The sequence below is a fragment of the Aythya fuligula genome, chromosome 1 (genome assembly GCF_009819795.1).
Source record: "Aythya fuligula isolate bAytFul2 chromosome 1, bAytFul2.pri, whole genome shotgun sequence".
Taxonomy (NCBI): Eukaryota; Metazoa; Chordata; class Aves; order Anseriformes; family Anatidae; genus Aythya; species Aythya fuligula.
Window position 1 is genome coordinate 71,617,309 of NC_045559.1, and position 257,537 is coordinate 71,874,845.

The 257,537-nt window shown below is 38.1% G+C and overlaps 1 long non-coding RNA gene across 3 annotated transcripts; it reads right to left on the reverse strand.

Annotated features, from left to right (window-relative positions):
* Positions 1 to 10,163: 10,163 nt before the first annotated feature.
* On the reverse strand, positions 10,164 to 126,030 carry LOC116497809. Of its 3 annotated transcripts, none has more exons than XR_004254128.1 (8): positions 125,980 to 126,030; positions 103,023 to 103,072; positions 55,776 to 56,018; positions 55,294 to 55,410; positions 38,033 to 38,091; positions 18,182 to 18,327; positions 12,973 to 16,836; positions 10,164 to 10,789 (listed from the first exon to the last, which is right to left on the reverse strand). It is a non-coding gene; the product is annotated as an uncharacterized LOC116497809 (long non-coding RNA). The 3 variants fall into 3 exon arrangements; XR_004254129.1 differs by lacking the exon at positions 125,980 to 126,030 and adding an exon at positions 103,184 to 103,310; XR_004254130.1 differs by lacking the exon at positions 12,973 to 16,836.
* Between the last annotated feature and the right edge of the window lie 131,507 nt (positions 126,031 to 257,537).

A 257,537-nucleotide genomic window follows, 5' to 3' on the forward strand; every position in this document is an offset into this window, starting at 1 on the left:
TGGCTCCGGTTCAGAAGCTACTAGGCCTAAGTTAAAGCACAAACTTTTTCCCCCTGCCGAAGAAGAGAGACAAAAAAAAAATCCTGCAAATTTATTTTCCCCTTTTCTGGCTAATGGACCCATAAGAGAACTCATGGCAGCTCTTTAAGAATGTCTACACAAGTAGACGTCGCTACCTCAGCTGGTATAATTTCGAGCTGAAAAGGTGGGGTCATTCTAAATGTACAGTATCTGTGTCTGTGTATGTCTATTCATTTTATTCTGTTCATTTTAAGTTGCAAGTCTTAATACATCTCAGGTGGATAATGAGTTAAGCTGCTTCATCTGTTGTACTAATTTGTGTATCTATCATAGCACAGATCATTGGTTTAGCATATACAGTCTCCTACTTTCCAATTGCTTTCGTTCTCTAAGGTGGCCTGCTCTCTCTCTCCTCCCTCCCCCTCCTCTAAATGCTTAGTCCCATGAAAATACCCACCTAGGCTTCTAAACCCTTCCTGCTAGAAACTGAGATGTTGCAGTCTCTATGCTATGAGCCAAAAAGGAGAAAATAAGGCCTCCACAACTTGCTCTCTCATGAATCTCTCTCCTCTCTCTCCCCCCTCTGTTTCTCCTATAGCAACAGCATTTCTTGGCTACGCCTGCTTGGCATACATCAGCATTTCTACCCGTCCAAGTGTCCTTTTGCGTCACATCTCGCCATTTTACTCAACCAATGAGATCTCCGTGTTGCAGTAAAAATATATATACTTTTCTGTCTATTGGTATATTCAAAAATTTGTTTATGTGCTTTCCTAACAAAAAATGTTCTTCAGCATTTGATTTGCCCTGTGTGAAAAAAAAAAAAAAAAAGAGAGAGACTGTACAGGATTCAGCCTTGAAGAGTCCTCTTTGTGGAAAATTACTTACCGTCTAAGAAAAAGGGATTGCATGGTTACTTAAGGAAAGTCATAGTTGTCCCCCAGATTTAATGTTTATTTTGCTTATGCTATCATTAGTGTTCTTTTAAAACAGGTAGGCAGTTTCAACTAACTGGAAAAGTCAATACCATGTGTTTCTAAGACTTTGTAAAATACTCCGAGGGAAAAAAATAAAAAGATATTGATGTTTTATTCCTCTAAATATTGATCAAGAAATTATAAAAAAAATGCAATGGAAAATGGAGTTTCTATTTCTCGCAACTCAGATCCCATCCAGAGAGGCTGCTCTCCAACCTTCTGCTTAGAAATGCACGATCCTGCAAAATGGAGCAGAGGTCTTCGCAGGTTTTTTCTACGATGTATTTCCCTCTTACATAAACTCACAGTCTTCTAAAAATAAAGTATTTAAATGATCAGCTGTGGTAATGACAGTGGCAAAGCCTTAATGCTATTTACAATAGCTTGTAAAGCAGCCATCTCAAGAGCTGCATGCGCTCTGCCTAACTGATAAGACTGGCAAAAGCAAGAATTACTAAGAACAGTGTATCCTGCGTTTGATGGGACACACTTTCCACCTATACATCACAAAGCGTATTAAAACCCTTTTCGTTGTTTTCAGACATGACACAGTAACTGTGAATACATTCTATTAAAACACACAATATTAGCTAAGTGTAGAAAGCATTGTGTGGCACATGGGGGTTTCTTAGAACTGGCTGGCTGTGCCACATCTTGAATGACTATTGCAGTGACATATTTAGAGACCCTCTGTTGCACATTTTTATCCAGCCTCAAATCTCAAGAAAATGCACAACCACTGGCATTCTGAGGAGAATAAACAGTTCTTTTGTAAGCCAAGTATATGTTTTACGGTTTACCCTTACCATCTTTTCTCTCTCCCCCCCCCCCCCCCCCCCCTTTTTTCAATAGTGTGAAACCACAAAATGTTTTTAATATTTATTTTTTGAGAATTACAGTAAAAACAGACTCAAGATTATCAGGATGTAACTGACAAGATAATTAAACAGCAACTTTCCCACAAAGTTTTATGTCACACCTAGTAATTCTGAACTCTTCTAATAACTGAGGTATCTGTTGTGCACAGGCGGTGGAGGATACATATTCATACATTCTGGGTGGTTAAAAAGTAAAAGCAAGCCGAACTTCTGGATAACTGACTTAGCAACAGATAGCCATAGTGTCCAGCTAAAACTCTTATCATTTTTGTTTAAAAATAATGACATGACATTCGTGATAGTATTTATTTTAACAGACATGCACAGATGAGAATGTTAACCCTGCACAGAAGAGAAGAGATTACATGGGATAGTACATTCAACAACTTTTGATGCCGATGTAATATAGAAGACAACTATTTTTAAAGGAAGAATTAAATTCAAGTATATAAATAACTTAGCTGGCAGTGTTTTATTTGCATTTAATAGGATTTCTAAATGACTCTTCACCCTTTCTCTTGGACACTATTTTCAGCACATTATTTATTATTCTATATATATAAATATAAATACAGATCTCCCTATTCTTTTACTTTCCGTACCTCTTTTTTTCTCACTTTTTGTAAAAATGTGAAGGCACCTGAGTTTCACCTCTGCTTCTGTCTGTCTCATAACTGATATAATTCTACTACATTTGGAGGGTTAAAGGTAACTCCTTTACACAGTTGTGGCTCAGACTCATTCACTGTAAGTTATCCTTCTTTACACAAGACACACAAATGCATTATATGTGTCACCATAGCTGTAAAGTAAGATTGCAAGTCATCTAATTTTAGGTTACTACAGTACTAAAAAAATAAGGATTCAGAAAAGCAATTAAGTGAAGTCTAACTTGCAGGCTTCACTTAAGAGAAATGGAATTCCAAAAAAACAAAGTGGAAGAATTATTTCAACATTAATTATCCATGAATAAATTGAAATAACATAAATGGTAATACGGTGACAGTTTTGCACTGACGTTTGTTTATACTATTACATAATTTTATAACCCTTTTCTTTCCTCTTATCACAAGTTCTGTCTATTGGAAACTCATTAATAGATACTTCTGCTAATACACTAATTCATCGTCTTGTATTTTAAGAAGAAAAATAGTCTGTGTTTCATGCAATACAGGCAACAAACTATCTCTGAAGAGATCTGTGATTTTTTCTTTCTAAATAATATAGATCATTTTCAAGATGGGATGTTTTCCAATCTAACAACCTCCAGAAATGTTTAATAAAAAATTAGCAGTTTTTTTTTGTTTGTTTGTTTGTTTTAAGAAAAATAATCCTATCAAACATGTTAGACTTTTAGGATAAAGCCATCCATAAGAGTGCAAACTGACATTTTTGAATTTTTACTTACCATATCATTAAAATAATTCCAGTATATCTTATAAGAATTATCACTAAGAATTGCTATACTTAACATTTGGAGAGCATTTATTTTTAAAGACACTTTCCACAGATGAAAAAAATAAATAAAATAAAATAAAAAAAAATAAAAGCAGTCTTGCCTGTTGTTCTCTACAGGGATCGAAGGTACTCTGTGGGATTATACCTGTACTTCACAGAAAGGACACTTTATAGAAAGCAAGTAATTACATATTGTATAGGTTGGGAAAGTTCTATTCTACTGTTGAATTAACTCACATTAATTCCAGTGGATCAGTGGTGTATTAATTTACGGGGGAAAAACATTCAAATACCAAATAAAGACAATTTTGAAGTAAGCAATTCCAAACTGTAAAGGCATTGCTGAAGAAGGATGTATTTCCAACATCCTTCCCTACAAAAACATAATGAACCATTTTGCAAAAACATTTCTTTCAGTACACTGTATTTTAACATTAATGTTTTACAGCAAACTTGGCATTAAACTGGTATCAACACAAATGAAAATCTGGCAGTAGGACAATTTTTTTTTTTTTAATCTTTATTTTTTTCAAGGAAAGAAGGCATTAAACAGTGCATGGCATTAGCAGTTTTTTAAAGAGTGTTACCAACACAATTTTGTTTATCTTGCAACTATTTATTTATTTTTTACTATACAAAGCTGTATGCCCAAAACTGATGGTATTAATATTTTGCTTATATACCATGCTTACTGATGAAAATTTACATCACAAGCAACAAATCAGAGCCCAAGATAAGATTTTATTTGCTAGCTTCTACTTATTTATCATAAATATGCTACAAAGTTCCCGGAGGCTAATGTAACTGCAGCACGTATTTGTGAAGGAGGTGCAGGCTGGAAATTAAGCAGCGGTACACTCACATCTAGTTTAGATATGAAGAAAGCTCCTCAGCTGTAAAGCATCACCATTTTCTTTTATTGACGATGTAACTAAGCTTTAAAATACACCCAGCTTCCCCTGGTCATACCAATTCATGCTCTGACAGACTGCAGCCTATTCTTCACATCGAGCACTGACGGTGCAGTTCCATGCTGCAGATTGCTGTCTCCTGCTCTTTTTTGGGAGCCCACAGCACTCCTGGACCCTGGCCCTGCTCACCTGGGCCGGCCTGCAGCCCCTGCAGGTGTGAATGCCCCGAAGCCCCCAGCTCCCTGTGCCACTCAAAGGGTGCCCAGGGGCTCTCGGTCCTGGCTACCACGCGCAGCAGGCATTGGCCAGCCCAGGAGTCAGCAATGGCCACCAAGGGTTTGTGACTCCGACAGAAAAAGCGGAGACTTCCCTCATCTGCAGGACCTCCAGCTATGCTCAGAGGGAAAAGAGACAGCACTCTTCCTAGGAAATGCCACATTTCACATGCAAAGCTCGCAACCTAGAAATGTCAAAAGACTCTTACCATCCACTGTTACTGCACCTTCGGCAGTGACTGACATCTCCAGTTCCCCAACTACAAATATTCTGTTCTGTCAATACTTTTCTCCTGAATTCACTAGGAACGTGGAGTTAAAACAAGCTATTGGATTTTAAAACACACCACCCCTCTGTTTATTTAAATAGGCAGGTCTGCTTGAAGTTGGATGCCCTGCAGAAACAGCTACGGGGGGGGGGGGGGAGGGGGGAAGAGAATTAGAAAAAGGAAGGAAAGAAGGAAAGAAAGAAAAAGAAAAAGAAGGAAAGAAGGAAAGAAGGAAAGAAAGAAGGAAAGAAAGAAAGAAAGAAAGAAAAGGTAAATATCTTATTGAAAAATAATAATATGCTATTTTTTAGAGAAGGATAAGCTGCAAAAAGTAAGCAAATGCACACAGTGACATCTGTACTGAAAATTTTAAATTTCTCAGTTCTGCAAATAAAAGGGATTAAAATACGTTCAATATTGCAAATTACTCATAGGCTTCTCAACTAGGCAAGAACTGTCAACTCAACCAACTTTTGTGATATGTTAAGAGTATCTGATTTTTAATTGCAATAGGGTACTACACTGCTGAACAAAGTAAATTGCAGTGGGAACAGAAAAGGAAACATACTATGGAAATTGCCATGTGCTTTTTTGTACTGAAATATTAGTAAAGGTGAAAAATATGCATATGTTGGAAAAAAATAAAAAGGGTTGTCCGTTTTTATAACATATTCATAGCATAGTTGCAATTTAGTACATACAAAAATACTTAATCCAGAATGGTTGTAGACAGAGAATTCCCAGGTACATTATCACTTTATGAGCTGAATATTAGTATCATATCTGTTTTATATAGGCAATTTTATTCTTACAGTTAAATTAAATATTTCTTTTTAATCCTTTAAAACTAAAATATATGGTACATTAGGTGCATCTTAGATTCATCTGTCTCACTTGGATATCTAAAATATTACTGGAGTCTTGGAGTGTAGCAGAGTATATTGGCACTGGTAAATTTAAATCCCTCTTAGAAAAAATCTCATAACATGAACAATATTGACACATTACCATTATTACCATTACTGTTATTACCATAAAATATAATGTCGATGGTATAATAGCCCCATTGAAAGTATTAATGTATTTATCTGTGCAGATAATACAGGCTTTACATTCTTTATTGCAAGCAAAAAAAAACCCACCATCTTCGATTCAATACTTTATAAAACTTGTGCTTCATGAACTATCTTCCTGGGAATCATTTTTTCCCCTCTGTCATGTTATACACGTTATAAAGTTGTCACACTTGTATTCATTATCAAACTTCTTACACTTTGAAAAGATGTCTAAATTTACATATTCAGCTTTAACAGTATTCTGCAATTTTTCAGTTTTAGTAAACAAAATGTCACACACATATGCAATTCTGTATTTCCTTTGTCTAGAAATATGTATTCCCATACAGAGATACATTTAAGCATTCTGTGATACATATACACATGCATTTCACATTTGACAAAAATGACAGAATACATATAAAGACTCTTAGAAGATTTGAATGGGCTACTACCCCACTCCCAAATACATGCTGTGAACAATGCACAGCATTATGAAACTTGCAGCAGTGGAAGTTCAAGCAAACTCCACTAACACCAGCTGCAGTGGTGCACTTTTGGCTGTGGAGCTCAAAAGCAGATGTAGTAGCAAGGCCTCAGTCTGGAATATCACTGTCTCAATTGAACCATTTATGTTTTTATGGAAAGAAGAGACCTTTGCATTCTGTTACCTTGGCATTAGATATCGTGTAAACTATTTTTAAAAAGAGTGTCATTTTGGTATTGCCTGCAAACCAGTAGTTTATGGCAAAAAATATTTCTTTGTAATTTCTCATTTTACTTTGTAAAAGATTAATCAACATCCATGTATGCCATAATTTAATATGCATTATTTTAATAAAGCTTATTGCAACCTGACAAAGCTTTTACAAACACTCTTATAAGCAAAATATTTACTTGGGTTTTTACTGTGCTATCTATGCTAATAAAATGCAATACAACGATAATACTGGCATCACCAAAAAAAAAATTAAAAGGAGAAAATTGTGAAAAACTGTTTTCCAGACTTTCCTAGTGAGCTATTTTTTGAGTTGTTTAAAAAACACTTCCTTTCCAAAATACTGAAAATTCTCAGGGGATATCAGTGACTAATCCATGGAAATTTTAAGTTTCCAACTTAACCATTTTTTGCCAGGGCATAAACACGTTAGTGGAGATTTTAGGTGGATGATAAAAGCACTGAGATCTTAAAAGGTCAGCTTTTAATTTTATATTCCCAGAACACATTATTAACAGAAACATCATGCAATCAATTTTCTCTTGGTCCACTAAGAAAAAATTCTTTTTTTTTTTTCTAGTGCAAACAAGCAACTTAATAAGAAAATCATGGAAAGGAAAAAAAAAAAAAAAAAAAAAAAACCAACAACAAAAAGACAGACACCTTTTGTCTCCTGGCAACAAGACAGTGAGACTCTCCCTGACTCAATTAGAAATACATCTGCTTTTCAAAAACTTTTAAAGCCAAATACCAAAATCAAAGTGTCATCCAACGCCTAATAGCTTCCATCATTTAGCTGTAAGAAAAGGAAACAATTCCCCTTCTACCCACAACTGTTTTAAAAAATGTCATACTTCATTCTCTTCTGTGTGTATGTGCACAAATATATGTGTGCTGTGTGTAATATGGTAGACCTACTCATGAGATACGTATGTATTTGTATATGTGCTTGTATAGACTTGTGTTACAACAGGCCAGTAAGTGTAAAGACTATTAGAGTAAGACTGTTCTCTTTATATTATCTTGCTCAGTATAAATCACAGTAATTTAATAATGCAGCCTAAAAATTACTAATAAAGGGTTAAATTTGAATTTTAAAAGGAAAATCGTGGCGACATGGTTTAGAACTAATTGTTTTTTCTAGTTACACAAATAAACGTGGCATTTAGAGAATGTCAAAATATCTAAAATGTAGCATAAGAACTATACAAAAAAAGTTGGTACTATATCCGCACTAATTTTATCCCTTCAACATTACCATAACGGCTCACCACTACATTCAGGAAACATGTACAACCAACTAAATGTTCTGTAACTACCTGGATTTAAGACCTTTAAGACCCTTAATAGACCTGAAACAATTAGGGAAACTGTCATAAAGATCAGATATTTCATCTACTAACTCACTGCACACACAAACCAGAATTTTGTTCCAGCACTCAGCTGGCAGTGCTGTGAGCTTCAGCACAGAGGGGAGAGCAAAAACAGACACTTGAGATTCATTGTGGGGATTTGTAAAACACAATTTTGCTTTAATACGATACTTACACACATGCTCAGATAGCAAATGGCTATCCCATTCGTACAGAGGAAAATTTTTATAGGAATTACAGATTTACCGTATTAGTGTTCACCTTTTACTGGCCAGCAACTGGCCAAAACCTTAATCAGGGTAAGAAAATTTAATCCATTGGAAAAGACCATTTTGTGCTGGAACTACTGTGTTATTCTACCCTTTGTCTTTGCGTTTCCTAGCAGGGAACGCCATTTTGAGGCTGTCATACATTTTCTGTCCAAAGTGGATAATGCCTGTGGAAAGCATAAGGATGGTATTCTCGTACCGCAGAAAAATGTAACACAGCAGTATCACAGGGAAGAAGCATTTTTATTTTTACAGGTGCAACTGAAGTCTCTCTTTTATTTTCTGTTCACCCCAATATTAATTTCAAACTTCACATGCATAACTGTATGATACACAGCTATCTATACACGCAGCATTTTGAAACTTTAACATAATATACTTTAACATGTATATTTTTAATTCAAGTACTTAAGGGTAAGAGGTAGAAGAAGAGACTTTACCTAAAGACAAAATGAGCAAATAAGCATTTACTTCAAATGAATTTTACTAAGTTACAATGGCCTAACATATGTATCTGGTAGTCCAGTAGTTAGAAAAAGATTAAAAAAAAAAAAAAAAAAGTAAAGAATAGACTCAGGGATTTCTACAATACATCTGAAGCCTGACCAAACTCATGCTCTACCAGACAATTTTTTAATTTTTAATTTTTCTTTTCTTAGAAATATAGCAAATCATTGTCTGAAGAATCAAAAAATAATAATAATAAAAAAAAAATCAATGGGTAACAGAAATGGCTTAATATTAAAGGCAGAACAGGCAGGTGTACAACAGTCGCTTACAGAGGATACTGTTTAATATGAATAGTTTTTACTTAGTTTTCACTGCAGGGGTCACATTTGATATCAAACGATTTTGATAAAGTAAGTTTAGAAAAAACAATGTAGGAGTTCACATATCTAATTTCAGTAACATTTTTGTCTAGGAAATAAGAAAAGTCTTGAAAAGACCCTGTTAAGCTTTATAAGGTATATAATAAATACTGACAGAAATAGTAATAGTAATGCCAAGGACTCAAGTTCACACAGTAAAATAGACAACGTCCTGCTCTTTTCATGCAAACTTTGCCAGGCATAAAGCTCTTTTTAAACAGTAGTGGGGGGTAAAAAAAGGGAAGGAGGGAAAAGATAACTTTACCACAAATATCTTGAGAGGTTTTACTCAGGTGTATCCACAGCAGAAAAACTCCAAAAAGCTCCACTCATTAAGAAGCTTTTGGAAGAAGCACTTTTACTACCACATCTTAGTGTATTACCATACCTATGTTGAAATATTTAATACACTCAGAAAAAAAAAAAAAATGCTTTCTTTTAAAGCAGGCACATATAATACTTATTCTAGGGTTCCAATATATTTTTGAGGAAAAAAAAAAAAAGTATTTTAAAATTTGAATACTGGTGAAATGTTTTCTTTATTTTCATTTTAGTCTAAGCAGCTGTACACATTAAAATTCTCTTACAAATCTTCAACTCCAGACAAAACACAATCCCACCAGTGTTTTAAGGCAAAACAAACAAATGAACAAAAACAAAAACAAAAAAACAACCCCACAACAAAAATAAATGCAACTGACGTTGCCTTGACACTTTCTTTAGTCTTTAAAATCCTGCAAATAACAGAAAAGCAACACCACTACTGAAAAACACATGGTGAAAGTGCATAGACCTTGTATTTTCATTAGTAAACACATTAATTTTAACTAGTGAACATAACTGAAGAATATATGCATGCTAACCTGACAATATTATTTTTACTGAACAATGGGTACAGTAAGCATAGCTTTCCCCTCTAGCTTCAATTAAAATCTAAAGCTGGGAGTCTTGGGGAATTTCAAGTAACGAATAAAGGGAACAGAAGGGGTGGTTTCAGTATTGCTGTATTCAGTGTCGCTTGCTGCTTACATACTAACTCTGTGCTTTTCACATTTAGCTCAGCTTTGAATGTAAGTTGTTTTTTTTGTTGTTTTTTTTTTTTTTTGTAAGAAAGATATTTGAGTTGCTTGGCCACATTTTTGTTTAAATAGCTTATTTTGCTGTATTTCAGAATAAATATAAGAGCAGACAATTTGAAGTGTTTGCTAAAATAACAAAACTTCAAGAAAAGTAAGGGAAATATGTTACCATTTTACTTGAAATGACTGGAATGCCAAGAAAATGATTTAAATGAGGAGAGAGAAAGAGAGAAAGAAAGAAAGAGGAAAAAAATGTTGTCTCACACAAGAGAGAGTCACAGGACTCTGTATTGGGCAAATCCATATTGCAGCACATAATCTGAAGGAGGAGCAAAAAGGAAAAAAAAGAAGGCTTGGAAGTCTGCAACAGTTAAAGAAAGCAGTGTGCTCTCTTCTCCAGAGAGGAGCATGGTAGAGAAGGTAGATCTGCGCAGCAAATGAAGCAGCACTACTCTGTCCAGCCCTGCCCTGTGAAGAACCCGAGGAGCAGGATGCTCTGGGCAAGGCAGAGGTGCTGTGGACATCCAAAGCGGCTAAAGCCTCCAGCTTCATCAATGTGGTATGTGTCCAAAACCATAGAGAAGAAGCAGATGAAGAAAAGCCTATTGCATGGCTTTCTGCTCGTTGCTCAAGCAGCCTAAAAGGAGTAAGGAGAAACAGAACTGTAGACACCGCAGCAGCTAGTATCAGCAGCAACATCCCCAAAGCCAGCAATATCAGGTAAACCCACCCTGCACTGCATTATGCCAATACAGCAGCCTGTCAGTGATGTACAGCAACATAAAAAGAGAAAAAAAAAAGCCAGTAAGCCCTGAAATGCCTGAGCCTAAGAGCTAACACGTACTATAATGCACAACTTTACTGTGATGGTATGTTTAGATAGAGCTGTGTCCACAGCTGTACAAGCATCAGAGCTTACTACTGTAGTATTACTTATTTTTGTGACGGCAACATTTTAATTTCAGCCCATGCACACACATCCCTTCTGTGCTCAGTGCTAACCCTGCTGGGCTTTAGACAACTTGCCTGTCATCAGCAATTAAGGCCTTTTTTTTTTTTTTTGATAAAAGAAAGGAATGTGGAAAAGAAGTATTTCAACGGACGGTGTATCTCAAGATATATGTGCAGTTTATTTTTATGATATATCCTTTTATTTCACAGATATTACTGCTGAAGAAGAAAAGCACAAAGAGCTGAAAAATAATAAATATCTTTCAGTGAAAGGTGATGGTTGTCTGTGTGAATTTTCCAGATAATTTATCTCAGCTACTATGTTTACGTATGTCCACTGGTCACAGCAATTAAAATTGAGATGAATCACATTCTGCCACCAATTGCTTTTGAAGCCAACAACTTAAAACAAAAACCAATTTATTTTGCATAAAACTAATGATAAATGTGAGAAATCCCTAGTTCACCTTGGCTTAGTATCCTACACTTCACTAAGTTTGGTTTCAGAAACCTCCGTGCATGTATTTATGTCACACAACACAAAGAAAGTGTTACGCAAAAGGTGATGAGTACAATCTGATAGGACACAGCATCATGTTTCTTTGCAATCTGAATGAAAACGGTAATACTTTGAGATGCAGCTCTGACCTGGGAGGCCTAAGTTCAATGCTGCAACTGCCATGCCATTTTTCTCTTAAAAGAAAGAGAAATTTTGCACTTTTCCCCTCACCTAACACACCTTCCCTTGGAAAAGGCCGGCGGGGGGGAAGAAGTGAAAGGGTAAAAAAAAGAAAAGGGAAGGAAAAAGAGCGAAGGCCCCAGGCAGTGCGACGGAGTCTCTGGCGGCAGGGTGGCAGGCCTCAGCGAGGGCGAGCCGCGGCGTCCCCGCGGCACGGCCCGGGACGCTGCCATTCCCCGCCAGCACGCGCCGAAATTAGTTCTCGATTTTGTGGTGGCCCTCGGAGAGCAATTCCCATTGAGCGGGGAACAAAGGCCGCGACCCCGGGGTCAGAGTGTAATGCAGGAAGCATGACCTCCCCTTTGTTCACAACAGCACTGTTTACTCTGCCTAAGTAAAGATCACCAATACATTAACTAAAGAGGATTTAAAAGGTCATATCCCCAGGGATGGAGCTCACGCAAGTGGCAACTCTCTTCAGTCACTAAATCATTCCACTTTTTTTTTTTTTCTTCTCTCCACTCCTTCAAAATAGAGACACCTTCAGCCGCCAAGGCTCAATGGCGTATTATTTACTGGCCAAAAATACATACAAAATTCATGCGATCTTCCTTCCAAATCCAGGCTTTTTTCTGCACAGTTAAGCGAGCTGTTTTGAAAAGTTTTTAAAGTTAGCAAAATATTTTAAGTGAAAATGACCACCTCAGTACACTTGGTTTTCACATCTCCTTTTGAAAATTTGAGTTGAGTTATGAAACTGTTTGGGTCTTAAAACAGTCATTAAAAAGTGTAATCTTTTGTAGCTACTATAAAATGTGAATTTTAAAATAAGCTGCAGTATACAAATAAAAAAAAAAAGTGTTTGATGCTGGAGAATGTAACAGCCAACTTCAGGATCATTCACTTGTTAGGAAAGGGGAGAGGAGAGGAAACAGGAAAATAAAGGGAAAATACATTGCTTATGAGAAATCATGTATGCTGCTAGCTAGGCTTCATCAGGCTATATAAGCACTTACTTTTTGCTGTTGAGCTGTTACTAACTTGTTTATAATATCTTAGAACGATATTGTTAAATTTAGGATACATCAACAGAAGCATCTCCTGGAACAGCTGCATTAATGCTGTGTTGGTAACACACAGGAGCCAACATGGACAGTTAGCACACTGGACTTTCACCTTCTCATTCTCACCTCTAATGCTGTGGCCTGTTGGACTATCCCAAATTTCTGCTTTGTGCCTTGGCTTCCTCATCTGTGGTGACACTGCTCACCAGGATGCAGTTGTTGCCATCAGTTACTCAGCCAGGATGGGAGAAAGAACACATGGAAGGGAGTGGTTTAGATTAAGATATTTTCCCCTCGACCATCACAGAGAAACACTTCTGATGAAGCTAAACATTGCTAAAGTCTTCAGAAGAAACTTACTCCAGGAGTAAGGCCAGGCATGGGGATATGCTGGTCAAAGTCTTTGGAGCAGGGAGCTCAACACCACAGACAGACCTCCACAGGGGCCAAATGCAGGTGGAATGAGCACTACATTACCCACCGTGCCAGCAGATTGTGCAAGGAGGCCCAGGAGTGTCAGGCTCCAAAACAAGGTCCTGCAGCAGCACAATACAGGACTTCACTACATGAACTATATGAGACAGGAGTGAGAGTGACTTTCAGTTCTCAGATACTTTGTGCAAAAGAGCTATTTTTGAATCTACCACAACACATGCAGCTTTCTAGTCTCTGGCAACATGAATTAATGCATGAAGTGTCTCATTCCAGATGTAGCAAGCTGGGGTCTCATTGTATCCAGCCTGCATGTACACTCTGCCCCTTCCACTCTCTTACTAGCCCTGCATCCTCAAGAACCAGGCAGGATGAAGAAAGAAGATTCTTTGCACTTCTCCTCGGGATATTTAAGAAGTAATTTCTCCTGTTTGCAGGCTTCTTCATAGCAGGAACCCATGCATTTCAAATTGTTTTATAAGGAGTTGAAGAGAGAAATGAAATCAAGAATCCAATAAAAATAACATTACATTTGCTTTATTGTATTTTCTGTTCAAGAAAACTTGCCACCACTGTTCCTCGCTCCTGCTGTTTCTGGTCTTTCCTTTCCCCAGTAGAAAGAGGGTGAAAATTACTGTCATCAAGAAAACTGAAAGGAAAAAGTCTTTGTAGCATGCATGTCACACTGGAATGCACAAGGCTCACCAATGAGACAGATGGCTCACAACTAATTCCAAAGTGGCCAAACATAAAAGGAGAAACTTCCAGACCATGTGTTTGCATCAAGACTGGTTACATTCCCACCGCAGGTGGGTGGAAGACTGGCACTCCTATACGTTTTCTCACTTCTCCACTTCTGTGTCCAGAACCTCTGTATCTATTCATGCAGTAAATAGATACAGTGACTGCTGTTCCCCAAAATCTAGTATAAAATTACTAGATTTATATTGGGCTTTTTATTACACCAGGGGTCAAAGAAAAAACACTGGAGTCAGAAAGCTTTGACGGACAAGTTTAGAAAAGTTAGTGTCCATAGCAAAATGAGCACCTCAAGAAAAACAGAAGTATACAACAGGTATTTAAAATAAACTACTTGGAAATCCATTACCATATTGTCATGTTGTATGTTTATCAGATCTTCCCATTGACTTACATGGAAACACCTCTTGCTGTTATGCATGAAAGATTATGCAGGCATAGCGATCAGTCAGAAATAAAGGCTAACAAAATCTTTAAACACAGAAGTAGTAGGTGGACAAGGGCAAACTGCGTACCGAGAAAAGCTCTGTAATAGGCTGAGACAAAGAGGTACCTTTTCCCAAAACCAAACAGCACAGAACTGAAACTAGTAGGACAAAGAAATATACTTAGAAAGTAATATTTAAAATCGAGACTAGGAGAATAGGACTGAACCAAAGAATCAAGACATAAGGACAATTTATTGACATACATTAGAAGCAGGAAGACTGCACAATTTTCTGGTAGGTTGAAATAGTACTGGAAAACGAAGGGAGTGATAAGAGGAGGGAAAACACTGCAGAAAAGGTAATAGCTGATTATGACCTTGAGATGTTTTGTCATGCAAAAGTGTAAACTCACCCTTTCTCACTCTGCATGAACCATGTTAGCATTTCTTGATCAGCTGGGTTCTTGATCAAGAGTATTAAAAGCTCTATACCCACTAATTGTCCCAAGGAAACTCAAGACTGTACCTCCTTCAATCTGTATGTCCTTCATTTCCAGTTCTTTCTCCTTCACACCAGCTAACAGACTATCTATAATCCAAAAAGGGAAGTAAAACTACACTCTAAGAAGTTATGGAATAAGATGTTCCTTCTCTAGAACAGGAAAAGAGTTGGAGGAAAATATGACTCGGTGACATGGAGTCTTGTACAGTCCACTTTTTTCTGGGTGGGAGCAATTGACCCTACCTCTCTTAGTGCCCAGAAATTCAGGGCAGACCCAGAGGCAGCCTTTAGTTTGGAAAAGAAGTTGTCAGGCCTAATAGAGGAGGAAACAGTTAAAAAAAAAGTGGTATTAAAGTTATCAAATCATATTTCGGAACCCTCTAGACCACAAATCCCATTCATCTGTTCTTCTGCAAGTAAAGGCTGAGAGAGCAGCTGATAAAATAGAAAGTGTTGAATAACGGGATAAACTAAAAGACGAGACATTTCAGGAGTAACATACACATGAAGGAACTCTGAGGCATATCAAGCTTGAGTTAGCATTTCCAAAAAATGCACTCTCCCATCTGGAATGAAAGGGTAGCACTCCTTAAAATAGTCACAAATAATGGTCCAGATTACATGCCAATGAATTCTAGTATTAGTAAAATGGTTGGATGGCTCCTTTAAAATATTATAACCTGAATGTCTAAACAGAGATTACCTAATGGACAGAAAAACAACACTGCTAACATAATGAAAATTGTCTTTTTTAAATTTGAGTGGATCCGCAGAAGAAATTATTATTTATTTGGCCTTTCAAAAGGGCTTTGATAACATGACTTGTATAGACCATAAGGAAAACAGTAATCATAAGCAAAAGTTAGACTCATGATTTAAAATGAGCCAAGCAGTCAAAAGCGACATGTGGGAATAAAAAAACATTTTAGAAGGAAAAAGTTAACAGTTGTTACACGTAGAAGCCACACACTTGCATCAGCTTTTAACATCTATTTAGAGGCCTGGAAAAATCAGCTGTAAAACATAGTGGCAAAATTGACACTTGGAGCATATTTGGGTTATTAAAGAGGTTTAACAAAGTTGAGCAAATGTAAAACACTATGATAAATATGTATTGTATAATTACTAAGCAAGTCATATTGCAACATTCTTGACAAAGGGGAAAAGACCTGGGTGCTATCACAAGTTAGCAAAAGCTTTCATGTATATGCAGCCCTATCAAAATAAATGAATATTTTCAATGCATGCAAAAAAGCTCAGAAACTAAACTGAAAATACCACCTTTCCAGTAATATGTGCCAGGAAAATACCTTCAAGGAGAATGCTGTCTTACAGTTCTTTTTAGCTTACCTCATTAAAGCTACAGAACTAACAGGAATGTAAGTGCAGGTGACAAAAATGATTTGTCTCTCAAGAAGACGGCCATAAAACAAGAGAAAGTGACTAAACTGTTATCAAGCATGCAAGCAACTGGGAACACAGAGATGTGCATTTTTGAAGCCAGAACTGTACACTGACTTTTTTTAAACCTATTTCCAGTCTTGGACAGGAGACTATTCAAGGAAATTAAACAAGCAGCAAGTTTAAACTACAGGTCTATATGATCTTACAAAGTTCAGGCTAAGCGTGTGTAAATCAGTGCCATGGTACACTGTGAAGGGACACTGGTGTGACTTTGAAAGAAGTTCTATGTACAGCCTTTAAAAATATAGCGTTCAACGGGACTGTTTGCTGGAAAGCCACTTGCGCAAAGCAATAACAAAGCCATTGACCAAGGTATCTAGCTGGCCCGCTTTCTGACAAGGACAGGGTCTTCCAGAAGGATCAGATGTTGGTCCTTTTTGTCCTCTATTCTCTTACCAACAACTCCCTATAAGAACCATCAGAGTAGACTTAGCATTAATTAGACTGTGAATCTGATCCAATGCAGTACCTTCTACATTTTAATGTTTCATATGCCAAAACAGTAACAACAGCAACAAAAATCTCAAGAAGTGTAATAAAAATGAATAATTAATCCTTTAAGATAGCTACTGTGCCTAATGCAATTCTACAAATGTATCGCCCAAACTTCACAAAAATACTTAAAAAGTACATATGTTGAGTTAGCCACCTGGTTACAGGTGGCTAACATACAAATGTTATTCCTTGTTTGTTTTATTATCTTTTTTCTCCATACACACATCATTACATGCAAAGAAACATTTAGTAATTATTCCAAGATGTGTGTCAGGTGCTGGCATATTGCCACTTGTACAGTGGTTTGCTACACTTAGCCTTCAGTTCTTGTGGCTTAACAATTCACCATAAATGTGATACTTCACCACAACCCACATGCTGCTGTTCTTCAAAGGAAAACAAGGATATATAATTAAGAGATGATGATTCTCAAATATAAGACAGGAGATGATGGAACAGATTCTGTAACCACACCTGAGTGGTTATACTACCATAGAAGTTTCTGCAGCACCACCTTCACTCATAGTATCAGTAAGTCACACATTTTCAAAATACTTGAATAGCATTTGATGTAGCAGAGGAAAAAGTAGAGTGGTAATACCACACCACTGCAGAAAAATAACTCTAACATCTATTACATAAAATTAAGAATGTAAGTAAGCATTATTAACAAATAGCCCTTGTACACAGCGTGACCCAAGTCTTAAAACATATACTATTATTAGAAATACTGTTGACAAATCTCATCCCTCAAGAATTTTTTGCTTTAAAGTATTCTCTAAATCTCGTTCCAACCTTTCATGATCATTAATACGATAGTTTAACATAAAAATAATATAAAATAATATAAAAAATACAGAGGAAACTATCTGTGGGTATACGTGCAAGTTTAGGGGCTAATGCTGCAGCACTGTGCATGGAAATAAAAATTAAGAACTAATTACAGATCCACTTTAGAGTCTACAAGGTCAGTCCCTTGATGGATATTTGCAACAAACAAAACATCAAACCATTTTCCTTATTGGTCTGAAAATGTTGGAACTATTTTTTGGGGGCTTTGTTATGATTAGTGAAAGAGTTGAGAAATCTGGGGTAAAGCAAAACGCAAATAAAGCTGCTGAACTCAAGTAATAGCTGACCATCCTTTATAAATATGCATTAATATAGGATTAATGAATAAGGCTTAAAAAAATAACAGGATTACATCCTTACTTGATTTCTCATTAAAAAAATAAAATAAAATAAATCTGTTTTACCTAAAATTCTTCTTTTTGTAACGATGAAGGACTGCAACTTCAAAGCCAATCTCTGTTTGCATGGCCAGAGCCTCTAAAAGCAGCAGCCGCACCCTCGTCTTCCTCACTTTTTTCTACTGACCATGAAATACGTTCTAAGCCAGGCACTGAAAAACAAAACAAAACAAACAAACAGAAAAAAACACACAAAAAAAAACTTAAATACATTTTTAATGGACACCAGATACCACATGGCTGATTTAATTAAGCAGATTAAAAACAAATAAGTATATTTGCACACATATATTTGTATTTTCTGTTTCATTTCAAACAAATTTTGTATGCCTGATTTGGCTCTCTAGTCAAATCACAAGAAACATCATTAAGACGTGTTCCATACTGATGGCAGATTCAAGCCATCTTGCTCTTCCAGAATTTAATATAGCACTTATTTCACTGGTTCTGGAAAAAAACAAATCACAGATCTGAGGCTTTTCAGAGTATCTTGGGACAAGCCTACTGACTTTGCAATAGAAACCAACACAAGACAAGCTTTGAAAAATGTTCCAGAGGTGCTCTCTTCAGTCAGTGGGGTTGCATGGATTTTAATCTGGGAAGATCTGTTTAATTTGGACTTCATTACAGAAAAAAAAAAAAAAAAGTAATATTTGAATAAAACTTTCTCAGCTTATATATCACTCAACCTCACCCAGACTATTAAACTATTTGTATCACTGTACCTTTAACAGTCAGTATAATACTGCAGAGAGAGTATCACCCAACACATACTGTTGTTGTATTTCATACAATTTATTTCATCAATAATTCTACAGTACATAGCACATTATAGAAATTGATTGTTGCTATAAACTGTTTTGCATATTGTATTATCTGCTGGCTTTAATTTATCATTTAAATGACAGTAATTATACTACATTTTATATTCTATTTAACCACATAAAACAGAAATGCATAGTAATAAACAACTTTTTCCAGTATTTTAAAAACAAAACAAACAAAAACCCACTTATATTCAAATAACCAGCTCCATCGTTCAACAAAAAAGCAAAAATACATATTTAGGGGCAAATATGCACAAAGATACTATTGTTCAATTACTATTAGGACTGTGAAAATAATATAAATTTAAATAAACAAGCAGTTTATTTTAATAACTAAATATGTGACCATAATCTGCATGTTAATGCTATATTTCCCAAAAGAGCAAAGGTAGTGTATGATGCCAAATGCAAAAGAATTTCGTAATCCCACTACCTACTACTTATTTATTCATGTATGATTCCCCAGAAAAACACTCTTATGAACAAATTATGTACTGTCAGTATCAGTAAGGCTGTTCACAGAGGCATTTACATAGTCCTACATCCTAATAGGTTACAAATATAAAATTTTGAAATCTTGAAGCCTGCATAATACAAGGTTAGATACAGTACACTTGCTGTATACACACTTGCACATATAGTAAAATACAATTAACTTTAATAACATCAATATTATAGTGTTTATAGACATGCTTATTCATGCAGATTTTTTTTTATACTCTTAACTGCAGAGTATTAGGCGGTACATGTACCTTTCACCATACTGGAATGCTCTGGTACACAACACTGACTTTTAAATCCAAATACAGCAAGAAAAATGTTAGCATGCCAGTATTTTACTAGTCTGTAACAGTGACCTGCAGCTAAGCCCTCCCATCCACGTATTCTGTGTCAGAAAAGCTCACTTACTCCAGACTGCTTGCATTCATATATTCGAAGGTGGTCTGCATAAAAGGAAGCAACAATCCAAGAGTTAACCAAAAAAAAAAAAAAAAAAAAAAAAGCCACAAAACCCCTAGACCAACATAATACCAAAATCCCCAGCCATACTGAAGACCTTGAAAAAATAAAACATTCAGCAGATAACAGCCCAACAAAAAGTGAACAGAGAATTTAGTGTCCCAGCATTGCTTGGATACCAGTTTGGGATTTAGGCAGCCTTGGATTACAAGGACTATTCCCTTGAAAATCTAGCCCACAGTTCCTGTACTGTTTTCTACCAATACCGCATCCAAACTGTAACTAAACACCTCATTATGCTTCTCTGGCACTATCTGAAGCAAATGTATTGTACAATTTTATGTGGCACCTAAAAACAGGGTTAAAAAGAGGCTATTTTCCTTCCAGAACTGCACTGAAATGACAGACAGCAAATTGTGCACAAGCTTGCGTGATCACTGAATGCCCCCCTTCTTCTTTCCGCAACAGGCAACAGGCGACAAAACACATCCCCCAACCTTCAACTTTTTAAAAACAAAAAAAAACCCTAATCTACAAGATACCTACAATAAAGCTTTTTTTTTTTTTTTTTTAATTATTATTATTAAAATTGGGAGAAGAGGTTTAACTGGGCCCTACATTGACTTCATCAATTAAATGCCTTTCGTAACATTCTTTTGCAGATGGTAGATGTTTCATTTAAAGAAATTCCAGTCCTCCCAGTTACAAATAACAACCAGTGACTTCAGATAACAATCCAGTACTGACAGATCTTACAAGAGAAAAAAGCAAACCGTTAAAGCATTTTCAAAGCAGCTGTATGCCTCAAATAATCGACTACAATCTCTTTATCCATTAACTTGCTAATTGATCTTAAATACAGAGATGAATTATGAAGCAATAACCTACAATTTTCTTAACTCTTATTCCAAATAAACATTATATCCTGATTTATGAATATTTGAAATATTTCATTTGCTGCTTATGGCACTTAAACAGTTAATCTAATTTATGAGACAAATACCACATTAAAGATTCCTGCTATTTTCTTATTGAAGCTTCACCACTTCAAAAGCATTTCTTCCATCTGTTATTATTCAGAAGTGGTCTTTTGTGAACTGGACATATCACTACAGCTCACGAGGCCATGTTCACAGCCCATCTCCATGTTACTCATAAAATAATTTAATTACACTACATACATAAGCAGCTGCTCAAGTGCAAGAGATGACTTTGCATTCCGTCGCCCCACACACTTCAACCTGAAAGCCTTTAAGAAATAAAAATCACGAGGCTGGACAAACGATCAGTTTCTACCACTGGCCATTTCTTGAGGCTTACATCGCTCCCGGTGACAGCCTTTCTCAAGCAGCAGCACACTGTGCTCCAGCAGTACACCTGTGCCCCTTTTAGGCAAACCCCCACCACTGATGTTTTAAACTGTTAAGGGCAGGCTGCTGATTAAAACCGCTTCGATTCTGCTAAAACCTATTTGGCAACTAAAAACGAGCTGCTTTTAAGGGCGCTAGTTCATGAAATATTTAAACGCTTACATAAAGCTTTGTAATTTGAATGCAGGTCTTTTCTTTACAAAAATACAGATTTGCAGCACCAGGGAAGAGTACCCAGTACAGCAGATGGTTAAAACCCTGCATCATTTTTAATAGCCTTAAGAGCAAGCACTGCCTTTTTTCGGTCGGGGGGGCTGGGGGTGGAGGAGAGGAGAGAAAAAAAGCTGAGAACAGCAATTTGCAGACCCTTTTTTTTTTTTTTTTTTTTCCTTGACAGCAGCTAGCCACGCCTTAGTCTGGTCCTTCCTCCAACCTCTGCTAACCTAAAAACCAGCGCCAACCTGGCAGCAGGCCATATATTCAAAAGTAAACATTATTCTCCTGCCATTTTTCAATGTTGTTTATCATAGCCTGATCTTGCTGCTTTCTTTTTTTTTTTTTTCTTTCCCCTTCTCCTTTCCCTCCCTCCTGACATCAAAGTCATGCTCTTATCGAACATGGCAAACTCGCAGAAAACGCGTTGTAGGGATTTTACCTGCGCCCAGCGAAGCAGCAGCCTATTTTGGAGTGAAAAAAAAAAAAAAAAAAAAAAAAAAGCAAAGGCAAGCCCGGCACATCTTCAAATACTGCTGTCTCAGAACTAGGTGGTACGTCCTTCTCCATCACTACAGTAACGAGCTCTTTCTGCCAAAACGCATGCACTCCGTGCAGAGCCCGTAACTACCAGTAGAAATCTGCCTTGCTCTCGCACAGCCTTTCTATTTTCTTGTTTAATCGCACCGGGAATGCTTCGAAACCAGAGAGCCCGAGCACGCCGGCGCCGCATCCGCAGCACTGCACCTGACTCTTTGTTAGCCCTCGCCGCTCTCTCCCTGTCCCTTCCGCTCCTCGCTGCCTCCTCCCACCTTTGGCGGAAAAATAAATAAATAAAGACTACTAAAAACTAGTTACCTATTGCTGGTTTTTATTTTAACCTTGTCATCCGCTGCATCGAATGGACAGAAGACAGAAAAAAAAAAGGGGGGGGGGGAAAGGGTTAAACATAAAAATGATAATGAAAAGAAGGGAAAGAAGAAGAGGAGCAATTAAAAAAAAATAATGGGGGAGGAGGGAGGAGGGTAAGAAGAGGAGCGATGGAGGGAGGGGATGCTGCGTCGTGGCACCCGGACCGTCGCCTTGTGCGCCACGGGGCCCCGCTGCCCGCCATCGGCCATGTTGTGCAGGCTGGTGGCGGGCAAGGGCAAACTTTATTGCTCGGTTTGGCTGCCCTCACCCACTCCACACAGACATCAACCCCCTGCGGGCCCCTTTCATCGATTTTATTTGGCACCCCAACCCCAACCACCCCTCGGGCTTGCGCCCGCCCCGCAGCGGAGATGCAGGTAGAGACAAGCGGGGGGAGGGGGGGAGGCAAGTAGCGCTGCTCTGGGGACGTGCCAACCCCTCCTTCCTCCTCCTCCTCCTCCTCCTCCTCCTGTCCTGTCCTGTCCTCCTCTCCATCCTCCTCTTCCTCCATCCCCGCCGCAGCGAGGTGAGCGCTGCTCAGCGCACAAAAGCCCGTATTTATTTATTTAGTGTGCGCAGAGTTAAGGAGGAGCCTTTGTGCACATCAATTTCACACCCAGCAGCCAGGAGATGCCATGCCATGCTGCTGCTGCTCCCCCCTCTCGCCGGTTGACACAGCTCGGCTGCAAGCGCCACAGGACAGCCTGGAGGCTCATTAATAATTGCGAGCGGCTCGCCATTTCCATATTTAAATTGGGAAGAAGCGTATGATTAATTAAGAAGAAAAAGGCCAGGAAAAAAAAAAAAAAAAAAAGGCCTGCGCTTTCTACCCAATCTGACACTTGCCAGGAGCCTGCACGCTTTAACCCCTTCCTCCCCGCAGCCCTGGGTGCCCAAGAGGGGTTGGCCGGAGTCCTCCCTCCGGCTGGTTCCTGGGCACTCTCCATGAATATTTATTATGCCAGTTTTGTGTCGGTCAGCGACCACGTGAGGTCTTTTGCAAGACCCTGAATAGCCACAAACTAATGAAGGGAATTTACTGTAATCCACTGATCATGAGCTTTTCGTTTTCAGGAGGAAAAAAAAAAAAAAAAAGTCTTATAGGCGGTAGCGTGATGGTAATACAACGCGTTTTCACGCAGTTAATATTCGCGAAGTTATTTATATCGAGAAATTTTGCAACGAAGATGCAAAGGCGCAGTTGCAGCTCACCGGGCAGGAGTGGGGGGCAGCGGGCCCTCAAAGTGCAGGAGCCACTGCAGGGCTCGGTGACAAGGGGACAGATCCCGGTGCTCCCCACCCCGGGACCTGCCAGCTCTGCCGGTGGCGTTTGGTGTCGGGTTGGGCCGGGAGGGCACTGCAGTTTTCACAGGTGGTGTGGTCCCTGTCCCCACGGCTGCCTGCAGTTTGCTTGCATCCATGTGGAACTGTCCATAATAATAAAAATAAAACAAAATACCACCTTAACAGATCGGAGTGGATGTTCTGATGAATACGAAAAGCAATTTGTTACACTCAAATGTTCGGGGTCTGTGGCTGGCAGCTATAAGCAAACAGAAAGCATACTGAGCACCTCCATGCCTACAGAGGAAGGCAGAACCTTGGTAAGAAGGCAGGCCCAAACTCCTTGGATACGTATTTGATTTTAGAGGGCACGTGATTATTTGGAGGACTCTATAGCTATAAAAAATACTGAAAAATCCTTGGTTAAAAGTGAGTTAAAAGCCTGCTGTTCTCTCTTAGGACTTTTGCTAGGTGTGGTCACCATTACAAACCCCAAATACTTTGTTAAGAGGAGCTGTACACCTATGAATGCTGCTCACCATCAGTGATCCTATATATTTATTGCTTTTGTCTTGTTTAAAGCAACATGAGGCTGTGAGAGCTAGTACAACCCAACCACCCAGCCAGCCAAATACACCTGGATGAAAATATCACTTAGACTTTAGTTTCTGGTTTCTAAACTAATTTTTAGAACACATGAGAATACATTTTTAAAATAATTCAAGGTATAGCATGGATATTGAAACTGACAAAGTCAATAACGATTTTAGTATACTTTCTCTCATTTCTTTCACACGTGTTCATCACAGACTTCCCAGTATTATGAAGTCTATGTTAATTGGCTAGCAATTACAAACTCAACATGCTCACTTAAAATGATGTCTCTATGCTCTGTAGCTCAAAGGAGCATGAGGAAGCTGCACAGCTGTATCTTGCTGAATTTTAATGGAAAAAAAATACTCCTTTAAAAACCTTAACTGCATTATTAAATGATCCAAAAATATTATAGGTGGGGCTGGCACAACTGCCAACTGTTCCTGCTGCCAGATCCCTCCTGTTATAAGACTACATTTTCAGTTGCTAATAGACTTTGCCAAACTTAAACTGTTTGGCTGAAAATTTCTCTCACCAGGTGTGTGCCTCAGGGATAACTTATCTAAAAATCTGCAGCCAAATGGCTTAGACCTTTCCAAGAACAAGTCTATCAGAGCAAATGGAGCAGGCAGAAAGGAGACAGTGCCAAGAAGCCAGAACATCATCAAGAGAAAAGCAGGAATTGCTGATAACTGTACATGTTTTCTCTATGGAAGTGCTTTAAATAGAGAATTATCTTCTGACTGCCATCAGTTGGCTCAAGCCACAGCGCACTGTGGGATGGCTCAGGATATTCCACTCCTGGTGACTCATTTGGATGTCAGTAGACTGCTACAAGATATAATCTCTGTTTATGCAATTTGCTCTTAACCCCCCTTCACTTGCAAAAAAATTACATGCACAAACGTGCGTTCACACAAATGCGTGCATGCATACATGTGTTAACTGTATTAAAACAAGGGTCAAACTTGTTCAAACAGGATTAGAAGGGGCAGAATCAAACAGAAAAAGTAGGAATAAAATCTGCCATGTAGCAACACTTCTTGTATACAGCCCTTGTACAAAACAGTCCTCAATCACAAGCCTTATTACATCTTTTCTGCTGGGTCCTGGCTTCATTTAATGCATGAAATGGGAAAATACCAGTATTAGCAGCTTCTCAGTCTTTCATTTTCTCATCACTAAGTGATGTGAAGCCCCACATCTTGTTTACTGGATGCTTTTCAAACTCTCCTCTGCAGTCTGTATTACAAGCTTTTTCTGTGGCACTTTTGACCATTGTGGTCCTTGAATGCTTCCCAAAGACCTATTGCTTTATCCTCCCCCAGATCCCTTGAGCTGAAGGAGAGGTACTACCCGTATTTCAAAGAGTAAGGATTTGACCCAAGTATCCATCCACTGTGGGTGCCCAAACGGAGAGATGAAGAACCTGGTTTTTTGAGTTACTTGGCTGCATACACTACTGTATATATATTGGCATTGGATGTTGAAAACACCTTTCCCCCAGATCTCACTGTGAATTATTGCCATAATTCACAACCAAATGAGAAAATGAGGAACCAAACCTAACAGATTTATAATTTGTGTGTTAAAAACAAAAGTAAAATACCTGACCTAGTGTATTTCTGCCAAATACACACACCTGTTTCTTTACAAGACAAAACTTTAACCCCGTAACACATGGTATGATTTGCTTTATGTTGTGTTTTCCATTCCCCCAGTTTAATAAAACTGTTCTTAGCATTACACTATCAGAACACAACATAAGCCCAGTTTTAAAAAAATATATTTTCTGTCCTCTAAGATCTTCATTTTAAGCAAATATTAAGATCTGGGGGAGGATTTCAATTGTAGACTTGGCAATACCAGTGATGCCTTAGGGGGAGGTGTAACGGGCTGCTGAGCCTTCCACTTTTTAGTTTCCAAGCTGAATACAATTCACACTGGTTATGACTCACAGTTGCTGTAACTGATGAGTGGTCCACATAAACCAAGTGCTCAGACTACACAGTGACCATCAAACATACTTGCCAGGCCAAAGCACCATCAACTTCACTAGTAAGTTCCTCCAAAAGATGACTGAAAGACTGCAGAGAATACACATTTCTTTTACACTGCCAGAGATGAGAGGATATGTTGTCAGGGCAGCAGGGGAAACCCATAGGACTCTTACTGGAAAGTCAGCTGCTACCAGTTTGTTGTTAGTTCAGACAAATATTATTTTAATAGTACTTTGTTGAATTTGTTCTGCACCTTCTGAATCTTTATCCCCTTTATTGAATATTTAGAGCATTTTGAAATGTCCCTAGAACTGAAAATCACTATGTAGAGAAATCTATTAACCTGAATGCCAATGAAAGTAATGTAACTTTCACAGATATCTTTGAGATATTCCAATTGCAGTAGTGCTTTAACTTGGTGCTGGAAAGAAAACTATGAAGTGGGATGAACCCCCAAATCATGGATAACATGTTGTGAAGTTATATGTGAGGGCATGGGAAAAGAAAACTGTTTTGCAAGGTCAGTGACCCCATAAGTATTCACTGCAAGGAGTATGGTTAGATTGTTAGTACCTTTTTCATAGTGACAGGAAATCTTGAACACCAAAAGGCAGGTTGGGTCTTTGGAAGAATGAGCTTCTACATCATGGTATAATGATTCCAACACCAAAGATCGTGCACTGAAGTGTCATCAGGTGACAGTTTCCAGTAAGAGTCATAGTGTGCTATAGTGAAGCAGTGAACAGTTGTCTGAAGGTATGCTAGACATTAATTATTCTCAAACTGTGATGATAATAGGCAAAATTTTGATAACATCATTTCCAATACAATGACCAGCATCTTCTCAATGGAATAGTGCTTGGGGGTTAATTTGACAAGGCTAAAAAAAATAAATAAATTTACAGGAGAGAAACAGTTCAAGTAGTCCAAACAGACTCAAGACTTGTAGAGGACTCAAGTGTATTTTTGAAGGTACTCTTCTGATCTACAGAAATCAAAATGTAAGCTCTTCCCTACAAATTTTTTTTTCCATTATTTTTTCATCACAGGTTAAAACAACAGGTTAAAACCTAGGTTAAGATTACATTCTTGAATCCTAGCTGTTATATATCAGAATAGCTAACTCACGTGGAAGAAATGCTCCAAACCAATCCAAACTGCTGGCTAGCGAACATTTCAATGAAAAAAATAAACCTGATTATGAAAACACTTTATTGCAGAATGTTAGGATGCTTCTGATACTATTTTTCATTTTTAGAAGTCTATTAATTTGAAAAAGGTACAAAGCAACTCTATGCAGTCTCATTGTTAGGGAAAAGTTAATCTGGTAAGTGATCTAATGAAGAAGTAGGAACACTAAGAGTTAAAGATGTTATGTTTACAAAGCACACTGTTAATTTTGAAAGGTTAAAAGGCAAGTGAAAAAAATGTGTGTAGGAGATGAGAAAGTGCTGGAGCTTCCTTCTTAATGTGGTTCCCAACCACACAACTGTGGTTTAAACTCTGAATAAAAGCCGTATTATGCTTATCTTAACCATCTAAGAGCAGCCTTCACATATTCTGGAACAAGCCATACACTACTGAGAAGTAAGGCTGGTACCTATGTAGAAAAAAAAGAACATGCAGTCCTCTGTTTACTGAATCAAAGAAGTCAAAACCAGCCAACCAGAAATTTAAACTAATCTAGTTAAGTATTAACTTATTTTCTAGCTTTTGTTCCTTTTTCTCACAACATTGATTGTTATTGAAACGTGGCTTTTTGTTTATGAATTTACTTCTAGCACAGGACTGCTTGACAAGCAATGTTTACGCATTTTGTCATATGTTATTAGTTTCTTCCACATAGCTATGTGGAAGAAACTATATGCTGACACTATAAAGGTACCTCTTACATTTTTTTTTAGTCTAAATAGATTAATTTTTGAATTATTTTAAAGTAAAATAAGTAATGAAAAGTGTAGCGGAGTAATGAAATCAATGCTAATTCAATTCCATTTTTATGGTTATTCTGGCATTTGAAAAAGTGGCCAAACACATTCTGCCTGCTTGTTTGTATACAGATACATCTGTCAGAAACTCATGCACAAGCTTGTATGGGATTCCTAGTATTGTGTGTGCTGTAAAATAAATCTGTATTGGTCTGCTCCCAACCTAAATATACTCTGATTAAAGCTCTCACATGCAGATACAAATCTAGCAAATCAAAAACTGTTTCCAGGAGCTGTAACTTACCGAATTTATATACAAAAACTAACAGGTGATGAAAAAAATACATCAAAGATTACTTTAGCTCCACCATAATACACTTCTTTTATTTTACTGAATGATTCACGCCTTATTGTTTTTTCTGGATTTTCTTTCACATTTCTGCTTCACAATTTCAAGAGATACTATTTCTCATCCCCAAGCTACCATCCTTCTTAAATCAACATAGAATTTTCTATAATGAAATCTTGTTGAATGGAAATTTGTGAGAATTACCAATCTTTCGTGGGGCAGTCTGAGGAAACATACCAACACAGTATAACCTCAGAATGTTTTACCCACCTTTCAATTTTATAATATCAACATTTAAAATTACAAAATAGGAGGTTTTTTGTTTGTTTGTTTGTTTGTTTTTATAGAGCAAAATTAATACAAGAAAATGCTTTGTGTTCAGCTTTGTGTACCAGAGAATGTACTTCATAGCATTATTTGTGCTATGGGCAGAACCTCTGAAATGGTGAGTTGCTTCTGTAGAAAGATGCTAATAGGGATTCAAATCTCAGAGTGGAAGGGAGCTTACAACAGGACAAAACTCATCTGGAACTTGACTGCTTTGTAGGAAATTCGCTTATTTAGAGCCACCACAGATGTTTTGCCTGAATCTGTCTGCACATGCAATTAGCAGAAAATGAACAGAAAATTGCAATCATTTAGGAAAGGCCAGGACAATTATTTTAAAAAATAAGTCAAAGCTTTTATATCCAGTCCTTTCTGTTCAGTCAAGATACACCACCACTCCCCATTTAAAAATTAAAAGAAGGTTGTTGTTTTTTCCTCCCTCTGTCATTTAAAGGACAACGGATTATACTGTGCAGTTTGAAGTTTTCAGAATCACTGACCATTTACATTGCAGCAATGTACAGGGACTATAACTTTGTGCCTGACCGCATGCGGAACAAAGATGAGGACAGATTCTCAAGCCTTCAGGGCAATTGTGCATTTTACAGAATAAATAGAAACAGCAATCTTACAAATTTACAACAAACACTTCTCAACTTTTACTTGAAGAAATAAGACAATACAGGTATTTTTGTCAATTCAAAGTACTTAGCAGATGTAAACAATTAGGTATGAATTTGAAAAGCACTAACTTCCGCACCTTATTGATTGACTAAATTAAACTTTTTTTTTTTTTTTTTAATATTGGTTGCTCTGCATTTTTCCTCCCAAATTCTGTCTAGTGCATTGTTATGTTTTTAATAGAAAATCTCAATAAGACTTTTCTGCAAAAAAAGTTAAAAGATGGAAGTCTTTTAAAGTATCTTTTCCTACATCTGTAACTACAGCAAATTACAACAAGGTACTTGGGTTTGGTATTTTTATTTTATATTCTCACACTCACCATATTAAGTTAAGCATTTTTTACATAGAGAATCTTAAAGAAAAAAAAATCAGCATGTTTGTGTTTCGTTTACAAAGAGGAATCCAGTTATTACTTGCAGTTATTCTTTATATGTGTAGCTGGGGAACAAGTTCAAGTTCCTTTGAAACAATGGATTTATTTTTTTTTCTGGAGATGTATTTTAGAGGCAGAAAATACTGCAGCATTAGGAGCTCTTGATATATTGAACAGTAGAGAAAATAGTCTTAGAAACGATATAAACTGCTTCCAGTCTGAACTTAGCAGGCCACTTTTGCCAATATTTCAAAACAAGTTTAGCTGAATAAGCATATTTTAGACATTACAACAGGGTGTAATCACTTTTTCATCTGATCTGCTCTTCGTGTATGCCTTATTGCAAAAATGTGAAAAGTTATACATGATGAAAAAGCAGGCATAAAGAAAGAAATTTAAAATAATAAATTACTCTAAAACATTTTCCATTTCCCCCTGGCACTCTCCCCACTAAAGTACATGAAAAAAGCTCATGTAAATAATGAAGTGCATGACTCACGGTGGAGTTTCATGTAACTTCCACATCTACCATAAGCTTTCATGGGATTCTTTCTCTCACCGGCAGTTACCACCACATGGTAGAGGATCCTATTTGAGATGTTTTCTTTCACCCGAAGTGAGCTAAATGGCTTGAGCAGCACTTGAGAATTCGCCTCTTTCCCTTCCCCCCTCAAGTTTGGGGAGTGAGGGTGTGAAAGCTTGGGCTTCCTTGAAGAGGAGAGGCACAGAGAGGTGCTGGCACACAGCTCTCCATGGGGATGCTTCATGCCAAGACAGCCCAAACACTCTGCCCAACGGAGCCAACCTGAGAGGACATGGTGAGGACCATGTATTTCCCGAGGCTCAGAAGAACACTGAAGGTTGTTAACAGGACACAAAACAAACACATGCCAGTATCTAAATGGCACAGGTGTACAGGTCTGATTCCTCTTTCCAAGCAATAGGCTTACTCCTTAAGACTTGAGAGGACTGAAGATTTCACACAGTGCAACAATTGTTTGGCTGTAAAGGGGAAGGCTTCTAAAATGGCAAAGCAGAACCCATGTCTATATGAAGCAAGTTGCAGAAAACAGCTTCCCCACTGTTCTCTTTCCAGGCTTCAGAGGAGATGCCTTGGCTGGCATAAACACCTGTAATTCAATCACAGTAAGATCGTTTAACATCAGCCTGGGACCTTGGCTGTACATGGAAAGGTAGGAGGCAGATACCACTGTGAGGGCAGCTTTGATGTTGTCGAGTTACCTTGCTGGAGAAAGACAGTTTCTGGGCTGGAAATGTCACCGAGTTTAGTCATCTGGTATGGAACAGCAGAGCATGTGGTTAAAAACGCAAGCTCATGCTTGTTTCTTGGTGATCTCTGGCTAATACCTCAATTCAAGCTCAGTGATGAGTATTTGAACACTTACACATGCCTTGTGCAAAAGGAAGAGATGGCTTAATGGAAATATATCTGTGTGTATAGATTATGGGTTAAATTTTTTCAGAATGAAAAGGTATGAAATACAGGATTGCAGAGTGTAGCACATTACAGAGCTTTTCAACTTCTGGTCACTTTTTGGAAAAAAAAAAAAAAAAGTTTAGTTGGCAGTAACTGACTATTACCTGCTCTCCAGAATTTCCTATTGATACTACTTAGCACTATGGGAGTAGTTCAGATCCCATCTTCATTTTAGAGGACTGATGTGGGAGGGTCTGCTCTGGAAAACTTACAGCACTAATACAGATACTAATGAGGAGAAATATTCTGGCTCCCAGCCTTGCTCTGCATCATAATCATTTGTGGATGTTAATAGCTGATCCTAAGCAGCAGTAATCATGGCACATGGAAGCATGAGGAATATGGGATGGGGGTGAAAAGAGGAGAGAAAATCTGCATTGTGATTGTGCACTGAGTCAAAGAAAATACTCCATTTATTCTCAAAGTAGGACTCAGATAAAAGCTGTTCATGTAGGTATTAAAAAGAACAATCATAACTTGCTGCGGTTTCACCATCTCTTTGGTAGGAGCTGGGGGCGGGGGGAGCACATATGTCCGAGGTCAAGGATTTAAATGCCTGGGTATAAAGCAAACTGGAAAACTTGCCCATATATTGTCAAAATTGTCTCTGAAATCAAGAGCATGGTCATCACCCAGTAGCACCTCCTTGAATACCTGTTGAGCAATACAATCAACTTTGCAGACAGACAGTCATCTTTGCTCATTTTCTCAGATCATATTTAGTGCCAATTCATGTAACAGAGCAGAAGAGTACAATTGCCTTTGCTCCATTATAGCAATACCTGCCCATTTGGGTTTACACTTATACATAGATTCAATTTATTGCATTTAGTTGTCTGTGTTACTGTCGCTGTTTTGCATTCCTATTGTTTCATGCTCGGTATAGTAAATACCAAAGATTAATGATGACAAGACTGAATTAGGGATGTGAGGAAGGGCTGTGTGATCTTACAGATTCAATGATTTTGCATCAGCAAAATGGGAAAGGGGAGACTAAGAACTAAACACATGAAAATGCTATCTTTAAAACAAGCTCTGTAGTACAGCAATGCAAATATGGAAATGAAGTTGAATTACTGATCTCAGGGCTCCTTTTAACTCTAGAGCTGTAAGTTACATTTTATTGCTATCTGTTGTTATTTCAACTTTAAGATCTCCAAATATTTGTAAATACAAATTAAAATGGGAGAGGAGGGACAGAAGAGCTAAAAAAAAAAAAATACAGCTAATCAAAGTATGCTCTCCCAAAATGTGGAGGCTGTTCTTTACAAAACTTAAGTCAAAACTAACCATGAGACCATGACATACGGTGCACTCAGCACAGTTAGGCAAATAATACTAATAATGCTCTTTTCTGCTCATTGTATGAGGTCATGTTGAGATTTGGAACCATCATTACAGCAACTGAGTTTGGTTAGCATGACCAGGAGCAATTAGAAATGTTCCACTTGAAAGAAAACTCATGCAACTCTTATTAGTTACATAATGGGAGGGGCTGTCAGCTATAAATCTTCATCTATTATTTCAAAAGGAAAATTCAGTACAGTGTTTTCCTTCATATATCAGAGTATTTCCTTAGCTGTGAAGGCTGAATATTACCATTTATAAAAGGACAAAAATAGCTTTTGAAGGATATTATGGTATTTTCCAAGTTACAAACTGTCTCTGTAAAAAACGCATTATGCCCCCAAACTCTCCTCTCTAAAATACAAGACAGTAAATAAATAACACTACATGTATTTCACATGGGGAAGTTACGATGTTGAATCTGTAAACATCTCCATCTGATACTCATAAATACACTGTGTGGAAGACTTAGTCTGAATCACCAGTTTTGTGCACCTCCTCAGAACCATCTTGATCCAGAAGAACTAGAGTATCAGGCTAAAATGCTTTACCCTGATAATAATGTTATATGACTTCAGCTCTGGAAAAAGTTGGATTTTCTCCTACGCTACCTGGCTACAAAGTAAGCTTCCCTCCCATACAACTTTTTAATCAACTGAAACTCAGTCTCTTTGCCCTCTGATTCATCAAAAACTATGGAGCTAAAGGCAATTTCTACACTGGTCATTCTGTTAAAATACTGTCACTCATTACATCAACATGTTATTTCTTGTCTAGATTTCAACTACAGTGCCTATCTGCATAAGTGTACAATAGAAGAGCCAGTCCTCAGATGGTCCCAAACTTTGCAAAACAAAAACCAAATATATATAGTTATTGCTTTTCTTAGAAGAGTTCTGCAAGCCTCAGGTTTCTTTAACTTCTTGAAGGCTCAATCAGGGGTGAGCCCTCTATATTTGAGTCATTTCTTCCTCGTTTTCCACCTGTCCTGTGCTAAGCCAAACTCAAACATGCTGAAAGATGTTTGAGAGATTCATGCAGAGGATTCATGCACAGCTTTTGCAGAGAAGCCTGCTTGAGAAGGAACCATCAAGCATTCCCTCTGAAGAGGCTCAGAGGTCTCCCTGCCAACTAGTAGTTGGAAGGCAGAAATCAGCTGAGATATAGAAGTTTTAAAGGCACATCAGAAGGCTAAGAGCATACCTTGTATTTATAACATTTCATTCAGGAGGTTGATTTACCAATTTTCAAGAAGATACTTAAATCATCTTCTGCCTTTAGAAGGCTCCAAAGGCAGTGCGCACCATAAACATAGTCTAGTCCACTTCTATCAAGATTACCTTTATAAATCCATAAATATTTATAGTACAAACACTTTCAATACAGCCCTTGGTAATTTGGCCTGAACTCCATCAATTATATTATTATATGCAAAGACTGTAGCCAACAGCTTTTCAAAAGCATTTGAAGTAAGTGAATTCATTTTTCTGTTTTAAAATCCTTTCAAGAAACGAATAAACTACAATGACAATAGAATCTTTAACAATATTACTCAGACAAATGTTTGGACATCTGACACGCTAGAGTGAAGCATGATAGCATCTATCATCAGCCGATGCTGTACAATTATACAGCATTTCCCTGCAATCAGGAACTGCATCAGAATAAGATGCTGTGCTGGAGAGGCAGACAGAGAACTTCCTTGCAGAAACACAATCCTTACAGCTTTCCCATACAAACATCAGGAATGGACATTAAATGAGAATTTCAGGTGTGTAACGGGGGGCACTGAGCAACTGTCCCTCACTGACTGTCCATGGGAGTTAGACCTGTGAAATAGCCTTTTAGACATTTAAACAGACAGTATATTTATACACAAGACAGTTGTGGCATAGACAAATTTATGGGTATGAGTTTCCTTAAGTGAGTTATGCAATGCTGATAGAAATGCTGATACAAACTAGCATAAAACTGTATCTTCCTAATACGAAGCAGAAAACAAAACAAAACACAAAACAACAACAACAACAAAATACTTTAAGACAATATTAGGGCATTCAGCATTTTTACTGGGCACTACTTCAGCCCGTGTTTTAAAACCAGTTAGTTGAGTTACCCAAAGTATTGCTGTGCAAAGATGAGAGATCTGGAAAGCGTTAAACTCCCTAAAAATATTCTAAATGTTTCTTACACAATGGAATGCCACGATTTTCAAAAGCTTTATATCTGGAGACGTTTAAAGGCTTGAAGCCATAATTTGTACTCAAGCGACTGCCACTTGAGGAATAAAACTCCCCATTTCTATTCCACCAAATTATCAGATCTTAAAACTTTGCCACTGATCTGAGACTGAATACCACAACTACTGTACTTCTTTATTTAGGTAATAAAACACATTTGTGGTAGATGTTGATTTCTGTTAGATTTCTGTCTTTCTGAAGTAAAAGAGAATTCTGGATGTTAGAGAAAGCTATTAAATAGATGTATGAATGAAAAAAATGCATGAAAAACAGTTTATTACATGGGTATTGCTAGACAGGATAGTACACAATAAATCCATGGCATGTATATAATACAGACGTATACCTGGAAGCTTACATTATCTGTATATAAAAGTTCATGTTCTTCAGAAAAGATCAAACTACATTTTTTTTTCATTCATTTTCACTTGGTTTGTAAGTATACATTTTGAGGTGAAGCATTTTATAAAATGCCTCTGAGAGTAAAGCATTTTGTTCACCTCCCTCCCTTTTGCAACTTAGAATTTTCTATCAATGTATGCAGGCACAGAAAGAAACAAAATGCCTGCAGAATGAGACTCACCATCGTTAAAGTAATTAAAAAACAGTACTAATCTTTAATAGCAATTATTATTTTAATAGCCCCTCCAAATTATAAGAAGCAGATACCTAGAGCTTTCCCTCCAGCAACAGCACTCAAATCCCACCAAGGGAAGAAAAGTACTCCTTGCGAGGCCTGCCAGAAGGAGCCCCAAGCAAGCATTGCATCTTCCCTTTCACAGACACCCAAAATTTACACAAAGCGGTCAGAACTGGCCCCACTCCAGACCAACATTCCCTGCAAAGTGAAAATCCTTTGGTTATGTCAAACAAAATCCCAGAGGTACTATATACAATACCTAACTCAGCTTCATGTCTGGCAAACACAAGCCTGCGAAATGTAACAAGTGCAAATCCTTCTTTTTGTAAGAAATGAAATTTTTATGGCTGGCAGTGCCCTCACTGACTTTTCAGCCTACTTCTATACCATGAATTTATCTACTCGTTTTCAGTCTGTGCTTGCACCTTCTCACAGCTTGGGTGGAAGGTGCAGTAACTGGTATTAACACGGTGACAACAGGAAGGATAAGGACATATCAGGCTGCTACAGATCTCAAGACAAGGCAAGTTGCATTTTTTCCTCTGCCTCGCCAGTTTTCTACCCTGGGATCTCCTCCAGGCCTTGACCAGTGACCAACCCTCCGGTACCCCCTCCCACACATTCCATAGCAGCTTCCAGCTCTTCCATGCAAATGCCGCATTCAGATCTGTGGCACGTTCCACAGAACAGTGCACTGGGACAGGAGGACCATCTTCACAATTAGCACCCATTATATTTAATTTTTTATTTGAACTACACAACACATTTCCTTATTACAGCAGGAAATTTGGTGTGAAATACCACAGAAAATAGTATTAGCAAGGAAGGTATTTCTTACATGGGATATATAAGGGTTCCCTTCAGTTACCTTTAATGTGGTAACGTAATTCAAGATGTTATTTTTCAGATTTAACTATCACTGCATCTGCTTTAGTCTTGAACTTCATAGAAATGGACAAAGAAACACAGGTCTCATTCTGGCATTCATAAGGCAACTGTTCTCTGCAGCAATTCCTCAAAAGAACCTTTGCTTTAATTACTTGTGTCTACACAAGAAATACCCTTAAAATTCTATTGCATGTAGCAGAAATAGAAGAGGATTATTAAACAGTGCCATGATTATTGCTTTAATAAAAATAAGTATATTTAAAGCAGTGTTGAGTTGTGTAGAGTACCCACCTACTTAAAAGTCACACTTCATTATGCAAGTAGGCCACATACACATGCACCATACAGTAAAATACTATGAAAAATTCTGCCAAAGTTTAGGTTTTAAATTGTTAAAAGTTGAGGCTGATGCTTTTTAAACGTCATTCAATTTTAAACTTAATTATATTCTTAGAAAATTAAACTGCAAAAAATAAAATCAGTATTAGCTTTCTAGAGCACCTGGATTCAGTGAAAGCAAGTGTTCAAGATTTCCTATTTTAATAGGTCAATGAAATACTATTGAGATAAAATAATAGTGTGATGGTGAGATGAGTTCTACATTTAAATGCACAGCATATTTTTGTGCTGAGGCCCATGTGCACAGAAACTGTGACTAAAACTCTTCATAATGAAAAGTAGTCCCTATATAACTGGAATCTTCATTAACTGCAGGCCTGTTCCTTGTGTATTCAACATCATTTTCTTAGTATGTGCGGAGTACTCTCAGCATACCCAGAAGCAGATGATATAAGAGGGTACACTAAATTTAATCGGAGCAAGAGTTTTTTCAAAGATTTGACAGGGGAGAATGTGTCTCCTTTGCAGGGATCCAAGTTCTGTTTGTCAACTGAATTTGTCCTTTAAGTTTTCCACTGTGCCTTAGCCATAACAAGAGGTGAATGAAGGAGATGAGACTTCCTGACAATTCTTCTGTCACAACTAATATCTGTCATTAGGTCCTCTACTATCTACCACAGAAAAATTCTAGCAGTGATACCTTTGCAGACTCTAGCTCATAAACTGTACTGCATGCTTCTGCATTTGCACTGGGTAGGAAACACAAAGAAAAGAGCTTAAAGAAAAAGGCCTTGGGATCAGCCAGCATCCATGTGAGCAAATTGCAACTGTAATATCCAGAGGGACAGACAATGACAGGCTGTCACAGCTGAGGAAGAAGCACTGCAGTGGTGGGGATGAGGGCCTCTCCCAAGAAAGGGGTAGCGTGCCTGGAGAAAATGAAGCTCAGTAGGCTGCTGCCAGTATCAGGGCATGTAAATACTTGCCACATTCAGTGGCTATTCTTAATGTCTATGAAATGTGTAATGACACAATGAGGAAAATAGCCATTTGTTCTAATAGTAAAATATCAAAAGGATCCTACCTCCTCAAAGCAATACATATTGCTGGACTCTGGACATAGCCATCAATCTGCTTGCAGAGCTAGCAGGAAAAAAAAAAAAAAAAAAACATAACACAATATGAGAATCTCAGAGACAAAATCAGTGTTTTCTAAAAAAAAAAAAAAAAAAAAAAAAAAAGCAAGTAGAATAAAACTGAAGAACCAGACAAGAAAATCCCATCTCCCCTTCTTTTCCTACCTTAAAACAAACTGTTGAAGGTTGATTTGTTAAGGTTTTTAAATTTTTCTTTCTGGAGAACTGAAAGCTCACAACCTCAACTATGGGATCTCTGCAAATGTCCTCACACTGCATGTACCTAATTAAAAGATTTGTCTTCATCCAAAATTACTGCAGTACATCAGTATTCTACTTGCTCCTTTTTGTGGCACAGAAACCTCAATAAGAAATTTCTGTCTTTTCCCTCCCCTATTCACAACCAATTCCCTAAAAACAAACAAAACAAAATCCCTCTATTGGACAGGGTTGCAACTCTCAAATAATACACAAAATTGCAGGATACCCAACGGCAACACAGACATCCAAACTGTGCCTGCAACTTTTGCATTCACTTGCCAGAAATCCAAGAGGTTTAGTAACTCACAGAACCCACCTGAATAAAAGCATGTACTAACACAACAATGTAGTTTGTACTACATTAAAGTCATTACAAATACAGTGTCTTTCACGCTAGGTAAGAAAGCAGTGTGCATTTTTATAAAAATAAATCTCTATTCTACAATGAGTGAACCCGTACAGAAGGGAAAACTAACCAGCCTGTGTTTAAGGAGGAGCTTCTCATCTCCTTAAAATTCTAGACACAAACGAAGAGCACATACACAAACACACACGTGTGACTTAAACAAAAAGAATGATGCCAAGAAATAGTTCCGTAAATCTGATGTGCTATGCAGGAATTACTGAGTTTTTAAGAGTAAAGTAACTGACAAAAAGAGAACTACTAAAAGAAAGTGTATGTTGGACTGATACAGTCAACTGGATTTGAGAGAAAAATATGATTTATTTCTTAGTGTAAAATCAGGACATATTTACATGTTTGTAATGTAGTCTATAGTTTTGCTATCTGTCAGTTTTCAGAACTAGCTATCAGGAGCTTCCCATATGCGGAACAGCATCTGTGATTACGAAAATACTTAAAACCACAGAAAGGACTCATGACCATGCAGACGTGCTTTCTGACTTATCAAATTACTCTTTTAGCTTCACAGATAGGTCACTACTTGCATGCATCCAGAAGTTAATGCTAAATGAAATGACTAGTGAATGAAAGATCTGTTTTGACACATGCAGAGTACTTTATGCCTTGAAATGGTTAAGAAAAAAAAATAGGAAAGTGTAATAACAACAAAAATCACTTATAATTCTGATATGATTTAATGCAACTATTAACAAAGATTATCTATGTATCAAACAGTGTCATAACTGAGATGCTTGTCAGTATGAAGCTTTGGAGGGGAATATTCAGCAAGTTAGAAAAATATATTTGATCAGCATAAGGGCTACAGATAAAAAACTTCATAATTGCATTTGCAAGTTTCTTTCTCTATACCCAAACCTAAGCAGTGAATGGAGTTGATGGGATTCTGCCTGCTTCCACGGCGTGAATGGTAGTCACCCACATCACTGTATTAAATATTTGCCCATTTTGAAGCTCAGATTCAAATTTGATTTCAGAGCATGCCTACAGTTGCAGTTAGTTTATTACTGCTCCTTTACTAAATATTAAAGCCATAAAGCAATAATGTATCTAAGTACTGAAAACATTCTTAATAACTCGATCATGGTTCTGTTCTAAAAATGCTTTTTTATGTGGGGCAAAATATTTTGCCTATGAAAATAGTCAGAAATGAAGTACGTATTTTCTAAAGCAATCTTTTGATAGAACTGATATTTTAAGAGTTAAAAAAATCATGTATATATACATACATATGTATATATAAAAGTTATTCCCAGATGAGTTTCCAACTCCTGGCAATTTTATGCTGTATGCACTGGGTTAGTAGTTGAACATTTGCTAAAAAGCCAGGCTCCTAAACAATTACTTTTTTTGCTTGTTAGTATATTCTTTCTAACTGTGAAACCTTTTTAAATGATTCATCTATTAAACAACGTGTCTTCCCAGTAATATATTCTGTGATCTTGAAAATGTTTATTTTAAGAGTATTTTTTCATATTAAGCTTTAATATTTGTAAACATTTCCATTTAAAGCTTGCTTTTGCAATTTGCATGTGTCTTACCCAACACAGCATTTTAAAATAGCATTCTCAGCTGTATTTCTAAAGGGTCAGAGGCAACTTCACATGGATAAGACAATGAACTGATTATACCTAAGCATTTGTTTTGGGGTAATTGTTTGCAGCTAGTGCAGCTGAAGAGTTAAAGCCATGTGCTGAATTTAAATCTATAAACATGAAAGATGGTGCCAACTTGGCAGCGAATCTTGCATTCAAAAGTAAACGGGTCTCCCTGGCTGTTTCAAATGGAGGCATCAATGCGAGGTTTAGCTGCAGCCTCTCTAGTTTACAGATGCAACCTTCCTTGTCTCTGTTGCCTGTTACTCAAAACACGCCATATTTTGCAGAAAGTCTCTTTAAAACAGACCAAGAAAGGTCACAGTTTGCATTTCAATGAGAATATTAAAAGGAGATTTGGCATACTTTATGACTTCCATAAGAAAAATATCAAAACTCAAGCTACAACTATAAAAACAATATTTTTTTAAAATGATTTTTAAATAAATCAAACTCAAGTAGGGCTTACTGGTTTCAGAGTGATGTGATACCGTAAGCTAGCTTGGAAGTGAGATGTCAGCTCCTAACAGACCTGCAATAGTATCTCTCACAATGTATTCAGACACACCATTTAAAATTCAAAATGTAGTTTGGAAGGAATCTAACTACAATGGATGAATCTATATTTCATTTTAATAACTGCAAAAGGCCAAATCTCTTCTAAAATTAGAAGCTGAAATACAAAGCTAAGGAAATATGTGTTCTTTGTGGAACACATTCTTTTTTACAGAGATTTTAAGCTTGGTATATAAGTTGTTAAAAGACCAGGTTATCAGTGATATCCCTGGATTGTGTCCATAACGTATGTTTATATGTGACTGTAACAGCTATATCAACAGCTTCTAAAGTCTTGAATCCTGAAACATACCTATTCTTTGTCAGTTCGTGTATAAATGATGATATCCACCTAGTCTTTGCTTGTAGCTAAGCAGGAAATATTTCAGGATGTAACCTAGAAGTATCCAAATAAAAACTGGGAACACAAAAACAAAACAAAACAAAACAAAAAAAAACAACAACCCAAAACAGAAGGGAGATTAAGCTAATGCAATGTTTTCTATGAAAGGACAAATGTCATCTTTTATTCAGCTGGACTCTTTTTCATAGAAGAGAAAAAAATAGCAGCAATACAGTGCACTGGTGAGCACTGCCCTCTCACTGTCTCCAGATGTACTGACATTTGATTTGCTGCTGATTAGTATGAGCAAAAGAAGAGAGGGGAAAAAAAAGCTGGCATCAAGTCACGTCCTCCATCTTAGTCCCAGCTGGTACCAAGCTCCAAAGAAACAAAGCGACTTCAGACTGTGCTATCATATATTCATGACCAAGAAGAAATATAAAAACCAGCACGTTTGAATTCCTGACAACCATAGAAGAATAGTGCATTGGCATGTTGAATTTTTCCAGCCAGCCTTTGCTGACCTATAAACCTTTGTGACTGGAACAAATGCAAATAGAGCTAACTTGCCTCACAAACTACTGAAGGGTATTCAAACTGAGTTGTGTCTAACAGGCTAACAATAACCCACTGTCCCACCCATGCAAAACACACAGTCTGGGAAAAACAGCTTTAGAAAAGCACTTGACGGAGACGTAAAACACAGACCATGCCAGAAAAAAAGCCATCTTTCTTCATATTTCTTTACCTAAAATGCCATAATAATAACTAAAAACCACAAACAAACAAACAAACAAAACAATTTGGAGTAAAATTATCTAACTATATAACTAAAGTGACCAATTTTAAAAACAGGCTGGGATGTAGGAACAACAAGTATCAAGGACAGCTTCATTTAATGTCATTATTGGCTACAACCACCAAATTTTACATCGTTTAAAAAGAAAACCTACAGTAAATAGCAAAGTCTAAATACTGGTTGTATGCTAATGAATCACATATTAGTACTGAGCTAAATTACACTTTGGAAAAGCATGTATCCAGAGGAAAAGGTTTGCTCCACTACAAAGTCCCTTGATTACATTTCTTCTTGAATGACCATTCTTCTTGCATTTTTACTCAGGGAAGTGAGCTATCTGAAGGTTACCGGCTTTGATATGACCCCAGTAATAGCTACAGACAAGGAAGATCAAACTAATATAGAAATTCAGCAAAATCTTCTTCCATCAGAGAAAGAAAAGAAGGCACCACTGTAGGGCATTTATTCAGATAAACAAATAATTTCTTTTTGTGAGGGAGCTAAAACAGGAAAGAAGTGGATAGCTCTTTTCTTAAGCATCTGCATGCCCTTGCTGTCCTTTTATTTTACTCTGCACAGTCCTGTGACTGAATGGGCCCAAGCAGTCATCCCTTGGTCTGCTTCCAGCAAAGGCCAATTAAAGCAGCCTCCCTCTCTGTGTAGAAAGGAAGGGATGAATGAGAGCAAAGTAACATAAGGGAAAATGTGGTGCTACCTCAGTGGTCCTGCTGTTTGTTCAGTAGTCATTAGTGCTCTAGTCTGACCCTTGGCTTTATCCTGCACTTGCACTGCTCAAACATTCATTAGGTAAGTTGTATCATTTTCACATTAAAGCTACCAGATAAGTTCAGGTATCTGATTTCTCCCACTTAGGAATCTGGATGTCTAATTTTCTGAGGCTGTGTATGTAAGCACTGCAGAAAAATGGGCACCTGCTGATGAGAACTCAAATCACTGACTGCTGGTGCTGGAAGCCTGGTCTGAGCAAACTCTTAATCTGCTACTTTAATTTAGTCCCTAAATCTGACCTCCCTAAAGCAGGCAGAATCAGGCCACAGCACCAGTCCCAGAAGCAGCCAACATTAGGCTTTTGCATACAGCAAACTCAATGTGTGTATAAAATCACTTGTGTGTAAATTTATAGATCCTGATCATGACAGACACATTTCTAAACCTTTTCAATATTTGGCCTTTAAGAATGGAGTGTTAAGGGTAGTTGCGAAAATTTGTCTCAGTTTCCATTAAAGTGGGTATGATGTACAAGTGTTTCATAAACATTCCCCCATGTTCAGGCAACTAGCACTCCACATAGCTTAGAAGAGAGCACAAAAATAAAACTTTGTATTTCTGTTACCTAATAGCAAAACGTAAGCCACAACCCTTGTAAGGATGTGAACAAGAAGGTTGGAATCCCTTCTGGATCAAACTGCTACGTATGCATACATTAAAAGTGTTAAAATGGAGCTTAGTAGCATGCAGAAGCACTTCAGAGTAACTGATTTATATGCAATGACAAATGCAAAAAATGCCTAAAATGTTAAAAAAAAAAAAAAAAAAAGTATCTGTGAGGAATTCCCAACGATGGACTAAAACCCTGCCTGAACGGTGACACGTATCCTCAACTCTGTTGGACATCTGGGAGATTTGGCCCTGTAGTAGTCTACAGGTTTATTTATCCTGAAATTCATCCTACAAGTTGCCTATGTTAGGTACCATGTATAACTTGTCTTTTTGGCTGCAAGTACAGTTAGTGGAACAAAGCAAGATAATGAGAGTTGTCTTCCGAGATGACAGAAGGCCTCTCTGCCTATACAGCTATTACAGGAGGATCCCTGATGACCTCAAGAGACAAGATAGTCAGCATCTAGAGGCTGAGGTTTTCTCTCCTTGGTCATCTGTTATAAAGCAACCATACCTACCCAAAATAAATTAAATTCCACTAGGATGAAATTACTTAAACAAAATCAGGTATTTCATTAAAACTCTTTGATACTCATCTCTTCATGGCATTTCTACATAACTTTTGAATCTTCAAAATTTTATTTTGTTCTTAAATAATTTTTCAGTGGCATTAGCATTGATTACAATATTGATTCTATTTTGTCTGGATATGCAGATTTTATAATCATTGCTGGGCTAAAGCATGCAGAAAGGCAAATAAGAGAATAGGAAAGACAGTGACTAGCCTCCTTTTGCTTCTCTATATCAATAGAATGTAACTGTTTGTTAGAAAAGTGTTAGTGGTGCACTGGGTTGGTAATATTTTGCCACGTGATGAAATGGAGGATGAAGAATGAAGCCAAATTACTTTTATTCTAGCACAGAAACAACGAGCAGGTAGTTTTGCAGAATTATAAAGGTATGTAAAAGGTCTTTTTTAGATTTAATGTAAATGCAGCAAAATCATTTTATGGATTAAAAAAAAAAGTTCACAATTTAAGTATACAGTAAAATGCACAGAGATAAATTTGATGGACTTGTTCCAATGCAAAAAACAAACAAACAAACAGGATTGTCTTTTTTCTTTTTTTTTTTTTTTTTCCTGTAAAAATTCAAGAACTTATAGGGACAAATAGGTTTTAAAAGCACACAAAATAACTTCTCTAGAACTCCCATTTTATCCTGTGAAACTCTGAAAAAATTAAATCAGAAAAGTATGTAAATAATTGAAAGCTGAGTTCATAATTCTGGTCTCTAGCTATGATGTTGTCCTGGTATGACATCTCACACATTTTTTAAAAGGCTATCATAAATACGCAGACCGTGTTTATCCAAAACAATAAAATCAGATACAGAATAACCTCCCTTAGTTTTCCTAAGTCCATGGTATTGCTCAGTTAAGGTAACTGTTGCACTGGTTTTAAGGTCACACAACCTCCATCTATTTAATATTATATCTTACTATAAAGTGTAGAGTACAATATATTTTCCAAAAGGTCTGCTATATTTAACAGCTCCATCAGCCAGCTAATTACAAATAGAACTGCTAATTTGGTAGTCATAAACAACACAATTCTCTGCACTCCATTTCTTCTGCCCTTGCTCTTTATAAAAAGCACAGAACATTTTTACTGCTGGCAAAGAAAGATATGACACACTCATTTAGGCTTTCATTAATGATGACAGGATAGGCTTGTGTACTCACTGCATACTAAAAACACCCAGCCAAAGGAGTGTAACTTATGTGGTACTTCATACACCATGTCAGACAGAAAAATCATGAAAGGATTTAAAAAAAAAAAAAAAAAAAAAAAAAAAAGAGTTTCATAGCATTTTTGGAAGCAGTAGATTTATTTTTATTTTTATTTTTATTTTTATTTTATTTATTTTGGCAGGTGTTTCAGTACATTTAACTTTGAAGACAGACCAAATGGCCTTTTCAGTCCAAAGGTTCTTTGAATAAATTGTTTTAGTTCAGATAGGGATATCATCAACATCTGAGATTAGATATAGTAGAAAAAGGTAATAATCAGAATGGTTTGAATAGTATTAAAACCTCAGGAAGCTAGGAGGGCCATAGGTGAGAAGCAAGACTAGAGCCTTTTCAAAAGGACACCCATGCAGAAGGTGAGCTTACATACCTGTAGGCTTAAGAATGCCCTCAGAAAGCCTATCTGTTAAGTTTGCTGTTCTGAAATTCTTGGCCAGTGGTTCTCTATTTCGGTCAGGCCCCTGCCTTTTTTAGCTACAAAAGCAGCACAGAATTTTACTCACAGAGCCATAGGAACCCCAGGTTTTCTTCAATCAGCTTCCTAGTGAAGCACTCTCCAAAGCTAAAACAGGGCATAGAGTCATTAGACAGGCATTTATCGCTGCTTTCCTGAAAAGCACTTCATATTAGAAATACCAATGGATAGAAGCTTGAAAAACATCATTTCTGGAGAATGAAAAAGACTGTTGTTGGCAAGGCAAGGCAAGATTGATTGGAAGTAATGTACTAAATAGTTAACAGGAAAAAAAAACAAAACAAAACAAAATAAGAAAAACAAAAACAAAAAAAAAACAAAAACAAAACAAAACAAACAAACAACGTTTTTTTTTGGCATGTAAGCTCTTTTTCTGGCGTTAGAGCTACAACCATACTGCTATTTCTCAGTTAAAGAGAGCAGAATGGGCCCTAGGACCTTAATTCAGAGTCAGGTTGACTCAAATTAAGTTCACGAGCCTTTGAAAACCAAGACAAGTGCTTCTCAGAGCTAAACTTGGGACAACGCTGCTGCCATTTTCCAAGGCTGCTCATTGAGCATGGTCTCTCAGCACGCGTGGGCCCTGCCCACGGGTGGCCCAGCCACCGTGCAGTCAGAGCTGGCATAATGAAGCCAGGTGCTCGTGTTACACACCCATGTGTCCCGGGCTTCAGGAACAGAGCTGGAGGGGCTGACGTACACACCGTACACACCACACCATACTGCCAAATGGGAGGGAGAGCCTCCTCAGGGCTTTTGAAGCAAGACATGCATGCCCACAGCTAAACACCTTCAGGAGCCACCCACCCAGATCTGCCTGTACATCCCTAAGACTGCAGAGTTTTTAACCTCTTCAGGCAATCCAGGACTGTATCAGTAAGGCTGGACAATGCTGCGTTCTCTCTACTGCCAAGGCAGATTACACATAGACAATACAACAGCCAGAAGCTTCTCTTTATTTTCCATAATATACCAAGGCACAATTTTGGAGCACTATTTTTTCGTTGCTTAGCATAATCAGAATCATTACAGATTGTGCTTGAATGCCCTTTTAAACCACTTACTCTCCTCATCTCCTTCTTGGCATGTTACCACCTTGCCTTTCTCACTCAATTAAAGTAACACCTGGTAATAGTAATACCATGGTAGGTATGCTTAGAATACCATAGTAATACAGTAGTAATACCATGGTAGGTATGCATAGAAATAGTTCGTTTTAGGGGTACTTCTGGGCTGTGATTATGGAAGAGAAGGATCCTTTCTTTACAAATAAAGTTATCATTGCTAAAAAATTTAAATATGTCTGAATAGATAATGTGAGAAAATGGCTGTGTTCTTGTGTTACTGTGAGCTGGCAAATTTTGTCACACACTGTTCAGTTCTAGCTTAACTTACCACTGTTTGAACATAGGAACATTACCCCACATGGGCACAGAATGAGTAAATCTTGCTCTCAACACACAATTTTGTCCCAGGATAAATAAATAAATAAATAAACCAAATAATACATCTCTGAAATCAGGAAGTAGTAGTCTGATATTGCTGCTTACAACAAATAAGTTTGGAATTCAGCATCTAAATTTATGCAGACAGGCTTGCTGAGACAAGGAGTAAAGAAAAAGCTAAACAAATAAACAAGGACTGTAGAGAGGATTTTGTTCAAATTCGGCAATAGAAATAGCCTAAACTTCCCAAAGGAAGCTTCTGGTTGTGTTGCTAGCAACAACATAGGATTTAATTCCCTTCCTAAAAAACACAGTCTATTTGTATGAATTTATCATGGAGAATGGTCACCTCCCCACATAAAATCATATGAATTTTGTAAATCTTAAAAAAAATAAGATGCAAATCTTTTGCATAAAAATGACAATCATCTTTCTTGACATCATCTTTATGAGGATATTATAGACAGCCAATTAATAGAAGTGACTTAAATCATTTTAATTTTAAAAGGGTAGTAAAGAAGGTATTCTTTCAGGATGACTACTATAGAAGGCTTTTGCTATGGGATTTGGGTTGTGCACGTGTTTTGGAGCAAGCAGTGCCAGTTAAGTTATGTCAGATCAAGCCACACAGTTATACATAAAAAATAAAATGGGTATTCATATATACATAAAAGAACCTTATGAAGTGCTGCTGGCTTAAATGCAATAAGGACCCACGAAATTAAACAATAAAACTTAAGGAAAATATTAATGTCGAGAATTCTAATAATCAAATTTTAAACCTTCAGCAGTTCAAATAGATTCTAGTAAAAAGTCTGCTTTGGACTTGTTTTGAGTTTGCATTTAATTGAACTCCTATGGATTTTGCTGTGTCATAGTTAATACTTTAAGAAAAATAAAACTGGTCAATTTTTATTTTAGTTTAGTGTATTAATCTCCAGGAAACACTATTCCCAGTTACATTTGCTAATACTTTTCTAAGAATATTCTTCATGGTATTATACACTGTTTCCCTTGGGCTGTTTGTCCTCTTTTGTGAGCCAAAGGGGACAATAGAATTTTTTTTATTATTATTATTATTTTTTTTTTTTAAAAAAAAAAAGCCGTGTCTCTCTGGAACAATTTTACAGCTCATTTTCTTATTTTCAACACAGCAGCATGGGCAGGAGCACAGAGATCCTGTGGCACTTCAAAAAGCTCACGAAAAAAAATCTAAAGGATCTTCCTTTTTAACTGTACATTCTGAATATAAACTAAGCACCCTTAATTAGTCAACCCAAAAGTCAAATTTGGGGATGGTGCTGCAGCATAGACTTGTGAGTGGTGGACCTAGGATCCACACAGGGCCCAGACCAAATGATAATTGACCAAAATGTATTCAACTATTATTATTACATTGATGCCACCACTGCTACAGTTCACTTCTAGAATCACACTATATTGGATGAAAAAAAAAAAAAAAAACACACACAAGAAAAATGGTTTATGCTGAAAATACTGACAGATCCTGAGGAATACTATGTTGTCCTGTAACAGTGAAATCAGTTAAACTTTTGCTGTTACTTTTGATGAAAGTAGGACCCATCCTCTTAATTTCTGGTCTTTGCTGTAAATCAGGTTGTTGTCATGAATTATAGATCAGAGCTTTAGGAACTTATGGGTAAATGTTAAGAGACTTGCACAATTAGCATGAGACACATGTGTGACTAGGGAGACAAGTCTTTCTGATTATTCATTCTGTTAATTTAAGATGCTTTCTTGTGCTCAGATACTTTCTCTAATATCCCCATAAGTAAGTTTAAGATTGAAGTAAAAGACTGTTCCACATTATTTTTAGAAACAGAGTCCAAAACGGCGTAACAAGAATACTATCTGTAATACCACAAAATGGGAAGCAACACAGGGTTATATACCTTATTGTACAAAAGGGTTGCACGGCCAAAACATTTGGAATGAATCATTAGGAAGTCTCCAAATGCTGAGTTTAACAGCCAAGCAATAAAATTACATCAATTGTTCTGCACTGAGGCAGTTTGTAGCATGCCTATGAAGTGGGAGGCATTTCCCATGCCTGCTTTGGGCTGCGGTAAATCACCTAGGTTGTTCCACAACACTGTAAGCTTACAGGTTGTCACAGTGTGGTAGATGCCATGATGGAGAGGGGGGAGGGAGTGTGTGTCGTATATGCCTCATTTCCTTGACAGAGATGGCTATTAAAATACTGTAAATTAATTGCATGTTTAAGGTAAGCATTTTCATTTTTAGGCTATTCTCTAACAGATGATAATGTAGAACAAATTCAAGTTACTTTAATTTGAGATTGTGGCAGACCACACTAGAAACAATGGCATCAGTAGAAAAAAACAAAATACTTCATATACTGTCACAATCTGAATCCCAGAGTAAATACAAGGAGTTACACCCTTATTTATTGCAAGAAAGAAATTATTTAGTTATTGCTATCACTGAAGAAACTACCACAATAATATGCTTATGCTGCAGACAATCTTCTTGATTGTTTTACATGCAGACTTGCAGACGTGCATAGCCGTATTTATTCCAAAAATGAATCTACCTATTTATTTCATTTATTTGGGAATCTGACAAAAGAATGGTATGCTCTTGCTGTAGAAGATCTTCTGGGTGGTTATAACTGCAGACGTCTACCTGCGTTTTAAATTAATACTTCTGTATGCTGCACTAAGATCATTTTAGTTTGTTCTACATTTTTTGTGGGCTGATTTCATGTTACTACATTTATGTTTTGTCACATTTTTATTTCTAGCACAACTACATAAAAACTTGTGGATATATAAAGCAATTCAAAGTTGTGCTTCAGGAACATCAAAATGGGCTTTGGACCAGACTCTTTGTTTATACATCTGAAATCACTGCATATGGATTTCAGGTCTATGCATGCTGGTAAGAGTTTTCCAGATGTAGTCTCTCTCACATATCTAGATTGAATATCTGATAGCTGGATAACAGTCATTTAATAGTAAAAGCCTACAAAAAGAAATATAAATTCTGTTCACTGTACAAGTAATAGTATTTAAAATAAACTGCCACAATACTCTAATGTCATTAATGCACTGCAGTATCCTTTGTCTTGGAATGCTCTTTTTATTGATCTGAGAGAAAGTAGCATGGCCAACTTTATCTCAGACAATACTACTACAAAAAGTGTGTCACACAGTAAATAATATTTTGTTATATTCTCTTTGTGAACTACAGGCTCAATCTGAAGGCATTATAATAGCCTTATATCCCATATGCACATATCATGCTACTTGTGAACTTCATTCTTTGGTCTAAAACAGATGAGGAAAAGGAAGGCAAATAAGGTAAATGTCTAATGTGCTTCTACACCATAATTTCTTCCAGCAAAAAGCAGCATCAATTTAGGCCAGAAATATTTTTATCTGCCCTTTTTTCAGATCATGGAACGCACTTTATTTTTATTATCTGAATGCTCTTTTTGTCAGGCCATGCTCCCTTGGGTAGAAGGGGCTGTATCCCAACACAAGAACAGACAACTCAAGAATTTGGAGGTCTACTCTGTGAGTGGAACAGATACTGCCAAGCCCTTTAGGGTCACATTTTTTGAAGGTGATCATCTCTCTCAGTCAAGGCCAGCTGTGCAGAAGCACCCAGCTCTCACACATACATGAAACAGAGGGGCCATGTTTTCTAAAGGGCTGAGCTTCTGGGTCTTGATTTATTTGGAAAATCCTGCTCCACCTCCAGGTTTTGAATACTATGGATACTTAACTCTAGGTTTTTTGGCTTTAGCACACATATGCCATCAAATCTCAGAAACCTGGAACATAGGTAAGGACTGATCCCATGGGACTAAACACACCAGTGGAAGAAAATGAGGAACTGAGTTCTTGCTGTCAAGGGTATAGCTGTTACTGTTAAATGAGCATACATCTCAGATTTAAAGAATACAGATACTTTGAAAGACATAAATTAACATGCATGCATCAGCACGACTACACAAACTGGTTGTATACCGGCACAAATTATTCACAAGTTTTGTGAAATCCTCCAAGGACAAAGGGGAGGGATGCACACGGAATACTTTATTAAATATAACAATGGCCTTTCTTTGCATTTATTACTTTCATACAAAAAATATATCTTCTTCATTAGTCATAAAGCAGACTTCAAAGATCTGCATTATTTTTCTTGAAGCTGGAAATCACCATAAAGGTGAATATCTGCTTAAGTGACACCTACATGTACAAGAAGGACTGAACTCTGGCTTAAAAGCAAAAGACAAAGGGAAGCGCAAGACTGAGGGAAGCAGCACAGGATAAATGTAAGACTGGCTAGGTCAGTTGTGTTCATCAGCAAATGCTACTGATCTGCAACTTCTGTTCCATTTTTCACAAGTTTCCACAACAAATACCTTCATTATATTTAAGTAACATGCATTAAGGTATTTAGAAGTCTGTTGCTGGAACTAAGTGAAATTTGTTTTGACTTGGAGAAAAAATCTCGCAACTGAAACACAACATTTAAAATGGTTTGTAAGAGACATCATCAAATGTGAAAAACATGCAATTAATGCATGGTGGATAATTCAGTACTTACATGGAATTTCTGTTCAGGCCAATAGTAAGAAAGTACACACAAGCAAATTTACGTAATGTAAGTATTCGGGTCTTGGAAGAAGGAAGAAGATGCACTCGTATGAGAAAAGAGAAACCGTTCATATTTATTCATCTGAAATTGCCTCTTATAAAGTAATTCATATACAAAAGATATCAAGGTTCATCTGGCACAGTATATGTGCACTACAGTTTATACCATGATATTTATATTTTGATACTTGACTTGAGCAGCCACTTCTTAAATTTCACTACATGAGTGTCCCTTCACCCCACTTACACTTCCTGTTTTTTCCTCCTCATTTTAAAATGCAGACATCTGAGGATGGAGGAGAACATTCTGTTTCATGTATCTTTAATAAAAAGACAGTTTCATGGCCTTGCTAGTTTAATACAGGATTTAACACAGGATTTTTTCACTGCAGGCAGATTTCACTAAATATAATAAAATGCATTACTTCTGTAAGGCAGTTCCCTTCATATATATCACCTTCATGCAGCTCTTGTGCCATCTTATTGCAACTTTGGAGTATTTTACTGTCCATTACAAGTTTGAGACACTTTGTAGTGCATTACTAAAAGGAATTCCACAGGCCAAAGTCTTCCGCTGTGTGTAAAGGAAGAAAAGCTGCTGCAAGACACAGACACTTACAAGTCTTCATTCCTGCCTTGTTAGTATAAAGCTCCACATACAACTGATTTCTTAGTTAAGGCATTTAGGAAAACAATCATCATCTCCGTTGGATTGTCATCTATATTTCAATTATTAATTTTTAACCCGTTACTTCTAATTAAGCAGGTAAAAAAGCTGCCTTCATGAAAAATGTTGTGCATATTTATAATCAGTTTATAAATAAGTCTTTTTCATTGCTCTTTGTGCATAAGGTTGGAAGAGGTGTGATGTATACAAAGAGTTCTACCTGCACACTGTAAATATACTGCAGAAGTTACAAAGAATGCAAATGCTGTGGAATAGCAGCTTTATCTCTATTATCCTGCTAATCGCAAGATCCCTAAACTGTAAAGCCAAGAGCAATACAGATCATCAGGAATGAGTGCCAATAAAACATTAAGGCCACACATCATATCATCATATATTCTGCATATGCAATGAAAATATCAAGACAGTCGTTTTTTCTCTCTCTGCTTTCCTACAATGTAGTATGTCTGCCACTAAAACCTTCAGAGGCAAAAGAAAAAATAGAAATAGTATATCTAAAAACCACTAACTATAACCTAGTATATATTTTTACATGCAGAACTCATAATCTTAAAGTTCTGTTTCTCTTGAGAGAACTAGTAACAAGTGCCACATGTCCCCAAAACAGTGACACATGTCCCCAGAACTGTGACTTTCTCCTTTCCAAAGTCCTTTCCAAGACTTGTTTCATGCAGATCTTGAATGTGCCACTGAGTCATTGACTGTTGTGGACTCCTGGGCATTAGGCCAAAGTAATATGGGGGAGAAATTCCACATATACAAGGGGGAAAAATGAACTAGTTCCCTGGCAGAGATATATGTATGGGTATGCATACATGTCTTGTTAAGAATAGCTTTAAGTTACTAAAGGACATTACGGAAGCTCTTTCGTAAGAGTTTCCAGAGACCACATCTTGATAAGCCAGCCACTCAGTCAAAGGTCTATGACCAGTAACACTTTACAGACACTGTCCAAATGTATATATGTCTGTATGTGAGGACATTACATACACACACACAAGAGTAAACCATCATTCTAAACCTACTGAGGAAAGTAGATGTTGCCTTTACTATGGCTCAGGAAATAATGGATATTGCCCTTACTTCTCTTGACAATGAAATTCTTAACTTGGGAACAATGAAGGCCTGATGACATTCAGCAAAACAGTCATCTGCCTAGAGCCTTAGCTGCCAAAAAACAGAAGTGCTGAGACTGAAAAATATAAGCAAATTTTCTAAACTGAGTTGGTCAGTCTCACACACTCTGTCCTCACCGAGGCATAGCAGCATCCAAGGCAGAAGAATGCTGCTGATGTGCTCTGCAGCTCCCTCACAGCTTATATGCCCAGGGTTTTCATCAAGGAAAGCAGGGTCACAACACGCAGTCAGCTTCCAGCAAGGACATACAACTGGGAGCCAGGGTACAAAGCAAAGGACATCTGTCCCTTAAAAAACAACCTGGAAAAATCTCTTGGCAGCAGCAGACAACAGACTCAGTTGCAGTGGTGCTAGACAACTCCAAGTTCTATATAAACCTACTATTTCTAAATTAACTCATACCACCTCCATGCCCATACAATTTATTTTCACACAAACTTAAGAAACCTAGTCAGACAAACCTGATTGGTTTCTTTTCTTATGCTCATAAGAGGAAGATTCAGTGAAAATCATGAATGCCATGTAAATTTGCCGTAAACATCATATGAATCACAAAACATAGACAAGTACTAGAGGAAAAAAATGATGTAAGGTTTTTAAAGCAGATCATCTTTTTTCCTTTTTGCACAGTACCTAGCATCATAAAATAATGACTTCAGTTATCAGTATGAAAAATACAGAAATAGGTCTAAAAACTTTATTAGACTAAGAGGGGAAGTTCTGCTTCTGAACATTAGGCTGTGTTGTCATGCAAGAAACACAAACAGCTACACATAACATTATGAATGCTTTTGTTTCCCATGTTTCTTTAGAAATGTTTAAATTAGAAAAATGCAAGGGAAGTGCAGAAGGAATAATTTTGAGAATTAAATATTTCTTTTATCTTTCAAAACAACTACAGATAATATTGTTCTAACATTTATTTTCAAAGGCAGTCTCACAATAGGTGATGTAAATGATTAATTTATCATCGACAATGTGAGGGATAGTGGATCTCTATTAGATGAGCAGAATATAATACAGTGCTAATACCCACTCCAAATGCGTATCAGAAAAGACATCACCAGCTCTACCAACTCTGCCAGGCTAACTAAACTCTTCTATTGTTATGAGAAGTTCGCACAGCTCTGATTTTGCAGAAGTTATAACCATGGACATCCATTCTCATATTGGAAAAGTTTACATACTAAGAATAGAGAACGAGATAAATCTGACAATGTACTGATTCTTGCCTTTGAGTAGTGTGGTTGATCAAAAGATCCTGCTCTCTAGCACTTACACGCTCAGGACAGTACAAAGCAGCTTTAAGAGGGGCTGAAAAGGTCTGAATGGACATACCTGATTTTGTCTGAGTCAGAAAATGCAGTCCTTTGATACTCAAAAGTACGAAAATATCTATGTTCTAGTAGGTGAGAGAGAAAAAGCTGACAAAATACTACTCATGACGAACTTACTTGCTATGTTTCCTCAGCTCCACATACCCTTAGGACCACATGTTTACACTGAATAATCTTTGCTGTTATGGAAAAAAGGAAAATGCTAGAAAAAAATCAATGAAATCCTTTACAGAAAGAATTATGTACTCACAAAAGGGAAATCAAATGTTAAAACAAAAAAATGCATGAGTTACCTAATTCAAATTCTTCGACAACTCCTTCACCTTCCAGTTGATGAGAAAGAATTATGATCACATTTTTGCCTTCCTGTGCTGTGTTTGTAACATGCTTGTGCACAGCTTTCTTTACTTCTGGAAGACATCAGACCATGTAAAAAGTCAATGCTGTGATTGCCTGATACTGTGGTAAGTTTTTCTCCTGCCCTAATCTAATTCAAAATATTTTCTAATACTGAAAAAAACAAAGCTGAGAAAATGTGTTGACCCTTTTAGATTATCATCACAATGTAAATCATGTTCCGAAAAGTTTAAGCGTGCACCAAATACAAAATACATGTATTAGCTGTAAGTTGAAAAAAAAATGTGCAGGAACTCTTGTAATCTTTTCTTTGGTTTAAATAGGTTGCTAAAATTATGTTAATCAATCTCCTATAGAATATATTTAATTTTATAAACAGCAATAAAAATTAGGTTTGCCTTCAGCTGAAAGCTCTTACCTGCCTTTTTATTCTCATTAACTTCAGTTCGCATCTTCACATGAGAAAGGCTTTGCCAGACTGGGTCTAAGTTTGGCAACAGGATATGTACTGAAGAATGTAAAAGATGGAAAGTACAGAAACAGAGGGAAAGTACAGTACAAAGGGAAATCAGCTAAAGATTTTCCATTCAAAGGCAGAATCCTCCTTTGAGAGCGTGGCCTTGCATGACCTTCTCCACCTTGTCCATCTTGAGGCAGTTTACTGCAGAAGGAGCAAAAGAAAGGGAGGATAATTATCAGTAGACAAGAGTGCTAGAGGGAAGGAAAGGTTGGGACTGTCTATTCTGGCAACTACTAAGCAAGGGCTGAAGTTGGGTTGGTATGTTTGGAGAACTCATAGGTTTTGTGCACACATGGAAGGGCAGTTGTGCCACATCCAGAATGATGTTCATGGCAGTGCTATGACTTCTGACTGAACGCTCTGTATGCTACACTGACACAGTATCTTTGTGTTTCAAAAACAGTTGAATCTCATACAGATTAAATAGAGAAACCAGATTTCCTTCAAGTTCTTCAAGGCTTTTTGAGCAAACATCTGAACTTTTTGCTTAGAAAGGCATTTTATCAAGGACCTCAGAAAGGTTTATTTAAAATATTTATTACATGAACATACTGTCAAATAAAGGCAGCGATGTTTGTGCAGTACTCCAAACTTGCAGGACAGGCATGTGTCTTTTGGGAGGCCTGTTCATTCACGTCAGGTAGGTGCAGGTGCACACGCTGAATGTGAGAGCTACCTCGTTGTCTCACTCTCAGGCACAGAACAAACCCTTTCCTTATTGTCATTGTGCTGCAGGTTGCTACATTCCCAGAGTAACACGTCTCTCTGGAAAACTTCATACAGCACTGCCTGACAGCTAACCCTTTACAACATGAACTATGTTCCACAGTATCACGTTCACACAGAACCCTGGGAGGTTCAAACAGGAACCTCCAACTTGCCTTCCAAGTTGGCCTCAAGCTGTTTTTTTGCCTGAATTTTCATCTTCATGAAACACAGAAAATATTCTTCTGTCAAAAAGACTTGTACAACCTGCCAATTACTACTTTGAAATCCTCATATGTTAAGGTCATGTATCATTGCAAAGACTCTGATGGTGCTCATACATGTTTAATGGTTCCTATCAGCTCAACAGGATGGCTCATATGAGTAAAGTGACTCAGAAGTAAGAGCAAAGGCCTATGATTCTATCTTGTTTGTAGTTTACAGTAAGGGCAGAGAGGGATGGGCTCCTAACAACCAATCCGAGCATTTCTTGATGAGACGGATTAATCATATTCTATCCTGCAAATGCCACCAAGAAAATGGAGAGTTGTGGCTGCTGCAAACTCCACTTATTTTCTCAGACTGTGCTCCTCAAGCTGTCCATGCTTACTTCTGTTGGCTTACATTTGCCTGGACCTTTTTCATGTACCAGCTGGTATTTACCCCAGTGTGACACATTGTAGATAAACTGACACAGAGTGTGCCCTCTCCCCATTTTACAGTGATTACACACGCTTCTTTTTATAAACAAACAAACAAAACCATGCTATGCAACTGATGTTCATTGTTTTTAGGACTGTCTTTGAAGGAAAAAGGAGTTCTTTAAATAAAAACAGGCAATTTAATAGTGTTTCAGTAGTTGCTAAATTTATTCAATAATATTACAGCTTTTTTGCATGCTGACTTGTGATGTAATTCTGGTTTCTGTGTCAATAATATTTTGTTTCCAGAATTCAGGTTAAATTTCTCCTTAGGTGAAAATGAACCTTAGCTAGAAAGGGAGAATCAACCAAAGCCCCTCAACCTCCAGAATGAACTGAATGCTGGTACCCAGCCACCTCCTGCTTTGCCTCAGCACCTCTCTCTTACTGCCTTCTTCAATCTTCTCCTCCCTTTAGCAAGAATGTTTTTAAACTTGAGCTCTTCATTTCCAGTTCCAGTGTTGAGGGACTATATTTGAAAGACCTTTGGCTTTCATTAGCAAATCATCAGTACCGACAAAATCACAAGCAACAAAAAAAGCACATCAGCATGCCTTTCAGTGCTGTCGCTAACTGACATCTTCTCCTTCCCTGAGCTTGTTGTGTTTTGGGGGATTTTTTGTTGTTGTTGTTTTAATCAGTGAAACTAGACTATTGAGCTTTGAGAAGGAAAAGAGAAATGGTCCTTTCATTTTATAATTAGTGGAAATTCAGTAGTAGCATTAACAGCTGTCTCTTTCAAAGAAGTGCTTAGCATCATCAATGCACGAGCTACAGCACAGACTGGGAAGAAAAACTCGCAGCAACGTGTTTCGCATCCACACCAGTGACACACCAGCAAATGGTTTTGAGTAAGGGACGGCCCAAACTAGTTGTTCAGCAGGCTAACAGCATTGTTTTTCTCTTTTCTCAAATTCAACTTTTCATTTTTTATTTTTGGATTAACAATGTGGAGGAAAGAAGGCGCAAGAGAAGCAGACAGAAAGACAGAGTGTCCCACATGATGAGATCAATTAGGCAATCATTTTGGACGTGTTCAGACAAAGAAGGTGGTCTCCTTGGAAACTGCAATCACATGCACACACACTCAGAATAACTTCTCCCACATTCTATTCTCTGTTCTGTACAACAAACTTGGATGTAAGCTCTGAGGGACAATCGCACATCCAGTGTCTACAGGCTTCTCAGCATTTCAAATTCCACAAAACAGGTCTCCTAGGCTCCACTCCCACAAATTTGGCAAAGATTGGCTTATTAAAAGGTGTATCAGGAGTGTGGCAAGGAGGGGGCAGGCATAGCTTCCAGTACTTAAAGACCAAAATTGCAACTTTCTGGAAAACAAAATGGTATGAAAGTACCACTTAAATTATTAAAAGGCTTCAGAAAACTCTCAGACAGAAAATAAAATAGTTGGAGAACGTTACATGTCTAAAATGAAATAGTAACTTTACTACTGGAAAAATCCCACTTACTTAGTAGCTGCTTTTTTTTTTTTTTTTTTTTTTTTTCAATTTGAAAAATAAAGGGAACAACAATTTATATCCACCTTTGCACACAATACTTCTTCAGAGCACGGTGTTCTTTTTCACCAAAAGTATTTTACCATTTAAGCAAAAAAAAAAATCCCAGCCCTTTCTTCAAAACAGTGATATAACCTTCAGTGTTATGAGTGATAGTGAGACGTTACAAAAATTGGTATGAACTGTATTAACTATTATACTGACAAAAGGTGGCAATTTAAAACAGATGATTAACATCTTTTTCAAGTAAGTACAATCACATAAAGCTAGATTTTCTAAAAATAAAATGTTTCTGAGCCTTCAGTAACATTAGACATGTAGTAGACTTTACCATTTTAATAGCCTTCATTATATTAAGTTCTTTGTATTAAACATATGTCTTAAAAGATTGTAGTATAGCTTAATTAATATAACAGAGACTTTGTACACAGCACAAAGATAAGACACAAATTGGAATGTAGTTTTATGTAAAATTAGGTGAAATCTCTTCCTTAGCAATCTATTTATAGGCTTCAATTAACCTTAAAATGAACTTCACTTTTTCAGGCAAAAAGACAAAATCTTTTAACTATAAGGTTTTACAACCACACACTGCCAATATAAGCACTGAAAGGGCCAACTAACCATAGAAGAAAAAAGGTAATTTACCAGAGCTCCCATTTTACCTTGTACAAAAGTTCCACACTGCAACTCCCTGGCAGGACTTTGGCATCAGCTTAAAAGTTAACGTAAAATAACATGTCATGGCACACATATCAGGACTGTAACCATTGGTGGAGACCAAACATACAATCTCATACTACTTGAGTAACAGTGAACTCTTCAGCTGTTATTAGTTTTGGAATTATAATGGAAAATGAAGGAATCCTCCGCCCCTCCCACTGCACCACTGGTTAGACTGATAAGAACATTGCTTTTTCAGATGCAAGATGTAAGTTTTTCCTTTGCCACCTGAAAGCAATTGCAAATTGGAGCACAGAATAAATCATTACAAATGCTTAAAAAAGGACAAAATAGAGACTAATGGGATCCAAATTTAAATTTTGAGCTGAAAACATTTCACAGTAAATAGCTCCAATGGAAAGGTTTACACAGGTTTCTCTTACAATTTTGTTTCCCAAAGGAAAATCAAAAAAGAAGGAGCACACTTGTAAACTCCTTCTGCCAAAAAAACTTTTTTTGCAAAGGGTACATTTTGCAATGTGTTTTTTAAACATAGCCTAAGACCCAGAATAAGCACTTTTTCTTGCAAGAAACAGAATCAGACTACAAAAGCTCTACTTCTCTAAAATTTCAACTTCATGACTTCATCTATTTAGTTTTGCAACTACAACACATCCTGCCTCTAAACTATAATTGGACAGGTTTAAAAGCATAAATTCCTAAGTTCATAAAACTACAAAGAAAGCATTATCATTAAAGTAAAAAAAAAAAAAAAAAAAAAGTCCAGAGTTACAGAGCTGCTGCAGACTTCAATGTGAGTCTTAAGGGCTTCAGAGATACCTAATTTCTGCAACAGTCCCCGAGCCATCCTTTGCACATACTTGATATGTGTTATTAGTAATCTCAGATTAAGTACAGAGCATTGCTCTGTGAGAATACATAGAAGAGGATTCTTGGGCCAATTTTCAAAGTTACACAGCTAGCCCTGCTAGCAGAAGGTAATATTGATTTGTGTATCTTGCAAATCAAATCTCTGTGTGCTTTTAATAATAAAGACTTCTGAAGGTCAACTAGCAAATACTTCTCTTCAACATTCACAATTTTGGGCATTTTATTAATCAGTTCTGATTCCACTGAAACATTTTTCACATGGAATGGTGGAAATACGCTCTAAATATATAATAGCATAGCAGTCCCCCTTAAATCTCCTCAGTGCAATTAGTCATAAGTACTTAAGTTTTGTACAAGCGTGCCCCACCCATTTTAGAGATTTTTTGGTTCAACCTACCTACTGCATAGAAACGTTCACAAGCCTAGTCGCACAGGCAAGTCAAAAATATCTAGGTTTTTAAGTGTTCTTCTTGGCAATCTGTTACCCTATATTAATACAGCATGTTCACATTTTGATTCTATATCCTTGCATCAGGGTGATCCTACAGGGCATTTTAAAGCAACAACATCTCTTTTTCAGGGACTGTTGCTGATGTCTCTCAGAGCCAGAACAGGTGTTTCTTCCACCCCCTGTTATACGGGAGTCTCTGCTGCCAGGCTTTCTTAGGGATCTGCTGGCCAGGTGAAATGGTAGAGCAGTAATAAACTGGTTGAGTGAGTGCACAAGTCAGACATTCATCCACAAACATCTGCTTTCTCCCTTTGCAGACTCACATGGTTGGATTGCTGGTAGAGTAAGGGAAGGAAGATGATGGGTGAGAATAATTAACTCATTTCCAGTTCCTGTTTCCTTGCTTGCTCTATCACCAGCTTTCCTAGACATCCTGAGAACTCTCTGCTGAGATTTCACTTTTCCCTGTTGAAATCTCACTATCCTAATCCATTTCAAGGGGGTATATTGCTTGTTGTTGCCAGTGTCCTAAGTACTAAAGAGTCTTTCATTTGGATGCAATTTTTAAAAATGTTTAATCATAGAATCACAGAATCATAGAATTTCTAGGTTGGAAGGGACCTCAAGATCATTGAGTCCAACCTCTGACCTAACGCTAGCAGTCCTCCACGAAACCATATCCCTAAGCTCTACATCTAAACATCTTTTAAAGACTTCCAGGGATGGTGACTCCACCACTTCCCTGGGCAGCCCGTTCCAATGTCTAACAACCCTTTCAGTAAAGTTCTTCCTAACATCCGACCTAAAACTCCCCTGGTGCAACTTTAGCCCATTCCCCCTCGTCCTGTCACCAGGCACATGGGAGAACAGACCAACCCCCAACTCGCTACAGCCTCCTTTAAGGTATCTGTAAAGAGCAATAAGGTCACCCCTGAGCCTCCTTTTCTCCAGGCTGAACAAGCCCAGCTCCCTCAGCCGCTCCTCGTAGGACTTGTTCTCCAGGCCCCTCACCAGCTCCGTCGCCCTTCTCTGGACTCGCTCAAGCACCTCGATGTCCTTCTTGTAGCGAGGGGCCCAAAACTGAACACAGTACTCAAGGTGCGGCCTCACCAGAGCTGAGTACAGGGGGATGATCACTTCCCTAGCCCTGCTAATTAGCCCTGCTAATGTGCTACATAATCACGCTACCTTCATTTCTATTTCAGATTACTAGAAGGGACACATCATACACTTGTTGCAAACCCAAATACCATCTGCCCACTTTTCCAAGATGAATATACATGTAGTTCTCTTTTTAAGAACTAGGTGTTGACCTGAAATAAAAGCACTCTGTAAATATCTTGTGACACAACTGATTTTACTTTACCATGCACAGCTGGGAGAGACCATGACTTTCTAATACAAGATGCAAAATCCCACAATAAAAACAATGAACTTCTACCTGAAGTAGTACTTGACAGGTTTGTTTGTTTTTTCCCAAGACTTGGAAACCTCATGTTTAAATTTTTTCTTCTGTAGCACAGAAAACCACCATTGTGGAAATACTGATAAAGAACAGACTGGCACTTGCAGAAGCATGGATAGTATTTCTGTCCATTCTTATGTCTGCTTTGCAGGCTACCATCAAAGTCCTCACTGGGCTCATCAGCGTTCCTTTGGAGGAATTATTTACAGAAGAATGAAATATACCCTTAATGTAATATACCTTTATATGAAAAGTAGATGTATGCCACTGTGAATATGAGACAGTATGCATGGGACTGCATAAACCACACTGGGGAGGTTAGCAGAGAGCACACTGAGCTGCAGAACCCTTGATAGATCTATGGTAGCTCACAGGGCTTTCCACAGGCACATCTCAGAGCAGACCAGTTTTGCACCAGAATACTTATATGCTTTACAACAGGTTTCATGAAACCAAAATTGATACCGATATAAATTACAGATAAATAATTTCATTATGCACATGGAGGTCTGTGAAAAAGCTGAGAATGGAATTCTTTCCTCTTACTCTTTTACACTCAGGTCCTCCCAGTCATCAGTCTCCCAAAGACCAAAGTTAAGCCTTCTCCAAATGTGTGCAAATCCTTCAAAATGGATCCTCACATATCAGGTGTGATTTGGTGCATTTCTTCTGTCATAGCTCATAAACATGGCATTAAAAAAAAAAATCACTCTACTGTTAAAGGCAAATTTTTAATATATTTGATTAAGATATTAGAAATTCACACTCAGTACTCCTGTCTCAAAGAATAGAATAGTAGGCAACAACATGCAATATAATGTTTTTTACTAGGTAAATAGTGTCACCTAGAAGTTTGCACAGAGCCAGGAATCCCATGATAGAAAATTCCTGCTGCTGTTCAACATAGAAAAAGTAGTTCAATAATCAGGTGAAAATCGCTCCTCCTTTACAATGTTGTGTATGTGCTACTGCACTGACTTATTCAGAAAACCTCTTAAGTAAAGGAAGTCAAACTGAAACCAAGCTACAAGCAATTGGCCTAATATAAGCTTTACTGTAAATTCAGTAAAAGCAATGAAAAAATCCATCAGTCAAATCATAATATTAACGGCTACATGTCTGTTGCCTAGGAAGTTACAACATATCACCTATTCTCTCATGACCCCATACCCATATGTTTAGGTACTCTAGTTTTGTACATATGGAAAAAATAAAGAACTCCTTTTTATTGCCCCAAATTTCTGCACACTTTCCATTCTCTCCTACACTGTTGACTCACACAGATGAAAGGATGACTTTGATACTGTGGTGGGATCACTGCTTTTTCTAATTACACTGCAGACAAACGGAGGAATGTTAAATGGGGATTAACAGTCTCTTGGTGTTGCCAAAGTGCCAATCAGGTGCTTTCTTGGTAGATGAACTCTAAAGTCTGGGATGACTCTGTGATGAGTCATCTGGACATGGTTCCACTCCTAACCTCTAATGTGAGCCTGCTAAGAATTTGGCAGTACTGGCCCAAGTAACCTGACCAGGTTGCTTTCTGCTGTTTTCATTTTCTTGGATAGAAAGATGAAGACTGTCCTGTCCTCATTTATGTCTGAAAAATATTTTGTGTTTTCCAAAACAAAGCAACAAAAAAAATGTAACGTGCTTCAGTCTGAATTACTGATAAAGTGAGCCTGTGTTCACTGAAGTCAATGAAAAAAATAATTCTAGAGGTACAGTGAGTCTTCAGTGAGTTCAGTAATCAGGCCCTTGAAGCCTTTCTAAATGACAGATCAAACCAGAAACATACGAGGTGCCATATTTCTTGTAAAACAGTTAGGCTACAAGTTAAAAAATATACTGACAACTTTCAATTACAGAAAATCACTTAGCAATGAACTTGAACAAGTGAAAAGATGGAAATTGAATCCCAGAAGAGCTGCGTACTTTTCATTCTAAACTTATATAGAAAAAGTATACCTAATACTAAGGAAACTGCATCTGAACTAAAAATGACTTCCATACACATTACTAAATTTTAGAATCACAATAGTAATTTTGTATGCTAAATGTGGTTATTTTTATTCTATACTGGCACAAGGACATTTTTTTGCTAGATGTTCCTAGCTATGAAAATATACATATGCATTTTTAAGTTTTACATATGGGAATACATAAGGTATTTAACATTATTAAGTATGGCATATTTTGAAAAAGAAGGATAAATCAAAACATACAAATCAGAAGAGCAATTCAGGTATCGAAACAGAGACAGGAAATGGATTAAAAGCTGACATGCTCTTTGACCCAGCTCCACATGGCAGCATATACTCAGAGATGAAAGTGCAACCTTAGCTGAGGCTATTCACAGTGTTGACTGCCCTTCATGCATGTGAATTTGGAACTCTTGTTCAAAAAGCCTATCTGTCTGGCCCAATGTCAGGCATTTTACAGTGTCCTGGGGACAGATGGAATAGCAGACGACAGACTGGGTCAAACACCCCGCAGCTTTACTGGGAGGAAGGCTACTCTTTGGCCTCATTGCAAGTTGGGCTCAATTTTTCCCCCCGGGGAGAAAGCTGCTGAAGCTTGTGCCCGAGGCATGGACTTGTACACAACTTGCTGTGTGGCAGAAAACTAGGCTCCAGATTTTAACTCTCTGCTATATGTAACCTGTTTGTTCAGGTTTTCTCAATAAGCTCATGTATTAAGCAGTATCTCAGAAGGCTTTCAGAAGCAATGTCTCCCCATCATACAGAAACAATGATAAAGAAGAATTCCTCTCCAACTGTGTTCAGCTGTGCATTTTTCAAACAGTTATTACAGGTTCAAAGAATATCTGTGTTTGGAAGGGACATCAAAAGGTCTCCAGTCTCACCTCCTGCTCAACATAGGGGCAGATATTAAGTTAGACTAGGTTATCCAGGGCTTCATCCAGCTGGGTTTGAAATCCTCCAACTGGGGACTCCACAACCTCCCTGGGAAAACTGTTCAACTGCTTGGCTGATCTCACAGTGAAAAAGTTTTCCTTACATCCACTCTGAACATCCCATCTCAATTTACATTTATTGTCTCTATATGCTACACTTCCCACTGCTGTGACTCCACCATCTCAATAACTCCTTTTGCGTATTGAAATACCACTATCAGATCTCCATGTCCTTCAAAGCTCTTTCCTCTGGGCTTAACAGACACAGTTCCCTTAGCCTCCCCTTCTAGGACAAAAGCTGTAGCCCTGACAATCGTGATGGCTCTTTGCTAAACTCTAGTTTACCAAGGCCTTTCTTACACTGAAAGGCCCTAGTCTGGATGAAGTTTTCTAAATGAGGTCTAAAGAGTGGTATGTAAGTGGAGAGGGGGAAGGATAGTATCTTCCTTCAATCTACTGACTATGGTCTTGGAACAGCCAAGGATGCCATTAGCCTTCATCACTGCCAGGTTGCAGGGCTGACTCATGCTCAGCTTGCTGTCTGCAAAGACGCCCAGGGACGGTTCTGCAGAGCTGCTCCCCTAGCCTTTATCATTGTGGGGTGGGGGTGTGGGGATGGGGTGGGGCCTCCCTCCCAAGTACAGCACTTTGCATTTATTGCTGTTGAATTTGGTAGGGTTTCTGTTGGCCCGCTCCTCCTGCCTGTCTAGATCCCACTCCTCCAACCTGTCTAGGTCCTTCTGGATGGTAGCTCTGCCCTCAAGAATGGTCTCCGCAACTGCAGGAATAACTGCAAACTTCATCAGCATTCACTCCACCATCTCCTCCAGGTAACTGCCGAAGGTGTTAGACACGTCTCAGGAGAGCCCCCTATGGTGTTCCCCTTGTCACTGACCTCTGGCTAGAGTACAGCCCATTAACCACTGACTCTGAGGCCAATCATCCAACCGTTTGCATTTTTTTAATGTATCTATACATCCACCCATCCAGTTCATAACATCCTATGATGGACACAAGAATATCTGGGAGACTTTGTCAAAACAAACAAACAAACAAACAAACAAAAAACACTTGCTAAAGTTAAGATAAATGCCATCTGCTCTCCTTTATCCACAGCCTCATTCAGCTGTTTTATCATACAAAGCCACCAGAGTAACCTTGGTAAATCCATGCTGATTGTTTTCCAGTCACCTTCTTCTCTTTCCAAATAATGCATTTGTATTTAGTATTTACTCAGTGCCTCCACATACAAAGGGTAAGCTGTATGCGTGTAGAAGATACCAACACGTCGGCTTTATTACTGAGACTAGCAGCACAGATGCTCCTTCAAGTAGTATTATCACACCTGTACACACCTTGAACAAAGCCTTTTCCTTTGCACCCTATGAGGCTTTGCTGCTCAGCACTTGCCACAGCATTCAACTTCAGTCATGAAGAGGTGTGTATGCATATGTACATATATGTGTATATATATATATAAATAAAAACATAAACCAGTCATTTTTCATCCTCCATTTTCTTCTTTAAGAGTTGTTAAAATACAGTATTCACGCAGGTGCTTTTTAGGTTGCTGGTCAATTTTGATTAGCTGAAGTATTTTAAACATACTGCTGTACTGCTATGAACTCTAACTGCAAAGAGTAAGACAAATAAAGTATTTCCTACTGCTTTCAAAATAATAAATATTAACAACTAATTCTAACATATATAAATTACATACTGTAATACATACTATAGCTCTCATGAAAATATTCTATTGCATTTATTATGCAGCTAACAACCAACAGTTACATGTGGTGGTCTGCTACAGAATTACAGATGATCAATTAAACCTCTCTAAAACAAAAGCATGGTAATGAAATGTATATGCTTTTAAAATAATTTCTATAGAAAAACACACATTTATTTAATCTCATGATTTTTACAGCCTTTTCCCACAGAGGGATATTGCCTGAGATGAAAAATAACACATGCAACCTTTTTTAAGCAGGTCTCATACCTGCATGCTCTTGAGACTACATTCTTGTTTCTGCTGGTAGGTGTTATATAAATTTGTAATACAGACCATTTGATAAGTGTTTTCCAAGACTGCTTCTTCCACATGAACAGAAATAAATTCTCAGTACATGGATGTCACAGTATAGAGACGGTAATTGAAAACCAAATTTAGAAGTAAAGTATCTAGAAGCAGCATAAACATAATGGAAACATTAGGCAGAAACATAAAACTCTATAGGACCCTGTCCCACATCTGACTAGCATAATAATCACTGCCAAAAAGGAATAAGCTGACCATACTATGAGAAATGTGATATAATGCAAGAGAAAACTGACCTTTCCAAATGTCTGAAACTATCAGAAGGGTTTGGGTTGCCTTTTATTTTCTGCTCACATTTATAAGTCACTGCTGTGACGACATACACAATTAATCTAATTAATTCTAATAACTGTATCACAGTTGTGAAAACACCAAATTGTGCACACTTAAATACTGGGAAAATTAGAACTAATACTTTCTGAGATATTCACCATGTTTTCTACTTCTGCAACTGGAAGGCAAACATACTTGATAGCGAATTGTCTTGAAGTCCTGTTTTAAGTTACAGTCATACTAATTTCAAGATTACATCTTTTTACACAAGATTTTAGTGCATCTTTGGATTAGACATGGTTATTCATAAATAGATAAGTATTAGTTATTTTTTATGATGCAAATCTATAAAAGACTGAGATGAAATTTATTCTAATTTTCTATTTTATTCTGCCTTTTCTACTACTTGTTACTTTATTGTAAATACATTGTTCAAATCCTGATTAATGGCTATAGTTTTATTTTCAAATGTTAGATTGCTTTTGCACTCAAAAACAAAGTAGTCCCCTGCTGATATATAACATCAAGGAGTTTTTACGAAGTGACTGAAAGAATCAAAACAGAATCTCCATGAGATATAGCAATACAAACACTGTTCTTTGCTCAGTTTTTCCAGATTTTTTTTTTTAAAGTTATTAAATTCCATTTACACCACTCAGAATTCAACTTCAGATGTAGTTATACCTAGAAAAACATGTAGTATTCAAACATTGTATTATCGGAAGTCCTCTGTCCATCTACTGTGCAGTTTGGGTATCTTTACATTAACTTCACAGAAGTTTGCAATAGGAAAATCCAGAAAAAAATAAACTAAATAGTATTTTCTACCTACAAGTGAAATTTTGCAATTTGATAACACTGCATTTCAGAAGTTTGAGATGATTAACAGATCCTAGGAAAAAGGTCTTTTTTAAAAATAACATCAAGTATTTCAGATTATTAGCTTTTACAACACTTATTTAACATTTGAGAAACTTCAAAATGGGGAAGGAGAACAGCAAATAAAAGAAACTGATAAACAAGAATGGGATTTAATTATTGTTTAAAAGTTCAAATGACACCTGCAGTAACATCTCCCAACCTCTGCCGAGAAAAAGGGAGAAGGTTTAAAAAAGACTGTAAAAGACCATCTTGCAGTGCAGTCTACGATGCTAAAGTTAGACAGCTCTATCCATTTTAAGAGCCAAGGGCTTGTTACATAAAATATTTATTTCATGGAATCAGACATGTCTTAAGTAATAAACCCCTGTGTTAAGGAACACCTCCTTCTTGCAGCATTATTTTTCACTCCTTTCTAAAGGCAAAAGTAGTCTGGCTGGAAGAGATGAGGAGATGAGACAAGTCTGCAAAACAGGCAAGTGAAATGCACAATAAAATCTTCATTCTAGTAGCATAAAGAGCTGGAAGCAAAGATTAGCAATGGTGAACAACACCATAGAAGAGCAGTGTGTAAGAACAGAAACAAGACTGGAAAGAATACTGCAAGTAGCTGCAATAGATCAAACCATCATCCATTAAGTAACTACAAGTGCGAGTTTCAGCAGTACGTTATTAGTCTCTCAGGAGCATAATTTTTCCTTTTGAAATAATGGCATTTCCTACGTACCAGCACACAGTAGAATTCTTCGGTTAAATAGAACTACTCTATTTACAACCGAAGTTATGCCCCTTCCCTGTGAGACATCATCAACTCCATTTCAGTTACTCTCTATGCTTACTGACTGGATACATAACAGGACCATTGAGAAGGAATCACACTTAAAATAAATGAGTTTTCAAAGCTTTTAGCCATGACTACATGGAATCTCTTTAGCATACTGAGAAAGCCAAGATAGCGGGACATTTCAGGATTCCGTGCTTGTGCTGACAAAACCACATTTTTTTTTTTTTTTTTTTTTTTTTTTTTTTTTTTTTTCTTTCAGAGGACAGTGTGAGGCTATTGAAAATGGATTCTGGTTTTCAGATGGGCTGGGATTTTGTTCTTAGAATTGGTTTTAGCCTCACCCCAGAGGTTCATAGGGTTGACAAATCACAGTTTATGTACGGCCTTAAGACACCAAATGTAACTATGTTATGTTATGTGTATAACCTAAAGTAATCTTGATAGTCACTCTCAATTAGGAGGCCTATTCTTCTTGATCATCTACACAATGAAGGGGACCATCCAGACCATGCTTTCCTCAACTGAATGAGGGCAATTTTCTTTCAATTCCAAATGCTACACCTTCCATGCTTTTCACAAGCAGTAATCTGCTTTATGCTTTTATTGATTACCAGTGCTGCTTAGTCTAAGAATCTTAGGCTAACATCTCATAGCCTGTCTTCTTCTCCTCCAACTATACCCTATCCGGAAGTGAATTTGTATGGTTAATTTTGTAACATAACAATGACTGACACAGTTTCTTCTCAAGCACTTTATCATAATACACATGGACACAGGTTGCAGATTAAAATTAGATATGGGATTAAATAGTTTACAAGTAGGAGATAAATTCATTTGAAAATCCTGATTAATTGCCTACATTCACCTAAAAACACTTTCTAGAGTAACTATTCAAGAGAGTGCAGGCCTGGTAAAAGTCCTGTTTGTTCATAGGGAATTCAAACGTGACATGGACAGTCAGACACAGCACCGTCATGCAATACTGCAACTGAGAACTTCTAGCCTCAACATTCAAATGGATACAAACTTGTTATTAAAAGCTCCTCTCCCCTTTTGAGATTGCTCAAACTTTGGTTTCACTGAATACCTCTCACCTAGAAATGGCCACCACAAAGAACTGATCTGGTATTTCTGAAAGTTGGAACCATAAAATTATGCATTTGGGAGAGAAAGTGTGTAAGTATACAGTGGAGAGACTGAATGCAAGTCTACCAACTTTTCTTGTATCAGAATTCTGCTCTGAGTGCAGATGTGTGAGTGCAAATCAGCTAGTGAGACACAGCATAAATCTGGATATAAAATTGCAAAACATTATAGTACACATAGGAAACCATGAGATAGCCAGTTCATGCAGCAGTGTTCCCTGAACAACTTTAGTTTATCATGAAACACAGCAGCCTCACTTACTATCACTAATAAACATGATCTGTGGTGCTACTTATCTTTAGATAATAGGTTAGGAGCTAACAATGTGCACAGGAAGTGGGAAAGAAGGTTCTGTTCTCCCTTCAGCTTGAATTAGGCACCCATTGGTACAGCCACAACATTAAACTAGCAAGGTTGTTTAGTTATGCTATTATTCAAAAAGAGATGTGAGATTATCACAGAGGCAAGTGTAAATAAAAGACCACAAGGAAAACATGAGTTTGCAGACCAGTGAATAAGAAACTCTTCAAGAAATCCCGCTGGTAGTTCTCATCGTCAATTCCTCCCTTAGGTCCACTGCCATTTTCTTTTTCTCGAGGAAGCAACCTGTATGAAAGTCTGAGTGGACAGAATGCATAAACGGCATGGGGAGCAGGGTCCAGCACTGAGAACTCTGCTAACACACTCCAGCACTGCTCTCATCACTGGGCTGCAGTCCGTGCTGTGGAAACACAGGTGGAGAACACTGGAAGCCCTCTCCCAAGTGCATTAGACAAGCATGGAGGTTCCTGTACCTGTCAGAGACCTGGCTGTATGGGCTGCTGCTGCTCGCACAGAGGAGCTAGGAACATGCCAAATCCATGGGTCTTCTCCCCAACTCTTGTAGGAGTTACCTCTGCTGTTTTCCTTGAGAAATCTAATGGTGAGGTATCTGATGGCACCTTCATACAGCATAATCACAGCCTCAAAACTCAAAGGTCGACTAACTAATTTTCCAGAATTTATGATCACACCACCTGAACAAATTAACCCCACTTTTCCATCCCCTAAAATCTCCGTGGATGTAGGCTTTTAATTCTATCATTCAAGGACTTACAGGAGAAAATGAAACTGAAATAGGAAATACTTTGGGGATTGCAGAATGTACAGAATATGAATGAGTCTTAAAACCCTTTGATGAACATGAACTGTAAGATTATCTTTTAATTTCCTGCACTAAACATATTATATGATGGCAAAAAAATCATGGCATAATGAAAGAAATTTTTTGGTTAAGAACATAGCCCACTTGATGAGATATTGCAACATGAGGACTGATTTTTGTCTTTTCCTTAAATATAGTACCTGACTGAAAAATTATTCAAGCCCCATACGTAACAGAGGAATGAGGAGTTGGATAGACTTTTGTGTTTGTTAACTCATAGATTTTTCTAAGAAACACTGCTTTACTAGAGCAACAGAAGTACAAATGCCACTTCTGAAAAAAAAAATAAAGGCAAACTCTTGCTTCCTTTTATGTTTCATGATATCTTTCAAAATTTCAGCAGCTAAATACTAACATGAAACAACCCAGAATGCTAATGAGACAGCAACTAGCAAATAATATTTATCATGGGAACAAGTTGTACTTTTTCTTGAAGTTATTCAATGAATTGTGCATTTAATGCAGGAAAAGTATTGCCTATAGCTCTTTAAATAAATATGAAGAACTGGTAAATTGAAGGAATGCATTAAATTGGGAGAAACTATTACTGTGTATGCCTCAGAAATGAATTAAAAAACTAAACTACTTTGAGCAAACACAATCTCTGCAGTTCAGCTCAAAAGTAAGGGTAATTTCATGAACTAGTATCAACAGAAAACATACTACACTGTTCTAAGCAACTGCTATTGAAGTTTGGTTTTAGGTAAGGTAAAGTAAAATAAATAAATAAATAAATAAATAATAAAAATCTGTCCCTACCATTTAAAAACTGCTTGTTTTATTTCTCAGAGATTTTTCACTTGAATTTCTAAAACTTGTTCTCCATGTATTCCTGCATCAAACTCTGTTTTTATAACGGTGCCAATGAACAACATCCCTAGCTTCATTCCTGCTTCTTTATACCTCAGCAATCATATCTCCTGCCCTAATTTCTGCTAGTGTTTGTATTACTTTTTCACAAATTCTAGCTTTCCGTGCCTTCCCCTGCAGTCTTCATTTCATTCTGTATTACTTGATGCCATTCCACTGTATCACTCTGGGTAACCATGTAACCTCTACGTAGTAAAAAAAAAAATAAAAATAATAAAAAAAAAATGATGAGGGCACTTGCACTGATGTTCTTCTCTTCCACTGACACTAATGAAGGTGCCAAACTGCCATCTCAATCCCACATTTGATTCATTCTTTATTTTCTCCCCGAATATAACAGATCTCAGTAATGTGACTTTTTTTTTTTTTTTTTTTTTTTTTCTTTCCTGGATTTTCCATGTATTTCCAGTTTTACATTTCTGTCTTACAAGATAAAGTGCACACTTGCATTTTATCAATGTGGTCTTTAGAAAATAACGTACAGTCCGACCTCTTGAAGCAAAGTCCCGTTGTGCAAAGCATCGAAAAGGTTTTCTGCTTCCTCTCCTTCAACTCTGATTTCAGTCCCTTCTATGAAATCTTCTGACTTTGAGTTCAAGGCACTGAGAAAATTCACCACAGGATATAATGAGGGGCTACTATTGAATCAAAAGGTTGAGTTTTAAAACTGTCTTGAAATTTTTGCTTGTGTTTTTATTGATATCCCAAAACCACTTAACTTTTTCCTACAAAAATTACTGTTGTATTCATGCATAAGACATAAATATGAAATATGCTTTTAAAAATAAATAAAAGCAAAAATTACATAATTTCTGCCAAAGCTGATAAGTAGTCATCCATTCTAATCTATTAGCATTTTACCATCACACAAAACCTAACCAGTAATACTGTATATAAAATAAGAGAGAGACTACTTAAGAAGTAATGCTCAAACGAGAGCTGTAAATTAAGTCTTCATCTTTCAAGCTATCTAAAGTCCTGGGCTATAATTTATGCAGTTAGTACTGAAAACAAAACAGCAAAAGTGCTGCAGAAAGACTAAAACTGAACAATTGTGTAGCTCTCTGTGCAAAGTGAGGATTCTCAAGGACAAAAGTACATGTGAAAATGACAGGAAGGAAATTTTAAGAGCACTTATCTAAGTTAACACCTCATGCTCAGGTGTTTTACCATCAATCACCCCTGAAGTGCTCTACAGAAGTTCCAAAATCTTCACTTCTCTACAACAACACTTTCAATGCCTCAAGAAGAGTAAATCCCGAACAGCCTCTAGGTCACACAGCTGTATTTTATGTTACAGTTTTGGAAGTGGAGAGAAGAAATGCTGCACAGGCAAGTATCTCACAATGCAAAAGGAAGGTGTACAATGTGCATCAAACCTCTTAGAAGTATTCTTTAGATTTTTGTGCAGTTTATTTTATTATTTTTTTCATACTTCTGTAGTTCATATTTCTGAATTACTGGAAGGCATACTGACACCCCCACCCCCTTGATCATCTTACTCTTGAAACTGAGCACTGAAAAAATCTGTCAAACAAGAATGAACCTGTCCCTGGACAAATAATTCTTGCAGCTTTAGAGGTTGTATCCAGAAACTTTTCCCTTTAGCTACTGAAAGCTGAGTGAGTGATTCCGCCCCTGGGAAGGTGTGGTCATCAGCAGTCACATAATATTAGCATTCAACGTACCCATGAGTGATCTCATCTTTCTACAACCCCAGGGTATCCTTGTTTTTCCACTTTTCCATCACTCTTCTTTCTCTGAATTGGCACTGCAGTCATTATTGGTGTTAGCCAAGAATTTAAACCTTCAGAAATCTTGTACACACATAAAGGAAGAATTGCCCATACAGCCTCAGTGAGAAAACAGTCACAGAGGTCTCCTGTCTATGAACATCTTCATGTATATATAGCAAAGCTCAAACAAACAATATAATTGTGTCTCTTTTGATAGGTTTGCAAAACACGAACAAGCAATTTTAGCTTTTCTGAAGAAGCACTTACTCCTCAACAGAACTCTGTTTCACAGAGTCTGCACAGACTACTGAAAACCACTAACAAATGTCTACTGAACATGCAATGAAAACTTTTGAAAAGTCCTGGAGTTAAAAATACTGAAAAATATTGAAGTACTGAAAGCACATGCACACGAGGCATGCTCATACAGCCACACCAGCAGCATGAGCATCTATATTCTTTCTTAATATCATTGGTATTACATGTAGGTGCTAGTTTGGTATCTCCCAACCCACAGTTTATGCTCTTAACCTCCTAAATGGAACATAAATTTTGCTTTGGCATTGGATGGTTTATGTCACAGAAACAATTCAACTGTGATTGCAATGAAAAGCAGAAGGAAATGAGGTGATGATTACTGCAGGAGTAATACTCTTGCTTCTGTGGCTCTTTTTATCTACTCTGTGGAACTATGGAGATACCAAGGAGTTGCTAATATGACAATGTGCCCGATTACCATGCTCATGTGATACTGCACTACTGGTTTGGTTAAAAATGATGGTAAAATGCTCAACAACAAAACAAAAACTATTCTCCATTCAATTGCTGGCCTGAGTAGATATCCCAAGATGTTCATATTGAATGGGTTCACAATGGGAAGGCACCATATACGCTAACACCGAAAAATCAACATCTGTTTTACTTCTCTTTCAAAATATCAACGTGACGTTTTTTCTTAAATGGGTCGTAGATTGATAGATTGTTTCACTTTCTCAACTAAGAATTGGGCCATGACCATCTGATTTTTAATTTCATTTGTGTTTCTAGTTGAGCTGTTACAACCACTCCACACATTGGCTGGACAACTTTTTTTTTTTTTTTTTTTTTTTTTGATAGCATCTATTTCAGTTTGGGCAGGGGCTGGAGACCAGTTCCCAGAGATGAAAAACTAACATTGCAAGCACTGCAGATAACTGTATTTCACACATAAGTCACACAGATAGGTAAGAGCTTTATTTGCCTGATTTGCATTTATACTGCTGAACTTTATTGGCCCTGTGGTGTCCATTATCAGATTTAACCTGATATCAACATGTTTAACATTGAGAGGATTCTTCAGATCCAACCTGTGGACAATTCTTTCCAGGTTTGTTTTTACTATTCCCAGTGCAGCATCAAAAAAAAAGGAAGGGGAGGCTAAAGACCAGAACATCTGGAAAGCACCTGTTATAATTTGTTGTGCAGCCATTTGCATTAATAACCTTAAAATCCAGTTGTAGCACTACAGAACACAAACTGAAGCTTTATTGCTGCTAAGTTGTGAAGGCAGTTTTACAGAAACTGTAGCCTGCCTAGCCAAAACACTCCATTTCTTCCAAAGTTTCTACAAATACAGAAAGCAATTTACTTTCCTAATGTGACCTAGATTACGTTTGTAAACTGAAGGAAAACATGTAAGAAAACCTAAAAGCCAAACACCAAATTCTTTGCTTTAAAGGAGAAAAAAAAAATCAGGATAGCCCAGTAATGTAGATATAATTAACACTCCTGCAAACTTTTCTTTTCCCCAAAGATGTGAGACAAAATGCATGCTTAGGGAAGTAGCTTGACCCAACAGAAGCCTGTATGAATGTAGTATAAAAGTAATGTAAAGTCCAGTGACTAATCCTAGTCCTTAGCTAGACAGTTTACAGTTCTTTTCCAGCATAATGACCTCCTTATAAAAGCATTACCCAAATCACCTAACCGTAAGTCATCCTGTTCTGATATGGGCTGAAGTATTAGAACTGCCAGAAATGTAAACAAATGCTAATTTGATAAATTCACCCTGAGTTTTTGGAGTTAATCCACCTGCAAGAAAGGAAACAAGACATCTTACTGCTCCTGTTCTTATTTCATGGGCTGAGCCATAACCAATTTGAGCAAACCTAAATAATTTGCTCATAGGAACAATAAAACAACAACAACAACAACAAAAAACGACCACCAACTAACTTTAGCAAAGCAATAGTTGAGTAGGATGAAAATAGGCAACATCTAATATATTCTCTATAAACATAACAATATTTTAAAATTACAAATCACTTTTTGAAAAGTGTTTCAGAATTATTCATACATCATTTTCTGCTGCTACCTATCTTTATTTTATTTTTATTATGTTAAATAACAATAAATCTTGCAAAATTGTCTGGCAGCTTTTCCTTTGTAATACAGTTGCTTCAAGAAAAATTAAAAATGGCCTGAGGACCTACACTCATTGAAAAACAACACCTCAAACTCAATATGAGCTGCTCTGCTTTTATTTCTTCTCTGTGATGAAATTTCTTCTCTATGATGAAGATAGCGCAGACTTCAAAACCATCAGAATTTGTCCAAAGGAAGGTAGGACTTGGGCTCTTTTTTTCTGTTCTGTTACTGACATATTGAAGATAGTTTCTTTTCAGCCACCGTGTAAAAAAATCTTTATAATTTAGGTTGGTCCCCAGAGGAAAAGCAGAGAATAGTGGAGCCCCTCAACTTTGAGGGGCTGAGATAACACATCTGCTACACACTCCTCATTAGAGATAGGTGTCATTGCTGCTCGGTGGCTGTGAACTGTCTCTACTGGAAGACTTGCCAAGCACATATCAAAGATGCAGGATTTTCTAAACTTGGAAATAATACTACAGTATACAGTTGGTTCTTGAGAACAAATGCAGCATGTACTAGGCATTTTTGGTAAAAGACAAAATTCCTTCCATGGTCTCAAATGAAAGTCAATAACACCAACAATAAAAACCCAACCAAGTTAAAAATGTTAATTCATACTGTGCAAGCAAAGCTGAAAAACAAAAAAGGCAAATAAGCATCAGTTCTCTCTTTTGTTTAAAAAGATAAGCTGTATGCAAAATACTTACACAGTCTTTTTCCTTTCCTTTCCTTTCCTTTCCTTTCCTTTCCTTTCCTTTCCTTTCCTTTCCTTTCCTTTCCTTTCCTTTCCTTTCCTTTCCTTTCCTTTCCTTTCCTTTCCTTTCCTTTCCTTTCCTTTCCTTTCCTTTCCTTTCCTTTCCTTTCCTTTCCTTTCCAGTGCAAGTTTTATGATTAGTTAGTAACTTAGACAGTAATTAAACTGGCATGATGAACCGGTGCTGGGAGGAACACCCCTTCCCCACACTACCTTCCACTGGCTTTATAACTGAGAAAAAAGTAAACTCAGAAACATGACAACAGGGGCAGCTGGGTGAGGAAAATGAGGTTGCCCTTCACATTGGGATTTTGTAAGATAGTCTGCAGAAGAGCTCGACTGAGCTCCCACATACAGGTCAGATGGTTTTAAAGCCCACGGATTGAACTTCGGAAGAATAAAAATTCTCAGGTCTTGTCTAGGAGAGAAGTTGCATGGACTATAATTGTGCCAGGGAGCACACTTACAGTTTAACAGTGTGGGATGAATATCCAGTTTCAAAGTCACCCATATCTTGGTCCTATTTACATTGGTAGGATAGATGTAACTTGCTTTCCAGGTGCATTTGGATGTTGGTGCATAGCTCCTTAGCACAGAAGATGAAACGGGTGCTGAAGAATCAGCAGTGTGCAAGCTCAGCGTCAGCAGCCCAGCAGAATGCTAACAGGCACCTCAATGTAAATTGTATTTATGTAGTCATATATACTAAGCTTTACTGGAAGTCAGAGCATCCATGAAATCTCAAGGGGAAGTGGAAAAAGAAAAAAAAAAATAGGGAATCTCAAAGCAATTCAAGGGAAGATGTGTCTGTAGACCCATTTTCAAGAACAAATGGGTACGACTGCTACACTGTTCTTGTCTGAGCTGTATATTCTGAGATGCATGAAACATCCATGTCTTTTCTTAGGTGAAAATAGAGCTTGTTTTTCAAGTTCAGATAGGGAAGAACTTACAGGGGATGCACAAGTGCTTTGCACAGGGCAAATACCTTTTCTTTTCAGAGACATAAAGTAAGGAAGAGAAGCAAGGCATGTCATTGAAGCAAAACCAAAACTTTGGAGAAGTCATAGAATCATAGAATGGCCTGGGTTGAAAAGGATCTTAAAGATCATCTAGTTTCAACCCCTCTGCCCTGGGCAGGGTTGCCAACCACTACAGCAGGCTGCCCAGAGCTGCATCCAGCCTGGCCTTGAACGCCTTCAGGGATGGGGCATCCACAACCTCTCTGGGCAACCTGTTCCAGTGCCTCACCACACTCTGAGTGAAAAACTTTCTCCTTGTTTCTAACCTAAATCTCCCCTGCCTTAGTTTAAAACAATTGCCCCTTGTCCTATCACTATCAACACAAGTAAAGAGACGGTTCCCCTCCTGTTTATATGTTCCCTTCAAGTACTGAAAAGCCACAATGAGGTCTCCCCAGAGCCTTCTCTTCTTCAAGCTAAACAAACCCAGTTCCTCAACCTTTCTGCACAGGAGAGGTGCTACAGCCCTCTGATCATCTTAGTGGCCTTCCTCTGGACCCATTCCAAGATGCTCCACATGCCTCTTCAGCTAGGGGCCCCAGGCCTGCATGCCAGGTGGGCTCTCACAAGAGCAGAGTAGAGGGGGACAATCCCCTCCTTCTCCCTGCTGACCACCCCTTTTTTGATGCAGCCCAGGACATAGCTGGCCTTCTGGGCTGCAAGCGTGCACTGCTGGCTCATGTCCAGCTTCTCATCCAGCAGGCCCCCCAAGTCCTTTTCTGCAGGACTGCTCTCGAATTCTTCTTCTCCCAGTCTATATAAATTCCTGGGATTGCCCCAGCCCAAGTGCAACACCTTGCATTTGGCCTTGTTGAACCTCATTAGGTTCTCATGGGCCTACTTCTCCAGCCTGTCCATCTGTACAACCCCCTAAAAACTGAGACCATGCTACCTAATATAGAAAAGCTATGCCCTCCTACATATATCAAAAAGCTTATTTGATTGGATGCTTCATGAGAAGTTAGGATTTACTCAGTCATTTCTAGGAAAAGCTGTAGAGATACTACTCATTAGGTAAGCAGTAAAGAAGAGCCTCCCATCTGCTTACATGTGAAGTTCCTACCTATGTCTGTTCAGATGTGGTGACTGAGCATAAAAAAATGGATATTTTAGTATTCAGCACTTCAGATCCTGAAGCATTCCTTTATCACAGCTCCTTATTTTATAAATAAAAAAACATGCTAAAGTTTCAATAGTTACCACAGTATCAAGAGTAAAAAGGTGAAAGCAATTGAACTATTTATTCTGTTGTGTGCATTAGCCACAACCAGTCAGCTAAATTCCAAGTGGAGAATATTATGGACAGTGAATGCAACACTGAAAGCATAGAGAGTGGTTTTCAAATTGAACTCTTCCCTGACACGTAAGAAAGTGAACCTGTAAATCACTGAGAGAAAGAAACAAAGATAGGGAATGGAATGAATTAAACACAAAATTCCCAGGATGCCATACTTAGTCATTCTTCCAACTATTAGCACACTTTGGAAAGAATTAGCACTCTCATGTGTGGTAGAGAAATAGCCCTGCAGTTACTGCCTTTCTGCAGACCAACCCACCGGAGCCTCACAGAAAAAGGAATATGTCTCTTGAGCTGAAGCTTTACTGAGACGAACAGGGACTACAGGACTGCAGGGACTGAACTGTAACAAGAACTTAATTTCAGCATTGCTGAATCTTACTTCATACTTCGAAGTCTATCAAAATGTACAAAGGTTAACCCTAAGATCAAGTTTAAAGTAAAATGTTGCACGTCTGTATTGATTTTCGAATGGAAAAGTCTAAAGCCAAAGAATAATCTGACTGGAAATTTCACCCAGGAAACAAAAATAATCAATGATAGGCTGTGGAGAAAAGTTGTGGTTTACAATTTATCTAGCAGAAGTACTTAGCTGCCATAGTCAGGGATCAGAGCCATGCTGTTGGGTATAACAGGCAGTATTTCTTAGAATGGATTACTACAGACACAGGATGCCCTAAAATCAGTGCTCTGCCATGAAAAAAATAAAAAAAAAAAAGAAGCTCTGCCAAAAATGCTCTACTGTTCGCCCTCACTAAGAGAAATTTTGCCTACAGAAAATAAAAATATCCATACCAATTAAGAAAACATTTTCTTCCTTTGGTCCTTTTCAAAGGAATATACCAGTAGAATTCTTTTTCTGTTTTTAAAACAGAATTTAGTACTGAATTTAATAAGCAGAGCTGAATTCTAAGTTGCAGTCTCAAACCATATATAGTGTAATACTAGATCTGCCATTCATGTAATACTAGACCTACCACTACTGATGTGTAAAATGAAAACTTGTAGCTGTAATACCTGCTCCTACAAACTGTGCCAGCCCTTCCTCTTTGTCCAGGAGCTGCTGTCTCTAAAATATATGTCCATTTGTTACCATTTCCACTCCTACATAAACAAATAAAAATATTTCTTTTACTGGTACTGAATTATTTCACCATTGCATGAGATACAAAAAGAAGCATAAGTCAAAAGAATGTACATATGTATTACATTCAGGACAACATAATGATAAAAATTAAACTGTCTTTTCTAGTTTGCCCATTCATTTAGCTAAACCCTTTAAAGAATGCTGACGGCTCTCCTTACCACTTCCCTCTTTGTCTTTTTGGTGGCTTACCACAGATGACTATCATTTGACCTACAATAAAACTATTTGATGACTGCTTGCCATTTAATTACTCAAATACATTTTAGGATGTAAGCACATTCGTAATTTTCATAATCTCTAAGTTCAACAGGTTTCTGTTTCTTATTAAGGAAAGTGAGAGAAGATGCAAGTGGTTCTCTTAAGAATGGCCTCATTTCTTCAATATGAAATTAATTCTTCACTGCAGTTCATGGCTGTAAACATAGCTAATAGAAGCACAGGAAAGCAGATAAAATGTAAGATAGACATGAGATCTAATTCTTAAATCTCAGTGATAATGTGTCCCAGCATACATATACCTTCTTCATATATTCTTGAATGTATACTCTTCACTGTTACCTTATGATCCATATCTAATAAATTAAAATAAAAACACTATTACCATACAGAAAGATCAGAGGGCTTGAAGCTGTTAACTATGATGGTTTTTTTAATCCACATAATTCAATGTTACATTTAAATGACAGAACTGTAATCAAAAGGAGATGCCAATTTACTCTAAGTAAATAAAATGTAAATCCCAGTCCAGATCCCATTGAAGTTGGTGGATGATTTGCCATTCGGTTCAGGGGTGCTACAAGTAAAGTGAGCAAGCTCGTCCATGCTCGCAGTTCCACGAAATACTTCAGGAGTGTTTTAAACAGTGTTAGTAAAATTCCTGCAAATTACTTTCTGGATATTATTATTTTAGTTAAAACTATGCTTGTTTTGTTTAGATTATGTCAAGTAAGTGAACTAAGGTGTACTAAAATGATTCTCATTGATATAGGAGTGAACACTAGGCATTAAGTTACTGGTTATATGATGATATAACCAGTAACTTAATGCCTAGTGTTCACTCCTATATCAATGAGAATCATTTTAGTATCATCATCATATATATATCATCATATAACCAGTAACTTAATCATATTGGTATAACAATTCCAGAAAATATCCCTGTGCAGACAAGACATTAGAATCATATTTAGACTGAACTGGAAAAGCTTAGTCTGAAACTGAAGAGCGATGTCCCTTACAACATAGTATGAAGTTTAACCAGATCAACTAAATTTTGTCTGTACAAAGTGTGACTGAAAAACAAAATAAAACAAACAAAAAAGCAACATACTGCAGAGCTATAATTACTCAATAAGAAACTGCACTGTTGTTTGAAAATGAAGACCACAACGATTATTAGCAAACGCTAGCACAGCAAGCACTTCATTATTTCTAGCACAGACTATTGGATTCTTGCACAAGTTTCTGCTGAAGGAAAAGAATAAAAAGGAAGAAACTAAATAGAAACTTTTTCCATTTTCTAGGAAGGTAGAATTTTTGTCACAAAACATAGTGTAACAGAGCAATCATATTTCAAAAGAAATGCTGCTGGTCTGTAAGTAAACTTACATATTTGCCCCTATAACTGGTATCTTTAAGCATCTGTCTCACTGCAATAGTGCCTCTGAAAGAAAATCCACAATGCAAAAGGAACAGAGGCTGGGAATTTATTTACAAAGCTTATTTGACTTACAGAGTTAAATATTCAAAAAGGACAAAAATCTTCATCTTTGTGAAGAAATACATTTTTTGTGTGTGTTTTTTACTGTCATGGTAGATACACATACATATTTTATCAAGACTCTGCATATCACTCTGCACTCTTGAAAGCTAGGATCAATATTCTGAAAAGCTGTCACCTGGAGTAAACTGAAATCAAGATTTAAGAGCCTAAATGCTTTGAAAAATCTTTCTTCAGACTGCTGGTATCTATTCAAGTATCGTTAGGCTTCCTGCTGTCCCATCCTGCGTCCCTAATAGCACAAGGAGAAGTCCATTGCAACTAAATTTTGAACCCAAATAAAAAGTATAACATAATAGTACTGGATCAAGGCACGCACAGCTCTATTGCTACTTCTCTTCAAATGTTGGTATACTTATTATTTACATACTCTCCAATTCCAAATAGATTTATAAGCAGATTGTTCTGGAATTAGTTATAAGTAAAGAAACTCCCCACACTAAAACTGATTATTTTCAGGAACATGAACAAAAAATTCTTGGGCAGATGCTCAGCTCTTTCCTCTTGCGTCAGACAAACAAATCTGTTTGTCCTCTCCTGACTTCTAGATTCTCCAAAGCAAATGTAAAAACTCACAAACATATTGAATTACTGTAATTGTTCAGGAGTTAGACGGTTAAGCTGTTTAGTGGTCTGGTGATCTATTTTGCCGTCAGAATCACTGAATGCCTTCGTTTTCTCCCATCCTTTGCTTGGCATATAAATAGACCTTTTGTCTACCAAGTAGCACTAGATATACCATGTGATGCTGATGTCTAGTTTACTGCACTCATAACCTCTCTTTCACAATGACCTTACAGTAATAACAGCTTTTGTTTTCACATGAGATAAGCAGCCATAAAATTACTCTAGCAAAGTATTTATTTGTTGTATTTTCCTAAATAATGAAAATAATTATGTGTGTAGTGTTTTTAAGTAGTTCAATTATCGAAGACTTGGAATTACCAGTTACTTTGGGGGGAGCACATACATAAAATTAATGCTGACAAAACTTTTGATGAATGTTTAATCAACTAATACACATTCAGACTTACAATGAATGTGACAAGCTACATGGTGATGGCCATTGTGCACCCTACTGTTATGCACTTCTCCACTCTTAATTCCCCCTAATTCTTCGTGCTTACTCTCTTTACACTTGACCATTCCCAGCTGCCAGAGCCAGTGTGAGTTAGAAAACATAACTTCTGTTCTTCATCCACATGCAGTTCTAAGAGAAAAAACAGTCACTGCAAGCTGCTGAATTTTCTTGTTTTCAAGGTTCTGCTTTCCATTTCCATTTTCATTTTATTTTCCTTTTTACTCTTTGGGCAGGAGGGAGGAAGAAGAGGGTTTCAACTGACTGGTTGATTGGTAGGTATTTAGGCTTTGACTCATCCTCAAAGATTAGATAGTTACTATCATTCTCTCTGCACGGTCACCAGCAGGTTAAGGATCTGTCTCAAGGAATTGAAAGGGATACTAGCAGCTGCTGAGATGAAAATAAAGAAAACACTTGTTTCAGAAGAGAAATGCATCTGGCACCTAATGCTCAGGCAAAACACTGGAAACATGCAAAAGAGAAGGAAAAGATGCATGCACCTACAGGTTATGTGAATTTGCAACAAACAGGTGTGGCACAGTGTATCAGCAGCAGCCTAAGACTCCTTTTTAGCATTATGGTTTGTAACTGAGTAGGAAGACTACAAAAAATAAAAATAAATGAAAAATAAAAGTTAGTTGGAAATCCAATAATATCATCCATTAAAAGCAGAAGTTGGCCTTTAACACTTGAAATGAAGTGAATTGGTTTTACCAAGTGAATCCATGACCTGACACAACCACTGATGAGTGGCTGCAAATGTCTTCCTTCTTATTTCCACTCTCCAGTTACAGGTACTCCATCAATCATGCCATATTTCATGTAACAGGCTTTGGCATTATCGGTGATTTTAATGTTGCCTGACTGACAATATTCCACATCCATCTTCAAAATCATCTTTTATATTTAAACACTGAGAGTGGCAGTATGTGTTCACAGAAGGAAAAACATTAGATACAAAGACAACAGTATCTGATTAAGAAGTTAGGTGACGTAATACATATTACATGCAATGTCTAAGTCTGGCTCCACAAAAACAGTACAAAACGTCATCAGAGTTTACACAAATCTTGCACATTCAAACTACCTAAGAACCTGTCCTTTCACACCCATAGGGCTTCCTGCAGACCTATTGCCACAAATAGATAAAAACTTAGTTTCTTGTTTTCACAGCACCCAAAAGGCTGGGCAGTTTTAGTACTCTGGCAAATGAATAACAGTGACTTTGCAATTCTCTTCCTTATATTCTTTGGACAATTTTTGTCTTACTCTGCTAGGACAATCAAAGTCATTATCTACATCCAGATTCCTTCCCTCCACTGTATATGCTGGAAACACTCACACTCTTTCAAGAATAAATCTAGAACATGAAGTAGAAAATAATCTGATTCAATCAGACACTTGCTAGATCACTTCTACTTGATCTTTTATAGCATAATTCAGATCATTTCTGGTAACAGATCACAAAAATGAATGTATATAGGAGGCTGAACCTGTGATTGTGACCAGGTAGTATAATAATATTGTACAATACATCAGCCCCTTACTTGGCCTGATAAACCTGAGTCCCTGACACTTTAGACTCCCTATAAGAAAATGAGGGAAGAGCATGAGACAAGTTGACGCTAGTTTCATCTGCAAGCTAACCTAATGACTCATTGGTAATTTCAAACCTCTTTCTAAAGCATTCCATAGATTTAAAGTTGGTGGTCCAACCTTTATTATATCAAGTTTTTAAACTCTTATCTCCATGCCTTCAAAAGACTGATGTCATTTTATGTGAATTACACACACAACAGTTATTACTAATTGCCCTCTCCTCAGGTTGAGAGATTACTTCAGAAGAAAATCTTTTGAGTTAACAGAATACCCATTGACACAATGTAGCACTACATCAATACACAGGAAAGGAGGGGATGAAAAATAACTCTTTTTTTGCATTGTGAATGAAGTTCACCTTTAATTTTAACCAATCTTTCAAGGTTCACATACACTGAGTTGGGAAGACACATAATTGACAACATAACCCTGATTTCAATTATACAATTAGAATTGATTAAGAGATAAGTGACTTTTATTGAATACGTTGTTGTTTGTGCCTTTTCTTTACCAAAGATGTCATCAATGATTTTACTAAATGCTTCTGTCCCTCAAAGGAGATGTCCTCCACAATGTGCATTATTAGAGTCTACCGGGTTTTGCAAACGATAAGCCAACTTTTACTAAAGAAGTTACTTCAAGCAACATGATGGGGAAAATTGGAAAAGCTTTGGCAGGAAGACAGGAGAGAGAAAGAGGAAAAGAGTGAAAGAGGAGAGAAACTACTTCTATTCAAGAGACCATGATTCCCAAATACAATAAAAGAGCAGGTAGAAAGAAATTCCCTTCAAAAATTTTTTTATCATGATGCATTATTTGAAGAAATCAACAACCTATTGCTAAATATACTAATATAAATATTTTTATATAAATATAAATAAAGAATCTTCTGGCAGAATCTACTGCAAAGAAAAGGATTTTCTCTCCTATATTCCTGCTTACAAATAAGGCACAAGATGGAGTAAATAACATTTTCCCTTGCTCCCTCTCAGCACACAAGCCATCAGACTTGCTGAGGAACTGAAAATGTTCCACTGTTTTTTCACCATTTCCCTTTCTACATCCAAAGAAAATCTGAAGTTGTGCTACATGAAATGAGTCTTTAGTAAGTGCAGTGTTTCATATAAAAGCATAATCAGACTAAGTAATAGGCCTTACTTTGAAGTCTGTGGTCTCGTTAAGTTTTATAATTTCTAAGGAAAAGTTGAAATGACTTAAAGAGAAATCAGCGTGAACAAGGACTTCAAGGATTAGACCTAATATAATAATAGATTACAGTATTTATTTTACAGCATACAATTTATTTCATTTGTAAGTGTGGGTCTCAGGGCATGTGCATCCATGTAATCCAGAAATCTACAAGACTGGGAGTTTTCTGGCAACATGTTATTTCATTTGGAAATGCCAGGTCACTCTGAAGGGTTTTCATGCACCAGATAAAATTTCTAGCTAGAGAGAACAATTCCCTAGAACAGACAATAGCTCAATCATTAGGGCACTCATCTGCACTGTGGGAGATATGGCTTCAAAATGCTTCATGTTCTGCCTGGTATTCTTTTCTATTCATGTTATTACAGTTTGCATTCTTAATTACATGTTCATTGGGCTGCAGAGAGGGATTTTCACAGTCTGATGATCTGGACAGTTGTCTAGGAAGTAGGAGACCCAGGTGAAAATCCCCATTCTGTCCAATTCTTCAGAAAGACTTCAAGCTGGCTGAATACCTGGGTGAATACACCAATCAACAAGAGTTTTTGGTATATCCTACTTTCTTTTATCTTCCCACAGAAACTTTTCAGGAGTTCCCTCTTACACAGATGTTCAGTCAAAAAAAATGTAGCTTACTTCAGACAGAACCCTCCTTTCATGCTCTAGTGCCACACCTAACATGCACAGCACCAGCACCTTGGAACAGCAAATACTCACTGTATCTTGCTTTCAGGGACCTAATTCAAGGCAGAAAACAAATTAGTAGATTAAGGAGTCTCAAATCTTCAGCACATTATACATTTGGTCTACCAAATTTCCACAGCTCTACAAATTCACTTAGAACAACAGAGACACGTTTTTATTTCTGCCTAGAAGATACAACACTCCCATGTTCCTCTTCAATGTTGAGGCCAGAAATTCCCTGCTTCCCTTGCTCTTTCCCATCCTCAAAAATGAAAAAGTAAGAGAGGTCTTTGGGGTCCTTTGTCCCTCAGAGTACAACTTGATGGACTAAGACCCATTGCTTGTAATAAATGCTGCATGGATTTAAATACCATTTTGAGGTGCTTTAATGTTTGTGACTATCAGAAATTCTGTTTCAGGGCTGTCAGCAAATGTGGAGAAAGTACTACTGCATTTTAAAAAATTATTTTTAGTTGGTTTATGTTTCCAAGCTAATCTTTTAAACGGAGAAAAGGAAACATAATATACAGGTATTTCTAATGAAAATAGAGAACTATGTATTCATCTCATGATTCTACAAGCTGGAAATACAAGTAGACACTTATATTATCAATGTTTAATTAGGCCTTTATTATATAGTATAAAGTCAGTGTGAAATAGAGGAGAATTTTGGCTAGAAAATTATTAAAACTCAGTACGTAAGGATCCTTGTAATGCAGGGGTCAAATATCTAAGTACAAGGCCTGCACCTAGGTTAGAACAATCCTAAGTGCAAATATGCATTAGGTGGAGAATGGAATGAGAGCAGCTCTGAGGAGGGCTTGGGGGTGTTGGTTGATGAGAAGCTCAACATGAGCTGGCAATTTGAGACTGCAGCCCAGAAAGCCAACCATATCCTGGGCTACATCAAAAGCAGTGTGGCCAGCAGTGCGAGGAAGGGGATTCTCCTGCTCCACTCTTGTGAGATCCCATCTGGAGCCCTGCAGTGAGCACAAGAAGGACATGGACCTATTTGAATGAGTCCAGAGGAGGGCCACGAGGATGATCAGAGGGCCGGAGCACCTCTTCTATGAAGATGGGTTGAGGGAGATGGGGTTGTTCAGCCTGGAGAAGAGAAGGCTCCAGGGAGACCTTATAGGAGCCTTCCAGTACGTAAAGGGGGCCTACAGGAAAGCTGGGGAGGGACTCTTTGTCAGGGGGTGTAGTGATAGGACAAGGAGGCTTGTCCTTTAAACTAAAAGAGGGGCTTTAAACTAAAGGTTTAGATTAGATATAAGGAGGAAATTCTTTACTCAGAGGGTGGTGAGGCACTGGAACTGGCTGCCCAGAGAAGCTGTGTATCCTTGGAAGTGTTCAAGGCCAGACTGGATGGGGCTTTGGGCAACCTGTTCTGGTGGGAGGTGCCCCTGCCCATGGCAGGGGGATTGGAACTAGATGGTATTTAAGGTCCCTTCCAACCTAAACCATCCTATGATCCTACATGTATGACATAGAAATAAGAATATTAATATGTTTGCTTCTAGCAGCTGGTGTCTCTATAAAAAAAAATAAAAATAAAAAATCTGAAGAACTGTGTACATTCTACGGCTGATTGTTAAAACACATAAATTATTACCACCCAATTAGTGCGCATATCCATTGTCCCAACTCTAAATTGCATTTTTATTTATAAACTTTTTCCATATTTTTCAGGACACTTAATAAGCTCTCACTGGTGGCGGATTTTCCCCCCATATGTGTTTTCCATTTTTATTGCTACGGTACTGTAACAAAAATATCTATTATCTGCATTCCATGAATGCAGTTAAAGGTTGAGTTGAAGAAAGGTAAGTATTGCATATTTAGTTTTCTTCTCTTCTTATGCTAAACAGAACGGAGAAATTCAAAATTCACAGTGAAACAGGATTTTGCTACAGATAAGAGCTACATTTTGTTAGATAAGGCTCCAGTCTTGAAGAAACCTAAAAGATATAAATAAAGTGTTTATCAGTTATGATACTGTTAGGGATTTTTTTTTAAGACTAAACCGCTGTAACATAAGTTAAAGGTGAACAAGTAGATACTCTTGGTGGACAGAGCACTGGAAAAGAAAACTGGTTCCATTTGTATATGCTGCTATCTTGCTGAATGATCTCGCTAAAGATGTTTCAATTCCATTTTTTGCAATTTTTCAAGTAAAAGGAAACTTGAAGTATGTACTTCTACAAAATACTACAGCACCTATGTATCAGAACTGCATAGATAAGGTGTTTTGCATGCATTTAAGTAAACAAGTAGTTTTATTTATATTACTAGTCATATTCAAATCTGTGCGTAGATATAATATTGATCTATCATAGGAAGGAAAACAAAAACAAAAACAAAAAACAACAAACCACCTTCTGTCTAGAACAGAAACTTCTACATCTACAACTCTCTTGCTGCTTAGTTTGGCAAGAGTATGCAATGGAAAGAGACACTCACATCACCAGAAGAGTCACGCATAATAGAGCAACATAGAGAATTTCCACTCATTTCTGAATGAAGTGCCAAAGCCAAGTAAGGCTGGTTAGAGGAGTACAAGCAACTCCAATCAATATAATTCATCTGAGGCATATGAATTTTAATGGATGTTAACTTATATAAAAAGCATTTTTTCCAAGACATGAACCTGTCATTAACTTCTTTAAAGTCAGAGGGAATGTCTCAAGAATACAATTCACAGATCATTATAAATTTACAGACTGCTTGTCATATTTACCAGTCATTTTTGCCTCAGTGAAAGAACAACTTCAGAAACTCTAGTTTTACCATTTACAAAGAAAAAAGGTTTCACTTTCTAGAAGCACACTTGATAGTAGAAAAACAGAATTCACCTATAATGTAGATGAAGAGAAATTAGGATTAAGACTTGTAACTGGATGGGACTCTTCTAGAAAAGGCAATTATATATGGTATATATTATAATATATATATTACACATATTTAAATAATATATATTATATTTTTATATATATTATATATTTCAAGGATTTGATTACTCACAATTCTAGTAAAATGCTTCAGTATTTATACAGTTAAGAAACTGTATTTTCAAATAACTGTACTGAAAATAGAAACAAGAGTGACATAGGAAAGATATAGTGTCTATTTAAACCTACCACCTTAACGAACAACCAACCAAATTATTTTCCATTAAGTCAGGCAAGTTTAGCAAGTAACAATTGGACTTAAATCAGTTCCTGCTGTCTAAGACATTGTTCTCATGTGTGGTTTTAAGAATTTCAGATGACAGCAAGTTAACCTTAACTGTTTCTTGTTTAGCTTGCACCGTTTAAATAAATAACACATCTGTTTTCATAGATACAACATCTTTATAAGTTCCTCCCCACCCCCACATTGGGAGGAAGAAGAACATTTGTCTACTAATTTTGGTCTTTGTACATGGGAAATGTTATTCATCACATGGAACGTGGATGCAATTAAGTAACTATATTGAGAGCTGCTGTTCTGTTTCTTAAAGCACTAAGTTAACTTGAGTTGGCTTTGTCCTTATCAAAGTGGAATGGTTCCTTCAACCAAGCTGGCACAGTTCAACTGAAATGCACACAATAAGGACAGACAGATGCGGACAAATGAGATAGTCCAGGAGATGGAAAGAATGGTAAGACTTGACAAAACAGGACTTACCAGATGAAGCTGAATGAACTGGGCATCTTTATCAGGATTATATCAAGAAAAGGTTGAGGAGATATTATCACAACCATATATGCATTTGAAGATGGTTATTGAGACAGCAGCTGTCCAATTTGCCGTGTTTACACAGTACAACATGGGAGCTCTACCCCATGGCTTTAATGGCATTGATTTACAGAAAGGGAAAGTTCAGTTTTCTGTCTGCTTGCAAAGCAGAAAGAGAGAGATTCACTAAAAAGGATTACCTAATAAGGATATGGAATTCTCACTACTGGATTTATTTATTTATTTTTAAATGGGATCAGTAAGCCTCTCTCAGTAATAAGGTGCATTGGGTGCTTAATATCCAGTCAGAGCAGAGAGGAGCAGTCAAGATGATCAGGTATGGCTGTTAATGTTTCTAGGCGTTTCAATTTCTTGCGTTATATTTTTTCTTCCCCCAAAGCGTTTTTTGTTTTGTTTTTTTTTTGTTTTTTTTTTTTTTTTTTTTCCTGATGCACTTGTTTTTTGTTGTTGTTGTTATTTGTTTTGTTTTGTTAGTTTGTTTTCACAGTTCAGGAATCAAAAAATACCAACTGTGGCTAAATTAACTTTCCCTCTTAGGGAAGGAAAGTAATACACAAGTCTGTCGGGCATTTATTTTTCCCTCTTAGAAGTAAATTAATTTGTCTACAAACTGAAGTAAATGTAAAATTGGTCCTTGAAATCCAACACTTTTATTCCTAAGACCTTTGGTAGAACAAAAGAGACTCATTAGATGTACTGTGAAGTTAAAACTCATTGAAATCTTATATACAGGCTTTACTCAAATTATATGTGTTGGTTTTGTAAGGTTTTGATACTATTCTTTAAAAATAACTGCCTTTATTCTCATTCAACTGAACTGTTCTTCTCAAGAGACTTCCCTTAAAATTGTCAACTACGGAAATGCCTGTTATTTCCATGGACTTCCAGGATATCAAGACATTATCTCCAATTAAGTGATTTTTCTAAAAACAACAAAGCTCCCTACACACAATAGAAGTTGGGTGAGAACTGACCATTAAATGAGCACAAACACTTGTCTCTCTGTGTGTCCCTCTCCACCTCATGACAAGTCAATCTATACTGACAACATTTTAGAGTCAGTGTTTGTACAAAAAACATCAGGGACTGATTGTATCCAGGATTTCATTTGAAGCAAAGGCAAACTACAGCATTGTTGCCATGGAGGACAGTGGAAAGCCTTCTGAATGAGGCCCTTCCTACAAAAAATAAGCAGTGGATAAAAAGCTTCTTGAAAAAAATCCAGTTAAGAAAAAGAAATAGGTAAAAATGATAATCATGAAGCCAAAATAAGCCTGATTCTGAGTTCTCAAATGACAAATAGTTACCTCATGCTGAAGAAAAATAAAAGAGAACAGAATATGGCCAACACACGGAACAACAATTGGTGCTACAGATGAAAGAATACCATGAGTGATGCAAACAAAAGCATGAGGATAGAGGCTCTGAAGTATGTTTACCAGTGAACCTTATCTGCAGCATTCAGAAGAACATGTACAGAACAATATGACATAGAGGAGGACGATCTGTTTGCGCATGCTCACTGACTGTTATCTATCTTTTATTGTGTTGAGATCTCTGAAGAGTTTCATTGCAATTCTAAAATCCCTTCATTTTGTAAATCCTGCTTATTGGGGTACCTAAAATAGCTCTGTAATGTTCTGTGGCCTGGAGTCACTGATATCTATTCTCAACTTTAATTCTCTTTTAATACAGATTTTGACAAGAATATATGCCAGCGCATTACAAAACTGTTAAACAAATCACTTCAGGGGAAGTTACTTTTTAAAACACAGTGTTTGGCCTGAGGTAATCACAAGGCTGTCATGGCTACAGACTATTAAGGGTAGAACACGGGAGCAACTGTTTTCATTCTTGGAGAGGCCCCAAAAGGTGGTATTAGGCAATAGCTTTTCTATCTAGAAAACTTGTGTTCTGGATAACGCAGAGTACTCCAATCCTGTTTGACTTAGTGTGCATATGAGTCACTGTGGTACCATGGCCAAATGCCAGTGTCAAATCCCCCAACCTTTTCCTCACATTTTCAGGGGAATATTGCAGTCTTCCCTTTCTGTCCCAGACAGGGCATTTGGTGCAGATTTGCTGTGTGATTTTAAACAGCTGCTGCACATCACTGTAGATTCATTGTATTTCAGTGGCAGGTGAAAGGAATTGTGTACTTCAATCTAGTTGTATATACAAGTGGTATACTACAGCTTTTTAAAGACACCGACAAAAGATTTTTAAAGTATTCTAAGAATCTTCTGAGCAGAGAGGAAAGGTACTCTAACAGTAACTGTTAACACTTCATGTTGTACATCCTTAAAATATCCTTGCCACAAGTTTGAAATAAGTATAGGAATACTGTGCAGTCACATAGCCACTTGACAATTTTTGAGAATGCATTTTCAGTCCTATGCTATATTATTGGAATTCCAGTGTCAATAATTTGTAGCCAATCTACAATTTTCTACTTAAGAAAATCAAGCATTTTTTTTTTTCTATGAAATACTCTATTTCTGCCCAGCTTTTCTGAGCTAAGTTATAAAACGCCTGCTAGAAAAGACTGATTGCTTCCTGGATTATAACTTTACACAAGTAAGCGATTTATCTCAAACATACTGTAATACTGCTAGATTTTGGAAAAAATCACTGAAACAAAATTGTATTGCAAATTTTCAATCTTACAGCTGTTGAATTATATCCTGTCAGTATTTTGTGGTATACAGGTAAGCAATCACATACTTAGATGTTCAAAGATACTCAAATTTATGCAAGTCAGGAAGACTGAGGAAAACAAAACAGGAATACAACAGTCAATTTTTGTCCTCATCTCCACTCTGATGAATTTAATTGCATTAGTTTGTATTTAATCTATACTAGTAGAGCAGAACATTATTTATTGTCTGAGACAGATATGGATTGGATTAACTAGCTTTATTTAAAAGTAAACAGTCCTAAATTGCTGGTATGTTGTATGCTATCTACTGTCTCTATGGATCAGCACAAAATGAAAAGAAAAAAAAAAAAGAATTTGTGTTTCCATGAGGACATATTATATACTTCTGTTACTTTATTTTCTGTGCTCAATTGGTATCTTAACATGAGAGAGAGTGAGAACCTGAAGTAAACTGGTGCATTTTTATTTATACAGCTACACTAGAAGAAAGGATGCTTTTTAATAATGTATTAACTAGTGTATTAAAATCCATCAAGAACAAGACAGTTTAGAGAACAAATCCTAAACCCCAGAATCATCCCATCTAAGTAAGACATCTAAACTATGATCATATTTCCCAATTCCCTATATTTCCCTACAGTCAAGAGACACATACCTGAGTAACCTCCTGGTAATGCCTACTTCTCTTCATTGATGATACAAGTTCCAACTTAGCTAGGTGAGATTTTTCCTTCTACATGGCCTTGTAACTCAATTTCACCTTTACCAACTACACCTATTTAAATGACAACATCTCGTCTATGCTAGAATTTGCAAACATGCTAACTGGCATGCCCACATGAAAATACACTCCACAGAACAATTTCTTGCCTTCCTCAGCTACACTCCTAATGTGCTTCTGTGCCCATATGCACAGAAGGTGAGAAATTAAATAAATAAATAAATAAAAGCTCTAATAAATCTTTTCTATTTCATAAGGAAGCTGTTGTTTTCCTGGGTATCATTTTGGAACTTTTGGCTTAATCAGATTTTCACTGATTGCCATATTTGGAGGAAAACAGAGCATTACCCTCTGAGACACCATCTCAGGTCATCCAGCTGAGTCACTGCGCATCATTAAATACTGCTTCTATAGAAATAATGCATTAGGAACACAAGACATTGTGCAGTGCCACGCAAGTTTTCCTGGCATGAGAACAGACTTTCCATATTACCCACAGGTGATAAAATCATAGGTAGTCTTACAGGTTATTTCAAACCACTGTTGATAAAATCTTTACATGTCATCATGGCTTTCTGCACCAGGACTATGCCAGAAGATAGACTATAGAAGTTACACTCATTCATAGGAAAATCCCTATCTCAAAATATTCTTGCTATTGGTAGTCGTTTCACCCAACATCTGATACAACTCTAGTTTAATTTCTTTTTCTAAAAGGAGAAAGCACTGGTTACCTTTGTCTTTGTGAAGACAAACTTTCACAAAACCGAACCAAACCAAAACAAACAAAAAAAAAGTTGAATAATTTTAGAGATACTTTTAATCAAAGAACATAGATGAATTTTCACTTTCAATTGAAACAGCCACTTATATGTCATAAATAATGGCAGAACCAGCATATTCAAGCATGTGAAACAACTTTGTAAAAGGCACATTTCAGAATATGAACACACAGCCTCTTATAACACTGAAAACCTACAGAATTATTTTCCTCTGCTGGTGCTAAAAATATAATTTTTCTTAAACTGCTCTTAGGGAAAAGTGGGAGGTATCAATCTCAATATCTTGCCCTCAGTGCTTCCATAAAGTAGGCAAATTATTGCATTATTTGCTGTGACCTCTCTCTCTCTCTCTCTTTTTTTTTTTTTTTTTTTTTTTTTTTTTTTTTTTTACCACAGATGATAATTTGACAGTTCTGCGCTTTCTTTGAACACTTTCTTTGTCATATTATATGCTAACATGAACTGGCCAAGTCAAGTGAAAATTATCTAATTATCTCCTTACATAAAACTACAACAATGTCCTGATGGTATGGTGGTATTGTAAGAGGTTAGAATAAAGCTCTTAGAAGTTCTGCTACTTTGAAACAGTTAATTCAGCTGAGAATTTTACTTTGTCTTCTTTATGAAAATACAAAATGTACCACAATTTTGTAGTGTCCCACATCAGGCTGATCTTTGAAACCTTGATGAATCCATCAGAAACCTGAGTAGATTTTGCAATGTTACTATTAAAGCATGGAAGGGCTGACAGAATATTGCATTGAGTCACCTCCCAGTTTTGGCAAGATTTGTGTTTCATGTTTAGGAGTCATGTCCACAGACATGAGCCACTTAAGCACTATAAGTGTGAAGTTATGATTTTGCCTGTTTGTTCTGGCAGTCCACAACCCATATCCACCTTTTTGAGTCCTACTGAGATCTGACAAGCACCAGAATGAAGAATCCTAACTTAATGCTTTCTTTCATGTCCTTTTAATTTGATATTTCATTGAAATACATGCTCACCAGATACTGTTTCCCTAACAGTCTATAACTGTAGTTATACAGTATACGTAGTTATACTTTTTTCCAGTATACTTAAGTTATTTTTTTCACATTTACTTTTCACCAGACTGAAATGACCATTTCTGGGGGTGAACACAGAAAGCTAAGAGAAAAGAGAAACCTTCCTTCCTGCCCGTGCTGTCTGCTGTGACTAAAATACATCTGCTCCAAAATTTAAAAGTATTTATAGAACAGCAAATTCCAGGTGCTAAATTATCTAAATAGGGAAGAACATAAGACAATATGACTAAGGACCATGTCTTGTCCTCAAAATCTTCCAGTTGTCTCAAAGGAAGATCAAATACTTTACCTTAAAATATCTATGATCTTAAGGTAAAGCTTGAAAAGGGCACAGGTGAATTCTTGGCGACTCTGCTCAAGTCATCTCCCATCCCTTAATTCTGTAGAAACGGTACATTGTACTATGTTATGCTGCTATAGATCATCTATAATATTTAAGTCTTCCACATGGAACAAGTGAATTTTTTATGAAAAAATTGCCTTCAAATGACTAGACAATGTAGCTGCAGGTGTGATATTTATATTGTGGTGTTCTGTGTCAAAAATTGTACAAGCTTGTTGACTGACATCAATGCTGACTATTCAGCCACCAAAAAGACTCTTTTTAGGAAAGATTTGCCATTTAACAACTTTGCAGTTGCTAGTTACTCAAGTCACTAGCTATTGAAGTTACTACTTGTTCAAGACACTGACAACTAAGAGCTACCCTGAAGCATGTCAAAACTGCTATTGGCAGTAACATTCAGAGAGATTAGATGGCTCAGGAAACAGAACCATAATCTCCAGAAAGTAAAGGAAAACACAGGGGCTATGTCTATAAGCTTGACAGCTGACATAAGTGCAATCCACAGGTCCCTTGACAAAATGCAGAATACATTGCAAAATATTTCCATAGGGGTATGCCAATGTAGCAGTGGCAATGAAGTGTATTAAGCACTGATATTAATGCCATGCAACTCAACCAGTGGAATTAGAATGCACTCGACCAATAATTTGATTACATCATTGAGGACACAGATGGATGAGGACACGATGTACAGTTTATCCCTTCTCTGGAGACTTCAAGTGTGAATGAGATCACTGATTACATCCAGACTAGAGACACTGAGGCAGAAGTGCAGTATAAACATCTGCAGACTGAAAAGCTCCAGGCAAAAAATGTCTGAAATAGGGATCCATCGCTCAAAATAATATCTGGTAGGTAGTCTTATTTGGTAGGCAAATTAAGCAGGCTGCTAGGTGACCAGGTGCATGTTCTTAAACAACAAGGTTTTATAAAGAGTGTTTTTATGTTTTGACATACTTGGTTTTCAAACACTATGAATTCTTTAAAAAAGAATTGTTTCTATACAGGTATATCATTCATAGACTTTGTGTCTATATAGATATATAGCATAAAGAAGTGACTTGCTGTTGCTTCCCCATCACAGCAGCACCAACGCCAGTAAAAGAAGCAGGTCATCTGCTTTGTTGACCAGGCCTCACTGCCTCACAGATGGAGAATTTGAAAAGTAACAAAATAAAAAGGCAGCCTTACTACCGTAACTAATAAGAACAGCTAACTGGAGGCTTAGGAAGAGCACAAAACCTGCCAGAGTAAAAGAAAATTATTTATGCCTGAGTTTCTTTCTGTGCAAGGATACAAAACCAAACAACTACCTATGTACAATAAATTTCACTGCCGTGGAGCTAGACAGTCACTTTATGTGACAAACTAATTTGATACACCACAGCAGTTTCATGGAAGTCTGCATTTCTTGGCTGTACAGAAGGGCCAACTTTGTGTATGTATTACTTAGGAACAAAGCATCCTTCTGTAGCACCTCTTAGGGGACTAGTGGACAGGAGGAAAATCATACCTAAGAATTAGGTAACACCAAATTCCAAATACTACATGTGAATAAAAATTCAGACGTAGTATTTGGCTAGTTTGGTATTTGGAAAATATTGCCAAAGTATGTGAGTTGCTTTGAAAAAAAAGCAGAAGGAAATAACAGATAGAGATCAATATGACTTGAGATGCAGAAGAGACTTGAGGAAAGATGAAAACAATGCTCGGGAAGCAACAGGGGGCAGAAATAGCCTATTTCAAAATTTGTTATCTGGTGTTGTTTTGCTGCACACATCTAAAACTCAGAACAGTTACACAGCCAAAATTAAATTCAAGGATGTTCAGCTTGTTTCTACAAAAATGTCTTGTTCATGTGGTTTCAAATGCCTTTTTTATTTGTTTGTTTTTTAATAGCTAATGGTAATTAGCAACTGTCTAAGTCACTGAGATTTAAGCAGCAAGAAGTTACCAAATAACTACAATCAGTTTTCTTCATGCACTCTCCCCCTACTGCTCCTTAGGAGAAAATCAAACCAAAGCAGAGGTAGTTCAGAAAACCTAGAACGATGGAAAACAAATCAGTCCTTGTAGACTTTCTGTTTCAGAGGTATATGTTTGACTTTATATTCAGTGCAGAATATAAGTTAGATGATAATTATAATAACTACCACCTGGAACAGCACACCAAGAGGAGCACATTACTGAGAGCAAATGTTTTTTCCTGCTTGTATTACTGATCACATAAACATTGTTTTACCAAGCTGGTAGCCAAATACAGTCAAAATGCCATAACTCACTTTTTAAGTGTGCCCATTCTTTAAATGCTTAGAGCAACACGACCTATAGTTCACTTGAATTTATCATTTTGTCCATAAAGCCATATGTATTATACCAGATGCCAGTATTTCTGCTGACAACAGCAGAGCAATTTGGACAACTGATTTGATCAAGCACAGATCAGAGGGGAAGAAACATTAAAATTAATAACATGTAAAACAAGTTATAACGAAACACACAATATGATGCTTCATGTTGAAAAATATAAAATACTCAGACTTGCAACCGAAGGGAAATGAGAAATGTTTTTTCAGTGGTGCAAAGCTCCTATTTGTTTCTAGCAATGAAACAGGAAAAAAATAAAGTTTTTTAAAACTCCAACACAAATTTTAATTCAAAATGTGCTACTGAACCACATGGGAGTTTTGCCTTTCCTCGACCTTGGACACACACAAAACAATGCAGGAAATTCCATATTTCACTGAGGGAAGACAAAACACTTTGGATATTTTTTTTTCCCCACCCAATTTTGTAGTGGCAGATGCTTGAAACCTATGAAGTTGAACTCCTAGAGTAAATGTTACTGTTTTGAATCGTAACTGACAGAAAATGAAAAGGTGAAATGCATCTTCTATCAACCTGATTTTACCTACACATATATGTCTAAGTGCATTCACCCACAGACAGACAACTGTGCTGAATTTCAATTTTGCCAGCACATGAACAGTATCTCTTCAGTGTTTGCACTCTTTGGGACATCTACAGCTTAAGTAACTGACTGCCATGATTACACTAAAAAAAAAAAACAGACTACACTAAAAGATTACACTAAAAATCAGAGTCCTGCAAATATATCAATTCAGGAACAATGATTTGACAGCAGACATTCTATTTCAGGATTAGTCCCTTAAAGTGCTTTTGTTTTAAAGATAAGGTGCTCACAGTTTAATCCTTTAGATCATATGGGGAAACACTTTTTTTTTTTTGATAAGAATATAAAAATTTTCCTATATTTTGCCTTCTAGTAAATCACTTTACATCTTGTACCGCAAAACATACTGTACTGAAATTTTAGATGGCATTATATGATATACCTAGTCAATCAGTCATGTGTTCTTCCATTAATCTGGTTGTTCAGATAGTGAAAAAAAATGAAAACTGGAAGGCTATTTTGTACTAAAAACAGTTTGGGATAGATTTCTCCATAAGCTATAGCAATAGAAGGCATTCTAAAAAGCATTGTTTACTTGAGTAATTTCAGAAAATATACTTAACACCTACAAAATTATAGGCATTTTGTTGCGTTGCGTAAATATTTTTATTATTTCTTACATTAAAAAGTTAATACAAAGAAGAAAGCACTTTATTTCTCATTCCATTTTGATAAATATAATTTAAATTGTACTTAAGCTCATTTAAGAAAAGATGAAACTTTTGAGAATGCTTAATTGATGTATACATTTCATGAGGAAGAGTATAATAAAATTTTTCACAACCATTTTATATTTTAGCAAGCAGTTCCACTTGTAAGAATATTAGCAAGTTTTAGGAAAAGCTATCACAGATTATACCAAGAACCTCAATAATAAAAAATTTGATCGAGCCCTTAAAAATTACAGTGTTCAATTAAAATATATATACTAAGAAAGATTAAATAACAAAAGAGTTGTAATAGCTTTGCCTGTTGAACTCTAAAAAATACACATTGCCTCTGAAGTAGTAAATACTTCGTAAGCTATATCCTGCTACCGTCACTCTTAAGCAATCATATATTATCTTCACAAAAGTTCTAGTGGAGTCAATGGTGTGCCTTTGGAACTGAGATGCTACTCAAGATGGGTACTTGTGAATTACCTGATCCTCTGGAGGTGGAAGAAAAGCCCTTGGAAAGTTAATGCAATTAGGACATTTTATTTATAATTATAACCTAAATATTTGGATACAATTCAGTATTACTTTTGTATTGGTTTGATCAAGAAATTACAAATATTAATCAACACTACTTTCAAAGCCCTTAATGGAGAAACATGGCTCAAAAGATGTGAATGTTGTGTCAGATACTGATATAACACTTTGACTGTAGTTGCATTTTACAAGGATAAACTTTAAAATTAAGCAGCAGAAAATTTTGGAAAATGCTCAGATAAACCAAAGATTCTTCTAAATGCTGATCTCATACCTATGAATTCTTTTCATCAAAACGTTAATGACAATGAGTATTATTTCAAGATCTACAAAACATACAAGAAAGACTAAGGCTTCCATTTAATTTTTAGCAAGCACTTTAAAATTCCATTCTTTCCATGCTCTAATGACGTTATCACTACATATACTGAAAATTTCTATTTGTACATTTGTCTTTATACAATACCTTGTTCATCGCCTCATTTATTAATGTTTATTGTCTATATACAGAAAAATGAATGTAGATTAAAAATATCTCCTGTCTTAAATTTTTTTAAATTTATACTTGGCCTGTTATCTCTGTCACTATTTAAAGGCATTATAAAAACATGCACATTAGAAAAGAAGACCACATCAGCTCACTAATCAATGTTAAAAAAAAAAAATAAATATCTAAACCTCTAAATATTTCTGACCAATTATTTTATAAAAAGTTGGTTTTTTTTTTCCTACCTGTCCTTTCTATCACCAAATGTTCAAAAAGGAGGAATAAACAAAGATCAAGTCTGCTGCGTGCAATACAAAAGCTGATTACTGGGAAGAACTCAAAAGAAAAGAAATTTATTCAGACTGAAAGCATTAAAAGCAATTCAAACTTTCTAGATTACATCATTGGAAGTAGTATGTAATTTGTTCCAATTGATGTAATTTGCTCACATAAAGCCATTATTTTGCAAAGCACCTTAGCATATTTATACACCTTCCTCCTAACACTCTGATCAGACTCTCTTGCACCTGACATGTCAAACACATGGGAAAGACAGTGCAAAAGAATCAAGTCTGACAAGTACATTTTTGCCCAAACCAAACTAATATTAATACATAAAATGCTGCTTCGCATGTAGTTTTAAGCATCCCTTTGTAACTGAAAATGTGAAAAGAATTGTCTACATTCTGTTCATACAATGACCTTGGATAACTCAGATCCGTTCTTGTGGGATTTGCAACTCCTTTCCTGAATGGATTCAAGATGATGTAATGCCATTCAAAAGGGGCTGAGCAGTGAATCGTTACATGTAGAACTCAAATATCCTGGCCCCAGTTCTAACCTTGTAATTATATTTAACTGGGTCAGTGGAATTTCTTAACTTCCACTACTTGTTTCTTTGCTTCCAGATTTAAAAAGTGCCAGGTTCATATGGACAATAAGCTAAAAGACATATTTCAAAGTAACACCAGAAAAACATTCAAATGAAAGAAATAGAGATGAGTCCAAAATTATATGTGGGGGTCAAAGGAATTACACTTTTGCTACTCAATCTACACCGTGGCTGGTAAACTGCAGCGTGATAGTCACTGTGCTTTGCTTACTATACTATGGTAGGGTAGGCCCTTACTGTTTCACTACGTCAGTAAGACAGCCACTCCATTGCACATACTACTTTTAATTACCAAATGATACTACTTTTTAAAAGTGCTTTAAAAACAGACTTTGTCTGAAACATAGGATAATGATTTCTTTAAGATTACACAGGGGTCAATTAAAATCAAGGTACTTCATTGCATGCTTTAGAACTGAATGCAGTTGTGAAAAAATGTGTTCATCATTTGATCTGACAAAAAGAAAATCTGGCATTTGAAAATCTCTAGAAACATAATGCAACCATTAATAAAACATATGCTCATTTTTTTGCATGTATTAAGTAAATTGAGGTATCTGCCTCAAGCTGTTTACCTCACAAATATATCAGGCTAAGCCTCTAAAACCTCAAAAGCTGAACTCTGTAAGCAAAAATTCAACAGGCATAAGCTTGTACTATAAGAGGCAAGATATTCAGAAGCAACTTGTACAGACATAAAGATACACACAGATATATAGGCAGATAGATGGAGTTTCCTACTCAGTTTTCTTTGCACAAAGCAATACAGAAAAATCACCAGCTAACTAGTAGATTAAGCAATGCAGACTTTGACGTTTAAAACAATTCCCAAGTTGTCTTTGTTTTTGGCAAAGTTTTTTCTTTTCTTTTTCTTTTTCTTTTTAAGGCATACCATATTTCTCTTAAATATATATATATAAATATGTCAAATCAAAAAAAAAAAAAAAAAGAAAGGACAAATTAAAAAGGAACAGTAGAAATAACAACACTTCTCTCTTACCTTTTTCATCTTTGGTGGGTCACTGATAACATTTGTCTACGCATCAAATCCTGTTTAAAAAGCATTTTTAAAATTAGCTTCGGAATTGGCATGCTTGGACTATACTATACATCACAAATATAGCATAAAAATGTATACCCACACCATTAAAAGGCATATACCTATGGTTTCAATCCTGTGCTTTCTTTAATAAGAATAAAAAGTTCATAGTAAAGAACACACAAAGCATGCAGAACAATGACAGCATTGCATATTCTCTCTAAAGTGCAGATGGTACTAAAGCAGATTTTAAGATAACGATGAAAATTAAACCTCATTCACTCCTCCTTGTTTCTCTTCTGGGAACACACACACCCACACACATCACCAAAGAAAAAGAAATACCAAACATATTCACAGCATTTAAGTTATCTGCAGCTTCTCACACAGGGTAATCAAATAGTAAGATATGTGCAGAGAGAACCAGCTTAAAGGCGTTCTTTACTGAAGTGGGCATAAGTTGACAGCCCCAACTAAAACTAGTACTTCTCCATTTTCCTCTGTTGTAATGAGTTTGTTCAACAGGACATCAGAATTAATCATTCTTCACATTATAAGACTAGTGAAATGTCAGAAGTTTTATATGCAAACTATATTTACTAGTGTAAATATATTTTATATAATCTTTGTTTTAAAACTTCCATCAGAACTGAGTGGTTAGAATTTTTTGCACTCCAAGGTTATACACCAAAAGTCAGCATGCCTTGGACATTTCCCCTTTCCAATTAAACCTCAACTTACCTTGCATAGTCAAAAGAGCTAGTGAAACTAAGCTGCTAGAAATCTGAGTTCTTTTGTCCACTATCTGATCTTTATGTGCCTATTTTTCCATTCTGCTGCCATCTGCTGGCAGCACATTCATTCTGCATGACACCAGACCGCATTTGATAGTCTCCCGTTGGATCACTTACCACTGTTAAAATATGAACCTTATTTTCCACGTTTCTTGGCCAACCAATCAGGTATTGCTACATTTCTGAGTCCAAAATTTTCAACATCAACCAACTGTATTTAGGGATCAACATGATTTTGTTGGCTCTCAAGAAGCATGCCTCTAAAATGGTGTGCACAAGACATTTAATATTTGTATCACTTTAAAAAATCACTTTTTCATATCACCGAGATTGTAAAAATATTTTCAAGCTCTGGTAAACCTTTCTGAATCTCTTAGTTTCTCTTGTCAAAGGACAATATTCTATCTTGAAGTTTATATGTAACTACTTTCTCTTCAGGTTTTGTGCATTTTCAGATAAAATTCAAAAGAGCAGTAAAATGTTATTCCGAGACCTAAGAGCATAATAAATAAAATGCAACATAACACAATTTCAGAAAAGTAAGCTTAACAAGTTGCACAACACGCAGTATTTTTATGCTAACTAGATTTAATTAACATTCCATTCTAAGAAAGTAATAATAAAGTATATTATAATATACTAAATTATAAAATATCATGTTTATGCAAAAGGTAGTACATGAGCAAAGCAAAAAACGGAAAATGGTTTTATGCAGGAAAAACACTTTGAAACAGTATATGTATTCTAAATGTAACAAAGGACTTTCTAATTCAAAAAACTAAGCAAGCTTGCACTGAAAAGTTATGATGACTAGCCCCTGTATTACAGCTGCACTTGGCTCACTAGTGATAGGAGACAGCACTATTGTTTTTTCAGAAGTTACAGGGACAGCTATACATCAAACAAAGAAAAAATTATCTTCAAGCTTTATGAAGGCAACTTGTGTCCCCTTGCCTGTAGAGGAACATACTACATTTTACTACAGAAGCAGGACACTCTTCAATAGCCACTAGCTCATTCAGTAGATGCAGATCTGTCCCAAGGATTATATCGACAGAACTCTGCAAGAAGCCGATGTTCAATGTTTATTGAGCTTTTTGTTTGTTTGTTTGTTTGTTTGGGAGGTGTTTTGTTTTGTTTGTTTGTTTTCATTGTCAGGTTTGTCCTGGAGCAATAAGATCCAAACTTTGCAGACATATAGTTCTTCTCAAACTACAGATGCACACAAATGAATTGCCACACTTTCTGCTGTGGGCTGCTAATCTATCAGTTTCAAGTCATCTAGCCTTTTCTTCATTTCACTAATTTGGCTAAGAGAAACTGAGCTCTCTCATACTCTGTGTGGACCACAGTGAGGTATAGCGTATTTCAGCTATAATTTTCTCCAGGTAAAACAAAAGCTTTTGTTACTCAAGTTTTACCCTCTCATGCAAAGGAACTGAAGTGATCACAAGACAGGTTGATCTGAACACGAGTGGAGCATCAATACAGCTTTATATCCAAAACAAAACACACATCCTATGACTTCTTTCAATGCTGAGTGACAAGAGTGACTGCATGGAAGCTTTTCTGTTGCCTCAGCACTGGAAATAATGTTCCACTAATAAGTCAGGGGGCTCTCCAGAAAAGGGCATTGGAAAGGCAAAGGGCCTTTGTGAGTTGCTGATCAACGTTGCTGATAATGTCTACCTCCAAATCTTGAGTGCAGTGACTGAATATAAATAAATAATAAATAATTAAAAAAAAAAAAAAGTGTAAATGAAAAAAGCACCTGAGCCCTATCAGTGTAATTTCTTTATCAGCATCAATGAATATGTTTTACTCCCATCTTACACTCTGGAGAAAATTTGTGTGCTCCTCTGCATAAAAATACCTCTGTTCATGTATATACATTTACCTATGTAGGACATATTAAAATACCCTTGCTTGAGTCATTAACAAAAATAATCTAATCAAAGAAAGAGGGAACGACTGATGGTAAGGACAGACAGTCTGTGCTGGAGGAGCAAAAGAAAAAAAACCTGATAAAACAATAAAAGAATTTTGGTGGAGTTTTGAGGTACATTAACAGCAAGAGCTCTGAGCATCATTTTCAAAAGTACTTTACAGCAACAAGATTTCATGGAATCATAGAATATCCCGAGTTGGAACGGACCCACAAGGATCATCGAGTCCAACTCCTGGCACCGCACAGGTTCAACCAAAATTTTAGACCATGTGACTAAGTGCATAGTCCAAATGCTTCTTAAATTCAGACAGGCTTGGTGCAGTGACTAATGATCTGCTCTTTGAAAAGTTGATGTAGAATGGCCAGTTCTGATGCACAGGAGCCAGCAAAGGATGTAAAGTCCAGCTAGAGTAGTTAATGTGGACTTTACTTCAGAACTCATAACAAAGCCTCCATTCCATCCACAGGAATGTTACCAGATTTTAGAGAAAAGAATTTAAAGAGGTAATGCCAAATGTTTCATTTTGTTGAACAATTGTACATTTCTGCATGTGAACAGCTGTCATCCTGGTGTATTAGAATTATTTCAGTACTTCAGCAAATAATTTACAGAACAGTCACTTTTAAAGAAAGTCAGGCCTTGAGTCTGCCATCAAATTCTTGGGGCTCTACAATAAGCACTTGAAAAGGGATATGATAATAGAAATATGAAAAAGGGAAACAATATTTTCAGTGGATGTATAGTCTGAGAGACTAGTTATTTTAATGCAGTACAATTTTGATTTACTTTTGTAGTATTCCTATTTTACTTCTTAGCAACATCATAATCTGTGGGAATAAAACATGAGAACATTCTTTTTATTTATTTTTTTCTCTCTTTTAAACATAAGTCAAGTTAAATAGTGCTTGTAAGAGAAGCTTATACAACATGCTGCCAGTCTGATACCAAGACACTCAATAATTTATATGAATGTTGAGAGAAAAACATCATACCATTGTCATGGGAAACTACACACAAGATTCCTTGACTTGGATACAGATAGAATTTCTTCTTATTCAGTTTCTAAAAAACTACATTATTCCAATAACATATTTGGATTATATTTTATACACATATCTGCTTAAATGCATAAAGACATTCTGAACAACCTTTCAAGAATAACTACTCATATTTTCAAGGCAAACATAAACCACTGAAATGTAGAAATATGAAGCATGAAAGAATAAACAAACCCAAGGATATGAACATGGCCACAAGCTTTTCCACTCTTTAAGTAATAAGGTCATGATCAGCCAGTCCAGGAGATGATGTTTTTTTAGGTACCACCATACAACTGACACATATGCATTCCACTTTACTTCAGCATTCCCTCATGTCCAGGACTGAGACAAATAGCCTTTTAAACATGAGCCTGGTTTACACAGACCAGATGAGACCATAAAAATACAAGCCACTTGAACCTTAATAAAATACACAGTAATGAGAATGTTGTAAAACAGATACTAAAAACATAAAATCTTAACAATCTTAATCACAATGAAACAGGGTTAAAGCCACTAAGTCCAGCCATCACTTGCAGAAAGCCAACAAACATCAGATGTATTTTGCTTTGGGGTAGGGGAAGGACAAAATTAACTATTTTGACCATTGTAACAATCTAAAAATGATATACAGGCAAAATACCTAGAGCTTTTAGTACTTCACTAGCTTGAAAAGTTCCAGTTTTGTACTAAAATTCATTCAGTCACAACTCATAATCTACCCTATAAAAGAGACATCTGGTATAATACACAAACTGAGGGACAGTTTGTGTATTATTATTAATCACAGTTTGTGTATTATTATTATTTCTCTCCCCTCAACCAACCCCCTCTTTAATACTATTTTCTGAAGAACTTTGCAAACTCATCTGGAACAAGCAACTCCAGTTTAATGCAGATTTAGAAAATCCTAAACATTACTTATAAGTCACAGGTCCATATAACTTAGTATTTCTCACATATTTATGAAATTATTTTATTTCTCATAAAAAGTAGTGTTTGCATGAAAATGAACACTCACACTAGGAAACTAGGGGCAAATGTGACAAAGCAGGGAAATTCCTCCTGAGGATGAGTTAAAAAGATTTGAATTATCTGCCACATTCAAACACTTTCTCTCAATATTTTCCTTTTTGTAGGAGTACAGTTCCTCCACTATCATACTTTCTGAACCTCTTTAATATTCAATTTCTATTGGTGGGCACTACACTCCTTAGCATGATTTGATGGTGTTACGGATTGCAAACACCATTTCCCGTGGTTTCATAAAACAGCATTAATGAACAATTAACCATCTCAGGCTCTACAGGACAACGTAGTACTCAACTCAACACTGGCTCCACAAACAGTAGAAACATATTCTTGCTGATAAAAATTACTAAGGTTTAGGATTCAGTTCTCTGGGCTGACTTTTATGCTTATACAGAAACCAGGGAAGATGTTCACATAAGCGTAGTATCAACACCTCTAGTAACGAGCAGCCCAACATTTTAAAAGCTTAAAAATTTATAAAGCAAGCTTAAAAGAATAAATAAATAAATAATGCTAATTCCTTTGTTTGTCTTTTGTTTTTGTAAGTATATTTCTCCAACTGAGGCAGGGCAGGGGGGACATCACAGAATCACAGAATCACAGAATTTCTAGGTTGGAAGAGACCTCAAGATCATTGAGTCCAACCTCTGACCTAACGCTAACAATCCCCACTAAACCATATCACTAAGCTCTACATCTAAACGTCTTTTAAAGACTTCCAGGGATGGTGACTCCACCACCTCCCTGGGCAGCCTGTTCCAATGTCTAACAACCCTTTCGGTAAAGAAGTTCTTCCTAACATCCGACCTAAAACTCCCCTGGTGCAACTTTAGCCCATTCCCCCTTGTCCTGTCACCAGGCACGTGGGAGAACAGACCAACCCCCACCTCGCTACAGCCTCCTTTAAGGTATCTGTAGAGAGCAATAAGGTCGCCCCTGAGCCTCCTTTTCTCCAGGCTGAACAAGCCCAGCTTCCTCAGCCGCTCCTCATAAGACTTGTTCTCCAGACCCCTCACCAGCTTCGTCACCCTTCTCTGGACTCACTCAAGCACCTCGATGTCCTTCTTGTAGCGAGGGGCCCAAAACTGAACACAGTACTCGAGGTGCGGCCTCACCAGAGCCGACTACAGGGGGACGATCACCTCCCGAGACCTGCTGGCCACACTATTCCTGATACAAGCCAGGATGCCGTTGGCCTTCTTGGCCACCTGAGCACACTGCTGGCTCATATTCAGCCGACTATCGACCATCACTCCCACTCTGCCTGGATGCTCTCCAACCACTCATCTCCCAGCCTGTAGCTCTGCTTGGGGTTATTGCGCCCCAGGTGCAGGACCCGGCACTTGGCCTTGTTGAACTTCATGCAGTTGGCCTCAGCCCATCGGTGCAGCCTATCCAGATCCTCCTGCAGAGCCTTCCTACCCTCGAGCAGATCGACACACACACCTAACTTGGTGTCATCTGTGAACTTACTGAGGGTGCACTCAATGCCCTCGTCCAGATCATCAATGAAGATATTAAAGAGGACCAGCCCCAGCACCGAGCCCTGGGGGACGCCACTAGTGACTGGCCTCCAACTGGACTTGACTCCATTTACCACGACTCTTTGGGCCCGGCTATCCAGCCAGTTTCTAACCCAATGAAGTGTGCGCCAGTCCAAGCCAAGAGCAGCCAGTTTCTTGAGGAGAATGCTGTGGGAAACAGAGTCAAAAGCCTTGCTGAAGTCAAGGTAGACCACATCCACAGCCTTTCCCTTGTCCACCCAGCGCGTCACTTTGTCATAGAAGGAGATCAGGTTCGTCAAGCAGGATCTGCCTTTCATAAACCCATGCTGACTGGGCCTGATCGCCTGCTTGCCCTGCAAGTGCTGTGTGCTGCATGACATGACACAACCTACACCTTGATTTTTTTTTTCTCCTTCTGATACAAAAGTGAAAATTTGTGATTCAGTAATTCAGTAACTGCAGCTTCATGAAAAACAGCAATTATCATGAGGCAGACATAAAGATCACAAGGGACTGGCAAGAATTTATTATTGCAGGATTGAAGCACAAGACTGCCAAAATAACTGAACAATTATCTAGCAGCCAAGTTGCTCATACAGTTTTCTAAAAACAAATAGCACTGCATTCCAGATCATCAAATAAAGTGAATGATGCAGTGAGATTTAAGGTTCTCTGAGGGTTCTCTGAGTTCTCCCCACTGGCAGGGGGAAAGGTGGGTTGTGGGGGTTGATAAAATTAAGGCTAAATACAGCGAAGCGCTGCCACAGATTGCCCAGGGAGATTTAGGGATCTCACTCAGGTTTTTACAAACAGGTTAGACAGACATTTGTAAGGAATGAAGTAAATACAGTTTATCCTCTCTCCAGGCAAAGAAGTGGTCAGCATAACCTCTGGGGGTCTTTTCCAATCCTACTTTCTGTGGTTTCTGTGAAGCAAGCTTTGCCAACTAAGAAAAAATACTTTTAAACAATTTTCAAGTTTTCCAATTGTGTTAAGAAACATGCTTTTAAAAGAAAAGTGGGGCAGTGAAAACTCTAAAGGTTCAAGCTGAACATTCTTTATGAGATATTACTGTTCTCTACCTCAATTGATGTTATTTTTTTGTTATATTTCCAAACATGATTACCACTGAGTTTAAAAATTCTTACTACTTGGAATTCTCTAGAAGTTACAATTTTCCTTCTTTCCTTCTTTCCTTCTTTCTTTCTTTCCTTCTTTCCTTCTCTTCTTTCTTTCTTTCTTTCTTTCCTTCCTTCCTTCTCTTCTTTCTCTTTCTCTCTTTCTTTCTCTTCTTCCTTCTTTCTTTCTTTCTTTCTTTTTCTCTCTCTCTCTTTTTTTAATTTTATTTTTCTTTTTTCCTTTATCTGCAAAGGAAATTCCTTTACTATCCTCAAGGATACACACAGAGACAAGCACGTATTTAAAAATAATGTATCAACCCTGCACTGATCTGTCACCCACCAAACATCACCCTGTAAATCTCCCAAAACAATTTTGTTACTATCAAGTAATACTGTTCCTAAACGCTGACCTTTAATCACTGCTGTAAGTAGTTACATCTTGAACTGAGTGGATATATACTGTCACTCAATGTTTAAGACACCAATCCTAATTTTATTTATGTGCACACACGTGTATATGTATGAAAAAAATAATAATCCTCTTTGTGGAAAGAAAGAAAGCACAGCAAATATGCCTAACATATTTGCCAAGAACAGAGGAGATCTACCTGGGTGAGGTACTTCCTCACAGAAAGACCCTGGTTTGATTCTGACATATCGTCCTTGAAATTTTTATTTTAAGCTTGATTTCCCTCTGTTCAGTGAGAATAAAAACCCCAACTCAAATTCAAACTTAGAGGTGGGGTGTAGTAGGTCGGACCCACTCTGCATGAACCAGCAGGGAAAAAGCAGACTGTAAGAGGTTTGTGCCAGGGCCATTGTCAGGCACAAGTGACTTCTTCAGAGGCCCCAAAGTAGCCAAAGCTGAACTGGCTGTGAAACACTGAATGTAAAAACTACAAAACAAAAGGGCAAAACTTCTCTCAGAATCAAATCCTGGGAAGAAGCTCAGAGCCTGAGTAAATGTATTCAAAAGCCTCACCCCGCCCTGCTGGAACTGGCTTCCGTTCAGCTGCAGCTGCTATTTCTACAAGGTATGGGGCTGCAAACAGAACAGCAGATGTGAGCCACTGCTCTCCATTATCCCACAGGGCACGCCAGGCTGGTGCAGGCCTGTTAGGAAGCCAGATCCCCCTTTGACCTGGCCACAAGCTGACACTTGGCAGTCCTAAGTAGAAAATTGTCCCAGGCCTCAGCACTGTGGCACACAAGGGCCTTCCTCTTCCAGTGCCAGCTCCAAGTCTGGTTTCCCAGAGTTTTGGAGCAAAACCAGGGTACAACCAATTACCATTAGTAGATATTTTTCACTGAGATTTGAAATCTGATTTAGTCTTGTTGTACAGGGTTTTTCTACTGCCTGCATTCCATGTAGTTTCCTTTGTTTTCTTAAGTAACAACATGTTTAAGCATCAGGAGACATACCCTCAGCTGAAGACAATGGGATGACACTGAACACCAGTGAACTACCTGCCACCAATGCTTTCATCACTCTGCGCACCTGGCTTCAGAAATATCTTTAGATTAATCAAAGACCATGCTTAAAGGAAAAAAATATATATATAATGTTTGGTTTGTAACACTGTATTATGAAAGTTGCTAAATTCATTTATTGAAGATGAAGGGGAAAAAAAAAACAAACAAACAAACAGAAAAAAACACTTCCTAGTCCATCTTCAGTATACTACTAATTAATTTCTATACTTCTTCCTATGTCTGCCCTTGCTTATATCCTCCCTCACATACATAATCCCTTTCATTCCTCTTAATCTTCATGCTGGAGCTTCTCTGCACTTCCAAATAAATTTTATGTCTGCAAACTGAGCATGTCGGTTTCTGTGTCTGTTTATATCTGCAAACTGAGTTATGTCTGTTTCTATGTATCTTTTCTGACACAGTAACTGCTATTAAAGAGTATCACATATTAGATGAATCAAATGATGTACAGAACAACTTCAGAATATTTCTTCGAATTCAATATGAAAAAAAAATTATCTTGCTTCTTATTTTCACGACAGCCCCTATTCTCTTTTCCTGCCATCTGTTTCCATGTTTGGGAATAATCTCATGGCTTCAAGTTCTTTTTTCTCTACCTCCACTTCTAGAAAAGATCTCCATTTAGGAACCTGCTGAATAACCTCTAGATTGCATGTCTTGCATATGCTTTTTAATTTATTTCCCAGGCTGTAACAACTAATTGGCTAATGAAATGATTTGTTATCTCATATTTCAAAGGTAGAGTCTGTCATGCAGGAATTCATCCTACTTTTCATGTTCATCAGGAACACTGAAGATGTCAAATGCAAAGGGTTTATGAATCTGTGAACCTTTGAGAAATAATTTTCTATCGAGGCATATAAGGGCATATAATTTTCTATCTGGGCATTAGTCATTTTTTCTTATGGTATTTTCTACATTTTCTATTTAAGAGTTTCATTTAGGCTTTTCAAAACTAAAAATCCTTTTACTTATTTCAATAATAAAGCTGCTCATGGCACACTTTTTTTTAAAAAAAAAAAAAACAACAAACGCCTACTTAGATGTTTAAAATTAATTTTTAAAAAAACCTTGACTACATTTTTTTTACTCCTAATTGTAACCATGCTATTCAGGTTCAGAAGTGCAGTTTAAAATGCAGATATGGACGTGTGCAAGGGAATGCAAAGGAATGTATCCCAATTGTTTATTGTAACTTATAACATAGCTGCCATAACTAAAATAATTAATAGTTCTTCCATAAAGTTATCTGAACTTCTACTGTCTCCTTCTGTATATAAAACGACCACTGACCTAATGAACATATTCAAATATTTTGATTAAATGTAGAAAGCAATGCAACATCATCAAAATAATTTCTTTCTTCGAGTAAAGGTCCCAAGACTGGAGAGGAAAAAAAGTATTTCCTACAGTGAAACAATTGTGAACATTCCTTTCCTAGCTACAGATTAATTGTGCTTGAAGTAATCTGTGGCGTGTCTTAATTTCAAAATTCTAGCTCTGTAGCAGTGTAACGAGGATAATTTGGTTTAATGTCTCCTTAAAATAAACCACTAATTTCATAAAATTATTAGAAAAAAAATGCAGTCTACATATGTTTTGTTTATAAAGATGATCTTTCTGTGTGAGCCACAGAAAGAAATTATAAATCGTTCAGGACATTTAAGAATACTCTTATTTTTTTGCTTATTAATGTACTTACGAGTAGTGATCAATTTAGTTTAGCTTTAGAGCAAATTTCTTTCATTCAGCCTCATGAGATTCTATGGTTAATATCATGCCATTCTCTAAGGAGATTAGAATGTTAAAGTAGATATTCCTTACAGCTTCCTCCATGCAAACCATCCATTAAATGTATTTAACCTGTACCTCTTGACAGTGAAAAAGTAATGTGACAGATAGGAAAAACACTGTTAGCAATAGTTGGCATCATGGAATTAGTAAGAGCACAATGAAATCACAAGGAGTGTCAATGCAAAATCATGCTTCATCAGCCAGCACAGTACAAAACCACCTCTAACAATAGCTGATTTAAGAACAATTATTAGATTCACATTTTTTCCATCTCTCAAATAATGTAAAAATGGTAGCTTATAAGACAATAAGTCACATTAGTCATTTAAGGAACATGCAATGCAAATATAGATTGTTTCTTCCGTAAACCTTTTCTGAATCTCACAGCTTCTTCCTGCTAAATAGGTTATACTTAAAAAATGAAAATAAAAATTAAAAAAAAAAGATAAAGAGGTCCTTTAGCAGTAATGTAGTTATTATGACAAACACTATAATGTCAGCAAGACAGCCTGACTTAACCAAGAATAAGAGATTAGGACCTAGGAAGGATGCTCTTGTTTGCTGTCGCCTTTATATCTTGGTTGTTAGGCATCTCACAATCTTTGCCTTCATATTATAATTGCAAAGTGAGAAATTACTATAATTGTCATTCAACAAATGGAGGAGAGACTAAGGGGCTGTATTTTAAAGCTACTTGGGTGCCTAAAGATGCAGATAGGCACCTACTGGTATTTCAGCTCTTACCCTCATGAGCAGATTTAGTTGCAAATTCTAGCCTTGGGCAACAGTGTTTGATAGCTGTGCTGTCTATTAAATCATCAGGAATATCATTACGGATGTCTTTCTGAGTTTTGGGCTTTGTGTTTACATGTAACTTTAGTTAAATGGAAGAGTAGAGGGAGACTATTCCAAAATGAGGGAAAAAAATAAAACAGACAAAGTGAATATACATGAACAATTTGCAACAAAATACATAACAGGCATTGGAACGATGCTAAGACATGGTATTAAATACCTAATTTAGTTATATAGTAGTTACATGGTTTTAGATGTATTACCCTTGCACTACTTCTGTCACATTACTTTCTCCTAAATCTAACTCTAGTTCTGAAATTCCAGTTTGTAATGTTCTGGTCCAGGACAAGTAAATCTCTACATTTATTTTACTCGCAAATTTAATGCTTAGTTATTTAACCTCAGTATATTGTGTCTTTCTCTGAAGTAGAAAAATATACATGGTGAACCATATCAGGTTACAAGTAACAAAGAGTACATCCATACAGCAAAAAATCCACTGTTCTGAACATGGGCACTATTTAGCATTAGACAGGTTAGAAACGTTTGCAAAAAAAACTCCTGATAGAATTACTGCATGTAAGGGTGGGCAGTGTGAGTATGAATGCACAAATAGGTACCTTAAATAATCCTAGAAATATTAATACTTCAAAATCCCTGAATAAGAGTGAAATGCTAGAAGGCTGACATTTATTCTTCAATTCTATAGCACAGTTCACAGATTGTACTGGATCTATATGTATATCACCTCAAAAATAAAAATGAATAGAAAATATTTTCCATCTTTGCTTGATTACGGCTTCAATGTAATGTAATTGCTAATTGTAACCAAAGTAGGATCACTTGGATTAAATGACTATTGTACCTGTAAAGTGACAAGAGTATTACCCAACTATAATTCTGCTATATCAGGTGATGTGACATGAAATAAACTGGCTTCAGTTTGCAGTTCTGCTTGGTGCCACATACTTGCCAGAGCTGTCACCAATTTCCCTTCTGCAAGATAGCCTCACAATTCAGAAGGTCTCTAGCTGCTGCCACTATACTTCAAAACTTTCTCTCTGTGGAGGTAAGTATGCAGAGCCTCACTATTTCATTAATGATGGATCAGTGACTGAAATGCTCAAGAGAATTAGATGCTGGTTTTTAGTATCAAATAAAAGCTAATCCTGAATTTAATACTATATGTAACTATTTAACAATACCAATAATGAACAAGGAGTTTTAAATTGATTGTAACTGCTGTTCAATCAATTTTGATAGCTGTTGAAAAAAGGTAGTTATCTTACTTCCTCTGAACTTCACAACTCCAATCGAATCAGTTAAAAATAATGCTGGTAAGGAAAAGAAAGCAATACTATCACAGAGAAAACATAAGTTTCTATTGTCATTCTATTGTCATTCTAAAATAATCAGAACCTTTGGATAAGCAAAACACAATGTTGTAGAGATATACCGTGACTTTTTTTTTTTCTTCCTGAGACTTTGAGAACTCTCTGGATGTTTAGGGCAGACGTTTCGTTTTTCAAAATGATTTTATTATCCAAAAATTAACATCAATGGCTATTATATGTAAGCCCTCGTAAATAAGGCTCTCTAAGATATAAAGCTAATGTTGCTCCAGGCAAATTTGCATTGCTGCTTCTGACCTTAAGACCAAGTATCTCCTCACTGTTTCTGAGCTTTGCAGTCTGAGTACACTGAAACAACTTCCCCTAATTTATCCAGATCTTTCCTCTGCAACTTACATGCTAGTTCAGCCTTACAAATAGCTTAATATTTTCCCCATGTCATGCCATCGATTCCAATTCTTGAACCAGACTTCAGGATATGTTACAGGATTAGCTTAATTGCCAAGACTTTTACCATATCATCATATCCGTCAAGCCACATCTCAGCAACTCACACCCTATGCATTTCTTCAAAAACATCACAGTACAGAGCAAGGTACCCAGTCCTTTTGCTTACTGGACCACTGATGCTAGCTGGGTATAATACCCATCAAAGAAAAATCCCATGAAATACTAACCTAAGTAAAGGAATAGTAAACGCAACAAGTACACCTAAAGCTTACCTTATTCTTGCTACTAGAAAAGGGCTTATGAAAGTATTTAGGTACTGTGTATGCACTCTTTATCATACGGACATGTGCATATGTATATGTGTATGCATACACACAATCTGCTTTTTCTCAGCTAAACTGCACTCTTGGCCTTCTTGCCTCAAAACTGCTGGCTGAACACTGTGTCTATCACTGCTATACAAAATGAACCTGCTTGCATACCACCTAGACGTGAGCTCAGGACAAGAACAAAGGGGCTCCATGTGCCATAACTGCCAGCTGTACATACATGTATCTGACATTATTTTGTTTCTAACAGGGAAAAAAATACAGCTATGATAATTATCTGCTTGGCATGCCACATCTCCTGTCACCTTTAAATCAGCAGAGGTCAACATGGCTGGCACCTCAATTTTTCAAACAGGCAACAGGGCTGACCAAAGCCAGTCAACACAAAGTTGGTACTACTACCTCTTACAGGAGCCACTCATTTGTAAGATCAAGTGAAGTGATGCACAGAGATAAGTGTACCTGGCTTCCTTTCAAATAGCAGAGCATTCAAATATTAGGTATCTTGATTGAATGGCAGATTAGTTTGGGAACTGACAGTACTGACAACTAAAAATAAATAAATAAAAAAATCAAATCTTTCTTCAACAAGAGGAACCAGAATATGGTAGACAATTGTCTCTAAAGAATAAAACAAAGGGCCACACTACATATATGCAATCTCTTCACAGTTGTGAGTTATCTTCTTTCTGGTTCACGATTTACAACACCACAAACTGCAGTAGGCATAACAGCAAAGTTGATGTGAAATGATTTTTTCCAATACCCCTTATCTCCTCTAGTACTAAAAAAGCCATGCATGTCTGTTGAACAGCACGTTTTCCCTCCCACAAAATATCCAGAAAGAAGCCTCCAATATACCCATGCTTTTCAGTAGGCGAACAGTAGGCAGTCTGTCAATACCCAACTTTATTAACAACATTCTTATAGAATGCTTCTACCACAGCCCACATGGTGCAGGGGAAAGGATGGCGACTTCTCTGGAGGGTTACTGTTGGAGAACTTTCTCCTGTGTTTGCTTTTCTGTCATTAAGTTTTTGCTTCTGTGTGCAGCCACCTGAACTTATTTCAACATGGGCCAAGACAGTCCTTCAGAGTCTTGGGCAGATATCAAATGACCATAGACTACTGAGGCCTGTCAGGAGCTACACATTGAGGAAAGTCTTTTTTGCTCACCAATTTTTTGAGAATAGCAAACATGTTGTACACATTTGACTTCTACTAGGAATAAATCATCCTGCATTTAATGCCAGGAGTTACCTACTTACTATAATCTAGAAAAAACAACTTATCTCCTAAAATCAGCTGGTGATGGTAGTAGAGCTATCTACTTCACTTGTTCACGATATATCATCTATTATTTAATATTATGTTCTGCTGGCAGCAGAAATAAAAATGCCTGTTTGCTTTTTGCTGGGTATTGCAATTTGGGTCACGTGAACACCTCCAGGGGAAGGTGGAGGAGGCAGAAATTGTACCTTTTCTGACAGTTTTATAGACTGTTAGACTGCTGCAAGGTTGTGGAGTGCAGACGAAACAGGAGGAATCGCGGAAATTGCAGCTTGCTAACAGCCTGCATCATAAAAAGAAATGGAAAGACGTTGGAGAAGAGCAGGCAGCAGACACGTAGACAGGCCTCAGACCTGAGAAAAAGACTGACCTTTCCCTGAGGAGCCAGTATAGTCAGTGTCAAGATCATTACAACAAAAAAACTTTTGATAGTTGCTGGGTGGAGAGCAAGACTGAAACAAAAGATTTGTCCCTCAGTTTGCACACTAAAGAAAGTGGAGATTTGTTTTTCAAACCTTTTATTTTACCTGAACTCAACCTTTTGTGTTTTTATATCAAAAGGTTATTGCTCTAGGTCACGTCCAAACACTGCTGGACTCCATATACCATTTGTAAGCTGTCCTGATGTTTTTGTGAGCACATTTTCAAGGAAAGATGCAGGAAGGTATACTCCTGACCCAAGCTTTTGGGTACACCTCCTGAAGTAGCACAGCAGCCAGCCCCAGGAATGGTGAAGGCCCAACTGCTGTGCAGCAGCAGAAGAGAGTACCCATGGCCAGGACAGGCTGAGACAGAGGATGCTATCTGCCCTGTGTCAGCTACTGACTGTGTTTGTATTTGAGACCTTCTAGATCAATGGAGAAGGCTGGGAGCCTAGGTTTTAGGTCCCAGTACAGGCCCAGTACAGTTGCCATCTATTTTATTAAAAAGTGGTCAAAGATAATAGGAAGGGACAACAATACTGCGATGGAAAAGGGGACAACCATTGCACTGAGGGCTTGACCTGGACATCTGGCTACCAAACTTACCAAAGGTCCATGTTACGCTAAGTGTTCACACTGGCTGTTTCATACCTGCTTTTGCAGACTTGCATACAGAGAATTCAAGTACGTCCTGCTGAAAGTTTTCTGGACTTGGCAGTGTTGCAAATGTGTGCAAAGATTTGTGGGATAACTTTTAAAAAGTGTCAGAAAAAAAAAAATGTGAACCTGACAGTAACAAAGAGAAGCACGACTGAGGTGCTGAGATATGGGTGTTTATTGCCATTTTAAAAATCCCAAGATGTCCTGGCAGACCACCTCGAGGTCTATTTCATGTCTGCCAGCCTTCTGCAGACATTTCGCATCCCAAGGCCATAAAAAAAAGGCTTATGTGTAGGCACCTGAATCCTACTCTCAGTATTTCAGAGACTTCCCGAGAGAGTAATTAATTATTCTTTGTCTTTGACTAAGCAAAATGTTTATTTAAGATAATTACAGCTAAATATGAATACGAGTCTAATTCTGCCAGTCCATATCATCCCACAAGGCAGGCAGGAGGTCAGGAAGGAATGGAAAAATCAGTAATAGCATCTTGATTGGAGCTCTCTACAACTCTTACATTAAAGACTGGAAAACAACTATCAAAATGGAGATTTGTCTTTCTAATTCTGTAAGTCCAGAGTCAGACAAGAAGCTTCACAATTGTGAACAAGCTCCAAGATCTTCTCATTTCACATTCTGGCTCTCTGGTGGCTGAGATGAGCATAAAACCAAATGCACAGACTTGTGAGACTGACTCTCAGATATGACAGCTGGTGGTAGACAGCAACTGGGCAAGTGCAGACAGGAAATTATTACCAAAGAGGCAAACCGGACGGCAGACACTGCAGTCTCCCTCCTAAACTTCTTGTTTGTTGGGGCACGTGGCAGATTTGGAGCTGCTCTATAGTTATTTATGAATACAGTGCATTAACTTGGTGTCCTGGTTTCAGTTAGGACAGAGTTAATTTTCTTCCTAGTAGCTGGTAGAATGCTATGTTTTGGTTTAGGATGAGAAGAGTGCTGATAACACCCTGATGTTTTAATTGTTGCAGAGCAGTGCTTACACCAAGCCAAGGATGTCTCAGCTTCTTGCTCTGTCCTGACAATGGGCAGGCTGGGGGTGCAGCAGGAGCTGGGAAGGGACAGACCCAGGACAGCTGACCCATACTAGCCAAAGGGATATTCCATACCATCTGACATCATGCTAAACAATATATAGGGGTGGCTAGCTGGGGGAGGGGGGCCGGACTGCTTGGGGTTAGGCTGGGCATCGGTCAGCGGGTGGTGAGCATTGTGCATCACTTGTTTGTACACATTATTAATAGTAGTACTATTATCATAATTATTGTTATTATTATTATTGTTACTATTATTTTCCTGTCTTAATAATCTGTCTTTATCTCAACTCACGGGCTTCACTTTCCCGTTTCTCTCCCCCATCCCAGAGAGGGAGGGGGGAAGAGTGAGCAAACGGCTGTGTGGTGTTTAGCTGCCGGCCGGGTTAAACCACAATACTTGGTCATTTCTTCTCCAGCTATGATGGTTTAATTCAAATGCAGTCTTTCTGGAAAAGCAGATAGGAAGAAAAAGCATTGTAAAATATATGCCGCTTCTATCTATCTTTAAGAGTTAAAAGCTAATGCCAAATGAGGTAGTTTGGGTTTCTTTTTCAGGTAACCTTTAAAACTAGTTCTGATCTGGACAGACAAAGCATGCAAATACTGATTACCAAATAGAAATGTAACTGAAGTCAGTCAGGGAGACAAAATGGTGGATCTGATGAACTAAGAACATGAAATTCCAACTTTGAAGTATAAAATGGTCGCATCTTCCCCACTGTAAGCAAGGCACATGCAAATTGCTTTCATCCATCTCTTCTCTGCAATTAAACCTGTTATCATATGAAAACACCACACAGCATTAGCATTCCCTAAACAAATGTGCAAAACATAGGTGGTTAGTTATTGGAGAGAGGCTGCAGCATTGCATGTCTGCTTGCATTGTGGCTGCATCAACTTGGGCTGAGCACTCAAAGGAAACCTACTAAGAAAAGCAGACCTTTTGCTGCAGATCAACATTGTGGTCCCTCCCCATCACTTTTCCAGAGTCCACCTTTCTGTCACATGATGAGAGTGTCATATGGAAGAGAAGAACTTAGAAAACTAAGTAATAACAATATTATGAATGCTAATGCATGAAGCATTGTTTTGGAAGCCTTGGAAGCCTTTTGCTAAAGCCATAGATAAGAAACTTCACTTTCTCCAAACATTGAATAGAGGGTTACAACATATACTGAATGGATCACACTGGAGAGAACTTTCACCAAATTCTCAAAGATGCTAATGGAAGTCATTCAATTAGTGCAGCATGATGTTAAAGAGCAGGTAAAACTGGATATTTCATAAACAGGTTATAAGATGCCATTACCTTTACTGCAGTAAGAAGCATTTTTAAAAAGGTATAGCCCATCTGGTGGCCATCACACACAGCATTTTAACAGACCCAAATACTGGTGGAAAAAAAACGCACTTATCTGGAGCTTCCTCAGCACCAGGGACAATGTTTTCAAAACTGCATGTATAATGGCATGCTCCCAAAATAAACATCTTTGTTTTTTAAAAATGCAGTTTATCTAGAAAATTGTATTAAAGAGTAAAGGAAGCTAATACTTGTGCTTTCCAGTACTCCTTAAGAATGATGTTGGTTACCTTGTTTATGCTTATACTGGGGCAGCCACTTTAGGAACTTTCAACAACTACAATGCAAAATAGGTAAATCATTTACTAGAATCACCAACACAACCATCAGTTATTTTAATAAAGATATATGCTTGCCACTAAAATTTAAAAGATATGCTTCACATTTTACATGACTTAAATCTGAGTCTATCATTTCATACACATTAATTTTTTAAGTTTATGCTACAGCATAATTTAATGAATCTTCTGCCATTACAAAAAATATTCCCTTAAACTTTTTGCAATGTTGAATTTCTGGATTTTTAACTTTTTAAAATGAACTGCTACTTTTCCAGGAGTTAGTCTGGTACGAGACTTATTTTCTGACATGCTTTGCAACATGACAGCTGGAAAGAAATTAGCACATATGTTGCTCTTTTTTACTGATCAAGTATCTCCAGCGGTTTATACAATACATATTTTGAGAGACTGGTTACAGATCTCTATCATTTAACTAGGAATACTCTTTTATACTCACTTACATCTCAAGACAGGATACAGCAGTTTTGTATCTAATTGACAAATTATTTTTTATGTGTTTACCTTGCCCCTCATGAATACAGTCCATGATACCTTTTCCACCAGTGAGACAAAAAGATGTGGAAAACTGGAAAGTACATACCACCTGAGTAAACAAAGAACAATAGGAGGCCTCTCTCATTCATTCTCCTTTGACAAAGAAGCTACAGTTTTTGAACTTTCCTAATTCCTTTGACTAACCCAACAAACTGACTCTTCCTTCTAGTCCCAAACTATACCATCACTGGTCATTACTAAATAGAATATATGGCTGTGGGTTTCAGGTGATGGATAATACAAATGATTTGGGGTTCATCAAAAACAGAGGAAAAATGGGGAGCTAATTTTGACAAGAGAATGAATTTAAAGGTCTCAGGAAAAGGGAAAGAATATAAGCAAGGCAGCAGAAATGAGACAAGGAAACAAGTATTAATATTCTGGAAAAGAAAATAAAAAGTTCCTCAGGAAGGGGAAAGTTACACAACAGTGAGGATGGGGTGGCGGGGGACCGGGGAGGCGAGGAGGGGAAGTAAGGGGGCATGCCAGCAACAGACACTGGAAAAAGTTCCTGAAAAAGGAATACTAGGGCAAATTTACAACACTTGTACTTGCATGGATAGAGGATTCCCTCTAATATTTATTTTTTGTTATTTTCTTATTGTCCATAAAGAAATTCTACAAAGTCTTTGAGCCTGCTAGTATTATATAGAGCAGAGAATCCCTCCACAAGTGACAAGATCATTATCATAGCTGTTATCCTAGTACATACAATCAGATTTGATCAACAGCTTGAAAAAAGGCCAACAGGATTGTTTTCCAGCCTTTCTCTTGGAGGAAAAAAGACAAAAATACAAACCAACAAAATAATAATAATAAAAAAACAACTACACCTATCCTAGACATGTCATAGAAACGCAGTATCCAGTAGCAACAGCTGTAGACAGGTGATGTCTGTGCTGCTGAGTAAATGACCAGAGATTGAGAGAAAGTAGATAACCTTCAATTCACCATTTTACTGGTCCTTAGGTGTCAACACTCCTGATAAGTTCATTAAGTCACTAAGTAGTCCTGCAATCTATTAGCTACATCTCTTCATGTTTATAGTGCTGAAATGTGTAATTAATTGTATGCTGTTGTTACATTATTTGTTCTGCAGTCAAAAAAGCTAATCCATTTCTGTGTTCTAGTTAGTTAGCTAGCCTGGGAATCTTTGTATATGTTGATCATTTAATGCTAAACAAGTGGGTTATTGACATTTAAAGTCATCACAAAAGACTCATAACTCAAAAATTCTGTTCCTGTGAGTACTTTAAAAACAGCTGACCTTAATGCAAGTGATTGCATGAATCCAAAAGAAAACACAGTAAGACAAGTCTAGCTGGAAATTTCAACAATCTTTTAATCCTTTCCCAATTCTTTATATTACCATAACTCTTCAGGAAATCCACCATCAAAATTAGGCAATTGCAAACAGATGTGTGGTGTATTTTAAGCTGTTGTCAATATCCTGGTTACCAAGCTAAAATCCCAAACAGCACAAAAAACATGAACAAAGGGTGGTAGGTAACAATGCTCCCTGATTTACTCAATTCAAATAATAGAAGCCATATACTACCAACTTTATTAGACACAATACCACTTATGGATCAAGGTAGTACTGTATACACTTTTTTCTGTCTTCTCTTGGAATAACTCATTCCTGACAATGGAATCAGTATATGAATATCTAATCACTTGAAGAAACATGCCAGCCAGCAATTGATAATGTAAATGTAATACCATAGCATGAATGTAACTACAAAATCAGTTAAGGCTAACAATAAAGTTTTGAACACAACGGAGATGTCTACATTTCAAGGTTGAATATGTGCCACTAAGCTGGAATATACAACCAATATGAATTACATCACGAATGAAATTATGCACTCTTGATGTATGAATATGTCCAAATATTTACTTTACATTCTATTTCTACATAGGTAGATTTGAGTACGTGTAAATATGCATTTGCCATTGCCACTATTGCTTCAGCTGGAAAAATGAATAGGTATAAATCAACAGAAAAGGAAAAACATGAAAATAAAGAGAAAAAAAAATAGGATAGAATATTGTTTTCAGATGATATAAAGTAAACAATTTCATCAAGACTAACATATTTCTTATAAAAACAACAAAGTGAAAGTGTCACTGAACCTAAAGATGTTCAAAGTGGGTTTCACCTCTGATACCTGAATCAGGCAAAAAAAATTCTATGACCTCCATTCCACCTTTTTATGCAGTCCATCATTCCAGAGGCAAATTAATTCTGCCTATTCAGAGCACCAATTTTAGGATGGCATGGCTCACCGCTTTCCCTGACTAAAAAGGGAAAGGCACCAATCAGATAGCTAAAATCAAATGATAAAAATCTGTTTGTTTGTTTGTTTGTTTTTGTTGTTTGCTTGTTTTTGTTTTTTTATTTTTTATTTTTTGTTTTTCCTGTTATAATGTCTTCATATTTTCCCTGGATAACTTCAAAGACACAGTGAAGAGCTATATCCAGTGTGAGCTGATCCAATTCTGAAATCTGACTCTTCCAACACCAGATCCAGCTATTCTTGAAAAATCTTATATAAAAACAGCATTGTAAAGCACATGTTTATTAATACTGCTCTTAACAGAGCACCAAGATTATGAAGCGCTAATCACTTGTAAAAAAGATGAGAAACCTTTCACCAATTGATTTATGCATGTTTTATTCTGGCTTAACATAAAAAAAATATTTTATCTTTTTCATCATAATATAAAAACAAAGAAAAAAGCTCCCTGAGTGTCTGAAAAAAGTTCTGTACATACTCTAGGATGATAACCAATTTTGTTTGGTTTGTTGTTCAGGCATGTAATTTTAGAAAGGGATTTTCATGGAAAAAAATCAACTGGGGAAGAGACAATGACTAAAAATGTTTTGAGAAAAGTGTAGTTTGTTAAAAAGATGTTTTATGTCTTCTTTGCAAAGCAAATGAACCAAACTACAAAAAAGATGGAATTTTTATATTACAGTAAATTTTATATTAAGCTTCATGAGAAATATTTGTTAAATGAGGCATTGAAGAGAGAGATCCCCTCATACTTCATTGCCATCAAAACTGATGCATAATTAGGTAGAAACAGATAACAAGCCATGAATTTCACAATAGAGGCAAACGAATAATGCCATGATAAAAAACTGTAAACATGAATCTGAATGTTAGACCCTTCCTTCAGGTAGTTCAAATTTATTTTTACTCTCTATTCAAGTTTGCACAAGACTCCTTTTCTCTACAAAGGTTCTTTCTTCTCCATTTAGCATCCTATATCATTTTTTTTAAATTGTAACTGTGTTTTTTTTTCCTTTCTCTTTTAATCTAGAGTCTCTCCTAGCTTTCTAAATAACTAAATACATTTGTCTTTCTGAAGACAAATTATAATGTCCTAGCAAGAAAATTTCCAAACATAACCACGTAAACCCACTAATTATAGAAAAGACCATTCAATCCAACTTCACTAATAACCTTTGGGTAAAATTGCAGAAGTCTGCTCAACAAGAAGCAGCAGTCTAAGCCTGCTATATCAAGCAAGTAAAGAAAACTACCATTATGGCAGAGATTGGGATAGCATGCTGCATCTATTCTAAAATAACGGAGGCTCTCTCATAGGTACATAGGACGTCAAATACCTGTCTTCATGGTGAAATCTGGACACTGCTTGCTTATGTTCCAAATGGCAATCTGAGTCAAGCACTTGATCAGTCCTAAAACAAGGTGTAACAAAAAGAAGCAAAGAGGAAAAAGTCCCATCCGCATCCACATTTGCAAAAGATATTTTCAGTGCCACACTATCAGTCACTTTGCTCTTGTGCGCTATTTATCATTTAGTTTGTTCTATGACAAAAAGGGCAAAAAACATGCAGACCTCATTTAGACTTATCCAGTTCAACGGTGAGATCTGAAGAGAATTAAGTCTGCATATGATTGAAACATACTGTCATAAGCATTATGCCAAACACTAGCTATCATTCTGGCACTGTACATTGCCACATATTTTTGTATACTACTTGATACAGAATTTCCAGCCAACATACCCATCTGTCATGTAAATGAAAATAATCCCATAAAAATAAAACACGGAAAATATGCTTGCAAAGCTATAACAAAGTTGTTTGTCTGTAACTATTAACATTTGAAGTTTTATGAATGTCTAACCTAAAAACTAATGTCTTGTTATGCATTATCAATGAGGAGTAAATATTCAGTGAGCTGTTGGTTTTACAAAACTGTATCTTAAGCCTGCTTGAAGACTAGAGCAATTTCTACAAAGTTTAAAGCATTTTTACATAAAGATATGTTGACAGTAGTTTCTTAAAAACAACGCTGAAGCTGAAAACTCCAGACTCAAAACAGTCTGGTATACATTATAATTCAATCTTGATCTAGGAGATCAAAAGGCTATTGCCACAAAACTTCTCTGTAGCAATAAATCTTCAGAATCAAGGTTAGAGTTGTTCACAGCCAATGGAGCAGAACAAAAGACAACATTTAGGGACTGGGCGATTTGCTTATGACAGTGACAGAATCAATTTGCTATAGATAGCTTGCTTCCTTCCCCTGCTACTGGACATTTTGGCAACTTTTTATTTTTAACTTGGACCTCATACTTACCATATCTGGAAATTTAAACAATACTCTACCAATATTTAAAAATAATGGAGGACTACATAAATTCAGTATAGAAGGTGAATACCTAAGAAGTCTATGTTCAGTCAAAGTTCTGACATTTTACTGAATTCAAGCTCTAAAGCTCTAAAATGTTTTGGTTACATAAGACATGCTTGAGCTGTCAAAAAGCACTTGGTTGTAACCTATGAAAAGTACAGTGGACAAAGCCTGTCCCAAATAAAGGTGGCTCTTTTTCTTCCAAGGGACAATAAACTTGTACTCAATTTAGAGGTGAAAAAAATACACCGAAGGAATATTTTTATATTTGGTAAAACTATGTATCTTGTAAAATTAAGTATCTAAATCCAATCCTTAAATATTGACCTTATATAATAAGAGCTTAACAGTTTATACTAAAATGATACTAAATCTGAATGAAACCCTAGGTAAACATTTATTCTATTATGAGTCATAAAAAATACATGAACTATATTAACTTTGTACAAACTACTGAAATATTTACAAGATAATGAGTTTTTTTCAATCTAAAACACTAAGATGAAGCAGACTTTAAATGATCTCTTTTGGATGCTATGCCATACAGAACATGAGTTGTAGAATAATTTTTTACTATCCTAAATATCTTAGAATCTGTCACTGTCACTTACAGTCATTCTCCAACACAAAGTTAGTTAGGAAGTGTTAGCTTACATCTTCTTTTTCATGAAAGAACATACATGTTATTTCCTAGGCAGGTCAACATAAAATAAATTAAAACCCTAAAGTTATTAGGTACTATAGTTTAACCTGCCAACCAAAATTACTTTGTGATGGCAAAAAACGTCTGGTATCCATTTGATACTCCTTGACAAACTAAAATATCTGTGTGTCATGAATAAACCATGGGGATGCTAATGGCACTATGATCCTCATGTCTGCAGGGTATCTGCAGAAATCCATTATGAGTTGCTAGTGCTACATAAATTGTATAAAACTCAGTGAAAAACTTCAGAGTTGGTAGCTCAATCCTTGCTGTCATCAGATAACTCTCTGAAACTAATCATCACAGTTAACATCTTCATGAAGAATCCCAGAAAAGAGAGAGGATCTGAACTGCTTAATTGCGGGAATTATCTGTTGATCTCCTGTATTTCCTAGAGGTTACCATTTCTAAGCAGGAAAACTTAATTTAAGAAAGAACCCCCAATCATTTTCTGAATACATGAGGCTCTTCCTTATCTGAACTGCAGTTGACATAAAGACAGTATCCCAAAGGAAAAGATTTTCATTTCCCTTATTTGTGCTTTTTATTAAAAAAAAAAAAAAAAAAAAGGCAAATAAATTGTTGAAAAAAAAGCTATATGATACAGCAGAAAACCTAGTCAGTGCAGCGGACTGGTGAAAGATGTTCAACACGAGCTAAAACTGTCTTGATAGAATGTTCAAAAATGTCCCAACAGCCAGTAAAGTAAACTGCCTGCAGCCTTCAATCCATTTGTAAGTAAAAGTCTGGACATTTCTCAAGAAAGAAATTATACAAAGGGCCCTGTAGAAAGTGGGAGGAAGTCCTCTGAATGCCTTTTGAATTTCACCTTCTACAATTAGACACACCACACTGAAAAAAATCTTTACTGGTTAAACTAGCTGCTGTGGAAACTGTACAGGGTAGCTATTTCCCCTTGGCAATGGAGATACTCTGATTACAACAGTTGAAGGAAAAGTGAAGTTGTATTTGTTTTCACCTGATCTAAAGAAAAAATCTTACTTCAGCATTCAAAGCAATCCAAAACTGTTCTTCCACAAAAACAAGTTGGAAGTGGCCTTTCTAAAGCATGTTACAATTTATTACCATTATACTTTTGGTGCAAAAAGGACAGAATAAAATAATTTATTTCAATTAAAAATTAAAATAGGGAAGGAGTAAAAGACAAAAGGAGAATCAATATTATCAAAACCAATGCTGAAAAACGGGGTCTAAATTTCCTAAATACTTAATAGGTATATAGTCCAGGCAAATTACACTGAGTTTGAGGGGGCAGGTAACAGCTTATTATTTTAAATCAGTCTTTATATAACCAATCTGCGTATCTTCCACAACACAAATTGCATATATAGTTAAAATACAAAACCATAAATCCTGGTTATTCCTACAGTTGCTTTACCATACATTACCATTAATGGCTCCATATTAAAGAAACACTTACTGAACTACAACCATACCTGCCTAAAAGCAGCCATGAAACGGTGTTGCTACTGTTCTAGGAATACTTCTTGTCTACTCTTCAGTAGTACCAGTTACCTGCGTAGCTTTTTATTTTCCCTCAGCACACTAACGAGTACTGCCCATGACATGACAGGCAACTGAAGACTATTCCTGGAACACACTTCAAGAAGAAGGGAAAAAAAAAAAAAAAAAAAAAAAAAAAAAAAAAAAAAAAAGGACTGAAAAGCATTTTCTTTGAAAGAACTCAATATACATAATATGGTTTTATTTGCAATGGTCACAGAAAGTTTTGCTTTTAAAAGGAAGACTCCTAGTTGTGTGTGGGTACAAGTAAAGTTTCTCTGCTTCCAGTATAGTGGATAAATTGTTCAGACTCCAGGTCCCCATAGAGAAATATGACCTTTGTAATTGCTGTCAAGGTCAATGAGAACAGAGTAAGTGCTTAAGTGCTGGACATATAATTTACATCAGCCTGGAGCAATTTTAACATGAATTTTCAACTTTTTCAACCTGTTTGTTTAATGTTTATTCAACCAATACAGTTTTGAAAAAGGGAATTATTTTGAAAAAATAAAGTTTTAATGTGAGTCTGCTTGATGACAACTGCTTTCAAACGTGTATGCTGCCTTTTTTTGCAACCACCTACTACAAGGTTTAGATATGTGGATTTGAATAATTAAATTGAAGTCAAATGACATCACTTTCTCTTTTTAAATATCAACAAGTCCATGGGGAAAAAAAAAAAAAAAGGGCAGAACCATAAGTGGTAACTTCATTTCCTCACAGTTTCAGGATATATTTTCTGTGCAGTTAGTTAACTGCTGTTAACATTTATTGAATTTAGTTGAAACATCCCAATTCTGATACACAATCTGCAAAGTTCAGTCTCTCGACTACATCTGTTAACAAAATGCTGCTAAGAGAAAGCAGATTTATTTAGGTTAGAAGGGAATGTGTTCCCAATGGATTCTGAATCACAGAATCACAGAATTTCTAGGTTGGAAGAGACCTCAAGATCATCGAGTCCAACCTCTGACCTAACGCTAGCAGTCCCCACTAAACCATATCACTAAGCTCTACATCTAAACGTCTTTTAAAGACTTCCAGGGATGGTGACTCCACCACTTCCCTGGACAGCCTGTTCCAATGCCTAACAACCCTTTCAGTAAAGAAGTTCTTCCTAACATCCGACCTAAAACTCCCCTGGTGCAACTTAAGCCCATTCCCCCTCGTCCTGTCACCAGGCACATGGGAGAACAGACCAACCCCCACCTCGCTACAGCCTCCCTTGAGGTACCTATAGAGAGCGATAAGGTCGCCCCTGAGCCTCCTCTTCTCCAGGCTGAACAAGCCCAGCTCCCTCAGCCGCTCCTCGTAGGACTTGTTCTCCAGGCCCCTCACCAGCTTCGTCACCCTTCTCTGCACCTGCTCAAGCACCTCGATGTCCTTCTTGTAGCGAGGGGCCCAAAACTGAACACAGTACTCGAGGTGCGGCCTCACCAGAGCCGACTACAGGGGGACGATCACCTCCCTAGCCCTGCTGGTCACACTGTTTCTGATACAAGCCAGGATGCCGTTGGCCTTCTTGGCCACCTGAGCACACTGCTGGCTCACGGTAACAAGGCTGCATTGCTAGTGAAATGATAGATACCTGCAAGGATGAATTTTGACCCAAATATAGGCTTTACTTACCATTTCTATTTAACACCTCCCAAAATTCCACTTGAAGCTGTTCTAAGATGAAAGAGACCTGGTACAGTAATGGAATAAAACTGATACACAGTTCATTATCTGAACTAAAAAAAACACTGCTCTCTATGATATTAAAATCGGGGGGGGGGGGGGGCAGAACCTAAAGAAAGACCGTTAGTGACAACAGATACCAGAACAAGCAAAGTTTACTGCCATGGAAAAGGGAAAAATGCAAAAAGATGAGGTTCAACTCCTTTGCCAGTAATGTGTGCTTGCAGCCCTGAAAACCAACCGTATCCTGGGCTGCATCAAAAGCAGCATAGCCAGCAGGTCGAGGAAGGTGGTTCACCCCCTGTGCTCTGCTCTCATGAGACCCCACCTGGAGCGCTGCGTTCAGCTCTGGGGCCCCAGCACTAGAAGGGCATTAAAGCATTAGAACAAGTCCAGAGGAGGGCCCCGAGGATTATTGGAAGGCTGGAGCTCCTCTCCTGTGAAGACTAGCTGAAGGAGTTGGGGTTGTTCAGCCTGGAGAAGAGAAGGCTACCAGGAGACCTTACAGCGGCCTTCCAGTACCTAAAGGGGGCCTACAGGAAAGCAGGAGGTGGACTGCTTGTCAGGAAGCATAGTGATAGGACAAGGAGTAACAGCTTTAAACTAAAAGAGGGTAGATTTGGATTAGATATAAGGAAGAAATTCTCCACCCAGAGGATTGTGAGGCAGTGGAACAGGCTGCATTTCCCCTTATAGATCTCACTGAGGTTTCTCTCTCTGCATTTTTCCATCATGTTTAGGCCTGCCTGACTTGTGGCACTACCATCTGGAATTCATCCACTCTTTCCACTTTGTGTCATCTGCAAACTTGCCAAGGGTGCACTCTTTCTCACCATTTAGGTCATTAATGAAGATGTTAAATGCTATCGGCACAAGTATTGACCCCTGAGGTCACTGGTATACCTGCCACCAGCTGGACTTCATGCCACTCATCACAACTCATCTCCATTTAGTCAGTTTTCAATCCACCTGTCTACTTACCTAACCTAAACTTCTTCTTCTCGTCTATTAGGATATTATGGGAAAGAGTGACAAAAGCTCTACTAGAGTCAAGGTAAGCAATATCCATTGTTCTCCCTTCATCCATCAAACTAGTCATCTCATCGTAGAAAGATATCAGGTTGGTTAAGCATGATTTCCCCTTCATAAATCTATAATGGCTACTTCCAATAAGGTTCTTGTCTTCACATTTCTGGAAATGGCTTCCAGGATTAGTTGCTCCATCACGTTCCCAGGGACTGAGGTTAGGCTGACTGGCCTGTAGTTCCCCATATCTTCTTTCTTACCCTTCTTTAAGATAGGAGTGACATTTACTGTATTACAGTGTTCAGGAACTACTCCCCCCATCCCCCCCCTCCAAGTTACCGTAACTTTTCACAGATAATTGAGAGTTTCCTTGTAATGCTGTTAGCCAGACCCCACAGTACCCCTGGGTGCAGTCTATCAGGCTCCATGAGCTTACATACATACAGTTTAAGTGTTCCCTAACCTGATCCCATTCCACCTACAGTGAGCCTTCCTTGCTCCACACTTTTCCTCAGGTCTCAGGGGCCATGAATTCCTACAGACATGTCTTTATATTAAGGCATATCTTGACATAGTGACCAATATTGATGCCTTTCTAAAATCTAAACCTATTCCCAACTCTCCTCCATAAAAGACTGCACATGAACAATAGTATTTTCTTCCAGTATTTCTCTACATGTAGTTATTTTTAGATAGCAACTGCCATTGCAGCTCACAACAATAAAGCAATACATAGTAAAGAAATACCATCAATACTTCTAAAATCAACAGGAAGCTTACAGAAAAGCAATTCCATCAACTGAACTATTAAAAAAATCAGCTTAAAAAGCAAGACAGAACAGTGTTAGATTACAAGAAAACTTATCCTGATTTTAGATGAGCCTTAGAGTATATCAATGACTATACCAATTATTTCTAACAGTAAAAACCAATTTTACCCTCACATTTGATTTTTTTTTTGATAGAGTTCTTTCCTAATGTGGATATTAAGGCCACAAACAGATTCAGAGTAATTTAAAGATTAAAAATAGAGATATACCAAAAACTACAACAATGCGTCTCATATGAAGCCCACTAGAAAAAGCACTGTCAAATTGTTACAATAAAATCTGTGCCCTTTCAATGAACTAAAAGCTTGGGGTCAATCAAGCTCAATCAAGTTTATTAATATATAAACATAGTAATAAGTCAAGCAGTCAAACTATTTTATACAGATTCTTTTTTCATGCTGTCCCTCTCCCTTCCAAACAGGCTGAAGTTGCATTACATTTAATTGGTACAGTTCTTGTGAAAGGAGCTCTGAAACAAATATACATTTCTCAGCCATGTGACTGCAAAACTACGGAATAGATGGCCTGAGTTTAAAATTACATGTGACAATTTTTATTATTCTCAGGGAGGACAGAAAGAGAAAACAAGTACATTAGTAAATTTGGATCAATGGGAACAATACAGAGCAACAGAATGAGAGACAGAGATTCTATCAATACTGTAAAATCAATGCTTTTCACAGTGCCATCTGGCAAACATCATTTAATGTAACATTAAGGGGAAGCATGAACATGATACACAGACATATGCACTTCCAGATTCTGTGGTTTCTAAATTGATTTCTAATGAAGGCTTGGAAAATGCCTTCAGGGATACTGCCAGGTAAGATTCTGACAGACACTTTGCAAGATCATGACAACATGCCTAGTAACTATTGAGATACAAGAAATTCTGCTGTGCCAGACTTTGATTAAAGACAAACTTTGAAATAAAGGATCTTTGTTGTATATGCAAGAAGGCTGCAGCAAATTACATACATGCATCATAAGTACCAGAAGTGTTCTTTCACACATGGAAAAATATTGTCTATTGAGGACAAAAGAAAGTATGGATCCAAAATCTGGGTGCCAGACATGCTATAAAACTGCACAAAAATATGAACAGAGGAAAAAGGAAAAAAAAAAAAAAAAGCAAGCAAGCAAACAAACAAAACCCAAAGAACTCAAATACACACAGTGACCAGCTGCAACGAGCCAACAAATATCTCAATAAGAAGCCAAGTTTTTCCCCAGCAATAGCTAGAAAAACATTGTCAATTCCGGGACTTATGGCAGTCAGAAAAGAAGGAGAGCCCCAAAATGCAAGAGGCTTATTATGGAAGTGACAAGAATGACCTTCCCAAAAAATCAGCATGTGAAATTGCATTGATTCTCAGTATGCAGAAAATCAAACTAATGAGTGCTATTTTTATTGTTGTTGCAAATATTAGGGGTGTTCCAACCCACTCTTGCCCATCTCCCCAAAACCCAACAGTTACCAAGACTCTTTCAAAGGAAAGCCCTTGAGAACAGATCTATCCATATGGGGATGGGTCCATCAAGCACACTAGCACAGCTAAGTAACTGTCCCAAAAGTCCATATGTAGTTATAAGATGTTTACTAACCACTCAGAAGCGTCACTATCAATGTGATGCTGCAATGAAGGGAATTAAGTTTCTTTGGTGTTCTTCACTGAAAGTTTCTATATTCAAATTTTCTGACAAGTCTTTACTTCTGTGATCTTAATCCAAAATTTCAGAACTGTCATTAATCACCACAGTATCTGCAGAGAAAATATTTCTTTCATCATAGAACAATAACCTTATTTTGTATGTTTGCTTTCATTTCATATCAGTTACAAAGACAAAGAATCAGATACCAGCATTTGATTCTTTCCTTGACTTTTCAATTCTTTTTTTGAGTCAAAAAGGCCACTAAGAAAAGCCCACCCAGATACAAGTAAATGATATAAACAAATCAAAATTGTAAGATTAATTACAGCAACAACTTCTCATGACAATTGTAAGATTTTAACAGTTTCTCTGGATTTATCTTCTATCAGAAAACACCTGTAACACATGTACATTTATTTTGTTGGCAGGGAAAACCCAGGTTTACAGACATAATGGAAGGATCCTGTTGGAGAAAGGCAGACAGACGTGGCCAGAACACAGCCACCAAGCAGAAGGTAATAACCTTAAAGAGAACAGTAAGTCTTGTGGTTTGCCTTAAGCAGGGATGTTGCTGACTGCAAAACATAGAAGACCAACGTAGAGCTCAGCTAACCTCCCATTAGGTATAAAGATAAATGTATTTGCTATGTATGCTCAGTGTGTATTTAAGAATACTTTTTAACTCCCCTAGAGCATCTAATTACTTCGGGAACAAAACAATAATATTCCTGGCTTTCCTATGTGGCAGTAAAATAAAGCATCAGTATGCTTTTCAATTACTATTTACGTATTATGACTCAGTGTTGCTTCCATGCCATTCTTCCATACCTATAAAGGGAGGAAATAGCAACGCCATTCCTAAATGAATGAGTGACAGTTATTCAAAGGAAGGAGGCCATATACAGACACCATTCAATGGCACTGCACTTGCCTACTGTAGATCTGAATCAGACCCAAAATACCAAACCAGGAGAGAACAAACAAGCTATTTGAAAATAAATGTATTAAAAATAGTCAGTGTGTTATAAGACATAATAATGATAACTATTCTCTGGATACGAAGTACGCTTCACACTTACAGTGTGTTTTTTAACTGAGCCTTACAAATTAATACACACATACACACATACTGCTATACACACATAAAACCTGAACATCCAATAGATCTTTGACTTCATTTTTACCCAGGAATATGGAACAGTTCAACAGAGTAAAATGACTTGCTCATGGTTTCATCTCAAACGTGTGACAAAACCAGAAATACTGAACTCCCCATTATCACTACTTCTTAATGTTGCTGCTTTAAAGTAATCTCTACTAGCTGCAAAAACTTTGACATGGCTCCCCAAACTTTGCTCAGGGATTGCAAGTTAACTGACAGGACACTAGCTCCCAACCATCTAACAAAATGAACTACAGCACTGTTATATTCACTAGATGCAGCACCGCGTGCTCTATATACATGCAACCATGATAGGAAGAATTCAGCATCATTATTTAAGACATGCCAAAGGGGGCCCTCTGGCTCCAAGTGACTGACAGCTCCAGCCACCAAGAGCTCAGACACCACCTTTAGTGCAACTAAGAGAGGCTCTGTGGTTCTTCCAGCTTCAGTGCTTGGAACAGATGCAGGATGCCCCAGATTCCCATAGTATGGATGGCCCTGAGTGAGGATGATGACAATAACAAACACAGAACAACTTTCCCCACTCTGAGGCATGAATAAGAACAGACCTACCAGTTATGAAAAGGGAAGAAAACTGCAGTCAAAAGCAAATTTTGTGTAATTTAGTAATATAATATTCCCAAAGAACCTTCCTATTTTTCAGATGCATTTAAGGCAGTGAAAGTAATCACTGTTACATATGTAGCTTGACAACAATTAGCTCAAACACGCTTAAAAAAAAACGCATAGTTCTCTTCTCCTCCTGAGCCCCCGCCAAAAAAAAAAAAATGCTAATGAGACATGCAAATATTTAAAGAACTTTGCTTTGAATGTCCATGTACACAGGGTGTACTCATCAGTATAATCTGACATTAGCAAACAAAGCTATTCTAACTTAGTTTAATGAGAAGACCTTCTAGTACGTAAGTCTGGTTCATGTTTTTGTGATATGGATCTAATTTCAATAAGCATTAATGGGACACTTCACTGCCTGAAGACAGACAGCGGTTTAGGAGCTTTTTCTCTCCTCTCTGTCTGGTCTTCACAGAGACACGTGCTTGAAAACCAACAGGATCTGAAAGTCATTATAGTTTCTCTAATTTTCCTGCCTATCTGCCTCCATTTACTGCCCTTTTTGCTTCAGTCATGGTAAATTCAGGATGTAATATGCAATTTACCAACTCTTTCAGTGAGCTTTAGTAAGTCTACTTTTTAAAAATAGGAGGGGGGAAGAAGAATGAATTCTGCTACTACCATTTCTTTGGTTTCCATATAGATTCATACATGGGTGGAGATAAGTGGCCTATCTATGCTTTACAGCAAGCTTCATGGACTCTCCTAGCAATGATTTCTTTACTGAAGCAGTTAAGTGATAATGTACATTATTTTGACTGTTACTTCTGTAATTGTCCAACAAAATCTACCTTTGCCTATAAGCACAAAACCTGCCTTTACATATAATCCTCTTAAACGAAGACTCTGTTAACAAAAGTGAGTCTCCCTCCATAGTTGTGAAGAAGGGCTTTGCAAAGGTGGTAAATTGGGTAGATCCTGACAAAGAGGTATTACAGTTCTTTACCACTATGGGGGGGAGGGGAGGAGGGAGCCGGTAACTGGACTTTGTTGACACAGAAGATTATTGAGAGGCACAGAGAATAATTCCAGCACGAGGCTGAGAGAAAACAACTTACTAGATACAGATGCTGAGAATCTTGTAAGGAGGAAAGTCAGACAGCACAAGGAATGAGCAAATAGATAGCAGGACAAAGAGCAAACAAAGGCATGGGGACAAAGTGCATACAATCCACAGATACAGACGCATCTCACAACATACATGGGGAAAAGCAACATAGTAAAGGATGCGGGGAAAGCATTCAGGAAATTACATCAGGTAAAGAGAGGTCCTACGACAGATTTTGATAGAGCATGGGAGCTGCATGCTGCCTGACATGCAAGATTTACTAATGAATTTTAGGTAAATTGAGACAATTCTCACATGATTTTTTTATTTCATGGCAACATGAAATGATAAACTTTATGCTTCTCTCAGTCTATGACATGTTGTGTCATTTAAATAAAGGCATTTTGAAAAGATGGGTTTTCAACATCAGTAAAGTAACATATTGGGGGATGTAGGTAGACAGCACTTAAATCAACATGATTGCTACTGAACAAAATATGAAGGAAATAAACCATTTAACTGCAACTACAGAAAGTGATTTAGCCACTGGAATTCCATGCTGATTTTCTCCCTTCTTGGGCAAGAGGAACATGAAAACCTGCTACTGTCATATAAAACACAAAAGAGCAGCTGTTAAAATACTGCTCTCTGATCTTAAATGGGCAGGGTTGTGGAGAACAGCTCTGCTTTTAATGGAAGAATGAAACAAATCACTGGTTTCTTCAGTTCTTACTAGACTTCAAGTTCACAAACAACAGTAAATGTTAATATTTTTAACTTAGTAATTACTGTGTATAAAATACAATGAAGCATGTCAACTTGATGATCTAATGGTGATGATCTACAACTTCTTTGGGACAGTATTAGTATTTCTGAGTGGTCACATAAATGCCCTTCCTCTCCATGTTTCAGCCGAAGACAGGAAATCTGTCATATGCAATTACATTACCAAGAACAAGACAGTATCAAAGGATGTAGGAGACAGTAAATGAAATAATATTAGTCATTTATTATGGAAGTAAAATAGGCATTTTAAAATTTAAAAATGTTACAAAATATGCCCTAATTTCCAGAAGATTCCGGCACTGTTGTTGCATAATCACAGTATTTTGCAGACTATACATGATTTTAAATTTGCGTACAGTCCACAGCCTACATACACAAGCTGCATACAAGCTGCACAAGTCCACAGAAAAACACACACAAGCTGAATGCATTAGCCTCCAAAATATATATATAACAATATAAAGTAAGTTTTTCTGGTTTGCATGACCAACTCCTGCACACCAGGAGTTGGTGCATATTACTTCTTTGAGAAATAAAATATACATCCTTATAAAGCCATTTCATAACAACTATTTGGTAATTTTTTCCTTAGGAAATCTTACAGACTAAATAGTGAAATATACACTGAAAAGCTCCAGGGTATTGGTAGTACATAGGCAGAGAGGAGGAACTCTCTTTACAACTCTCTTAGCTCAGAAAGGTCAATCAGACACTTGCTAGCAGGAAAGGCATCCCATAAATAGAGTGCTGATTTGATAAGAGATTATGGATAGTTTTGTACAGAAATAGAAGGAAAAGTCCCCAAAGGGTATATTGTCAATTTAGGTCTATTGGACCCAAAATGACTAAAGATCTTGTTTGCTAATAAGCAAGAGTGATAAGCTCTTTTCCCTTGTTCCATCTTGGGTTTCTGGGTTTTTAGTTCTGTTAACTATCAGTTTTTAGTATGCTTATATACTGTTTGTGATGACTGGTCACCTTGGATACACAATTATTCTTCTGTATTCTCTGATTCTATGCCAAATTTAAATTAAAAATACAGCAACTTAACACACAAGTAAAGACTTCATATTGAACCCAAACTCTTCAGAAAAAAAAAAAAAAAAAAAAGCCTTTGATCAGAAAGCATACCAGCTCAAATACTAGTGAAATTATTCCCTCATTTCATCAGGGTTTTCATAACCCAAATATTGATTTTACAGATACCTTCAGAAAACTAATAAATGGTCATGAACATCAAAGCAAATTCTTAGTTTTTACATAAGAAAATGTTGGCTGATTCATGTTGTACTCACCAAGTTGTAATTAGAGATATTTGTGGTAAAAGTCACACTGAATCCCCTGCTGACTAAGTTTTCTCTATAGGGGAATATATATAATATTTAATTATGTATAATCTGTGTATATGGTGATACATGTCTGTTTATAACAAGCAATATAAAAAGGATTAAGTAGGATTTGTGATAAGGATTTGTGCATGATTTGTTTCAGTTTAGCACTTCTTAGGCACTATGACATCATAGTTAATTCCAAACCTCTTGATATAGTTAACCTGATTTATAAGAGTATCATATTCCCACTGGGGTACAAGAGAAACAGAATACTAAATATCACAGCTGACAACCTTCCCAAAGGCACCATCAATTTTTTATTACATTGAAGATCTTAAGCTGTAATAACCCCAAATCCTAGCCATTAACAAACCTTCACACAGAATGTATCCACTTACTGTTTCAATAAGATGTTTCTAATACCAGAGCTGTACAGATACCCATACAAACAGATTACTCATTTCACCTCGTCACCATCCATGTACATAAGACACAGTAGAATTGAATTTAAGGAAGAACAGCTACTATTAAGAGGTTGCATTAATTACCTTACTCATGACATAAGTAATTCTGCAAAATAAGGAACACTTGAGACTTCAGCACAGAATCAAACTTTGACTGTGTCAGTGGCAGCCAACTTGCACATAGCCCTGCTGCAGCAGGAACCGGAACTTAAATTCCTCCAGAGCAATCAGCGCAATTTTCTGTAACTATTTACTATCAGTTCACTTCAGCCTTTATTTTCAAATATTTCTCCACAGAACCTTACATCTTTGACTTTAGTCTCTAAGCAAATAAATAAACTATCTTTCCCTCCATTACTTCCTCAGAAGAACAGCTATCACTGTTCATCTGTTGTCAAAATTGCAGTGAACTACTGCATTATCATTTAGTAAGTATGCAGCAGAAGGAAAAAAAATCAGACAGATATAAATAAAACGTGAAACATTACAGAAAAAATCTTAGATTGTTCAGAATCAGCAGTAGGTTAAGTCCAGCATGGAAAGAATGTGAAACACAGTGTGTCTACTTGTACCCACAATAGAAAAAATATGCTTACTAAATTCACTGCATAAGGTCTCCACGTCCCAATGCAGTTTCAAAGCTACTACAGTCCCTTTATATCCAACAGATGAAATGAGAAAGAGCTGAGTATTGAGGTTTCTGCCACTGTGAGGACTGGAATTGCAATCACTGTCAGATCTATGCAAAGCCCAATAACCTTATGCAATAATTGTTTCTTGGATTGCATCAAACATTATTTTGTCAAAAAATTGGATCATTTTAAGTACAGATTTTCCCTTTTCATAAACATGTCACAATCAGCAGTACAAATGAGCAGGATATGTGGCTGCTGCTGGACTGGTTTCATTAAATAATACACCTCTTTAATTGAAAGCAGGGAATTTGTACTGGTGACACCAATAACGAAATATGATCTTTCTGTTGAAAGGTGTAGGACATAGCTGAAGTCATAAATCATTAGTCTTTCTGAATGCCAAACTCAAGGGCATGCTTTGCTTCCCCTCAGCTTGCCATCAAACATCCATCCTCATCAGGGCCAAAGTACACAGTCCTTCCAACGGATACTTCTAAAATATCTTTTTCCACAGGACCTGTTGCAGTGATTTAGGGCTGTCCCTGATTCCTGTATCATTTTCTCCTTTCCTTTCTGTGCATTGATTTTCATTTTCTTCTCTCCAGACTCAACGCCCCACAAGAAGTCTACTATTACAAGACCTCTCACTCTGCAAAACCAGATTTAAACACCTCACTGGACATGCCAGCAGGACAATGTGAAACATCTTTGGGGGAAACTGTCCTGATTCTAGGAAGATGAGTGGTTAGGTCCATGTAAGGTGCACCTTTTGACCCACTAGATTTACCTTGTCCTTTAAGTGATAATCTACACTCCTGAGAAGACTGAGAAGAAAGGCTCATTCAACCTCAATTGATTCATCCCTGAAGAGGTTATGATGCCCTCCATTCCCACTCTCATCATTTTAACATTTTGGGTTAAAATATGAAATCTGGGGGAACAGGTGATAGAAATAAATAGCAAGGATAAGAACAGAATCAATTCTGGAACTACAAATGGAAATGTGTCACAGAAAACACAGTCAGTAAGCTGTGATTAAATCCACTTTTTTGGTTGCTACTGATTGCTAAGTTTCCAATATAAAGAATTATAAAATCAGACAGACGTGTTGAGACACAAAAAAGAAAGAAAAAATAGTTTATGTTAAAGGTATCCTATGTTTTCACAGAAGTAGAATTTGCATCTTAAATTTATTCTTACTCAAGAATATCTTTACATTTTTATTTTTGAAAGATACACTCAGAAAACTTAGTTGAGCAATTTGTTGGCTTACAGATCTATAAAGAAACAAGAACCAAATGAAAAAGCTAAATTAGCAATTGATCTAGGGACGTTCTCTATCTACTTGTGTCTGCAGAAGGCTGCAGCATGACTACATCCCTTTTCCTACACCAAACAATCTCCAGGAGAGGCATTACAGCTACAAGAAAGATTTTTTGTTGTTGTTGTGTCTAATACGGGCTGAGCTCACACACAGTGAGGATAACAATACAAGCTCTCTTCTGCTCTGGGATTCTGTAATTCTTTATTCAGATTTTTTTTTTTTTCCCAAATTTCTACTAAAAGCTTGCCCAACTTAAGCATATAGTTACTTAACAATTTCAGTTCATCAGGAATAGACCATGCTTCTCTTCACCCCAGTACAATATAACCACACATTATTTTTGCTATACCTACTTACTGGCAAGCACCAGCCTACATTGTACCTTTAATAGAACATTTTGCATCTCTGATGCTACAGGACCGCACAAGACTGTAGGCAGTATACTGAGGGGGCTTTGTGTCAAAAAGCAGCATCAAAACAGCCACCTCTCTCAAATTGGGTTAAAACCAGGTAATCAGTTCAGAGGTCATTAACAGGGATGAGAAAGGCAGACATTGCATAGCTGAGTAACTCATATCTCCTTAGGAAATCAGGTTAAAACAGAGATTTGGGGCACTATTTGTTTTGAAAACATTTTTCTTTGAAATTGCACAACACATCCTAAGTCTAATACAACAGCGCTGCAGTATGTGGTCTGGAAATGTACATTTTAAAATCAGAGAGAACTACCGCAACATTTATGTGGTATATGGAAGCTGTGATGTGTTAAAACCCTGATTATTGTGTTTTAATGGAATCAGTCAAGAATCACCGACCAAAGTGGTACAAAAGATTAAAGAAAAGTCAGACAATGGAATGGCTAAAATGAGCGTTACAGGTAAAAATGGTGTTATACCAAACCTCAATGTGGAAAATAATTTAAAAAAATCATTAAAAAAAAATGTTCTGAATTACTAGTGCCATTTTCTTTGTTTCCCATTGTGTACCTTGGTTGACTTGTAGTCCCAGATAGTGTCTGATCCCATAAATGCTTCCAGATGTAAAGCTCAGATTTAATACTCCATAGAAGTAAATCTTATTCCCACTAGTTACGGTTTGTATAACCCTTATGAGTTCAACCTTAAAAAAAAAAAAAAAAAGTAAGAAGTCTATACACATAAGGTTATAAACTTCCTTATTTCCTGTCAGAGATAAAGGAACGCAGGCTTATATCATCAATCAAGGTATGCACATCATCAATTTTAGTAAGATAAAATGCCCATTGACTTCCATGGAACTAGGGATTTCACCTAGTTTACTGACAATTTGAATGAGGACCAACTGGGAAGTGGAATGTGGGATAGGGCATGATGATCTCCTAAATCTTTCAACTGCTCTACAGATACAGTGCATTCTTATAGGTCTAGTCTCTGCCAGTGTGCATGACCTGCCACCCTACGGTAAATATGCCACAATATACATTAAAGGGACAGAATAAAGCTTTTACCCAAGTGTCCATGCAACAGAGAACACAGAGAGCACCTAGGTAACCTACAACATTCTTTCATCAGCCAAGAAGTGAGGCTAACCTCAAACTGGGTCCAGCGGGCAGATTGCTTTCAATGCCACCTAGCAATCTTCTGGGCATCAATTCAGTTATTTCTTCCTTTCCCTATTACTTCTAAGCCCTCGAAATTGAGGCCAGAAGCTCAGACAGGTTACAGTCATGGCAGTGCTAGAAGTTACTTTCAGAAAACTACTGTGATCAGATGCTGACAAGTCTCCTGTTTCTCTTTGTACTCTTTTGATTTTTAAAAAAAAAAAAAAAAATCAAATCACATGTCAGCAAGAAGCATGATGGGATTTAACCCCCTATTAAAAATAATAATTTTAACTAACATCCAGAAAAACAGTTGTTTCCTAGCACAAGCGCAAGTAAACCATACACCTTGACAACTGCCTATCTGTTATAGGATGTTTAGGATCTCAAGTAATTTTCCCTCTGTATTCTTTCCTCTAATTCACTGCACTTTTTTTTTTTATTTTTTGAGATACATCATTTTGTCTCCTCGAGGAAAAGCATTTATTTGTTTCTTCTAAAAAAATATTTTAAAAGTTGCTTTGTTAATAAGAAAAAAAAAAAAAAAAAAACTAATAGCACATTCCAAACAATTTATTAAATAAAACACAAAAGCACCTCTTGGGTGACTGGAAACATTCATGGTTCAGCCTTATGCTTTACAGTGGCCCCGTCATGTGTTTAATGATTACATATATTCAGTCACTACCAAAAATAGTTTCCTCCAGAATTATGCACAAAGAACATTTGTCCGCAGTGAATTTGAAGTCTTGGCTAGTCTGCTTCGGTTACCGTTACTCCTAATTTCACAGTGGCAAAAATCCAGAAGTCTACTTTGTTTTAACAGTTTATCTCCTATGTCAGAATATTTTATTCATTCATTCAAAAGTTTAGGAAAGTAGAAGTGCCTAAAAACTGAAACTTTTACCTCACCCCTAGGAACTGGCTGTCACAACATACAGATTACTGTATCAAAAACCCTAGTAGTTTATCTGGAAACAGCGTATCTTTCTCCTCCTCCCCCTCTCATTTTGGCCTTCTCAGGAAACCTCAAGTAGGATCTTGATTCCTTTCATATGCTTTAAGAAATTACTATATGCTATTAATACCAAACCATTTACAAGCAATAATAGCAATGATTACAAAACCGTAGCAAAGTGAAATATTCAACAAAAATCTATGTGTAGTTTTAATATGTCCACTGTTTTATAATAAATGAGTGCTGGGGTGGGGGATTTGCTGGAACGTTTTTCTAGAGCACAGACATACACCACTTCTGGCGTAAGACCTTTTTAACACATATTTTAAAAGTTAACTGCATAGAAGGCTCTCGAAGACTTCTCCTGTGTTGCTTTGAAGCCCTCTATTTCTCCCCCTCCTTTTTTTGGATGCAGAGAAAAATTGCTCCATTCCTGCTTGGATCTAAAGGAGAACAGGAAGTAACGTCTGAGCTCCATAGAGATTCATTTTTTATTTGCTTACAGGACGTGGCGGATTCAAAAACTGGCTTCATTTTCAGTATCCTTAAAGGACCTGCCTTTTTTTTTTTTTTTCTCCTTCCTTTTTGGCAGGGAGCACAGTTGGAACTTCAAGTTCAGCCAAAATAGACAATAAAACAGTAAGAAGGCATAATGCCAAAAATGCAAGGGCATCAGTGCTCAGAGCATAATTCTACCCCTTTTTTTCTCTTCCCCCTCCCCTCAATGATTTACACAGGAAGACGTAAAAAACAGAAAACCTTTGTCCTAGAATGAACTCCTCATATTTTAAAACAGCCTACGAACATCTCAGACCCACTGGAGGCAAGTTAAAGAACGATACTACTCATTTGAGCTGACAGTTTTGTTTTGTTTTTTAATCCATATGTTTTATTGTTATGTTCTTTTGAATATCATACTTTGTTCTGCTTCTTGGGAGAAAACATTTGTATGAAGTAACAACATGTGGAATCTCTCACACAACACAATATGCAATTTGGTGCAAGAGTAACTTTTTTTTCCCCCTCACTCATGATACAGTGTTAAACATTATTCTCACGGGCAGTAAACCCGTGCTAACCCTTGAAGCCAAAAAAGCCCCAATTAATTGGAAACTCTCCTTTTGTTGCAGCAATTTTTTTTTTTTTTTTTTTTTTTGGGGGGGGGGGTGGGGAAGGAGGGTGGAGGAGAGGCAAGGGTGTCTAACCCACAAGTAATGCCATGAAAATTATGAACAATGACCAACAAAGAAGCAAAGCTTCTCTGTAAGGATATGTGCAAATGTTTCCTCACATTTGCAACAGGAAGCCAGGCAGGATGGGTCTGGGGGAAGGTCTGGAAGCTTTAGAGCAAAGTGGAGGGAAAGACAAAAATAGATTTTGGAGACAATATTGTCTTTCTTGCTGTATTAATCCTTCTTTGGAATTAGAGGCTAATGTCAGTGTTTCCTTCCATTGGGTAAAATTGAACCTATACAATTTGCAAAAAATATCCAGAAACCACACACCAACACCTTCTATTTATTAACAGGAGTCAAAGAACAACCTCTACAGAAGCACGTATCCAACTTGGATTGAAAGCAAAAAGGGGGAGAGGGGCAAAATACAGGCTATCTCCTTTATTAAGGAAGCCAGTGTGCACCTGAAATATATTAACTAACTTTTGCCTTCCTAAGAAAGAATATAAAGAATAGCTATGACACTTACATTGAAAAGAATTAAAATGCTTACCGAAGAAAAATGGTATATTTTGTGCAATTCAATTGTGGTGCAAAAAAAATGGTGCTATTTCAGAGTATTTGTAAGGCCAAACATTATGAAAGCAGGCAACTGTGAGAAAAGCACAGAAAAGGCTATCACATCACTGAAGATTTAAACACAGTTTTCAGAGGAACTCACTCTGAAACAGGTATGACAAAATGACATGCTTATCTGATCTGGGGAAAGCACAAATCATCCTGCAGAATTAGTGGGAGTCCCACAGAATCAATAACAAGGAAAAAGAATTTCTGAGGAAAGTTTTATGTCATTGCCACGAGGTTGCCACATTCAGATAGGAAAATAGTAGCAGGTACAGTAAATTTAAATTACAGAACAAACGGTATCTGCCCAGCCTTGTGCTGGTGGTGTGGATTAAAAAAATAAATAAATAAAACAAGAAGGCAACCAATCAAACAAACAACAGAAGAAAAATCAATTAAAAAACAAACAAACAAAAAAAAACAAACAAAAAAACAAAACAAAAAAAAAAAAAAAACAACACACAAACACAGATGAAAAGAATAAGGATATCAGACCCAAAAAGGATTAAACAATTGGCTACTACAGATTATTTAAACAAATCCATGTAACTTCAAAGGGATGAAAATCAGATCATCTGTATTGATGCTCTATCAATGACTCAATTTGACTCCAATTTATCCTGTGGCAAAATACATCATTCCCCAGCTCTAACTTGGAATCATACACAAGAATAATAATAGTACACAAAAAGAGCTGGAATCCGGTGGTTTTTTCACTTCGTTTTGTTTTCAGGGCTTTTTTCTTTGTTTTTGCCGACTTTATATGTATATAGAAAATAAAGTTGGAAGGAGCTGATAGAAGAATACATGCACCATCTCTGCAGGAATAAGGAAAAAAAGGCTCATTTAAGTTCTAGGAGCAAAGATAGGACGGCTAATTCTGGAGTTGATAAATTTTCACACAGACTAACAGACTCTGTTTAGCAAAAACTACATACTTATTTACTAGTAGCACATTCTCCACCTGTGAGGAAAAAAAAGAAGCCATCCCTGCATGCTCCGTAGCACCCTCAGGAACACACAGCTCAACCAGCAGCAGAATGGTTAAGTGGCCCAGTGGGCCTACAACCAAGAAAGAGAGCTAAGGCCGGAGGAATGGGAACCAAGCCAATTGTCTAGGACAGCAGGCATAAAAACATGCTGGCTAAATTTAATCAGCTGCCTCCTTTATTTGTAAAGTGAATGGGTAGATTATAGCCAGGGTGACACGAAAATTTGTGATTGAAATTGCTTATTTAATTGTAATTTAAAGAGAGATGAACTTCATCCCAGTTCCATATGCATCATGCTCATTCTTGCACACTGAAATCAAGAACCATCTTTAAAATAAACACCAGCTGGCGAAAGCCTCCAGCTTCTGCAGTGGTTCCTATCTTTACAGATTCTTCTTCTGTTTTAGGGAATGGGTGAGAAGATCAGCAAAGGCCCCCCCTTTCTCAAGCTCCCCTAAGTTTTCTATTCTCCACAGAGGGCCATTTAAGATTCAGACTGGCAGGTTCTTTCTTAAGAGGGGGGGGCAAAGTTGGCAAAGGACAAATAATGTGATTTATAACATGTACTGACTATAATCAGTTGCACAGACTGAAGTACAGAACAGCTGGCAGGATCATGAAGGACAGTTCGCATTAGAAATCTGTTTTTTTAAACTCAGTAACTATAACCAAATGTTGATCCTAAGGACTTAAACGAAACAAGGTGAAATTCTAAATCTTTCTTGAGAAGAAGAACTGCTGTTGGTGGTACCAATGTCTAAACCTCACAACAGTACCATTTAACCTTTCCTTCCCTAAAATTCAGAGCTCGATTTGTGATTTGCAGACCTCCTGTGGTGCATTGCCCACTGGGAAAGAAAAAAGAAAGAACAGGACATGAGCAACAATTACAGCTAAAGCAGAAAACCATCAAACACAAACGGAAGAGTGTTAGAGTTGTTTTTTTTTTTTTTTTTTTTTTTTTTTTTTTTTTTTTTTTAAGTTGTTGCTCCTACCAACACTTTTTTGTCTTAAACTACACAAGTTTCAGAAAAATCAGGATAAGCTGATAAGACAATCTCCAATTGCATATTTTTCATCTGAAATACAGCAACTGAAAACCCCAGTGGAAGCGTTGGTGAACATTGATCAATTCCATTGTTTAAAACTCCTGCTCTGCACATACTTTGATACTGCTACTTCTGACAGTAAAAATATCTACAAAGCAACTATACACAAAATTATCAAAAGCTTAAATGAAAATAAAAGTATGAATCTTCTAATGATGAAATTGTCAACCTGTTAAAAAATAAGTTGCTTTTTTTTTTTTTTTTTTAAGAAAAGCAGAATCACCTTTCATTAGCTTCCTACATTGAAATATAATAGTATATTATGATCCCTTTTTAAAAGTAGAGAAGGGTACCAACAATAAACTCCTTACCCAATGCAGATCCAGTACAAAAAAAGTTTATGGACATTATGTGTTCTTTAATCTAGAAAAGATACCTTTATAATTAACACATCAGTTTAATGAAGTATAGTCACATGCATGTGCTAAAGCAATGCTTTTCTGAGAAACTCTAGTGAGTTATGGCAAGCTTATTTACTCAAAAAGCAATTGCTAAGTAAACACCACAGAATATTCACTGAAAACATATTAAAGGTCATAATCACAAGCACTGTATTAAAAATCCCTATCTCCTGCACTCAGACTCAGAGAGCAATGTATGTCATGAATCCACAATTCAAATAATCTCTATTTTACATATTATCAGCAGAAACAAGATGGATCAAAGAGATTTTATAGGCTTTTCATCAGATGTCTATAAAAAACAAACAAGAAAGTGCATTAGATTTGCAGATAATCTCTGAACAAAGAGATTATACTTAAGTGAATTGCTATGAATTGCTATAACACAGCAGGTTCCACATAATCACAGAATAAAATACTGAAGAATAAATGCTTTTTCTCCTCACAAAAGGAAAGCATAGATATACTTTAATAAATTAATAATCCCCTCTTAAAATATCTGCTAAAACAATTACAATATGTCAACAACAAATTATATATATACGCATGTGTATATAAACCTCCATGACTTACTTTTTTAATAGTTACAAATATCAGGGGGAAAAAAATAAGCAAGTGAACCTACATGGGATCAACAAACTACTATTAAGTTAACCTATAAAAAAAACAATACTGCAGATGATGTGCTGTCAACATATCAGACTTCCATTATCTTCTGCACCAGCGTTGCACGGGATTCCAGGCACTTGCATAATGCAAGCCAGTGAGGATGAAATTTGCATTATAGGCAATACAGATCAAAGCTTTATTTTTAAATAGAATCATTTTTGCACTAAGAAAGATCCATTTGCCCGCTGTTCTGTACAACTTCCAGGATTACTTTACCTCTTGGTCTGGAGCAGCTGCCATAGGGGATAAAGTAAACTTAATCTGTGAATTCCATATAGCATCTAAAATACTGCCTTTATCTAGTGCAGATTTAATCCTTCATTTACTACCTTGGATGTATTATTACAGAGGAGTAGGCCAGAAGGTACACATTGTGAACTAAACATGAAACAGTGAAAAACAGAAGAGGCAAAGCAGAAGTCTTATTTTCATGAGACTGAACACCTATGCTACCAACTTTGTAAAAAGGAACAAATTTATGCCAATGAAACAGACAGAAGAAGGTAAGGAAGAGAATGTAACGAAGTATAAACGACCTAGTATAGCAAACTGATATGTATTTGATTCCAGGGATAAAAGTTAAATGAATAGGCATGTACTGGCAAAAGACCAGCTCCTAACAGAACACAAACCTTATAAGATTTGAGTTCTGTTTTTAATTTCAAACCCATGAACTTTAAGTGGATTTGAAATTAGGCAAAACATATTCATCCATTCCTATTTATAATAGGAAAGACAGACAAGCAAGCTCTAGTTTGGACACAGCAATGACACAAAACATCCTTTTGCTTCCCAACCTTAAGTCTGGCGAAGTGGAGCATGTGTATGTACCCTGCTTTAAAGACAACACAAAGAAGCAGCTCACAGCTGGCAACACTCCTCCTGGAAGACTGCAAAGTGTACAGGCCTGCTGGTTGTCTCAAAAGCTCTCTTTTGTCTGGGCTTTTTCTTGTTGTTGTTTTGCTGTTGTTGTTGTAGTGCCCCCCTCTTCCCCCTTAAATAATTAAAAAAAAAAAAAAAAAGTTTACAAGGAAAGGATTTTATTCAATCAGGCAAAGAAGAGGGGTGAAAAAACTTCTGTAGAATTTTAATGCAGGCAAGAGCAGTTGAAGCCGCACGCTGCACACATTGCAGCAATACTGTTATTGTAACCACTGTGGGCAGTGGTTACAATATTGGACAGGTGAAATTTGTAGTGATCAGTAAAAACTGATATGACCGGGCAAGGTGAAAAACATTTCAGGCAGACATCCATTTCTATTGCAGGCCTGAAAAAGAGCTGGTGCGTCTAAAATCTCAGTTGTGGTTTTTTTTTTTTTTTTCCAGTCTCATCAGCTGGTCTGCTACAAGGCATTACCCTTCTCAACACACTTTTGAGCAAAGAATTTTTTGAAATGGCATGTAAAATTTCATTTTACATTTTGAAGCCAAGAGCAGGCTTCAAAACTGAACAATAATCACACCCTTAGCTTTGGCTCTCATGCTTGCACTCCACTTTGCTGCACTGTCTCTCACTGAGATGCCTTGTGCTTCACCTGAAAGGATGGATCACACATTCTCTGTGGACAGATTTTTTATGACCACACCTCAAATTACCTGAGAAAAGCAGATCTGAAGAAGGATATCACCATAGCTGGAACATATTACACATGATGCCCCACATCATCCAGACCAGGACCGTATCTTGAATGCCGCATCTCTGGACTAGTCACAGTGCTCAGCACAAGTAATACAACGGTGCACTGTGGTTATTGCCTTAAGCAGAGAATACCAGCACTGTTAATGACAAAGAGGAACATGAAACTCAATCTTCAGCTTTTTCCTCTTTCCAGCAAGTTCAATCAAAGCAAATTCTTTGGCAAGAAAGTTAACAAAAAGACCCAAGAAATCAAACAAATCTGGTAATCTGCCGAGAGGGGAAGAGCAGAAGGGAAGAGAATTGGCAGGCTTTATTACTAAATACACTTTGTGTTAGCCAGCAGATCCAAGATTAACATACAGAGATTGGATTCTGTACAGGAAATCTATTATACCGACTGCTCTCCTGTTATGTACACTGATGATTTCAGAAAAAAAAAAAAAAAAAAAAATCAAATGACTAACTCTGGATGCATCAGGAATAAATGTAAATTAGTTTCTATTTTCTTATGTTTGAGATAAACCTAGTCAAGATACTTCCATGGAAGCTGTTGCTCAGCAGTAAAACAGGTTTTCAATATTATTTTTTTTTCTTCTTGTGAAGAGTATATGCATCTGGATGCTTTCCTGGCATGCAATCCAGCTAGGAAGCCAGCAGCCTAGAGCAAGTAAACGTATTTTTATAATCATAGTCTGAAGTTTTCAGTTTTTCACTTTAAAGTTGTAACTCTCATCAGTGGGGACCATTTCTGGTGAGACCTCTTTTTTGGGCATTTCCACACAAGCAATCCCTGAAGAATTTGGTAATATTAATAGGTTTTAGCACTTTTAGATTTTAAGGGATGTTAAACATCTTTTTTTCCAGTTTTAGTTTTCCATTATGTAAAATTTGCAGAAGAAAACCGATCATGTCAGATCACAATGCACCCACCTTGTACAGAGCAAAATTTGCTTAGTACCTGTGAACTTGTATCATCACCAATTGACCTCTCTGCTCTAAGGGAGCTCAGTGAGAGTTCAGAACATGGTGGCTTCTAAATGCGGGACCATCCCATCTTCTCCTCACAAGTGACTTCATCTAACTGCATGATCCTTCTGTGAATATATGAAAGCCTGCAGAAAAAGAGCTTTTTTTGATGCACTATCTCAATGTCTTTAAACACTACAGTTAACTGCCCGGAGGCCTTAGACTTTTTAATACTAGAGGTTTCTCAAGACAAACACTGGCTGACAAAGTACGGAGGCTGACCCTTCTCAGGGTGACACTTATCTGACAGTTTAGATGATTCCTCAGCCATGCTTTCCATAATTCTGCAACAACTTGCTCAAACTGACTGTAGTGGAAATTGGATAAGGATTTCACATCCTAAGGGTTAAAACAAGTATACCAGAATGTCACTAAAGCTTAATTCCTTTGCAGTTAAAAATAGGTTGGTTTTAAAATAAGGAATAAATGTTAATATTGATTAATATCTCCAGTTTTAATAACAAGAAATTATGAAGTTAAGGTCTTTTAAGCTGTGAAGTTTTTCTATGGAATTAGTAAGAGCCTAGTTTTCACAATTTCATCAGAAAACAAACACTCCTAGGTAGAAACCACAGTATGAGTCTACAACCAGAGCAAAGTGTTTATCGAATAGCTGTAAGTCTCTGAAGAGAACTGTCTGATAACTGAAGTGCTGCCACAAACAGCTTCATAGCAAAAGAGATAAAATACCTTAGAACCAAGCATTAGACTTGCTTTAGACTTGAGAAAAAACAAGTGTCTAGAAAACATTGTCCTGGTTTCAGTTAGAACAGAATTAATTTTCTTCCTAGTAGCTGGTGGAATGCTGTGTTTTGGCTTAGGATGAGAAGAGTGCTGATAACACCCCGATGTTTTAATTGTTGCAGAGCAGTGCTTATACCAAGCCAAGGACATCTCAGCCTTTTGCTCTGTCCTGCCAACAGGCAGGCTGGGGGTGCAGTAAGAGCTGGGAGGGGACAGACCCAGGACAGGTGACCCAAACTAGCCAAAGGGGTATTCCATACCATCTGACGTCATGCTAAACAATATATAGGGGTGGCTAGCTGGGGGAAGGGGGCCGGACTGCTCGGGGTTAGGCTGGGCATCGGTCAGCGGGTGGTGAGCAATTGCATTGTGCATCACTTGTTTGTACATATTATTATTATTTTCCTATTATCACCATTGTATTATTATTATTATTATTGTTATTATTACTTTTGTTATTATTATTTTCCTGTCTTATTAAACTGTCTTTATCTCAACTCACGGGCTTCACTTTCCATTTCTCTCCCCCGTCCCAGAGAGGGAGGGGGGAGGGTGAGCGAACGGCTGCGTGGTGTTTAGCTGCCAGCCGGGTTAAACCACGACAAACATGCATCTAATAATTATTCTTTAAATGTTTCAAATGAATATACCAAGATTCAATGCTCAATAAGAAGCAGGCTATGCTGAATTTAACAACTGACTTTTAAAGTACTTATTTACTGTTTTTCTACATTTTTAATGAAATAAGAAGCCCTTATACACTAGACATCCTGGATTTAATTTCAGAAATGATCACATTATTTTTTCCCTTGTCAAGTGCTTCCAAGACACTGATCAAGAGCTTCCTAAAATTAAAAACAGCATTTATTATAAGGACTTTTGTAAATAATTGTTGTAAATAAATTCCCTTTTTAAGAAAATGAAAATTAAAGTTTATATATTTTTTCTTTCTTCCTCCCTCCCCAAACTTTCAAATCAGCAAGTCTTTCTGCAGTACCATCCGCACAAGAGCGATTGAAATTGTGGAACACTCCTGCTACAAAATTTTCACAGAATCACAGAATTTCTAGGTTGGAAGAGACCTCAAGATCATCAAGTCCAACCTCTGACCTAACGCTAACAATCCCCACTAAACCATACCATTACAGCATTAATTCTGCTAGTTAGCTACAGCAATGTATACTTTTAAGACATATTTCCCCACATAGCCAACAATTTTTGAGCTATTTTATTAGAGCTGCAATGCCTCTATTTATTTATTTATTTAAGATTATGATCTTGTACTGTCAGAGAGCACCAATTTGTCTCAAAAAGACACCTAGAGTCAGATTTGCTTGGCTGTGCTGTAGAAGTTAACAGCTAGAGTTAAGAAGGAGTCCCATCTACTCAGGCTTAACACACATCACATATAATTAAAAACTGAAATATTTATTTATCCTGGCTCCACAGCCATAAAACTTTTCAACCTGCCTCTTATGGTCCGTAAAGCAACTGTGTATGTTCACAAACCTGTAGTTGAGGACTAGGGGGATTTCACACGTAACTCACTTTGGTTTATAACAAAGGAAAAGTGGCTCTCCAAGCAATTTCAACCATGGTATCACAATCTGAAGAGGTTTTGAATCACTTGTTCCAGCTAAAGATATTCTACATTTTCCAAACCAGCAGTGTAATAGAAAATCTGTTCTCTATCTGGTAACACTATTCTCTACCCAGTAACACCACTAAATTATCTATTATCTGATTTAATTCCATCCATTTATCTGTTTTTCTTAAGAAATACACTGCTTCCTCTTGTCTACAAACTGTCCTCTTAAATCCTATGCCCTATGAGGCATCCCAGGTTTTCAACTTGTTTGTAGTGTTCTTCCACTCCTCCTGATTCTTTTATTTACTATGTCCTTTTCCTGATTGTGCTTACACACTTACAGTTTGGATAAACAATGAGGAGAAAATTATAAGCAGCATATAAATGCGGTAATACAATTTAATAAAACACCAGAATAAATCACAATGCAAATTAGCACTACAGAGAAAGGTGAAACAGGTTTTGCCAAAACTGAAAACAGCAAGGTTGCCAAAAACATCGCTGTAAGTCCATGACTGAAAATTAAGCCTTGTAACATAAAACCAAGGCTCTGCTGTTCTACACCATCTCTCAGACAGCACGAGCAATTACTACAGGCACAGAACCACAAAATACAGATCTTTGGTTCTGCCATGAGTGTGCTTGCCTCATTCTCGGCTCTCCTTCAGCACCAATCCATACAATTCTTCCCACACTTAACTGCTTTGGCCTATTTTGCTTATGTACACTACCATTTTTACTTTCCACAGCATTTACCCAGACATGGGATTTAAATGTTTTTCTCCAAGTGGACGAAAAAGAATTAAGCATCATTTTACCTACATACCTACTACTAGCGTTGTTCTACATCATCCTGCATACAGAAGGATTCTGTAATACCTCATTTCTGAGTCAAACAAGACGCATGCTACTAAAAATGCACAGAAGTTAGAGCATTAAAAAGGCCAGGTGGCAACTGTAACTACATACATAGTTGTCTTTCATAATTTCATTAAGCATCCAAATGTTCCAGAAAAAAAAAAAAAAAAGACACAGCTTCCCTCAGGTAAAAAACAACATGATTCCTTTTTCCACCTTCTCAACCTCCAGTATCCAAAACCACTGATCCTAGGCCAACACAAAGATTATTTGAAGCCTGGATAATATTTAGGTCAAGTGCGAGAATAAAATACGCAGTTTTATAATAAATGATGCCATTGCAATTGGAAAAGAAAAAGCCCTTTTAATCTGTGCCACCATTTACTGTAAAGGTACAGTTCAGTGCAAACATTACTCCTGCAGAAGCAAAAAGTTAAGACAAATACAAAGGTTTCCTGGAGAAAGGGGTGTGGGGGGAGTGACCAACACAGCTCAAAAGGCAAAGCCATTATATCCAGCTTACAAGTATCATGTGTCTGGAATTAAAGAGAAAGCATAGGATTTCAGCATGTTCAAAGTTAAAGAGAAAGCAACTTCCCTCAACTATCCTTCTCTCTCTCCCCCAAATACTGAAAAACATACCACAATAGACACTTAAAAAATGTATAGCCTAGCATTAGAATTGCAGAGTAAATAGCAACTCTGTCCATTCACAGCCCATATGGAAAATATGTGCTATATGTATGAGGTACCCTTCAAAGCATTACACATTTTGCTGCTTTTGCAATTCAAACTTCATTGTCACATGGAGATATACAAGCAAGCTTGCACATAGATGTTATACTATACAGCTACATTACAAGTTTTGATCCAGCATTTGTCTTAGTGCCCACAGCGTGGTCTCAAAACACATTCAGCCAGTGCTCGGTGTATTTTTCAATATCTGTTTTATTAATTATTCCAACAACCTATGGATAGAGACTATTTAAAGGGAATACATTTCCAACTTTTCTTACACACCAGCAAAATAAAAAAATAGCGTTATCTGTTATCTGCATTATCTTAAAATTGTTTTAATATTTCTCAAAGGATGAGAGCAGCAATATAGAAGCTGTATTTCTGTCCTTGCAACATATTCCTAAGAAGCCAATACAGCCTAAGCTTCTCTAAACCATTTCAACACGTCAACACTTCTGTTGCTGCAGTGAGAGAGAAGCCTATGAAAGGAGTTTATGTACCCACTTTATCTCTCTTTGTATGCTTCATCCCAGTACTACTGGTAGAATACAGATAAATTAGTTTCTCTCCAACTTATCTAAGCAGAGGACAGCCTTCAATCTTGGCACACTAATCAAATCCAGTGTTTCTATAACCTCCATTAGCTGTAACACTTCTTGAAAGTGAAAAATATTATATAAATAAGACAACCGAGTGCTGGATTACAACAGAGTTTTGCCAGTATATCATGTTAAGCAATTATTCATCACTAGGCATGACACTTCCACTAAAAGGATTTTTTAGTTTACTTTAAGGATACACAAAAACCAGAGGAGTCCAAACACTGAAATTATCAACACTGACCCGCCACTGAGCAGGACAGGGCAAAAGACTGGTTAACAGTTGGACTCCAGAGCCATGCTACACAACAAAAGGTGCTATTTTGAGCTCATCAGAGTTACAATTCTGAAAAGTTTAAAGCAATCTTTTCTAACTCAATCCTTGAATGCAAGAGCAACTTTTTCTAGTGTATCATGTGGTAAACAAGCAGTGTTTGCTGCTTGTTTCCACACATACGGTGGCTTTGCTAACAATAATGTGCCACCGTTTCCACACATAGGCTTTAAATAACCAACATGTGCAGCCAAAGCACGCTTGCTGAACTAGCATGAAAAACTTCAATGTATTTTTATCCATGTTCAAAATCAATTTTGAGGATCACTTTCTTGTTGCACAAGCAGAGCAGAGCTAAATTAACACACGCTTGGTCTCCAAAGAAGGACAGACTTAAGAACAGGCATTAAAATATTAATTGTCACAGTACTGCTTATGAAAGACATTGCACGAGTCATGACAATAGTAAAACTCACCTGAGCAAACTAACTACTGGTATTTGCTTTTTAAAGAAGTGCTATCTGTTTTTACCAGGAGCTAGCCAAATTTGACTCAACTAGGCTGGAACAGGCTACACCTGGAGGTGTTTTAATAAAACTGAAGAGTGGCAGCCTTTGGCAAAGTCAAAAGAGAACAAAAGGCAACTGGAAGTGAGTTAAGCTGGCAGTCACATAATGCTTAAGAGTTGTAGCTAAGAGAATGATTGACCATACCTTACATGACAAAGATAAACTTTGTTGGGAAATCCTTTTCTCCACCACTGAAAATGCTGAGCGGAATCTCTTTAGAGTTTAAAAGGTAGCTGGTAAATCAAGTTTCTCCTTTACATTTGTCCCACTACAGAAGTTGCTGCTTGGTTACGTCCTATAAAAAGACAGCTACAAATCTGAGCAGGAAAATCAATACTTGCCTGCCTGATTTTTCCACAATTATTAGAAAATACTCTGTTCCATTCATAGCTATCCATTGCTTCTTACACAGAAACAGACATTTTCTTTAGGAACTAAAGGAAATAAATGACTAATAAAAAGTAACTGGCAAACCAGTAGCTAGATATCTAGTGCATATCCCATTGTATTACTTAATTCAGAGCCTGTATTTTTGTCACAGGCAGGATGATGGAGAGCTGCCAGCAATTACAGGTGGCATTAAGAGCAGTTAGACTGCTGTTTTACTGTGGTCATGAATACGCAGTATCTAGGTGATTTTTTTTAAATTAAAAGCCACACAACTATATCAATTCTATATCAATTTTTTTTCTCCTGAGCTTCCATTTCTTCAGTTAAAATACCACCAAGTGATATTAAGAAATAAAAGGAGAAACAGCCACAAGTGCAAGCCTGGTTGTTTGCATTTTGAAATTTAATTTTAAAATTAGAACTTTTAGTGTTCTCTCTTCCTTCATCACTTTCCTCTAAAATACCTAAAAATTATAAGGTTTATTTGCTGGAAGTATAGGCATACATCATAAGTTATTTAAAATAGGAATACATACATCTCCAATCTTTTTCAGCTAAATAGATCTTCACCCTAATAACAGACATAACCATGCTAGTAGTCATGCACTCATCAGTGTACGTTCTTTTACTGCCAGGCCACAAACACAGGTTTGTGAATCCTTAGAAGTAGCAGTGGTTTTAGGCAAGACAAAGTATTATTTGGTAGAATAACCTAACAACCAATAACAGAGGCTCTGGTAATTCTGCCACCTGACCTCAACTTACTTTTTTTAAACAGAAGTAATGACGTAGACCAGTGTCTCTCCTAACATGATTGCAAACTCTTAATGAAGTAGCAAGAAGCTTCAAAGGGTGGGGAGTCATGAATAGGTAGGGGAAAACCTAATTAAAAAAAAATAAAGCTACTGTAAAGCAACAAGAAAAAACAACAAAACCAAACTACCCTGAATTACAGCTAGAAGGAGCTCATTTCCGCCAGGGAAGTCAGAAGCAACTGTAATTATTAGCAGTAGACATTTACATGAGCTAGTGAACTATCAGCTCCCTTAAACTGTTGGCAGCAGCCCTCAGTTCCTGCCAGGTAACATAAAGGGTGCTCACATCTGCAGCTGATAATTACAGCTGATTTTCAAGCCTTCCTCCTGCCCCCAACACCCTGAGGAACTGAGCCTGCTGCCAGCAATTAGAAGTAGTACAGTAGTATACATGTACTCTTCCGTGGAGAGTGCACAAAAGCAGATGAGCACAAGCAATGTTCACATTTGTTCAGTTTGTGAAACACTCACTTGCTATTTGCTGCTTCATCAGTGAAGAAAATCTTTATCATCTTGTAAAAAATGTTGATTAATGCTATTAAATATACCTGAAACCAGAAGCATGTTATTTTTCAAAGTTTATACTAACTTTTTCTACCTACATATAACAAAGCCTATCCAGTAACTCAGAGACAGAAATCACACGGATATCCAAACACTAGTAATTGTTTTATTTTGTACTACCTGAGCATCCAGTCTAGGAAAAACATCATGTCTGTCTCCTCAAGACATCACTGTTTCCAAGAAACAATCCAAATCACAGAAGTGATATCACTTAGAATCACAGTAGGTACATGATGCATTCCAAGAAGATTTCCATACAGGTCATAGAATTAGAAAAAACAAACAAACAAACAAACAGAAAATTGTTGCCTCCATCCCCACTAAGTTTCATTTAGCTTATCAAAATGGGAAAAACATTCTGTGCTGGCTGCAGCCTGCACTACCATGCAAGCTGGTAAATTTTCAGATGGTGCTGTTATATAAGGGGTAATCCTCTCCCATTTGTAAATGATAATATCCCTACCTTGACATAAAAAAAATAGATGCAATGGTAAACCAAGGATTTTTTTTGGCAGTTTTATGCTGTCTGGCAACGTTGTACGCCCTATCTTTATGCTATTAATTTATCAAGGTATCACTCTAAGTAAATGCATATTCTTCCTCCTCCCCCTTCCAAGAATACTCATCATGAAGTTGTATCTTCTTTGAAACAGAAAATTCTTTATTTTTATATATACATACAGACACACACACTTCTGATGCAGAATGTCAACTATGCACTGATAAGCCTATAAATACAAACACAAGATGGAAAAAAAACCTTCAGAATATATATTCATCACACTTTGCTTTAGGGTATCAAATCAGTTTGTTCCCCCCTCCCCCCCCCCAACTGTTCTGCAAGCAGTTTCTCCCAATTTCATCCTTCTTGTGCATTCTTTTATCTCAAAAAATAGACATTTTCCAACAGATCTCCTAATCACGCATTGGGAGAGGGTGCCAAACAAGATTTAAAAGAAAGCATCACCATGTACAATCTCAGTATGAAAACTCTGAAAGTCTGGTCAAAAGAATAGTGGCAGGGTGTATTTATTTTTAAAAATACACTAGTCATTTTCAGGTCTTTTAATTTTACAACTTTAATTGTTGTTTTTGGAAAGCCTACAGATTTCAAAACATATACACTACCACGTCTTCCAGTTTCTATCTGCTTGCAAATTTATCAGCTGGGCCATGTATCTATTACAGGAATAAAACTCAAAAAAAAAAAAAAAAAAAAAAAAAAGCTTAAATTTATCTAAATTTTCTAATTTTTTGATCTTATTTCACAATTGAAATACACTCCTTGTTATCTATTATAATACAGTGCACCATTATCACACTTTCCAGTGGCTAACTCCATAAGCAGAAGTTCTGAGAGCTGATGCACTGGAGGCTGTAATATCCCGTGTTCCTCACAAGCAGCCCTGTCCTCCAAGCTGTCACAGGACCAGGAGATGCTCCACTGCTCCACCCCATTAACCAACTGCTGGGGGCTCAGCCCAAAGTGTCAGCCTTTTGTTTTCACTGACACATAGGTACATAAGTGCTATATTTTGGTACAAAGTACTATATGGAGGCAAGGTGTCTTAAACATCTCTGTAGGGAGACAGCAAGTCTTAAAATACCTTGTGTCCACTGTTCTGTGGAAATTATTGCTAACATGTACCTTTTTGAAACAGCTATAGCTTACAGGCTACAAGGGCCAGTCAGATGAAATGAAAGGCATTCTAGAGATTAACATGTTGATCTGTGACTGAGACAGATGTTGCATGCAAATTAAAATTCCAGTTAACTAAAATAGGAACAGTTTATCGAGATTAAAAAGCATCTGCAAAGTAGTTTGCGATTATTTCTGAGTCACTTTTAAGGTCATAAGAACATTTAGCACCGAAGTGAGAACCTTTTTAAGTTGTACATATATAACATATACATTATAATTACAATTGCAATGAATACAGATGTAGATTCACCGACATCCCTATGCCACATAAGGGGATCAAATATTGAGAAGTAAAAAAAGTTTTGGAAACTGATTATTTCATTCACTTATTCATTACGTAAGACCAAAACAAGGACTGATAAAGAGAGATGGATAGAAACCAAGGAGTGTGAACACCAGTTTGGGACAGACATCAGACTGAGCCACACAGAACTGCATATTTTTCATTATTGAACTTACTCTGTAAGGAAAAAAAACCAGATATCAAAACCACCCTTCAAAATGCAATGTGAAGCCTCATAAATAATAATAATAATAATAATAATAGATGAATGAATCAAAACAGAATTACTCCTACACCACTGGCAGAGACTCAGGAGTTACAAATGCGTTCAGGCATTGATTCAAAGAGCTGCTGAAGAGGGAGAGATTAAGAAAAAAGCGCGAGAGGCAAAGTGTCACCGACAATCGATTCCTCTCCTTCTCCCTCCCACCTCACCTGCTCAGTTAGAGCTTTTTCTACCTCTGACCAAGCAGACTGTGACAACCTCTCCATTACCGGGAGTGGGCAACCGGGGCACCCAGAAGAGCAAACCCCGTCAACGCCCGGCTTCCCTAGCACTGCCTGCCACGCTCACCTGTCTGCTCTGTCCCCCGGCTCATGCAGGAGGCCCACACAGGAACAGATCACTCAGCACCGTCTAGCCCCTTCCGCCCTTTCCATCTTACCTCCACCAGCACCAGCACCAGCACCAGCACCAGCACCAGCACCAGCACCAGCACCACCCCCTTCCTTCCCTTCCTTCCTTCCTTCCTTGCTCCTGCTCCTGCTCCTGCTTCCACCACAGACCTTTCCTCAGCCGCTTTCCCCGAACCACTCCGCCCCGCTCCCCCGGGGCGCAGACACCCCTTTTATCCGCGGGCTGCCTGGCGTGGGCCGTGTGCTCGCTCCAGGAGTATCGGCGAGGGCTGGAAGCCGCCCCAAGCCGCTGCGCCCCAGGGCAGGGAGCCCGGCGGCGCCCCTCGCACCCCCTGCCCGAAGCCGCGGGCCTCAGCAGGCCCCGTCCCCGCCTCACTCACCTGCGGCCGGCCGGCGGGCGGGTCCACAGCTGAGGGCCGGGGCGGGATGAGCGCCGAGAAGCGAGCCAGGGGAAAGCGCAGTTAAGCTGTAACGCAGCGGCTCAGCACGGTGCCAAGCAGCGGGGAGGAAAACTTGGAGGCTCGGCCCGGACTCGGCCCGGTCAGCTCCGCGCCGCGCCCCAGGGTCGGCCGGCAGCGGGTGGCAGGCTTGGGCCTTGGCTCCTGTGTGCGGTAGGGAGGGGGGGGCCCTTCCATGCACAGCTCTTCAACAGCAAGCTCGGGATGTATTTCCTACTAAAGAAGTAAAACTCGTCTGAAAACACCCTTGCTACATCTTGTGTACCACCTTTAATCCAACCAGTGTACGAGATACAGCCTCTGCTTTAGGCTGAGAGTACTACCATGCAAGGCCCAAGCAGGCTTCGGGTGTTAACAGGATCTGAGCTTATAGGGGATTAATTGTGTCACCATAAAATTGTCACCTAATTATGTCAACCACAAAACCATGGACATCTTAGGAACAGGCATCTAACTGGGACAAGTCCCTCACACAGTATGACAAAGGGAAATTTTTGGTCAATGTGCCTAATGCAACTCTCAGAAAGAGGATGCTTGAGCCACCAGAATGCTGCTAAGGGAAAGGAATAGTGCTCAACTTTGTTGTTGCGTCTGTATACAAAAAGCAAAATGGATCACTTGCTCTTGGTCTAACTTGGAAAGACGGATTTATACAGAAGAAAATATTCAGTACTTCAATTCTGAATGTATCATAGAAAAGGATTCATCAAATTACTGCATCCAAAGCTTCATAAAGATATCAAGCAATGGCATGTTCTGTATTTTGCTCATTTTTGAAGCTAGTTCCAAAGAGTTGAAATGGTTGTCCTTTTTATGTGCAACCCAGCACACATCTGTCAATAGCATTTCCAACTGAAGATGGAAAAACTTTGGTCAGGGGCTCTGTATTTGGAATGAAGTACATATAGCGATGAAGTATTTTCCAAATAATCGATTTTAACATTTAAGAATAACAGAAAAAGACTTACAACAATAATATGCAAGATTGATTTTCTACAGTGATGTTTAAAATATGCTAAACTTCTATGAGAACATATCCGAAACCAGTTTACATAACGTAAAAGAAATACTTTAAAAGAATGCAGATCTTATAGTTCAGAAATTGCAGCAGTTGTAGTGTGTCTTGTAAAAACAACAACACAACTTTAAAACATCAGGGACATCAAATGTTTACTTTTTCCACACTGCCTTTTATTTTAGCCTAGATATCAACAGTATTCTCTGAAGTAAATGGTGCGGGAAGGCCTAATAATTTAAAAGGCACACTCCACCATTTCATTTGTAAAAGCCTTCATTCATTCAAATGAAGTTGATCCTCACTTCTTTTTTGTTCCCTGTTGAAAGTGCTATGTACATAAAGGCTCTGGAAGTCTTCATGATTGCAGAAAAGTGATATTAAACATTTATTTGGAGAAATTAATATGGTAAACAAAAGACTACTAACAGCATTAGAACAGTACAGTACGATCTGTCTTTGCAAGAATTGCATGGAGCCTTTAGTCTTAGTTATTGCATATAAATAATGATTCAGCTAAGTCTATAGTTGAAATTTCATAGTAATGTATTAAACTATGGGCATACATCACCCTACTTACTACTTTTTGATACCTGTTCTATATGTTTATCCATGTATTGGAATAGAAAATTATATCATTGAAATCAAGTTTCAGTTCCATTTATCATTTGCTCGTAACTTTCTTTAGGCTTGACATTTTCTGTTTTTATAACCCACATGAAGGATTTATTTTGGAATTTTTGGGTTGTTGTGTTTTTTTTTTGTTTGTTTGGTTTTTTTTTGTGTGTGTGTTTTTGTTTGTTTTTTGTTTTGTTTTGTTTTTGTTTTTCAAATAGAAGCAAATTCAATAGAATTTTAAGTGCACAATATACGTTGGTGTTTTGCATCTGTGTATCTCAAAAGTTAGATAAAGTATGCAGGACATGTTTTTAAGCTTTAGTAAAGAAAACACCACATCTAGGAGAATGTGTGTGTGTGTATTTACTTAAAAAAGAAAAGCATAAACCAATGGTGGAGAATTCACATGTCTTTCCACCAAGAGTGGATGATATATGATGACTTGAGCTGATGAATGTTTGGGGTGGCAGTGATTTACTTTAGTGTTAGGCTTTCTTTTATGTATGCCCTTAAGAAATCAGCCATCCTTAAGCAATCTCAGACTAAGATGTGAAGCTCATGCCCTAAATAGCTGTTAAGGCTGCTTTAAAGAGCTGTAGCTGCATCATCAACTGTTCCTCCTGACCAGAAGTCCAGGCAAGACACATAAGGAGGTACCACCACACACAGTTTTTTTCTCAAAAACTTCCTTTAGTAACTTCCACCCTGTTTTTCTTCACTTCTACAGGTCATTTCCAGGTCAAACCTGTTCAAAGAACTCTGCACTGTACAGAAATTAAATGAGTGAATGAATAAAACTTCTGCTTTCATGTGACTGTGGGGAAGGACCAATTACCTGGCATATCTGTATAAGCCATCCTCAGGAAACTAGAAGGTTAACACCACTGTTTCTTTAAAAATTACTTGTAGTAGTTAGCGATACTGCAAGCTCCAAGTTTTCCATTCTGAAAACATGTGGGGGAACAAAAAAAAGAAAGAAAAAAAAGATCTTAGAACAGTATATTGTCCTTTCATTCATTTTTAATGAATCATAGAATCATGTAGGTTGGAAAACACCTCCAAGATTATCTGGTCCAACCTTTAACCTAGCACTGCCAAATCCCCCATTAAACCACATCAGTAAGCATAACATCTACAAGTTTTCTGAAGATCTCTAGGGATGGTGACTCAACCATGAAGCTTACATAAACCAGAAAAAATTACCCAAAACTTAGAGGTCTACTAGAATGTTGATTATGGTGCTGTTAAACTGTCTGTCTTTAAGAAAATTAGTATTGTTTGTTATTTCCCAAGGTTGGAAAACCAGACCATAACTTTTGTACCAAGATAGATAATCACAGGCTATTGGCACTGGCTTCATTGTACTTATGAAGTGAGAGCCAAGAGCAAAATTTCTTTGGAGAATCAGCTGGAAATGATGAACATAGTGGAATTTTACAAGAAGAAACATAAGAATTACACATTGTGTCATGCCAAAACCCCATTGCCATAAGGAAATCTTGCTATTGAAAAGCAGTAATTCAGACAAGAAGAATTAAATAGGTGAGGGTGTTAGGGTATTATCATTTTAATTAATTCTCTACTTCAAATTTAAAATTGTAAAACCTAACAGCTGTAAAGTTAAAACAGATGGGAGATTTGATACCCTGTCTCATACAGCATTAACATCTGAACACACATACATGTTATTTTTACTGATTAAAAGCAAATGGCTGTAAACAGACTTCAGCACCTCACTTTGAATTAGGATCTGGATACAAAAAATAATGCTTCACAGTTCTGGATTACTTGACACTTATTTTTGAGCTAGCCTCTGACTGTAATTAAGCAGCTAAGCACTATCCACAATTCAGGACAACCTCAGATGGGAACAGTGATCAGATTCCAACAGAACAAGAATCGGTTAGGAATCGGTTAAACTAGCTAATGGTAGAAATGAAACTGGAAAGGCATATACACCAAGGCCTTAGGCACCTTACAGCTTGCAAAATAAAGTCCCAGACTGATGCCTAAGTATGAGCATCCGTGTTTTCTTTCAGAAAAGTGGCAGATCATTTTTTAAAGACAACAGAAATAAGTTTTCACCTTTTTATGCAGTCCCTCAGATAGAGTATTTTATTATATATTCATTTAAGATAAGACACAGAAACTGTTCTGATCACCAACTAGAACACATATCTCCCCCTCAGTGCCTTCAACACAAAGTTACCAGGTCATTCTCACTTTGTTTTTCCATCTCTGGTCCAGGAAGTCCCTAATTCCCCATGAACCTGCCAATGTTTCCAAGGAGGCTGAGAGAAATACTGCTAATTTGAAGCAGCAATGTGGACAAGTACTATATTAGTTTCCATCTTGACCTGGCTAGGCAAAAATGCCCAGAAAACTGTTTTGGTAGCTGCCTTTTTTTCCTCCTGACTTGCTGGCTGTTTCAGAAAGAATAAGAGAATCCTTATGTATGCATTTTTTTTTTAAAGGAATCAGTTCTTAATCCCTAAAATTAAGCAGAACATAGCCTTTTTATACAACAAGAGTTTCTGCATGTGTGTACATGTTCTGCTCTCCTAGATGCATTGGCAAGCTGAGCCAAGCAGGTGAATTTCTACACCTCTGAAAATCCACAGGTAAACAGGCTTCAACAGGTTACAGAGGTTCACCTATGTAGATCTGATGGCACCTGTTGTCATAGGCTCTAGTCTGATTATTTAGCCTTCTCCAACACTGCCTTAATTCAACCTCAAAAGGGTGCATCACTTTGTAACCTAATACAAATAATGGCAAAATCTCAGTCAGATCTTGATAGATAAAGCCCATGCTCAGCCTTGGCTCAGGCAGCCAAGGGGGGCCTCAGCTGGCTACATAGATAAGCCATACAGTAAAACAGCACTATAGAGCTCACAGTATCAAGATTCATGGAGAGAAAACTGGAACTGAAAAGCTTTTGTTTAAAACATACCTACAATTATAACAAAAACAAGTAGAAACATTAAAAAGTTACAAAACTAAGTTCCCACAAAAATCAGAAGCATCTAAATTCTGCTGCATCTAGTCATTAAAGACAATGCTTTTGGCATAACTGACAACAGTCAACACGCTGATTATAAGTGGATATACTTCAGCATTTACTGTGTCACAAGAGGGACAAGAATATTACGATATATTGTGATCAATAAGGTCACTGTTAGGCAGTGCTGAGATTAAGAGTATGTCAAAAGCATAAGATTTTCTAACTGCTGCACTGGTAAAGATTTGTGTGATTATTGTCAGTGCTGACGTGGAATCAAAGGGAGCCAGAAGATTAAAACAGAGCTTGAACATGATTAAAAACATAGGCACAGACACTGCTGTTTTATTTGTAATGCAAGAGAACAGTAATATAGTGACCACTGGTTAATAATCTTACAGCATATGAATGAATACTCATATTTCTGTATTTGATATCTTACAGGTCCAACTCAGGTAAAGCTTTCAGCTTTTTAGGATGTCATAAATGATAGGAAAATTATAAAATCACTAGTTAGAGAACAGAATGTCAAAACTGCAGCTAGTCTAAAAACAAACAAACCAAACCAAACCAAAACAAAACAACCATTTTCAAATTTTCCAGACAATAACATACGTTTATACAAACTTAAAACATAAGTTTGTTTGTTTTTTTTTCTTCCAAACCATGGCACGAACTAATCATTACAGAAGTTTGGTCAGCCCAGAACAGAGCATTGTACAATTAAGTTAGTATGGTATATGATTCTCTCACTTCTCTCAAAAGTGAATTTGATAGACCAAATCTGTGTTATCAGCATTCTATTCAGACTCACAAGCACAAACAACAACCACAGGAATATGTATTAGATTTAGCATTCTTCCACTTTAGCATGGCAGAGCAGTGCTGCCAACATACATGCAAGCAACTTTAAAAAGTGTTTTTAACCTGGCAGTATTATTTTAATGGCTGAACAACAAGGGAAAAAAAAAAAAAAAAGGCATTACTGACTGCACTATAATTATATAGCATCAATCTAAAACATCCACCAAATTTTAACATGACTTGGCCTGCTGCATGAGACTGAATCAGCTGGAAACATTCTAGGCACCTTTGGGGAGATCTATAATGAGACTGATGGAAAACAGAAATTTAACAGGTTTTATTTAGTGCTCTCATATTTCACTGCACTAGAAAGCATGAATGCTTTAAAAAGATGACTTTACCAGGTAAGCGCATTGTCAAAATTGTTCCAATAATGTATTTGTTTTTAATAATACACTAGTCTATAATAACTTACAATAGTAACTCAAACTGACATTATCTATGAAGTGTAAGCTCCAATATAATTCAATTAAATACCAATCTAACAATTTTTATGCAAATTACTTTACTCCATCTTGCACATTTCTTTATCTCTGGGGATCATTCTCAATTTCCTTTTCTGAAGCTTTTCTAGCACTACACTGCATTTTGGTAATATCACCACTAAAGCTGAAGACAATATTTCAACTATTAAGCCTACCAGAAAATTATAGTTAGATTTATGTGTTTTAGTCATACAGATTTCTTTCCAATGATTTTTCAATGTACTTTTCCATGATGTCTAGAAAGTTCAGATAGAACACCAACAGTATTTTCAGTCTTTTCTTTCAGACTTGTTAGGGGGTATATTAGCCTTTGTCCAAGCATGTTCTTTAGGAAGAAGGCTACTACCACATCCTAGATTGCCGGACTCTCCCCGTTTTAAGTTTCCAGTTGCTTACAACTTTGCCAAATATTAAATGTTTGGGCTGAAATTTTCCATGCAATGCCTGTGCCTCAAGCTGAGATGTGTTGGAAAGTTTCAGCTACAAAATAAAACGATTTCCAAGAATGAGGGTAGGGAGAAAAACATTGTTTCACTCGTGAAAAAAAAAAAAAATATCAGAGACTTTTTCACTGGAAAGCTCACTTGCTGTCATGCATTCCTGAAATTGGCAGGAAGTAATTCTGTTGTTAGGGATTATGCTTTTTCACTTTCTTCATGAAAAATCAACCCAGTATGGCTACTTATAAGCCCTTGAAAAATTGTGGCCCATGTAATTTACTACTGCATGGGATTGGAAGGAACTGCCTAATGGATTGAACACAGTCCCATGTAATCATGACAAATGTACAGATGTCCAGGTCTGAGAGCTCCACAGACAATCTTGGCAAGTACTCTTGCAAGCTTTTGGCCACAAAACACTTTCTAGTGCCATATTACAGCATTGAAAACACGAAGCATGAGATTAAAGCCATTATGCCAGTGTGTTATATGGGGAAAAAAAGAAAAAAGAAAAAAAGTAAAACCTGAAGAAGAGGTGGGGAGAAATTGCTATATAATCATTGAGTAAAATTTCTAGGTGACCTAAGGACCAGACTGCTGGGCAGACTTCAGACTACAGCATGACAGGGGGTGGCAATGGTCCTTTGCAATTTGATTTGGGGGGAAGATTCCTCATGACCCAAGTATGGGCTTCAGTTCCAGCAGCAACCATTACTGTCAGCATGCTGGCAGAAAGAACTAGATTTTCATCCCTGGGCTAGGCATGACTGTGGCTTATTTGTGAACAGAAAATGTGGCATCTGTCTCTCCAGTACTTTATTGACCCGTCCCTGCTGACAAAGGAAGAAGGTGATTAATTTAGAAATCAGGGGAACAAGACATAGCCCTGCAGCAGCAGCAATGCATGCAGACAAAGGGAGTCAAAAGGGAAGAGAAACGGGTTGGACTGACATTGGCTGAGTCTGTAGGGGGCAAGGGAAGACTGCAGCACTCAACAACCCGCATATGGCGCACACATGGCATTTTCAGCTCTGATATTCAAATGATTTCAGAGGCAAGGCTGTCAGCCTTTCAAATATACAAGCCATCAAATGCTGCAACCACAAAATAGTAGCTTGCTAAGACTGACTTCCCTGTGATATTCAGCTTCATAAGTCATGACAAAAAAAAAAAAAAAAAAAAAAAAAAAGCTGAACCCCAGAGTCATTACGAGCACTGAAGCCCTTATAAGGTTGTGTCATAAAGAAAGATGAAAATTCCAGCTTATTTCAATGTTTTCTTTTTTGCCATTGCTTTCTGTCTTGGTATTCTTAACTGACTTTGCCCATGTTCTGTGAAGTCATGGTGGCCTGAAATTATGTACTTTAGTACCTTATGGTTAATAACCTCTGGTTTCTTCAGAGTGGCAGTATACAGTCACTCCAGCTGAGTCCGGAGCATTTTTCTATGCCATTTTATAAAAACACCAGATGCAAATGAAAACCTGTTGTTGCAAGGCTGTCGAATATCTAGCTGCCATCAGCCCACCATTTGACTTGCGAACACAAATTGAACTAGCCACAGCAAAGACTGAGAACCATCTTCAAAGCAGCAATCATTGCTCATTTCTGTAGCAATTCAGGCTATAACAATAAATGCAATGGTTCAAGAGGTTTGTGGTGAGTTTATGAAAACTTTTTTCTGCATGTGGGAATTCTGGAATCATTGCAGGAAAATCATGGTTAAACCATGGTAAAACCATGGTTAAACCATGTTTTCTCCTCATAGTCATCCTCCTATAGATGCTGCATGCATTTATAGAGCCAAGAATCACATAATCAGAACACAAGTCTTGTGTTCTTTCTTTAGATTCAAAGCCTCACAGTACTGCTCTGAATGACTGCCCATCAGTACTGCTCTGAATGACTGCCCATCATGTATGGCAAGGACAAAATGCTCCTGAGATTCACAGCTGTTTCAGTCTGCCACAGATATGAACATCCCGCTGAACCATTGAAGAGGATTGATGCTATAGCACGCCAGATACAAAGTTTGTTCACATTCAACTTTGGATGGCACTAGGAGAGTTGGCATATATCCCTACATATGTTAACATCACCCGCAAGTATTAAGAAAATTAAGATTTCTGGTACGATGAGATAACAAAATTGTGAGTTGAGAGAGGTAGTGTATGTCTTCAGTTCAGAGGCAGATCAACAGTTTACATTCTGTGGAGAAGTGCCATAGATATGAAGAAAATTAGATGATAAACATTTGCATCTGCTGTAGAGGTCCTGTAAGGTCCTATAATCTTTTCCACAGCTGGACACCTAATAATGTGGTGCCACTTTTCTGACTGGAGATTCAAGGACATGACCTGCAGAAATGCTGAGCTGCCACAGCTAGAGCTAAAGCAATTGATGGCAGCAGCTTGAGCATATAAAGTACAATGAAGCTATGAAATGGCTTCATTGTACTTTATGGCAATGAAGCTCTTAAAACACAGGAACCTTGAAATGGGCATCTGAAATTTGTGAATGCTTTAGTCTCAATTAAATCATGTGAAAGACAAAAAAAGCTGTTTGGAAGATCAAGCAGTTTAAGAAGGACCCTGGAATAGCAACTTTGTTGTAGAGGAGGGATACCTTTTTTTTTTTTTTTTTTTTTTAAATCTTTAAGTATGACTATCATCCAATATTGTTATTCAGTTCTCTACAAGTGTACATGTATATTTATATAAAACATTTGGATGGCGTGGGTGAAAATACATTATAAATTATCTTGAGTAGTGCCATATATCAAAAAAAGCCTGAAAAACTGAAGAATAAAAGTCATTTTACTATATCTTCCACAAAACACTGGTTCAGAAATTTGTCCTCTGTTCCTACAAAGGATATCTTGCATAAAAAGGAGTGCAGCCTTTTATTCTGTGACAACTGCATGTACCACAGCATCTTTAAAAATTGTCTCAATGTTACCTTGCATTATGGGAGAGCTTTTCATCTGGAAGACCCAAAAGGACTGCCAGTGAATGGCACTGGTAACTGCACTTGTTTTATCCATTAGGAATAGAATCAGAATTTAATTGAATAATTAAGATTCTTAGTCATACCGGTTTTGTTGCTTTAAAGTAGTCAAGCATAAACTAGGCACAGCAGAAGTCTCAATAGTATTTTTAAATGGTTTTCTTCCTTACTCAATTAACTCAAATGAAAAAAACATTTTTCTGAAACATCAACCTGAGAAAAATTAACAGTTAAGAAAAATACAGTCCCTTGTTATACTAAGTTATAGATGGACAAACTGAGAGGTCTGAATGGGCACCAATTCAACACTGAATTATAGCACTGCTTCCACAAAGTCTAGTAACACAACTAACATTCGATCCTATATCTAGATTATGCTACCATATGATCTGTATATTTATGAAGGTTTACAATGTGGTTTTACTATAAGAGTCATTGTTTTATTTAAGATGGAAAGGGAAAGAGACTTCATCAGCCCTTGTTGTTCTCCCCTTCCCTGTAAGCCCATTTTCTTTTGGATCCTGTTTTGTTCCATTGTTGCCAGTACTGGATACCTACAAAATCCAATCACATAAAACAGTTCTAGGATGAGAGTCTTCATTTGGTTTGTGAACCTACTACAAACAGCAGTCTGTATTAAAATCAGAAAACATTCAAAGAAAAATCAAACTAGAATAATATAAGAATTATAAATCTACTGTCCTAGAAGTATGCTAATATTTTAATGCTTTCTTGTTGCTTTCCTTCTATATTCATGAAAGATCTACACATTTAAAGCATTGCATAGTGTTTTGCATACTGACAATTTGAAATTCTTATCAACTTAAAATGCCATGAACTAGAGAAAGGGCTTGATGCCATTGAGCAGCCTTAGTTATCACTCATAACTCATATGTGAGTTCATATCACTCATATCACACATAAAGCTAAGGCTTTATAATTTTTGACCTGTGTAAAAACGTTTACTTAATTCTATAGAATTAATGTGCTCATATTAATGAATATTTTAGTAACTTAGGTACATATGTGAGGAAAACACTAGTGGAATTCTAAATTAAAAATGAAGGTCTATGGCCAGAAAAATTCAAACAAATTAAGTAATGAAACACAAAGGTGATATAGCAATGCAAAAGTGTAACCTCTTACTGCATATCCTATGTCACTCAAAGGTTTCTATTAAAGGAAAATGTTAAGCAGTCATGACGACTGAGCTAATTTTGAGGCTAACTTCTTGAATTTCTCAAGAGCTTACTTTGTCTTTCAAATGCACATTGTACAGTTCTTTGCATTGATTTCCCTTGTTTTGAAATTAAGAAGGAAATTAGGAACTGCAGTGCATATAAGCTTTGCTAAATGTTTAAGGAACCTTAGCACAGCTAAGTCTTTTTAATGAGGGAAGAAATCTTAACTATGCTAAGACACTGTAAATGCTTAAGTCTCCTTAGGAGTTTAGAGCAGCTCAGCCATGCTACAACACTAAGTTTAAAGAAATTTTAATTGGTTAGTAAGTCAAATTCTTTAGTCTATACAAGTTAAGTGCTATAATCAGAAATTTTTGGTTCATTTATCCAGTCAAAACTATAAGCCTCAGAAGGAAGGTCTTTGCATCTCTAGCCCAAAGTCTACAGTCCACATGCAAACAAATCTTCAGTGGTCAAAGAGCTCAGCCTGCTCTGAATATCTCTTTCCAGTTTGGATGAATTTGAACTAAGAGCTCAGTCCTAAATGACAGCTACCTAAAAAATTACCCAAACCCTGCCTCAAGCCTTCTGCGCTACTCACTATAAGCAATCATTTACATTCAAGAAAAACTGCAACCAGATACTGAGCTGCCTGCCAGTCTTAGCTCTCAGGGCAGTGCCTAATACGTAATGTGCCCTGTGACCTAACAACTATTGTGGGAAGATTAAGAAGATACCAGTTGTACAGTTGAAATATATTTGAAAATAAAAGGGACATATGCTGGGAAAACAAGAAGTTATAGTACTTCCTAGGAAAAGAACAATAATATAAAAAAAAGGAGAAAATGCAGCATGCGGTTAGCAACTGTCTTCAAAACGACTGTTCCACATCAGGTGTACATTGAAAGGCTGAGATGAAGTTCTTATGCATCACATAGTGGAGAATTGTAACTACCACATAAACCATGCATTTATAATCAAAGTGTGTCCATCACCATCCCCTCTGCCCACAGTTTGCTATTGTTAAAACACACTTATTTAAACTTTTGGAGGTGTAGTCTAGTTTCTTTTATGGTTATTTTATTTCATTTTATTTCTGATGGTAGTTAATAGCAGTAAAAGTAATTTACTGATGCTGCCTAGTTAAATACCATCAGACCAAAGCTCAGTTTAAAGTCATTTAATAGGGCAGTCACTATAAACAAAAAAGCTCTGACTGCACAATCAGTAAGAGGGAACGAGAGGATTCAAACAATATTCCATGAAAATTTATAGAATGAAATTAGCCAAATGAATTAAATGTCAGTTATATAGCTGAGAATTCAATCCATATTTATTAGAGTAGTGACTTTCTCACAGTTGTAATAATTATTTCAGGAGGGAGACAGCTTTTAAAACTAATAAATTTGAGTATACAGATCCTATAGACTGCTGCTTTTAAACCTTAAAGACGGCAAAAGACTCCCCCCCCACCCCCCCTAATATTTCCTTAATGGCAATGCTATGTTTATATGTTTTCTGACTTCCTGCAGAAAACTAGTTTATGACCAGTGAGATATCTTTATGAATAGGTAGTAAATTTTGGCTGCGACTCATGGCTTGGAGTCCTACTGACTCCTTGATATAGAAGAGCTCTATATACCAAGATATACTTGTAGGATATAATCTCAGAACTATGGCTATATTGCAGGGGAAGGGTTAAACCACATTTTCACAGCTTTGAAGTTTGTCAGAGGACATTACTGAAGAACATTTATGCTTCTTATGAACCACTAAACCATTTTCTTTGTTTGTCATGGAATCACCTTAAGCAGCAGCTTCTTATAGCTAAACATTATAAACTCTGGTTTGCATATTTAGTAGAGCATAAAGCAGGGGAAGACAATGGATGAAACCCAGCAGGTATTAATCATTTTCTGTGGTACTGAAAGAAGGTGGAGTGAACAATTTTAAGGTCTTAATAAAAGAAAAATTACTAAAATTAGTCATTTAAGGCAACTGCCATCTAGAAAAGTTGTAGTGAACATACACACATAAACAACGGAGAACATCCAAACTGAGGAATCCTAGTTCTGGAGACATGCAATAGAGGCTTGCAATATGGGAGGAAGACAAGAGGGCCAGTAACAAAAATGTAGCATCCTGTTTCAAATTTTATTGCAGTTCACATTTTTCGGACTTGCTGGTGTGGTTCACAAACAGAATGGTTGAGATTGGTCATCTGGTCCAACCCCCTGCTCAGGCAGGGCCACCTAGAGCAGGTTGCTCCTGACCACATGGAGATGACTTTTGAATCTCCAAGGAGACACCACAGACTCTTGGGACAACCTGTGCCAGTGCTACTCCATGTGGCTTCTTGCAGTTTTCTGCAATTATCAACTCCAAGTACTCAAAAATATAAGTCACTCTTCAAAACAACAACCTAAAAATAACTAGATTTTTCAAAATATCTTGCATGCTTTTTGTGTTTCTGAGCATAAAGATAGTAATCAAGTCAAAACTATGTTCAACTTTCTTTTTTTTCCTGTAACCATAAAAAAAACCCTAGAAACCTTAATTAAAAATATGTTGTTTTAAAGGATGACATTTCTGTCTTCTATCATATAAGTTTAAGAGCTGAGACAAATATGCGGCTTCTTTGGCTATGAGATAATCTGCCTAGCTTCCTCCTGTGATCAATCTGTTTTACTGGAACAAGCTGTGATTATGCCCCTCATTTAATGTTTGTTGTTGCCTGAGTGTAACTCAGCTTAATAGTGCAATTGCCATATATCTGACAAATCACTCAGCACTACTGCTCAAACAAGACCAGTCCCAGGCCTACCTGAGGCAAGAGAAGAATCATTACTAGTCTTTATTATACTTATAATTCATAATGAGGATATTGCTTCTTTTCATCTAGCAATTTACAATTCCTAAGAGCTACTGATGTCTAGGAAGCATTACAAGTTTCCTGAATTTCAAACAAAAACATTTGGATATTTAAAAATTGCAAAGCAAATACGACGTTAAATAGCATAAATACATCTGAAAAAAAAAAAAAAAAAAAAAAAAAAAAAAGGTTATTTGCACGAGTGCTATTTATCTCTAAATAGCTTGCAAAGGTACTTATTTTATCTAAAATAAATTCTTTGGAATGACCTTTTATGCTTTTTAGGTATGAGAATGGATCCAGTGTTTCAGCCTTTATTGCTATAATCAGATGAAGTTGTTACTGAAACTGAAGTTACTGAAGTTTTACATATTGTACTTTTACACCTGTACAGACATTTTAACAGTATCTTGGTAGTGTGAGGAAAAGGATGGCAAAAAGGATTGACTGTAGTGAGAAAAAATCTGAGTTGTCCGGTTTTCAGCCTCCCATCCTAGCATACCCAGGAAAGCTTCTGCTCAGCTTTATCAAACCTATTTGGTTTGGGCATGTCTCAGATTCCCTTTAGATCATGCTTTCTTTCCAGCAGATTTTGTCACGTTATGGTTTAGCTAGATGCTTGTTTTTCCAAGGCTGGATTAGTCCAGGCTACTCCAGAGTTATTTTTGTGCTCCTTGTGGCATCAATGTAAAGGCACAGTTCTAATTATTTTCTTTCTGTATGCCTGTTACCTTTTCAGTGCCTAGGGCTGTTGGTCATGTGCACAGCTAGGAATTGCAGCTACTACAGTGTTTGACCTACAGCTTGAAGAGAAGGTATCAGAGACAAATCACAGAATCATCTAGATTGTAAGAGACCTCCAAAATCACCTAGTCCAACCTCTGACCTAACACTAACAGTCCTCCACTAAACCATATCACTAAGCTCTACATCTAAACTTCTTTTAAAGACCTCCAGGGATGGTGACTCCACCACTTCCCTGGGCAGCCTGTTCCAATGCCTAACAACCCTTTCAGTAAAGAAGTTCTTCCTAATATCCTACCTAAACCTCCCCTGGCGCAACTTTAGCCCATTCCTCCTCGTCCTGTCACCAGGCACATGGGAGAATAGACCAAAAATCATGGTGGACCAGAATCTTTTCCTTCCTTCCACCTCATTATACCAATAGAATATAATCTCCCAGACACACCAGATATTGTACGTCCATACCAAACGGTAAGATGTTTGGATATTAGTTTAAAAGGTTGTGGCCTGATAGTTACTCAGTGTTTATGCTAAATCAGTTGTTTCATGGTAAAAGGTACTCAGCAAGTGCCAAGGTTGAAACAAAGTCTGTGAATGCTACTTTGTTAAAATAAATTGTTAACTTTCTGCATTTATCAATTTCTAATTAAACATCACAGAGTGGCTGTTGCTAGAACCCCACAATGCATTTGTTTTGTTTGTACTCAATATGTCTCATTTAGGTCATTATTGTCTGTGTTCAGTAACAAGAGACAAATAGAGAGCTTCTTTCTTTACAAAGACTTCATTCTGTTTGTACTTTTGATAGAAGAAAACTGAAAATTGTTTCATTTTGACAGCTTTCATACCTTCTGACAGATACTTATAAAGTGAAGGTTTTTGTGGTTTTATTTTTTTCCATGGCATGCTGACTTTTTCCAGCTATTTGCTAGTTATCCAATGCCACAAGAAAAATATAATTAATGAGTAGTCTAGAGGTCTAATGAATTTGAATGCATGCTTATATGCTAATGAAGTCTGTAGGTCTTAGGCATACAGTTGAGTACTTCGCTGAGCATTTGAGTAAAGGAAAACCCACAAAAAAGACTACAGGCTTAAACATTAGATATTTTCAAAATACATTTTCAGAAGCAATCTCTGGTAATATATACATCTTTTTTTTCCATGGATAGTGTCTTTACTTAACTATTGTATCTAATTCTGAATTGATACATTTGCAAAATTAGGGAGCAATTGACATGCCTTCTTCTCTACCCTATTCCATATATGTTCTGAAAAGGGAGCAAGCTATTGACATTCAATGAGGTTTGAAACACTCTTTTAGCAGCAGCAGTCTTGCCAGATCCTTTCTCTAATATCAAAGCAGTCCTAACCTTAATCTTTTTATTTATTTATTTTTCTAGCAGACTTGCATTAAATAAACTTGCGTTCCATTTGTGACATTTTCATGGTAGGAAACCGGAGCTAATTCTAAAACCTTGTTCTGAAACTAAATAAGCACTATTGCCCCTATTTCAAGAATGATATAGCATATAAATCAAAGTAACAGTACACTACTCTGCTGTGTCCACTGGGATGTGTCCACTTTTGCTTTCATTCTCCAGCCAGCCAAGGGAACTGCCTTTAGGCAGTCAACATGCAGAAAAATATAGCTAAAAAAATAAAAAGGGGCGGTCTTTATACACCGTGCTGTCTAGACTCTTCCCCAGTTCTCTGCCTCAAGCTGTTGTTGTTCTGCCCCACCTAGGCTTTCTTCCATGGCTTGTGGCTGAGGAGCAAGATAGAGCTTGGCCTACAAAACTCACAAAGCTGTTTTGCTTCAGAATAAGGTCTCAGCTTGGATCTGTAAATATATTGGAAACAGTTCCAAGCAAGGATAATGTGGTCCTTGTTTCTCCTCAGCAATGTAAACTGCATGTGGGTAGGCCCTCCTTGCAAATCCCTTTTACTTCCACAGCAGGGCTATTGTCATTCCCTATATGTCCACCAAAGGTTAGTGCTCCAGTATGCCTGCCTGGCTCCCAGGCAAGTTGTCTGAATCTACTGTTAATACTATCCTCTGTGTCACCCCTTCAGGTAGATAGCCCTCAGTCTTAGTGGAGGTTGACCTAGGAGGACTGAACAGGATTGCCCTTCTGTGGCGAGGTTTTCCATTTTCAGGGCACGATCATGATTAGTTTGCACCCCAGTTGCAATGCAATGTGGACTCTCCAGAAGCAGTGGAAGACCTACAGTGTGGACACAGACTTGTGTTCACATTACTGGAGAAGGAAGAGAAGAATAGGATTTTTCAGAAATATCCTATAAACCAAGGTAGCCATTAGAATCAATTTAAAATAAAGCATTTCTGATGTAAAACTGTGATAGGTATCTGTTGTACATTTATTGCTGTGAACAGCATGATCAACCAGTTAATTCATAACAGTGCTTATGTAATCTGCTTTGCAAATACTGCCTGAGAATATCATTCCTGGAGCTGGAGTATTTCAGGGATGATGTCAGTCAATTCTAACTACATATTACCCAGCAAAACTGTATTTTAGAAGTATGGCAACAGGCAATGAGACAACACACAAGCCTGTGAAATGGACAGATCAATCCATGGAATCCCCAGCCCTTTAATTTGTCAAATAGGATTAGATTGCCTTGTCTAAGAGCATCCTCAACTCACTTGGAATATCATTAACATTTGGAAGCTACTACACAAAACAATCCAGAACAGTGTGCCTAATCTTAATGTTCTGTATAAAACTTAGTTCTTTAACATCATTATTTAAGGAGACAAAGTAAGCAGATGTATCTGGAAAGAGAAGAATTGCAAATGTGAGGACTTCAGGAGTATTACATTACACCAGTTTTAGAGAAACATTTATATCAGAAAAATCCAAAACCCAATAATAAAAGCTAGCAACATCTCTGTTTAGTCAAACTTTTTCCACTTACAGAAGTCCAGGATAATCCAACTAACTTTACATAGATGTACACAGACGTGGCTTTATATTGATCTTCATTGGTTTCCAATAGGAATACAGAACTGGAGACAAATGGAAGTGCAACCTGCAGTCAGGACTGTAATAAACTAAAAATCCTTCTTAAAAGCAAAGCTGACATAAATGTGGCAAGTCAAATCTTTATAGTCTTTTCAACTGCCCTGGAGGTGTAGAAAACAATCTCTTTAAGACAATAACCCAAACAAAGACTTTGTGATGACGTGGGGGTTAATTACAAACAACAGAGGTTCATTATACATTCCACAATGTTGTTCCCACACACAAAAGATGCTCTCACTTGTTAAATGTCTAGCCTAGACTACCAGAAATTGCATTACACTGGGTGCCCCTCCTCTTATTCCCGGACTTTCTTACCCTGGCCTTTTTTTTTTTTTTCCCTCCCATCTCTATTGAAAGATAGTAATTAAACACTAAAGCCTCTCAGTTTCTGCAGCACTGCAGGGGAACTCCTCCCTGTAATAAGCTCCAATTACTGGCTGCGACTGCAGCTGATGAAGGATTATCCTCTCACTCAGCTACGGCAAGCTCTAGAGTATAATCTTCAATTAGTTCAATTCATGTAGCACACTGGCAGGCAGGCCACTACATTTCCCACGACTTACACAAACAGCCTTTCTTTGACACCCCCCCAACTCTGCACAGATGGTCCTGGGACTGTCTGTTGCAAAGTTCAGTGCATCTGGCCCCTAAACCCACCTAATGCAGGCAGCAAAACAAAGACTGGGACTCAAGTGCTATACAGTACCTATTTGTTTCAGTAACAGCAGGCTTTTTTTTTTTCAGTTTTTTTTTTTTTTAATAAAAGAAATTATTCAAGGAGTCAGAAAACAGGTGGATAAACAAAAAACACCCAACAAATCTGGAACGCTGCTATAAATTACTTCATTTTTAACTATGTGAAAATTTTAAAAACCCAATTTTATGCTAATATAAATATGTTTGCAACAGGCAAAATCCAAGAAGGGCAAAATTAAATTCAAGTACAAAGGGAGAGAGATAAGAATTTACTTGAGGTATTGCAGGTATCTTCAAGAAAGAATTGTTATTTTGTAGCATGCCTGTTCAATACTTAGAGCAAAGACTGCTGAACCCATTTTCAGACTAAATTCTGAATTCTTGTCTTCTGTATCCTGATACTTTATATGGTCTATGTACCAGCTCATGCTTGATTCTTTAATTGCTTACTGTAAAAAGAAATAGATTTAACTGAGGAAAATATTTTAAAACAGCTAAGTTTAATTGTTTCTCCTTTATACATGTTTTTGATAATGGGAAATTTTGCTATATGGCAGCTAAAAATAATAATTGAATAGAGTAAACAGATGAGTGCCACCAGCATCTTACACTGAATAATTTTGTTGACACTGCCTTCACTTCAGAAGAGTTGCTGTGACCATAGGGAAGGTCAATACCTAGAGGCATGCTGCCCCAAACACCTGCTTTTTACGGATTAGTATTTACATCTGTCAGCTGCCTCATCAGAAGGAGAAAGGGGTATTTCCCAAATAGGGCCTTGTCTTCACCTGTAAAGAAGCTAAGTAACCCCATTACAGTAGACTTAACTCACACTACGAGAAACACAAGACCACAATAACTACATTGTTACTGTCATCTTGGATAGGCTGGATGCAGAGGCCTCCCATTTTCAAGCCTTTAAGTCTAAAATTTTGCATTAAGACAGTCCATCTGAAACTCCACTCTGCAGTAAGTAACAGCATCAACTTCATATTTATAAGACAATCCCACATCTCAGGGCCTCTCTTTCAAGGATCCTCAGGAGCAGCATCTTATTCCATGCCTCTTCCCACTAAGCATAGCCAGATGTCCTTGTGCAGGAGCACTGCTCAGCAGCTCCTCTTCTGCCAGCCTGAGGGCCAACACGGGCACAGCCCAGCAGACCATAAAACACGTCAAGCCAAGCGTGTGAATTGTAAGACACCAGAAAGTACAGTTTCATAGAATAGCACTAAGCTTCTGACTTTTCTTTTAAATTGTAGCACAGTAGTTTTTCCAACATCAAATAGTATGCTTTTGTGTACTTGATACATTGACTCATATTGTCAGATCTGAAAAAGGGCTTGTATGTCTGGAAGTATCCTTTTTTCAAATGCATTAATTTGGATTTAAATAAAGTGTATTTTAATTCACAATGCTCGTTTCAGTCACATCCTTCTATAGTTGTCCTCATATAACACTAAGGAAGATACCAATATATACACTTCAATCCTAAAAAACAGACAAAAGCCTGACATTTAATAGAATCATAGTATATAATGAGCTGGAAGGGACCCGAGGACCCACAAGAACATCGAGTCCAACTCCTGACTCTACACAGAACCATCCAAAAATCAGACTACATATCTGCGAGTGTCCTGGTTTCAGTTAGAACAGAATTAATTTTCTTCCTAGTAGCTGGTGGAATGCTGTGTTTTGGCTTAGGATGAGAAGAGTGCTGATAACACCCCGATGTTTTAATTGTTGCAGAGCAGTGCTTATACCAAGCCAAGGACATCTCAGCCTTTTGCTCTGTCCTGCCAACAGGCAGGCTGGGAGGGGACAGACCCAGGACAGGTGACCCAAACTAGCCAAAGGGGTATTCCATACCATCTGACGTCATGTTAAAAAATATATAGGGGTGGCTAGCTGGGGGAAGGGGGGCGGACTGCTCGGGTTAGGCTGGGCATCGGTCAGCGGGTGGTGAGCAATTGCATTGTGCATCACTTGTTTGTACATATTATTATTATTTTCTATTATCACCATTGTATTATTATTATTATTATTGTTATTATTACTTTTGTTATTATTATTTTCCTGTCTTATTAAACTGTCTTTATCTCAACTCACGGGCTTCACTTTCCATTTCTCTCCCCCGTCCCAGAGAGGGAGGGGGAGAGGGAGCGAACGGCTGCGTGGTGTTTAGCTGCCGGCCGGGTTAAACCACGACAGCGAGCAATGTCCAAATGTATCTCAGACTGTGGCAGGCTCGGTGCTGTGACCACTGCCCTGGGGAGCCTGTTTCAGTGCCCAACCACCCTCTGCGTGCAGAACCTTTCATGCAGTTAGTGATTGTCCAGCCCTCTAATTAGTCAAGATCTATTTGCAAGGCCTCTATCCTCAAGGAATTCTACAGCTCCTCCTAATTTCATGTCATTTGTTTCAGCTGGGCAGTATATTTCAGACTGTTGCAAGAGGACTAAAAGTAAAGCCTAATTATCATTTTGTAGAGTGGAAAATAGCTCATGCAACTTCCAAATAAATCTTCTTTAGGTGCTCTTCACTGTCCTACCACTGTAACTCAACCTTATACAGTGCTGTAGGTGCTTTCATAGAGGGAAAAACAATCTGCTACTGCCCCAAGGAACATTCAGTTTATAATGGTGCTTTTCAGAATACAAGCTATTTGCAGTAGTTCAGACTTTTAGACTTCAAGCACCCTAGGTTAACACTATGTAAACTCATGCACAAGTTTCAGTCATAAGGCTGAAGGAGCCTTATTTTCAATACACCCAAAAACTGAATGAGGTTGTGTTGTAGAATTCTAATATTTGAGGGAAATCTAGGGCTCCCAACAATATGAAAACAAAGAAAACTGTATATATATATTCCATAAAAGTTAACTTTCTTTTCTGTTGGAAACTTGTAGCAGAATCAGTCAAAAATGAACTACTCTCACACTTCACATGGACCATTTTCAAGTATGAGGCCTCATGCATAATTATATCCCACATCTGAATGTTGAAATGGGCATTTAGTTTTGTTAAAATCAGAAAAATGGTTTCAGTCTTGCTATGAACATCCAAATGTAGGATTGGTAAAATGTCATGTCTAAAACTAGTTATCACAGGCCTCAATCTAAAAGCATAGGAGACTATTTTATAACTCAGTGGACTGATGGTGAACTGAGCCTCCACTTACACAATCAAATGTCCTGTATCCTACCAGATGAATTGCTGCACTGCACTCCCTGAGCAGCTTAAATTTAAATGCAAAATTACCTTTGATGATAAATAAGAACAGGCTGATTGTCTTTCGAATTCCATCCATAATTTCTCTCCAGTTGAACACCCTGACTCACTATGTAGCCAAATAACATAGCACAAAATAGGATCATGCTCTCAACTGTCCACTGGACAGTTTAGTAGCAGAGAATCACAGAGACAAGTACAAATAAGAGGAAATGTACTCCCCCCAAATACTATGACCTCTAAACTTTGAGCAAATGGAAAACAAACTGAAGAAAGTCAGTGGGAAGTGTCAAGTGAGCACCTAATCATCAGTCCTTGTCAGCTATAGCCAGGGGCAGGCAGCAGGTCGTTACTACCACCATGCAAGCACTGCTTCTACAGCATAATTATAGATTACAGGTATTATGCCTCCATTCTCCACTCAGTTTGGAAGAAAAAAATAAGTGAGGAAGACAAAGTTTATCAGGTTTGTAAAGATCTTAATTGTGAAGCACCACACAGATAAACTCTATACACTACATGCAGGCATCAACATTTTTTTAAGCCTTCCACACATCCTGAGAACAAAATTTCTGGCCCCAAAAGTAGTGTTTTAAGAAATAGAGACATGGTATTTATAAGTAAGACAAATCATAGTAGATTAATATGAAAACAGAATGACAGTAGTACTTGCTGGGGACCCATTTTTTATTTATAGCTTTTTTTGCTTAACTAGAGAATACAAAAAACAGTGCAAGTAATGGTGGTATTGCGTTAAGTGAGATAGCAAAATTCAGCTGTGATGTCATGTGATCTCCTGCACAAGGACATCTGGCTATACTTAGTGGGAAGAGGCATGGAATATGATGCTGCTCCTAAGGATCCTTGAAAGAGAGGCCCTGAGATATGGGATTGTCTTATAAATACAAATTGTCCTTAATTGGTTATTATTGAATAACACTAGTAATACACCTAGTACTTTCATGTTGAGCTAATGTATGATTTAGTAAAAATGGTAAGCAGCATAGAAATCACTGGATGGTGACTGATAAACCACAAAGGAAACATTTAGGCTACCATCTGCAATCAAAGCTTGAAAACTGCAGAAGTAAAAAGCTGTTACACGTAAGAATAGTAAACACAAAACAAGAACAAGAGATTCTTAAAGTGACCTGTGGCAGACTGAGTTTTGTAGACCAGTTACCATAAAGACAGCCAGAGTACAAGAAGAGAACCAAAATGATGAAGGAAGTAGTGATCATATTTTTTTGTTTGTTAGTTTTTAATTACACTTAGTTAATACTTTGACAGAAGAGAAACATTTCCCTGAGCTTGTTTGCTTAATGCCCGGTCTACACAATACCAACAGAATGGCTAGACACTGCATAATATGGGACATTTTCACACACCTTTTCGTAAAATGCAAGAATTCTGAAAGTGCATTATAGAAAATCATGACTACCAAAACTGCCTCAGGAAACTCTCCACTTTAATGGCTTGGAGATAAATATTGAACTAAACCAGGAAGGGGTCCAGGAAAACTTTTTTTTTTTTTTTTTCCTGAGTATTATCTCCTACAAGCTCAAAAATAGTCCATCTTTATATACAGAAGGCCAAGCAAAAGTGTCAGGAGATCTGCAGAAATGATCAAGGAGCTGCTGACTAACGTCAGACTTGAAAGGGAAGCACACAAGTAATAGAAGAGACAGGTGACCCGGTAAGAATATAGAGATGCTGCACAGTTGGGCAAGGATGGGGGTTAGGAGTGATCCACCAAGATCCACCTGAAGGTGAACGTAGCAAGGAACATGAAGGGCAAAAAGAAGGGATGGAGAAAACCAGGTGGAGGCAGATTCTTCAGCAGTACCCAATTAGAGAACAACAGGCAATGGGCACATACTGAAGCAAATGGTGTATACATGTTGTTTGTTTGTTTGTTTGTTTTTTAAATGTACAGAGTGACTGTAAGAGTGACTGAACACTGGGATAGGCACAGAGAGGTTGTGGAGTCTTCTTCCCTGGAGATATTCCAAACATGACTGGACATGGACCTGGGCAACCTGCTCTAGATGACTTGCTTTCAGCCAAGAGGTTGAACTGCCATTTTCCAGGTCCTTTCCAAAGTCAGTGGATCCAGTTCAGTGAAATAAGCTGAACTTATAATAATAAGAATAATAACTAGGATTATGAGAGTCTTGGAATGGAGCTTCTGTTAGGCTAGCAAAGTGAACAAGCATGAAAGGAGAATGAAGGAAAAATATAGCTTGTAAAAATTCGTTGGTGGTGATGGTTTTCCTGCGGAAAAGAGTGAGCTTTACCTGCAATCTGACATGCAATTTCAGTGAATTTAAGAGGAAAGGGTCTGGAGTAAGATATCACTGATGTTAAGCCAGGCTTAAACAGAGTATAAGTAGAATGAATAGCACAGGAATAGATGGTGTGTTGTAGGGGATTTTGTTGGTTTATTGGGGCGGGGGGCAGTGCCTTACTTCCATCAGCCTTCTCCTCCCTCTTCAAGATACCATAAAGATAACGTTCCTTTTTTTTTAACAAATTCAGCTACTTTTAAATATGAAGTTTGAGGTTAGAAACATTGATGTAACCACTGATTACTCTTTCACTACCTCTTGTTAATTCCATGCCTGCTGTTTGGATCATCTAGCTTTGGATGCATCTAAACTGCATTTTGCAGTGTTTGCAGACCACCTATTGCTGTAGCTTCAGAGCTGTCTGATCTTACTCCTTATGCACACATTTCATCAGAATCTGACCACATATCCCTTTCTTTAGATGTCCTATGGGGATATTAACAGGAAATACACCAGGAAAGCTCACAGCATCCATAACACATTAGTGCTTACCATGTCTACATGCTAGAGAAGTGAAGACAAAATTATAGATGAAATGTAACTCCAAGAAGCTATATTCACTAATCAAAAATAACAATGAAGGTGGTCATGAAACAGTGCACTAAGGTGCATCTGCTATATAAGACATGACAAAGTTCTTGTTGCTGCAATTGTTGTCTAATACTGGATGTTCCGTCCTTAAAACAATACTTCCAGGGAGAAAAGATGACTAATTTTGATAAGATGTCAAGAGTTTCTTTGTCAAGACAGACCTAATTCAGAAAGCTCATTAAGTATAGGATAGCTGGCTTGTAGTGAAATTTGATGGCGGGACTAATACTGTGAATAAGCAGAAAAGCAGAAAAAACTGTATCTCCAGATACAGATGTTAATCTTTGAGCAGTGCTAAGTAAGATAAATGCATTTTAGTAGCAAAAAATTTAGAAAGGAAATAACATTTCTATAAGATAGAAAGCAAAATGTCAGATAATATAGTGAACTTGCAGATCCGAAAATGAATGGAATCTTACAACTATTCGAGAAGTGAATAATGAAGTATGGTTCATTTAAAGCACAGTCCAGTAAAGAACAGCAAGTACCAAGCATCCAATCACATGCTTAATGTTAGGTGCATGCTTAAAAGCTTTCCTGATCAGGGCCATTATTAGCTGTTAATATATATGCTAGGAAAAGCATGCCGAGTAGGTTATAATGCACCTGAAGTGCAAATTGTGCCTTGAACACTGCACTTATATTATTGCTTCCAGCTGATGAAGCATACATAATTACAGCGTTCACTTTCAGCAATGTACTATGTTTCAGTAATACCATAAATAGGAAGCAAACTGAACAAAGAATGACATCGTTGCCTCAGCTTAATTGAAAGCAGAAGAAGTTAAGTTTTAAAATCCTTTGGATGACACAGTCTTGCCACTTTTTTAAAATGCTGAGTCATTAAAGGACAGCTTTCTCTTTAGCCTTCCCCCCCCCCTCCCCCCCATAAATTATGATGTATTACTGAAAATATTTGCAAGACCTAACAGTTTTGAAAAACAAGCTACACAATAACGTGCTTTATTCACCAGCATGCACATATAATTTATTCCCTGTAAAACTTATCACAAATATTGAACACTTGATAATAAACAACAGGCAATAATAAAACAGTTTTGTTTCAGAACACAAAAGCAAACTGACCTTTCTTCCTTATTATATCCTAAAGGAAAAAAATATTCTTTTACTGGAGTGAAATTGCAATATGGAATTTGAATGATATCTTGAAGAGGATAGTATTTGTTGGAGCTGTATGGAGAGGTAAGTCATAACAAAACACAAACAGTCTAGTAAAGGCTAAGTATGATCAAAGTCATGGAAAACTAAATCTGTTTTGGCATTTGACTAACGTTGTGTTGAATACGTGTGGATTTGAGCATTTAAGCAATGTTCATGCACAGTTCTGTTTAGGGAGTACCTAATGTTATAGTTTTCTTGCCATAGAAAGCAAAACAGAAATAATTCAAGAAATTCACTGCACAAAATAACACATTTTTGCTATACATTCTTAGAATACACATTTTATATTTCTATAAAAGTGACAAATTTACTCAGTAGTTAGAAGACATGTTGCAACATAGAGTGGAAAATAAAGTCTGAGCTCATGCAATTTCCTTTCGAAGAAACTTCTTTATATAAATATTTGAGCTATTCAATATGCAAGCATATGAGGATAACCGGAACCTTTCTTCTTCCCAGGCTACAGGAAAGAATGTAAATAGTTTTAGTATCTAAATCCAAGACAAGTATTGTATCTAAAAAACTTTTTATACAATTCCATATGATACTTTAACTTAGGTTAGCATCAAGTTCAATTACACTAGACTTCCATTGAGATGTAATGTAAGAAGAGCTGTAAGGTGCTAAAGGACATGCTGTTCCTATTGGTGCCACATTTCTGATGTAAGATCCTAAGTGCAGAAGTCAAAGGGAGGTGATCAAAATCTGAGTTTCATGCCTGTAATCCATACTCCCAAGTAACAACTTAAAAAAAAAATCAAATATGTGAAGTGTTTAGAAGGAAATATCATGGTAGGAAGTTAGAACAAGACTGACTTCTTCAGTGTGTTAAATCTAAGGTAGGATTTCAACTGTATATATTTTTGGGGGACTTCAGAAAAAATGTCCCATTCTATAACCTGTGAAAGCTACTTGACTCAGCTGAGACCCATTCCACTGACTACAGACAGAAATCTGTCACACTCACCAGTGCATACATTGAGGTATTAAAGGGAAGTTTTGATTACAAGATTCCTAAATATGCCAGCAAGTGCTTTGAAACATTAAGATGATGAAAAGGGAGTAGTGACTTGAGCACACTTAACATAAGAAAAGAGAAAAATAGAAAAAATAGGAAAAAATTAGTCACATGAAACAATGACACAAAAAGAATTCCTACCCCATGCAACATTCTACAGACACCTAAAATATACTATCATAAGCCTTAGAAATGGGGGGTTTAGATACAAATGTTGACTTGACAATTCAGAATGAAAGCTCTGAATTAGTCGCAGGGAAGGCTGTCAGGCTCTCTTTGCTCTTGAAGTCTCAATCACTGAGGAACCTGTTCCACAGTCATTTATGCCTCATTGCAGCTTGGTTTTGGGTGTCACTTAAAGCATGAGTCATTTTGTTACTCCCAGTGAGCAAATCTCAGGTGGAGAAATTACCTCTCGGGGGGGGGGGGTTCTTTTTTTCCCTCAAATGAAATAATTGCAGCCATTATTTCTTTGAAAAGCTTACATACTCCTGCTCCTTGCACAACATACCACACAAAATTCAACATACAACTTAGAGTACTACTAAGAGGAGCTTTAAACTCTTTACCTTTTCTCCTTGGAGAGACAATCTGTAGGGTAGACAAGGGAGAATGCTTTCCCTCAGTCCTTTATCTTCTTCCTCCTTCATCTTCTCCTCTAGTTACAACAGGTCTTGAGAATTTTGAATATCCTTGGGGTTTTCAAACCAGCATGGTCCTATTGCTATGTCTCCTGAATGGGTTTCTGGTTTTGTTTAAGGTTAAACAACTGTTTAAGAATACCACCCAGAGATCTGCCCTGAGGCTGTATAGTTACAAGTGGCAGGGAGTGTGGGATAGTGTGGGAAAGTACTTAGGACAGTGTGCACTTCCAGTGTTTTGGAACTTCACCCCTGAACGAGTGCAGAATCCTGAAAAACTAGTAAAATATTTGGAAAAAAATGCTGTCACCACAGCAGTTCCAGAGACACAGATCACTGCAATATGCTGGGGCCTGGGCCATGCCTACAGAGGTTTGTTCAACACTCTTCAGTACCCTCAAGGGGAAGAGAAGGTCTCTGGATCTGATGACAAAACAGACAGCCACCACTCCAATCCCCACAACAGGCACAGCAGCCAAACAAGAGAACCAACAGATGCAAAAGTCAGATCATTTAGTATGGGAGGAAGCTTCTACTAAGAAGGGAAAGGAGGTAGAAGTGGGTGAGGTAGGCTACTCTGAAGGAGGACCATCCTGAGAACAGGTAGAACAGTAGAGAACTCATTTATTAATGAGTCAGTAACTACCCAACCCCTGGGTGAACCAGGCGATGTGAGAGAAGATTTCAGTCATCATTCAGTCAAGCACATTTTAACCTGGCTGCTCCAATGCTGGGATAATAAGGCAAGTAGCATGGACAGGAAGAGGGGCACAAGCCCTCAGCCTCTGAAGGTGACTCTTGTCAGGTGTGGAGGAAAGGTATCCCTTCAGGGAAGATGTTTTATGTCACCTAGGCAAGCAGCTCACCACAGAGAGAGGCATCAAGTACCCGAGGGAATTAGCCATACCAGAGGTGATTTACAGTGACCTACACAATGAACAGATACCCAAAAATACAGGTGAAGTGCTTACAACCCACATGGCAGAAATTTGTATGGAACACACCATCATCATATTCCAGCTCATTGGCAGTAAGGACCTGGAAACACAGAAGAACAAATGATGGATGTATTAACTGTATTTAACTCCAGCAATACAAAGATAATATTTCTTCCTCCCTACAGGCCTGCATCTTGGCTGCGGAGAAACTGTCTCAGGAATTCCAGCAATTCAAAGAGGGTATATCCCACTCTCCACCTGTATGGACCATGGACCACTGTCTCATCTGTTAGGAGTAAGCATTCCTTTGCTCAAGAGAAAGGATATAGTGGGCACGCCACATGCCACCCTGTGGTTTTACCTGTGTGACCACAAGGAGGACATGCAAAAGGGGAATGGAAAATTTAACTCAACCCTAGAGGCATGGGTACATGAGTTACAAGAAAAAAAATCATAAAAGGTGATTCTTCCAGGAAAATTGCTGTTCCAGTTTCCAGTGGGTAGTTCCCCAGAGTAGAAGGGCTGATCTGACTTCTGATCTTAGAGATTTCTGATTCACATTTATGAGTAATGAATACTATAACCAGGACTAGAGCTGCCCTGCCTCCAGCCAATGGGAGGAATGGGACAACTGGGTTTATTGGGCTGTGTGGATTCAATGGCCTTGCACATCAGAGCCACAAGAGTATAAGGCTCTAGTGGACTCCTGTGCAGTGTACCCTAATGCCATCAGGTTATAGAGGGACAGAATCCATCTGTGTTTCTGGAGTGACAGGGAGATTCCAACAGCTGACTGTATTAGAGGCCAAAGTGGGAATGAGTAGCAAAAGCACCCTGTTGTGACTGGCCCATATGCTCCTTGCATCTTTGGCATAGACTACCTCAGGAGAGGGTACTTCAAGGACCCAAAAGTATACCAGGGTGATTTTGGTATAGTGTCTTGGAGATGAAGATAAAACAGCTGTGTTTGCCTTTCCCAGTCTCTTGGAGGACCCTTCTGTTGTGGGGTTGCTGAGGGACAAAGAACAGCACATAATCAATATCACTAATGCATTTTTCTCCATCCCTTTAACAACAGACTGCAGGCCAGAGTTTGTTTTTACATGGAGGCACATTTGGTACACCTCGAATCAACTGTCCCAGGGGTGGAAGCACAGCCCTACCATTTTCCATGGACTCACCCAGACTGCAGTGGAACCAAGGGAAACTCCTGAACACCTTCAAGCAATGAGAAGCAATACACCCTGGTCACTGATGGGTCCTGTTGTATTATCCTGTGGGAAAGCATTAGAAGTGAAAGGCTACTGTATGAAGTCCTGCACAGCAAATTGCAGAAACTGCTGAAGAAGGTGAATTAAGCCAATTTGCAGAGGTAAAGACCATCCAGCTGGCTTTAGATATCACTGAACAAGAAAAGTGGCCAGTTCTCTATCTCTATACTGACTCATAGATTATGGCAAATACCCTGAGGGGGTGGTTGCAGCAATGGAAACAGAGCAGCCAGCAGTGCAGAGGCAAACCCATCTGGGCTGCCACACTGAGGCAAAATACTGCCACCCAGGTAGAAAACCTGGCTGTAAAAGTACTTCACACAGATGCTCACATAGCCAAGAGTCAAGCCGCTGAAGAACATCAGAAGGTGGAACAGACTATTAAGATTGAAGTGGCTCAGGTGGATCTGGACTGGCCACAAAAGGGTGAATTTATTTACACCTTGGTGGGCCAATGACACCTCAGACCACCAAGGACAAGATGTAATATATAGATGGGCTCATCATTATGGAGGTGTGGGCTCAACCACGGCCACTATTTTGCAGGTGAATTTCACATGATTATGTAACACGCTGCAATCAAGCAAGCCAAGCAGTTAAAGCTTTTGGTATGGTGGATAATGGCTGAAATGTCAATATGGAAAATAAGAAAATATCTGTGTGGTACTTAGCTGCCTGCTGAGTTAAGCCACAACACAAAGCACGCTCAAAGATTCATTTTGGTGATGCATAACAGTTCACACAGCTGTCTGCCATAACTTGTGTGAATGTAACATTTCTGCATTTTCCCCTTGCGGGGTAAGAGTTCGGTTTGCTGTGTTTGCAGTTCCCTCCTCAGATAGTCTGGATAGGCAGCTGACCAGTTTACTTTCCTCTCATGTTCTCCTCTCAATCATTCACCCCCTGACGAGCTTTTCTTCACATTTTCCTCTCTCCAGTTTCCTACATTTCACCTTTTTCCATTTGTGCCTCATCATAATCTTCACTCTGCTTCTTCCTCTTCACATTCTCCAGCATATCATGAGCTTATTTCCTTCCTCTCCAACTGCATTTCCAAATTCTTCCTGACTTCTCAGAACACCAGATCTCACTGCTCCTGCTAGTATACTAATAAGTCCATGTCCACACCTCCCTGCCTGACTCCCATCACAAGTAGCATGCTACCTCATTTCTCAATGGCAGCTCACCTGCATCCTAGCAGAAACAGCCTTAGTTCTAGGCTTTAAAGAGATCCTAACAGTAGGTTGAAATACGTAGACTTTCCAAAATAAAACACCATAGAATCATTTTGCTTGCTTTCTACAATCATTTAGAGTCTTTGGCATTTTTTTTTTCCCGAAAAACATAAGCACTGGATTTATTTTCTTTTCAATTTAAAGTGAATTTTATTTTTTCTTTTATTATAGAGTATCATGATTGTCATTTCCAATACTGATTTGAAAAATAACCAAGTTACAACTGTCTATATTCCTTTTAGGAATATAAACAGTCTTTTTGTTGTGTTAGAATAGCACCTGAGTCCTGTCAACAGTATTAACATGAATGCTTACAAACAACAGGGTCACTTGGTTTTGATTTCTCACAGCATACTAAGTTTTAGTTAAAATTACCTCTCAGAGTTTAAAGAAGCAATCCTGTGACTGGGACTGGCTATTTTCAGGAAAATGAGTAGTGAACACTTTGGACTATGATACTTTGGAAGACTGAAAGAAGCAGATTAGTCTCAACAGTTACAAGAACTGGAGAGAATCTTTAGTGGAGAAATTATATTATTTTGGTCAACTTTATTGCCACACTAATTATTTTAGCATACACAACCAAATTAGTTTACTGGTAATATAGACAATTTTTTCCTCCAAAGCGTGTTTACACTGCTTCCACATCCATTGAAAACATCGGACCTTACACAAAAATGCTTGAAACCCAAGCTAGATAAGTATTTAGTTGTGCATTGATTTCCTAATGTTTGATTTCAGACAGTTATACTGCAGTGATAATGTAACAGTCACATTGTAAGATACAAGGATCAAGTCTATCGTGCTTCACTACCAAGTTCAGAAAACATAAGAAATGTAATTACATTTACTATGTGATAACCCCTTTAGATGTTGTATCTACAGTAATATCCTTTCTGATAAAGTCATGACAATGGAAAAAAAACATTACATAAATTACACATTACAGGAAAATTACAAAATGCACTGGTTCAAATTTTGTCCTTAAGCCCTTACCTATATAGCTCTTGAGGGAAGAGTAATACCTGGGGCTGAAGGGATTGCTGTGCAGGCACTGACCATGTGCCACAGAGTAGATCCAGCCCACTAAAGTTCACAGAAAACAAATGAAAGTAAAAGAAAGTAAAAAGGTATTGGACAGCACTGTTTGTTACTGATGCAAAGAAATAAAAGCCAACAAAGGCTTGGAAGAAATAAAAGGCAACATTAAAAGTGAACCAAATGAGGTTCAGATTGGAAAGGATCTGTAAAAATATTTCCTGAAACAGCAGCATGATCTACTGCCAGAAGCAAGCACAGACAGAAACATGAAGCCATAGGCAGAATAAAGGCAAAAATGCATGTTATTATAAAATTAGATTTTATTAAGAATTGGGCCTTTCAGGGCCTTTTTTAGCTGATAAAATCACAGAATCACAGAATCACAGAATTTCCTAGGTTGGAAGAGACCTCAAGGTCATCAAGTCCAACCTCCAACCTAACGCTAACAGCCCTCCACTAAACCATATCCCTAAGCTCTACATCTAAACGTCTTTTGAAGACTTCCAGGGATGGTGACTCCACCACTTCCCTGGGCAGCCTGTTCCAGTGCCTCACAACCCTTTCATATAGGGGGAAAATGCCAGTGCTTCAGGTAAGACTCAATTATTCTTGAATCACAGAATCACAGAATCACAGAATTTCTAGGTTGGAAGAGACCTCAAGATCATCGAGTCCAACCTCTGACCTAAAAAATAATAAAATCAAAATAACAGGCAGGCCAAGGAGCTACTAGATCTTCAGGTTTGTTTTTGGTAAATTGTGCAAGCACGGTAGACAATTGGAAAAAGATAAATTTAATGTTAGTGACAGTTTGAAGGCTATACTCTGTGGGGTAAAGCCTGAGTACACTAAGCTGTGTTGGGTGCAATCAGAGAAAGGGAGTGAAAGAGCGCTATATCATATATGAAAACTGTGGGGACATGCATTTTGGATCCAAAAAGGGGCTCTAAAAGTAAAAATAAGGAGAACAGAATCATCTGGTTACTTTAATTGGCCACAAGTTAACTATGAATTGCTGATATGATGTAGTCATGGAAAGATATATTGGAATTCATTAACATTTCCCTGAAAAAAGAATTATGGAATTTATTATAAAAGCACTTATACTTCATGGAGAATATCTGTGCACTCTCAGATCATATGAAGATGATAAATACTAGCAGAGGAATAGGAAGACTGGAAATCAGCTTGACTTGCTTAGCCTAGGGTTAGATAAAACTCAATAGGAAACAACTCCTCAAGATCAATAGTAGAAAAAATCATTCAAATAAAAAACAATGTCAGTCCAATGCATGATATAAAATATGACTAAAACAAGGGTCAAAATTAGAAAAAAGTTATGCTGGATAAACCAATTTGTTGAAACACTAAGAGCAAAATCTGCATACTTTTAAGGTGGTGAAGCAAGCTTACAACAGATCGGTCTTAAGCTTGAGGATCTTTGCTAGTACATGTTCCTGAAAGAGTATATTTGAAAAAACAGGAATAAATTGCACAAAAACAACAACAACAACAACAAGGACAACAAAACATTTAAAGGAAGCTACATAATGGAATTGAGAGAACATAACACTTGCCCTTAGTTTTGGCACCTAATTTTAACACCACTGCCAACAATAAAACTCTAAAATTTTGTTACAAACTTAGGCATACATTCAAGTTTATATAGCATTGATGAAAGATAGCATTAAACTAACTAAAAGATTGAAAAGCACATGGGTGATGGTTTATCTGATGGTCTGAATGTAGAAGGTAAATTCAGACAGCAAAACACATTTTCACTGGAGTTTAAAGAATTTCAGCTTTACTCCAAAACAACATTATAGTTTGTTTCATAACACTGCCCAGCTGGAATTTCCATTTCAAGTTATTATAATACAAAGATTTACAGTGGTATTTTAACTGTTCATTTTAGATGGTTTTCACACAGAGAAGTTTACTTGAATACCAGATATACTGTAAACATACAGAACATCTGGTAATTAAGTATAGTGCACAGTAATCTCTGTAAAGCCTGTATCTGTGGTGAAATCTTTTTAATAAATAGTTGATAATGGAATGAAGCTATTAAAAGAATTAAAGCACACATGGCACAGCACAGCAATTATTAATTCCATAGCATGAATAAAAGCTTTTAACTGTGCAGAATCTAAGATGGAACTGTTCTGAAATGAGTGTCAGCACAGAAATATCCCTCTTGCAACAGAAAAATAGACTACATAATTATACTACATCATTGTTGTAACTGTTCGTGTCCCACTTCATGATAGTACACCTCCAAAAGCCTTCTTTAATCTGTCTAGGACCATCATTCACTTCACAAAATGGGAATGGAGGGTCTTTGGAACCTCCACCTTTCTGTTTTACTCCCTTGTAAGAAATACTTCATTGTGAGTAATTCAAGTACATGGTTTTGGACATCCATTTGCGCCCTCATTAGCAGCAGAGTAGTTCTCATTTGCCCAGAGTAAGAACATGTCTGATCTAGGAGCACCTACCCTCCTTGTTTAAGATTTCTGAAGAGGACTCTGAATACAGTGGCATTGTACAAATATGGATTCATTCATCTACCCACAGATGGAATATTCTAAACTTTAAGCTCAATTCACTTTCAGTTCACAATACCCTGAACAAGTCACATGACCACCAGTCCTTAATGTGCATCACCTATTGGCCACTTACACTGTGTCAAGGAACACTCAGACTTTACTGCATCCCCTTCTACTGAAGGTCAGCTTAAAATAATCATCCTGACTTTCCTGAATAGCAACTTTTTCCCCCTGCATTTGCAAGTGATTTTTTGTTAAGAAAGTAATCCAAGAATGAGTTCCCTGAGCTACCAAGTTTGGAAGGCTGCATATCTTCAGATTCATAGGGAAACCCTGTTTATATTACTAGGTGGTTTTTTAACTTCAGCTTTTCCAATGACTATTTGCCTTCTGTACTTTTTCCAGGAGTGCTGACACATTGTTTAAATCACTGGTATGACTCATTAGTTCATACTCTATTTTAGACAGGTAAGTACCTTTACCTTTACACTGCCCTATGTTTTCTTTTTTTTCTCTAAGAATCAGTCAACATCAAGACAGCTTGTGAGCTGGTTGACTATTGTCAAGATGTGAATTCATGCTAGTATTAAATGTCAGTTCCACACACCCCAAACTATCCACATTTGCTGTCACAGATCAGCTTTTGTGGCATGTCACTTCCCTGCATCCATCCTGTTCTCAGCTGCAAATGATTTCAATCACATTTTCTTCCATATAGCTTTGGATTGGAGACTGAATATAATCAGTGACAGCAATATTCTGCTACTGACATTTTTAAAGACATCCCCTCACAATTGTTCACCTCAGGTAATTATATGAAGCAGGAGAGTCTTATTTCCTACTGCCCAGTTCTCTACCCACACTATCTTAAATGTGTCCATAATCTGACTTCCCACTGTAATCTCATTTTCAGATTCCCTTCTTCCATCTAGTAAACCTATGAGCCTTGATGGTGTATCTTTACATACCTATGCTTGCCAGACATTCCCTGAATCCAGAGCAGAACCTTCAGATTTGCATGACTGTTCAGGCAAGGAGCTTCCTGTCCCTCTAGGAAGATTTTCCTGAATCCCAAGATGGGCAGGTCATCCTCACCATTGGCAGCTTTCTCTGGAAGAGTCTGGGACGGCCTTTCTTAGTACTGCAGGAGAGATTATCCTCCAACATCGTTCAAATCTTGGGGTTGTCATTACACTGTTGTTCCTGGGGGTGGTGAAGTGATAAGCACAGGCTGACTACAAAGCTCCTGCTCATCTTACTGCATTTACTCTGTCCCCAGTAGTTTGGGGAGTGGGCTAGTGCAAGGCCTTGCAGAGTAATCACAAAGCTGTGACTTGTCTCCACTATGCTTTTTCCAACACTATAAAGGAGGTAAGAAGAGCCATCAGCAGCACACTGACATGTGGCAAATTATCTTTCTCCACAAGAGCTAGTGAAGCCCTAGCCACAGACAAAGGCAGGGACACTCAAACACTTGTGGAAGTTCAGCAACATTGATCCTTAGGTCAATTCCTAGGTCAAATCTTACCCACCCCATATACATATTTTTTCCACATTCAAAAAAGCATTAGTACAGCATTATTTCTGAGGAACATTAGAGGCTGTTTCAATCCTAGAACAATCACATGTCTTGAGTTTACATTTCCAATGCTAACACCTCAGAGAAAAGGGCTAGAATATGGGCCACGATTTGTTTATAGCAACATGAAAGTCCACTTGGCAGAATATTTTTTGAAATACGCTAGATAACTTTTGATGAATCCATCAGGTGTTCACCACAACTGATACAAAAACAAACACAGGAAACCAAATTTAGATATCTAAGTTCAAAATGATTGGCCTTAACTACTTTTGGATGTCCATCCATTCCCTCCCTAGCCCTAGCCTACCCCCCCACCCAAGAAAACACCTCTTTCATGTGGTGATCCATCCAGCTGTACAAACAGAGCACAAACTGTCACAAACCTTGTTGTTTGACAAGCAATTTATGTAGGGGAGAAAGACAGAAAAGGAGGTATTTCATGAGGACTTCAAACTTCACTTTGATCTGACTGCTGTTGTTAGAGAGCCAGTGTCAGGTCAGTATATCCTTGTTTATCACAGAATCACAGAATCACAGAATTTCTAGGTTGGAAGAGACCTCAAGATCATCGAGTCCAACCTCTGACCTAACACTAACAAGTCCTCCACTAAACCATATCACTAAGCTCTACATCTAAACGTCTTTTAAAGACCTCCAGGGATGGTGACTCCACCACTTCCCTGGGCAGCCTGTTCCAATGTCTAACAACCCTTTCAGTAAAGAAGTTCTTCCTAACATCCGACCTAAAACTCCCCTGGCGCAACTTTAGCCCATTCCTCCTCGTCCTGTCACCAGGCATGTGGGAGAACAGACCAACCCCCACCTCACTACAGCCTCCTTTAAGGTATCTGTAGAGAGCGATAAGGTCGCCCCTGAGCCTCCTCTTCTCCAGGCTGAACAAGCCCAGCTCCCTCAGCTGCTCCTCAAAGGACTTGTTCTCCAGACCCCTCACCAGCTTCGTCACCCTTCTCTGGACTCGCTCAAGCACCTCGATGTCCTTCTTGTAGCGAGGGGCCCAAAACTGAACATAGTACTCGAGGTGCGGCCTCACCAGAGCCGACTACAGGGGGAAGCATGTTCAAGCATGTGTCTGGCAAACCATCTTGGAAGCTTGCAGAAGGTGAGACAGGTGTTAGGCTCTTAAATTGAAGAAGATTTTTTAGTTTTGGAATAGTGCAACATGAGTTAGTTTACCACCAACTCCAGAGTGTAATGGACTTTTTGGCACAACAGAAATCATAGTGGTCCTGTTCAGACATTTGTTTTGTTTTTTACTACTTGGCATACACCTTTTCCTTTAACTTTCAGTGGCTTTTCTCCAACAATAAGCAAAAAAGAGGACAAAGCCTAAAGGGAAAAAAAAGAAATATATGCATTAGAATATAAATGTATTTGGGGAATAATCCAAAAATATTGTTGATATTAATAATATATATTGATTATAATAATATATTGAGCAGGCACAAAGATAGTTCAAAATCAAGAGGCAGCATAACCGCATATTCTACCCCCCCAACTAATTTGATAGAAATGTGATAAGGTGCTCACATCTGATTCATAGTCACTTTGTAGTGGCTCACTGTCAGATAAATCTGATGATACCAGAGTGAACAGAGATACAAGTCACAAGGGAGCATTACGATCAACTCATCCAGTAAATATCCACCAGCTCATACACTGAGCTGAAAATCTTTCCACTAAACTACAGCACATCCAGTATGCCTTCATTATATGATGTTTTTGCAGTTTGATACGGGCTAACTAAATGAACTATGCTTTTGGATAAATAACGAAGACTTACTGTGTATGTGAATGAAAGCTCAGGTCAAGCTGCCACCTGAGGTATCCAGTTCAGTAGTTTTAGAGTACTTTACAAGATATTCTGCCTCCATAGCCTAAGAAAGTAGTTTGTTTTGATCCAAACTAAGTGCCTAAAGCTGAGCAGTTTAGATACATTGGTCATCTAATACCACTTAAACATCAAATCCTATGGATTTACAATAAGCTAACCCAATTTAACTGCAGGTGGTGTCTATACAAACCAAAGAGATGAGTTTATACAGCATTATTCCCTAACTTCAGAGGGAGAATCCTATAACTACCAAGTTCTATCTGGTATAGCATTTGTGAGATAAGGAAATGTTTGCACATTGAACATATCTGGAGAAAAAATACAGTATTTACAGTCTTTTTAATCTGCTTTTTTACTATGGCACTTTCATTATGGAAGGCCTTTGAAGGCCATTTCTTGCATAGTTATTTGGAGCCTGTTGAGAAGGAAAGCAGATGCTTCCTTCTGTGCTACCAGTTTTGTATTATATTGCTTGGGCCTCCCCATATCCTGAAATAGTTCAGTTTTGCTATAGATGCAGTCACTAAACAAAATCCACCACTCAAATTTCACCTGTTATCTTGAAAGGACGTGAAGCAGTAGCTGTCTTAATACAGCTGCCATATCTCCCTTTACCTGTCAGATTGCAGAACTAAAAGAGCTATAACACACAGAGAACTTAAGCATTTAAGTGGCTAACCATATTGCAGAAGACTTCAGGTGAAGTACATTCTTCTGTAATAAGGTACTTCTTTACAAAGACAGCTGTCATACCTTATCCTTCAGTATGACACTTTTCATATATTAAATTAAAGCTTTAACAGAACTCCAGGTTGTAAGTGGATACAGAATTGTCAATAGCTGCCTACTAGCAGTGAAAGTAAGGAGAATAAGGGAAGAAAAAGTCAGACACTAAGCATATAACCCTAAAAGTAAGACTGTTTCAGAAGTGAAACTTGCAGGAGTTACAGGCTTTATTATATATATTAAAAAAAAATAAAAAATCAGTGATGCTATCTCAGAAATATTTTCTGAAGATGTGAAGACAGTGAGCCAGATTTTGTGATCCAAGCAATATTGGTCGGATTAATTCTAATCACCAGTTTAGGCTCTAACCCAGGAGTGTCTTTTTTTTTTTTTTTTTTTTTTTTTTTTTTTTACTTCTTTGTAGATGGTAAGCATTTATCTCTCTTTGCTGATTTTCTGTAATCAGGAAAGCGTGTATGGAGAGGAACTATGCGGGTAAGCCTGCATTCTCAGTTAGACTGAAACAAATCTTGTTTCATGCAATAAAAAGTAACATTTTCTAACATCTTCTGAAAATAAGTATTTCCTTTCACTGAAGAACTTACCGTGGAAAGTAGTTCCCTAGAATCATCTAGACACTACAATAAAGGTTAGAAGAGAACACATGCAGTCATATATGATCCCAATTGAAAACATTTCCTCAGTTTAAACTGAAATTCTGCCTTTTCCATATCACCTTGTTACATTTTTACTACTTGGCACTGCAGAGCAAACTCTGGTTTCTGGCTATGGGATTTCAACAAGTCACATCTCAAAGCATTTGCAAGCATATCGTACCTTTTCGCTCTCCTCAGAAGGATGTTTTTTTTCCTCATTATTTACTTTAAGGCATTTATATTGAAATAAAATAATACCAGTATCTTAAATCCTAAACCATGATCTTATTCCCCAATTCTGCATGAAAAAAAAAAAAAAAAAAAAAAAATCAGAGAAAAAGGCACCCCTTTCTTTAAAAAGAATGCAACTTGAGAAAATATGAAAGTAAGTTTCAAATAAACATTCAATTGGCAGTAAATGTGAAGGTGTTGGGATCAAACATGTAGATGCTGGAGATTCATCAGGTAGAAATATCTAAGGTTACTCAATAGGGTAAGTGAGCAAGAGTGCCTCTGATTGTAAGGCATAAAAGATCTTCATAAGAGGAAACGTGCTTCAACCCACAGGGAGAAGTTAAAGAAGTTGTAATGCAGCAATGGGATATTCCCCTCCTTTGTCAGGGGCAAAGTGCACATACGACATTGTTTACTTGGTCAGGCAAGTGAGTTTTCAGACTTGCAAATGCATCTCAAAAGGTTCTTTGTTTGGTGCAAATAAAAAAAAAGTAGTTGCCTTAGGCAGGTTTGGCATCTCAACTGATTGAGACAAACCACAATGACAGAACTGTATGCTATGGTCTATCCTATTATAAGAAGTATTACTAAGGTCTTCCCAAGGCCAGAGCAGCAATTCCTGGTTACATGAACATGGTGCTATCAAAATGAGTGAGAGGTAAAGAAACCAGCTATATTTGCACTGTTACCAGCTTCCAGGTTGGTTAATTTTTCATGGGTTGCATTAAACCCATAATAAGCTGCATAAGTTGAAAGAATAGAAATCTGAAGAAATCATTTCTCTTAAGGAAAAAGTGCAAACTGAATATAAATAGATAATAAAATATGCTGTTTGTTCCCCTTCTAAATACACTAGCTTACTTTCAAAATGAGCACCTTACAAAAAATATAAATGCATGGCTTAAAAATATCTTAGGCACACTCACATAATTCAAAGAAAGTCTTTAGTTTTTGATCACCTACCTCTTAACAAATGCATAGTTTTCTGCATTGTGCAATTCAAAATGCCTAGAACCTTACAAGAAATCTTTCAATACTACCTTTTTAGTGGTTTATATGCATCAAATCTAACACTTCTTCCAATCCATGATGCGATAGTACATTTAGTCTACATTTAGTCCTCAATAAGGATTCTGCCTTAGATACTAGCATGATAGCACTCAGTATTTAGGGAGTTAAGGAGCTACTTTAATAATTATTAACATAAACATCTTCTCCCTCAGCCCCAAATCACAACATACAAGTTTGGTAGTATATAGGAGACAGCTAAGCAGACAAGCCAGAAGAGAACACTGCATTCAGCCTGTTAGTTTCCATTTGCACTCAAAACAGCTATCGCATTGACAAAAATCAAGAATATTTGAATATTCTTACATATAATATTCTTATTCTTATTCTTATTCTTATTCTTATTCTTATTCTTATTCTTATTCTTATTCTTATTCTTATTCTTATTCTTATTCTTATTCTTATTCTTATTGAGTTACTACAGTACTTCCCTGCATCTCAATCTGTATTTTCACATAATTATAGCCAATGAATGGTTACATAATATTGACCAAAGCACCTCTAGATTCAGTGTCTTAGTTGCTTCCGAAAGAGGCATAGATGGGAAAACAGTTTTTTTCTTTTTTTCTTTTCCCCTTTTACTCTAAGGGGAAAGTTACACTCCTCAAAAGTTCCTTTGAAAGGTAATGAAGTCCCCTGTAGAAATTCAGTAGCAAAAAATAGAATTAAAAAATAGAATTGTCAGTAAACAATGCTTCTGTTATGGAAGCCAGCATACTCTTCTGATTATGTCAAGTATCACCAATCATTGCATAATAATCACACCTGTCCAGTTTTCTTGATTCTTTTGTGGCAGTACAGCAATGTGTACTTCTGTAAAAGATCAAGGAAGTAATATAGACAGAGCAAAGAGCAAGAAGAAAGATGCCACTCCAAATCTAGACCACCATCACCACCACACCCTCCTTCATATTCAAAACCAGCCAGTCTCCTCCTCATTAATACCTAATGGAACACTCCATCCATCAACAACCCTACACTTGGTGCTCTACACAAATGGAACCAACTTGTTCATCATCCTGCCATGATCACCACTGCAACACACTGTCCTCATCTAAGACTTCAACATTATTACTATTTTAAACAGTTGGCGGCAATACAGAAGAGTGTCAAAAGCAACAGGTTAAAAAGACTGTTATTATCACCATGAAGATTAGTGAAATACACTTGCTGTGTTTCTCTTTGTGAGTAGTGAAATAGAAAGCAGCCATTCTCGTGCAGTGAAACCTCTGGTTTACACCACCAAGCTAACAGTACACAGTCAATCTTACCTTGTTCATCTGTCACCAAATCACTGAGCACAGTGAAGCATCAATTGTCATGTCCCTTGTAACGTACTGTACAACAGCAACATGCGTGTAGAAATCCCAATTGCATTAATTGCAGAGGCTGACCACAACAACTGCCCATTGCTAAGTATCAGTTACACTTTGCTTGCAGCTTCTGTGGCTCTGGTACATTAAAAATCTTGCCACTAGCACTTCCATTATGTCAGGAGTCTCAGGGAGCAGCAGTAATAGCTGACTGTTTCCCTTTATGTTAGGTAGAGTTTTTTGGTAGTACTTATATCTGTTTTCATGTTTCCATTCTTTTGTCATTATTTCACCTGTGAAGAAGCCTATCACATACCCTTGCATATGTTTAACTCTTTGTGTTCTGACTTTATACCACCAGTAAATGACACATCAACAGATACAGCCTTCAAGAGTCTTATCAAAATTTACATCTACATGATCACTTATAGACTTCTTCATACAGCCACAGCAACTTTCCTCAAGCTCAAATAGAAAGACAGATACAGCCCTGTCAGGGCAAGCACACACTGCACTGGACACTTCTGAGAAGACACCCGTTCACCCCTTCCATCCTCCATCCCCATAAGTCTACACCCATATTTAAGCAATGTTTCATTGTTCTATTTATTGAGAAGATAAAGGGAGCTTACTTCCAAAGCAATTTCTTATGATCCTCCCATGTGAAGTGCAACTAAAGCTTGAAGATGCTTAAACTTTGTCCTTTTTTAACTTTTCTTCAAGTGGCTGCAATAGCAAACCACAGGACTGATGGAATGTGTAGTTCTAGTTTTGGCCAGAAAAGGCAAAGATTCTTTCCTCTACCAACCCAACCATTGGCTAGAGCTAACATTATGCATAGCCTTTACAGATTTAGCCTATCACACGGTAACATAAATTGAATTGCTCAACATGCTGACAACACTGTTACATCCTATTAATACCTTCCTTTGTACCCCTTGCTCTGCAACAGCTTTGTCTCCTGGGTGGCCTTTCTGCTAATAATTCAAAGTGACTCTTGACAAGGCTCCATTCAAGTAGGACACATGGATATGCAATACAAAATGACAGTCAGTGCATTGTTGGGTGATTACATATACCTCAGGTGTCAGCAAAGGCGAAAGTGCAAGCAACCTTAACCACCCAGCAAGTGCAATAAACCCCCAGACATTCATAGCTTAGAAATGCATCCTGATGGAAACATCAGGGAAATGAATCATCCATCTTCATTTAATAGATATTATGGGAACAAATACCATTATTACATAATTCATCCAGAGACAATCCATAAATCAGAAGATGCATAAGAATTGCTTTTTTCTGTTGCTCCTTTTCACAAACTGGTTGCCAATTGACAGAATTAACAAGAAAAACAGTCTTCTCTAGAGAGGACAAAAAAAAAAAAAATCTTAACAAAACACCTCCAGACCAATCCTTACTCTTCTCATGGAAACCTAGGTGTTGGTCTAAACATCCACTCACAGAGAGTTGCGCAATGGTGGCTGTTCCACCCAGGGGAACAAGCCAACTGCTGAGAGTGACTCCAGTGCAGAAGCATCACCCCTCTGAACACAAACAGGAGAGTGCCTAGATCCATCAAGGGTCCCAGACCAGAAGAAATGATGAACTAGCCTGGTCTTCATGTAGGGAGCACAGACAGGAGCAACAGCAGATGAGCCTGGAAATATGGGTAACCCTTATAAAAATGGTCCAGCTAAGGGAAAAGATGAGAGAGGACCAGACACAAAGTTAGTCACAGAACAGCTTTAAGATCCTCCTAGGAAGATTAGCCAGGAAATTAGGGCAGCAGGAGCCAGAGCACAAGCACTCCTATAAAGCACATCCAAAGAAGGTTAACTTCTCCAGGCTAAACTTAAATAGGGCTTCTGGAGTGATAGGCTGAGTTTGCAGGGAGGCAGAGCCTCCTGGTGTGACTGTTTAGGACAGTTAAGACCTGTTAGCAGCCTTAAGGATACAACATAGTCAAGGCAGGTGCTCTGGCATGGCAGCAGGAGGCAGCAACGTGGAAGTAATAACCTCCCTGTACTTCTCAGTGTTAGTTATTTGTTCATTTAGGAGACCTACATCTAGCTTGGCCCAGTGAGGAAAAAATCAGAGTAGCTACAGATCCCAGATGGCAGGAAGGACTGCCAAAGGAGGCAGCTTTGGGCGTCAGGGGCATCTCTGCCCCTGCAAGCTAGTTGTTTGCTCCTATTCCTTGCCACTCTCTGCTCCTGCAAGTAATTTTACCTCAGTTTCATGCCACACCAGTCTTCTACCATCACCTGCCCACTTTCTCTCCCTGGCTCCTGAGGCATGACGTGGTCTTGGACAGGTTCTATTGCCTCTGTATTCCATCTGTGAAAATGATCTTCATAATACTTATCTTGGCAGCTTCTTATTTTGATAAATGGGTTGACTTTGAGCACATGTTACAAACCTTTATTTCAACATTGAGAAAGACATAGAGAAGTGAACAATAGCACCCATCCTCATTCTTAGATTGAGGTCCAAGGTTTCATTTGACCTGATCAATTTTTATGCAAGCATGCATGTAAAGTGCCACATACCTCTGTGACTAATCATTGTTTTGGATCACCAAAGACTGTATTAATTAATGTAAACATGGCTGTTGATAACAGTCATAAAAGAGCTTCCAAATGGCTTAGCCAAAGTAATTCACAAAGCTGATTTTCCTTCAAAAGAGAGATAGGCAATGGGTACATTAGAGCAGCATCACAGGCAACTTCCAACACACCCAAAGACAGTTTCTCTCTTCCATGCTTAATAAAGCATACTAGGGTTGCTGTGTGGTTACGTGTGTGTGTGTGTGTGCATGTGTGTGTGTGTGTCTGGTTTTGTTTGTCTGGTTGGTTTTCTGATAGTATGATATAGTATTTAGAAAGTGTTTTGAAGGTGCTGTCAATGCTGAGGAAGCTACTGAAGTTTTTAAATAATACTTTGAGGAGTTATTATTTAAAGAGTTGATGCTTCTATTTCTAGATGTAGAAGACTGTATGGGAGTTTGCACATTACCTGCAGAAGTATTTAAAAGCATTGTTAGCTGAGAAGTATTATGATATCCCACCTACAAGGCACTGTGTTGCCATGGTACAAGGCACTGTAGGACACCCTCTTATAAGAACTCTCCATGTACCACCACAGTTCCTGAAAAGATTCTTCTGCACAGACTTTGAAAACAGCTGCAACAATTTCATTACTGTAACCTTTTCAATTCCCTTCTGTACTCAAGTTTTCTTCCGTTTTACTCTCACCAGTTGTACTAGACTCAGTTTTTGGTCTCTGAAAGCCTGGCTCAAAGCTAACCTCACTTATTGTCTGCAGCACACTTAGGTGTGGGAATTGAGCACTAAAAAGACTGATTCATATGTAACAGTCTTAATACAGTCGAGTCCTTCAGCCTTCAGACCTGATAGAAAAGCCACTGCTTAGTACTGTCAAGGCTGCTTAGTCAAGCAAACAAGCTTGTTGCAAACAGCTGACAAACACTGCTGGAAGCTCAATTAATTACCCACCAGGCAAGCTGTCCTGCCAAAGGGATGGCATTAATATTGTTCAAAGTGTGGTTTAAGTGCTCCCCTCTATTGCACAATACTTGTATCCTGGGACAAAAGTCCAGCCAGTCTCTGAGTGGGTGCCCTGCCATCTGAACAAATAGATATGAATGTAAGCAGCCAGGGTCCTCCATGTACACCTATTCAGTGTAGGTACTTGCAGCAGTATTAATAATGGGAAGAGTCCAAATGCCCTGGAAAAAAAAATTCCCAGGAGACAGGATTTTTTTTTCTTTTCAGTTGCCAATCTTCACTACGTTTGCAGTGGGGCAGGTGCTGACCAACACCTGTGTTATCCTGTGTATCAGTAAAGAATGAAGAGTTTTCCCTTCCTATATAGCACAGGAAAACATGAGTTCTTGTTCTGGGGAATGCAAAGACTGCTCTTGTCACACTGATCCTCCAAATGTCACCATGCTAATTTCCACATACCCATGAGAAAATCTGGAAAGCTAATTTCCAGATGCCAATTTCCAGATGCTAATTTCCACATACCCATGAGAAAATCTGGAAAGCATTTTTACCCTCAGGGAAGGAATGGCTTTATTCACTGCTGTGAGGGTATATGGGCTTTCTGTTCAAGTGAATCATGGAAGTCCTGTATTTTCCCTCCTGCTAATTGTCATATTTCTGATCATTCAAGTCACATTTATGTTCCTCTTTTGAAGGGGAAGTTAAAGAAATAGCTTTGATACAAAGATCAAAAAATGTGTGGAGAAGATAATACTGCTTGCTAGCAGATAGGGGATGGATAGGGCTATGTTTCTCCTCTCCACTGTGAGACTTCTCAGTGGTATCATGGAGTGTCTAGGCCTTCACAAAGGACAAGTCTGTTCTTCTAGTGTGCTCCCACAAAGATATTCCTAGAGCTTCTTCCTCACTGGTATTCAGGACCACATGCAACCCTGGATCTACACTTTGGCTAACCAAACGCATACAGAAAATTCACTTCCACCTATGCTGGGCCCTGTGGAATTTTCCATGAAACCTGGCCAGAATTTTATGTTTCTAACAAAACCAAAACAGTCTTTAAATCTTCAAGCTTCATTGCAAATATTTCTCATAGAGCTCTGCAGCAGGAATAATTACTGTCCTTATTTATTGGGTAGGTTATACAAATCCCCTCGTAAGTAAATTGTAGGATTAAGAGGAAGGTTAATGTGCTAGATTAAACTGACACATTTGTTTACTTCCTCCTAGAAGGAAAGACTAAAGGACAGTGACCTGTCATGTGTATTAATTCAAATTTAAACCTGCCTCAGCTCCAGTGATTATCTCTGCAAGTACCAAGTCTTAGTCTAGCAGATTCTGGTCCAATACTTCATACACAGAACTTCTGCTTATCCAAAATATGGTATCTGTTCAGCTTCTGATTTTTTTAGATTGTACTAATTTGTTCTTTTGCATCACCTTCCCTCTTAGAGTTTCAGAGGGCTCAAAATGAATTTCATCCATAGTCACCCCACAGGAGGCATTACTTACCCTCACTTTACAGGTATGAGCTCTAAAACAGAGATTGATGACATTTTTTTCTATGATTTGACTGGATTAAATGAACAATTTATGCATGATTCAGAATCACTGAGTTCTCTGGGAGTCCCTAAAAGTGATTTTCCTATTGCAAAAACCATAACCTAAGCTCTGGTAATATCTGAAACTGCACGTATTTAAAAGCAAGGAGGTTATCTCTATTTCCCACTACTTTCTGACACTGGCACTAGTATTGCAATCATGTTGCCTGGGGGCCGATGTTGCAGTTAAGGACAGTAATGGAAAGTCAGATACGAATTTTACCTTCCGTTAACTCCATTAAATGCATAAATGCATGTATGTCTGAATAGTGTCGGGGCTGCTTTGCTTTCCAAGTGAACTTCTTCTCATTCACTTTCCTGTACTTCATTCTATACCAGTGAGAAAGCTACAGCCAACAACACTGCCTGAGCACACTGGTGATCGTGAGTAGCACACACTGCCCAGACTTGCCCCAGCAGATCATTTTTTACAGATTAAGGTTATAGATCTTACCCATCCATTGAGGTGGAAACTTCTCACAGCACAAGGCATGTGCATCCCTGCACCACCTAAGTAGACAATGAAAGAAAGAGAAAGAAATAGATGCCAAATGGAGAGACAACTTTTCTGCAGTCACAAACAAGGCATAAAGCAGAAACAGGACTCTGGTCTCCAGAACACTAACATCAAGTGCCTTAACTCTTAGTCTTACTGTAATGTTCTCCTCAAGAGTTCAATGTGATAAAGTGCTCCAATAGACAATACTTTCTGATATAGGCATATCTTTCCTCACCCCAGCACTAGTGTCATGCTTTCTACCTTCAGGTAAACCTCACAGGGTGACTTGAAAAATCCCCTCCATGCACATGCCACCTAGTATGTGCATTTACAACCATGCAAATACACAACAAGTTGGAAGCAGAGCTGGACTTCACCTTGAATCTAGTGACATGACCATCAGTCTGTTCTCCCCCCTTTAAAAAAAAAAATTCATCCACATATGATGGCCTGGCAGGTTTCTATATTTATCAGCTCTTATTTTAGGAGGTCTGCAGGAGAAATGTATGGATTACAGATACGGTGCTCCTTGTTTCAGCTTAGGTTTCCAATAGGGATAGTTGTTTTGGGATAGGATCCCAGCCGAGAACCATTTGCTGTTGGCCTGCCAAGCAGGACTGCAAGCATTGCCAGTGCTCTGCTTGACTTAGATTGAACAGTTCATGGGCTCTGAGGCAGGGAAGGAAAATTCCATCATGAAATAGCTGATTTAAAGTGCTATATCCCACAGTGACAGTAAAGAGTGTTTGCTAATACTAACACAGCTTTCAGAGACTTGAAGTTCAGCTTTCAAAATGTGTTTCTGCTTAGGAGAGGGCCCAAATTAAACCCTTCTATCAGATCAAAACTTCAGCAAGTTTTGGACAGAGAACAAATTCTGATTTGGGAGCTGACACCAGCTTTTCAAAATGTGAGTGATTACAGAGAGAAGAAGGAAGAGAAGGAGGTGAGGAGGAGAAGGAGGAGGAGAAGGAGGAGGAAGAGGAGAAGGAGGAGGAGGAGGAGGAGGAAGAGGAGGAGGAGAAGGAGGAGGAGAAGGAGGAGGAAGAGGAGAAGGAGGAAGAGGAAGAGGAAGAGGAAGAGGAAGAGAGTCTAGTGTCACATCCACCCTCTCTTCTCTACATGTGGAGAGTACCAACCTACAAAAAACCCTATCCCTCACTCATCAGCAGGATTTTGCTTGGGTCATGAATGTCTGTACAAGAGGAAGATAGGAAGTGACACTGAAAAAAATTTTAAAAACTTCATTGAGAACTTAACTTGTAAGCAAAACTGACATTGTGTAGTATTTTGATGACTATTGTATGAACAAAACTCCTCCGCATTGACATGCAATTTCAGCAGATAGCACAATATGTAGAGATGGGAAAAAAAAAAAAAAAAAAAAAGGAAAGCAAAGAACCACAATGACAGTATCTAGCAAAGAACCTGATAAAGATCATTCACCAGGTCCAATATAAACTTCATAAACTTCTTTCCATCAAGGGAGGCTAAAATAAGATATAATTCTATCCAGAGATTTTGATCCTACTGAAGAATGATCTTCATTTGCAGGGGTTAAATAGTCACTGCATTTTTGTGTGTTTGCATTTGATAAGTCCCAGTAGAGATAAACATATTTAATGTTTAAAATGTAACAGTGTTAACTGGACATATTAAACATATTACAAGAGATTTATCAGAAATAACATTAAAGGCTATTATTAGCCCCAGCTGCAAATATTCTTCAAGAAGGAATGGCTGAATGTGAGTTAATTGCCTTCAAAATGGTAGGCCTTATTTGAAACCCTTTTCAGTGGATGCCTTTCCACTGATTTCAGCAGCCTTTGGGTCAGGCCTTTTATTAGAAAGAGATGTAATTTAATAGTGGAAGGAAGGACTGAAAAGCCAGACACCAGCATTTCCTTTGCTTTATCATGTCAGGCAAGGTTACTCGGTATAATCAGCAATCAAGATTTGGCACATCTTAACCAATGTAAACTGAACATCAGCTGCAGGAAAACATCTTTGGTTCAAGATCAAACTAAATGGGTCAGAATTTCAGACAGAGAACTGGGGCTTGTTCCAGCTTCCACTAAAACCAGCTGGAAGGTTTCTATGTACTTTGACTAACACAGGCACTAGCTGCTCCTTCTCTGTTAGAAGCAATGGAAATTTTGCCACTGACTTCAGATACAGGAGAATTAAAGCTGTGTGCCTTGGTATAATTATATAGACAGGCATTTCAAAAGGAAACAAGAATCAGATGCCTATGTGAATTACATCTCTTTTTGAAAGGGAGACACTATGAGTGGAGAAGGATTATGAGTATTTTATTTTTTTTATACAGAAATCCCAAGTTTATCCCAGATTTAGCACTTTAGCATTCCTGTGATAAAGTTAGATTGGTGTCAATGAAGATAAATCTTTTTCTCCTTTAGGTAAACTAATAAATACAAGAAATACGGTATCTAATAGAAACAAGGCCACAAGAGATACATCAAATAATGATACTTTTGTTTTTCCTTTAACTAATGAGATATGACCAGTCAATTATCATATTGGTCAGGTTACCTCTCTCTATTGCATCCTTCCATAGTACGATTTAAGTAAGAAGATTTCAGTTTCCCAGTACCCCTGAAAAGCAGGAAAATCATATGACATATTGGACCCAAGTGGCCTATCAACTTATACCTGAACACATGGCTGCACCAAAACAGAGAAAATCACAGTAGCAACAGTCATCAGCAATCCATCACAGATGAGATTTGTAGGAGAGGAGGTCTGTGATCAAAGGCTGCAGGATTCATCCTTCCCAGCCCCGCCACCTCTGGGGATCTGTCACAAGCCAGGTCAGACTGTGCCCCTCTGGGAAACTGGGGGGCTGGGAAAAGGAGTCAAATTTGTCTGTTTTAATGGGAAAACAAAACAAACAAACAAACAAACAAAAAGTCTGTGCAAAACCACATTTAGATCAGTAGGAAAGAAAAGACAGCCAGACAGCTTTTGAGATGGATGGTATTTTAACTTCAGGCTTATCTTTCAAAATCAGCCTGTGTTGTCAGTGGTTGAAACTTGCTGCTAGGGTTTATCTTTTACATTTGGGCTACTTCTTAGTAACTAAGTGGCTGCTCCAGGGGGTTGTTGCTGCCTTTCACCACTAGTACAGTCTTAAAATGGCAATAGTGGCAAATATTTTCAGAAGATGCCAGCCTGTATATGATACACTGGTTACACTGAACAGCCAAGAAGTTCCCACTAAGTTTAAAACTAATAGTTCATGCCAGGTAACTGGAAGAATGTGGCCCTAAGAACCTTGCTGTTCTGTATAAACAGGCTGAGTAATTCACAATTTTAGTCTCTCATTCAAAACTACATGTAGTACAGATTTAGCTAGAAGGAAGAATGAAAACTATGTTCCACTGACTGCAGGTAACATAAATGGACACATCTAATTGTCATGCTATTGCTCTACACTGCTTTCTAGGTCTGTCATAAGCTTTCTCATGTCTTATGACAGTTTGGGGCTGATGCTTCTTGGTCTTGTAAGATGTCAAGTTATACTAGATCAGTAATCCCTTGTTAGGTAATATGGTACAAGACACTGCCACTGAATGAATATGGTGCAGAAATATTTTCAGTTTTCGTTTCCCTGGAAATACCCATCGTTCTTAGCTTTCTAAAAAATAATGTTGAGATACTGTATGGTGGAAAGGAGGGTAAAAGCAACGATTATACAAAAAGGTTGAGAAACTTTAATGACTTGTGAAAACATGTAATTAGGGATTAGCAGCCCACCCAGGAATTTTTTCATGTTGAATTACCACACCACTCAAAGTATATATTTTAATTGCTGGGTGTAGTGAATACATGTAATCCAAACTGTTGAAAGAGCATCTGCAGTAGTTACCACACTGATATGCAAGCCACAAATCCTGTTGTTGAAATAGGTTATTCATGACATGCTCTGTCTGTGAAGGTGGGTTTGGGGGAAAAATTAACATCTGATGTTCTGCTTTTTCTTCTCAGCATTAACCCACTGACATTAAACTCAGATATTCATTAAATTTGTGTTTAACATTTTATATCTGCACGTTTCCTATCCATTTATAGCTATCATGTAGGGATGATGCTGTAAAAAAAAGCCATCACCTCACTGATACTGTCATGAGCTGAGCATGCCATCAATTTTCAGGGGGAGCTTCTGTGGATGATGGAGGACCTGACCCTGCTCCACAGAACCAGAGAATAATTCAGATTGGAAGGAAACTCAGCCCAACCTCCTGCTCAAAGCAGGGACAACTATGAAGTCAGATCAGGCTGATTAGGCTTTCATCCCACAAGGTCTTGAAAGCCTCTGAGCAAGGAGACTATACAACTGCTTGGAGAAACCTGTTCCCTTGCCTGACTGACTTCATGGTGAAACAGTTTTTCTTTATATCTAGCATTAAATTCTCTTGTTTCAAATGTTGTCCTTTGTCTCTTGTCCTCCTACCACTCACCACTATGAACAGACTGGCTCCATCTTGACAACCTCCTTGTGGGCACTGGAAGGCCCGTAGCTCCTCCTGAAACCACCTCTTCTCCAGGCTGAACAAGTCCAGTTCCATCAGCCTCTCCTCACAGGACGAATGCTCTAGCCCCAGGCCATCCTGGTGGTCTTCCACAGAACACTCTCCATATTATTGACACCTCTCCATATTATTGACACCTTTCTTGTAGAGGGGTGGGTAGAAGTGGACACAGTATTCTAAATGCAGTCTAACAAATTGTGGGTAGAAGAGGATAACTCCCCTCAAGCTACTGATTATCTTCTGTTAACAGCCAAGTTGGGTCATGCTCAGCATGCTGTCTGCTGTGACCCCCAGGGCCAGTTCTGCAGAGCTGATCCCCCAGCTTGTGTCATTGCCATGTCATTCTCTTCTCCCAGATGCAGGCCTTTGCATTTGTCCTTGGTGAATTCCTGTTGCCCTCAGGCTTGTCTAGATCCCTCTGAATGGCTGCCCTGCCCTCTGGTTTATCTGTTGCTCTCTCCAATGCAGTGTCATCTGCAAAATTCATAAGCATGCACTCCATCACCTCCTCCAAGTGACTGCTGGAGGTGTGAAACAGGACAGGTTGCAGGAGAGACCCCTGTGGTGCTTCCCTTGTCACTGACCTCTTGCTAGAGCACAACCTGTTAACTACTGCCTCTGAGGCTCACTATCCAACCAATTTTTTATGCATCTGTTCTTCTACCTATAATGTCCTAACTTGGATACTACACTGTTGTGGGAGACAGTGTAAACGTGACATCCACTGCTCTCTCCTCCTTCACAATTCTTGTGATTTTATCACAGAAGTTAAGGAGATCAGTCAGATATGATTTATTTGTTTGGTACTGTGTCTTATCAGCTCTTGGGAAAGAAAAAAAAAAAAAAAAAAAAAAAAAGCATGCAAGAGAATTAAGCAAGCTTAGCATCAAGAAGAAATTCATACATTCTCTCAAAGCTGTACTTCTACCATCAAAGAATTTAAAATATTCTATGATTTATGAGTAAAATACAACTCAGATCTTTAGAGAAGGCCACAAGCAGCAAAGCAATGACTAAAGCCTATAAGTAAGACCATGGTCTTGTCTTGCTTAAGAACCAAGGAACCATGGAAATCAACAGCTATATGCAGACTAATAATTCACTGCCCGAGCTGTTCGTGGGTCCTGGAACAGGAACGACTACACCGTTAGCATGTTCACTGGCACTAGCTGGCCTGTGCCAATAAAAACTCTTTGAAAGAATTTCTGGCCATAATTTGGCATCTGAAACATCCCAGGGGCTGTTCCCAATAGGCTATTTGTATGCAAACACACTGTTTTAGGGACCAGGAACACCCTGTTTTAGGGACCATGGAACAGACCACAGTAAATGTGGTCTGTTCCATGCCAACTGGCCCCAGAACCCAGAATGTTCCCAGGTGCACTTTGTCAGCTGTTACATATTGAGCCACTGCAAGCCTTTCCTCTAGTTCAACTCATTCAGATGTGACTGTCCTCATTAACGCGTGACTCTTTCACTTATGAAGATTTCATAACTGAGAATCACTTGCATAATATGCAACTTTTCTGGGGGAAGACTCATGCTAACCCAACCAAACCACATCAGCAAATACCTGTGTGTATTTATGAATGTGAACACTATTCCACATTAATTTTCAAAGCAAGCATGTACAGAAGCTGGCTTGAATCTATTTTATCTCAAGCATGAGTAAGCACCATCTCATAGCATTTCTTCCCTTATCTGAACAGTATCACTAAACTTATGATACCCAAGTCCATACAGAAAGTTAAATTCATCCCTCATCCATGAACATGCTGCCCTCATTGATGTTCCCACAGTGCTGAAAAGCATGAAATAACATGATGAAAGAACTGCTACTCTCTAATACAGAGAGAACAGGGACTTTCTCCAGTCAGGTCAGGGTGATATTTCAGAGTCACAAGAAACACCCAGGCCCCATTAAAGATCAATGAGATCCACCTGACCCAATGTGGTGTCTTGCAGGCTTTAGAAAGCGGGATAGTGAGTCCATGCTAGTATGAAACATGGAGTGCAACACAGGGCTTAGAAGGTTGCCCATCCATTTGCCTATTCACTAATTCCTGCAGGAACTAGTTCCTCCAGGACATGATCATACACAGACACCCCAGGTATCTTCAGCAGACCAGTGCTCCTTCGCAGAAGATACACGAACAGGGAACAGCTTGGACCTGGATCCTGCCTTAAGGAATAATTGAAGCATACTAACCAAGATGGTGAAAGAAATCCCTAATAAGATCAGACTTTTTGTATTGCATTAGATTTTTCAATAGCTAAACAGTCCCACAGATGTGCTGAACTATGAAACACAAGAGGAAAGACATATTTTGTCAGTAATCTTTATATAAATGTAGCACTAATACGAAAACATCAGTAATGGGATATGGCTTAAGTGAAAACACGGTCAGTTTTCTGTGAACAAAACAGCTTGTTTGCTGAAATACTAGACTTTTTATTGAATGAGTAGTTCTATTTATAACAATGAAACTTCTCTTTTGACAAACCGGGTGAAATATTTTCTTTATCAAGAAAAGAGGAAGAGGAAAAAATTACCAGCTTTCAGTCATAATCTGGTGTGCCACCAGGAGATGTGCAGTGAAATCATGCAGAGATCCTCCAGCTACCCCTGTCCAAGCGAGGAGCAGCATGGGATGCAGCCGAACCCAGCTGTGCCCACTGAATCACTGCGTCTGTTCTTGCTCCACATAAATGTGCCAGTTGGTCGTGCTTGATTTGCTTTTCATATATGCTCATATATATGAGCATATATATGCTGGTTTACCCTACAAAAACAATCAGGATCACAATAAAAAAAAAAAAAAGTGACAGCACTTTAGTGTAGATATGCCTTAAGCCTATGAATTGGACGAGGCTGTTATCAATCAAACACAGATCTCTTATGTACACAACCCATACTTCTTCCTGTATTCAAGAACTCCTCCAAATCTATCCGCCTGTCTCTTCAGCTTACAGTGATGACTCACTGATTACATTAATGAAAAATGAGAGGGCTCCATCCATTTGTGAACAACTAAGAAACAACAGCTGACTACATTTTCCACACCCCCACCCCCACCCTTTTTTTTTTTTCAACAGAGCAGTTAGGTTTGCATTATAGTACCTGTTTCCACAACAGAAAGCTCAGACTGGAAAGTGTCTGTCTTCCAGGTTTTCAATCAGTCTCCTTGTGATTCCATATCTACTAGGACAGCTGTTTTTATAGCCTTCAGGATGGACAAAATCACTTGTGTTGGAGTACTGAGGCTTCCCTCGGTTTTGGCCTTGTCAGAGGAAGCCTTTAGGGTTGGACAAGATGCTGATTGTATATTACATGTAAGATAAGTGGTTTTGTACAAAGATAGAAACAGTTGCGTTTTTTCTCAGAAAACTAGCACGCTCTGGCATCTGAGACTCCTTCAGAAGGAAATTGCAGTGCGAAGCGCAAAGAGAAAGTTGATCCACTGGACACGGGACAAAAAAGAGTCACTCTCTGCATTAATGATAGTACTGCTTTCAGTCATATAATGCAGAAGTCCAGAACAGAATCAGAATGATGAACACCTTATTAATGTGGCCACAACAAAGCTTAAATTCAGGTCCCTGTGGATGTTTCCACACCTTTAACATAACAGATACTTGTAAAGAGAGTATTGGTCATATATACCAGGAAAGATGTCACCTACCCTGAATTTTACTTGTATTCATATCAGATATATTTACTTTTGCTGGAGTTTCAATAGATGTGTATTTCTGGCTGTTCAAAGCAAACAAAACACACTTTGCATCAGCAAAGTCTAGGCAAATATATATATATACACACATATGCTTATTTGCAAATGTGTATAGAAAAATATGAGACATAAGTGCCTTTGTCCTTCCATCAGCTACAAAGGGAGATTAGATAGTGAGATCATCTGTCAACATCTATCCCATAAATGTTTAAATATGGACAGATGAGAGTGTCATTGATTTTCTGGTTCCTTTTTTCTGTAGATTCAAGACTAGATGAATAACGGTTTACCAGGAGGAGCATGAACCCAGCCACTGGAGAGACAGAAAACTGTCTTCATGCTTAGTCAGCAAGTAGCAGGGAAATTAGGGGTTGGTTTTCTTGGATTCAGCATCCTTCACATTTTATCCTGAGCTATTGTATTGCACTGTCATCCTTGTATAGGCTTCCTAAATTCTTTGTGTGCTTTGAGTTCTCTGAACTTTTAAAACTATTGTATAAATAACAACTAAAATAATAAGTTTAAAAAAAAGTGCTCTGAAGCTCATAGAAGTCAATGTACAGATACCAGTGGCTGCAGAGGGCTTTACACCATGCCTCTTTACACAATTTCCTCTTCCCTTAATTCTGTTTGAAGAGAGAACAAAACTGAAATGTCTTACAAAAGAAATAACTTCTTATGCCAATGTAAGAAAACTCTTAACATGTGCCTCTTCAGGAAATTCAGCTCTTTGTGGAATCAAATTAAGAACTTTTATGACTGAAAGATAAAACTGAACAGAAGCTCTTTGTGGAAGGCTTTCCAACTATTTATTAAAAGAATGCAGGGCTGATATAATATTATCCTTCCTCAATTCTTTGTTTTCCAGACTACTGTGCTGTTTTATTGTGCCAATACATTTTCCAGGACTGGTCTTTCCACTGCGCTTTTCTCATGATAGCATCACCTGGAGGTCTGTTTCCTTCATGCTAAGCACTACACAGCTGCCCTCAGGAACATCAGATCTTGCAAATGTTACTAAACTCCATAGTAAGTGACACCTTCATGGACGTTAAGTTATCTGAAGACAACATGAGCAAAGTGCTGGGCAATTCTGTGAAGGAAAATGAGGCTAGATGTCAGACTCATACCATGTTAATATAAAGTCAGTGATTGCTGGCTTTAGGTGATTTCTAAGTAACAGGACTACAAATGAATTGGCAGTATAACTGTGATCTCTCAGAGTTCTACGGTGGCATCATCCATGCATAAACCTACAGACTCAGGTGTACAAGTAAAAGTATTCAGGCTGCATCTGTGAAGGAAACAAGACTTTTCAAGTACAGAACTCCTAACCATAAAATAAGTTTTCCCTTTGTAAAAATATTTTTTCATATGTCCTCTGCCTTCTTGAACTCCCTCTATATAATAGTTTTTACCACATCAGAAAATATTTTTTTAAGGTTGACTTAAAAAAAAAAAAAAGTGGTTTCAACTAATACAGTTCTTTTGGCCATCACAGAAAGAGCTATTTTTCTGTTAGTACTTCCCCTGCAACCCCCCTCCACCTCCAAAACCCACAGTGGGTTTAAATGTGGTCTAGCCTATAAAGCACAGACACAGAACAAGCAAGGACAAAGGAAAAGAGGGAGCAAGGACCTGTCTGAAGAAAGGGAGATCATAAAATCACTGGCACTGTAGCTTAAAAATGTAGCAAGAGAGCATCCCAAAACTCCAAGGAACATGGAGTACCTGAAGATATGTGGGGACTGATGATAGCACAGTTTACCAGCAATTTTCTTGTTCCTGAAATGGATACAGCACAGGAGTTACGTGCAACTACAAAGCTGAAGTTGTTGAAGAAGGTATCATGATGTGGTATAAATGTGTTGAATAAGCTTCCGTTTTAAACACTTAAAAAGTCACAGGTTTTTCTAGAATGGAAAAATTATAAAAGAAGTGTTGAGGTTATTAAAAAATAAAAATTAATAATAATAATAATAAAAAAAAACACAATAGAGAGAGCTGTAGTGTCTTCTTTGCTGTCTTTTTACAGGTGTTAGATTGCACATACCCAACTTTCCTCAATTTGATTACAGAGGAATAATAATCAAAATATAAAAATATCATATAATAGTAAATATATAATATAATAAAATATAATCAAGAAGGTTAGAATGGTTAAGTGATGAAAGCTGTGATTCTGCTTTCAGAACAGGGTTTCATAGGAGAAATGTGCAAATAAACCATGGAAGACCATCAAGGTGAGCAACACTGTGAGTGTTTTTGATTGCGTTTGTGTTGATTGTAGAGTTTTAATACTTTTTGTACTAGGTAACCTTGAAATGCAGGGGATAGTTGACCTGTACAGGGAAGTATGCAAGAATTACATAATTATGTACAGGGACCATGAGGGGGGAAAAGCAAACAAATCTTCTCTGCAGTCATAATTTTGTTGAAAGTCAACCAAAGGAAAAATTCCAAATTACCATCTAATTTTGTCACTGCCTCTGAATTAGAATTAGATCAAGTACGTCTTGATGGGGAGAATATGAGGGAACAACTGTTCCCACATGATATCCTAGTCTTTAAATTGGAAAGATGTACTGGATGGATGGACTACTCAGTGGGTAAAAAATTGGCTGGATAGCTGCACCCAAAGAGATATGGTCAACAGCTCAATGTCCAGGTGGAGATCAGTGACAAGTGGTGTTACTCAGTGGTCAGTATTGGTACCAACACTGTTTTACATCTTTGTCAGTGACATGGACATTGGAATTGAGTGCACGCTGAGCAAGTTTGATGATGACACCAAGCTGTGACATGCAGTCAACATGCTGGATGGAAGGGAACACCATCCAGAGAGACCTGGACAGGCTTCAGAGTTGGCCCTGTGTGATCCTCATGAAGTTCAACAAGACTAAGAGCAAGATCCTACACATGGGTTGGGGCAATCCCAAGTACAAATACTGTCTGGGTGGAGAATGGATTGAGGAGGACTTGGGGGTGTTGGTTGATGAGAAGCTCAACATGAGCCAGCAATGTGCGCTTGCAGCCCAGATAGCCAACCATATCCTGGGCTGCATCTAAATAAGGGTGGCCAGCAGGTCAAGGGAGGTGATTCTTCCCCTCTGCTCTGCACTCATGAGACCCCACCTGGAACACTGTGTTCAACTCTGGGGCTCCCAGCACAAGAAGGACATGGACCTGTTAGAATGAGTCCAGAGGAGGGCCACAAGGATGATCAGAGGGCTGGAGCACCTCTCCTATGAAGACAAGCTGAGGGAGTTGGGGTTTTTCAGCCTGGAGAAGAGAAGGCTTCGGGGAGACTTTATATCAACCTTCCATTACCTAAAGGAGGCCTACGAGAAAGCATGAGAGGGATTCTTTGTCAGAGAGTGTAGTGATAGGACAAAGGAGAATGGCTTTAAACCAAGAAAGGGTAAATTTAGATTAGATATGAGGAAGAAATTATTTATTATGAGGGTGGTGAAGCACCAGAACAGGTTGCCTGGAGAAGCTGCAGATGCCCCATCCCTGGAAGTGTTCAAGGCCAAGTTGGATGGGGCTTTGAGCAACCTGGAGGTATCCCTGCCCATGGCAGGGAGGTTGGAACTAGGTGGTCTTTAAGCACCCTTCCAACCTAAACCATTCTATGGTAGTAATAAATAATTTATGCTACTATAATACAAACCAAAAGAGGCTAAAACCAGAGCAGCATGTGGCAATTGTGCTACTTGAAGTTTGTCTTGTTCATGCAGTCATGAGGTCTAAAAATGCTAATAGACCAGCTCAGGCAACTAAATCTAGTGCAAAGCATCCTTATCTATTGCTGCTTTTAGCCATTAACACTTTCCCAGCAGGGTGTGAAAGGTGGGATAATTTTACCTGCTCAGAATAAACAATCTTTCAATGTGCATGAGATTACACACTCATTGGCAGAATCTTGCAGTAAATCTTGGGTAATGAACTAAATGCTAATTGCCATGTATAAAGCATTAAAAAAATAAGATCCACATTTAGAAAAGCAAATATAATACTATGTGCTTAAAGTTAAGCATCGTCTAAGAAGAAAATAATCATGGCTTCAATTTTCCTGCCCATAAAATGGGGGTAATGTTACATAGCCATTTTCTGAATTACTAAAGGATGTTTAGACGGGAGTCTCTACATTATGGCACGATAGTGTTATTTTCAATCTCTCTGCACACAATATTAAGTGCAATCCTTCCAAGAACATAACCTGTCTACTATACCACAGAGTCAAGTCTGATTTAAAAAAATAAAGGATAGTGAGTGATCAAGCACACATTACAGCTGTACCACTGGGTCAGTAAGTGAGAAGTTAAAATAAGAAGTTCATTCAATAAAATATTGATTCTGGAAACAGATTACAGGAAATCATACTGTACCACTAACTTAATTTATGAGTATTTATATTACAGGAATTATACCAATATATCAAACACAATGCCTTCAACCTTAGTTCAAAAGAGAATTTTATCTCTAAACTTTAACAACTGGGCTGCAAATAATTCAGATTATATGGGCAGCATTTTAGCAGCCCATTTTCATCTTCTTTAAAAGCAACACTCTAATGTATGATGGTTAAGGATCAAGTTGGGATTATGTGAAGAATGTTAAACATATACCAAATAGTACATCTGTTTTGAATAAAAGATGTTACATAGAGTTCCAGTTCATTTTTGTTCAATTCTGCTGTACGTGTTGTAGCTGCTAAATGAAACCACGCATAAGATAAATACATCACTTAAGCAACAGATTGCTCATCAATTGTCTGACATTTTCTGAAGTATGTGAGTTAAAAATACTTGGGGGCAAAGGCTTTTCTAGTCAGAAAAAACTGTTCCATGTTCTCTTGTGGCTCATTCTTCCACTTCTGGGCTGCTACCATTGTCTCTAGGCTGGTGCTAGATCATTTCCTCCATGGTGGGAAAGCAACAGAACTTACTGCAAATGCTCTGCTCATTTACAAAAAGCTAGTCTGACTCAGGACATGTTTGCTGACCTGTCTGTCAATCTCCAGTCAACAAACAGGTTGTTCCCTGTAAGACAACCACCAATACATTCTATTTGGTTACTGTGTCTTACAACGTTAACATTGTTTTGAAGCAAACAGTTTTTCAGAAAATAGAATTTCTGTTCAGTTAGAAATTCTGATACTTACATATACATATTTTTAAAAATCTTCAGTTGGAATAGGAAACTGAAAATTTTCTGTAGCATACAGATTGTCAAAGTCACTAAGCTTGATTCACTAATAAATTGATTTCAACAATGTCAAAACATTACACTATAACATAGTGATGTTAAGCATATAATTATAAAAACTGGGCAATAACGATATCAATACCAATATTCAAACAAAAATACTTTTAAACTTACTTACTGAAACAACTGTTCAACACTTCTAGCCCTTGTGGGGCACAAACAAAGAAGACCCCACTAAGCATCAGTGAGGGTGACTCACAGTGGGAGACCTCTTCCTCTTCTGCTCCCTTCCCTGAGTTGGTTGATCTTTGTGTCCAGACCTGCTACCCAGCTCCCTGGGCACATCCACGAGGAAGTGCAGACCTTTAAGTCCCTCATCTCAGGTGTAAATGAGATAGGTACAAATAACAGCCCCATGCTTGCTTCTCTTGCAGGAAGAGAGGCCCTCTACAGCTTCTGAGAAGGTCCCCAGCAGGCCTGTGGTCAATACTTTTCTGAGGACAGGCCAAAGGCCACAGGCAGCCCCAGTAGTGCAGACTTCTGAGAGAGTTCTGCCACCACTTTCATTCCCCTCAGTGAGCCCCTAACAGAGATAGTCTGTGGTCTGGTGGGACTGAATGGATCCCACACTGCTCACCCAGTACACTACATGAGCAACAACTTTACCCCCCACAGCTTATTCCAGAGAATGAGGGCTGCCTTGAATCCCAGAGTCTTATGCAATGGGTGACTCCTGTGAAAGGGTAGCCCATGGCAGACCCTGCAGAGCTCCTCTACCTCCTGGGCCTCCCTGGCCACTTCCCACGGACCATTGTTGCAGGCCCCAGCAATACCTGGACAGTGTGTCTCCAGGCTGTGCCCAAAAGAATAATTATACAAGCTCTCACTCCCTTTCCCAGCAACTAGACCACAAAGTGGCTGCCTCTCTTACCATCGTCATCACTAGAGGCTGTACCTCTTATCATCACACAGTGGGTGAGAAGCCCCAGCTGGCCAACTTGTACTCCAAGCTAATTCCTTGGTTCATCTGGAGCATTAAGTCTGAAAATTCTTTGTGGAGCAGGAGACATGGGCATACTCACAGGATTCCCTGACCCACAACACTTCCCAATATAACAGAAACTGGGTACACGTGAAAGCTGTCTGCTCAGCTGCAGCCACTCTTCTGGCTCCTCCAGAACTTCTTGTTGAATTTCTGGCATCATTCCTCCCCTTTTCTCATTACTGATACCCTCCCCAGCTGCAGGCTCACCACCTTACACTGGAGCTCTCTGTTGGCTTCTTCTGGGGACAGAAGAAGGTATTTAATTTTTTGAGGAAACAACTATAGAAATGGCTGCTGTACAGAGGCCTAGAGAAGAGTCTAAGACCAGTGCATTATACAGATGTTTGCTTCAAGCTGGCTCCACTTAGGAAACAGAGAAATTTTCTACACTTTGAGTATTTTAAACTCTATTTGATGTCCTCTACTTCTCATGGTGGGAAAAAAAAAAAAAAAAAAAAAAAAAAAAAAAATTTAATGATAAATCCCTCTTCAGCTTCTTCACCTTTTTTTTTTTTTTTTTTTTTTTTTTTTTTGCATGCCAAAGTGCTTAGGAAAATTGAGCGTGGTCAAAGAAAATCAAGCCATTTTTCTGTGTCTGCCAGCACTGCAACCAGTCAAGACTTTTCATGTTTATGTCAGAAAGAAAGAGTAACCGAATGAGTCCACATATACCAAAGGGTTCCATTCCTACATTAACAGGTATCAGAGACAGAAAGCTTAGTAAAAACATGGCCATCACCTGTCATCCAGACCGATCCTGGGCTGACCTTCAAATTTTTCCTCACTGGTGTAATTCTCTGTGGCTTTCTGGTAACCTAAGACAGATGCATGTGATGACAGGACAAGCACTTTGAACCTGATATACTGCTGTATTATTTTTGGGGCAGACTTTTATTGTGATTGTGAAGTAGGCAGAGAGAATTAATACTCACTGTAGTATCCACTAAACATCATTTACAGCCCCAGTGTGATATGGCTGCAGACACAGCTCGTTTCTACTACAGGGAACAATCCTCCTAGGGTAGACTTTTTAGTATAAGAAAGCTACCAATGCAGGGCATAAATACTCAGTGTTTCTGAGGCAAAGAAAACCTCATCACAGCAGATGTTCCTGCAGCCAGTGGAAACTGGCACACGCAATAATGTAATTTCCAGAAGAAGAAGAAGAAAAAAAAAAAGAGAGAGAGAGAGAGAGAAAGAGAGGGAAATTTATGGAGTGGGAAGTTTTCAAACGGGCTCTTCCAGTCCAAAGGGACACATACCATCAGCCCTGCCAACAACTCTTAATGTGTTCTCAGCGTCCTGTTCTCAGCATCTTTATCTCCTCACTGTCCTAACACAAGGTACATCTAAACTACTGGCCTAAGTAAGCTTCAGATACAGGATTTGTCTACAGTTACAGTTACTATGACGGTTACACCAGCACAGGACTGACAGCAGATCTCCACAGCATAGGTGCCAACCAAAGGAGATTTTGTGCTGTTGTAGTCACACCAGGTTCTGAACATAACAGGTTAATCTGACAGCAGCTTTCTCCTGGCAGCACAGCTGTGTCCACACCAGGAGCTTGCTGGCTAAACTCCACTGGGCAGGTTTATTTATTTTTTTATTATTATTATTTATTTTTTATTTTTTCTGGAACCAGTCTAACATGTGAGCAAAACTTTCTACTGTAGTCCCTAAAAGGAACATCTCCAACACTGATCTAAAAGGCTCAGATACTTCCTCAAGTATAAATGAGCTCACTTGCACTTCAACTCCAACTATAATAAAATTAATGTATGTCCTCCAAAAAAGGAGGTGGAAAGACTGGTGACTGATGGATCACAGGAACGTCAAAACTGCTTCAGTAGTTTTCCTTCAAGCAGCATTTGATAGCTGCACTAACAAGGCAATCAATGAAACTTCTTATTAATGCTGCCACATGAGAAACACAGGATCATGATCATCATCAGAGCAGAATCACCTTCAGCTTTGAAAAGCAGACTAAAATCTCCCACTTTTTTCGAACTTGTAGGACTACTTCCATGCAGTCTTTTTTTTTTTAAAAAAAAAGGGGTTTAGTTAATTTGTTTAGTTGGTGGGCTTACAAATAACCTGCTTTCATTTCTAGTACAGGGCTGGGAAAGTAACGCAAAATTTACATACGTTTAGAAATTAATCAACACATTGAATATTTGTGCCAGATTAACTGTTCACTTGTTCACATCTAAGTATCTTTTTGCTATAGGATCTCATTCACTTTGCCAGAAAAAAAAAAATCTCTCTGCATGGAGTCCCAGGGAAACAATGTAAACTGGAGATCTTTCACTGCTTGATAAATAGCTTTGAGTAGGAAATAAAGAGATGTGAGAGGGCTTTTTCATGTACCTCCTGCAAGAAGTGACAATTTTTTTCGTCCTTATTGTACGTGCAGGTTAATGCAGTATTTTATTTTGAAAAGACATACTATATCCAGCATACCACACACAAGTCAGATGAAAGATTAGTCAACAAGAAGAGAAGAAAAGAATAAGCAAGGAATGTGTCATCCCTACATACATGTCGGGCTCATACGACTTCACCCATCTCTGTTTTGAAGTGCTGTCACCAAGTGCATCCTCCACTACTGTTAAGTGTATTGTAGCCTTTTACAGACTGTTTTTTTTTTCTTCTGATTCACTTTATTTAAAAACACAACAATTTTCACTGAAAGAAGTTCTGTAACTTGTATGACAGTTCCCTTGAACCAGGACCAGTCTGAGATCTTAAATCATGCCAAATAAAAAACAAAAATTGTGCCAATTAACACTTACTATTTTACATTTTATAAAATAAGAAAATGAACAAAATCTTGCAACATAAAATGAGACTGTTTGTATTCAGATAGTATATTACATGTCTTTGATTACTAAATGTATGCTATTTTAACCAAAAAAAATGTTAAGTGTACAGGATATATATAGCATATGTAGCCACAAGCCTGCAAAAAAAGTATCTTTTGCATTTCCTGACTTTCAAAAAAATATATATTTTTTTGAAACCTTTATAAAGTTTGCAATATCATGCATTAATAATAATAAGTGTCATGTAAAGTTAAATTCTGCTGTCAAACACTAAGGTTGTCAAGTCAGCATTGACTATCATTGTGGAGACTTTTTCTTGAATAATAATTTATTCACTGAAAGTGCAGTTTTCATAAATCAAAGCAATCCTTAACTCATGTCAAATCTGGCAAACAAATCTGAACATCTTGCTCTGTGATGAAAATCCTTTGGCTCTATTACTTCAGTAGATGAACAAGAGCATGACCTCACAGGGCAAAGGTTACGGCATTTGCCTTTGAGCTGGGATATCTATTTTGCACTTTCTGTTCAAAGTTCACTGAAGAGGAGAATTGAGCATTTTGTCCTTTAATTCTCCAAGTAACTACCCACTCAGCTACTAGTAGAAGGACAGAGGATAACAGGAAAAATGAGAAATACCATCTACTACTGCTCATCTGGATATATCATTCTGTCTCTTCATTTTCATTAAAAGTGGCCAGAAACATTTTGTATAGAATCCTGCCACATCCAGAGAAACAAAAAGTGATCAAATGCAGCCAGGATGGTAAAAAAAAAAAAAAAAAAAAAAAAAGGCAACAAAGGCAACAACAACAAAAAAAAATCAAAAGGCATATGTGGGATCAGGAAGCAAAAACAATACTAACAATCAAAATGAAGAGAATAAATACTAACAGCACCTACATTTTTCCAAAAAGCATGGGTTACAGGTGTTGTAGGTAACATATTCAGCACCTAAAAGAGCAGATTTTTATCAGTCGGAATGCTTCATTTAATATATAATGCAAAAAAATATGGTCAGCAGACGAACTACATGGACCAGGTACATGGTGATCTGTCGGACCATGGTCACCCATCTCTGCTGAAGTCAGCCTCTCAGGTACTCCTTTTTTGGCTGTGTTTAGAACTAATCCTGGATGATCCATACTGGGGGGAGCTGAAACCCAGGTTAGGTGGCACTCCCATTTAAAATATACAAACTAGAAAATTCAGTTAGTGTATTTTACTGGTTTTCAAAATAGACAAATCCATTTAACTGATGAAATAAGAGTAAAGGAATCACAACAAGCAACAAAGAAGGGACCTTGCTGGGAAGCTCTTTTTCCAGGGTTTGTGGATGTCTTACTCATTTCAGTATTCTCTTTTATTTTACAAGTTTCCCATTTTAGACCTCTTATGAAAAAGCCGTCTTTAAGATGCAAAGAAAAAGCCTTCTCAAGAATCAGCAATACTCTCTAGGGGTTGTTTTAGGCAATTCTAATTTTATAGTTTCATCTTCATATTGGATAAGGATCTTGGATAGTGTCAGAGATTTGGTATGTGCACAAGATCTTTGCCCTGGAACATTAAGTTGTCATAGCTACATAGCTTTGGATGGTTTCTAAACATGACCAAATCCATAGCAGTATCCCTCCCAGCTTTAACAGGCTCTTTTGTGAAATCTGGTTCTGAGTGTTTCAAAACGAGTCTTGTTTTGCCTACATGTATATGTATCTTCATAGCTGATATAAAGAAAAATAGTCACTGAATCAATGATGAGGTGAGTTAATAGATAGGTAGATAGATAGATAGGTAGATGGATAGACAGACAGACAGTCAGATAAGCAAAAGGAGTCCATGACTGCTTAACAGCAGTTTTCCTGATATTTAAACTGTATTTTCATGCTCTTCAAAACCCAAGAGTCTGCAAAAGTCTGTGTATAACACTGTTTTTCAGGTAGAGAGTTAATCATCATTCTTTTAAAAGTAAAAGTATCAGTGTTTTAAAATTATAAAATAGGAAGAGAGGGGAAAAAAAAAGGGGGGGGGAGAGGGGGCGAAATCTTGTCTTCTGAAAACAGAAGGAGATGCCCCAGTTCTTTGATCCAGAGTATAAAATAACTTCTAGTTTGGTCATAGCAGGGCAAAACTGGAATAAACTCATCAACACCAGAGGAGCTAAACTGGAACTATACCAGAACAGCTGAGACCAAAGCTGGGCCTTTGATTTTATATTTTGTTCAGCTCTCCTGTCACTTGAGCAGAATCATAGATCAGCAGCTCACTGCTTCTGGAAGTTGGTGGAAAGCTAGGATATTTTCATCTGGTGTAAAGATGGAAAAATGATTAAATTACTTTGAGCTTTGAAGCATTAATATTGATTTGAAGGTACTGCTATATGTGAGAATGTGGTGTTCGAGATCCTCTGCTGCAGGGGAAAGAAATATTTTCCAAATAGTATTTTACTTGAACTGTTAAAAGAAGAGCAGAGATTGTTGATTCCAAAGGTAACTACGGAGCAGATTAATTACAGAGAAGATAGAAAGGGAAATCTAGTAAGTGGAAATTGTTTTTTAACAAGCTCTTTAGCAAGAAATATTATTATAAAATGTTATTGAAATTATATATATATATATATATATATATATAAAACCCAGATTAGGTCTTCTTTGAGCAGGAGGTCAGATCAGATCACTTTCAAAGCTCCCTAACAACCTACCTCATTCCACAATTCTAAACAAACTGGAATTCTTTGTAATATACTTGCTCAAGAGATTAAAAGAGATTTAAAAATATATATTAATTGAATAGATAATTACTACTATGGCAAAATAACTTACAAGTAGTTGCAAATACTGAAAGTAATACTTCCTCAGCAACGCAAAAAATAGTAATGTTATGGTATGATCATTCAAGTAAAGCCTGGTCAGAGAAAAATATAATGGATGAGTCCTTTAAAACATTTTCCCTAAGCTTTCCCACTGAAAAAATAACTTTTTGGTCATGTCTGTCACTGCTTCCCTCACAGTTACAGTCCTCTCTTTGCATTCCAAAAGACCCAAGGAAACAATGTTGTTAAATACACAATTTTATAAATGTTATACAGTAAAGGCCCATTGAAAAATGTTTCAGTATATAACTTCTAGGAAATTTAGACTTAATGTAGAATATGCATCACTCATGAACAGAGCAATTAATTTTTACTGCCTTATTGGTTAAGTTAATCACATTATAACTGCTAGCAATTTTTCATCAAAACAGGAGACTATCTTACCATATTTTTTCCTCTTGCTCTACTGGAGTGCACTGGAAAGTATCACAAATGCAGACAAAGGAACATTGTTAATAGGTGGTATTGGTTCTCATAAATTCACTCTAAAGTTGATGTAAACCAACAGTAAACTGGAATACCAAGCTGATATCAAGGTGAATGTGTGGAGTTTGCTACAGTGAAATAACAAAAGGAAGAATACTTTGGCAACTTTCAGATGTATATTAGGTGGTAGAAGTAATATGTAAAATTTTTTGCGCTAATTCTCCTATTGTGCTTGTGTTTCATGATGGTTCTTAGGGTTTCCAGTGGCAGATATGAACACAGTTAGGTGCAGTACTAAACAAATGCAACATTGAAAAAGTCATGAAGACTATTCTGATGCCACTGCATGTGCACAGGCCCAGCCTTGCATTGCCTACCCACCTGAAAATACCACTGAGGATACTATACTCACTCCCATCCTGCTCAATCTAATACCCACAGAGAGAATCCCTTTTTTTCTTTCAGGGAAAAAGGTTTGAGTCAAAATAGACTAGGTTGCACTAATTTGAACAATATTTCTTCCTAATGCAGTTAGAAAATGTCCATATAGCTTGGTTAGGAAAAATCTGGTTATTTTTACACTTTTGTTTATGTGCGGATACATAATCTTGGCCTTGGATTTGATGGGTTATTTTGGCATTCATCACACCCATCTTTGTGTTTTTCCAGTGTTGTGTGTGAAACTTGGTTTCATATCGTCATGCAAGTCTCTGAATCAGCAGCAGCTCAAGATACGGAAGGCACAACTGGCTGCAATCACTAGCTGTAAATATTTATGCCCACTCCTCTCCCAAAGAGGGACTGAATGGCTTTCAGTGATTAAAGGTGGGTATCAGTAAAGACATTCAGGAAGCAATTACGGACCATTTACACTCTTCTTACTGGAGGAAGTATGCTGCTATTGACTTAGAGAGTTTTGAGCTTCTGCAGATAGCAATCCGCCAATAGTTGGGATGGTTTTTGACCCACAATACATGAAATGATAATCTGTATGGTACCACCATGATCTGAAGAGATATCTGCTTAAAATATTCTTAAACATCAGGCCCAAAGTACAAGGAAATGTTACTCAAATATTTTAAAACATACAAGTACCACTGTGTACTTATTTTCTGTTTCCCTATGCTTTTATCAAGACTTTCTTAGTATTTTTTCTTTGGAAATGCCAGTTTAACCCTTCTCACAGAAAGATATCTTCCCTTCATGTGGCCTTGTGAATTGAATTGTTGGCTTTGATTTTCCTTATAGCATATCTTTAACCATTTTTAGGACATGCATTTATTTAAAAAGGAGCAGCAGATATATTTCTTGAGACAACAAAAGGGTGGAGACAATGAAAGTCTCTTTTTTCACCAAGAGTATACTCACTCTCTTGGTTTTAATTGGTGTTTGTATTTTTTATTTGTTTGTTTTGGGACAAACAACAGATAACAATTGTTGTTCTGTAATCATCATCTACTTGGAAATATGGTTTAGAGGGGTTGGTCTGTCTTTCTTCAAATGATGGCAGTTTATCACCAATACTTGTAATTATGGACCACTACAGAAGAAGCTGTGAAGACACCAGCCAGAAGTGTCAAGTGACATTGGTCATGCCAGCCAGCCAGCCAAACACACACACACACACACAAAGAGAGAGACCTACAATAGTATTTGGCAAGACATATGTAAATTGTCACTTGGACAATACTCCCCCATTAACGATGAGGCCTAAATGAGCACTCATGATGCCTAAATGCCTATATGAATGTTGTGCTTTCCCAGTTGTGCTTTGCAAGCCAAGCTAACTCCAGGAAAACAGCAACCTTTTCTACAGAAATGGTGTTTCCTGTGGCCAATAAGGTAGGGTGCTGGCAGGATGTCATAGCAGCTCTGGAGCATAGAGGTTTTGAAGCCTGACATCCTAGAGTACCTGGATATGGAAACTCCCCTCACCTTCCAAGAGCACCATAATTTGAGTGCTTTTTCTGCTACCCTTCTCTTACATAAAACTCTTTAAAGCCCCTGTTAAAGAGGGAAGATCTATATATGAGAAGTTCCAGTTCTAAGATCCCACAGGTGGAAGTCTTTGCACAGCCAGAGAAGGAGATTGTTACTTCCTGCCATCTCCCTCTTTCTACCCTGCCTTTCCATGTAGTGCCCTGCTACTCTAAGAGTATTCTCATTTTAGCTTAACTGTAACCAAACTCTGTGCTACACTCCAGCAATGTCAAGCTAAAATGCTTGATGAGGAAACACTGGTGGAAAACATCTGTACTTTGTTTTATGCAACAGAAGAGTTAAAATTATTTTCATAAATACCATAATGTATAAAAGCTGTGAACACCCAACTGTAGTGTTAGACATCTAAATTGTATAAATATATTTGTCTCATATTAGTAAATGCTATTTGAACAGAAATAGCACATTGTAACAGCCTAACAAGAAGCAGTCTTTCTGGTGACGTTTGAGACTTCTTTGCTCCACTGTATGGAAATATTTAAGACTTAAAAGATTTACATTACAACACAGAATTTAAAATGGTCCAGCCCTGTTCCCAGTGAAGTCAAAAAGACTTTTGACTTTCCATCAACTTCAATGGAAATGGTATAAGAGCCAAGATGCATTTTAATGTCTTTTTTTTCTCCAATGCTCCTCCCCCAACCAAAAAAAAAAAAAAAAAAAAAAAAAAGGAAAAAGAAAAGGGAAAATGAAAGGGAAAGGGAAAGGGAAAGGGAAAGGGAAAGGGAAAGGGAAAGGGAAAGGGAAAGGGAAAGGAAAAAGGAAAGGGAAAAGGAAAGGGAAAAGGAAAAAAAGGGAAAGGGAAGAGGAAAGGAAAAGGAAAAGGAAAAGGAAAAGGAAAAGGAAAAGGAAAAGGAAAAGGAAAAGGAAAAGGAAAAGGAAAAAAGTTTTCAAGCATCAGTCTCTGTCATGGCCAGACACTGACATCAATTGAGACTTCTGTGCAGATAACAGTAAGTGGTCTCTGAGTATCAGATTTCTATGCACAGCCTACTAGGCACTGAGAAACACTGTGTATTTCTACATTTATTACTGGAAAGCTTCGATTACATTTTAGCAGCCTTTTCTACAAAATGCAACATACTGTCTTTTTGTTCTGAAACAAAAATTCTTACCTTAAGCACTGCACTCACTTTGAAGATAAAATTCAACATTAACTAGAAAGTAATAAAAGCTGATCCTCTGAAGGTGTATGAGTATGACTTAACAGTCCTTGATCCCTTTTCTTTTTTATGATTGATAGATGCCAAATGAAATGAGATAAACTATGACTATAAATTTCTAAAATCCATTTTTAAATTTAAATAATGTAAAGAAAAATGCCATTTCTCTTCAACTTTTTCCATGAACCACCAGTGTTTAAATTGTTTTGTTTGATAGCTTTTATGTTTTCTAATTTTTAATAAAGTTTTATATTGTACATTTTGCATTTCTATTGAGCCTATATGTGAATTTTAAAAGCATATTTAGCTCCTCACAAAAGGTTTCAGGCAACATGGAAAAGACATGTCCTAATATTTAGTTCCTTCTTCCTTCTGTTTTTTTCCTTTTTTTTTTTTTTTTTTTTTTTCTTTCCCTCTACTGTGTCTTAGCTATTCCTTCTACTATAGTGCCCTAAGAATTAATGTAATAGCAGAAGGTTTTTCCTGAAGTATTCTCCACTGCATTTTAGTGTATTTTCCAATAAGCTTGTCTGACATCCCTTGAAATATCAGGTATATCAGGACACCAACCTCCATGAAGCAAACGACTATCACCCACATAGACCGCTCAGTTGTCCATCTTCCTATCCGCATCTGCTGGATGTATCTGAGCACAGACATTTATCTCAAACTTCTGCTTTTCTGTTATTTATATTGGCACCTCTAAAAGATGAAGGAAAAAAAAAAAAAAAAAAAAAGGACAAAAAATGATGGCATTTCTCAGTTTGCTGTATAGTTTCATGTATTTAAAGAGAACTAAAGGAAAACTAAACTTGTAATGAAGTCACTGAGCTGGGAGAAAGGTGATTTTTTTTCAGTTGCTGGCTATTATGATTTTCATTTTCCTCCAATTTCCAAGTAGGAATATTAATACCTTATTTCTCTTCCTTTTTCTTCTGACTATTTAGAATTGCAAGCTCAGTTGGAAACTACCTACAGTGCATATGTATGGTGCCTATGTTGATGGGTTCTTGATCTAGTTCAGTGCTGCTAAATGAAGCACATATATATTGGTCATGAATGAAGAAACGACATTTATGTGCTTCCTAAAGTTTGTACTTAAAAAAAAAAAAAAAAAAAAGGCTTAACATTTTTTAAAGTAGTAGTATACATTTTATTGAAACACTAGTCACCTGATACTGACCTTCAGGCCTGCATGTTCTTTTATCTTTAACATATAAGCAGTGAGTAGTTTCTGAAATGCTTCCATTGTAGTTTTCAGCTAAGCATATTTCAGAGAGTAGGGGAAAGGCTTACAGGATAACCAGCTAAATCACTTCCTAAATATTTCAAGCAGGACTGAGTATTCTAGGAATCAACAGCTCATCTGAATCTGGATTATGTTGTTTGGAAATGAACCGCTAAAACAAATAAATAAGGTATTGATAAAGATTTTCCCACCTGCTCTTTCTTGTCATTTCTGTCCTGTTCTTATGTATATACCATGTATGCAAAGAACAAGTTACACTAAAGGAAAAAAAATCCAGATTGCTTTCCTGATTTTTTTTTCAGTGAATAATCAACCTAAATTGCCATTAAAACTGTCTCTCAGTGGGTGAGCAGCAATATTTACATATGCAGATAAACACAAGAAATGCTCTTGCTGTAGCTTTGGGTTTATAAACCCCTGTTAAACTCTCCCATGATCTCTTGAAGTATTCACTGGTCGGTCTGAAGTCACTCATTCTCACCCTACTGCTCGAACTCAGGCGAATTCCCTTGACATGGTGCTGCCCTTTGCTCCCAAAGGTGTAAGGCAGGCAAAAGGCACAAAATACAAGGCACCAGGCAGTGCTACCGGCATGCAGCTGCACGCACACCAGCCGATGGGGTTGACGATGAAGGAGCTAACACCAGCATCAGAGCCAGTACTTAAGGCATGGAAACAACATCAGGCACAAATATGATGTGCTTGCCCCTGTTACAGTTACCATGGCAAACCTAACCGAATTTCTTTGTGTCTCAGGGTAGAAAAAGCTTGGAGCATGCAGCCTTAATAGAGAGGGGCTGGCTTTCCACTCTTTGGGTGAAAACATAAACATTACAGGTGTTCAAGTGAAATGGTTTTCAACGTTTTGCTTGCTTATTCCTTCGGTGTTGTGCTTCAGTGTTGCTCTGTTTGAAGAGCCCTATGTGACCCTTTAAGCTTAAACACAGACAAACTTTTATCCCAGACAATTACAAGGGAAAACATGGTATTGTCACGCAAACGTGATCCAGTGACTTAATTAGAACCAAGTTCAGAGAGACAGAGAGGAGCTGTAAATCTCCTGAGAGTCTTTGGGGGGCTGTTGCAGGAGGGTGAAGCCTTTGCAACACTGTGAAAGCCTGCAATAGGAGAAGAAAAAAAAATAGGAGAGAGAAGGGAAAAAAAAATGTATTTCAGATAGAAAAACAAATGTTAGAATATGGCAGTATTTTTTAAAGGAGAAGGTGAAAGCCGGCTCGGTGAAAAAGCCGGCAGGGCGGGAGTTAATTTGCAGCAACACTGGAAAGGAAGACCAAGCCGGGTCAGGAGCCCGGCGCCCTCTGGTGCGGGAGAGCAGCAGCAGTGGAAATTTCCTTTGGAAAGCAGCTTTGTTTCAAAGTTCAGACAGATTAAAATGACTCTAAAACATGCCAGCAGGACGGGTGCAGACTTGGCCGAGCCCCCGGCAGCACCCGGACGAGGAGCCCTGCTGGGGGGAAGCTCAGTTTGGGGGTGATGTTGGGGTGGGGTGGGAGTTGGGGGGATGATTTCTTTTCTATTTTTTATTAGTATTTTGCCTTAGTTTCTGCTCCGGTGCAGAGTGTGACGCAGAGCCATGAGACGAGGGAAAGAGGCTTGAGGAACCGGGTGGGGATGCCAAGGCTCGCAGCCGCCTGCCGCGACATGGTGGCGGCGCGAGAAGCGCAGGGGCTGCCGAGGGAGGAGAGAGGGCGAGACGAAAGGAGCTCCCAATAGAGATGCCGCCTTCATGCATGACCCTAATCCCAAACGGGATGGTCCGCAGCCAGGCGTCCGTGCTCTCCAGTGGCTCCCCGTTCCGTTGGGGGCGATGTGCCGGAACCCAACACCCTTGTTGGAAACGCCAGGACAGCGAGGAGAGCTCTGCGCTGCCAGGCTGAGAATTCCCATTTTTCACATTTGCAATGAAAGCTGGAGCAAATAAAAGCAAGCCAGTTGCGCCTCATATTGAGAAACAGCACACACACAAAAGCCCACCTACGAAGGACCAAAACGGGAAAGCGAGCCGGGCTATGCCTTTAGGTACCAACTCGGAAAATGCACTCCGTTTTTTAACTTCCCCCCACCCAAAAGAGGGGGGTGGCAGCGTGGAGGCAGCTTCCCAGCTCATCTCCCCCAGCTGCCTCTCGCTCCTTCCTATCGCGTCCCGCAGTGGCCCATCCTCCAGCAAAGCAAAATCTCCGAGAGAGCCGACGGGGCGCGAGGGTCGCTCCTCGTCGGCACCTGGCTGCCGGGATTCCCCCTCGGCTAACGACAAATTTGCCCTTAAAAATAATAATAAAAATAAAAAATAAAGAGTAAATATATATATAACAACAACAACAACAACAAAAAGAGTATATATATATAACCAAAAAAAAAAAAAAAAAAAAGCGAGTGGGTTTTGAAACGGGCGTTTTCACCTCTCCCCTGATTGCGCTTGAGAAAGTCTGGGAAAATAAGCGGCAAAGTCCCCGACGTCCGCTTTGCTTTTGCGTATCAACCTAAGCGCTGAGACTTCTTCCAGAGACACATTTTCAGGGAGAAAAAAAAAAAAAAAAAAAGGAAAAAAAGGAAAAAAAGGAAAAAAAGAAACCACAGTCCCCCACGATTTCTCCAAAAAGATCCAGCAGATTTCTGCTGTCACCATGCGGGGGGCTCCACACCTTGCCCGCGTTGTAGACAGCCACATGCGACTCTTCCACCCCATCGAGCTGCCTTAAACGGGAAAAGTTTTTTGTTAGAAAAAAACTACAAAATAAAATCAAGAACCCATTTTGCAGCCAGTCAAAGAAAACTGTCGCCGAATATATGTGGGAAGGGTCATGTGCAGGCGGATTTGTCCTATTAATAAGGCACGAGAAGAGACAGAGGAGCGAACGCGTGCCGTGAAGCCGACGTGGGATGTTATTTGGGGTAATAGATTAAGGACAGACATCGGAAATCAGCACCTGGGGTTTGCGCAAACGTGTCGCTATTTCGCGTTAAATCTCATTTCCGAAGAGAGCTTCCCCGGCTCCGCTGCACGTCTTTTCTCGCTGGAGGGAAGCGGGATTATTTGGAAGCAGCAGTAGGACGGGGGGGAAATGAAGAGACGACAGCTCCCTGTCGGGAAGCTAATCAACATTATAGATTGGAAACCTTCAGCTACCAAGGGCTGCTTTTCCGCTAATGGTTTTAAATCATACACGTAGAAATACGGAGACTAATTACGAGACTGCATCAGAGCTTATCTGAAAACGGCTGGGAAGTTGCAGACCGTGCTCGGAAACCGCTCGCACCTTGCAGGGAAGCCTGTTGATGCCGAGGAACTGACAGCCGGCTGCCAAAACAGGGCGGGAGGGGAGACCAACCGAACCCTGCAACGCAAAGCAACCTTGTAAACGCAATTTTGTAAAAATCCCCATTTTTTTTTTTTTTTTTTTTTTTAATTATTCTTATTTTTGTAGTTAAATAATGCAAAATTTTGTTTGCAGCCGGAGATGTTAAAGATCCGCTAGTAACACGCTGTTCTAGATGTAGGGAATATTTAAAATTTGACCGTAACAATTCAAGAAGTAAGTGTTTTAGGTAACAAGTCTACGATAGTTATTCATTTTTCTTAACTAGAAATAATTGATTTTAATGAACTCTTAATAACAAAGATTTCACAAAATAAGGTTTCGGTATTTTTGCTTACAAGTTTTTATTTTATTTTATTTTATTTTATTTTATTTTATTTTATTTTATTTTATTTTATTTTATTTTATTTTATTTTATTTTATTTTATTTTATTTTATTTTATTTTTATTCGGGCTTTTACTTTTTTATCCCTTTATTGCCCACTTTGTAGCTACGTTTATTACTGTCAATAAGGGTTTCCAGAAGGGAAAAAAAATGCCCAAGGTGAGGAGGGCCCGTTTTCTTGGCTGAAGCGAAAGACAAACCTGTTGGCTTACAGGAGAACAAGATGAGGCCCCAGCTCTCGCTGAGTGTCCCCCATAAAGGATCCCCGTTTATTTCCCTTATGTCCCGCTTCATCCCCTGGAGGACAGGTTGCCGCCGGGGCGAGGCAGGCAACCTGTTCCTCCCGTGCAGTGATTTCTGCTCGGAGGCTTCCCCGGGAACGGGTCGCTTCAGCGGGCCACCTGCGGGCTCGGCTACGAAGGCTGCCCCTCCTCTTCCTCGGCCTTCCCCCGACACGCGTGGAGTGTGCGAGCGGGGAGCGGCGGCAGAAGGGCGAGGAAAGGAAGGAGGCTGTTGGGCACCCCGAAATACTCCGCTGTCACTGGTGGCTCGGAGAAATTCTATTAACGAGCCATTAACTGCGGTAATGACCCGTGTTATTTAATCACCAGCGCGCTATGAAAATTATTATTTATTTGAGACTTCATTGCAATTGCCAGTCGGCCGCCACTTACTGAGGATATAATATGTGCTATTATAGGGTGAGCGAGGGGGCTCTCAGATAGGAAAACACGGAGCTAGGCAAACGTACTGACAGCCGACCTCTATGCTTAGGGTGCTAGCTCTCTTCTCAGCACAAATAGAAGCAATTTCCCCCTTGCTCAGCACTCACTCTTCCTGCAGATCTCCCTGCAAGGAGCTCATCACAAGAGCCTCAGGGTCAAGCAGGCCACCTCCCCATAAAGGCCTACCACTGGATTTCAGCATGGATTTCAGCCCAGTCCGAAGCACCTACGCTAACCAACAAGGAGCCCACGGCTCTGCTCCCGACCCCGATCCCTGCGCCGCGCCCCGAAGCTGACTGAACCAGATGTCAGCAGCGGAGAAACCGCGCAAAGGTCGAGGCACGCCAACCAAATCCTAAACGAAAACCGATTTCAAGGGATTTCAGCGCAAAGCCCCCGATCCTGGGACCGTAGGATCGGGTCCACGCCCCTTGCCCCCTGCTCGCCTGGCAGCCGGGAGAGTGAGTGACCAGGACCGCCGCCGGCCCCAAAAGCTGTGAGATCGCAGCAAGGTGACGTCAAAATAAATAAATAAATACATGAAGGGGAAGGAAAAAAAAAAAAAAAAAAGGAAAAAAAAAAAAAAAGCAAAATAAAAGCCAGGAGGGAAGTGCAGCCTCCCAGCGCTGCAGGCTGCCAGTTGCTGCACCGAACTGTTGCTCAGGTCTTCCTCCATGACGCCCGCACCACGGAGGGGACAAAGGTTTTGAAGGTTTTGTTTTACTTTCCTGCAATGCCTGTTGTCTTTTCCGCACAAGGCAGCGATCACATCCCTCCATACTAGGCCTTGTAAAACATTTCAGTGTTAAATACGGGGTGTGCCAAAGGCTGAGATGTTCTGACTGACGTTTATTTTATACAAAAATGCATCCAAAAATGCATATACAAAAATACATCGGGGACAAATTAGACCCGAGCTAATGCAAAGTCGGTAGAAGCAGCAGTTTTTCTAGTCAGGCATTGGCTTTATGCCTGGTTTATACAGTGCTTAGCAAAATGGATTAAGTGCGATGATCCCTCGGTGAATCTAAGCAGTATGATAAACTGCAGTGATAAAATATGACTGTACCATTCTTCTCATGATACCTCCAGATTATTTTCTAATGGTACATTCCCCAGTTATTACTTCTGCTCATGACTAACTACGGCAGGGCTGCCAGAATCAAAACACGTGGTCGAACCCAGGCAAAAAAAAAAAAAAAAAAAGTTTCTTATCCCACTACTGTCCTACCTCTTCAGATAAAAAATGTAGCATTCAGGAGTCTGAACACGCAGCTCCTCTACCACTAAGCTCATTGCAAATTGTGACATGCAAGCAATGCCCTTATTTTTAAGTAATTGGTCTGATTTCAGCTACCTTGCCTTTAAAATAGCCTATTGTGTATTAGGCCGCTGAATAGGACTTTTTTTTTTTTTTTTTTTTTTTTAATTTAGGAGGCAAAGAGCAGGCAGCAGTCTCCCGACTTTATAGTTTTATAATTTCTTAGAATTAACAAAGCACGAAACGGTAAAAGAAACAGGAAAAGCCGTTTGCTCCATGGAAGCCTGCCTCACAAGCAGTTGCCGCGTAGGCCCCGCTTCTCGCGCAGTACAGAAATGAGTAAATGAACAAACTAAGGGGCAAAGCAGGAGGGTACGGTGACAACGAGCATCTCTCGGGGACCTCGACGGGGCCACGCGGGTGCCGTGAGGGCAGGCGGCTGTTGACACGGGCAGCACGCCGGGACCAGCCCTCAGGAGGGCCGCACACGCACCCAGGGGCTCCCGCTGCCCTCCGCGTCCGCAGCACCGGGCTGGGCGCGGCTGCCTCCCGTCAGGCCGGCGGCCATCTGCCGGCAGGCTGCTGCGCGCAGCGAGCGGGAGGGGCGCGGTGGGAAGCTCGGAGCGGCGAAGGGGGGAGGAAGGAAATGGAGGAAGACGAGGGGAAGGCGGGCTCGGAGCGGCCGCTGGGCAGAGCTGAGGCTGCGCCAGCGCTCTGCGTGGCGGCAGCCTCGGAGCACGGCAGAGCGCCGGCAGCGCCCAGTGGTGGTTTTGGCGGTAGGGGGTGGGCACCCCTGGGTGCCCTCCGGCTTGCTCACTGTGCAGAGCCCCCTGGGGCCGGTGCGGTCCCCGCGGGGCCCCAAGGGAGGGCAGCGCAAGCAGGGGCGGGAAGCGCCAGCAGCGCCTTCCAGAAGGTTCCCCGCTCCCTGACTGACTGACAGGGCGGCGCAGGGCGCCCTCTGCCGCCGCCCCGTGCCTTTGGGGCCGGGGAGCCGCGCACGGAATTTCACTGCTTTCTCTGTGGGGGAAAAAGTCTTTTAAAGCCGAGTCCTCATCCCGCAGCATATCCCCTCCCCAGCCCCACACCTGCTGTCTGTGCAGTTTTTGTCGAGATGAAAGCAGGCTATGTCCCTTCTGTGTATAGCTTTAGCACTTCACGATGAAAGTGCTGAGTAGAACTAAAAGTCGACTTAAAAGATGAGCACGGCCTGCATAGCATTTTTTGCTCTTTTTAAAAGTGCATGCTCATTTAATAAAAGCTTTATGCTGGTTTCCAGTTCCATTAAAATGGCTCTGGTTATCAGATCACAAATACCGAAAATGTAAATTCAGCTTGTCTAATCCGTAGTTTAAAATATTCTTGTGATGTCATGAAATGTCAGCTTATAAAATATTTTCATTTAATTAGGAAGCACTAAGAGGATTTCTAGAGAAAAAAAAAAAAAAAGAGGAAGCTCACTCTGAATTATTTATGTGCTGTGAACTACCATTGTTGCTTCTGAAGCTTTTTAAGTACAAAAATGCAGGCTTTATTTGCTTTTCATTTTTAGGCCTTAATTCTTTAATTATTCAGGCATGCAAAGGCTTGTGAACAGGGATTAATTATGCAGGTAACCAAGGTTTTATTCCAAGTTTACTCTTCAAAAGCAAAGATTATTTGTTATTACATATACTCTACCTGACACCATTCATATTCATGCACCAAAGTAAGGTTTTAAGGGTATATTAATGTTTTGGAATTTCATAAATGGAGAAAAGTGCACAGATGAATTTGTGCCATGCATAAACTGAAGAACACGTTTTGTTGCAGCATCACTATGGTCAGTTAGCAAGACTCACTCATCTACAGGAGATGAGAGCATCCTCTGTCAAGATCTTTGTTCACTATCCTCTTCCTTTTGCAATAAAGATGAACCACATTATATACAGCAAAGAATTTGGGAGCTCAGAGACTGTTTTAGGCTGGGAAGATTTAGTTCAGAGCGAGAGTTAAAAGGAAGACCCTTATGTCCAGTAAGGTTGAGCAGACCTCTGCCAACGAAGCCATCCAGAGCTTTCAGAACTCTGCCTCCCCCAGAAAAGTATTGTGTTTATTACACAGCATTCTGACACTTTATTTAGCTGCCCTGTTCCCACCTACTTTTCCAGCACTCAGACACTGATATGACATTAAGAATCTCAGTTTAGGTGCCGAAGCACACAAGTTTGGTGGCGGGAGACCCTATCATGGAGAAACTTAGGTACATGAGTGCAGCAATGTATAATTTAATAAACTATGCTGTCAGAAGTACCACAGAATACCAACACTGAGAGCCATTTACATCTCAAAAAATTTTGCAGTTGTAATCCTACTTACTTCAGTTAGTAAGTCCCTTACTTAAAGCTGACAGTTATACTAGTATAGTTTCAATTTACAGAAGTGTCATAGTGTATGTAGTATGTCTTGTTCCATAAAACAATAATTCCTTAAAAAAGACCTTCTCCTGATCATCAGACTAAGATATTTTAATTGAGACCTGAGCTTAAGACCATGAAAATAGTGAGAATTAAAACAGTAAGCGTTGGAAAACTGACAGCTTCTAGTGTGAGCTGCACAGCTGTCCCAAATCCTCCCTGCGAGTAATCTGCAGCGCCATCTTGTGTGAAGCGATGGGAATGTTGTTACGGCATGTGATGCTGGTTGTCTGGTGTACTTGCAAACTGCCCATCACCCGAGTGCTTCTGGCTTTAAGATACGGTACGTTGTAAAATGAGAATGTATTTTGAATGCGGTTTAATCACGAGTCCCTTCAATAAGTTAAAGAAGTAAAAGAATACTCGAAAAAATGCCTTTTTGTAGTAGGAGAGATGTGTATGCCTTTATCAAAAGAACCAAAGAGTAAGGAGTAGTGTTCCTTTATGCATAGCCCAAAGAGAAGAAAAACAATTTTTTTTTAATACCAGAGGATTATTTTAAAATGTTAAGACAAGAGCTAGAGGTCTGTGTAATGGTTAGTCCGAGACCTTTGGAGGCTTAGTGAATTTTTTGTTTTCTTCCCCCCACTGAACTCTAGTTCCACTCCAATTGTTAAAAGACACCCTCTAGGCAATAGGGAGTGATCCTCGGCATTAAAAAGCTATTTTATTTCAGACGATCACAAATGTATTACATCTTGTGTCTCATGCATGTACAAAAACTAAAAAACTAAAAAAAAAAAAAAAAAAAGAAAAGTCTTTTAGCTTCTTCATACCAAAGCAGCTTCCTCAAGCTCTCCACAATATCCACATACGCACTCCTTAGTGCAGGAAAAACAAAACAAAACAAAAAACCACTAAACTCAAAACACCCTTACAACACCAACTAATGCTGGCAGATATCCAGGAGAAATGGACCTTCTACTTTAATTGAACTCTTGTTTTCTTAACTCACTGATGAGACTGGTGATTAGGCAGCATTTACAGTGTGTCAGTTCTGACAAGGTTAGAAGGAAAAGACAGCTTGGGGGATACTGGTACAGCAGGGAAAAAGTCTATACTTTTTATAGCCAACCAAATACAGTAAGGAAAAAGTCTATACTTTTTATAACCAGCCAAATACTGTTAGATGAACACCATAATGCAAATAATCATATAGAAAATATATATTCAACATATTTACAGTAAAGATTTTTAGGGGGCTTTTAAAAGAATAGAAATAGTAGTGAACTAATCATTAGCATTAGTATTAGCATAGTATTTTTCATCCAGCTTGAAGGAAGACATCCTGTTACGATCAGAACATCCAAGTCCAACCTCATTCTTTGTTCTGAAGATAACTTCTTCAATCTGAGAAAAACTACTTAGAAAAGGAACATGATTAAAAGAAATCACATGTAGAGTACCTGCATGCTTTCATCTTCTGGTGGCATTTACTTCAGATAGCAAAGGACTAGAGAAAGAGAGAAATTAAGGTCTCACTCAACCTCTTATTTTGTTGAAACATGATGAAATAAAAATAAATAAATAAATAAAAGACCATCACAAAAATGCACAAAAAGGAGAAAAACAACAGCACTTAGTAACAAAATTATGACATTCTGTTTACTTCACTAGTAGGGTGTCATATATTGGCCTGCTTCTGCGACAGCTTACAGACAGTTTACAGAATGTCTACAGTCTGGACTTGCAAGCCACAGGGTTGCATGCTGCACTGTAGCTGCATCAACACTGCCATTGTGGTGCAAGTTCCCAGTGTAGATACTGGAGTATTGGTGTGACTTCCAAAGAAATGTTCTGTCTTGGGAGAAAAAGGGAGGGGGATCAGACATTTCCCCTTTTCCCTTCTGTTGCATTCAGTTTGTCAAAGCATTGTTTCTCTTGCCAAAGGCGTGGAAGCCACTTCCAGTTTTGGGTGGCTGGAAGAAGAAAGGACAAGGAGCTGAGCTTCATTTATATGGAGTGAACAGCAACAGATGGAGAAGCAAGAGACAAATGCATTGTTCCTTCCCTTCCCTTCCCTTCCCTTCCCTTCCCTTCCCTTCCCTTCCCTTCCCTTCCCTTCCCTTCCCTTCCCTTCCCTTCCCTTCCCTTCCCTTCCCTTCCCTTCCCTTCCCTTCCCTTCCCTTCCCTTCCCTTCCCTTCCCTTCCCTTCCCTTCCCTTCCCTTCCCAGATCTTTCTCTGGATTTAACTATCCAGTGATTTTGTAGCTGTCAACTGATAGATGTGCACTCTACCAGTGCCTGCTGGCTAATCCACTTTTGGGCTGTATTAGATTAGTTGAAGAATGATTGAATTAGAATAGTATTCTCAGAATCACAGAATTTCTAGGTTGGAAGAGACCTCAAGATCATTGAGTCCAACCTCTGACCTAACACTAACAGTCCTCCACGAAACCATATCCCTAAGCTCTACATCTAAATGTCTTTTAAAGACCTCCAGGGATGGTGACTCCACCATTTCCCTGGGCAGCCTGTTCCAATGTCTAACAACCCTTTCAGTAAAGAAGTTCTTCCTAACATCCGACCTAAAACTCCCCTGGTGCAACTTTAGCCCATTCCCCCTCGTCCTGTCACCAGGCACATGGGAGAACAGACCAACCCCCAACTCGCTACAGCCTCATTTAAGGTACCTGTAGAGAGCTATAAGGTCACCCCTGAGCCTCCTCTTCTCCAGGCTGAACAAGCCCAGCTCCCTCAGCCGCTCCTTGTAGGACTTGTTCTCCAGACCCCTCACCAGCTTCGTCGCCCTTCTTGGACTCATTCAAGCACCTCAATGTCCTTCTTGTAGCGAGGGGCCCAAAACTGAACACAGTACTCGAGGTGCGGCCTCACCAGAGCTGAGTACAGGGGGACGATCACCTCCCTAGCCCTGCTGGCCACACTGCTTCTTATACAAGCCAGGATGATGTTGGCCTTCTTGGCCACCTGGGCACACTGCTGGATCATATTCAGCCGACTATCAACCAATACTCCCAGGTCCTTCTCCACTAGGCAGCTTTCCAACCATTCCTCTCCCAGCCTGTAGCTCTGCTTGGGGTTATTGCGCCCCAGGTGCAGGACCCGGCACTTGGCCTTGTTGAACTTCATACAGTTGGCCTCAGCCCATCGGTGCAGCCTATCCAGATCCTCCTGCAGAGCCTTCCTACCCTCGAGCAGATTGACACACGCACCTAACTTGGTGTCATCTGCAAACTTACTGAGGGTGCACTCAATGCCCTCATTCAGATCATTGATGAAGATATTAAAGAGGACCGGCCCCAGTACTGAGCCCTGGGGAATGTCACTAGTAACCGGCCTCCAACTGGATTTGACTCCATTTACCACAACTCTTTGGGCCCGGCTATCCAGCCAGTTTCTAACCCAACGAAGCGTGCGCCAGTCCAAGCCATGAGCAGCCAGTTTCTTGAGGAGAATGCTGTGGGAGACGGTGTCAAAAGCCTTGCTGAAGTCAAGGTAGACCACATCCACAGCCTTTCCCTCATCCACCAAGCGCGTCACTTTGTCACAGAAGGAGATCAGGTTCATCAAGCAGGACTTGCCTTTCATAAACCCATGCTGACTGGGCCTGATCGCCTGCTTGCCCTGCAAGTGTTGCGTGATAACTCTCAAGATAATCTGCTCCATGAGCTTCCCTGGCACTGAGGTCAAACTGACAGGCCTGTAGTTCCCCTGGTCTGCCCTCCGGCCCTTCTTGTAGATGGGCGTCATGTTTGCTAGCCGCCCGTTGACTGGGACCTCCCCCGATAGCCAGGACTGTTGATAAATGAAGGTAAGTGACTGGCCAGCTCCTCTGCCAGTTCTCTCAGTACCCTCGGGTGGATCCCATCCGGCCCCATTGACTTGCGTACATCCAAGTGCTGTAGCAGGTTGCCAACCATTTCTTCATGGATAGTGAGGGCCACATTCTGCTCCCCATCCCCTTCTGCCAGCTCAGGGTACTGGGTATCCAGAGAACAACTGGTATTGCCACTAAAGACTGAGGCAAAGAAGGCATTAAGCACCTCTGCCTTTTCCTCATCTTTTGTAACAAGGTTTCCCCCCGCATCCAGTAAAGGATGGCGATTCTCCTTAGTCCTCCGTTTTGTGTTGATGTATTTGTAAAAAGATTTTTTGTTGTCTTTAACGGCAGTAGCCAGATTGAGCTCCAGATGAGCTTTGACCTTTCTAATTTTGTCCCTGCACAGCCTCGTAACATCCTTATAGTCCTCCTCAGTGGCCCGCCTTTTTTTCCAAAGATTATAAACCCTCTTTTTTCTCCTAAGCTCAAGCTGCAACTCTCTGTTGAGCCAGGCTGGTCAACTTCCACACCGCAACATAGAACAATAAATTCTGCTGCAACATAGAACAATAGGGGGAGAATGAGGAAGTCTATGGAAAAGAATGAGTATTGGTATCAACAGAAGAAACTGTGTTTCAATTTCTAAGGGGAAAATCTGCGTTTCAGTTATATTAGTGCAGCATCACAGTTTTAAGAGATACATAAAGAGTTGGACTTGTTCTCAAAAGACTCAAAATTACATAAAATGAAAGAGGAGAGACAGAAAAAAAAATAGCAAAACAAATAATAGGATACGTGGTCTTGTGGTTTGGTAGGATTCCAAATAAAGTATATTAAATTTGTTTTGTGCGGTCAGTAGCGTATTGTAAACCCAGATGCAGAACATGCAGAATGGTAAAACAATAACAATTGAAGAAAAATAAATGGAAAGTGGTAGACCTATCAACAGAAATACAAGAAGGCTCCTTTAAATGAGTGCTTGAGGTTTTACATATCTGTTTTATATAGCTGGAGATTTGTCTTATGTATACCATGAGAATTGCATTTGTATGTGTTATTTTTCAATGAATCATGCTCAAATAAAAATAGAATGCTGCATAGACCAGAGTGTTTTTGGTACTGTGTATCCATGCTCTTACCTCTTACCACTGAGTAATGGTTTACTAATAATGCAATGATTTGTAGTTGGGTAAAATGAAGGACTCTCTGTGTATCTTAAAGTTCAAGGAAACTTGTTTAGTGTATAGGGGGTTTGTTTGTTTGTTTTTAATATTTTGTGCTCAGTGCAACAAATACTTTGTCATTTGGCAGAAGTGTGAAAATTATTACTGTATCAACAGTAAGCCTTTATCATCCTAAATTTTTGTTCTTAGATCTATCTACATACTGGTATTGCTGTTATCTTGGTTGAATTGATTCTGACCCATTCTACTCTTCCCTTTTCTCTGAGTAAACGGAAAAGGAAAGTATTTTTTTCATACATAATTTTTGCATATTGAGAAGTAATAGTATAGTGTATTTGGAAAACTCAGTGCTTTTAGGAAAGACAGGTAAATCGTTATTTTAGTATGCAATGTTTACAAAGGGAGCAGAAATGGCCACTGAAAGCAGAGGCCACAAAATGCCCCCAAAAAGGCAATAGTGTTTCAGGAGATACCAGTATATCTCACAAAATTCACATGGCATCTTCAACTGAATAAGCCTGACCTCTTTACTAGTTTCTGTCTCTAGGAAGAAATGGTATTTTTTCCCCATTTCACCCATACCAGTAATCAAACAGGTAAATAAAGAAGGTCAGTATGTGAGAATACTATGAGCAGTATTCCCTATAAAGAGCAACAACTGCTGCAGTCACTAGTATGTAGGGATGACTTCATCCTTAGATGAAATGCCTTCATTACAAATTGTCTTAGACTGGACATCTATTCAAGAAAGCATTAGTAATATTGTCAGTAATCACATCAAAACATCCCTGTTGCTCTTTGCAAGCCATAAAGACAAAGGTCTAGCTCACAGTTTTGGAATTTCCTATTCAGCAAAGCTGGTGCAAACATCCAAAGAAGATGGTCTGTTTGTGTCCTTTGGCTTGATTATTGCTTCTTTTGTGTAAACCCAATCTGTGGGGATCCATTTAGATTTTTCATTGCTAATAATATCACCACTGTCTTTCATAGCACTATCTATGAGTAAACAGCAAAGCAAGTAAAGATGGAACTAACATGGATATCCCTATTTCCTAGCTGGGAAAGGAGGCACAGTGATGGAAATGACTCATACAAAGTCATTCGGTAGGCCAGTAATTCAGTGAAGACTAGCACTAGGCATGTCAAATTCAGTATAGTCAAATTCAATTAGCATCATGAAAAAAGACATAAACAGAGATTAGCTGAGGTGACATGCGACAAAGAATTAAGAGCTAGAAGGTGTCCACTTGCCAGTTGTTTGATTTCAATGGGTAAAGGTTGTATTATTTCAAAACATTATCAGCAGAATGCCTTGATGGACAGTGTTTTGTGCTTAAAACAGCTGGAACTGAGTTGGTCTATCAGCAAAAAAAAAAAAAAAACAAAACGACCAAAAAAAAACAACCTCTCTCCTCTCCTCTCCTCTCCTCTCCTCTCCTCTCCTCTCCTCTCCTCTCCTCTCCTCTCCTCTCCTCTCCTCTCCTCTCCTCTCCTCTCCTCTCCTCTCCTCTCCTCTCCTCTCCTCTCCTCTCCTCTCCTCTCCTCTCCTCTCCTCTCCTCTCCTCTCCTCTCCTCTCTCTTTTTTCTTTTCTTTTAATTTAGCTGTTGAGTTACAAATAGATTCTTAGAACTACCAAAGAAATGCCTTATCTCCTGTACATTTTAACACAGTGTTTCATTTTACCAATGCTCCTCTTTCATTTGGTTCCAAAATCTTTCTTTCCTTCATTCCTATTCACAACTAACACTCTTTTCATTGTTGGATCACTCTTTTCTGCATATCCGTTTTTCTCCTCTTCACTGTTCTTTTCCCATTTTTTTCTGAAAATTAGCTTACTTTTTCTGTTCTTAGGGTTTTTTGTTTTGTTTTGTTTCATTATCATTTTTAAATATGTAAGTAGCTATATCAGCCACCCTTAAAGTCCTTTGAATACTTATTGTCCTGCATCAAATTCTTCCAAAGGATATATTTATGCTGCATATAGAAAACAGATTGCTGTGCATTATGATACCAAAAAGTAAGACTTACTAACAATGCAGTCTTTGCAAGAGCTGACACAATGTAGATCTAAGGAATAACAATTAAGATTTGGCTTCCATGTTACAAAGGAAAAGTACCCATACAAGCATAGAGAAATTTAAAAGAAACTTACAGAAAATTGCACTTTTTTTTTTTTTTTTAAATTGCTAGAAGTAAATGGACACATGGACACCTGCAGCTACCAGCCAAATGAGGATTCCTCCTGCCTACCCCCTCCCTACCCCTGTTCCCTTACCTCTATGCCTCATTGAATGTAAGAGGCATTGTCCGTACACAGTGGAACATTACCTTTAGAATCGAACCAATTTATGACTTTCTAAAAGAAGAAAAAAAGAGTGAAGAAAAAAAAAATAATGAAAGATTTAGCAAATAGATTGTATTTGGTAAAAGAAATAAGTTCTCAGTTTATGGTTCATAGCAAGTCAGTAGACAATAGCATAACAATAAATTGTAGTACGAACTATCCGTATTACACCAATTAAAGAGCAGAAGACAAAACACTGTATTAGTTCTGCCATGCATACAGACAAAAAAGACTGCAATGATCTTGTGAATAAAGCTTTACATTACTTTAGAGGGACTAATTTACTGAGCCTAAAACTCCCCTTCATCTGAAGGCCTGTGGTGGTTTTACTCAGGTGGGCAGCCGAGCTCCACCACAACCGCTCTCTCACTCCCCCGCTCCTCAAAGAGGAAGGGGGAGAAAATACAACACAGAGAACTCGAGGTTTGAGATGAGAAAGGTTTAATTAAAGTGAAAGGGAATGGGGAGGAAAAACAGAAACAAAAGAAACAATCAGTCCGCGCGGAAGCACAGAGAGAGAAAAAATTATTCTCTACTTCCCATCAGCGAGCGGTGTTCGGCCACGTCCTGGGAAGCAGGGCCTCAAACGTGTAGTGGTTGTTCAGGAGGAACAGCCCCCTCCCCCACGAGAGCCCCCCCTTTTATTGCTGAGTGTGACATCAGGTGTTATGGAATATCCCTTTGGTTGGTTTAGGTCAGCTGCCCCGGCAATGTCCCCTCCCCATCACTTGCCCACCCCCAGCCTGCTGGCTCTTGGGGGCTTGGAAGGAGTCCTGATGCTGTGCCAGCACTACACAGCTATAGACACAACACTGGAGTGATATCAGTGCTGTTCCAGCTATGAGTGCAGAGCACAGCACTGTGCGGGCTGCTGCAGGGAAAAGGTGACTCCAGCTCAGACGGACCCAACACAAGGCCCAGCAGAAAAAAATGCAAAGGGGTGAGGAGTGTCCTACAGGGTGGTACTAGACTTCAGGGCTCTACTCTGGATCTGGAATTATGGTGGGGACTAATCATTTCAGCTTGGGAATCAGCAGCTCTGTGTTTTGATGCCAACACGATGATTCTGTGTTGGGGAGGAGGAGGATGTCTAATCCAGAGGATAATGTCCCACCATTTTCTGCTAGCACAGGCAGCATTCTTAATATGTACGTAATGATGTTGCATTAAGGTCACAAAGCTAGTTTCCAATTGCTAACCCTTGTTGGAACATACAGAAAAAAAAGCTGTGTGCAACCAAAAAGGAGTGAAAGAATTTCATTTACGCTATGGTGTGAAACCAATCCATCCTACAGAAACAGTTTATGCTTTCTCCAAAGATCCCACAATTTCTCACTCTTTTGGAGGCATGGGTACAGATGCACATTACAAACACAGTGGCACCCATACTGCCCATCTTCTGTTGGAAAATCAGAAAGATGCATTGTTTCTAGAAGCTGAAGAGAATCGAAGAGTGTACTAAGGCAGAGTCACGTAGAGAGGTGTCTGCTAGAGTTACTAAATTAGTGGTTTCTGCTCAGTGCTTTAAAGGTTTTGCTGCCGTGGGTGGAATCATAGGACCCCATTCTGAGGGCAAGTCTCCACAACAAATATATGTTTCCCTGAGTACTGGCAGCTCACTGTATTACAGGATTTATTTTGTGTGCCTCCCTAGGTAATCTGTCCTCATGCTTTGCAGCTTTCAGGGCATACTCTGTTTGAGGGGGAGAGGCAGGGGCTATGGCGGCTACACCATGAATTTGAATAATGCAGAAGTTCAGATGTCATGCCAGGAGGGTGTAATGGATGAGTTATTGCCCTTTAGGGCCTTGCCCAGTAAGACCGTGCTTGATTTGAAAGTAAGATTAACACACACACAGATACATAAACACACACACACAGGTATGTTAGGGCTGCATCAGATAAATAAATAAATAAAAGTGCTGAGACCCTTCAGCTTCAATGAAAGTGATGACAGAGCAGAAGCAGTCAACACTTAGGTGTAGACCCTGGTTTCTACAGAGATCTTGTGTTGAGATTACCAGACACTGGATTTAAGCAAAAAGTCTGAAAACAAAAGCATACACTTCTAAGCATCTCATAAATTGCTTTTAACTGCACAAAGTACTGCAGGGTGCATATGAGCACCCCCACATTAAGTTGAATAGCAGCCAGATAAAATATCCTGCATCTTTTGCTGATAATCCTGATGAAAGGAGGCTTATTGTAATAGAGGGAAAATGTAGGAAAGATTTGTAGATCATTATAATTCAGTGACCTGGGTGGGGACATGACACAAACAACATTATTTGATGAATCATAGAAAACTGTAACAGGAAGAGTGGCAATCCTTTCTAGCTTGTTTCCAAACTGGTCATTTCTGTAAGCTAATACAGGCAGCAAAATTTACTATAGAACTGCAGTGTGACAATATAGCTAGGTTAGTCAAAACCTGCTACAGAGGCAAAGATGAAAATATCAGTGTAAAAGCAACAACTGTTTTGGAAAACAGTTCTTTTATTTTCTTGACATAGTTCCTGAGAAGAGGGGGGAAATCCCATTTAGGAGTTTTTCTCAGTATCTCACATATATGGAAAAAAAAAATCCACAGGTTCGCAGCTCATCTGTTATTTAAAAACATCAATCATTAGAAGGCATGCAATTAACTTTTGAAATCTGGCAACTATGTACTGTCAAGTGTGTATAAATACAGAGTTATTTTTGAAAATAGCCCACACAAAATTGAGATATGATACTTCTATGCCTGACAGGAGGGCACACATTCATACAGATTTACATCAAGATTGTAAGCCATATACAATAAAGCAAATTAATAAATTCAACATGAATAAAGCTGATAAAGTCCTGGTTTTTAAAGCAGATATGGTTATCAAGTCCTTTAATGAGTTACTCTGGGAGAAAAAAAAAATACGTTTAAAAGTTCAGTTACAAGATAGATGCCCAAACATATGGCTGATGTTACAAAGTTTCCTACTGGTTGTTGAAATCTGTTGAATATTTTCTTGATATGAGGGAGAAAAAAAAAAGCCATTGAATTCCCATGCTCACTGTTCTCCTTTCAGGATGTTTTCCTAATATGAGACTGCATCAGGTAGCTACAGCTGTGCACTCCAGGTAGGAATGTGCACTTTGACCCTAAATCTGAGTTTTCTGGGAAATGTAGTTTAGAAATCAGAAAGAGAAAAGGATGGTTTTTGATAGGCTTATTTGCAATTGATGAAATTAATGGTTTATCTGAGATATTATGAATAATACCTCTGAAACCAATAAGATGAAGGGCTAAAGAGGATTCACTTGATTAAGTTGTAGCACCAGTGATACACTGATAAATAAAATAAGAGTTGTGTACCATTTTATCTATCATTATTGCTTTCTTTCACCCGCTATATTTCTCCCACTTCATATTTAATGAGTATACCTACTATATAACTTTGATGAGTCTCAGCACAATGCCTCATCTTCTTACAATGAAAAGTACCTTTGCAGAGGGTTATCCAAAGAAGGGATCAAAAAGATCTACAATTTTACATGCACAACTTAGCTGCATCACTAGTATGGATGAAGCTAACACTGAGCAAAGGGACAGATGCAGTGGCAGAAAGAACATAATAAAGTCTGCCAGAATTTCCTACTTGGTAACTTGAGGGTAGGAGTATCTCTCATATTTTTCTAAGAAAGTAATCACTCCCTAGCATTGGTAGAAAAAAGCCATGCTCTACAATCTCCTCCCATGATTTGGCACTCAGGCCTCACTGGCCTTACTTACACTGGGATGCTGCCCCAGCGACAGACACTGTGTCTGTTTCACTGTATCTGCACAACAGCAAAGATTTGCCTTAGTGATATTTCAAGTGTTGTACCTGTGATGCAAACAGTAATTTCCACGACATATTTGGAATCTACAGATATGCCATTTCATTTGGATTTTTGTCAGGCTGAACGCAAAGTGTAGGTATGGCTTTAGTCTTCACAGGATGATCATCAAGACATATTTGTATGTTACTCATAGAAGCCAAAAAGAATTCTGCATCAGATGGAGTAACATTACAACAGTAGAGCAGTTAAGAAAAATGACTCCCTCCTGTGGTGGGACAGAACAGGCATGAACCTGTGGATAACATAAATCACAAAAGAGAAAATTACTCCTCAGCCCTGACTTTCGTTTGTTGTATCGTAGGTAGTTGTTGACAAAGACACCTGCAGTGGATCCTAGAAAAATAAAAGAGAAAGGGATTCTCTTTAAATAACAAACAAACAAAAAAAAAAAACAACAGTAGAAGTTTGTACCAATTACAGATTAAATTACTGGACTATAAATATATTTCTTTTTGATTCCAGTATAAGCCTTGCTGAACTCAATACTTGGTTTGCATTCATTTGGGCTACCCCAGTGTGGCTACCTTAGACAGACAGCAGACTTTGATTCAGTTAGGTGCTCTTACTCTTTATATTACCTGAAGCAAGGAATGAAAACTATGTACATAGCTTCAAACCCTATGCCTCTGAATTGCTGACCTAAGTAGAAACGTGCAGACTCCTTTTATTAGATGTAAGCATTATGCCTAAAAGGGACCTTGATGCGTGAAGCCTGAGGCAGAATCCTGTACTAGTAAAGAATTTCTTGTAGTTTTTTACCTAACCTGATCTTAAATCTTGTGAAGATTTTTCCTGATTTTTAAACTAATTGTATTTAAATTCTGCTCAGATCCATTTATCCCGTGTGTGTGTACAACAATTTACTACCTTGCTGTATTTTCAATGTGCTTTTGCACCTTTGATGATTACTATCCTCTCTCTTTTCAGTCCATGTTTCTGTAAAATAAACAAGCACAGATGGTTTAACTTTTCTTCATGAATCATATCTTCTACACATCTTCCTGTTGCTCACCTGTAGGTTACCTCCAATTGATCTACATCCTTCTTGAAGTGTGCTGCGCAGGAGACACAGTTCATCCATCACTCTAGCCTTGATGCTGCTTCAGAGAATGACAGGATTGGTTCACATATAACATGTACATCTAAAAAGTCAGTTTATTCAGAGAAGTTCTATTTAACATTTTTGCAGTTATATTACATTGCTGGCTTATGTTCTTATGTTCTTAGCTGCTGAATCTTCTTCTGCAGACAGTGTTTTAAGCTAATATAATTGATGCAGATAAGAAGCCAGTTCATGAAATACAGACGAAAGGATCTAGAATTATGACCAGTGCAACAAAGCCAGTAAATACCCACTCAGCGGGGGAGGAGTTAATGAGAGGGTCTGTTAAATCCGTTTTGTGCTGGCATCTCATACACATAATGCATTCCAATCAGACATTTCTGTGGTTTGAACAATTCCTGCCTCTGAAATGTTGGCAGGCTTGGGAATTACAGGAAGACAGACACCTTGAGAGGCAGAACATATTCCAGGCAAGAAGACGTAAAAGAGAAAACAGGAAAAAAAAGGGAGAGAAACAGGGAATAAAAAATGGGGAAGGAAAATAAACAAAAAACAGTGGTAACTAAAGGTATGGAAAAAACTGTTAAGTGTAGTACCAAGTGAGAGAACAACTTATGGTACAATGGGAAGTTTAGTCACTGCATAAGATCAGACTCAACCTTTGACCTTGGTGCAAACTTTCTATCACCAGTAATGAGTATTATGCCAGACACTGTGCCAAATGTGTGCCCCAAGAGCATAAACAGGTTGTAATTTGCATGCCTCTGTCAGATGAGTATCATACCCTCATGCTGAACTGAAGCTCAAAGTCCAGATGATTGGAACAAGCTTGGCATCAGAACCTCACTGAAGGACATACTGAATCTTAAAACCAGCTCTAGAGGTAGATAGTGGGTTCAGTAGTCTCTCAGAAAGGGAGGCCACCTTACACCTAAGAAGCAGTTAAGTAAATGAGGGAAGGAGCCAAGAAAAGACTTAATGAGCAAAATATTAAGGACTGTTAGTAAATGTGTATAGTTAACGCATACTTGTTAAGAATACTTGCCAATTTTATGGCATAAGATCCGTGTCAGAAATGATAACTCTCTCCTTGTCTGTTTCTTATGCTCATTTTTATTCTTTTAGTTCCTTTGCTCTCTTTCAGCCACGTCCTCTTCGTGTTTTCCCTGAGGAAGACTTTCATATGTCTGTGTATCTTAGGTGGGCCTTCATCTCCAACTGTGTGGAGCAACACTGCCAGCCAGTGGCTGCCTGGGATAAACGCGGGCAGATTTCCCTGTGGTTAGCCTTTGGGACCTGGGACAAGCACTCCAGTTACCTGTGATTGATCTGAGCAGTAAGGAAGAGAAAGGTGTGTAAAGAAACCTGTCGCAGAGGCATTATGCCTGCTGCCTGCATTCCCGAGAAATTTCACAAGATTTATTCTGATTTTGAACACCGTGCTTGGAAATGAGCTCCAGGGAAAACGATGTGAAGTTTGACAGACAGTTCAAAATTCCTTTCTCTGGCCACACTGCTCCATTTATAAAGCTTTATATGTGAGCTGGTGTGCAGGTTTTTGCCCCTTAATCCCCTGAGGATTGCTCCCTCATCCTGGGACAGTCTGTTCTCTGTCTGTAAGGCCCTACAGTCACAGTGGTCCAAGTCAGACTAACAGCGCCATGTCCCTTCTGGCACAGATTGGGCAGATTGGGCAATGGAAAATAATGAGATGTATGCCCTGGCAAGTGAATCTTGTTCCTGTTGCCTCCTCTTCTTTTTTTTTTTTTTTTTCCCGATACTTGCCCTTGGGTAACAGCACGCCTGTTAGTTACTGCTGATTGATTAAGCTCTGGGACAAATCCACTGCTGACCACGGAAGGTTGCCCAGGTTCTCCTCCTTACATGCAGGAAAAGCCTTTCCTGTCGAAGGAGTGCGGGTAAACGTGTCTGTGATGGATTGTGAAAACTGATATCCAATAGACCTTTGAAACATTTTACCACGAGCCATTTCATTAAAAGGCTCTGGGGAGGGCTGGCGTCAGGCAGCAGTGTGTTACAGGTGACCTTTCCTTCTGCAGGTTTGTAAGAGTGAATGTTACACTTTATCAGCATGTGGCAAACGAGCAGAAAAAATGAATTACTGAATTTTTCAATCGCCTGTAGGAAGCAACCTGCCACACCAATTATTTTGGATGAGTGATAATGATAACGATAATCATTTGCTAATGCCTGTGCACTAAAAGAGCGTTCAGCAAATGGTTTCAATCCACACCTACCAATGCTTCTGTATTTGTGAATATTACCTTACTTTCAATAAATATTTATCATTACTAAGTTGATATTTGTTTAATATAGTTCAACAAGCTTCACATATTTTTGCCTATAAAATATTTGAATTTCTGAATACTGTGAGAACTACCTGCTTTAATATTCTACAGTGCCGTTGTTCTTCCTTTTTTTTTTTTTTTTTTTTTTTTTTTTTAAATCTCAGAATTATTAATCTCCATGAATTCTTATTGTTAGCCTAAGATTTCAGCAATAGTTAAACTGATATTTGGAGGAAAGAAAACCTACCATTTATCCCCAGTCCAATTAGCTGATAATAACAGTGAAGTAAGTGTCAAAAATATAAAAACATTTTGTTCTGAAATTGTAACTATATCCAAGGTCGTTTAGACAAAATCTAGCTTGTTTGCTTCTATTGAAACTTCACGGAAACATGACAAAGACTCACCAGTTCAAAGAAGCAGGTGGGATAGGTGACAGGGGAAGGGAAGGGAAGGGAAGGGAA